Source organism: Heptranchias perlo, chromosome 18 (genome assembly GCF_035084215.1).
Source record: "Heptranchias perlo isolate sHepPer1 chromosome 18, sHepPer1.hap1, whole genome shotgun sequence".
In the NCBI taxonomy this organism is placed as follows: domain Eukaryota; kingdom Metazoa; phylum Chordata; class Chondrichthyes; order Hexanchiformes; family Hexanchidae; genus Heptranchias; species Heptranchias perlo.
The window spans coordinates 16,148,507-16,436,864 of NC_090342.1; the positions used below are offsets into that span (position 1 = coordinate 16,148,507).

The 288,358-nt window shown below is 40.6% G+C and overlaps 4 protein-coding genes across 4 annotated transcripts; all 4 read left to right on the forward strand.

Moving 5' to 3' along the window:
* The first annotated feature begins 635 nt into the window (after nucleotides 1–635).
* Nucleotides 636–11,893, forward strand: LOC137334624 (ras-related protein Rab-21). Its single transcript, XM_067999443.1, has 7 exons — nucleotides 636–975; nucleotides 3,192–3,251; nucleotides 4,351–4,458; nucleotides 5,408–5,471; nucleotides 9,629–9,683; nucleotides 9,796–9,884; nucleotides 10,801–11,893. Exons 1-7 carry the CDS (start codon nucleotides 835–837, stop codon nucleotides 10,929–10,931), a joined length of 648 nt encoding a protein of 215 aa, XP_067855544.1. The 5' UTR covers nucleotides 636–834; the 3' UTR covers nucleotides 10,932–11,893.
* A 7,691-nt stretch (nucleotides 11,894–19,584) lies between these two features.
* tbc1d15 (TBC1 domain family, member 15) lies at nucleotides 19,585–80,358 on the forward strand. Its single transcript, XM_067999444.1, has 17 exons — nucleotides 19,585–19,631; nucleotides 24,874–24,969; nucleotides 27,768–27,842; nucleotides 30,857–30,998; nucleotides 39,035–39,248; nucleotides 58,743–58,845; nucleotides 62,420–62,611; nucleotides 62,790–62,918; nucleotides 65,153–65,256; nucleotides 66,743–66,837; nucleotides 70,343–70,459; nucleotides 70,811–70,911; nucleotides 72,245–72,344; nucleotides 74,212–74,309; nucleotides 75,537–75,653; nucleotides 75,841–75,927; nucleotides 76,701–80,358. The coding sequence occupies exons 1-17, from the start codon at nucleotides 19,602–19,604 to the stop codon at nucleotides 76,917–76,919; spliced, it is 2,019 nt and encodes a 672-aa protein (XP_067855545.1). The 5' UTR covers nucleotides 19,585–19,601; the 3' UTR covers nucleotides 76,920–80,358.
* Nucleotides 80,359–89,475: 9,117 nt separating this feature from the next.
* On the forward strand, nucleotides 89,476–128,656 carry LOC137334954 (tryptophan 5-hydroxylase 2-like). The gene is made up of 11 exons (XM_068000048.1): nucleotides 89,476–89,559; nucleotides 96,629–96,769; nucleotides 97,348–97,531; nucleotides 98,257–98,357; nucleotides 100,589–100,656; nucleotides 109,055–109,251; nucleotides 109,348–109,483; nucleotides 111,638–111,764; nucleotides 118,666–118,761; nucleotides 118,856–118,989; nucleotides 128,482–128,656. Exons 1-11 carry the CDS (start codon nucleotides 89,476–89,478, stop codon nucleotides 128,654–128,656), a joined length of 1,443 nt encoding a protein of 480 aa, XP_067856149.1.
* A 19,957-nt stretch (nucleotides 128,657–148,613) lies between these two features.
* LOC137334626 (thyrotropin-releasing hormone-degrading ectoenzyme-like) lies at nucleotides 148,614–251,477 on the forward strand. Its single transcript, XM_067999446.1, has 20 exons — nucleotides 148,614–148,766; nucleotides 149,453–150,717; nucleotides 179,758–180,031; nucleotides 184,908–185,034; nucleotides 210,784–210,938; nucleotides 211,065–211,178; nucleotides 212,100–212,237; nucleotides 214,488–214,553; nucleotides 219,599–219,664; nucleotides 220,465–220,652; nucleotides 222,793–222,881; nucleotides 224,002–224,135; nucleotides 224,238–224,293; nucleotides 227,199–227,346; nucleotides 229,751–229,848; nucleotides 231,839–231,946; nucleotides 243,466–243,633; nucleotides 243,734–243,874; nucleotides 244,040–244,121; nucleotides 249,279–251,477. Exons 2-20 carry the CDS (start codon nucleotides 149,984–149,986, stop codon nucleotides 249,420–249,422), a joined length of 3,030 nt encoding a protein of 1,009 aa, XP_067855547.1. The 5' UTR covers nucleotides 148,614–148,766; nucleotides 149,453–149,983; the 3' UTR covers nucleotides 249,423–251,477.
* Nucleotides 251,478–288,358: the final 36,881 nt, after the last annotated feature.

The following is a 288,358-nucleotide window of genomic DNA, read 5'->3' on the forward strand; positions in this document are numbered from 1 at the left end:
GAAGGGGGAAGCTTCCCCTTCCACACCAGTTCAAAGAGGGTCCCAAAAACCTCGAGTGTCAAACCTCAAATTCATGCAGTAAAAGAGGATTAATGCCATTTTTGGAAGTGAACATATGTCACTTTTTTTTTTATAAGTTATTTATTTCATCTCACAACCTTATAAGCACAAGGAGTTTTTAAAAAATATTTGCACACAAAATGGAAAGAATTAAGGAATTTGCTCACATTGATTAAAAACCATGGCTGTGTCATAAAAATGGAATTTGACTTAGTCGGCCAACATAATGGATGGAAGTGCAAAATGTGTCAACCTGCCCAAAACATTGGTAAAAATCCTGGAATCCTATGTTTAAAAAAAACTGATTCTATCACCCTGAACCAATAACTTTTGTTAGTGCCAATTTTCTTGCTAACTTGGGGCATATCAAAAGGTTGAAAATATAAGCTTCTATGTGAAACCTTTCTTATGGTTAGTGCTGTCCTTAAAAACAGCTACATTTTTTGGGAGAATCTTATTACCGATGTTGCAATAACTCGACAGAACATACACTACAACTGCATCTTGCCTTGTTTCTGCACTTCCGCTCGCACCGTTTGCCTAGCAGCCGCCCCTCCCCGGCCTGTCAATCACATGATGTTCCCTGGAGGGGTGACGCAGGAGGAAGGAGACGCCATTAGACGAGAGGGCAGCTTGTTTACTGTTGCTGGTTGACTGTTGAGCCGCTGCCTGGTCACTTTCCACTTAATCATCTCGTTCCAGTCGCTTCCCACGGTCTCATGTGATTGTGTTTGTGATTTGCTCGGCTTAATTTCTCTGTGACAACTGAGGATAATGGCGAGTGCCGGCGCTGGAGGCGGTAAAACCTATTCGTTTAAAGTTGTCCTGCTCGGGGAAGGTTGTGTTGGAAAGACATCTATGGTGCTGAGATATTGTGAGAATAAATTCAACGAAAGGCACATCACCACGCTTCAGGTTCGTCATCTACTATTTTATTCTACGTAGTTTCATTCTCTTTCCCCCCTCCTCCCCTCCGGTTTTAATCATTGACTCAATAAAGGGGAACTGACGATTAATCCTCATAAGAGAAGGCCTTCTGCCAAAGGTCGACCTGAGAAAATGATCTTTTAATTTCCTATTGGAACACACACAAATATATTTAACTGCTGACCAACTGGCTGTAAGTACGTTGGTTGTGTGCGCGCCCGTGCTCCATTAAAAGACTACAAATATTTGTATTTACCAGGATATCTTTGCAAGAGAATAGTCGTTGAAAGTGCAGTAATCATTGACTTGGAAAAAAACATGTTTAGTCCCTCGTGGTTACATTGTAAGAAAGGGGTCATTATAATTCTTTAAACAAACACACAGGATCTATCTCATGAGTCGTTATCGCACTAAAATTTGGGGCACGCGTTATTGTAAAGTGGTGCTACATAGTCTTAATTTTGATCATTGAAGCATACCAAGTTTTGCTTCAGAGCTATTCTCTCAATCTTAAAATATCCCAAATAATATTGACATGCATTTTATTGTATTTGAATTTGTGAATCGTTGTAACGTTTTGCGTACAAGACTATCTTTCAAAGATGTATAAAATTCACTTATCAATAAATCATCCAAACTGTGACTTGAACGTCTAATGCGTTTGGGAGGGGGGGAAGAGTTTGATCTTAATTTGAAAAAAATATTATGGAACTTGGTATCTTGAAATGACTTAAAATCTTTGAACAATATTCAAGCATTAAAGTGACAATAATACTGGGATGTACAAAGGAACACATTTGGTTGTATTTCTAGAATACTGGTTATTGTTTTAAACAAATATCTTGACCTAATCTGTTCACACCATTACCATGCAACATACCAAATTTGATTCTGCAAATGGTTGTTTCAGAACTAATGTAGTCTGGAAAGAGAGCCAGGGGCATACAGAAACATAGGCAAAAGTTGTCAAATAAATCATTTCTCCAGTATTTTTGAATCTATTAGTGTAAATCTCGTTCATTTTAGGCACTTGCTTTGAATGTTGCTGCTAACATTGCTACATTTTAAATTGGAAGATGTGACCTGTTCTAGTAATATGTTTTCTGTTTAATGTTCAAATTTGATGCTAAAAATAAAACTTCCTGTTTTCTGTTGGTAATGACTTCATGATCTACTTCCGCAGGTGCCTTTGTCAGTTGTGCAGTTAAAGATTAAAACCCTTATTTTAAGTTGACGTATTTTAGAAGTATTGTGCAGAAGAAATAAATGTGCAGAAATTAATGCTCTTACTGGTTTACTCACTCACACCTAATTGATTAGAAATTTGTCGCACTTTTAGTGCAACTAAGCTAATGGTTGCCAATTCTTGTGTTTAGAGAAAAGGAAATTAATTTAATTGCTGTTATACCACTTTCACACGGATGCAAAGCAGTTTTGAATATTCACTGACACAGTAATCTTAAGTCCAAAGTCATATCAACAACCTGCTTCCCAAGCACTCTGAAGCCAAGAGGTATGAAACCACCTCCAGACTGCATGCACATAACTTTTGTTTTCATGAGCTAGAGTACAATCCACAGCTAATAATATAACTGATTTGTCTATTGCACATCATACACTGCAGGTCTGAGACCTGAACTTATTATGGGATCCCAATATTAGAAATAAATGGATTGTAGTACCTATTGGCCTACACTAGAATATATTAAATCCAATGCTGCATTCCACAAATAACAAATTTAGCAGCTGCTAACCCTTTTGGACGTGGCAGCCACTCCATTCTGTACTTGAGGACCAAATGGTTCTGCCAGTGGAGATCTAACTTGCATTTTACGAGTAAAGTTCTTTGGTTGATTCTTAAAGACATCCTTGAAAAGACACACCAACACCTCAACTGGGTCCACTCCAAAGCCAGTTTTATTTCTCTCTTTACAATTGGTAGACATTCTCTCTGCAGTGATTTTTTTTTCTGAGTCGAGCTGTTTTGCTGTCAGTGAATTGGGGGAAGTTTTCAATTCCGTTCAGTTCATTGTTAAAGATTGCACATCCTGAAACATCAATTGTGCCCCACTTTGTTTTAGTTAACCATTGTTCTGTTGTTTTGTCGTCTTTCAGTTTTGTTTTCTTTTGCTCCCTTTGTATAATAGTTTGTGCAACAAAAATCTTTAATTTGTAATTAAACAAGCTGTCTTTGGCCATTTTAGGCATCATTCTTGACCAAAAAACTAAATATTGGAGGCAAAAGAGTAAATATTGCAATTTGGGTAAGTACTCAAATTTGTTTATAAGTGCTTGTGACCAAGTTAACTTGACACGAGTTCAGTGTTGGTGCAAAATAGTTTCTGCTCCACACCGACACTAAACTTACATAATGTAAATCAGGTGTTAAGCATGCGTAAGTTAATTTTTTCTACCTTCATCCAAAACTTTTTTGATGTCAATGTAACGGGATTGTTTTGGTTGCAACTGCATATCCATTTTTTTCCTTTTTGTTTCAAGCTATTTGAGCAGGAATTAATTAATATTTATGCCTAGAATATAGATCTAATTGGATGGTTCCATTCCCACCTACCTGAACACAGCCAGTGCACCTCCAGCAATGGCTTCTCTTCCCTTCCCCAAACATTCACCTCCAGTATCCCCCAAGGATCTGTCCTTGGCCTCCTCTTCCTGCGAGCCTCAGCTTCAGCCAGCTCAAAGTTACGAAGACCAAAGCCATCATCTTTGACTCTCCTTTTCCAATAACTCTCTCTGTTTGAACCAGACAGTTCACAGTCTTGGCATCCTGTTCAATCTGAGTTGAACTTTAAATTTCACCAAGACTGCATACTTCCATTTTCAGAACATTGCATGTCTTTTTTTTACCTCAGTTTAAACCCTTATACATGCCTTTGTCATCACCAGCCTTGACTACTATAACATTTTCTCTGCTGACCTTCCTTCCTCCACAAACTCCAACCAGTCTAAAACACGGCCACATCTGTCCTTTCTTGTACTGACCTACACTGGCTCCCCATACTCCCAACATATTCAAAATTCCACCCCCCTAACCCTGCTACCTTCAGCACACCATTGGTGGCAGTGCCTTCAGTTGCCTTTGTCCTACTAATTGGAACTCTCTGCCTCTGCATTTCTCTCCACTTTTATAAGCCTCCTCAAAACCTATCACTTTGACCCAGCCTTTCATTACTGCTCTTAACCTCTTTAACTTCCTGGCTCAGCATCCATTTTTATTATGCCCATCTGTGAAGCACTTTGGGACTTTTTAATGTTAAAGGCACCATATAAATGCAAATTGTTGTAAGTTGTACTGGTTTGGAATTAAAACTGATTCTGAAAACAAACCTTTGTGTTATAAACAAGGATACAGCAGGTCAGGAGAGGTTCCATGCTTTGGGTCCGATTTATTACAGAGATTCCAATGGAGCCATATTAGTGTATGATATCACGGATGAAGACTCATTTCAGAAGGTGAGATCTCATAGAATTCATGTACAAAGATACAATTGAGACTTAAAGCTACATAGTTCCACAATTTTCCATATTCATACATATATAATTATCACCAAACTGAGATTATTGTGAAAGAGAAATGCATTGATGTTTTCCTTTTAGTTTTTAAGTTTTGAAAGTCTGTAGTCCTGATTAATTCTGACGTGAGAAGTATGCAAATCAGCTCATGTGGTCTTGTCCCAAAATGAAAAGAAAATGAGGACAGCCCCCAAGCATTCAGCCCATATAACAATTTTCTTGCACAATTAAAATAGCTTCTTTGGCATCCTTTCACAGCTTGCTATTAAAAGGATGGCTGATGTGTCTCTACTCATCGACTTATATAGTCTTTTATGTGGCCACAACAGTGACTCTAGAAGGTGTGGTATGAACAGCCTGTATCATAACTGAATTACCAATGAAAAAAAAAGCTGCGTAAATAATGCAAAAACTGAAGTATGTTTGATTTTAAAAATTACAGTGAATCTACAAATCTTTGATTGCTGGAGGTTGGAACAGTTTTCTTATCCCTTTGTCCTATGGTTGTATTCTTCTTGGAAGTAGGCAATAAAATTCCAGAAATTGTTCAGCCAATTGAATTTTTGTGTGTTGTATTTTGAAGATTTGGGATTCTTGAGTTCTCTTCCCTCCCCCTCCCCTTTCCAGGATCTGCAAAGATTTTTGTAAGACCTGATGGGATGACTGCTTTGCATACAAATTAAAAGCTCAGCAAAGGGAACTGCAAACTTCAAAACAGAAAGTCTCTTCCTTATACAGAGATTGTCCTGAAACAGCCTATAATTTTCTTTAAGAAAGCATGGATGCAAGTGTCTTATTTTTTAAAAAATGCATGCTGAAATATTGGATGGATGCTAAAACTGTATACTGAAATTTACAAAATCTGGATAATCTGATGCTTTGTTTTTAGGTGAAAAATTGGGTGAAAGAATTACGGAAAATGTTAGGAAATGATATTTCTTTATGTATAGTAGGTAAGTGTCTATTTTCTGTCAGAAAATAAATGATTGACACTTACATTTTGCTTTTGTTCTTGGGTTTAATAATGTTGTTGCAGAGTTTGATACCACTCTGAAATAATGTATTTGAATTATGCTCTTAAATTAACAAATGCATTGAAATGCTGTGGGCTCTACACAGCTTCCAGCAGATGATTTTAAAGTTTAACTTGACTCTGCATGGACCTTTTATGTGACTCATAATAGAAATTTCAGCAGACTTCTCAGATTAAGGTAAAATAAGCTGCGCTGTCACAGGGTTAAGCTTTGATATTGAATTAAAATCTTTTCCCCTCCAAATCCCCCCCACTCCCCCAGAGGAAAAAAAAGACTCCTACTGGAAGGATCTTATCCTGAATGTTCATGCCAAAAATATCCCATGTATATTCTTCACTTTAAAATGTTTCACTTCATTTTTTAAAGACACTTACTGGCCGTGCAGTTAATGGAGTAAAGATTGCTAGATCCCCTAAAATGATACATCATATTATCCAAACTTGGAAATGATGTGAAGATGCTAGCTCTGATCAGAAGGTTGGCCACTGAGTTATATGCTTTGTCTTTTAGGAATACATGAGGATGAGATTATCCTGGGGTATTTAAACTAAGAAAAGGGTAAAATATTTTTAGTTTTATTTTAAAGAAATATCTTTTTATGAACTTTTTAAAAACACCTTGTATTTTAAAACACTGCAAAAGAAGATTTCTTCTGTGTGCTATTTGTAGTGAAATTGAAAATACATTTTTATATATGCATTTATGATCTTGCTACAGATACTATGCAGAAGAAATCTTTCACCTATATGTCAAATGCCTTTTTATCACTTCAACAACATTTTAAAAGGGTGAGAAAGTACACTGTCCAGACAACAATGCAACCTTCTATACCATTCACCCACCCTGTTGTAACCTCTCAAGTTGCTTAAAATGTTAGTCACAAGGATAAAGGAAGTTTTTAAAGACTATCTTAATTAGTTTAATCAACTTTTTAAAAAAAAATCTCTCAAAGGAGTCAGAAAAATGAGCCGACTTTGATATCCGATTCGTGTAGAGGAATGACATGCCATATAAAATTGGTAACCAAATATTTTCAATCAAACATCTCCAGCATTGCTAGTATTTCATACAAAATACTTTCAAGTGGAAGAAAAATGCACTTTTTCCTCCAATTTAGCTTAATTTTCAACTGAAAACTATTATTCAGGCAAGTTTTATAGATATGTCTGAAACTTGGTTGGATAATAGTGATGCATCTGAAGTGAAGTTGAAAGATTAAAACAAATTTGATTTTTTTATTCGTTCATGGGATGTGGGCGTCGCTGGCAAGGCTGGCATTTATTGCCCATCCCTAATTGCCCTTGAGAAGGTGGTGGTGAGCCACCTTCCTGAACCGTGTGGTGAAGGTTCTCCCACAGTGCTGTTAGGAAGGGAGTTCCAGGATTTTGACCCAGCGACTATGAAGGAACGACGATATATTTCCAAGTCGGGATGGTGTGTGACTTGGAGGGGAATGTGCAGGTGGTGTTGTTCCCATGTACCTGCTGCTCTTGTCCTTCTAGTTGGTAGAGGTCGCGGGTTTGGGAGGTGCTGTCGAAGAAGCCTTAGCGAGTTGCTGCAATGCATCCTGTGGATGGTACACACTGCAGCCACAGTGCGCCAGTGGTGGAGGGAGTGAATGTTTAGGGTGGTGGATGGGGTGCCAATCAAGTGGGCTGCTTTGTCCTGGATGGTGTCGAGCTTCTCGAGTGTTGTTGGAGCTGCACTCATCCAGGCAAGTGGAGAGTATTCCATCACGCTCCTGACTTGTGCCTTGTCGATGATGGAAAGGCTTTGGGGAGTCAGGAGGTGAGTCACTCACTGCAGAATACCCAGCCTCTGACCTGCTCTCGTAGCCACAGTATTTATATGGCTGGTCCAGTTAAGTTTCTGGTCAATGGTGACCCCCAGGATGTTGATGGTGGGGGATTCAGCGATGGTAATGCCGTTGAATGTCAAGGGGAGGTGGTTAGGCTCTCTCTTGTTGGAGATGGTCCTTGTCCGGCGCGAATGTTACTTGCCACTTATGAGCCCAAGCCTGGATGTTGTCCAGGTCTTGCTGCATGCAAGCTCAGACTGCTTCATTATTTGAGGGGTTGCAAATGGAACTTAACACTGTGCAATTATCAGCGAACATCCCCATTTCTGACCTTATGATGGAGGGAAGATCATTGATGAAGTAGCTGAAGATGGTTGGGCCTAGGACACTGCCCTTTGGAACTCCTGCAGCAGTGTCCTGGGGCTGAGACGATTGGCCTCGAACAACCACTACCATCTTCCGTTATGCTAGATATGACTCCAGCCACTGGAGAGTTTTCCCCCTGATTCCCATTGACTTCAATTTTACCAGGGCTCCTTGGCGCCACACTCGGTCAAATGCTGCCTTGATGTCAAGGGCAGTCACTCTCACCTCACCTCACCTCTGGAATTCAGCGCTTTTGTCCATGTTTGGACCAAGGCTGTAATGAGGTCTGGAGCCGAGTGGTCCTGGGGGAACCCAAACTGAGCATTGGTGAGCAGGTTATTGGTGAGTAAGTGCCACTTGATAGCACTATCGACGACACCTTCCATCACTTTGCTGATGATTGAGCGTAGACTGATGGGGCGGTAATTGGCCGGATTGGATTTGTCCTGCATTTTGTGGACAGGACATACCTGGGCAATTTTCCACATTGTCGGTTAGATGCCAGTGTTGTAGCTGTACTGGAACAGCTTGGCTAGAGGCGCGGCTAGTTCTGGAGCACAAGTCTTCAGCACTACAGCCGGGATGTTGTCGGGGCCCATAGCCTTTGCTGTATCCAGTGCACTCAGCCGTTTCTTGATATCACGTGGAGTGAATCGAATTGGCGAGTGATATCACAATTGGTTCATCTTTCTGTGACTCCTTTTGGGTATTTTTTGTTAAGACGATTAAACTAATTAAGCTAGTTTTTTGTACTTAATCGTTGGGACTAACATTTTAAGTAATTTAACCTATTGAGAGTTACAAACTTCTAACTGCTATGCACAATTGTAAAAGTAAGTCAAATTTTAAGAATGGCAAGTTTTTTTTTTACTTTGGATTAGAGATGTGGTTACTTTTTAATGCTATAGTAATTCACTTTTCTATTTTATTCAAGTGAAGAGACAGTTCTGTCCTTATTTTTCCAGTAATTTGTCACAGTTATAATTTAGCATTGTTAAACAATGATATGACTATCATGAGTTCCAAATTACCAGTGCATGTGACTAATGTCTAAGTGTTAGAATTCTAACATGATCATGGGATTTGGATTTTGTAAAGTACAGAAGAAAAGTTCAGTTTATGAACTTCATCTGAATCACACGATGGTGATCAGCCCTCCAATAATAAAATTGTCACTAAAAGACTGAGGGGAGAGGTTAGCAATAATCTCTTCACACAGAGGATTGTTAGAATATGGAATGCTTTGCCACAGAGAATGATTGAGGCAGAGACCATTGCATCTTTTAAGGGAAAAGTGGCTAAATATTCGAAGCAGAAGAAAATATTGAGCTCTGGGCAGAAAGCAAGGCAGTGGGATTAGGTTCGAATTGTTCTTACAAAGAGCCGGCACAGACGTGATGGAACAAATGTAAACTTCTGTCGTCTGAGATCTGGGAAATACAGTATTGGTACAAAAAACCTTGTCTGCCATACTCTATCTGTTAATCTGTTTTCAATGATGAAAGTTTGAATTCTCATGCAACTGATTTAAGAATGAATCAAGATTGTTAGAAGTTTCAAATATGTTTATGGTTGTTGAACTTCCTAAACATCTCTATTGTCTCAATTTTGTTTCTAGTTCTTGCATATGTAAGTATCTGGGCTTTTAATGATACAAATATACATAGGTGCTGTACTCCAGATATTTGATTAGTAAGTAAGACCACTGATTTTTGGTTTTCACTGAAAAACTGATGGGATCATGGAATGGTAGAAATCCCAGAATCCTATGTATTAAACAGAATTTGATCCTTGATTAAAAATCATTGGCCATGATTATAGAGAATAGTGGATCCTTTGTGTACTATAAACAATTAGAAGGCATTGCATCTATGATACTAATATGCTTTTGTGATTTTGTTTTAAACAACAGGTAATAAATTAGATCTTGAAAAGGATCGGCATGTATCAGTTGAAGAGGCAGAGGTGTAAGGGCACAATAAATTCTATTATTTCCTTAATTACATAAACTTTTTTGGGGACTTTCATTGAAGAAAACATTCTAAATATTTTGACTTAAACTGACTTGTATTTGTACAGGTACGCTGAATCAGTTGGAGCAAAACACTTTCATACATCAGCCAAGCTGAACAAGGGAATTGAAGAACTATTTCTTGATCTTTGTAAAAGTGGGTGAAATTTTGCTTGTTACTTACTTGACATGATGTAGTGGATGTTAAAGTTTGGTAAAATGTTAATATTCCATTTGACTGTTCTGAGTAATAAAGGATTCTTCAACATTCCAAATTAACTTTTTTCCATATATCGTCTCCAAGAATTCAAATGTCTGTTGCAAAGTAGAAGCACTTCTTTATTCCTATAGGTATAAATTTAATTGGATTGTTAGTTTTGGTGCAGACATGTTACTAGAGTCCTTTTAAAAAAGAAATGTAGCTTTAATTTCAGATTTTTAACACTATTATTAGCCATATAGAAATTTTAAATGGTTGCAACCCTTTTCTAACATAGTAGTAAATTTCTGACCTCTTGGACATTTTGACAGTTTCCATTAAATGTTTCCCGTCTATGAACTTCACTGTTCAATCCACTTCGCCTCATTCTCCTGTCCTTTTTAGATTTTTCTTTTTCATATATTCATCGACTTCCCTTTTAAAAGCTAATATGGATTCTGCATCCACCACTATTTCTAGTAGGGTGTTTGTGTGGGAAAAAAAATTCTCCAAACCACTCTGTTCGTTCTTTTGGTGGTGATCTTAAATTTATACCCTCCTAGTTATAGAAAGTGTTTTTTTTTCTAATTCACCTGATCAAAACCTCTCCTAATTTTGAACACCTATGTCTAATATCCTCTTAACTTGCTCTAATGATAAAGCCCCAGTTTCTGTAGTCTCTTCTCTTAACTAAGGTCTCAAATGCTTGGTATCATCTTAGTGCAGAAGTGATTCACTTTCTCTATGGCTTTCACATCTTTTCTAAAGTGAAGTGCCAAAACTGTATACCATATTCTAACCTGTGATTTTTAGAGGTTTAGCATTTCCTCTTCGCTTTTGTACTGAGTGAGTTTTATTTTTGTTCCATATTTAGGAATGATAGAAACAGCTCAAGCAGAAGAAAGGGCAAAAGGTAATGGCAATGGTCAATCTCCAAGCACAAGGCGGGGTGTACAGATAGTTGATGATGAACCCCAACAACAGAGTGGAGTATGCTGTTCTTAACTGACCAAAACTGTTGAGCTTCATTTTTGAAATGAAGACTGCCATGTACCACGTCACATTTCTTATGTCAACCGAATGTTAAGTGTTTTAAAATAAAACTCATCTTTAAAGGACTAAAAGTGCTAAACAAAGTGGAATGTGTGACCAGAAAATTTTGTTTTTTCTCTTTTACACTTGTCTGGACAGAAACTATCTATGGCCTTTGTCATGAGCCTTATTTAGAATTGTCTTTTTTTAATTGAAAAGCTGTATAATTTGCATGTAGCATCTTAGTATGTAGAAGCTCCAGTTATATTGTCCTTTTAAAATCAGATCTCTATTATTTAATAACTTATGTAAGTGTTGAATATTACACATTTGACTATTTTTGAACATAGCTACTAAATGTGCAAATTCAGTCAGATTATTTTATAGTTTGAGCAGGGTTTTGCACAAGGCTCTCCCTATTATGCGTGCGTTCCATTCTGTTCCTTAATATGGTGAAAATATGCATAGCAAATTTCATATTAAATATTTTATCCACTTTACAAGTATATTGTACATGTTATAAACTTTCAGTGTTTTCAAGAGCTTGTATGAATGGGGATCAAAAGCATTTAAATAATGTTCCTGTCAAAGTACACTCATTTTCTCTAAACTAAATTTGAAATAAAGGGGGTGAATTGGTCTTAGGCGGTAACGCAACAGGCAATAACGAATTGGGAGCCCGTTTTGCACACCACCTGAAGACCAAATTGACCCCCAAACGTTTTCGGAGGTGAAGTTAGGCTTGAGCTGGATCATAAAGGTCTGAAGAAATGTACAATTTGTTAATTGTTTTATGTGCGCAGTGTCTGTGGGGAGAAACTTAAAGTGGGAATGTTTTATTTGATTATAGTTTAAAAGTGCAAGTGCAAAATTTCTTATTTGTAAATCTAAATCAATGTAATAAATGCACTAAGGAGTCATCTGTGTTATAAACACTGCTGGGTGTTTCCTTAACTTGGTTTCCTTGCATAGTTTATCATGTTAAGGGAACTGTGATGTATCTTGACCCATTTTGAGCAAATGGATGTTGAATGTAACATATCTGCACTTATAAGGTAGGTTGTGATTGGTCTGAACTGATCTTAAACTAACTGCATTGAGGTTAAGCATTTTGCTACCAAATGATCTTTGTAGTGAACATATATGTACTGCATTACTTTTTTGGGTAGATATGCCTAAGAACTGTGAAACCATCTTATTTGCCTAAAGCTGATCATAGAATGATCAGGTTTAACATAATGGGGACTCAATTAAACCTAAGAATATGAGCCAGGTTCGTAACTTTAAAGGGCTAAATTCAAAGAGATGAGGGAAGATTTAAGACAAATGGATTGGAGAGGGATATTTAACAACATGTAAGTGGAAAACAAATGGAACATTTTTTAAAGAATAATGCTGGACATGCAAGACAAGTAAATACATAAGATCAGCAAGCTCAGACTAAACAAACATGATCCTGAATGGATTAACAAACAAATTAAAATGGAAATAAAGAAAAATGACCTCCACAAATTCTCCAGCAAGGAGAAGGGGCCTACTGAAATGAATACAAGGTCACACATTAAACAAGTTAAAAGGGTGATCAGAGGGGCCAAAGGAGACCTAGAAAAAAATCATAGCTGCATAGACAAATCATAACCATAAAACATTAATTTAATATAATAGCAAGAGGACTGGCAGAGAATAGGTGAAGACATTAAAAGGTGCAATAGGCTTGAAACTCAGGATGGATGTGTAAATACAATTACATCATCCAAGTAGTCCCAGGGCAAGATAAAAGCAATATTTCTCCAGGAAATCAAAAAGTATCAAGGCAAAATTCAGGACTTGGATATAAATGAGATGAAAGTCCCAGACAAGCTGAAAGGACTTAAAACAAATAAATCCCATGGGCTATGTGGTATTTATCCCCCGAGTATTGGGAGACTTGCGAGGCACTGACGATCACTATGGGAAGTCAATGAACACTGCAGAGGTACCACTTGATTGGAAAATGGCTAATGTGGTATGCATGCCCGTGTTTAAAAAGGGTAACAAACACACGGGCAACTACCGACCCATTGGTCTTCAATTCCATGTAACAATGGAATTGATTATCAGGACTCAACTTGAGGATTATATATACAATAACAACCTAGTAAACAGCAAGCAACATGACTTTAGACTGAGAAGATCCTGTCTGAGGAAATGACAACTCAAGTTGACTGATGTAAACCCTATGATGTGTACTTACAAAAGACATTTGATAGAGTTCTACCCAAAAAGTGACTAAGCTCAAAGCTGTAAGAATTAAGGGCAAAACTTGGGCATAGATAAGAAATTGGCTGAAGAGTAGAAAATAGAAGGCATTGGTTTGAGGTAATGTCAAAGGGGTTGGGGGTGGGGGGGTGGGGGGAGTACAAGAGTAGGATGCCCAGGGCTCAGTATTGGGGCCACCCTGTTTTCTTATTTACATTATGACTTGGATTCTGAAACTCCATACAAAGCGGTTAAATTTGCAGATGATACTAAACTCAATGGGGCAGAAGGATCGAAGGAGGCGACCCAGAAATTACATAATGAACTAAACAAAATATGTGAGTAGATGGAATAAAGGCAGATGAAATTTAATGCGGACAAGTGTAAAGTATTGCACATAGGAAAGAAAAATGAATGACACGGGTATTCCATGAATGTTGAAATAGCTAAGGATGAGGTTGAAAAAGACCTAGGAGTCCAATGCAGAGCAGCAATCAAAGTCAATAGAACGTTGAACTACATAGGGCAAGTTGGGTACAGTGCTCTGGTTAGACCACACCTTGGGTACTGTGTCTGGTTCCGGAGGCCATGAAACAAGGAAGACATTCAAGTACTGGAGGCTGTTCCCTAGTTTCAGAAGTCTTGAGTTAGGCAAGACTGGAGAGACTTGGACTTTTCAGCTTGGAAAGGAGGTGTATAGAAAAGGTTAATCTGGAACTAAGTGGGAGTAGGATAAGGGGACACAGGTTCAGATCAGTAAAAGGTAAGTCTGCTTACAGGAAGTTTTGCAAAAATGTGCATTCAGTACTTCAGTTTTTTGAATTTGGTTAAACCTGCAACTTAAAGATACGCCCCACATGTTTTCATACGTTGCTTTTGAATTATGAACTTTTGTGGGACAGGTCAGCTTTTTTGAAGCTGTTCAGCTTTTGCTAATTTTTCAGGTTTACAATTATGACAGCTGATGAATATTTATCCATTATACCATTAACTCCTAACCGCCTGCATTCCACAACCAACAGCATAACCCTAAATTTGGAAATCAGTAAATATTAATGCAGAATGTTTTATCAGGAGATTAAATTGCTGAAACATAATCATGTACATATTTTAATACATTCTTAAATGACAGGATACCTTGTGGAATGAGTGGCGTTTAAAATAATTGAGGAAATTTACACAGTACAGATAGAATGCTCTTCCCTCTAGTTGAATCCACGATAACGAGTCATAAACTTCAAATAATTTTTAAAAATTTGTTCAGCGATGTGGATGATGCTGGCAATGCTGCATTTACTACCCATCCCTAAGAAGGTTGTAGCAGACCTTTTCCTGAACTGCTGCAGTCCTGATATCGATGGTGTTATACCACAATGGTATATAGGCAATTCCAGGATTTTGACACAATTACAATGGAGAAATGGTCCAATACGCCCAAGACAGGATGGTGTGTGACTTGGAGGAAAACTTGAAGTGGTAAGATTCCTAAGATCTTAATCTTGTCTGTCTTGTGGTAGAACTCACAGGGCTGGGAGGTGTTTTGAAGTAAGCTTGATGAGTTGCTACAGTGCATTGCAGATTGTACCTACTGCAGCCATAGTATGTTGGTGGTAGAGGGGGCAGAGTCCAGTGGCAGAGGTGCCAATCAAGTGGATGTTCTACCCTGATCGTGTTGAGCTTCTTCAGTATTGCAGCAGCACTCACTCATCCAAGAAAATGGCATGTGTTCCATCACATACCTGAGCCTTGTAGATGGTGGAGAGGCTTTAAGGGGGCAGGAGGTGAGCCATTCATGACAGAGTGCCCTGCTCTTGGAGCCGTGTTGTTGATATGGATGGTCCATATGGCTGGTCAATGCTGACCCCGAGGATGATGTTGATGACACTGTTGAAGATCAGGAGGAAAGAGCTGCACTTTCTCTTGTTTGAAAGGGTCATTACCTGGCACATATGTGGCACGAGACTTACCTGCACTTGTTAGCCCAAGCCTGGATGTTGTTCAAATCTTGCTGTTGCTGGCATAGCCTTCTTCATTATCAGATGAGTTGTGAATATAGCTGAGCACTGTGGAATTGTCAGTGAACAGCATCAGTCCTTTCTTCATGACGGAGGGAAAATCATTGATGAAGCAGCTGAAGATGATTGGGCTGAGGACGCTGCCCTGAGGAACTCTGGCTAACGTTGTCCTGGCGCTGCGATGATTGGCCTCCAAAAACTATGGCCAACTTCCATTGCGCGAGGTATGATTCCTGCCACTGGGGATTTTCTCTTGACCCCCCACATACTAGGCCTCCTTGGTAACATAATTGGTCTAATGTTGCCTTGATATCAACAGCAGTTATTCTCACTTCTCTGGCATTCAGCTCTTGTGTGTATGCCTAGGTCAAGGCTGTGATGACTTCTGGAAGTGATGGGCTCTGATTATTAACCAGGACCAACATGCAATGGAAGTTGGGATGTTCAATGTTGCTGGAAAACATTTGGGTCATGGGCTGACTTGTCAAGATGCTGGTCATGTGATGAAGGGCTACTGCCAATTTGGAGTGACAAATCACGTCTGTGGGGTGAGTAAACAGGCCAAGGTGCTCAGCCGCAAGAAGGATATTGCTGACCAGGAAGCCTGGGACTGATACTGTGTGACTACCAACAGGGCAGACTGATGGCATATTATATGGCCAATGATTTCCTTGCCTCTAAGCTGAGGTTATAAACACCTGCTACTCACTCATCCTCCAAGAAGGACAATAAGGTAACTGCAAGGGAAAAGAGAGCCTTTGAGATCCTCTTACTGCAGTTATACAGGGCCTCGGTGAGACCATACCTGGAGTATTCTGTGCAGTTTTGGTCTCCTTACCTAAGAAAGGATATACTTGCCATAGAGGGAGTTCAGCGAAGGTTCACCATACTGATTTCTGGGATGGCAGGACTGTGGTATGAGGACAGATTGGGTCGACTCGGCCTGTATTCACTCAAGTTTAGAAGAATGAGAGGGGATCTCATTGAAACAAATAAAATTCTGACAGAGCTAGACAGACTGGATGCAGGGAGGATGTTTCCTCTGGCTGGGGGGGTCCTGAACGAGGGGTCACAGTCTCAGGATACGGGGTAGGACATTTAGGACTGAGATGAGGAGAAATTTCTTCACTCAGAGGGTGGTGAACCTGTGGAATTCTCTACCACAGAAGGCTGTGGATGCCAGGTCACTGAATATATTTAAGAAGGAGCTAGATAGATTTCTGGACACAAAAGGCATCAAAGGGTATGAGGAGAGAGCAGGAATATGGTATTGAGATAGAGAATCAGCCATGATCATATTGAATGGCGGAGCAGGCTCAAAGGGCCAAATGGCCTACTCCTGCTATTTTCTATGTTTGAGATGGGCTATGCAACGGATTGAATGGGACTCTGGCTTTTCTTCAGTGATTGGAAGGTCCCAGTGCACATTAATCTTGTCTGATGTGTGTCCAATAAGTTTTTCTTCATGGCTCAGACATGCAAAAGACCTGCTTCTAGTCCATGTGCATTATCCAGGACTAAGTTGGCAAAAATGTACAGATCAAGCACTCCCACCTACATCAACTTGCCATCGAGTATCCTGGAGGAGATTCAGCCTCATCAAGGCCTCTTTGCCAAAGCCCTTCACATGAGAACCTGTTGGGCAAAAGCAAAGGGGCTTTAAAATGAACTTGAAATATCTTTGAAATGATCAAGAGCTACTGCAAAGGTAGATTCTAATACAGTGCATTATGTCAGGAAGACAATGAGGAGGATCACTGGGTTGTGTTCATCTCCCTGGGCAATTATACAAAAATGATCCTAAATCATTGTCTGTTGTCCTCCTGAGGTCAAAAGGGTTCCTTTCAGCTAGTGCCAATGGCTGACAAGTCTGGTGCTCTCCAACAAACAGGTGAGGTTATCTTTGAGGGCTAGACAGAGTCCCACAGTGAAATAGCATCAGATACAAAAGGCTGCATTAAGGACCCATCGTGAAGGTTGGAAAACTGGCGATGTGTCCTGCACAGATAGAAAGCATTAAAAAATCAGTTCAATGGGGGGAGATCAAATCTATACTGTGTTGCCTAGCTAATGGTAAGGCAGGAATCATTTTTCATACTGAATTCCTAAAGGTTTTTCTAGGTGAGAGAACACTAATAATCTTGGAGAACAGTGCCAGAAACCACTGACTTGTCTTGTTGATGTCCTTTTGAGGCTGGTGAATAGGATTCTGTTTGAGGCATACATATTATGTGTATTTCAGAATGCAGTTGTAGTTTCGAACCACAAAAAGGGATCCTATTGAGTGTAAAAACTATTGAAGAATTTTGCTGATATCAGTGGCTCTTAAAATGGTTTTTGGGTTGTTGTGGCCTGTATATTGAAGGTTCTAAAATAATCAGAGGACAGGCTGAGCTTTGTCTTCATGAAGAATGTGTAAGATCGCAGCAAATTATAAGGTTCAAGGGAACCAACTTATATTTCTTTCATTGATTTTTGAAAGGTTTTTGACGTAGTGCCTCACGAGGCCATCGTGGAGAAGCTATAAATTTGGAGATTATGTGTCTAAATTATGTATTTTATTCAGTTTGTGTCCTCCAGCTCCAAGAGCAGAGTAGAGATCAAGTAAATCAATTTATTTTGAACAAGGAGTGAGAAAAGGTTGCCCACTGTTACCCATCCTATAATATTTTCATCAATGATGTGTTGGATGGCATTGTAAGGGATGGACTTAGAATATCTGTTGAAGACATTTATGAGATATTGCGGCACTCCTTTTCACAGATGATATAGAGTTGTTGACAGACTTAACTGGGGATTTAATGCACTGTACCCATCATCGAGAACAATGGTAGAACTGGGGGATAGCGGGGTGGTGTTTGATAACGCTCCTGTGAAGCGCCTTGGGACGTACGTAAAAGGTGCTATCTAAATGCAAGTTGTTGTTGTGGCTCCAAATCCAGCATTATGCTTTACATGGCTCAAAAGGGGATCTTGAAGGCATTGATTGGAGGGTACAAGTGGCATTTGTTCCGATTGTTGATTCACATTAGTACCTGGTGTACTGGTAGATGTCAAACTTCAGACTGGATACAGTTCTTCGGGACTATGCTGAGAAGTGGTTAGTGCACTTCAGTTTTTCTTCAAGGATATCAAAGTCCAAATGCAAATTAAGCTTAAGGTGTATAAGATATGTGTCCAAACAGCTGTTTGTGATTCAGAACTCCCAGCCATGCAACAGAAGAGTTTCCCTTGGCCCACGTAATGGATCCAGGACCAATCTGTGAGGTGGATTTGTGGCAAAAAGGGGAAGCAGCTACAGGGATGAAAAGCTCTTGCATACATCAATCGAGATGTACCTTGAAGGGAAGTAGGCCTCAGGGCGGGTGCTCTTTTGTCAAAGCACTTCACAAAGACAAGGATTTATCAATTAGTGATGAGTTAGCCTGGTAAGTGGCTTGGACTTAGATGTCCAGAATATCAAGGTGGCCGGTATTGCAAAAGCTGCTCTTTGTAAGTTCTTCCATGATGCTAAATCAAATAACTGATAAACAAACTCTGAGACCTGGATGATTGATAAGCAAGGCTTCTTTGGGGTCAAGATGGCTGCAAGATGATACATTGCAATGGAAGATCTGCACAAAGTCAATGCACTGTGGCAGACTTGGTAATTCAATACCTGAACCAGGCAGGTCCACAGTACTCCATGACAATATTGATGATTGAACAGCTAGCCCGGCTGACTATTGAAACCTACAGTGGTAGACCTGTCAGTGGAGGCTAACATTCTTCCCACTTGTCTTCAGATAAGCCTGCAAGCCAATGCTCTAACTGGCAGGATCCTAGCTGAATAAATAGCAGGAATCTTACTAGCTGCAGAGTGTTGACTAAATACATTTCAGCAGTATCCCTGTGCACATTTGGGGGCATCCCCAGCCAACTTGCATCCAAGCTTTTGGACATTGTGCCCCTATAGGCTAAGAATGTGCTATCTGCATGTGGGCAATCAGAATTTGTACTTTTAAGTATCTCAGTAGCTTGGTTTAGGGACTCTTAAACATGACTATGGATTTCTACACATTTCAGACACTGAGCTGACCAGAAAAAAAAACCGAATAGAAGGGCAGAAGAGGTTGGATAGATAAGCGGAAGCGCGCCAACTGCCACTCCTGTGTTTCTTATTGCAGACTCCACGGTCTGGGGCCCTTACAGTGCCACTGACATTGCTGTTCACGGTAATGGGGGCAGTGTCGCTGTCGCTGTCGCCGCGGCCGCTCTCTCGCTGCACAGCACCGCGCATCCCATCTTGTCTCTTCCTGTGTGGTTAGATATTCTTCGCTAAGCAGATGGAACGCGATGCGCGCGCAGCCCAACTGTTTTCCTTCCTGAAGCACGTGAGTGGCTCTACGTCATGACAAACAGCATCATGGCGGCGGTGAAGGTAGAATGATTGTGTTTCACTTGTTTCTCCGATCCTTTCATTAAACGGCTTCTTCGCTTTGTAACCGACGGTCCTCCGTTCCCATCATTATTTTTTTTTTTGCGGAAGTGTCCGCGCTGTTTTGGTTAGTGAGTGTGGGGGTGGGGCAAGGGACTTAAAAAGAACCCGAAAGGAGCATGACATAGGAAGCTGGACTGTGTTGTGTTGACAGCTTGTCAGTGGGGGAAATGCCACGAGTGCAGCACCTGCTGGCATTGTCGCTGGTTCGAGCTGAAGACTGGCACTCAGTTATGCCAGTCGTTTACTTCAGTCGTTCTCAATGCTCCTCCTGTAACCAGAGCGGGACCTGTTTGTCATATTGATGGAGGAATGGAGCTGGAGGATTTCCTCCCAGTGAGCTATTCATTCCAGTGTAATTTACAACTATAAACACTCTTTTTCTCTCGACAGTGACCATTAATTTGTATTCACTTTGTTGCAAAACTTGTAGCTATGTTTCATGGTAAGGTCTAGTGGTGTAGTATTAAGGATGTAATCTTCACATCAGATAAATATACGAGGAGAAAGGAACAGAAGGATGTACTGATGGGGAGGGAGGAGGCTTGTGTGGAGCATGAACAGTGGGGCTGAATGGCCTGTTTCTGTGCTGTAATTTCTATGTAATAAGTTATTAGTAGTTTATATATATTTAGCATTCAGACATAATTTTATGAAAAGAAAACTTTTTAATTAGTATTAACTAAAATAAGTCTGCATATTAGATATAAAAACAGAAAATGCTGGAAAAGCTCAGCAAGTGAGGTAGCATTTTTGGAGAAATAAACAGAGTTAATGTTTCAGGTCAAAGGCCTTTCGTTAGAACTGGAAGATGTTAAAGTTTTTAAGCAAGTATAGAGCAAGGGGAAGAGGGGGGGGATGGGGAGGAAAGAACAAAAGGGAAGGCCTGTGACAGGGTAGTAGAGGGCAAGAGTGATTAAATGACAAAAGGGATGATGGTGCAAGACAAGGAAGGTGGTAATGGGACAAGTTAAGAAACAAAAGATCAGTCTAGAGTAGCTGTAAATGGCAACAGCAGAACCATCACCAGCACTTGCTGTCTGAAAAAATGGGAGCAGTGGTTATGATCTGCATATCAGATCATGGATTGGTAGGAAATTAATGTTCGAGCTTCATTTTTTGCCCTGACAAACATACCATTCACCTGGTAGATGTTTAGCTATACAATATGTTGTTTTCATTAGTTAATAAATAATTCCTACAATTTTTATGTATATGCTTGAGAAGTGTAAAACTCTTTAAGAGGAACATGAGATTATTTGCAGCAAAAAAATGAACTGAAAGAAACAAACAACTATCATAGTGTTTTATAACTAAATATATTACAATTTGGATGAAAATTGTGTAACTTTTAGATTAAATGTCAACTACTACTGGAAACTAATTGCATAATAAATGGATAGACAGTGTACAGCCAGAAAATCCTAACACTGAAGACAATTCTGGGATTAGATCAGGCAAAAAATGTGATGGTAGAATACTCTCATCCTAGCAGGTTGACATCGCACTGAATAATGAGGGAAAAATTATTGAATTACAGTAATGTGGAATTATTGAATGGATTGTAACCTGACACAAAAATTCTGTATACTGAATCATTTATAGTGAATAAAATAGAACTAGAAAGTTCGAGACAGGACAAAAATACACCTCCTTGGATTTACTGTGAATAGGTTGAAACCAAAGGAATGACCAAGAGATTCAAATCACAAACTTTGCAGATAGGACAAGGTTAGTAAAATAAGGATTTGGAAATCAATAAGAACTTATCACAAGATCACAGCCAGTAAAGGGGAATTGCTACAAATGATTTTGTCATAAGATGGTGGTTACTGGAAATTGTTCTGAATGTTTGCCATTGCAGAAGTGAGCAGACTTGTATGTGATTGCACAAACAAATATGGGAGTGAGTTGAACATTGTGAAATTGGAAGCAACATTTTTTTTTCTGCAGTCATGGAACTATGGTACAGTTGCACCAGACTGTTTTTAACACTATGCAAATTGTACAGTTAGATCTGGGGGATTCAAACTGTGACTTGTAGACCGCAAGTATCCCTGAGACGTGACAATCTGGTCCATGAAGACCACTTTAATTTGCACTTACTGAGCTCGATTTTGCTGCTCATTGACTATGGATAGGTGGATTTTGTATATATTTCATATTAGCTAGTTTGCCCTGTCTATATTTTTTGAGCCTGGAGGTTTGTAAATTACTGCTTTTGCACTGTTGCCTCATTGGTGAATAAATCTTAAATGAGTCCACCAAGATCTGTTAAATTAGCAACTTTTTTTTTTATTCGTTCACGGGATGTGGGCGTCGCTGGCGAGGCCGGCATTTGTTGCCCATCCCTAATTGCCCTCGAGAAGGTGGTGGTGAGCCGCCTTCTTGAACCACTGCAGTCCGTGTGGTGACGGTTCTCCCACAGTGCTGTTAGGAAGGGAGTTCCAGGATTTTGACCCAGCGACAATGAAGGAACGGCGATATATTTCCAAGTCGGGATGGTGTGTGACTTGGAGGGGAACGTGCAGGTGGTGGTGTTCCCATGTGCCTGCTGCTCTTGTCCTTCTAGGTGGTAGAGGTCGCAGGTTTGGGAGGTGCTGTCGAAGAAGCCTTGGTGAGTTGCTGCAGTGCATCCTGTGGATGGTACACACTGCAGCCACAGTGCGCCGGTGGTGAAGGGAGTGAATGTTTAGTGTGGTGGATGGGGTGCCAATCAAGCGGGCTGCTTTATCTTGGATGGTGTCGAGCTTCTTGAGTGTTGTTGGAGCTGCACTCATCCAAGCAAGTGGAGAGTATTCCATCACACTCCTGACTTGTGCCTTGTAGATGGTGGAAAGGCTTTGGAAACTTAAGATATATGCATATTATTGGGAACCTTGTGTGCTGCCTGAATTTCCATGGTATGCACCTATGCAAGCTGCAAAGGCAATAAGCATGAACACCCCTGAATTACACCAATCTTTGCGCTTTTGAGCAAAGATCTATTATTTAAGATGATTGAACAAGTGCTGATACAAGTGCTGCGGGGCCTGAATTTTGCTCAACAATTGGATGTAAATAGATTTGCAGTTTTGTGAATGGAGTGACATTGTAAGTTGGGTTAGTGCCTTTTTTAGTTCTGGCCTCTGGATTCAAAGCCAGATCAGATTAATAGGATGAAAAACTCTTTCTGCTAACTAAGAGTCCTAAATGAAGTAAGATTGGGAAATCGCAATTAATTTTCTGCTAGATGTGAATCCATTACACATAATTGCCTGTTTCAGTATCGTTAGTTAAAACTGCCTGTGTTCAGCAATGGCAGTTCACTCTGAGAAATTGTTCAGTAGGGGATGCTTTTCTGGAGTTGGGGTAAGGCATATTGTTGAAGTAGGGTAGAGCATCCAACTTACATAGTTGACTTAGACTGCTTGCTGCCCAAAATGTGGAAAAATACTCTACTTCCAGTCTGATTTTAAAAAATAGCATAAATATTCCTGCATTCAGTAGTCACCTTCATCTCTCTGCCACTCTTTATCTTTTCCATTCACAATAAAGTATGCAGCATTATGAGCAGTATTTTCAATTCTGGGATTGTATCAGGCAAAAATTGTGATCGTAGAATATTCTTGTCCTAGCAGGTTGACATTAGTAGAAATAAGTTTTAAAATTTGTTCTCTGGATGTGAGTGATGCTAGCAAGGCCACATTTATTTCCTATCCCTGGTTGCCCTGATATGGTGGTGGTAGACTGTCTTCTTGCTTAGTAGTGATTGTGTTTTCCTGAAACAATGAGTGGCATGCTAAGCCACTTCAGAGGGCGTTATGAGTCAACTGCATAGTTGGGATTGGAGTCACACTTAGGCTAACTGGGTAGGAGTGACACATTCCCTTCATTGAGGGTATTAATGAACGAGTTGGGATTTTACCACAATCTGATCGCTTTTATGGCCATTTTATTCCTGGTCCCAACCACAGATTATCAGATTTATTAAATTCGGTTTCTCAACTTGCTCTGATGGAATTTGAACTGGCTGCTAGTCCAGTGCCATAACCGTTACACTACTGTACTGAAAAAGAAAATGGTCTTCCTCATTTTTTAATGCATAAAGATCAAACCTTAGTGAAGAAAGGCATACTTTGGTGACTTGATGGTAGAAATTGGAGATCTCTATCATTGGTAGTTCAAATTGGGATGAGGAGGAACATTTATTGCTGTGTTTCCTACAATTTGAATAAACAGTGATCTAGTTGAGTTTGTGCATAGAACGACCAAACAATTAGGGACTGCAAAACTGTCGCTATACATGCAGGATGTCAGTGGAAAATATAATGCAAATTTCAGCTTTGTTTACAAGAATTATGAGTGATGGAATGCAACATAATTTAAAGTAACATTTTGAAATTCTTGTGAAATTGATTGGTGTGTTTGCTGTTTTGCAGATGAACTGAATAGCAGTGTGCCTACTGTACATGGAATTAACTTTTCTTAGTTGAGGTTTACTTACTGATGCTGTGTCGGAAAAGTTCAATAATTTGTTTTTAGTACTTTACTATTTTAATCCCGCTGTTTAATCATGTTACATTAGTTGAACTGTAGATTGGTGTGACTACTGTGGTTCCAGTTTTGTGTATTAGGGGAATAACATGTTAGTTATTTGTAGTGTGGGGCTATCAGCATGTGTAGTAAGTTTTATATGAACCAAATAAGTCAGCATTCAGAGCTTGTGCATATATAATGCCTGTCATGTCCACGGGATGTCACAAAGTCCTAAAGTGCTTTACTTTGAAGTGTAATCACTATTATGTAGGCAAACTCGCTAGACAGTTTGCATAACAGCAAAGTTCCACAAACAGCAATGAGATAAATAAGTTAATCTGTTTTGCTGGTGTTGGTTGAGGGATAAATGTTGGCTAGGATGCCGGGAGAATTCTCATGCTCTTCTTCGAATAGTGCCATGGAATCTTTTGTATCCATCTGAACATGCAGACAGGGCCTTGGTTTAATGTCACATCTGAGATGATGCTGATCCATCAAACTCAGGTGAGAGTGCTACCACTGAGCCAAGCTGCCACTCAATATGGTTTAACTCAATGTTGCTATAGTAGAAATTTTGGCTTAATTCTGGACATTTGTAAAGCTGTTAATTTGAAGGCCAGCCTTTCAATTTTTTTTTTAAAGTTCTGTTACACCTTTGTTTTTCCAGGTTGTTTATGAACAAGATGGAGTGTTCATTCATTCATGCTCTGAAAGAATTGCTGAACAAGATACACTTCCGGGAATACTGAGGTTGATTGATAAGGTACTTCAGCCGATGAATTTGTTTTTGCAGTTGCATCTTTGCAACAAAAACAGCGATACTAATTGGATTAGATTGTGCTATTTTATAAAGTGCAGTTTAAATGTGATTAGTAAAGGGCAAAAACATCTGATTTTTAGATTCCATACAATTCTGGGAAAAAAGCACATGAGTTTTTGATTCGTGTTTTAGAGCAACTAACCTGTTACATTTATTTCTAAAAAGTTTGTCTCCTTATCAGGCACACTATTTTCTTGTAGCATTCTGTGAAAACTTGATATCTCTGCAGTGTGACTCACATTATGTAGTGTTACTGCAATAGGAGGGAGCAATTAATAGAGTTCCTTTTCCAGTTATCTCCCCTCCTTTCCTGAAGGTGATGATTCCTGCTGGGGTATAGCTCCACAGATTCTGGGAGCTTTTTTGTATCTCGTACAAGTGGCTATTCATGTCTGAGCAAAGGTAGTGTTTGCCAAAAGGCTATTTCATGAATCATGGATACGGAGCAAAGGTGGGTAAATGGAGTTAAGGTACATATCAGCCATGATGTAATTGAGTGGTGGAACAGGCTTGAGGGATGAATGGCCTAATCCTGTTCCCATGATGCAGTCAAGCTCAATTATGTTCTCAGTTGACATCTGCACATGTAATTTCCAATAGAGGTTACAGAATAGCAATCAAGAGCAGGAAATTACAATTCTCTTTTTTTTTCCCCCACTCCCTAGCCCGGGGTGTTGAGGCGAATTGCAGCACCCCAACTGAAGCTCCTGCTGTGATCAGGTAATTCTGTGCACACCGGGGTTAGAACGCATGACATTCTGTTCTGGTCCCTTTACCATTGGAGCAGCTGTTAATTCATTGGTTCCGTTATTTTAGAGATGGTGTCGCATTTTAAGTGTCAAGGAGTAGGCCATTCAGTCCCTCAAGCCTGTTCCGCCATACAGTTAGATTGTGGCTGATCTGCACCTTAACTCCATTTACCCGCCTTTGCTCCGTACCCATGCTTCATGGTCAAATAGTCTTCTGGCAAACACTACCTTTGCTCAGATGTGAATAGCCGCTTGTATGAGGTACAAAAAAGCTGCCAGAATCGGTGCAGCTATACCCCAGCATGAGTTACCGCGTTAGGATGAAAACATGAAGTTTCTTTGTTGCTTTCAGTGATGACAAATCCAGTAGTGCTGGTTGTACTGATTTAGAGATTTTTGCATTCCATCTTTACTTTTTTCTGATTTTAACTATGTGATTGAAGACTGCATGACAACTAAGAGTCATTAAGAAGAAGGTCTGCATTTTCTCAGTATAATATGCAAACTGTAAAGAAAACTGTTGAAATCTGAGCTCATGTTAGGTGTCATTGTATTTCAGAGAACGTTTTGTTGCCATCCTGTTGCCCTAAGACTGCCACTGACTCTTGTCCCTCTGTTAAGCATCAATACCCTTGGAAGTGATTGTGGTTCCTGTGTGTCCAGACTGATTGATGTTCAGTCTGTTTGGCCAGTGTTGCCTATGCCAGTATGCACATGATTCCTGGTAATTTGAATAGCAGCCAAGTCAGTCTGGGTAGACTTAAAACTGGGGGAAGTTTTTTTCTTGCAAATGAAGCTGAAAAGCTCCCTCAGCTTGTTGTAGGAATGGTTATTGCTGTCTTGAGCCTTGGTGCTGTGGAAATGTGCATACCGGGGACTGAACACAGCTTTCTCTAGCACCTTATTGGCATTACGCTGAACTTTCAAATCATCAGGGCTGTTTCTCACCTTCCGCCTTCACAAATTCAATTTTGTATTTAAAAAACAGGATGCTCTGTACTTATTGTCAATGTGTACTATAGTCTCCAATTCAATGCCATCTATCATTGCTTGCTAGTCTACATAATACATCAGTAGTAGGAAAGATAATGGAATCCTTACTCAAAGATGTAATAGAAAAACATCTAGAAAGTGAAAATATAATAAAGAATAGTCAGCATGGATTTCAGAAGGGAAGGTCATGCTTGATCAACCTTATTGAATTCTTTGAAGAAGTAACAGAAAGGCTAGACAAGGTTAATGCAGTAGATGTAATATATTTGGATTGTCAAAAGGCCTTCGATAAGGTACTGCACAGTAGACTCATGACTAAGGTCAGAGCATGTGGAGTCGGGGCAAGTAGCAGAATGGATAGCAAGCCGGCTACAAAACAGAAAAGAGAACAGGGGTTAAAGGTAGTTACTCAGACTGGCAAAATATGGGACGTGGTGTTCCACAAGGATCGGTGCTGGGACCACTGTTGTTCTCCATTTACGTAAACAATTTGGACTCTGGAATCGGAAGTACAATTTCAAAATTTGTGGACAACACGAAATGGAGGGGGGAGTGGTGTAGTTAATACTGAGGAGGACTATGACAAAATACAGGAAGACAATAAATTTGCAGAATGGGCGTGTAACTGGCAAATTAATTTCAATGTAGATAAGTGTGAAGTGGTACATTTTGTTAGAAAGAATAAGAAGGCCACGTACTCCTTGGAAAATAAGAGTCTAAATGGGGTAGAGGAGCAGACTTTTAATTGCAGAAGATTTCTGCATGACTGAGTTGCTTTACTGTGGTATAAACTATAAGCGTGTATCAGAGTGAATCCACAATCTAATTAACTACTGAATGAATTACTAATCATTTCAGACCTGAAACTCATCCATAAAACTTTATCCATATGTGTTCTACCTAGCATCATTATTCAAATTTAAAGTCCAGTTTTGTTGCCTGAAACATTTTCATCAATTAGTTGATGGCGTCTGTTACCTTATATTCTTTTTCTTCCAGGGTTCAGGAGCTGTAGTGGACTGGTTACCAGTGGATGACTCTCTGGATTCTTCAAATATTTTTTGTGCAGGAAAGGTAATTTATAACATAACCAAGTGAAATAGTTAGATTTCAGTTATGTTTCTGGTGAACTGAGCAGTTTGACAAAAGCTGTAACTGCATAGTGTCCCTCTGGCATGTTTAATGTCTGGTTACAGTATATTTTATGTAGTATACGTTTGTGCCATACGATCAATTCAGCTAATGCTCATCTGTGTACCTGCATTAATTCAAATGCCTGTCTGCAGTGGCTAAAGAAAATGATTAGTACCTTAATTATGTGATCTTTCGACGGGTGTGCTTTGTGATATAATTTACTAATACAGTCGGATCCCACTTTGTCAAATCCTGGCATATTAAAATTCCAGCTTTACTAAAGGACCTCATTGCAATCAATTATAAATTAAATATATTCACATTGAAATGATTAGAACTCAGGTTTTACTGATCTTCTGGCCTACCAAATGGATCCCAGTCCAGTTTACTTTTGGTAGGGCACAGTCTTGCAAATGATTTTTAAAAAAAAAAACACTTTCTTAATTAGGAGCCTCACCGTTTTAGATGTTTATTCTTCTTTCCTCTCTGTCTCCAGCCCCAGCTAACTGAATCACGTTGGTTGAAATCAAGAGTCAAGCTTTGATAGAAAGCGCTCTCATAGCACTAGCGTAGTTGTTTTGATATACCCGTGTCTAGATTGCAGCTACAGATTAAAGGAACCACATTCTTTGCTAAATTCTGCTCAGGCAGTTCCAATGCTCCAAGGAGAAAGAGAGTGTGACTTTTTCTCTTGTTCTGGGGAAGGGCAAAGAAGTGTGGATGTTGCATGTTTTATTTGACTATCTTTGGGGGAGTGGGGAGAAACAATGCCGATCTTTTGCTTAATTAAATACATTGGCTCAGGAGGGAAGGGAAGAAAATTGTCAATAATTGGGTTAAAAAATAAATGGGATAGAATACATGATCGGGCAGATTGTACATGATCTGTAGAAGGAGTGGACTTGATGGGCTGAATAGCCTTAGGAGTTGGAGCATAAGAACAGTTAGCTTGAAATGCTGCAATTTATTAATGTGCATATCAGAGTGGCATTCAATGTTTGACAGTACAGCATTTAATGATAGGCAGCTTAACGTTTACTCATCCAAATGGAAAATATTTTAACCTTCTGCCTTGAGATTGTGAATTTGTTGAAGGTAGTGTGGTTCATTTTTCTGGGTTGGATGGACATCTGATAAATGGATTTTAGGAAATGGGAAACCAAATCAAAGTATTAAGTACAATAACAGCAACTTGCATTTATATAGTGCCTTTAACATAGAAGAACTTCCCAAGATGCAGTGTAATCAATAACAAAATGGATTTTGAGCCAAAGAATATGTTAAGAGGGGTGACCAAAAGCTTAGTCAAAGAAGTGGGTTTCAAGGACGGTCTTAAAGAAGGAGAAGGTTCTGGAGTGGCAAAAGGGTTTGGGAAGGGAATTTCAGAGCATGGAGCCTAGTCACCTGTCAGTGATAGGGTAGATGCACAAAAGGCCGGAGTCAGAAGAACAGAGTTTGAGGGAAGAGTGTGGTTGTAGGGCTGGACGAGGTTAAAGAGAGAGGGAGGGGTGAGGCCACAAAGGGATTTAAACACAAGGATAAGAATTTTAAATTTGAAGCGTTAGGAGACCGGGAGCAAATGTAGGTCAGCGAGGATGGGGCAATGGGCGAGCAGGACTTGCAAGATATAATATGGGCAGCAGTCTGTTGGATGGTCTGACGTTTATGGAGGGTGGAGTCTGGAGAATGGGAGGTCATGTAGGTGAGTTTTAGAATCGTCGAGTTTAGAGGTGACAAAGGCATGGATAAGTGTTTCAGCAGTGCACAGGCTGAGGAAGGGTCAGAGTTTGGCAACATTTATGAAGGTGGAATTAGGCAGTCTTTATGGTTGGTGGGATTTGAGGCTTGTACCTCAACTTGGTCGAAAAGAATGCCAGGTGTGTGAACAGTCTGGTTCTGTGGCTGGGTAGGGGACAAGTTGTCTAACAACACAGAAGCAGTGGAGGGGTCGAGAGAAATGGTGAAGAGGTAGGGTTGGGTGTCATCAATGTATATGTGGAAGTTGCCCCTATTTCTAGGGGTGATGTTGCTAAGGGGCAGTATATAGATGAAGAAATGGAGGGGGCCAAGGAGAATGTTTGGGGATTCTTGATGTGAGTACAGGATGGGAAGAGAAGCCATTGCAAGAGATGCTCTGGCTATGATCTAGTAGGTAAGAGTGGAATGAAGCAAGGACAATCCCACTGAGCTGGACAACGCAAGGGAGGTTGAGGTGGGATAATGTACTTGTGGTCACAGTCATAGAAGATGAAGGCTGTTTTGATGCTGTGGCAAGGGTGGAAACTTGTTTGTAGAGATTTAAATGGAGTTGTGAGAAAGATGGGTACAGATTTGGAAAGTGACAACATGTTGAAGGACTTTGGAGAGGAAAATGAGGTTGGTGATGTGGCAGCAGTTTGCAAGAATAGAGGGGTTGAGGGTGCATTTTTGAGGGAGGGTTGATGACGGTGGTTTTTAAAGGGAGGGGGACAGTACCTGATGAGGGGAAGCCTTTTATAATGTCACCTAGCATGAGGGCCAAATAAATATGCACATTTAAAATGTTTGTAAGTGAATAGCAATGTAGCTGCTGAAATAGTCATCAGAAAATGTGTTGTATAATTCCCTTTATTTCCTTGTAAATATGTTCACATGGAGAATCCAAAAGATTGCAAGTGTAGTTTATTAAAATATTGTTTGGCTGGCTAATATGTTGCAAATTAAAAGTCTGCTAGTTTTCTGTTATTTAATGCCAAAGAATGAGTTTTAAAATGGAGAGACTGAACCTTTTTTTAAAAAATCCTTTAAATGAAGGCCACTGTGTGCCCCCTCTCCTAATTTCACTGCCGTTAGTCTTTATGGACAAAAGAAACAAATATAGAAAGTATATATTTCTTTTATAAATTTCAATATGAAATGATTTAAAGGAAGAAAAATTGATGAGCTTAATATTTATTGAAATTATTTTCTCTTAGGATTCCAGTTCAGTTGTTGAATGGACTCAAAGTCCTAAAGAAAAATCTCCCAGAAGTGCAATGCACCAACACAGTTGTGAAGCTGAATGGGACATGGTCAATACAGTTTCCTTCAGAAAGAAACCCTTTATGAATGGTGATGGTATGTGAAATACTACTGAATTAAATGGTTACACTATAATCAGTGCTTTAAAGGTACACATTTTGGGCACAGTACTATCATTAGTGCAAGTAAATCATTAGAAGCATCTTGCAGCAATAAAACACAAATCCAAAGGGCAAAATCTGAAATGGGCTTTTCAAAACTACTGCATAAATTTAAAGTATAGCTGAAGCTTTCTTACAGTATGTGATTAGTATCTTTAACACCATATTAAAAAGGAAAATGAATATTCTTAAAGTCTATGTTGAATGATGCTATAGAATTACATAGAGTCTACAGCACAGAAACAAGCCATTTGGCCCAACTGATCTATGCCAGTGTTTATACTCCGCACAAGACTCCTAGCACTCTAATTACCTCTTCATATCCTTTTTTTTAATTCGTTCATGGGATGTGGATGTCGCTGGCACGGCCAGCATTTATTGCCCATCCCTAATTGCCCTTGAGAAGGTGGTGGTGAGCCGCCGCCTTGCACCGCTGCAGTCCATGTGGTGAAGGTCCTCCCACAGTGCTGTTAGGAAGGGAGTTCCAGGATTTTGACCCAGCGACGATGAAGGAACAGCGATATATTTCCAAATAGGAATGGTGTGTGACTTGGAGGGGAACGTGCAGGTGCTATTGTTCCCATGTGCCTGCTGCTCTTGGGCTCTTGTTCTTCTAGGTGGTAGAGGTCGCGGGCTTGGGAGGTGCTGTCGAAGAAGCCTTGGCGAGTTGCTGCAGTGCATCCTGTGGATGGTGCACACTGCAGCTACTGTACACCGGTGGTGAAGGGAGTGAATGTTTAGGATGGTGGATGGTGTGCCAATCAAGTGGGCTGCTTTGTCCTGGATGGTGTCGAGCTTCTTGAGTGTTGTTGGAGCTGCAATCATCCAGGCAAGTGGAGAGTATTCCATCACACTCCTGACTTGTGCCTTGTAGATGGTGGAAAGGCTTTGGGGAGTCATGAGGTGAGTCACTCGCTGCAAAATACCCAGCCTCTGACCTGCTCTTGTAGCCACAGTATTTATATGGCTGGTCCAGTTAAGTTTCTGGTCAATGGTGACCCCCAGGATGTTGATGGTGGGGGATTCGGCGATGGTAATGCCGTTGCATGTCAAGGGGAGGTGGTTAGACTCTCTCTTGTTGGAGATGGTCATTGCCTGGCACTTGTCTGGCGCGAATGTTACTTGCCACTTATCAGCCCAAGCCTGGATGTTGTCCAGGTCTTGCTGCATGTGGCACAGACTGCTTTATTATCTGAGGGGTTGCGAATGGAACTGAACACTGTGCAGTCATCAGCGCACATCCCCATTTCTGACCTTATGATGGAGGGAAGGTCATTGATGAAGCAGCTGAAGATGGTTGGGCCTAGGACACTGCCCTGAGGAACTCCTGCAGCAATGTCCTGGGGCTGAGATGATTGGCCTCCAACAACCACTACCATCTTCCTTTGTGCTAGGTATGACTCCAGCCACTGGAGATTTTTCCCCCGATTCCCATTGACTTCAATTTTACCAGGGCTCCTTGGCGCCACACTGGGCCAAATGCTGCCTTGATGTCAAGGGCAGTCACTCTCATCTCACCTCTGGAATTCAGCTCTTTTGTCCATGATTGGACCAAGGCTGTAATGAGGTCTGGAGCCGAGTGGTCCTGGCAGAACCCAAACTGAGCATTGGTGAGCAGGTTATTGGTGAGTAATTGCCGCTTGATAGCACTGTCAACAACACCTTCCATCACTTTGCTGATGATTGAGAGTAGACTGATGGGGCGGTAATTGGCCGGTTTGGATTTGTCCTGCTTTTTGTTGACTGGACATACCTGGGCAATTTTCCACCTTGTCGGGTAGATGCTATTGTTGTAGCTGTACTGGAACAGCTTGGCTAGAGGCGCAGCTAGTTCTGGAGCACAAGCCTTCAGCACTAAAGCTGGGATGTTGTTGGGGCCCATAGCTTTTGCTGTATCCAGTGCACTCAGCCATTTCTTGATATCACGTGGAGTGATTCGAATTGGCTGAAGACTGGCTTCTGTGATGGTGGGGATATTGGGAGGAGGCCGAGATGGATCTTCCACTCGACACTTCTGGCTGAAGATGGTTGCCTGCCCGCGTATCCCCTTCTCCCTCGTGTGCATCAAGTCTCCCATTAAATGTATCAATGCATCAACCACTCCACTTGGCAGTGGATTCCACACGTAACCACTCTCTGTGTAAAGAAATTTCTCCTGATTCTTTATTTAATCTGTTAGTGGCTATCTTAGATTTATGCTCCCTTATTTATGGACTTACCCATAAGTGGAAACAGTTTCTCCACATCCACTCTATCGAACCCATTCATAATTTTAAAGACTTCTATCAGGTCTCCTCTTGGTCTTCTCCATAGAAAAGAGCCCCAGTCTGCTCAATCTTTCCTTATAGTTGCATCTTCTCAATTTTAGTAACATCCTTGTAAATCTTTTCTGCACTTTCTCCAGTGCTTCAATATCCGTTTTTGTGGTATGGAGACCAGAACTGCGCACAGTACTCCAAGAATGGTCTAACCAGGATTCGAAATATATTCAACATTATCTTCCTGCGATTCTTCTAGAAACGAGCCACAGTAATGTGTTTGCAATCTTTATCGCCTTATCAACTTGTGTTGCTACTTTTAATGATTTTTGTATCTGTATTCTTGCTTGTTTTCTTGAGGTTTATTAATGTTCAAAATAAAAACTAAGTTTTACTGATTTTCTCCAAATTTACCCTGTTTTTTGGGTGCTAATTTTTTTCAGTTGATTTTTTTCTGTCTGTTAAAGTGAAAAATAAAAACTGAAAAACTCTGAGAAACCCAGGTTTTAAATCGGCAATAAAAACTGACTTTAAAGGTCATTATTTATATTTCCTAGTTATAATGAATCCTAACAATGTGGCCAACAAGCTGCCAGTTCAAAACATGTTCTCCAATAGGCAGCTCGCTGATCTGGAGGCAGGAAGTCAGACACGGCGGCTGAATGTGAAAGGCCCTCGGCAGCAGCTTGAAGGGGAGGGGTATTAGCATCGGCAGTAAAAAGAAACAGAACTTCAGTGCAGCAGCAACATGTGTGCAGAACCTATACCAGCAAATGCATTAAATTTGAAAGCCTTTAATCAACTTAAGTGAGATTTTAAAAAAGGTCTTTTGGTGACGCAGCATTTTAGTACTTAAGTGCTTTGGAGATTTAAGATTGGTTTATGCCTATTCTCCATACAGTAAGGTCTTAATCTTTGCCATGCTTTTAAAGACCAATTTTGAGCGGAGGCTAAGCACTTTTACAATAATGAAAGCAAAATCACTCTTTCCACTATTTTGGCAGTAAGTCCAGTAATAGCTTTGGCAGGAGCATGGGAGTAGATCCACTGGGGAATGGTACTTGGTGCAGGGAGATTTTTTTTAAATATGGAAGGAATCAAGGGGAAAATTAGGTGTTTGCTATAAGTAAAGTATTGAATGGAATAGAAATGCTGGCTAAAAGGGATTAATGGGCTAATTGTGGCCTTTTTATGTGGTGTTCAATGACCATAGGAATAAGAGTAGGCCATTCAGCCCCTCGAGCCGGTTCCGCCATTCACTGAAATCATGGCTGATCTGTATCCTAACTCCATTTACCTGCTTTGGCTCCATTTCCCTTAATATCTTTGTCTATCGATCTCTGATTTAAAATTATTAATTGAGCTTGCATCTACTGTTTTTTGTGGAAGGGAGATCCACACTGCTACCATCCTTTGCATGAAGAAGTGTTTCCTAACTTCTTTCCTGAATGGCCTGGCTCTGATTTTAAGGTTATGTCCCCTTGTCCTTGACTCCCCCACCAGTGGAAAAGTTTCTCTCTATCCTATCAATTTTTTTTTTATATTCATTCATGGGATGTGGGCGTCGCTGGCAAGGCCAGCTTTTATTGCCCATCCTTAATTGCCCTTGAGATGCCTTCTTGAACTGCTGTAGTCTGTGTGGTGAAAGTTCTCCCACAGTGCTGTTAGGTAGGGAGTTCCAGGATTTTGACCCAGCAACGATGAAGCAACTGCGATAGATTTCCAAGTCGGGATGGTATGTGACTTGGAGGGGAACATGCAGGTGGTGTTGTTCTCATGTGCCTGCTGCTCTTGTCCTTCTAGATGGTAGAGGTCAAGGGTTTGGGGGATGCTGTCGCAGAAGCCGTGGCGAGTTGCTGCATTGCATCCTGTGGATGGTGCACACTACAGCCACGGTGCGCCGGTGATGAAGGGAGTGAGCATTTAGGGTGGTGGATGGGGTGCCAATCAAGCGGGCTGCTTTGTCCTGGATGGTGTCAAGCTTTTTGAGTGTTGTTGGAGCTGCACTCATCCAGGCAAGTGGAGAGTGTTCCATCACACTCCTGACTTGTGCCTTGTAGATGGTGGAAAGGCTTTGGGGAGTCATGAGGTGAGTCACTCGCTGCAAAATACCCAGCCTCTGACCTGCTCTTGTAGCCACAGTATTTATGTAGTTGGTCCAGTTAAGTTTCTGGTCAATGGTGACCCCCAGGATGTTGATGGTGGGGGATTCGGCAATCGTAATGCTGTTGAATGTCAAGGGGAGGTGGTTGGACCCTCTCTCTTGTTGGAGATGGTCATTGCCTGGCACTTGTCTGGGGCGAATGTTACTTGCCACTTATCAGCTCAAGCTTGGATGTTGTCCAGGTCTTGCTGCATGCGAGCACGGACTGCTTCATTATCTGAGGGGTTGCGAATGGAACTCAACACTGTGCAATCATCAGCGTACATCCCCATTTCTGACCTTATGATGGAGGGAAGGTCATTGATGAAGTAGCTGAAGATGGTTGGGCCTAGGACACTGCCCTGAGGAACTCCTGCAGCAATGTCCTGGGGTTGAGATGATTGGCCTCCAACAACCGCTACCATCTTCCTTTGTACTAGGTATGACTCCAGCCACTGGAGAGTTTTCCCCCTGATTCCCATTGACTTCAATTTCACGAGGGCTCCTTGGTGCCACACTTGGTTAAATGCTGCCTTGATGTCAAGGGCAGTCACCTCTGGAATTCAGCTCTTTTGTCTATGTTTGGACCAAGGCTGTAATGAGGTCTGGAGCTGAGTGGTCCTGGCAGAACCCAAACTGAGCATTGGTGAGCAGGTTATTGGTGAGTAATTGCCGCTTGATAGCACTGTCGACGATGCATTCCATCACTTTGCTGATGAATGAGAGTAGACTGATAGGGCAGTAATTGGCCGGATTGGATTTGTCCTGCTTTTTGTGTTCAGGACATATCTTGGCAATTTTCCACATTGTCGGGTTGATGCCAGTGTTGTAGCTGTACTAGAACAGTTTGGCTTGAGGTGCGGCTAGTTCTGGAGCACAAGTCTTCAACACTACAGCTGGGATGTTGTCGGGGCCCATAGCCTTTGCTGTATCCAGTGCACTCAGCCGTTTCTTGATATCACGTGGAGTGAATCGAATTGGCTGAAGACTGGCTTCTGTGATGGTGGGGATATCGGGAGGAGACAAAGATGGAACATCCAGTTGGCACTTCTGGCTGAAGATAGTTGCAAACATTTCAGCCTTGTCCAGCCATGCTGCACTCTGCCATCATTGAGGATGGGGATGTTTACAGAGTCTCCTCCTCCCGTTAGTTGTTTAATTGTCCACCACCTTTCACGACTGGATGCAGCAGGACTGCAGAGCTTTGATCTGATCCGTTGATTGTAGAATCACTTAGCTCTGTCTATAGCACGTTGCTTTCGCTGTTTCGCATCCTGTGTTGTAGCTTCACCAGGTTGGCACCTCATTTTTAGTTATGCCTGGAGCTGGTGCTGCTCCTGGCATGCTCTTCTACACTCCTCATCGAACCAGGGTTGATCCCCTGGCTTTTTGGTAATGGTGGAGTGAGGAATATGCCATTTCAAAATCAAAGGAATTCCTTTCAAAATCCTAAAAACCTCAATTAAATCACCCCTTAACTGTCTATAGTCCAGGGAATACAAGCATAGTTTATGCAATCTCATAATTTAATCCTTGGAGCCCTGATAACATTCTGGTGAATAATAGCTGTAATCCTATCCTTTCTAAGCTGCGGTGCCTAGAATTATACACAGTGTTCCAGATGTGATCTAACCAGGGCTGTGTATAGCTGTAGCAAAACTTCCTTCCCTTTATATTCTAGCCCTCTAGATATAAAGGCTAACATTCCATTAGCCTTTTTGATTATTTTTTGTACCTAAATCTCTTTGGACCTCCACTATTCCTAGCTTATCACCATTTAAAAATCCTCGGATCTATCCTTTTTTGGTCCAAAATGGATGACCTCACACTTACCTGCATTGAAATCCATCTGCCATAGTTTTGCCCACTCACTTAATCTATCAATGTGTCTGTAATTTTATGCTCCCATCTACACTACTTACTATGCCACCAATTTTTGTGTCATTGGCAAACTTGTATATATGGCTCTCTATTGTGTGTCTAAGTCATTAATAAATACAATTTTACAACACCAAGTTATAGTCCAGCAATTTTATTTTAAATTCACAAGCTTTCGGAGACTTCCTCCTTCCTCAGGTAAATGTTTCATTTACCTGAGGAAGGAGGAAGTCTCCGAAAGCTTGTGAATTTAAAATAAAATTGCTGGACTATAACTTGGTGTTGTAAAATTGTTTACAATTGTCAACCCCAGTCCATCACCGGCATCTCCACATCATTAATAAATACAGTGAATAGTTGGGGACCCAGCACAGATGCATGTGGGACACCACTAGTCACTTGCTTCCAATTCGAGTAGATACCCATTATCTCTACCCTCTCTTCTACAGCCTAACCAACCTCCTAACCAGGTCAATAATGTGCCTTCAATTCCATGAGCTTTAATTTTAGTTAAGTTTCTTACGTGGAACCTTATCGAATGTCTTCTGGAAGTCCATATAAACCACATCCACAAACATTCCCCTGTCTACTACTTTAGTTACTTCCTCAAAACTCAATTAGGTTTGTTAGTCATGACCTATCCTTTGCAAATCCATGTTGGCTCTTTCTAATCAGCTCAAATTTCTCTTAAGTGCTCAGTCACTCTGTTCTTAATCATAGATTCCAATAACTTCCTCACAACAGATGTTAAACTAACAGATCTATAATTTCCTGATTTTTCTATCTCACCTTTCTTAAATAATGGAGTTACATTCGCAACTTTCATTTGCAATCCATTGATTGATCCAATCGTACCATGCCTAAGTTAGGAACATATTACAAAGCATTTAAATTTTTAGGTTGACTGTGAGCAGCTGAAGTGCTTTGGAAAAGATGAAACTTTAAATGGGCTCTTATGAAATATTGGGATAAATTATCAAGCAATGAATAAGAGCTCGTTTGGTTTTTGAAGCCGTACAGTAGGATTATAATATAATGAAAAGTTGGTTTCACTGGGTTAGTTTTTCTTTTTGAGCTGGACATGAAATGTGTTGCTTTGCTTGTTGTCATACCTGACAAACTTGCCACAATTAAGAGCCCCATGTCCAAGTGAAGTGTTGATTTGAATGTCTAGAAGCATAAGAATGCTCCGTCACTACTTTGTAGAGTTTTTTTTAAACTGGTTCTGTGCCAAAATGATGGGAGAAAATAACTCTAGAATTACTTCAAAGATACTGATCAAAGTTTCGGTGATCTCTGTAGATGATAGGCATCTTTCATTTCATAGTTTATTTTGCAATAGACTAATAAATGTCAAGCTGTTGATAACACAAAACAACTTATAAAAAATATTTTGGAGCTAACTCCCCAGAGAAGATTCTTCTTTCAAAGTTGGATAGATTTTCAAGGTCAGATTTTTATATATATAAAAAAATTAATGATCCAGCAATACCATTTGGAGTTGGAATAAAATAACCAGAGAGAATTTATCACTGGCTGTCATATTGGTCTTTCTGTACATTGTTTTTCAAGCAGTACTGAAATCAGTTTTGCTAGGTTTGAGCGCAAAACATTTTTGTGTGATTCATGTTTATTTTAGGTTATTTTAGGTTAGGAGTTAATAAATCTCCATGTTCTATTTAACTTTTTCAGATGATTCAACATATAATATGAGTAAGAGAAGTAAATGGGCATTCTCCTTCAGCCTGACTGACCTGAAATCTATCAAAAGAAATACAGAAGGCATGGGCTGGTCATACATGGTATTTTGTCTTTGGGATGATACCTTTCTGCCAGCTCTTCATTTCCATCATGGAGGCAGCACGATTCTACTCCAGTGCCTTAAGAGATACGTTCTTCTTAATGAGTGAGTAATTGAAAAAGACTTGAACTAAAATAACAAAAATTAAGGGACATGTGTGTTAACTCAATTTCTGAATTTAATATATGTGGCAGCACTTTTTAATTCATTTTTGTAACATTTGTAACTTTCTCCCGTGTTGCCAACTGAATTATTTCTAACTCTTCCCTGCTGAAATAAAAAAAACCTTGCCTTTTTCAAGAGAGGGAGGGAATTATTTTGCGATGAAGGTTTCTAACTTTAGTGATATTTTTCATGCTAATCAACCAGCAAACATCATTCCTTTATTATCACTGCACTTTATACAGTGCTTGTGCCACAGGCGATCAATTTTCTGTGATTTATTGTTATTCTGTTACTCTGTATCGATGAGTGACAGCTTTGCTGAACACCTCCGTTCTGTCTGCAAATGCGACCCCTGAGCTCTCTTGTCGTTTGACACTTCAATTCTCCGTCCTACCTTTCTACCTTTGGCCTTCTATACTGTTCAATAAAGCTCAGTGCAAACTTGAAGAACAGCACCGAACCTTTCTGCTGGGCACTTTGCAGCGCTCTAGCCTTAATATTGACTTTAATAACTTCAGACAGGAAGTGCTGGCAGTGTAGGATTGGTGTGTGTCTGTGTTCCCGGGGATGGGGGGGATGGAGCAGGTAGGTGCTTGGGATAGACCTCACCCAGTTGGAACACCGTGCTGGTGAGATGGTCTGCACTCATGGTGTCGACCTGCTTTTTTTTCTTCTACTAGGCTCCTGAACCGGTGGATCCTGTTCCGATTTGCTAGTTTTTCATGCTTCCTTTTCTACCTGCCTATCCCCTTTAGCTGGTCACACACTCCCTGTGTCTCATATATGTCTTTTATTTCTTTGATTTCTCTCATTATGCCTCCTATTGCCATGTGCTACTATCACTTCTGCTATTTAGCCACTTAAACACTTTACAGGTCGTTCTGTTTCTTTTCCTGTGTATGTGTTTGTGTGTATTTTTTCCCTTCCCCCTGTTTCTGTTCCTTTTTAAATGCTGTTCATCTGTAATATGAAGGGACCATACGTGAAACATTAACCTGTGTGTTCTCTCCATAGATGCAGCCTGACCTGTTAAGTGTTTCCAGCATTTTCTGTTTTTGCTTCATCACTTAATGGGCATATCTTTGTACTTTTTTGAGTGAAATAGTTGAAGGCATATTGGAAATTTATTAGTTTTTTGCGTGTAGGGACTACGCTTACAAAAATGTGCACTATAACATTGCAATATATATAGACTAGGTAACTACAGTGGAATCTTGGTTATCTGCCAAAATGGATGAGACCCTCCTGATGATAATGAAAATTGGTGGAATACTCAAGTGTCCCACTAAATTAAACTGCAATGAAATAAAGTAGCACTGATATGAATTCTGCAACCTGAATAGCAAGACCGTGTGCCTCTAATACTCAAAACAATCTTTCTGCTGTCGTTGATTCTATACTAAGATAAGGCATGTTGGCTGTGAACTTCTAGCCCTCTGTACTCTTGGTGTGTGGTATAATTTTTGAAATATTACTTGCACCACATTGCTGGTGAAGAATAATTTCATCAGGAACTGAATTGTGCAGTTTGGAATCTATTCAGTAAAGTGAGAGATTTCACATTCTTGAGCTGTATCAGAATTACATTTTAAAAAATTGGATTCTCATAGAAGTGCATATGAAGCCATTGTATATTTAAAATTAGATTCACATATGTATTCTGTGAAGCCGTTGTACATTTAACTACATTTACATATATATTTTGTGAAACCGTTGTGCACTTGAATTGCACAGTGCTTGAGGGGGTAGTGCATTGATGCATCCTGATTTCTGCATTTTTAAAGGGTAGCCTGATGGTGGAGTGAGCCTACTTCTTAGTTAGAAAAATTTTCAGCAACAAAATTGGCAGACCTCCTCTCTTTAAGAGGCATACTATGTCTACTTTTCGTTCTCTTCTGGCACCATAACTGAAATGACTCCCGCTGCTATCTCATCTGGGCCCCAATCCATGCAGCAACCTTTATAGATAATTAGGTATATGGTGAATGGGATGCTAGATTGAGGTTATACTATGTAATTATCCTGAACATGGGTATAGTACAGTAGGAAAGTCTGGGGCGATTTTTATCTCCCTGTGTAAACTGGATGGTAGAGGATGGTAAGTCGACTTCTCGACCCACTGCCGTTTTAACTTGTGCCTTCATCTGGTGGCCCAGGCGCCCGCCTAAATCAGGTGGCAGCCTCATTCATCAATGAAGGTCGAGGTCCGATGACGTACATAAGACCCTGTTGTGGAACAAATCACCTCTCGGACTCTAGCAGGACAGTCACAAGAGATTCTTTATTTCAAGCACGCAGGGGAGAGTTCCTCAATCTAGGAGTCTCTCCGATTAAACTATTACATCCAGTTTTATACGCCATAGGGAGGGAAGAAACGTTCAACAATTTACAAAGACAGGATATATCCATATGTGGTTATTCTGTCAGTCACCCAATGATGTACATAGGACCCCAATGCAATTTTGAGGGCCTACTGGGTGGAGCAAGTGCAGCAGATGCACCGCTCAGTAAAACCTGGTAAACAAGAGGAACAGGCCCCAAAAAAGTAAGTCTAAAATTATTTTTGTAGGACCAGGAAGAGTAGAAGTTCTTAGCCCTTCCTTCTGAGGTGCTGCTTCATCGACTGAACATCTAGGATTGGGAAACTTACTTTGTGGGGTTTTGCAGATCATTTTGACAGATATTTTGAGGTTGTAACTTCACACAATATCTTCAGTTGATGTATCTCAGTAGAGGTAATCACTGAGAGGGTGCAGAACATTTTGAGGGGGGAAGGGCAACAGCCAGAAGTCGTGGTCCATGTGGGAACCAATGACCTAGGAAAGAAAAGGGTTGAGGTCCTGCAGTCAGAGTTTCAGGAGCTAGGGAGGAAGTTAAAAAGCAGAATCTCAAAGGTAGTAATTTCTGGATTACTCCCAGTGCCATGCACTAGTGAGTATAGGAATAGTAGGATCAGACAGGTAAATGCATGGTTGGAGAAATGGTGCAGGAGGGAGGGCTTCAGATTCCTGGGGTATTGGAACCAGTTCTGGGATAGGAGAGATCTGTTCAAGATGGACAGGTTGCACCTCAACAGAGCTGGGATCAATGCCCTTGCAGGGATGTTAACTGGTGCTGTGGGGAAGGGTTTACACTAATTTGGCAGGGGGATGGGCACCAGGATGAAACATTAGAGAGGAGAAACAAGGTGCACAGAGAACAGGGAGGAACAAATAGTACTAGAGCAAAGAAGAGTTCAGAAATAGGAGGGATCAGACAGCGGGCGAATGTGAGGCAGACTGAGATGAGTTTGGAGTGCATGTGCTTAAATGCACGCAGTGTGGTAAATAAGATTAGTGAGTTGCAGGCTCAAGTCACCACATGGGACTATGATATAGTGGCAATAACAGAGACTTGGCTCAAAGAAGGGGAGGATTGTGTACTTAATATTCCTGGCTACAAGATATTCAGGAAAGAAAGGAGGGGGGTGGCAGTATTGATCAAAGAAATTATTATAGCACTGGAAAGGGATGATGTAGTTGAGGGGTCAAAGACAGAATCTATTTGGTTAGAATTAAGGTGCAATAGAGGAACTATTATGCTACTGGGTGTATACTGTAGGCCCACCAAATAGTGGGAAGGAGATAGAGGAGCAAATTTGCAGGCAAATTACAGAAAGATGCAAGAACTATAGAGTAGTGATAAATGGGGGATTTCAATTATCCCAATATAGACTGGGACAGTAACAGTGTAAAGGGCAGAGGAGGAGGAATTCCTGAAATGTGCACGAGAGAACTTTCTGGAACAGTGTGTTTCCAGCCCAACGAGGAAGAAAGCAGTGCTAGATCTAGTTCTGGGGAATGAAGTGGGGCAGGTGGAGCGTGTTTCAATTGGGGGGGCATTTGGGGACAAGTGATCATAATATCAGTAGATTTAGAATAGTTATGGAAAAGGACAAGGAACAATCAAATGTGAAAATGCTTAACTGGAGGAGGGCAAATTTCAGTGAGACAAAAAGGGATCTTGTCCAGGTGGATTGGAATCAAAAATTGGTAGGCAAAACAATAATTGAACAATGGGAGGCCTTCAAGAAGGAGTTGGTTCAGGTATAGAGTAGACACATACCTCTGAGGGGGAAAGGAAGGGCATCCAAAGCTAGAGCGACCTAGATGAGTAAAGGTATAGAGATTAAAATGAAACAGAAAAAGGAGGATTATGACGAATGTAAGGTTCATAATACAGTAGAGAACCAGGCTGAGTACAGAGGAGATCTAAAAAAGGGAATAAGAGGGGCAAAGAGAGAGAGTATGAGAATAGATTAGAAACTAACATAAAAGGGAACCCAAAAGTCTCTTATAAATAGTAAAAGGGTAGTCAAAGGAAGGGTGGGACTGATTAGGGACATAAAAGGAGATCTTCTTGTGGAGGCAGAGGGCATGGCTGAGGTACTAAATGAATACTTCACATCTGTCTTCACTAGAGAAGAGGATGCTGCCATTGTAGCAGCAAAGAAGGCTGTCGTTGCGATATTGGATAGGATAAAAATTGATAGAGGAGGTACTTAAAAGATTGACCGTACTCAAAGTAGAAAAGTCACCCAGTCCAGATGGGATGCATGCTAAGTTACAGAGGGAAGTAAGGGTGGAAATTGCGGAGGCTTTGGCCACAATCTTCCAATCCTCTTTAGTTATGGAGATGGTGCCAGAGAGCTGGAGGATTGCAAATGTCACACCCCTGTTCAAAAAGGGGAGAGGGATAAACCCGGCAATTACAGGCCAGTTAGCCTAATGTGGGGCACTAATCTGCGACAAAATTAATTGGCACTTAGAAAAGTATGGGCACGGATTTGTTAAAGGAAAATCGTGTTTGACTAACTTGATTGAGTTATTTGATGAAGTAACGGAGAGAGTTGATGAGGGTAGTGCAGTTGATGTTGTGTATCTGGACTTTCAAAAGGCATTTGAAAAGTACCACATAATTGACTTGTTAGCAAAATTAAAGCTCATGGGATTAAAGGGACAGTGACAGCGTGGTTACAAAATTGGCGAAGGGACAGAAAGCGGAGAGTAGTGGTGAATGGTGGTTTTTCAGACTGGAGGTAAGTATACAGCAGTGTTCCCCAGGGGTTAGTATTAGGACCCATTGCTTCTCTTGATATAAATGACCTGAACTTGGGTATAGAGGGTATAATTTCAAAGTTTGCAGATGACATGAAACTTGGGAATGTAGTGAACAATGTGGAGGATAGTAACAGACTTCAGGAGGTCATAGACAGACTGGTGAAATGGGCAGAAACATGGCAGAGGAAAAACAGAGAGGTGTGAAGTGACACATTTTGGTAGGAAGAATGAGGAGAGGCAATATAAACTAAATGGTACAATTTTAAAGGGGGTGCAGGAACAGAGAGATCTGGGGGTGTATGTACACAAATCTATAAAGGTGGCAGGTTAAGTTTAAAAAAGCACATGGGACCCTGGACTTTAATAATAGAGGCATAGAATACAAAAGCAAGGAAGTTATGCTTAACCTTTATAAAACACTGGTTAGGCCTCAGCTGGAGTATTGTGTTCAATTCTGGGCACCACGCTTTAAGAAGGATGTCAAGGCCTGAGAGATGGTGCAGAAGAGATTTACGAGAAGGGTATCAGGAATTAGGGACTTCAGTTATGTTGGGAGACTGGAGAAGCTGGGATTGTTCTCCTTGGAGCAGAGAAGGTTAAGGGGAGATTTGATAGAGGTGTTCAAAATCATGAACGGTTTTGATAGAGTAAATAAGGAGAAACTATTTTCAGTGACGGAAAGGTCGGTAACCGGAGGACACAGATTTAAGGTGATCGGCAAAAGAGCCAGAGGTGACATGAGGAAACATTTTTTTACACAGCGAGTTGTAATGATCTGGAATGCTCTGCCTGAATGGGTGATGGGAGCAGATTCAATAGTAACTTTCAAAAGGGAATTGGATAAATACTTGAAGGGGAAAAATTTACAGGGCTATGGGAAAAGAGCAGGGTAATGGGACTCTTTCAAAGAGCCGGCACTGGCACAATGGGCCAAATGACGACCTCCTGTGCTGTAGCTACTATGATACTATGATCTTCCTCATGAGCACAAATTTTTGGTAATGTGGATTAGCTTCATTCTTGCTGCATTTTGATGAATGAGCAAACAGTAACAGGGCTTTCAGTTAATTGCAGTTAATTTCTGTGAGGACAGGAACGAGAGTATGGGAGGGAAAGCCTGAGAGAGGAGGGAGCAGGGGGAGGTTGGGAACGGGAAAGTTTGAGCCCTTTGGAACCAGAGTTCAGGGTTGAGCAGGATGCTGTCCACTTAAAATTTAGTTACACAGACGTTCTACTCAGCAACTCGTAACCTTTAGCAAAGGCTGGGATTGACTTGAAAAGTAACTTTCCATTACTTTTCCTTTAGTTTTCAGTTGAGATTTTTGAGTACCTCTAACTGTGTCTGTATTATGCTGTTAATTCTAACATGTATAACCACTAGCTACTTATACTATAAGCTCCTTGTACTAATTTATCCATCTTATAATCAACCTTTATCCTGGCAGACAAATAAACCCCCTGCACACAGTGAAGACAAGGCTGACATATTGGCACACAGGCCAAAACAGACACCAATATAACCAACTTGATAGCCAGAAATTATAATTGTAAAGATGGTGCTTAGCAACACCGGTGACAATAGTATCAATTAAATATGTGATTAAAACCAAGATTAATTGAGATTTTTTTTAAAAATTGCTTGATTGCTCTAGTTCCTAAGTATGATATAGTAAACACAAAACAAACATGATTTTTTTCTCAATCTATACTTTTATAGTCAGGCATGTGCATGACAATTCTGAAAATTCTACATCTCTGTATTTAAGTTCTGGCTCCAAGTTAGTGGCCGGAATCCCACCATGAAGTTTTTTTTTATTCGTTCATGGGATGTGGGTATCGCTAGCAAGGCCAGCATTTATTGCCCATCCCTAATTGCCCTTGAGAAGGTGGTGGTGAGCTGCCGCCTTCAACCGCTGCAGTCCATGTGGTGAAGGTTCTCCCATAGTGCTGTTAGGAAGGGAGTTCCAGGATTTTGACCCAGCGACGATGAAGGAACGGCGATATATGTCCAAGTCGGGATGGTGTGTGACTTGGAGGGGAACGTGCAGGTGGTGGTGTTCCCATGTACCTGCTGCTCTTGTCCTTCTAGGTGGTAGAGGTCGTGGGTTTGGGAGGTGCTGTCGAAGAAGTCTTGGCGAGTTGCTGCAGTGTATCCTGTGGATGGTACACACTGCAGCCACAGTGCGCCGGTGGTGAAGGGAGTGAATGTTTAGGGTGGTGGATGGGGTGCCAATCAAGCGGGCTGCTTTGTCTTGGATGGTGTCGAGAATGGTGTGAGAATCATTAGAGTGCCCTTATAACCTGTTGTTAGTCCTGATACACTCCAGCCAGGAGCTCATTGGAATTGTTTTTTAAAGCATTTATTTTATTACAGTACAAATAAAAAGAAAAAATAACATACAAATGCTGGAAATCAAACAAAATAGAAAATGCTGGAAATACACAGATCAGTTGGCAGTTGTGCATTTTTGCCACTAGATGGCATTCCATTATAACAGTTAATCTTTGATAACTAGCCAAAACTGATCTCATCATGCTATTTAGTACCACAAATTATGTTATATCAGAAGTTCAGTTTTATTCCTTCCCAAGCAACGAGAACAAAGCTGATAAGATTCTGTATTCTAACACTTTGTTTTAAATGGCTACTACAAACTGGTATTTGTTTGACAAAACAACTTGAGTCCTGCTATCTTTCACACTTCTAAGTTCTTTTCCTCCAGTAGCTTTTGATTTTCTATATGAAATATCTCAGTATGTTTCAAGACAATGCATTTAGATGTTCATATGAATGATAAACCACTTGAGTTTTGCTTACATTTCATTTGAACCTTTGTAAGTTATTGTTTTGTGTCACAAAACATGATATACTAAACACAAAACAAACATGATTTTTCTCTCAGTCTACACAGTTGCTACTTTTATAGCCTTTAGGCAGGGAACAGGTTATTTTAGAACTAGTATTGTGTAATGAGACAGGGTTAATTAGTAACCTTATAGTTAAGGATCCTCTGGGGAAGATTGATCATAATATGATGGAATTTCATAATGAGTTTGAGAGTGATGTCGTTAAGTCTGAAACCTGGGTCTTAAATTTAAACAAAGTCAATTACATAGATATGAGGGGCGATTTGGCTAAGGTAGATTGGGAAATTAGATTAAAAGATATGATGGTGGATAAGCAATGGCGAACATTTAAAGAAGTAATTCATAATTCTCAACGAATACACATTCCTTTGAGAAATAAGAACTCCGCAGGAAAAATTATCCAACTGTGGCTAACTAGGGAAATTAAGGATATTATTAGATTAAAAGAAGAGGCTTACAATGTTGCCAAAAAGAGTAGTAAGCCTAAGGATTGAAAGGGTTTTAGAAATCAGCAAAGGATGACCAAGAAATTGATGAAGAGGGAGAAATTGAATGAGAGTAAACTAGCAAGAAATATACAAACAGATTGGAAGAGCTTCTACAAGCATGTAAAAAGGAAGAGATTAGTGAAAGTAAACGAGGGTCCCTTAGAGGCAGAGACACGAGAAATTATAATGGGAAATAAGGAAATGGCAGAGACGTTAAACAAATATTTTGTATCTGTCTTCACAGTAGAAGACACAAAAACATACCGGAAATAGTGGGGAACCAAGGGTCTAATGAGAGTGAGGAACTTAAAGTAATTAAGGTTAGTACAGAAAAAGTACTAGAGACATTAATGGGACTAAAAGCCGACAAATCCCCTGGACCTGATGGCCTGCCTACATCTAGGGTTTTAAAAGAGGTGACTGCAGAGATAGAGGATGCATTGGTTTTGATCTTAGACCATAAGAGATAGGAGCAGGAGTAGGCCATTCAGCCCCTTGAGCCTGCTTCACCATTCAAAGAGATCATGGCTGATCTGATTTTTACCTCAACTCCACTTTCCCGCCTTTTCCCCATATCCTTTGACTCCCTTGCTGATCAAAAATTTGTCTAACTCAGTCTTGAATGTATTCAATGACTCAGCCTCCACAGCTTTTTGGGGTAAAGAATTCCAAAGATTCATGACCCTCTGGGAGAAGAAATTCCTCCTAATTTCCATCTTAAACGGGCAACCCCTTATTCTAAGACTATGCCCCCTGGTTTTAGATTCCCCCATGAGGGGTAACATCCTCTCAGCATCTACCCTATCGAGTCCCCTCAGAATCTTGTATGTTTCAGTAAGGTCTCCTCTCATTCTTCTAAACTTCAATGAGTATAGACCCAACCTGTTCAATCTTTCCTCATAAGACAACCCTTCCATACATGGAATCAACCTAGTGAACCTTCTCTGAACTGCCTCCAATGCAAGTATGTCCTTCCTTAAATAAGGGCACCAGAACTGTACGCAGTACTCCAGGTGTGGTCTCACCAGCACCCTGTACAGTTGTAGCATGACTTCCCTGCTTTTATACTCCATCCCCCTGGAAATAAAGGCCAATATTCCGTTTGCCTTCCGGATTACTTGCTGCACCTGTATGTTGACTTTTTGTGTTTCATGTACGAGGACGCCCAGATCCCTCTGTACCGCAGCATTTTGTAATATTTCTCCATTCAAATAATATTTTGCTTTTTTATTTTTTCTCCCAAAGTGGATGACTTCACATTTTCCCACATTATATTCCATCTGCCAAATGTTTGCCCATTCACTTAACCTGTCAGTATCCCTTTGCAGACACTTTGTGTCCTCATCGCTTTGCTTTTCTACCTATTTTTGTATCATCAGTAAATTTGGCCACAAGACACACTGTTCCTTCATCCAAGTCATTGATATATATTGTAAATAGTTGAGGCCCCAGCACTGATCCCTGCGGCACCCCACTAGTTACAGATTGCCATTTTGAAAATTACCCTTTTATCCCGACTTTGTTTTCTGTTAGTTAGCCAATCCTCTATCCATGCCAGTATATTACCCCCAACACCATGAGCTCTTATCTTATGCAGTAATCTTTTATGTGGCACCTTATCGAATGCCTTTTGGAAATCCAAATATACTGCATCCATTGGTTCCCCTTTATCCGCCCTGCCTGTTATTTCCTCAAAGAACTCTAATAAATTTGTCAGACACTATTTCCCCTTCACAAAACCATGTTGACTCTCCTTGATCGTATTATGAGTCTCCAAATGTCCTGCTGCTACTTTCTTAATAATGGATTCTAGCATTTTCCCAATGACAGATGTTAGGCTAACTGGTCTATAGTTACCTGCTTTCTGTCTCACTCCCTTCTTGAATAGGGGTGTTACGTTTGCGGTTTTCCAATCCGCTGGAACCTTTCCAGAATCTAATGAATTCTGGAAGATTACAACCAATGCATCCACTATCTCTGTAGCCACATCCTTTAAGACCCTCGGATGCAGACTTCTTCCAGAAGTCCCTCGATTCTAGAACGGTCCCCCTGGATTGGAAGGTAGCAAATGTAACCCTGCTATTCAAGAAAGGAGGGAGAGAGAAAACAGGGAACTATAGGCCAGTTAGCCTGACATCAGTAGTAGGAAAATTGCTAGAATCTATTATTAAGGACATAGTAACAGGGAACTTAGAAAATCATAACATGATTAGGCAGAGTCACCACAGTTTTATGAAAGGGAAATCGTGTTTGACAAATCCATTAGAATTTTTTGAGGGTGTAACTAGCAGGGTAAATAAGGGAGAACTTGTTGATGTCGTATATTTGGATTTTCAAAAGGCATTCGATAAGGTGCTACACTAGAGGTTATTACACAAGATTAGGGCTCATGGGATTGGGGGTAATATATTAGCATGGATTGAGGATTGGTTAACAGACAGAAAACAGAGAGTAGGACTAAACGGGTCATTTTCGGGTTGGCAGGTTGTAACTAGTGGGGTGCCGCAAGGATCAGTGCTTGGGCCTCAGCTATTTACAGTATAAATCAATGACTTAAATGAGGGGACCGAGTGTAATGTATCCAAGTTTGCAGATATTGCATAGCTGGGTGGGAAAGTAAGCTGTGAGGAGGACACAAAGCTTCTGCAAAGGGATATAGACAGGTTAAGTGAGTGGACGAGAAGGTGGCAGATGGAGTATAATGTGGGGAAATGTGAAATTATCCACTTTGGTAGGAAGAACAGAAAAGCAGAATATTTTTTAAAAGGCGAGAGACTAAGAAACGTTGGTAGTCAGAGGGATTTGGGTGTCCTTGTACGCAAGTCACAAAAAGTTAACATGCAGGTACAACAAGCAATTAGGAAGGCAAATAGTCTGATATACTCCAACCCCCTTGCAATAAAGGCTAAGAGTAAGGATGTCTTGTTGCAGTTACATAGGGCTGTGGTGAGACCACACGTGGCGTACTGTATACCGCTTTGGTCTCCTTACCTAAGGAAGGATATATTTGCCTTCAAGGGGATACAACGAAGGTTCACTAGATTGATTCCTGGGATGAGAGGGTTGCCCTGTGAGGAGAGAGTGTATAGAATGGGCCTATATTCTCTGGAGTTTAGAAGAATGAGAGGTGATCTCATTAAAATATATAAAATTCTTAGAGGGCTTGACAGGGTAGATGCTGAGAGGCTGTTTCCCCTGGCTGGAGAGTCTAGAACTAGGGGTCATAGTCTCAAGATAAGGGGTTGGCCATTTAGGACCGAGATGAGGAAAAATTTCTTTACGCAGAATCTTTGGAATTCTTCACCCCAAAGGGCTGCAGGTGCTGAGTCATTGAGTATATTCAAGACTGAGATCGATAGATTTTTGGACACCAAGGGAATAAAGGGATATGGGGACAGGGCGGGAAAGTGGAGTTGAGGTAGAAGATCAGCCATGATCTTATTGAATGGTGGAGCAGGCTCGAGGGGGCATATGGCCTACTCCTGTTCCTATTTCTTATGATTCTACAAACACAAAAACTGGTTATGAAATAATTGCAATTGTGCTATTACTATATTAATTGTAAAATGTTATCACAAGGTGTTTGGTATGTTATATTATAGATTATATTTATTCATTGATGAATCCTAAAAATATATTGGGCACGTCAAATGATTTGGTTGCACTGTCCAGCTAATAAATTTACAGTGTGTGTTTTGATCTTTCTCAAAGTAATAAAATAAATGAAAATCATAGATGGAGCAGGATGAGATGAATCTGAAATGATAGATTCAATTTAATAGAATCTCACTTTTAAAAAAAATCATAACTTTTTTATTATTACCTGCCTTATAGTGGATACTTAGAAGCGATCCTAAGGTAGCAACCTTATTGTTGGGGGTAGGATCAGAGGATGAATTAAACCGCATTTCCAATATTATTATATTATTGCCAATTGTGACTGTCATGGTAAATGCCAGTGACCACTGCACGCTATAAATTGATGCATGGTGATATCCAAACGAAGGATTAACGATTGCGATGTGGAAGAAAAGCTGCATTCAATCAAGAGGCAGTTAAATGCAGTTATTTTTTTGGGGGGGGGGGGGAAGGGAGGGGAATTACAGTTCCTATCAAAGCATGAGCTGGATAGGCTAAGTGGCCTCTTCATCTGTACTTTGATATAATGATTGCCAGTTTTACAAGTGAGAAACCAAGTTTCATTATTTACTTCAGACCAATTGCGCAAATTAAACAATTGCAAAAAAGTTATTTTTGTGTACCCAGGAATGCTAGTAAATAGATTATTAATATTTGAAGCTAGATATACAAGTAGCAGTAACAAAACCCCTCCTTTTCCTCCATCACTCCATCCAGTTATTAGATAAGGTCGAGTAAATCATTCAGTAAGCAGTTAAAATGTCAAAAGAAAGTACACATACAAATGTAAACCCTATCATTAAGTAAAAGAGACGAAGTTTCAAAAATCCCACTCATACCCTAGTTTAATTCGTTCGCACTAGTGGCGACATAGAAGCACTGTAAATATTGCAAGCAGTTTTAAGAGCTGTTACACTTTTTTTAATGGCGCATGGTGCCCAATTAGAGTCCTGGATTTCTGAAATCTGTTTAAAATTTTGAAAAATGTGTTTCAATTTGACGGGAGACCTGCCTATCTTTCAGGTGTGTAACTCGGCACATGAACAGTTATTTGTTGTCCAGAACAGTGTTCATAGACCTAATATGCAGTCGTTCACCTTGTACGTTTCCATGTTAATGAAATTACATCTTTACAACAATGATCAGACACAGTTGTGTTGTCGGGTCACTGGTATTGTATATGGTGTGGCCTACTGTGTACCATCATTGACATAGGGAAATAAAGGTCTGTCTAAGTACTGTAGCCAGGTTTATTGGTGGGGGATGCGTGATACTGCCATGGGATGGTTAGAAGCAGGAGACTTGCTCACTGCTGACTTAATTTTAGTGTTAATGTCTCCACAGCTGAGCTATCTGTGTAATTATAGGTCTAAGCTTAAAAAGTGGGAGCTAAAGTGGACCTCATGGAGTGGTAATGTCTTCCTTATTAGGGACCTTTTGTGCATTTTCTGAAAAGTAACCCTCAAGAGGGTCAGAAGTGAAAGTTTCCAAATTTATTGCCAGGTGGGGTTTTTACTGTAATCCTTGCAGAATATGATAGTGACGTTCCTGGACTGCTAGCCTAAATATGGGCAGAATTGTTACAGGCTGTATAGATTCTTAAATTTGGACATTTAGCTAATATTTATGTTATCTGTGGATTGTAACTGCCCTGTGAACTGTTTGCTTCCATTCCTATGTTTGAGATTCCTGCTTGCAGCCGTTGGGAAAGACTAGGCTGTATTTAGTGCTCTAGATGTTTAATTAGTTTTCGGTGTTATTTATCAATTTCTTATCAAAACTGTAACATCTCTGCTGGTACTTCTAAAGCGCATTTGGTGCACACTGTGATTCTACTAAGCCATGTCATTTTCGAGTTCTTATTTTGCTGCCCCCTGACACTCTTATAGGCCTGGTAAGTCTGCTATTCATTGTGTGTCTGTCTACTTGGGGAGTGGGTTGTTTTGATTATCTTGATGAGGGTTGTCGGTACTGAGGATCTTCATTTTGGAAAGCCAAGTTGTTGAGCATGGTCAGATGCAGAATAAAGTTACCTCTATATTTAATACATTGCTGTTTAATGATATGTGGACTTTGCATATAATGCTAGCCTGAGGAACTTGTTCAACATAGAAGTTGCCTTGGTCAGTGACTAGGACTATCAGAATTTATGCATTTTGTTTATCCTTCTGGGGAAGCTTCTAATTTTTTTTAAACAATACAGAATTGGACATGTCAGTTTCCATAGTAAACACCCCATGAGTTAAAAGAATTTTGGGTAGTATTTGATATTAATTCTGTCTATCTTTTCCCCTCTTTGACTGATGACCCTCATGGAGTCAATTCATTCTTGAAAGGAAAAAATATGTTCTTCCATCAATTACCCCACCCCTCAGTTTAATGTTTAAAGGAACATTTTCATATAAATTGTAATTACAAAATCTTACTCAAAAATCTGCTAGCTGGAGAGTGGTAGTGAAAATCTAACAGGTCGCTTTAGAAGACTATCATAAATTATCTCTGATAGCAAATTGTGTTGTGGCTTAAAGGGTGCAGTTATATTGTCATATTTGTGTCGATATAATTCTGGAGTCAGATTCTGATCTGAGGTGTGTGGACTTCCTGGGCACTTTATAAACGTAAGCAGAGTTTTCTTTAATATGTTGAGAGTGTGGACACTCTCACCAGCACTTTCAAGACATTTGAAAAATGACTGGCTGGAAGCAGAGCTTTGCACATATGTGATCTAAAGCCTGCACGTAGTTTGCTCTTGGTGGTGGGAATGCAGATTTGCAACTGGGGCCGCTCACAGTATAACTCTGGCGTCGTCACTCCTGGAAAGTACTAGTTTCAGCCCAGTAATACAGTGTAACTACAGCCTAGGACAAATTTCTTGGCTACACTGAATCTAGTTGCCATTATCTAGTATTTAAAATTGACCTGAGCATGTCCAGTGAGGAATTGCTGATGTTACTTTTTAAGTGTTCACAAATCCCCAGGCTACAACTCACAGTTGGCAGATAGATTTCTGATTAAAATGTTTTCAATTACAATTTGTATGAAAATGTTAATTTAAACAAGTGAAAATTAAGTTCCCCCATGGACAGGAAGAATGATTCTCTTCTATAGAATTAATTATAAGACAAAGTGTGTAGCTACTGATATTTCAGATGAAATAATTCGTAGTTTTCTTACATTGTACAAATTTAATAAGTGCTTGCAGATGCTGCCTATCATTGATTCCTATCTCTCCAACATCAGTCATACTTAATGCATTTTGGTCTGAAAGGTACTTTTTCATAAAATGTAATCACAAAATGTGATCAGCAATCTAACTACCAGTCACAGAGATGTCTTCCAGCTTAAAATTGATATTGCACATGCTTGTTTTGCCGTTGATGATGCCATAGGTGGTGGGGAGGGAGATGAGGGTACGTGTCTGTCCCTGCTCCATCTGCTGGAAGCTCCTCTGATCTCCTACCATTCCCACCTCTTCAAATCCTTATATGTGATTGCATCTCTGCATGACGCATATGAGGTTTTTTGCCCATTTTTGAGAATTTTAAACTAATTCCTAACCTGATGTACTGTTTAAATTTTAATCTCCATTATTAATCACAAACTGTTCATATGTGAAGATCTACAGCTTCAACCTTAGTGCTGAAATGTTGATTGCATCCTGTTTCATATAAATTGTTTGACAATGATTATGTGAGGGATAGGGATGAAACGCAGGCAGTGATAATACTTTGCAACCAACTTAAATTTGATAAAATTGAAACCCCATGGTGAGAGTTTTAGACAGTAATTAAATTAAAAGATTCATCACTTGTTAAAATATTTGCCATTAGTAATTAATTTAAGTTTACCAATATACTAGTTGATCTCCCATTTCACTGCTTAAGGATAAAAAGATAAATAAAATTTGTGTCCTTTGCACTCTCTCCAATTATTTTTGCTTGTCACCCACTCTTTAATCCTTTGTCTCTGTTTCTCTTTTTTTGTCTGTTTTCTTGCACTTTCTCTCATTGAGACTTTTTATCTGAGGATCTCTTTCTGAGGCTTTCTCACACGTCTTGCACGTCTGTCTTTTCCTTTGTATCCTATTTTCTGCATGCCTTCCACTCTGTAAGCCTGTCATGCAGTTTGTGTCTTTCTCTGTATCTGTCTTTATATGTCTTTTCCTCTGTCTTTTTCTTTGTTTCTGTCTGTCAATCAGTTGCTTACTTTCATCATTATCTTATTTTAACCGTTTGAATTTATTTTTCTTTCTTTACCTCGTGTTCTGTATTTTCTTTAAATCCACTACTTCTAATTTGCCTTTTAAAGTCATTCCTTATGTTTCATTTCTGAGCCTAGCTCCATGGCTCTACTCAGAGATGAGGACAGATTTAATTTGGGTATGGACGAGCAATAGGCTGTGCGGGCCAAGGTTTCAAATTGTGCCACTGGAAAGGAAGGGAAAATTTATGTTGGGCAGAATGAACTAGGAAGTTAGTGTGTGGCTGTGTTTTGGGGCGAAGGATATCTGGCAGTGATCCAGGAATAAAAAGTGAAGTAAATAATCAAGGAAGTTAGGTTAGAGAGTATGATCCAGAGTTTAAAATAAGAGTCTTGATTTTTTTTGTGTGGAATTGATTCTGTAAAAAAAAATCTTAATAGATCTTTTAATATCTTAATTTGCTTTTTAGGAGGAACTAGTTAAAATTTGCTGATAAGTATTTAATCTGATTTTTTTCAAACTGGTTTTGATCACGCATGAAATTGTCCAGATCTCTGTTCTCATAATAGTGTTAGTTATTTGTTTGAATATTGTAGTTATCTGATGCTAGAGGTGTAGCCATCTGCAATACGCTAATGTGGATAATCTGGGATATATCTATCTTAATATATTAAAAATCTTATGTCTGCATGCCCTTCCTGTTGAAAGAACCTTATTTCCTGTTGACATGCTTTTGTCACACTTGCATGTGTCCACATTTATAAACCAGCTATGTAAACTTGTCATGCTGTATTTGCACCCTCCTACTAGTGATGGCACTGTAGTGCCTGTTTTATGTCTCTCAAATTCTCAGCCTATATGGCAGAGAAACTCCTATGCTCCGACCAACTTTATTTCACTGCTTTACAGATTGCATAAATTTTGCTATTCAAATAACAAAGTCAAAGTATGTAAAAATAAGGACGGAATATATGACCTTAAAATGGGGACTGAATTACCTCTGAATGCCCTTGTCCAACTAACACCTGCATTCCAACCTTGACCTGAAGTCTATACTTAATCTTGACTCCTGTGTGCAATGCCATGGGAGATTGACTAATTCCCTCAGAAAGATGATATGCATTTTAGCTTGAAACAATAATTAATCAATATTTCTGACTTTCTTTTTGTTCACTCCCTCCACCCCAAAAACTAGCATGTGTGTGCATTGTGATGGGGGTGGGGGTGAGAGATAGCCAAAGTTTCTATATATTTGAGCTTGAAGTAACTTTGGTTATATTGATTCTGTAACTGTTCTTCAGTTTTTAACACATGAATTACATCCACTTATGGAGCTTACTGCTATTTTTACTGTAGTTTTTAAGCTTTCTTGTGGATTGTGAGCTCCTATTCAACAGAAGCACAGTAATTAAACAGTAATGATTGACAAAGCTTATTCATTTTTCCAGTTTTGTGTTGAATCTGTCAGGTTAGTTTTTTATAACCCCAGCTGCCTGCAGTAAAATGAGTTGGTGATTGCTTAACTGCTACACCTCAAACGTGTGCATTATCAGCTAGCCTCTTAGAAGGAAATGCCATGTCAGATTTCTCATTTCAAATAAGCACATCCTGTTATCCAAGATTTGCCAACAGTTTTCAGTTATTAAAGTTCTTATCATTCAACTTCAATAATAGAAATGTGTGGATTAGGTCTAGCTGAGGTGAGATAACCTAATGTATAACTGTTCAGCTACACTCGATAAGAAATTAAATTGCTGCAGCATTTGGATTAGCATAGTTTCCCTGAAAGACACATAGCAAAAAGCAAGTTTATCAGTTTGGAGTCTTCAAGACAAATTTAATTCTGAAAACCTGCTGCATAGAATAAGCTTTTTATAAAGCTTGTGTAATATTCAAATAAGGGTATAACTGAGGCCAGTCGATGTCTGGTCTCTACCACCAAAGCAGATTTTGCTCAAAGGAGTACTCTAGGATCAAGCGTTACAATGATCTTGTCCTTGAGTATTCTTTGTAAAATATACCCTGGATGATGCAGTGGGTTAGATACTGGCAGTTTACCTCTGGGTATTCAGTTCAGTTACAGCCCAAACTGAAGTGATAAAAGGCTCTTCTGTCAGTTGACTGTAAGTATCCTATGTGAATTGAGTTTGGCCGGTCTTAATCCAGTGAGCGTGTGCACAAAACCGCCCCTAATTTGGCACTAATTGGCAAACTCAGTCAGGGGGAATGACGATGGATGTTGTGAGAAATAGAAAAAAAATGCCACACTGGTGCAGTAGAAGGTTTTCTGAGGCACATTGTTGTGGAAGATCTTACTCTCTGGCTGATACCTGATTCTGGGTGTGCTTCATGCTGATACTGGGAAGGTATAGCATTCACCAGCACTAACTACCTTCACTTTGAGCATCAATAATTTAAAAAGGAAATCACTGGTATTAACTGAAGCTCCCAAAGCTACAAATACGTAGTGAAGCATGTTTGTTTTATATATAATTGTGGTATTTCTGTGGATGGGGTTTTTGTATAAATGTATATAATTCTGTATTTTGTTCTATACAACAATCCACATTTGTAAAACCACATAATAACATTTTCTTTGTATTTTCTATTTAAAACAAAAAAATCCTTTTTACAAATAATTCCCTAAACTTAATGTTTCATCATTTAGCCTTGGCTTCCAGCATCATTATCTCTCAAGTGTTGGAGAATAATACCATTGTTGGATCTTATCCTGGAGCATAAGATACCATTGTGAAGGTGTAGTTAGGTCCTAGGCACAAGGAGTGTGCTAATCCTGAAGACTTCATTTCAATCTGAGGATGTTGAAGCAGTTCATTGTCTGTATACTTAAGTTAACTAGCTCATGTATGAATACCATTGTTAACCTCTTTCTTTTCTGACTCTTCTCAATAACTGGTCTTTTAATCCTGAGTGTTCTGAATTGTATTTCTTTCCATTGTGCAGAAAATATTTTCTGTCATCTTATAATCCTTGATTTGAAAACTGAAAATGAATGTTGACAAATGTTTTTTTTGTGCAGCTAGATTTGGCAGCATGTGTTCAAATGAACACAGCTGTCCCAACTGAACGTAAAAGAACTCTGAGTGATATGATTTAACTTTTTGTTGTTTTCCTATAGATCATCACACGATGACCAAGTACTCCTCGTTACATACAATAGTAAGGCACTTTCTCAGTCTTTTGAGAACCTGTTTGAGGAAAACGCAGTTGGCTTAGTGCATGTAAGTGCATGACATATTTAAGATGTATAAACTTTAAATTGTTATTTTTTCTGAGTTTCTTAGGGGTAAGAGTGTGCCCGTACTGCCCAATATTTAATTGTACAATAATGTAACCTAGGGGTGTAACAATAGGACCCCACCCCACCCCGTGATCTCAACTAGATATGTTTTTTCTTGTGGCCTCGTGCACTTGTCCAATCTTTACAAAGGCAGATTGAGAAACACTTAGTGAGATGGTGCCTGATACTAATTGTTGAACTGCTTTATTTACAGACAGCAAGTGAATGTACGAAGTAATCGTTAAAGCAAATTCCACTTACTTCACTCAATCTCATTTCTCTTAAAAAATGGGGAAAAACCAGGTGCCCTGTCCCTTTCATTGCCTGACTTACTTGTTTTTGCATTACCTTTCTTTTTAGATAACTTCTAACTGTCGAGGCTCACACCTTGTTCAAAAACCTGACGGACTCTTGAACGTCGTTTTTTTCCTTCTTTTTGTTAACAGGAAGGTGTCTCTGACTTTCCCTGTGCGGGGATCACCAACAGTTCTGTCAGCTAAACTAACTACTCCCTCTCTCGAGTATATTTTCAGTAGACACCTCATGCTTTGTCTACATGAATAGAATCATCCTCACCACAATGGATGTGAATATTTGTTGGCTATCTAAGATGAAATAAAGAATTGCTCTCTATCCCTGGTCATTATGGAGACCTTTTCAATACCTGGTTCATTAATATCTCAGGCTCACCTCCATCTCAGTGCTGCAGCCTGTGGTGTTTTAAACCTGTACAAATCCATTTTTTTTAAAAAAAGGTAACAGTTAAACATAACTCATCGCCAAATCTGTTCTGCTTGAAAATGGTCAAAAAATCCTAAAACATGATGGTGCTGTCCCTACAACCTATCTCCTACCTCCCTACCTGAAACATACTGCCTACCATCTTCAAATCCCACCATGGTATGTTGTAAAGTTGAGTTCAGTAAATCTGGTAATATGTGGGTTAGCACTGAAAAAAAAATTATCATGAAAGCTTCAGAACTGTTGAAAAATCCAACAGGCTCATTACTGTCCACCAGGGAAGGGACCCCCTATCTGGCCTGGCCTACATTATGTGATTGACTCTTAATGGCCTCTGAAGTGGCCTAGGAAGCCCTTCAGTTGTAAAAGCAATTGCTTAGGGCAACTAGGAATGGGCAATAAATGTGGACATGCCCACATTCCCAGGGGAAAAAGATTTCTCCTGTATTTTAAGCTTTTTTTAAAAAAATGAAATAACATTAACTACATATTTAAACAAACATTTAATAGTAATCAGGACCACTGATTTACACTCTACATATAATTATAGAATTCAAGCCTAAATATATCACTAGCACTCCTACAATACTCTATAGTCAAAAACAGTTTGTCTTATTCAATGCTGTAAATCAGTAGCCCTGATATCACATTATATGTTGCATAACATAAAATAGCATATCCTCCAATTCGCTATAAGCAGTGCTATTGGAGATCTGGTAGTAATATATTAAAAACCATACACCAGTGCATGTCAGATATTAACACTTTATTACAAGATGCAGACAAATTGGGGGAAAAAAGAAAGGAGTTGGAGGGGGGGGTGAGGTTGAAAAGCTAATTGCTTAATGGTGGGTGCTTCTGATGTGTAGCTGAAACTGACCAATCAATTACAGTTTGTGTGACCTGAGCTTTTGCTTGCTTAACTAAAATTGCCTTAAAGGTGCATCACCCCTTTAGAAAAATATGTTGTGCCTTGCATGGTATAAACCTCTTTACAAGATTTACCATGAGCAATTCCAGAAGAGATCCACTGGTAAATAAATCAATGTCACTCAAACATTGTAGTTACATCAGAAAAAACTCTGCATCTTATTTGCTTCTACTACTTGTATAGAAATAGAATAGATGTGTATGAGAAACAGATAATGTGTGACTACGTATAAATAGAATGTACCAACATATTAGAAATTATGTAATTGTATATGCAACTATGTCAACAACTTATTTATACAGTTATATAATTGTGTCAAATTACTCAAAACTTTATATACATATAATTTAGCAGCACCTGTACTTTTTAAAAACAAGTTATGCAAGCCTTTGTAACAATATTCTTTTCAGTTGTCTTGTGTCTCAAAATTGTGCTGCAATGTTTGCCAATTTATTATTAAATATTTTACTTAGACCATCACTTTAGATAATACTGGAAGCCATACAAGCTGTGCTATGCCAGAACATGACAAAGTGAGAACCTTTAAGTCCAAGAGGAGAACCGAAACTTCACTAAGACGGCATTGTTCAGTATCTGATCTCACAGGCATGCAGACATTGCAACACATGGGCCCTTCTTCCAGATGTGGGTCATCTAATTGATTATCCTGGATTCTTTTAATTATCCTTTGTCCTCAGATGAGCCACAGTCAGATTTCATTTAAAATATCTAACAAAAAATGCTGGGTAGAAATATGGAGAACTGCATCAAACTGCCAGAGAGTTCCATGCCACCATTGTTTTCTGGCAGCAGAAAGGAAAGAGCAGGGTTGGAATACGGGGCGGGCTTCAGTGGGAGGGAGCAGAACTGAAGCACTTAGAGTGAGCCTGGCATGGAGTGAGTGCAACAGAGTTGGGGTACTCTGGGGAGGAGGAGCTTGGCACGTTACCAGTGGCAGGACAGACTGGGTAAACTACTCAGAATAGAGGAGGAAATGGGGAACTATCATAGCAACTGAAATGGGCTGAAAATTATTTTTCAGCAATCTGATCAGTGGTGCTGTGTAGTTAGGGTGGATGAGTGATGGGATCTGATTGATACAGGTTGATATTACATAGAATTTTACAGCACAGAAACAGGCCGTTCAGCCCAACAGGTCTATGCTGGTGTTTGTGCTCCACACCAGCCTCCTCCCACGTTCCTTCATCTCATCCTATCAACATATCCTTGTATTCCTTTCTCCCTCAAGTACTTGTCTAGCTTCCTCTTAAATGCATCAATGCTATTTGCCTCAACCACTCCATGTGGTAGCAAGTTTCACATTCTCACCACTCGCTGAGTAAAGAAGTTTCTCCTGAATTCCATATTGGATTTATTAGTGACTATCTTATATTTATGGCCCCTAGTTGTGGACTCCCCCACAGTGGAAACATCTTCTTTACATCTACCCTATGAAACGCCTTCACAATTTTAAAGACCTTTATCAGGTCATCTCTCAGTCTTCTCTTTTCTAGAGAAAAGAGCCCACCCTGTTCAGATATGAACCAATCAGCAATAGTGGAGGCACAGTACAATTTTAGCATTGTATAATATTATGCATGCATACACAAAACATATCTATTAAAATAATTATTTTTAGAGAATATTTGTATTGTTGGTCCCAATTTTTTTATAAGTACTTTTTAATATTTCTGCACAGTTATAACATTACCTTGTTACTGTGGCCCAGAATTCAACAGAAATGGAAGGAATTATGTTGTAGTGATTGTTGGACAATGCATCTTTTCAGATATGTTTATGCATCAGTACAGTATAGTTTATTACGATGGGGTTAATTTTACAGAAGTTCAAGAAGGATCCATATACAACAACATTAGGAGGCTTTTCCAAAGTTACAAACTACATTCTTGATGCTTTTCGTGGTTATGAGGTAACACCCCAGCAAAGACCTACATCCGAAATGGATCTCAGCGAATCTATTTCGGGACTGGAAATTAATCATCAGGAGGAGCCCGGCTTTGAAGTCATCACACGAGTAAGTTCTCTTGGTGCCATAAAGCTGCAATACATATATGCTTCGTCAGTACAATAGTTTTTAATCTTAAGAATTTTCAGTTTTTACTGTGCGCTTTAGCTCTTCTATTGCTTGCTAGTAAAGAAATTCTGCAGTAGGATTAAATGAAAGGCATACATTTTAATGTCATCTGTTTCAGATTGACCTTGGAACGAGGCCTGAAATTCAAAGAGGAGAACCAGTTTCTACTGATGGCTGGTCACAGAACATGGATGCAGAAGGAAAAGTCCTAGTCCCAGACAACCTGAAAAAAATCATATTCAAGGGGGTAACTGAAACGTTTAACACTGTTGTAATTAGTACAGCAAACTTGTTTGCCAGTAAATTTATTTTTGCCATGTCACACAAAATAAATCAGTATAGTGGATATGGAACAAAAATAGAATACAATTACTGCAATATTTGTATTTCCTAGCCATTCTCAAACTCAACAAGAATATATAATTATCTAATCTTTTGTGCTGATACCTCATCTACATTTCAAAGCCATTAAATATCATATCTGTCATGACCAGCCTGCAGATTTGAGTATTAGATAATGAAGTATTCTGCTTGGAGAGGGATAGTTTAGTTTATAAAAACTCAACATTTATAAATTGACTCTTTTTGGTCAAACATGAATCAACAGTGACAAAATCTGTTGGCTGATAACGTACCATCTTAATCTGTAGCCAGCGGTGTCCAAATTGTAGTATTGGATGCAAAGAAGTCTTCCCACATTAAAATTCAATTGTGCCATCTCACGCAAAAGATACTACATGAATGATGAGATAATCCTTTCTCTGCTGCGGGATTGCTTTTGTGGTCAGATTAATTCCTTTCACGGATCGAAAGATTTTTTGTTTGGTAAACTGTTATATGTTAAAGGTGAAATGCCACGATTATGTTTGCAAATAAATTTAATAATTCACTAGTGAGTTGGTATTCTGTGAAGTCTACTTTTCACAAGCAAGATTGTGCACATGTGCAGCTTAGTAACCAATATTTAGTTCTTTTGAGTTTAATCACACATGATTAAAGTGAAGGTTATGTTTTTGTGGATGAATAAATTATGGTTTCCATAGAGGTGGGATGGAATGGTGATTTAGCTGGTGTGATATAGTGGAACTGTTCATGTTAAGTCGGAGGATGAGCTATTTTATAAGGACAGAAGCATTATACTGTTTAACACACGTTACTGCTAAAATGCAGGTGTGTGTCCCTATAAGGCTAAGAGATCTAATTGTACTGCATTCTTGAAATCAATTCAATGTTGATTGCTCTTAGCAGATCCTCGGATCAACTGAAAGTCAGACCTGTTTTTTATACTTTGTGATGCAGAAATGTGCACATGTGACCTCTAGAGTATGATGAACTTAGGTGCATGCAAAACGCAACTTCATTTAAAAATTATGCGTTAATATGCACCTATGTCTCATCACACTTCAGGCTTACACTTGATATGCAAAGCATGCAGCTGAGTGGCTCAAATGTTATGTGATTTGTTGCAGTTTTATGACCAACTGAACAGATAGGGAATACGATGAGTAAAAGCATGCAAAGTTTTTCCAACTAAAAACTAGTAAGAACATATGAAAAACAATCAGCAATTAGTTATCAAAACCTACTAATGAAAATATAGACAAACCAATGAAATCCCTCCAAATATTTTTTGACATTTTGTTTGGCCGCCATCTTGGACTTTCTGTAAACTGAACAACTTGGTACTACAATAATAGGGTTTGTAACATACAAGAAAATGATTAAACTTACCCATACAATAGAATTTTCTATATTTAAAATAGATCTGGCAATGTTTTTCATTATAGCCTGTGCTTCTCTGCGAAGCCTAGGGATTGAGTTCATGGGGCTTTCTGAGCCAGCGCTAGTATTTGACGAGCATCAACAGGGTAGCAGGCTACAATTCCCAGTTACGTATCTGTGCCTACAGCTCCCAGACATTTTTCACGATTGACAGCAAAATTTGCCATTCACACATCCTGCCAGGACTTGCTGTTTGCAACTCATGCCCTTTCCTGCACTTCATTGTATAGATGAGAAATTACTGAAGAAGAAAACCCCTACAAAACTGTTTTTAGGAACAGTAAAAATACCTTTTTTTATTGTATAAAACATAAAGTGAAAGATCTCTAACTTTTGCTGTTGTAACTTGGAAAAAATATAGGCTTCTATATTCAAGGGCATGTTTATTTAGCAAATATTGTAATGCATTCTAAATGGTAAAACAGATGTATTTCTTTTATTTTTGTTTATCTCACAAATATCCAAGAAAACAAAATAACTAAATAGTGAAAATTTTGACAAATTTGGAGGGAATAAAAGTCCTAAATTTATCAAATCTAAGAGATATATAGTAAAGAAGGAAATATGCAAATTATTTGGTTTGGTACTGGACTGTGAGACCAACAGAAAGGGATACCAAAATTAGATCGCCAAAAGAACTGGTTGCTTTACAAATATTAATGTGAATTTCTCTCTGTGTTTAATGAATTTCTCTCACAGGGACTTTGCCATGCAGTAAGAAAAGTTGCATGGAAATTTCTTCTAAATTACTTTCCTTGGGATAGTACAAAAGAAGACAGAAAACTATTAGCCAAAAGAAAAACGTGAGTTCTTTTTGTTCTTCTACACATAACATAGTTTTGAGAAAATGAGTACTACTGTGGGATGTTCCTGGACCCCTGCTGGTCATTTGGGTCATTTTCAGGTTGGCAAGATGTAACGAGTGGAGTGCCACAGGGATCAGTGCTTGAGCCTCAACTATTTACAATCTATATCAATGACTTGGATGAAGGGATCGAATGTATGGTTGCTAAATTTGCTGATTACACAACGGTAGGTAGGAAAGTAAATTGTGAAGAGGACATAAGGAGTCTGCAAAGCAATATAGATAGGTTAAGTGAGTGGGCAAAAATTTGGCAGATGGAGTATAATGTGGGAAAATGTGAACTTGTCCACTTTGGCAGGAGGAATAGAAAAGCAGTATGTTATTTAATGGAGAGAGATTGCATAACTCTGAGGTACAGAGGGATCTGGGTGTCCTAGTACATGAATCACAAAAAGTTATTATGCAGGTACAGCAAGTGATTAGGAAGGCAAATGGAATGTTGTCATTTATTGCAAGGGGAATGGAATATAAAAGTAGAGATATTTTGCTACAGTTGTACAGGGCATTGGTGAGACCACGTCTAGAATACTGTGTGCAGTTTTGGTCTCCTTATTTAAGAAGGGACATAATTGCTTTGGAGATGGTTCAGAGAAGGTTCACTTGACTGATTCCTGGGATGAAAGGGTTACCTTATGAGGAAAGTTTAGACAAGTTGGGCCTGTATACACTGGAGTTTAGAAGAATGAGAGGTGATCTTATTGAAACATATAAGATCCTGAGGGGACTAGAAGCGGTAGATGCTGAGAGGATATTTCCCCTTGTGGGAGCGACTAGAACTAAGGGCCACAGTTTAAAAATAAGGGGTCTCCCATTTAAGACGGAGATGAGGAGAATTTTTTTCTCTGAGGGTTGTGAGTCTGTGGAACTCCCATCCCCAGAGAGTGGTGGAGGCAGGGTCATTGAATATTTTTAAGGCTGATTTAGATAGATTCCTAATTAACAAGGGAGTCAAAGGTTATAGTAGGTAGATGGGAAAGTAGGGTTGAGGTCGCAATCAGATCAGCCATGATCTTATCAAATGGCAGAGCAGGCTCGAGAGGCCGAATGACCTACACCTGCTCTTAATTCGTATAGTCGTATGGTCTGTCCTAGGGTCTGTGAAGGGGGATTACAGTTTCAGTTTATAGCAAGTATGGTTTTTTGACTTTTTGGGGGAGGTGTGGGGGGGGTGGGGATTCAGGTTCCAGGCCAAAATACCCAGAGTTTGGCAGCCCTGTAGGAGTTATGGAAGACATGCATAAATTCTAGAGTTACTTCTGCTTTAGTGGACCTGATCATATATTTAAAATTACATTTTTAATAAAACATAACTGCATAGTTTTAGAATTGACCTTTTTCAATGCTAAATAAACAGCAAGTCTGGTTGGCACAACAAAGGCAACAATCAGCATATTTTCGGTTTTGCTTATACTTCACATGTATAGAGACGAGTACTTCAGGATGAAGCTACAGTGGAAGTCAGTCAGTGAAGAACAAGAGAAAAGAAATACAAAATTGAAAGAATACAAGAGTCTTATAGGTAAACTGACCTATTTACTGTTTTTCCTGGTCCAGTTCAAAATGTGTAATGGCAGCAGTAGCACCATTTTATAGTGAAATTGATTTAAAATGTTTTTTTTCACTATATATTTTAGACATTCACCCTTTCATATGTTTCATTCATATATTTCTACAAAAAAAATCATGTTCAATTTATTTGTGATTACTTTTGAGGGAAAAGAAACAAGTATTCAAATTGAGATGGTCATAGTTCTGTGACTGAGATTTTTGTGCTGACCGAGCTAGGAGTTATGGAGTATTTTTATTATTGTTTGTACCCATTGCCTGTATCGGTGATACCCAGAACAAATATAGAATGATACAGATGCAAAATAAAACATCCTGTACTCTACCCCAACAGTAGATCTTGATTTCAACCGTAGAAAAACACCCTTCTCTCCGCTGGCACTAATATGTTTGTTTTCATTTCCCACACCTGTCATCCTTTTGTCCTCTTAGTGAGATTGCAGAATTCTGAGCAGTTTTGTTCTGATAATCTGTGTCCAGTAAGAACTGAGTTAAGACCTCAAATTATTTAATTTCAGAACTCTCCAACCAGCAGAGAGGGAAAACTTTCATCTCATTGGTTTGGGCTGGATTTGAACCCAGGTCAAAGGCCAGTTCACTAACAAACTGCATAGCATCCACTATCACAGCTGCATAAATTGCATGGCATCATCAATTTCTCGTTGCTCAAATGTATTACGTATATCACGGATTATCGATTCAGGGAAAGCAATTGTGCAGTACTTTTTACAAGGCTTTTGTTCACACAGCCATGTTCTCGGAGCTGAGCTTTAGACTTAACACCCAGTCTATCACCAAGCTTAACTCCTTACACCTGTATAACATGAACTACCTCTTTCCCTACCCCTCCTTCACTGCTGAATTGATCTTCCATGCCTTTCTCACGATACTTGGATGCTTGTCTTATCACAGCTTATGTGCTTGGTCCCACTCTTCAGTGACCTTGTCAACGTTGTCAAAAGAAAAATTCTCTTTGCTGATGACACTTCTTCACAAAGTGGTTCAATTCCTTATCTGAAAGACAATTGATGACTAAATTACTAAAGTGCGATATAGATAGGTGAACAAATCATTAGTTATCTTCAGTGCTGAGAAGAACAAGTCAGTAATTTTGTTGAGCGATTGATTATCATGTTGTCTAACTACCTCTTCTGTAAAAGATTTTAAAAAAAAATCAGTCTTCAGTTTCAAACATTCAGCTTCTGGGCTTGGTAATTTATATTTGATTTGCACTGGGTCAAACAATTGGAGATGTCCAGAAAAGCGATTGATAGCATGGTAGTTCAGGCTGTGCAAAATCTCTCACTTGCCTGCTGCTTTCCCAATGTAATTTCTCCAAATCTTTCTGCTTCTGGCAATAACATGCCAAATTCATGAGCCATATGTTCTTTTTTTCCTTAGTTGCCGCTGGCGACATTCTGTTGTATCTGCAGTATTGTGAGGAAAACTATTTTTGTTAACTTTGCTACTTTGGCCACTCCTGACACTTTTATTCCTCTGAGACATTTTCTTTACAAGGCTGTCGATGCTATTGTTTATTGCTTTGATGGAGTGAGATGTTATTTTGAAGTGTGTTTAATGCTAGAAAGCAGTACTGCAACCAATAACTGTCAGTTTCTGCATTTGTCATGCTCTTATTCATTCTCTTTACATAGATTCTCATTGAACAGTCCTGGCTTTTTCATGTAGAACTAAATTTGCTTTATCAGTTTGATAAGCAATGCTATCATCCTTTTAAATGTAGGCTATAGGTTTCGCAAAGGCTGTCATATTACTACAGATACTGGTCTCGGGCCAGTAACTGTATAGTGTATGTGCAGCAGGCCTATCTTGATTCATATTGCCAGCTTACGGTTGTGCTAGGTGCAGGATCAAGGAAGCTGCTTCCCACATGTATTCTTAGATACGTGCACAGCATTCCATTCTCATGCCAGCTAACTTTTAACTTTTCGAGAGCATGGGTGGCTCGTCTCTCATAACATTTAAAGAAGCCTAAAAGAAGTTTACAAATTCTGAGGAGGTCCAATGAACTACCTGGATATTTTAAAATGTAGCCTTGCAATGGGCTGAAGTTATGCTATTCCCTTGGTGAGAGACATGGGGCATGATTTTAGCTTGGAGCCAGGAACCCAGCACGTGCATAGATATTCGCGTGGAAAACCCGGAAACCAAATGAGTGCATTGCAATCTGCGATCGCAACTCAACTGAAGGTAAGTATTTGTGCTTCCATGTTTCCCACTCGCCAGGCAGCCAGATTGACAAGCTGGGTGCTTGTCGGAAGGGAAAGGAGCCGTGAATCAGAGATGGGGAGGGGAGGGTGGGAGAGAGAGAGATCATGGGCCGTGGAAGAAATTGGAGAGATGGGGGGGGAACGTGGATGACTTTGGGTAGGCCTTTGAGAAGATTGGTGGTGGTGGGGGGGGGGGGGTCGGCAGATCGCGGGGGTCTGATCGCACCAGGTGAGCTTGTTGGGCCTCGATGAAGCACTCCTGCTCCTCCTGGCCCACAAGCAGTGCAATAAAGGCACTCATCTCATGGATCCAGCCCTTCCCACCTGCTTTCACCTGACGTGAATCAGAAGCGATGGAAAAACCGAACAGGTAAGGTTACATTTTGTTTGACATCTCTAATACACAAAAAATGAAGTGCCTCAACTATTGCAAAGAGATACATTGCCCCTTCAAGTATCGGTCCGCCAGCTTTAAGTGGAGACGGGATTTCCAGATTTCTGTTGCGTGCACATCCAAACGTGCCTGGGTTAAACCCAGAAGTTGGTGCTTTGGAATCTGGATGCGGTCCAGCTCCAAAAATCAACTGTTTTTACTGCCCACTCGCCCCCAACCCACCCGTTCTTGGGTGTTAAAATTACCCCCATAGTCTCCCAACACTTGATCTGGTGTACATGGAAGTCAGACTGCTGATCTGACTCCGAAATTACACTGCCATGTTCACCTTGAAGTTTTCACACTAACGTGAGTAGTAGTATAACTGCAACCATTGTTTAACTTTTTTAACACAAATCAATCTTTCTTTTAACAAGTTAGTCTTTTAGCTGTTAAGAGATGATTGTGTTTCAGAGTTTGTTTCTTAAATTGTAGAGGTTTTGAAATTATTTAACATTTTTATTATTTTTGTTCCTTGATGCTGCTTTATTTGGATCCCTGCTGAAATGTCAGTGCATAATTTCCTGATTCTGATAAGCGCTTTGATGGTTTAAACAGCATGTCGTATTTCATTATTAATTTCATGTATTTCATCTTGGGAGGGGAAAAAGGTAATCCACTAAAAACCAGAAGCAGTAAAAGAAAATGATATCTGAAGATATTGTTTAAAACTGGTTTCTAAGTACGGAAATGTATTATTTGAAAAGACCACAAGTTTTCAATGTACTTTAATGTCACAAAGAAATTTAGAAACTTTAATTTTGTTTTTTTTTGGAAATAAAAATTTCTTTTAGAGAAAGATGTCAACAGAACAGATAGAACAAATCCCTTTTATGAAGGGCAAGAAAATCCTGGGTTGATTCTATTGCATGACATATTAATGACCTACTGCATGTATGATTTTGACCTTGGTAAGTATTATGTTTTATGAAAACTCTGTTTAGTTTTGTTTTTGCAAATATTTACATGTGCTTTGAAAAAAAATCTCCCATATTTACCTTTTACAGATAAAATATGTACTGTAACATTTTCTACCAAAAAATTTAATGTTTGTAATATTTAAGTTGAGTATTAATGAAAATGTTGCAAATATGAGACTATACAAATACAGTGGCTGCATGTTTACCTAAAATATCAAAATATGTAGATACAAAACATATGCTATTAAGTTGTTGATTTCAGGTTAGTTCAGTAGCTGGTGGAATTGCTCGTCAAATAAATTGACATTAATATTGCTAAATTATGAACTTTTTAACTTTTAGGATATGTCCAAGGAATGAGTGATTTGCTTTCCCCTATTTTGTATGTTATGGAAAATGAAGTGGATGCCTTTTGGTGCTTTGTTGCCTTTATAGAACAAATGGTAAGAATTAAAATTAGCTAGTAGTGAATTCTAATTTTTGCAAGCGCCTTGGAGATGTAATTTCTAGTCTTTTTATATGGAAGTTACTCACCAATTGGGTATTGAGTACAGAATTTAGCCCACAAGTGAAAGGAACTGAGGAACTCAAAAGCACAAATTAAAAAGTACAAGTTGCTCTGATATGTAGAATAGATACTCTCTTTATACCATCTAACTGGCATATTCTGTCTCTTTATATTACACATATAATAAAGCATAATTTCTGCATTTTTAACATAATGTTGTATGCAGTTTTAATGTCAATTATTTTAAGGTGAAGCGTGGCCTTAAGGTAAAGTACTGATGTAGTGAATAGTGTGCCCAAAAAGTCAAAACGGCCTACGGAGTTAGGAAGGTGTTACTGTTAACAGTAAGGCTTCATGCTGAACTTATTATTTTTATACCCTTTATTGCTTCAGTGAGTCAGAAAGTTGGAAATATAAACTAGCTTTGACATGTCACAAATTCACAATTTACAGCAACTGAGGAAATATCTATTGGTAATGCAGTCCAAATGCTTGGGTTGTGTAGCCACGCTTTACAGTGTTAGTGGCAAATCACCTTGAGTGTTAATAGGGTAGAAATATAACCCTTTACTGTTAAATAATCTTACTTATCCTAACTTTACAAATTATGTAAATTTGCATTAGTTACATTTTTCCTGAATGTATATTTTTCAGATTAGAACAGAAAAATGACATAATCTGATGTAACCAAAAATATTTCTCCAGTGCATAAAATATTCTTCTTTTGTCTGGCAATTCCAGTTATGATTTTGATCTTTCAAATCCATCTATCCATCAATCCTCCAGCCTTTTTTTGTTTGTGTCTGATATCTCTCGATCATTTCCATTTCCTTACATATTTATTTGCATCCTTCTCTTCTTCCAGATTTATTTTTTTCCTTTCCTGTCACTTTATTTTATTCCTTCCTTTGTTCATTCTTTTATATATTTTCCTTCTCTTGCCTTTCCTGTTCTATTTTTCACCTTGTATTTAATCTTTCTTTTGCCTTTTTCATATTTCCTTGCTTATCTCCCACAACTCTGAAGAAACTGGAGGCCAAAATAGGAATTCAGAACTTCTAAATTGTCTAAAATTGATCATTACAAGGCAAAGATAGGCAAGATTGTTTGGTTTATGTGGTTAGCCACAAGGATTGGTTAATTTAAGAGTCAGCTACAATTTTTCATTCACAATCAGGTGAAAACTATCAAAACGATTAACTTTGTTTTACTGTTCATAAATTTGTAATATAATGGAAGTATGAGTGATATCTTTATTTTTACTGTAGCATTGTAACTTTGAGGAACAAATGCAAGGCATGAAAACAGAATTATCCCAGCTGAGTACGTTACTTAAGTTACTAGACCTTGGGTTCTGGAATTATCTTGGTAAGTATGTCTTTTTTTAAAGTGTGTATTTAAAAGAGCTAAGTTTAGCCCTGTATTCAATTTTTAAAAAATTACAATGTTCAGCTCCCTGTGAGGTAACTGGCTTTCTGTTTGGGACCACCCTTAATTATTGTTGCCTGCAGCTTGAAAACGGTAGCGCAGAGACTCCTGGAAAGCAAGATGCAATAGCAGGATGCTGTGTTTCCATATTCCTCAAACTTCCCAAAATCCAGTGGTCATGGGAGGCCAGCCACCTTGTAGTGAACTGATTCTTATTTTTGAAAAAAACATTCTTTTAAAAAACACACTAATGCAGTAACTGTAGAACCTTATCCCAAAGTGCAGTCTACTCCTGTTAATTCAGTCATTTCTTGTATTAGAAAAAATGGAGGACCGGATTTTGCTGTAAATATAATGGTGAGGCTAACAGCGCTCACCGTTATTTATGTACAAATCGGACAGTAACTACTGGTGACCGCGCATGCGCAGTTAAATGCGGACATCCAGAAGTTGCTGTATTGAATGGTGTGAAGTTCGTGTACTTACCCCATAGATGTAAGGAATCTTACAACACCAGGTTATAGTCCAACAATTTTATTTTAAAATTGCAAGCTTTCGGAGATTATCCCCTTCGTCAGGTGAGTGAAGGGGATAATCTCCGAAAGCTTGTGATTTTAAAATAAAATTGTTGGACTATAACCTGGTGTTGTAAGATTCCTTACATTTGTCCACCCCAGTCCATCACCGGCATCTCCACATCATTACCCCATAGATAAAGACTAAACGTGCCAAAAAAAGTTAGGGCTTGTCTATTCCAGTGTAAGTACCCTTTTAACGGCGTGGTAAGTGTTAATTACTGCCAAACAACCACCCTGATATTGAAAATTAACTTCTACAAGCGTGGAGTATCATTCCTTCAGCTTTTAATTACTGGACATTTTTTTTAAATGTTAATTTTTTTTCTTTTTCTCTCCGTCTCTTAATCCAATCTTACTTTCCCTCTCTTTATTTTGCTTACTGTACCTGATTTGACACTGAATTCACTATTCTAACATATACTTCCTGGTTCAGTCCTTGCGCTGCTCATTAGCGATTCTTCTATTTGATTGGTTAAGGATGCTTGCCCTGTTCACACAGGTCCCAGATGCTCTGTAGAGGCTGCCATGTCATTTGGCTGTCCCGTTGACAGTAACTTGCCGTGCAAAAGCCCATAGCAAGTCAGTGGGCAAGTGCAAGCCTAACGAATGGTTGGTGCTGTTCATTCACCCCTTACAGCAAAATCCGGCCCTGTATGTACAGATAATTCTTTATTTGCTTTTAATTTGAAAGGATACAAGGAGCTCATGTGAAACCATTCCAATAGGGTTTAATTTAATTGACCACCATTTGAAAATTAAGTAAAAAGTTTGGTTTCTAATAGTTTACTTAATTAATTTTTCCTCATTTGTCTTTCGGATGGGACGTTAAACCGAAGCCCCAACTACCTTCTCAGGCAGATGTAAAACATCTCATTGCATTAATTTAAAAAAGAGCAGGAGAGTTCTCCTGATGTTCTTGACAAAATTTTTCCCTCAACCAACACCACTCCAACAAATTAACTGATCATTTATCTCATTGCTGCTAGTGGGACTTTGCTGTGTGCAAATCGGCTGCTGCGTTTCCCTGCATAACAGTAGTGCCTACATTTCAAAATACTTTATTGGCTGCAAAACACATTGGGGCAAGTTCTATTTTTGTTGTTAGAGTTCAGATTGTTTAAGCGTTGGCGTTTGAATAAAAATCTGGACAAAATAACTCTGCTACAGAGTTTTACATTTTAAATAGCCCTATTCAACTGGATTTTTAACAAGATAAGTTATTTTCCTAGAATCTCAAGAATCTGGATATCTCTACTTCTGCTTCAGGTGGCTTCTGATTCGCTTCAAAAGGGAGTTCAGCTTTCAAGATACTCTTAGACTTTGGGAGGTTAGAATCATTTCATCCATATTGTACATATGAATATGCTTTTGTTTGCAAATGATCTTTGAAGAAAAGCTGAGGAGTTACTTTGTACTAACTCCACTTTCATCTGAATGAACAAAACGAGTGGTCTGTTGATTTCTTAGTTTCTGCATATTGCAGTCTAGTAAAAGAGTATTGGGTGCTACAGCATGAAACTCAGGTAGTTCATTCTAAGGCATATTTTGTGCTGGATTTTCCAGATCAGAAAGTAAGTCATTAAACTTAGACCAGGTGTGTTGTTTTAAAGTCTGAGCATAAATGTGGATTGTATTTGGATATTTGCTTCCTTCCTTTATTAGTGCAATTATATTTTGCTTCAATTTAATCAAGCTACTACTTTAACACTTGGTTGCTCTTGAAATTGACTGTTCCAAAAACTGAATGAAAATATATATATATATATACATACATACATACAAAGTCTGAAATTTCATTGAGTACTTAACTTGAGTATTTAATTTTTTCTGTCCCTATCTAAAACTTTTTCCATTTTCATCATTTCTTGAGGTAGTTTTCAACACAGCTAGCTAATTTACTATCAATTCATTGATCTTTAATCTATAAGCTCCATATGTAGAGTTTTATCAAAAGCCATCTGAAAATCAACAATTATTTATTGCATTAGTTTAGGCAGCATTAGAACTTTGCTCCCATAGGTAAAAGTGCAGTGCGTTAAAACTAATTCATTCTTAACACAGCCCCTAGGAAAGTACTTATTCTTGTTTTGTGGCCCCCAAAAGGACAGATTGCTCTACCTCGTGTTTGCTGGGTAGAAATTTTGATCTAGGTATGCATCATTTGGTTCTCTCCCAACCAGTTTTTTTTTTACATTTGAGTTCAATCATTTATAGAACATATATTTCTAATTTGAGTTTCCTCTGAGATGGTTGAGTGGATATTGTTTCCTGTTTTTGAAAATGTGCCTTCAGACAGATATTGAGCTAAATTTATTACTGTAAATAATGGATGAAATAATCATTAACATCAACTAGGTGAAAAAACAAAAACCATAAAATTGAACAAATACTTGCAGATTATTTCTTGAAAGAGTGATGACACCAGACACGTATCAAGAATATTTGTATCTCCCTTATGTGTTTCTGGAACAGAATCACAATAGTAATAAAATATCACAAGAATGGAGGAAATTGAATTCTGAATAACAATGGAAAAAATTCTCTTCATTTGTAGGTTATGTGGACTGGATTGCCTTGCCAGAATTTTCATCTTCTGATATGCTGTGCTATACTAGATACTGAAAAACAGAAGATAATGGAAAACCATTATGGCTTTAATGAAATTCTAAAGGTACTGTATTACTTGTACACTAAAAGGTCAGATGCAGAGCTGTGTGTTTTGCATATTTTTCAAATCAGTATATAAAAAGCACACACAGTCCTATGGGTCAATCTTCCTTTAAAGTTTATTTAGTGCAGGATTGGAAATCTTTCTCTCAGAATCCATTCTGAGGACTTTTTATTTGTGTATTCTTTAGCACATCAATGAACTTTCCTTGAAATTGGATGTAGAAGAAATGCTTTGTAAAGCAGAGGCAATTTACTGCCAAATGATGACGTGTAAGGTGAGTGGTATACTTTGAACTATTTGACCTGTTGCATTGAATTGTGTTTGAGAAAATGACAACACCTTTGGATTACTCATGGGTACAATTAGCTACTGGCTGTTTATTAAAGTGTACATACTTTTACTGCATAGAGCTATACTGTTATCTGCAGAGTTTGAGTCTGATGAAGTTTGAAAATAAATACAATAATCTGCTGCAAGTTATTCATAAATGATGCACTCATAATTTTGACCATTGTAAATCTTTTCTACTGTGAAAGTGTAGCTATAATATGCTGTACTAAATTATTCAAAATACCAATGTACAGTTTCATTTGTGTGAAAATAACCTCAATTACACTTTTTTTTCATTTGTGTTTAAGAAAAACAAAACTAAAAGCCCTTGGTTTAATATTACTTTGGCAATGTTGTGCCTACACAGGCTATTTGAATTTGAATGTACACTGATTCACTCATGAATGCCTGTCAGCTCAGTTTCAAATACTCAAAAAATCAGTTACACACACATTCTCGCAAACTCTTGGCTGTCTCTACTGTCACATGAACTTATTAGTTAATATAGGGAAACTGCAGAGGATTCAGTGACAAAAGGTTTACCATAGCAACTATAGACTATCATATTTCAATTTCCTGTATGCTAGCATTGTTGCCAAAAGGTCACACTAATATTTTGAACAATTAATAGTAAATGTGTATTTTGTGTAAAACAAATAACTTAAAATTAAAACTTCCTTATGAATTTTTTATTAAGCTATTCCTTATATTGTTTAGGATTTGCCACAGGCTGTTGGGGAGATTCTGGGCCTAAAGGATAGCACTATTGTAACCCCTGATTTGGAAACCAGTGCATCTGAAACAACTGTTATGAAAAGTCCGTGGAGGGCAAACCATTCAGATGTGGCAGCAACCTCCTTTACAGAGACAAATGAAGACTTAACAGGACATAGAGACACTCCTCAAAATGAGCACAAGATGACAGCCGTAGAATGAAACTGAAAGCTGCATCTATGGAACCCCAGAAAAGAGAGATGCCACAATTTGTTTACATGTTGAAGTCCTCATAGATGACACGCCAGTATTTGGAATGATCAATGGATTTAGATATGTAGTGTAAGATGAGAGAAAGGGATAGGACAGGAAATGCACTTGTTGCAATTCCGAATGTTTCAAAAAATGAATGCAGAGGAAATATACATTTTTCTAATTACTTAAACCATAATGGCCTTTATTTGGTAATGCATTTTTCAGACTTCATGTCAAGCATTTGCATGGATGTTGGATAACAATGAAATTTTGTTTTGTATTAATATAAAAACAAATATTTTGTTAATTCATGAAAGCTTGTCCAATTAGTATATATGATTTATTTTAAAAAGTGTCTTTTTCTCTCAGAAATGCCTGCTGAAATCAAAGACAAAATGTTTTTGTAGTTTGTAAATTTAAAATGTAATTAGATCTTTTAACTAGCTTGTCCAATCCACACATGATTAATGCCTATCTTAAAATAGGGCGTCCTGGATGATACCTTACACTTGACCAGTTTTTGTGGGTGATCAAGATTTCGGAAAAGAAATATAGTGGGTCGATGATTTTAGATAACGTTCAGCTATTTGGTTCTTTAAAAAGCTCTACCAGCTGTAATTGTTCTAAGAAAAGAACTAAAATTTTGAGCTATCCTATAGATTTTGGATCAGCCTTATTGATGGTTCTAACAAATTTGATCACAACCATTTACTAAAATGATCTGTGAATACTGCAAATGAGACTTTAGCAATTTAATTAATATCATAATCTACAATGTACTAGAAGAAGAAAATCCCTACAGATTTTTCTGCTGCGATGCATTGTTATATGCAGTGTTAATTGAAGAGTGTTCACCATAATTTATTATGTCAAATTTAAGGCCGGCAGATCATTTGGTTTACCATTCTGAGGCTATTTTACAAGACCTCAGGTGACAGCATTATCCAGAGTTCTTTTCAGGGTTCTGATAAGGATTCTTGTGCGCTAGAGATTGTTAGAACTGCCAACAAAGCTACTTAAATTGCGATTAATAGAATGCTTAGAAAACTAATGCCCTATTTAAAAATGCAAAAAAAAGATTTTGTATAATCTTGATCAGCTGAGAACATTTGTTGAAAAACTTAATTTTTAAGCTGTTGCATTGCCAGTCCGTACTTTAATGTATGGTATAATAAAGCATGTTGAATAAATGTGTAACTTGATTTACCTTATGATTTTTACTATATTTTAAGAATTGTACAGTGGCAAAATTTCTAACAGTTGTATAAAGCCTGAAATTTTGTATTCTGATTACGTGTACAAAAGTAAATGTAATATATAACTCTCCTCTCTAAAATATGTGCTTTGTGTTCACAAGGAAACTTTTCTGGAACAAATATGGTTTGAGGGAAAAAAAATCCCTATTTGCACTGCTTTCTCTTTATTATGGAAAACTCAAGATCATTTTACTTTATAAAGGCACTAAAATCCATGTACATGTAAAGAAGACATAGAATTACACTGACATTTGTATGATGTTGCCCATTAATAGAATTGTAACAAAGAAAGTTTTAAATATAACTACACATTTCTGAAACTATTAGCTTTAGCTAATGACCTTAGTGTAGAGAGACCTTTTGTTTTCAGCTCAGCCTAATTTAGTTCACTCTGAATTTCTGGAGGATGTTAATGAATCCTCTTAATAAGCTCAGACGTAGCAAATCTTTAACCACAATGCAATTGACTGAATAGACAATAACTTGATGCTTCAGCCCCTATAGTAGCTCTGTATTTTGAGCCACTCAAGTTACCAGTTACTTCCTGGTGTCAATTTCCCTCTGGTGAATTTCTGTAAGGGTTTTACAATTTTGGTATTTTTCCCCACATTTTATTTTAAGAAACTACATTACAAACATATATTACAAGTTAAAACAGGTACACTGGCAAACATTTAAGGTCCACATAAAAAGAATTCTTTTTAAGTTTAAAATGTTCAAAAACTTTCCTTTTTTAAAAAAGAAAAACATTGTTTTCACAATATAGTAATGGTATGTATACTCAACATGGCATTTGCAGCAGATTTCATTGTGTATATTTGTATAATAATTTAGCACTTCAGGTCCAAGGCAGACATGGATGGGGCAGTACAGGGAGACAGGTTCACGGGGGCTATCCCACCCTCTCCGGTCGGGGGGGGACACTGGTGATGGTGTGTTTTTATTGGCATTAGCATTATCACTTCCTTTTCAGGGGCATATTGTGGTGTGCAGGGGGGTCTGTTGTATATGCCTACAAAAAGAGAGTACACACTACTTGATATTTTCTAGGTGAAGGCAATATACACTCTGACTGGTACATATCTCACAGGCACCTATAGAAAATTTCTTTCAAAGATTTTACAACAGTTCCTGTAAACGGACCTTGCCCCCTACAATCTTGAAGCTATATTTTCTCTGTAATTTCCCTCTACAGAATTGTATGATCCATAGCATGAACACTGACCCTATTGCATTATCCTGCATACTGGATCAAATGTTGTAAAATGCTATGTTATGAATCTGTGATTAGACAAAATATTTTAAATCGGGCCAGAGTTTGTACTGGCTAAGGCTACTAATGTGCATTTCTTTAGAATGATGTGGAAATATGAAGCACAAAAAGAAATGGATAAATATTTTGAAAATGGGACTAAATGGATAGCTATTTCAGAGATCGGGCACAGGCACCATAGGCCGAATGGCTTTCTGTACTGTAAAATTTGTTGATCTGAAAATCTTCAATTAGCTTATCAAATTAAACTTTTTCAAGATGGATTCCCATAAAACCTGAAGTGTTAAAATTACATATACAATGTTATTACATTGAGGGTTAGCAGTGCCATTTCCATGAACAGAATACACAGTTTAAATCCTATTTTTGCAATGATAGTTTGCCTTGAATTGAAGGGAAAGCATTTACAAATTTGCAGGAACTTTTTTTTTTCGTTTACACAGACAATCGTAGGGAGACGGAGAAGAGCACTAGTGTCCTCTAAGATTTTAATTTCCTGTTGCCCAGCAAATTAGCACAAATCGACATGATAATCTTTCAGTTTATGCCTCACATTTGTTCTGTTCTGCTGTTTGTGAAATTTGCCCTTTCTCCAAATTTTTTTATTAGTTTTTAAAAATTTATTATGCAGTGTTTCGGTAGCTATGACGTATTCCCTGCCATTTATAGGGAAATTAGTTCTATTAAAAATTGTGCCATAAGAACCTTGATGTGGAACATTTCGTCTTCATGGGATGCTGGATTTGGACACATCCATTATTATTTCTGCGCTATGTGCATAAAGTTACATTGATCTCAAATCAAAATGATTGTTTCACACATTGTAAAACTTGGACCCATAATATTGTAGACTAAAATAAATGATCAATTAAATTTATATTTGCCATTGTACAAAACATTATTCAGAGTTTTCATTATAACCTCATACTGTTATGTTGACAAATCTAACCTTTACTTTGGAAGTAATTAAGGTACAGTATCAGTGAATTAGTGTTTTTACTTCCTTATTTAATGATTGCATATGTAGTAACTCCTACTTCCTAGGAGGCAACTCTTCATTCCATGATATAGAAAAGCCAATGTTACAATGAAAGGGCAAGTACTCCTAATTATATATAGTATCTGATGATCTTCAGTACTTTGTTTTCTCTTGTGAGTGAGAGAGATGTTTGCTTTTAAGAGATGGTGCTGCATCTATTGTTTTATCTGTGGGATGAGAATTATTTAACTGTTTGCAAGTTTGACTCCATCCTTAGTTTCACATCTAGTTCATGACTAATTCTCAGCACGATATCTGTCATTTCTTTATGTTTGGCTATTACCACTGGAAACCAACTGAGAGCTTTGTCACTGTTGTCAAAGGTTAAGTGAGAAAGGGAGATCTATAATAGCTAAAACAGTTTCTTCCATTGTAGCAAACGCAAAAAACATGACACATCGTCCCATGACTCCTACTTTTCCATAGGCAAAATAAGCTGGGAAATGTTAGAAAGTTAGGGTATGATCAGGTTTGGTGCACTGTCAAAAACATTTTTTCCTCTGGGTCCAAGATGACATAGATACTGAAGATGACATTGGGGAGCATGGCGAAACTTTGCAGAACCTTTCCTCAGGAGATTAAATGTGCTGTGTAGAATAGCTGATAGAGTTGTCTGTGAAGGAATGGACAATGGTTTTTTTTTCTCATTTCATGTTTTTTTTTTCTAATCTTGTGTTTATAAGCATTTAATTGAAAGGGAGTGTTTACTTTCTGGGGAAAGACAGCACTAGATTTGCTAGGTAAAGCAGGAATGTGTTACAAGAGCCCATGTATTTTGTGAAACTAGCCCTGATGCTACCCTCACTGGACTTGCTGCTGTTGCTGCTCTTCCTTGCCCCTGTTCCCAGCGTAGCATGTTGCATGGCCATCATTGCAGGAACCGACACCAAGTTACACAGGGGAAGGTGAGTGTTCCTTAACAAATTCTATTACAAGGGTATTAAGGGATATGGAGCGGGTAAATGGAGTTAGGATACAGATGAGCCATGATTTCATTGAATGGCAGAACAGGTTTGAGGGGCTGAATGGCCTACTCTTGTTCCTGTGTTCCTAACTACTGGAATAATTTCAAAGGAAACTGCATAGCCATGAACATAGCTTTGGTGGAAGACCATATGATAGTAGCTTGTTTAAAAGGGCACAGTGCCAGACCTTGTCAAAGGAGATTACAGATGTTCCAACATTATTCTTTGGAATTGGTTGCAAGGAACAAAATGCAGCATGTCTGGTAAAGATGTTCTCAACTCTCTGGGATCCTAAATAAGCGCTACTCTGAGAAAGTTACTTTGATGAGAATGAATGATGAATAAAAAAAATCTGAAATCAAGATTAATGTTTTTCCTGTAATTTCTGTTGAATTGCCAGAGAAGAACTTGGTACTCATTGCAACTTTTTGAAATTTGACATTATAATCTTATTCTGAATTAAATGCGACTCACTTTTATACATTTATTTTCAGATGAGGGTTAATGTAAATATAAGTACAGTAAATATACATTTGTTCACTAAAGATGGGATTGACCAGTATTGTAGTGATTGAGAAGAAATATATTTCTCCTAATTCATTTTCACAACATTCACACATTCTTCTGTTCTCTTATACAAAGCAAATATTTCATTTAGAATTTTAGTCCATCGTTCATGTTTACTTCATGTCCATCATTTATCAGTGGACTGAGTCATGCTTTCTCTTGCATTGTGCAACCAGTGGAGTTGATACAGATATTGATGATATGTATCCTTTCATTTCCTCTCCAAAATATTAACATTCAAATAAAACCTGATACTAAGATGTTATCAATTGTTATACAATATCAAAAATGTCTATATGTGTAACAAGTAGATTTGTTAAATACTTTTCTGTCACATTGGAATATGAGTTTCTGCTAAAATGTCCAGTATGTGATTTTGCTTGTGAATGTTTTTCAGCCTAAAAAAACCTAGAGAGTAGGGATTGGTGACCAATATTCAGTAGGTCTTTTGGCAGAGCCAGTCAAATGAAGGGATTATCCCTTCGGTTGTGCCGAACCCCAGAATATCCCACGCTCTTAAATCCTAGGACAATCCTTCTCAGTGCTGCAACCCGCCAGGACCACCCCCAACCCATGTTACCACCTCCAGTGCTGCTGAACCCCACAATTAACCATTTCCCCAGTGTTGCTAAATGCAGGTATCTACCTGGTACCAGCTCGCTGTATGTTCTGGGCTTTAAAAAAAAGTATTAGATAAAAATTGAATATGTAGGTAAAGGAACATATCAAGGCCACTGATTTAAAGTTTTCACAAAAAAGTTAATAGTTTTGTCATTTGATCCCTAAAACACTGGTAAAAATCACACAATACTATGTAGTAACAATGCATTTTGACTTATTCAGTCAATGTAATTCAGTGACCCTAATAATACATTGTGCATTATGTCACATGGTACAACATAACTGCTGTTAAAAAGCAGCATTTCCTCCAACTCATTGTGCGCAATAGCTCTCGGAGCTCATCTCATCCATGAGACCCACCTCCCACTCCCTCAATCTCATGCCCACTAAAACACTCAACTTCCTTTCCTGGCCCCATGACAGCTGATACTGTAGTTATTTATCCTCGGGCAGTATCCTTCTCCCTTCCAAAATCCCTCACTGTCATCACCCCTCTTCTTTTTAAAAAAAAAACCCTTGACCCCGCTGTCCTTGCGTACCACTACCCTAACTCTAATCTCCCTTTCCTCTCCAAGGTCCTGGAATGTTGGCTTCCATTCCCACAAAGGCTTAACTGTAAAATTCTCAAACTTGTGTTTAAATCCCTTTATGGCCTTCCCCTCCCTATCTCTGTAACCGCCTCAAGCCCTACAACCTCCCTGGAACTCTGCGTTGCTCCTACTGCAACCTCTTGTGCACGTCCCTTCCTCCTTCCTCTTCCCCACCCCCCCCTCCCCCCCCAACCATTGGCAGCCGTACCTTTAGCCATCTAGGGCCTACGCTCTGAAATTCCTTACTTAAACCCCTCTGCCTCTCCACCACCCTCTCCTCCCTTAAGAGTCTCTTCAAAATTCACCACACTGGCAATGCTTTCTCACCCCTACTAATACCTTGTTCCATGGCTCAGCATCCACTTCTTATCCTTATGCCCACAATCCTTCTCCGATATGGTGGCGGTGCCAGAGGACTGGAAGATTGCAAGTGTTACACCCCTGTTCAAAAAAGAGGAGAGGAATAAACGATTACAGGCCAGTCAGCCAAATATCGGTGGTGGGGAAACTTTGAGACAATAATCCTGGACAAAATTAATGAGCACTTGGAAAAGTATGTGCTAATAGATGAAAGTCAGCATGGATTTGTTAAAGGAAAATTGTGTTTGACTTTGATGAAGTAATGGAGAGGGTTGATGTGTATATGGACTTTCAAAAGGCATTTGATAAAGTACCACATAATAGACTTGTAAGCAAAATTAAAGCCCATGGGATTAAAGGGACAGTGGCAGCGTGGATACAAAATTGGCTAAGGGACAGAACATAGAGAGTAATGGTGAACAGTTGTTTTTCAGACTGGAGGGAAGTAAACAGTGGTGTACCCCAGGGGTCTGTTTTAGGACCATTGCTCTTTTTGATATATATTAACGACCTGGACAGGGTATAATTTCAAAGTTTGCAGGTGACATGAAACTCCAGAATGTAGTAAACAATGTGCAGAATAGTAACAGACTTCAGGAGGACATAGACAGACTGGTGAAATGGGCAGACCATATGGCAGATGAAATTTAATGCAGAGAAGTATGAAGAAAGAGAGGCAATATGAACTAAATGGTACAATTTTAAAGGGGGTACAGGAACAGAGAGACCTGGGGGTGTATGCGCACAAATCTTTGAAGGTGGCAGGACAAATTGTGAAGGCCGATAAAGCCCAGGATCCAATATGCTTTTTTATTAATAGAGGCATAGACTACAAATGGAAGGAAGTTATGCTAATCCTTTATATTAAAAAAACTGGTTAGACCTCAGCTGGAGTATTATGTTCAATTCTGGGCACCACACTTTAGGAAGGATGTCAAGGTCTTAGAGAGGGTGCAGAAGAGATTTGCTGGAATGGTATCAGGGATGCGGGACTTCAGTTATGTGGAGAGTATGAAGAAGCTGGGGTTGTTTTCCTTAGAGCAGAGAAGGTTAGGAGGAGATTTGATAGAGGTGTTCAAAATAATGAAGGGTATTAATAGAATAAATAAGGAGAAACTGTTTCCAGTGGCAGAAGGGTCGGTAACCAGAGGACACAGATTTAAGGTGATTGGCAAAAGAACCAGAGGCGACATGAGGAAACATTTTTTTATGCAGCGAGTTGTTATGATCTGGAATGCACTGCCTAAAAGGGTGGTGAAAGCAGGTTCATTAATAACTTTCAAAAGGGAATTGGATAAATACTTGAAGGGAAAACATTTACAGGGCTATGGGGAAAGAGCAGGGGAATGGGACTAATTGGATAGCTCTTTCAAAGAGCAGGCACAGGCACGATGGGCCAAATGGCTGTCTTCTGTGCTGTAACATACTATGATGTGCCTTGGGATATTTTTCTATGTTAAAGGCACTGTACAAATGCAAGTTACTGTTGAGTGAATCAGACAAAGGGATGGACAGAGGGGAGAAAGAGAGAGATAGAGAGAAAACTCTCTAAGTGGAACACATATTGCCTATATGAGCAGCTGCTGTAAACTTCCTTTTCTCAGACAGGTTGAGAATAGCAGAACACCAGCAATTTAAAACATATTGTTACTTCAATTTAAAGTTTCATGTCCGAACAAACGTGTCGTTAAAAAACAGTAATTCCTCTGACTTATTGTGTGATTTGCTAGTGTGTGTGCCTATTTGTGTATCTATATTTATTATTTATTATCATATTTATTATCTATATTTATTATCATAACATCTCGCTGCATAAAAAAATGTTTCCTCATGATGCCTTTGGTTCTTTTGCCAATCACCTTAAATCTGTGTCCTCTGGTTACCTACCCTTCTGTCATTGGAAACAGTTTTTCCTTATTTACTATATCAAACCCCTTCATGATTTTGAACACCTCTATCAAATCTCCCCTTAACCTTCTCTGTACTAAGGAGAACAATCCCAGATTCTCCAGTCTCTCAACGTAACTGAAGTCTTTCATCCCTGGTAGATCACCTCTGCACCCACTCTGAGGCCTTGACATCCTTCCTAAAGGGTGCTGCCCAGAATTGGACACAATACTCCAGCTGGGGCCTAACCAATATTTTATGAAGGTTTAGCATAACTTCCTTGCTTTCGTGTTCTATGCCACTAATAATAAAGCCAAGGATCCCGGATGTCTTTCTAACAGCCTTCTCAACTTGTCCTGTCACCTTCAAAGACTTGTGTATGTACACCCCCAGGTGTCTCTGTTCCTGATCCCCCTTTAAAGTTGTGCCAGTTGGTTTATATTGCCTCTCCTCATTCTTCCTACCAAAATGAATCACTTCACACTTCTCTGCATTAAATTTCATCTGCCCATTTCACCAGTCTGTTTATGTCCTCCTGAAGTCTGTTACTATCCTCCTCACTGTTTACTACATTTCCGAGTTTCTTCATTGGTATTGTTGCTTTTGCTACTCCCATTACGGTTTTATACAGCTGCTTACTTGAGGTCTTCACGTGTCAAGCTGTTGTAGTTTCCTGATCTAATAGAAATAATTGTTTGATGGCTGAGGTCACAGAATATGAACGATGAAATAGTATGCAGGTGCAGCAGGTGATCAAGAAAGCCAACGGAATGTTGGCTTTTATTGCTAGGGGGATAGAATATAAAAACAGGGAGGTATTGCTGCAGTTATATAAGGTATTGGTGAGACCGCACCTGGAATACTGCATACGGTTTTGGTGTCCACACTTAAGAAAAGACATACTTGCTCTCGAGGCAGTACAAAGAAGGTTCACTCGGTTAATCCCAGGGATGAGGGGGTGGACATATGAGGCGAGGTTGAGTAGATTGGGACTCTACTCATTGGAGTTCAGAAGAATGAGAGGCGATCTTATTGAAACATATAAGATTGTGAAGGGGCTTGATCGGGTGGATGCAGTAAGGATGTTCCCAAAGATGGGTGAAACTAGAACTAGGGGGCATAATCTTAGAATAAGGGGCTGCTCTTTCAAAACTGAGATGAGGAGAAACTTCTTCACTCAGAGGGTGGTGGGTCTGTGGAATTTGCTGTCCCAGGAAGCTGTGGAAGCTACATCATTAGATAAATTTAAAACAGAAATAGACAGTTTCCTAGAAGTAAAGGTTATGGGGAGCGGGCAGGAAATTGGACATGAAGCTGAGTTCGGATCGGTCAATGCCCTGTGGGTGGCGGAGAGGGCCCAGGGGCTGAGTGGCCGGGTCCTGCTCCTACTTCTTGTGTTCTTTAGATTTGTGGTTGGGATCAGATCAGCCATGATCTTATTGAATGGCGGAGCAGGCTCGAGGGGCCGATTGGCCTACTCCTGCTCCTATTTCTTATGTTCTTATGAAATGATTAGAGTATTATCAGAGAAGAAATCAAGCCACTAGAAAGACGGAATTTGATCTTAAAGAGAATATCAGACAGTAGCAAGTAAAGCATTACATTATTATACTAATAAGCATTATTATACTAATAAGGATTTTCTTTTGGATTTATGCAATTTTCGGATGAGAGAAGTGAACACATGTGAACTGACAATCTCCATGACCCTTCAATGTAATCCAAGTGTTAAACAAATGTAGCTCTTAAATCTTAGTGATTACTTGGGGAACCAATGGTTTAAAGTTTGGGTTTCTACAAGTCACTTGTGAGAACTTATGCACTTTTTTTTAATACTATTTGCATAAATATATTCATTAATGGTGGGACAGTCTAAAAAAAATGGAAACAAAGCTAATATGATTACTTTTAATCAAATATTTCCCATCTTCTTGAATACTAACTACTTGAAGCTGTGATGTGGAGATGCCGGTGATGGACTGGGGTTGACAATTGTAAACAATTTTACAACACCAAGTTATAGTCCAGCAATTTTATTTTAAATTCACAAGCTTTCGGAGGCTTCCCCCTTCGTCACATCGTTCACCTGACGAAGGGGGAAGCCTCCGAAAGCTTGTGAATTTAAAATAAAATTGCTGGACTATAACTTGGTGTTGTAAAATTGTTTACACTTGAAGCTGGTGATTACAAATTCTGGCCTAGTTCCTTTACTGTACTGTATGAACAAACAGTACTGAACAAACTCTATGGACTCTTCTGCCACACGTGAGTCGAGTTCTGTCCATTTTAATTCAGACTAATTATAATCATGATTCATAACCACCCTTTTCTGAATTTCCTATTGTGCCAAACAATCTTATGTCGTCCTGGTCTCTTTGGTTTGCAAAAATCCCTTCTAAATGGTTACCTGGCACAGATTCATAGCTAAAATATTTGTGGTCGTATATACCCTTAAACTCATAGAATTGCATCCATCTGACAAACAATTTCATCAAACAATTGTTACTCAAAAATATTCAGACCACAGATTGTATTAGTTTTACAGATTTGTTTTGCCAGTGCAAGTAAACTAGGTTAATGGATTAATTGTTTATTGTAAGTGTTGGTAGTCTGGATTGTATAAATCCATCGTTGCCGTGCAAGGGTTTATACTTTATATTCTTGTGATGGTAATTATCAGAGAAAACACCTTTATTGTCAAAAAAAAAGTGTCAGTGAAGAGGCGCCGAGCACACTAAAATTGGTCAGGGACTCGATAAGCAAATTTTATTCAAGACAATGAAAAAATGTGTATTCAATAGAAAGAATAAGGTTGAACTCTGATACATTTACCGTTAAGGGTGCTGACAGAGGTACTAAATTGTACATTTTATTGACAGGTTTTACCTTTCACTTGAAATCTTCAGGATGGCATTGAAAATATTTCATTCAACCAGCGATTGATGATCAAACCGGCCCTTTAAATCTAGGGAGGATTAAACGCTTTGCTTTAACAGAACAAATGAAAGGACAGAAGTGCAAGATAAATCTCGAATACATTATAATAAAATGCATGTGTTAAGTGTCAGAAAACTAATTCTACATTGAAATCTCTGAGTGTTAATAAGAAGGTAGTGTGTAATATTCCAGTTCAGTGCCGACTTGTATTAACTTACTCTCTGGACAACGAGGAGAACGGCGCATTGATCTTTTAATCTAACATTATTCTGACATTACGAAAAATACATTTAAACGCAGATTTTTGAAAATGAGCATGCGGCTATTTCAGTTTATCTTTCTCTAGTTGCGTTAAAAAAAATCCCCAAGTATCGCAAGGCGTTCAACATTTTGATGTAAATGCGAGTCTGGAATTTAAATCGAAAATCTTGCTTTGTTGGTTCACTTTATTGCAAGTTAACAAAGTGGAAAGAACTTTTCAGAGTGCGTCAAACAACAGGTGCACGGTAAATGGGACAAATAAAAATATGTTGTAAAGTATGGCTGGTATACAAATGTCCATATTTGGGAAAGCAGCTACATCTTCCAATACAAATTTCAGTACATTCTCTTTCAAAAATAAATAGCTCAAATAAGATCTCAAAGCATCCCAGGCAAATGTTCAGACGATCTGACGTGATGCTCCTAAACTTTGCATTGTAATACTGAACTCCGATTACACGACAGGGTCCACCAAATAGAAAGAGTTAAAGCGATCTTCGGAGTTGTTGCTGTATAAACGTTCGATTATGTACCATTTCTGCTGGAAGGAAAGAGCTTTGAGAGCAGGTTAGCGAGGATGTTTCCGTGATGAGACTCGGATGCGCAGAGCAGCAGATCCCCTTATCATTCCATCAGCACTGGAGAGTATTTAAACACCCAGAGCAGACACTGAAAGGACATCACCCAGACTGATTCGCAGTCCCGTTGAAGAACACGATCTACCTTTCCAGTCTGTTAAACCTTTTCCCCTAAAAAACGTTGCCAAGATGATGATTGGAAATAAATACTGGGCAAAGAGGGGAATGTCGCTGGACTCAGCCTTACTGGAAGAACAACATTTAAGCAACCAGGTGAGTACATAGCTGGGATTTACCCTAGTCTTGGGATAGTTGAAGGATCAAGAACGAGGGTCCATAGATACAAGATTAAATATAAGAGATTTAGAACAGAGGACAGCAGAAACTTCTTCACACAGAGTTGTGAGGCTGTGGAATTCACTTCCAGGGTTAGTAGTTATGTAGAAGCTATATCAGGGTTTAAGATTAGATTGGATAGGTGGATGAAGGAAAGGGGATTTAAAGCATATGGGAACAGAGTGGGTAAATGTGATTTGCAGGAGGGTAAACACTGACATGAACTGGTTGAGCCTACTAGTCCATTTCCATGTTGTAACTTTGAGGTATTTCTATGTAATAAATTGAACTCTAGATATGTAATTGCAACCAGCTTGTACAGTCTTAAACTGAAATTAAACTTTGGGCTAAATAGACACCCACAATGTTATTCATATGTCAGTTCAGGATATGCCCCGATATGCAGCAGATAATTGCTACTTATTAGCTTGGGTTCCTGTTTTCTTTTTTCTTAACAACTCTATTAATAAAATAATGGTAGAATAACCCATTTTGAAAATAATGTACTTCATACTGTGGTGGTTGTTTTTCTTCATTCTTGGGATATGGGCATCACCAGCAAGGCCAGCATTTATTGCCCATCCCTAGTTGCCCTTGAGAAGGTGGTAATTTATATTAGGTTATCTGAAAAGCCATTGAATTGACACTTTCCTAAACTGGTAGTAATAGATTCATATAAGGCATGTTGGAACCAATATATAACCAACTGTTCTATTTATCTCCAGGTTCCTGTCAGTTTATCGATTAAACTTATCATGTACCAAAATCATAAATATTCAAAATATGATCTGAAGGTTGTTCCTACTGATAGAGAAATTTAAATAAACAGTTGGGGACTGTGTGCATTTAGGAAAGTTAATATAACTTGGACCACAATGAAGCTAATTGAGGAGTAAAACTTTCAAATGAAATATAGTGACTCAAGTACAAACATAGACAAAGCACTTGTTTGAAATGAGGGAACCCTTGATGTACGGCAGACTTAATGACGATAGCTTAACAATAAGAAGTGCTGAGGCGGAGGGAAGTGAGACAAGTTTAGGGATGATAACAATGATGAAGGAAAAGCAGCACTTTTAGTTAATTAGTCACGAGTTTTAGAAAGGTCGGTAATGCCCCATCATACATGTTACAACTGATAAAGATTTTTATGACATCCTTTTCATCAATGGGAGAATGACTGCATTGACAAACAACAAATAAGGCAAAAATATTTATTTTGTAGATTTAAAAACTTTCATGTTGACTTAAAGACCAAATGCTTGAGGAACAAATCCATTTCATGCATTTTTTTAAGATTGTGAGTTTCTTAGCTCTGAATTAGGCAGCTGTGAAGCTATACATATTACATCTGGCACTCAGACAGTTAAAGGTTTTCCTATACAATACATCAATAAATATCTTTTAAAAATTGGTGGCAAATTTTTTCACTATTAAGTTTCATATACCTCATTTTTTTTAATTCTCAGGATGTGGGCATCGCTGGCAAAGGCAGCATTTGTTACCCATCCCTAGTTGTCCTGAGAAGGTGGTGGTGGGCCAACTGAATGGCTTACTAGGTTACTTCACAGGGCAGTTGAGTGAATCACATTTGTGTGGGACTTGAGTCACATATAGACCAGACTGGGTAAGGACAGCAGGTTTCCTTCCCTAAAGGACATTGGTGAACCAGTTGGGTTTTGCAACAATCTGACAGCTTCATGGTCACCTTAACTGATACCAGCTTTTTATTTCCAGATTTGTAAAACTGAATTCAAATTTACTGGCATGGTGGGATTTAAACTCGGGTTCTCTGGATTATTTGTCCAAGCCATTACACTACCATACCTCTTTTCACATGAGGTTTTGTAGTTTTATGCTTTTTAATAGTTGATTTTAACATTGTTATTTAATAATATAATATTTAACAATATTATTTAATAATAATTCACTTGGCCGCTCCTTTCAGAGTTCAGACAAAAGCTCTCAGAAATGTTCAGTTCATGTTGGATTTTATCCTGCTGGGGGTTTAGAGGCAGAATGGGTGATGGAACTCATTAAATTTGTACTTATGGAGGGGTTTAAAGAGGGGCAACATTTAGTGATTATTTAGTTATTCAGATTGGAGATTCAGTTATAGCTTCTGTCAGTACAATGGATATAATTACTTGGAAAATCGGGTAAATTAGGCAAGATTTTTCCAAACAAAATTAATTAAAAGCGATTCATAGTTCATTGATTATGATTGACGTCAATATTGGTTTGCCTTGGACATTACTTCAGTTGACTATAGTTCCAGGAAATTGGGCACAATTTGATTGTATCTGAAATTATTTTGCTCTCTATAGTGCCAATGAAATGGGACATTATTTATTTTGAAGTTTGAGTTCTTACTCAGTCTGTAGCCAGTAATCTGTGGTTTGTACATGCCCAAGTTTATGAATATTCTACATCAGTTGTTAGTCAGCTAATTCATCAAAAATCTAGTAAATTTTGGTGCATTTTAAAAGCATTTTTAACAATTAAGAATATTTTTCATTAGGTGGTCATTGACAGACTTCCCTGTTTATAACATACATTGGTTAAATCTCAAGAATTTCAGTCCATTATGAGTCTTGCTCTGTATCTTCTCTATATGTACAGCATTGTAAGTTATGTTGTGAAAACCCTGCTACTTTATTATAGTTTTATGTTAGTTATGAACACAAAAGAATATACTAAAGTCACTACATAAATTGAAAGAGTAATCTACTGACATTCAGTGTTCCAGGAGCATTCCAGTTGCATGCCGGATTTGCCTCAAATCATTTATATTTGTCTGGCTGTGAATTTAATTTAAGTTCTCATCCCAGTGCATAAGGGCAAGTTTGTGGTGCAGAAATTAAGTCATTAAATTTGCCTAATGTCAACATCAGTTGAACCGACTGACTAAAACCAGATTGAAGAAACCTATTGCTGTTTCACTGAATCCAGATTCTCCACAATCTGGCAACAGACAATCTACCAAGAATTCTCTGCACAAATTTGAAAAATTGTACTAGAAGTTCAAAGCCAGTATAACAGGGATACAACAGTAAGAACAAATATGTTAATCTTGGTTCAGATGCTCAGTTTGCTTTACATTGGAATACATTCATTAAACATCAAGGTGAGAACAAAATTATCAACATTATAAATAACTTTAAAGCTTACTACTCTTTGCCTACTCTTTATATTGTTCCAAGAATACTTAATATTGCCAGGCCATATCATGTAGTATTCCTTAATTATTCTGAATACATAACTACACAAGCTCATAGTGTTATACTATGCAGGGGAATTTATGTTAGTGAAATCTCTTTCCAGGGGCAGGTGCTATGGTGCCCTATGGTATGTAGAGTCTTATATTGTAGTAATGGTTCGCATTCTAGAGCTCATGCAATTTTGAGAAACACCAACTAAGGTTGTGGTGTTGAAGCACCACACAAGACAGCTCAGGTTAGGGAAGTAATTGAGTAATGGAAAGTGATGGCAGACGTACGATTGGAAAGATGAAACTGAAAGCAATCAACAGAATAACATGACAATACCTGGGCAATGATGTCTGGTAATAACTGTAACGTTACTGCTGAATTGATGACCCTTTCTATATTCTATATTAGAATGGTGATGTGTCCCATCATTGGAAACTATTGTATTTCTCTGATCAACAAAAGAGAAAATGTATTCTCCCACAAACACGATGCAAACTGACCTCACAAAATATGGATATATACAATGACTTCCTGAAATGTTTATAATAAATGTCATTTTTTTCTTCTTAATTAAAGTTAAGCTACCAATTAGTAAAAATAAATACTACCATATGCAGTCAGCTATTGAGTTATTTTTCTTGTTCTCCTTAAACATCCATTTCTGGACATATGGATCTAAAGAGTTTATCTCTGTGGGGGGAATTGCAAAATTTTATCTGTTTGCATTGAATCACAAGTCAAGGCAGAAATCAATAAATTTGACACAGTTTCTTCAAGAACTAAACTTCAAAAGTGACATTTCCAGATCACATGTGGTCATTCTTAACTGAAACTATGCCAAGGGATCTCTTTTCACAAGTTTTTATGCTACTTTTTCAAAGGAAAACAGCGAGGTTCTGTGGAGTTTTGATATATTCAAATTGTAAGATTATGATCATATGTTAGGGGTCATTTTCAGATTTCATGCTGCCGGCAGAGAGCTTTCATCCTATTGGAAATTCAGGCATGACTGTCCAACTATTTAAATTAAAGGTTGGAAAATCATGCACTGTCTGTGCCTGAATTTCTGATATGCACCCTCGGCAGGTGAGGCTGTCTGCCAGGCAATGCAAAGTTGGAAAATGACCCCGTCTCTCATGTTCAGAGGCCCCAGTGAGTAGAGGGGCTACTTCTTCGTGACACTTGGCACATGTGAAGATCATGTGCTGAGAAGTAGAATGTTTTTGTGTTTATTAAATCTTACTTGTTCATTACTCCATGAGTAATAATTAAAAGAACCAACTTAGTGACATACTTTTACAAAGAAAAAAGAGAGGGACAAGACTACATGTGAGAAGAGGTTTAACAAATAGATCCTATGCTGGTGTACAGTAGAGACAGTGTTTCATAAGTGAGAGTAACAGAAAGGCGGAGGGAAAAAAAATTATAGCATTTCAGTGGAGACCCCGGGAGAAATTTATGGCTAGAAACTTTTTCATGCATTACATTTACGCCTGTGAGATAAATGCAACACATGGAGGTACAGAACAGCTTCTGGTTTATGTGAAAAGGATGTGGTAATTCAGCTCTGCTTACTGATATATACGGTGGGGGAAGAAGCAGAAGATATTCTCAGTTCACTTAATCTGAGAGTCAGAATGGGGTTATGAGATAATAGTAGAAAAATTTGAAAGTCATTTTGTGGTATGGAGAAATATAATATTTGAGAAATGTTACTGGAGAAAACAAGAGGGGGAATATGCAGGCAGTTTCATCATAGCTCTCTGCTGTTTATTAAAGTACTGTGTGTATGCCACATAACATGAAGAGGTGATTTGTGACCATGTCCGTGAAATGAGAGACAATCAGAAAGGCTTCAGCTCAATCCTGACCTTACATTTGAGAAACTGGTCCAAAGGCAAGAGAGAGTGAAGCTGTTAGAAAAGCAACAGATGGTACTTAGAAACCAAGCAGATGGGAAAGCAAATGTAGATCAGCTGAAGATGGGAATGCCTCATTAACCTACAGAAATGCCCCAGCCAAAAGCAAAGTCATAAATGGAGAGAGAAGGACACCGATGAACCAAAAGACCGCAACAGCTGTGGACTTTCACCCCCATGCCCCAGAGATATATACTCTGCTGGAAGCACAAAGTGCCTTACGTGTCAGCGGAAAGGACACTTGCAGGTATTATGCCATAAACAGTACAATTCAAGGGGGTGAACACGTAAATGTATTCCTGAGTGAAATACAACAAAAAGACAGAAACCCAAGGACACTCAGGTTGCTCCCTATGAAGTGTCACGTCAATTTCTAGATCTACACAGGAGTTCCAAGGACAGCCCTTTTGGATTCCTAGGAACTAGAAAAGCTAATGATTTGCACCAGAGGGAGCCTCACTATGGAAACTTATCAAAGTCCTGTATCGAACAGAATATAATTGCACCTGACAAGCTCCTGGGTTACCTGTCTAAAGCAGAGAAAGAACAAGAAATCAATAATGTGCAAAGATCTCCTGCATAATTTGAAATTGATGATTACATGTCATACAACATCAGTACAGGTAATTTCAGGACCACAATTTCAGCTCTGGATTTTGGTATACTGCAAAGCAATATGGATTTGTTCACATCATAAGAAATCCCAGGTATCCACAAAGTAATGGTAAGATGGGGAGAGCAATGCAGACTAAAAAACACTTTCTCAGGAAGTCCAAAGATACATATTAAGGTCTCCTAAGATACGTCACCCTTACTGTCAAACAGGCTTCCTCCTGAGGTCCCCACTATCACAGGTCTTCAGCCAATTCAATTCACTCCACGTGACATCAGGAAATGGCTTAGTGCACTGTACACAGCAACGACTACGGACCCAACAACTTCCGGCTATAGTGCTGAAGACCTGTGCTCCAGAACTAGCAGCGCCTCTAGCCATGCTGTTCCAGTACAGCTTCAACACTGGCATCTACCCGACAATGTGGAAAATTGCCCAATTGACAGATCCAACCCAGCCAATTACTGTCCTGTCAGCCTACTCCCAATCATCAGCAAAGTAATGGAAGGAGTTGTCGACAGCACTATCAAGTGACACTTACTCACCAATAACCTGCTCAGTTTGGGTTCTGCCAGAACCATTTGGCTCCAGATCTCATTACAGCCTTGGTCCAAACATGGGTATGAGCTGAATTCCAGAGGTGAGGTGAGAGTGACTGCCCTTGACATCAAGGCAGCATTCGACCGAGTGTGACACCAAGAAGCCCTAGTAAAACTGAAGTCAATGGGGAATTAGGGGGAAAACTCTCCAGTGGCTGGAGTCATACTTGGTACAAAGGAAGAGGTTTGTGGTTATTGGAGGCTCAGGACATTGCTGCAGGAGTTTCTCGGGGCAGTGTTCTATGCCCAACTATCCTCAGCTGCTTCATCAATGACCTTCCCTGCATCAAAAGGTCAGAAATGGGGCTGTTCACTGATGATTGCACAGTGTTCAGCTCTATTCGCAATTCCTCAGATAATGAAACAGTCCGTGCCTGCTTCTAGCAAGGCCTGGAAACAACCAGGCTTGGGCTGATAAGTGGCAAGTAACATTCATGCCACACAAGTGTTAGGCAATGACCATCACCAACAAGAGAGAGCCGAACCACCTCCTCTTCACATTCAATGGCATTAACATCACTGAGTCCTGTAGAATCCAAGTCGAATTCTCCATTTTCATTCTATCACTACTTTAAAAAAAAATTCTTCTGATTTTTATAACAACTAATACAAAGCTTTTCTTTTGTTCCAAGTTTAATTATTTTGTTTGAAACATTTTTGCAGGTAAATAAAGTATGGTCCAGCAAATATGATGAGAAGAAAGTTAGCAAAGAAAACTGCAAGAATGAGACTTCCAGGACCAGAATTGTGTTTGCCTTGAAAAATGAAGTTGGCGGACTAGTGGAAGCCCTTCAAATCTTTCAAGTAAGATTCTACAGTGTATATATAAACAACTGTCACTGAAGTGATTAAGCTTACCTACTTAAAATTAATTTTATGTATCTATAATATATTAAAAATCTTATGTCTGCATGTACTTCCTGTCTACAAAATCTTACTTCTTGCTGTCACATTTTTGTCACACTTTTATGTCAACATTCCCATAACAAATTCTTATGTCCACATTTACATTGGAAACTGCCTATGCATCGTGATGTAACTACACCCTCTTGCCAGTGGTGACACTGGTGCCACAGTTTTGCATCTCTCAGCTCTTTAGCCTGTAACTGTTGTGATAATCCTATGGTCCAGCCAACTCTACTTTTCTGTTTCCCAAATTTCCATATGTTTCGCTATTTAACTATAACTGATAAAATAAAATCAGAGTATTAGATGAAAATAAAGTCAGCATGTATGAGTTTAAAATGGAGACTGAATTATGCCTGTGTTCCCTGATCTAATTATTCCCCCACCCTCCAACACCACTTCACCTTAACACTACACTTCATTTTGACTCTCCCTGTGCAAACTCTAAACTTTGAATTAAATTATGTTTTCATCAGGAGAAACACATCAACCTAGTTCACATAGAGTCCAGAAAGTCAAAGAGGAGAGATTCAGAAGTTGAGATATTTGTGGATTGTAGCAGCACAAAAGAAGATTTTAATGAACTGATTCAGTTACTGAGAGCCCACACAAACATCGTTTCGTTGAATCCACTGGCCAGCAACTGGACAGAGGAGGGAGGTACAAGTTACAGCTACAGTCTACACCTTGTAGACGTAATTGTCATGTTAGCAGGAAAAATGTGTCGAGCAGTTGGGTATTAATGTGAATTTGAATTTTGCCTTTTGATCTCTGGGCTGAAATGAAAAAGATTTTCTTGGGTCTGCATTCATGGAAGGATCTAATGCGCCTGGGTGTAGATCCAGGACCATTTCCTCTATTGTACCTATATACAGCCATGTCACTCATGCTACTTTGTAATTGTAGTCAGGACAATGCCAACATTTATATTGTGAAAGGAGATACCATGCTAATATATTTGATGGGTGTATAAATGGACCATTGCTTCTGTAAAGAAAGCTTCCTTACAAAGGGGGCTGCGGGGGCACATCTATGTTGTTTTCAGGAAGGGATAACAAACCGTCCAGAAACGGCAACAGTCACTGGATTGTCCAGCACTTTGGGACAGGCCAGATGTGCCACTAGTGGTCTGGCACCCACCACAGCATGTAAATGAGGGAACGTCCCCCTGACCCGAAAAATTCGACTGGGGAGAGCGGAGGACGTTCCTGACAGGTGCGATCCCGGCATAATTGCTGGGATCAGAGGCCCGTGGATTTTCAGGACCCCACACTGGGGAAACTTTCTCATAATTAGAAAATTACTCAATAATTCTGATAGTACTGCTTAGAATATGCTAATAGTTCAATCGTGCTTAAATCTTTATTTTAATGTGTGTTGTCTAGAACTGGGTGGCGTTCCTTGGTTCCCATGCAAGATTTCTGAATTAGATAAAAGTTCTCAGAGAGTCCTGATGTATGGATCGGAACTTGATGCAGATCATCCAGTGAGTAGCAACAAAGAGTCATTGTTCAAATAACAAAAGAAAGGTTATCACAGTTCTGAGTTACCATTAGTCTTTGTCTGTGGAGATTCTGGTTTAAATGCAATTCCGGATGAGTGATCAAAATAGTCCGTGAAGGATTAGCAAAATAAGGCTTTTTCTAGTTAGCTCTGCCCAATCAGTAAAGAATAAAATCTATTGTGTCCCCATTACTTTTTAAAATGTGTTCTTGGGATGTGGGCAGTAAAATTCAAAGAAATAGTGTGGCACCAGAGTAACATATAGAGCAGACCAAGCAGACCAAGGGTCAAAATCCTGGAACTCCCTTCCTAACAGCACATTGGGAGAACCATCACCACATGGACTGCAGCGGTTCAAGAAGGCGGCTCACCACCATCTTCTCAAGGGCAATTAGGGATGGGCAATAAATGCTGGCCTCGCCAGCGATGCCCACATCCCATGAACGAATAAAAACAAAAGACTGAAGAACAATTATCAACCATTTGAGTTTTTACAACAATCCACTTCTTTTATGTTATTTTCTGGCCACAAATGACCACATTTTATTGAAGTCACTTTCATAACTTGCCATGGTGGGACTTGTGAACTCATGTCCCTGAGTTGCTAGTCCATAACCACTAGGCTACCTTGGCCACCTCGAAAGCGGTATAGACAGAGGCCTCAAAGTAAATGTCTGCCCACCTTTCCGGGTGATGACCAATATTTAACATAGATGTGGTAGGTAGAGGCTCCTAAAGAAGGAGAGAAAATTAACTTTTAAAATGAATATAAATAAAGGTCCTGAAATTCCATAGGAGTTCTCCCAGTCTCCTGCTGCAACTTTAGCGGGAGACCTGCCGAACCCCCAGAGGCACGGCATAAAGAGCTAAAAACGGCAGTGAACTCTGCATCCCTGGGGGTTCTGCCAGTCTGCTACCGGGAGAGCGGGAGAACCCTCACAGAATCTCAGGGCCAAATACTTAATAAGAAGCAGCGTATGATCTTTGAGGTATAACAAGCCTTAGTTACACAACTGAGTGCTTCAGATGACTTGTATCAAAATAGTCCATGAAGGATTGGCAAAATAAGGCTTGTTCTAGTTTGCTCTGCCCAATCAAACTTAACAGCTTTATTGACATCAGCTGAATCCCTCCATTGTGATTCTATTCTGTAATGTATTTCTACCTAATCGTTGTTCTGTATGTACTAATGTAGCCCCTTGCTATGGGCTCCTGTCTGTGTCATTGAAACAATTTAACTCAACAGTGTGAAAATCAATAGCTGTCTCTTTATTGAGTATTTAACATGGGAGCACTCAAAAGTCCCCCTGTATTCCTCAGCGGCGAGGCAGGGAGTATGCATTATCTATTATTGTTGTGTTACTAGTTCTGTAAATGAAAGGGCTGGATGTACCTTTTTGTTATTGAACAAATGAAAACACAAAGAGGTAGAATGTCTGTGGGGGGTATTTCCAATCTCCCGCCATAACTTTAAGGGAAGATTGGCAGATTTCTTTGCGGTTTTTGCCAATCTTCTGCTGAAGTTATGGTGGGAGATTAGGCACCCCTGTGGAAATTGTACCCCAAAATGCTGATATTATAAATTAACAAAATTACACTTTTAAGTAGTAATTTTCCGATGTTGCCTACAGGTGAGGGAGGGGCTCACCTGCCGGAGGTACTCATCGGAAATTTGGCCACATGCTGCGCATGAATTTCTGACTGTTTAAATTACTGGTTGTGAAATTGTGTGCAAACCATGCCCCAGTTTCTGATATCTGCTTCCCGGTGGTGAAGCTCCTCTCCCTCAGCATAAAGTCGATACACATCTGAGATATAGATAAATAATCTGATACTTTAGAGGATCTGTACAATGAAAATAATAACGTTCTATTTTAAAAGCTGATTTAAAGCTGCAATAGTTTAGTTTTCTATCCCTGAATTTCTGAACTCCACACGATCTGGATTTCTTGATGAATACAGTTAATACATGAATGACTGAAAATGCTTCTTTTACAGTTTCATCGTGTAATATAAATTTACACTTCTGTGTTTTCTTTAGTAAAGGCATACTGTCTGCTCTGATAACAATGCTACATTGTATGATATCCTTTAAAATGATGTGTCTTAGGCTGCATTTACACTGCAACTGTAGTGTCAGTGCGAAGCGGTTTTGGTTTGCACTGATGCTATTGTTGTAGTGTAAGTGCAGCCTTAATCTCCCTCCGTTCCCAGGGCTTTAAAGACAATGTCTACAGAAGACGAAGAAAGTACTTTGTGGACGTTGCCATGAATTACAAAATGTAAGTGTTAGCAGGTAACAAAGAGAATTTCATAGAATCAGCTTGTTTCAGATAGTTTACCGTTATATACACTGTTACTGTTTTACGTACGGCCCAACTTAAAGCTCATTTCATGTAATATTAGCTTTACCATCAGAAACCGAGAGCCTGCTACCAAGAGGTTGTCCTATCGGTCCACAACCAGTGAGATTCTTACAAGAAAGAAGCCACACACCTGATGTCAGGAAATTAAATTTAAAATTGTTATTCTCCATTTGGCCAAAGGAGCTATAGGGTAGATCTTTCGATCAGGTGTCGGTAAGTGGGCGAGGAGGGACTGGAAAAACGGAACTCGTTGGATTCTCAATCCTAAGGTGCACCATTCTGTTTCCCACCTCAAGTTGCCCACCGTTGTTCTTTGCTATTGCACAAAATGTGCAAAAGCTTCATTATGGATGGTTAATCTGTGTTAATGCGGGCATTGCAACGCAGCCCTCCATTTTCTATGTTTTGAGCCTAAGTTGTGCCTAATATTAAGTCTGCTCATTGAAAGTGGTCTTTAAAGACCAGCAACATTATCACGTGTGGGGAAGGGATCTCTTAAAGGTACACAGCCATTTTTTAAAAGGACATTTTTCTGAAAATATGGGGTTTGTTTTCAAAGCATCTCTACCACAGGTTTTCATACTTGAAGATGAAGAATAGCCAAGAAGGCATACCAGTTGGCATCAAAGTTGGACTGGCTGCACCCACTATTATGCCACCAACGGTATCTGTACACCTTGGCACAACTAGCTGCCAATGACTATGGGGAACTGCCTCTGTATGCTCCAGGTCAGTATGGAGGCAGTTGCAGAACTGTACTATCTACTGTTAGGATAGCTGCAGCTAACCTCCACCACAAAGACAACACTGTTAGTGGCAATCAAAGTCAACTCCTCCCTATTATGTCTCCACCTCCTTCCAGACTAGCACAAGGATCATCTGCAGTATCAGTCAATTTTGTTTGTCCACAGATATATCAAACAAGTGACAGAAGCATTGTTCAGCAGTGCCAGGGCTTACACACTGAATGGTTTGATTCTGAGGACAACCTTTGCATGATCGTCAGGTGTCTGCAAGTTTCTCATGCACTTGACATTTCAAAGACAACAGGGAATTTCTGATAAAATTGTTTTGTGAGTATATATAATGCTCTTCTCTGGGAGATTAGCTAGTCCATACAGCCTCCATAGAAATGTAAATATTGTGGAGAGTATTTGTATATTTTGTTATGTTCCCACAAAGGCAAAGGAACTCTTTTGAGAATATAACTAACAGAAGACCATTTCAAATGCATGGTATGTTGGCCTATCTTTTCATGTGAAAGAGCACTACTTCTGTCATACTTGCTATAAGAATCTAGCGGGTAGCATTAACTTGGCATCTATCCTCAGATTTATCACCTTCTTCCACATTTACAGCTAAGCCACTAGCTATTGCATTTATCTAACACCTTATTACATCTGCAAGACGTTCCAAAGTGCTTTGCAACCAATGAATTACTTTGAGAAATGCAGCCACTGTTATTATGTAGGTGCAAACATGGCAGCCTGTTTGCACACAGCAAGATCCCACAATAACCTAATGAGTTGAACCAGATGAAGTAATGTTGGCCAAGACACTGGGAGAACTCTTTGAGTAGTGTTGTGAAAATCTTTTATATCCACATAAACAATTGGAACAGACAGGATGGCACTTGTGACAATCCAGCACTCCCTCAGTAATTCACTGAGTTGTCAGCCAAGGTTATGTGCTCAAGTCCTAGAGTGGTGCTTGAACCAACAATCCCCTGAACAGAGGGAAGAGTGATACCAATTGAACCAAACTGACACTTAAATGTAGGTAAAACTGTACAATCTATTTCCTTGTTTGTGCACTCTTTATCCTACTGCATGGCCTGTCAGCTGTCATTTCATCTTTACTTCAAAGTCCATAGTTTTATCTCTGAGTGCAATATGGTAAAGAAAGAAATAATTCTGCACTTTGTTGCTGCAGCTCTTTAAATCCCTGCAGCAGTGCTCAGAAACCCTGCCTCCATGCAGAGAATCAGTCCACTCCATGGGTGTGAACTTCCCTCACATACATAATTAGGAGTCAAATCAGAAGCTATGATGTGTACAGCCATACACAATACATCAGGTGGATATTCTGACCACATCATCCTGCCCTGGAATCACCCGTTGTGGAATTTTTACACTTGTATCTGCCTGTTTTGTTAAAAAAGGAATTAAATGCTCTTTTTCATCATTATTGATGGCCTGCTAACAAATTGGCTGGAATGTGTGATTTTGAATTGTGCATTTTTTTAATGTGATTTAGTTTGCTACAACATTTTTAAATGTGATTTAGTTTGAAGACCTGCAACGATGATCCTTTAATACTTCTCAAGGAGTTAATGAGCCACTTAATTGATATAAATGACAAAAAAAAATTGATGATCCAGGTATAGATTTACTTATTGTTCTCCTGAAGCTCTTCTTAACTGTGCAAAAGGAAACAGCAGAACCTTTTTGATGTGGAACGATGGCCCCAACATGATCTGGAGGCAACTGATGTGAAACAGTAGCAGCATAGGACATATATGGAATGAAGGAAAATCATAGTTGTGAAAAATCTATGCAAAAATGGTGTACTTACACAGAGAAATGTTTACAAGGGTATAGCAAGTAATGTAGTACAAATAAAAATAACAGAGGCATACAGATCATATTATTTTACCATGATGGAAAAGAGAATTCACTGTGAGAAATCATTTGCACCGCCTAAATCACTTCACCTTAATCCGCACTGCTTTTATGTTTAAAGGCAAAATTCACACATAACTGGAGGTCCCTGGTGGTGGACTCTACTCTCACTGAATGTGAAGAAGGAATAGTCGATTTATTCAGGCGGGAGGGCTCAAAAGACGTTGGGACTAAGGATGTTACAAGCCTGTGTGGAACAATTGGTATGTACCATATCACCCATGATTTGCATTTGTTACATCAACATGACCATAAAGACTGATTGTCCATCAGCCTATTATAGTGCATGTAATGACAATACAACGTGCAAATGGATAAGCATGCTTATGTATTCACAATGTTCTATCTCTTCGCAGAGCAAGGAGAACCCAGTGGTCTACAAGTTTCACACAAAGAGAACCACGTACCACAGAACCCTCCATTACCATCTACACTTAAGTCAAACCCCGACACACTAGGAAGAAGATCCTAGTGAGGTTGAAGATAAAACAGTGAAGTACAGAGCACCAGTTTTCATTTTAAGATATCTTTTGCTTTCAGATACGGTGTCTATTGTCGCTCGTTCAGGGCTATGTGATGATACAGAATTATCTATCAGTGGTGGAGGTTGATGAGTTGCCAGCCTACTGGTTGCAGATTCAGAATGCTGATTGTTCCTATTGTTTTTGAGGAGTTATACAACAAGAACAACTTGCATTTATATTGCACTTTTAACGTAGAAAAAATCACAGAAGTGTAATCAGACAAAAATTTGACACCGAGCCAAAGAAGAAGTTATTAGGAGCAATAACTAAAAGTTTAGTAGAAAAGGTAGGTTTTAAAGAGGGTCTTAAAAGAGGAGAAAGAGGTGGAGAGGTGGAGGGGTTTAGGGAGGGACCTTAATGGGCTTGCTTTGAAACAGAGGCTTGGTGTCTATGTTAAAAGGCAGTTGAGTCCATATACATGGTAGATGGAAAGGGAATAGTTAGTTGGAAGAATAACAATCAGCACCATGGTTGCCATTGATAATACAGCAAAACTTCCACATTGGTAGTTCAGGTGATTCTACCCAATGGTACTATCTCTCATGAATACTGCTGTTGCTGCTGTGGAGACTTTGGAGTTGTTTTTTAAAATTATTCGTTCATGAGATGTGGGCGTCACTGGCGAGGCCGGCATTTATTTCCCATCCCTAATTGCCCTTGAGAAGGTGGTGGTGAGCCGCCTTCTTGAACTGCTGCAGTCCATTTGGTGAAAGTTCTCCCACAGTGCTGTTAGGTAGGGAGTTCCAGGATTTTGACCCAGCGATGATGAAGGAATGGCGATATATTTCCAAGTCGGGATGGTGTGTGACTTGCAGGGGAACGTGCAGGTGGTGTTGTTCCCATGTGCCTGCTGCCCTTGTCCTTCCAGGTGGTAGAGGTCACGGGTTTGGGAGGTGCTGTCGAAGAAACCTTGGCGAGTTGCTGCAGTGCATCCTGTGGATGGTACACACTGCAGCCACAGTGCGCCGGTGGTGAAGGGAGTGAATGTTTAGGGTGGTGGATGGGGTGCCAATCAAGCGGGCTGCTTTGTCCTGGATGGTGTCGAGCTTCTTGTGAGTGTTGTTGGAGCTGCACTCATCCAGGCAAGTGGAGAATATTCCATCACACTCCTGACTTGTGCCTTGTAGATGGTGGAAAGGCTTTGGGGAGTCAGTAGGTGAGTCACTTGCCGCAGAATACGCAGCCTCTGACCTGTTCTTGTACCCACAGTATTTATGTGGCTGGTCCAGTTAAGTTTCTGGTCAATGGTGACCCCCAGGATGTTGATGGTGGGGGATTCGGCGATGGTAATGCCATTGAATGTCAAGAGGAGGTGGTTAGATTCTCTCTTGTTGGAAATGGTCATTGCCTGGCACTTGTCTGGCATGAATGTTACTTGCCACTTATGAGCCCAAGCCTGGATGTTGTCCAGGTCTTGCTGCATGCGGGCACAGACTGCTTCATTATCTGAGGGGTTGTGAATGGAACTGAACACTGTGCAATCATCAGCGAACATCCCCATTTCTGACCTTATGATGGAGGGAAGGTCATTGATGAAGCAGCTGAAGATGGTTGGGCCTAGGACACTGCCCTGAGGAACTCCTGCAGCAATGCCTTGGGGCTGAGGTGATTGGCCTCCAACAACCACTACCATCTTCCTTTATGCTAGGTATGACTCCAGCCACTGGAGAGTTTTCCCCCTGATTCCCATTGACTTCAATTTTTCTAGGGCTCCTTGGTGCCACATTCGGTCAAATGCTGCCTTGATGTCAAGGGCAGTCACTATCACCTCACCTCTGGAATTCAGCTCTTTTGTCCATGTTTGGATCAAGGCTGTAATGATGTCTGGAGCCGAGTGGTCCTGGCGGAACCCAAACTGAGCATCTGTGAGCAGGTTATTGGTGAGTAAGTGCCGCTTGATAGCACCGTCAACGACACTTTCCATCACTTTGCTGATGATTGAGAGTAGACTGATGGAGCGGTAATTGGCCAGATTGGATTTGTCCTGATTTTTGTGGACAGGACATACCTGGGCAATTTTCCACATTGTCGGGTGGATGCCAGTGTTGTAGCTGTACTGGAACAGTTTGGCTAGAGGTGCGGCTAGTTCTGGAGCACAAGTCTTCAGCACTACAGCCGGGATGTTGTCGGGGCCCATAGCCTTTGCTGTATCCAGTGCATTCAGCCGTTTCTTGATATCACGTGGAGTGAATCGAATTGGCTGAAGACTGGCTTCTGTGATAGTGGGGATATCGGGAGGAGGCCGAGATGGATCATCCATTCGGCACTTCTGGCTGAAGATGGTTGCAAACACTTCAGCCTTGTCATCTTCAGCCTTGTCTTTTGTACTCACGTGCTGGACTCCGCCATCATTGAGGATGGGGATGTTTACAGAGCCTCCTCCTCCTGCTGGTTGTTTAATTGTCCACCACCATTCACGACTGGATGTGGCAGGACTGCAGAGCTTTGATTTGATCCGTTGGTTGTGGAATTGCTTAGCTCTGTCTATAGCATGTTGCTTCCACTGTTTAGCATGCATGCAGTCCTGTGTTGTAGCTTCACCAGGTTGGTACCTCATTTTTAGGTACGCCTGGTGCTGCTCCTGGCATGCTTTCCTGCACTCCTTATTGAACCAGGCTTGATCTCCTGGCTTGTTGGTAATGGTAGAGAGAGGAATATGCCGGGCCATGAGGTTACAGATTGTGCTGGAATACAAATCTGCTGCTGCTGATGGCCCACAGCGCCTCATGGATGCCCAGTTTTGAGCTGCTAGATCTGTTCTGAATCTATGCCATCTAGCATGGTGATAGTGCCACACAACACGTTGGACGGTGTTCTCAGTGCGAAGACGGGACTTCGTCTCCATGAGGAGTCCAAACTATAAGAAGCACACGCAACCAAATTCATCTTACTTGGAGAAAACATGCAACCACAGGGAAGAACTCATAGATTCCCATTTTCTGTGGTGACATAGATCAGTGGACCTTGTGAGGGTCCTCCAGCAATTGCATGCATGGAATACACAGTGGCACCCATGACAATGATAGTTCTGTAGCATCATATAGCCTTGCACAAGTGACCGTAGATGTTGGCTTTGAAAGCAAACAGCCCACATAGTCTCTGGCAAAAGGAGATTCCTGGGACTGATGTAAACGCATCTGGTTGTAAATACAGGCAGCGTATCTCCTACAGTTAGTCATTTGGCAATGCAGCAGCCACCAGTGATACTCTTTCAACTATGGGAACATATAGCTGTAGGCCACATCAACAGTTGACACACCGAAGTTCATGGCATGCAAGTGAAAATGCACCAGAAAAAACACGACAAACACCTACACCATATACACTAAAATATAAAATAAAATGTATTCACTTTTAATATGTCTTATAGTCTGTCATTCTTTCATTTTGCAGATAAAGAAGTGTCAGTTGTCCATCAGTAAAATTAACATATAATTAAAAGCAAAATACGGCGGATGCTGGAAATCTGAAATAAAAACAGAAAATGCTGGAAAAGCTCAGCAAGTGAGGCAACATCTGTGGAGAAAGAAACAGAGTTAATGGGGGTGATTTTAAACCCCAAGAACAGGTGAGATGGGGGCGGGTGGGAGTTGAAAATTGTTGTTTTTATGGGTCGCAACTGCAAATTTTTCGGACTTTGCATTCCCAGTGGGAAGCCTGTACTTTTACGCACCAACATTGAACCCAGAAATAAAGCTGGGTTGCGGTCGCGATCCAAAAAACTATTTTCAACTCCCACCCGTCCCCAACCCACCCGTTCTTGGGTTTTAAAATCACCCCCAATGTTTCAAGTCGAAGACCTTTCGCCAGAACTGCTAACATATAGTTTACTTTATAAAAAAATATACAGGTAATGCAAACAGCAGTTCTATGCTTGTAGATACGTCCAATAGAAAGTAAAAATGCCCAACAGAGAAAGTCATTGGAAGAACTAATCACTGAGGTCCTAACACATCTCTCTCAATGACTGTGGCGGCTGGTCTGCTGCTGTTGGTTATCACTCTGCTCATGTTCTATGATTTGAAACTGCTCACCATTCAAGTCCATGCTGTGACCTCTGACATAACAAATTTCAGTAGCTTACAACTATCATTTTCTGCACCATCGCTGGGCATATTGTTAGGTCCCCTCTGACCGGCCCCAAGCATCTAAGGGGTTGCTTCGGCACTCTAAATGTCTGCAAGTAGATGTTCTCTGATTGGGTGCGGAAGTGGAGCAGAGGTGTCATCAACTATGGTTACAGCACGTAACCAATACTTTTTCAGGAGCCAGCCAGCAATCCATCCTTCTCCTTCCAAGAGCTGTGGCATCTTTCAGATTGCTACAGAATGAAAACATCATGGTAAACATGCATTAAGGTGCAGTGTTTTCTTGTGTGGGTCATATATCATTTGGACATTTATGGAACAATAGCCCTTGCTATTTAGATATGCGGTAGATTTGATGGTTATGTCCGATGATACCTTGTACCTGAGTAAAGTCACCAATTTGATCGAGTCCCATTGGTAATTTGAATTTTTCTCTATATTTGGTATGGGGAGAGAGCCGAAATATGGTATTGAGGTGTAGGATCAGCCATGATCATATTGAATGGCGGAGCAGGCTCGAAGGGCCGAATGGCCTACTCCTGCTCCTATATTCTATATTTCTATATTTTATAACATCTTCATGTTAACCTGCTAATTTCTTTCATATATTGAAGGATTTGCTATGCATTTCCAGCATTTTCTATTTTTTTTCAGATTTCCAGTATTCACTGTTTTTTCTATTGGTTCCAGAAAGCAACAGTTTACCCGGACCAGCCATTTTTAAAGGTTTCAGCTTACATACAATGATGCTGAAACTTACACTAATCTACTGAAATAGCAGGATTGACTTTATTAATGTGATATTTAACCCTATAAACCACAGATTTCCAGTGTGTGTATTTTCTTTATAATTGCCAGCTGGTGGTTAAGATGCGGGTAACGACATAAATATTAAACAACCAGTTATCTGTAGAAAGCCAAACACTATTCTCAATAAACAGATGATGGGAAACTTGTATTTCCACGTTGAGCCCAGTTAACAGCGCATTGTTCAATAACATGTTCTTTTGCTGCCCTCTAGCGGTCAGCTTATTCCTAGAGTTGAATACACAGAAGAAGAAATTAAGACTTGGGGGACTGTGTTCAGAGAGCTGACAAAACTTTACCCAACTCATGCATGCCAAGAGTACCTTAAGAATTTCCCTCTTCTAACAAAGCACTGCGGCTACAGAGAGGATAATATCCCACAACTGGAAGATGTTTCTGTATTTTTGAAAGGTATTTGGGACTACATTCGCTGTGTACGAATATATATTTTTTTCTCTCAGTTTATGGATTGAATTTAAGTAGAAATGTGTTTTCTCCATGTTTCAGAACGATCAGGCTTTGTAGTCCGACCAGTGGCTGGATATTTGTCCCCAAGAGATTTTTTAGCAGGATTAGCTTTTCGAGTTTTCCATTGCACTCAGTATGTGCGTCACAGCTCTGATCCCTTCTACACACCAGAACCGTAAGTGTGAAACCATTATGAGAGATTTAGTTGATAACTATTAAATTAATTAATGCTTTTCCATGATTTTCTATTGAATAATAGTCTATTAATATTGCTCTAATGCTTTTAATCATAATCAATATTAAAACTATTCAGTATCAAATAATCTGACTAATTTAATGGAACCTCAGGCATGTGGAATTTTACAACCCACGTTTGTCTCTAGAATAAAACCGTAACATTTGGCTTTTATCCACCATCCTTACGTTATTCCTATCGTTAAGCTGAAGAAGTTTTTTTTAGATGTCAGTATTGCTTTTCAGGTTTTTGTTTGCTGAACAGATCCTGCTTCTTATTACATTGCCATCATGGAATAAAGAGGGCTATTGTCTAATTTTGGAAGGAAGCTACTCCCAGTTGAGACACAGAAGGAGCTGTGTCACCCAGAGACAACTATCATCAGATTATCACTCCATTTCTGAAACATTGGCCAATATATAATAATGGGCTGCATTTACACAACTGTAGAGTTGGTGCAAAGTGTTTTAACTTCACACAATGCTAAAAACTTGTAATGCAAGTTCCTCTGCTTCACCCTGGAGTTAGGTTATGGCCTAGATGTGACAAAACTATTTTACACAAACAGTACAATCATAGTGTAAATGCAGCATGGTATAGTGTGGCATTATTCCATATTTATGGAACGTAAGAGATCCAACTAATCCTATAAAAGATCAGCTCTGCATCCTTTCCATGAGGAGAGTGAACTGGAAACCGAAGAGCAGGTTTTCTTGGGTGTTCATTGCCCCAGTATTGTCCAGGTCCAGGAGCAACCTGGCAGGGTGCAGTGCTGGCAGAAGAGAGAGGAAATTTAAGTGGAGCCCCTGCAGCTGCATTTCAGGCCTCTGAGATCAGATGGAGATCAGAAATCCCTGACTTTCTGAATGATTGGGGAGGTGGATAAGGTAAATACAGGCACCTACCTTCCTACTGGCCTGTCCCAGGATCCTGCATACCTTCCAGTTGATGGGAGTCCAGAAGCAGGTCACAGTGCCATATTTAATTGGGAATCACTCAACTGAGGAGCACAGCCAGTGATATCTCCTCCTGCCCCATTTGACACAGCTGCGATGGGCCTATACCGACAGTAGGTAAAAGTCCAGCTCATATCCCTCAGGTGTGCCCCAGAAATGCTGGGGCAATGCAACCCAGTGAGACAGGTCTCTGTACAAAAGGTGATTCTAAGGCTCCAGGAATGTGATATGGTTTTACTACTGTATTACTGAGCATCGTGACTCACTGATGTGAATGACAAACTTCTTTATACCAGTGGTCACTGATAGGAAAATTGATTTTAACAGTCATTTTATCTGTGGCGTGTTAGTAAATTACAGACTTGTGCTGTGGGCTCCTATCCATGAAGACAAACTATGCAGATTCATGTCGCTTAGGACAGTAACAGTTAAAAGGAGGGTATCCTCACTTATCTGACTATATATGAGGCTTTAGTTATGAGGAGACAGACTGGGGCTCTTTTCATTAAATAAAGAAGGTTAAGAGCAGATCGAATAGAGGTGATCAAAATTGTAGGAAGTTTTGATGAAGAAAGTTGAGGAAAACTATTTCTCCTGGTTGGTAACTAGAGATCACCAAAAGAATGAAGTAAGAGGATAGGAGAGATTTTGGGTGCGCGGTCATAGTATACCCCATCAGAAATTGCTTTTAAAAAGGAAGTGGATAAATATTTGCAAAGAACATTAAAGGGTATGGGGAAAGATAGGGGAATGGAGCTAAGCGGATTGCTGTGTTAGAGAGCTGGCACAGGCACGATGGGCTGAATGGCATCATTCTGTACTGTAAAATTCTATGGATTTATGTTTGAGACAAGGTCAGAGAGCCAAAGGACAATATTTAACTGTACTATGCCTTTTAGTCTTCTCCACCAAAAAAAGCGGTGTGAAAGCAATAACATCCACACAAATTAACCTTATTACATTTACGCAGATGTAATTGAGCATTGTGTTCAATAATTTTCTGAATATGTCTCTATATACAGTGTATATGTGTGTGTGCATGCCTGCATGTGCCTGGTGATGCCTTTATATAAATTACTTTTAGCTATTATACATTGCTACATATGCGTACATCCTCTTTTCAATATGTATTTTTCAGAGATACATGTCATGAGCTGCTGGGACATGTACCTCTTTTGGCAGATCCAAATTTTGCACGGTTTTCACAAGAACTAGGTCTGGTCTCTCTTGCTGCGTCAGATGAAGATGTTCAGAAGTTAGCCACTGTAAGTCGTCTCTTGTTTGGAATTTCTTATAAGTATGATTGAATTACCCTATCATATATTCATGTGTCTATATGTCCAGACTACATTGATGTAGTCATTTTGTTATCTTTACAAAATATACACACATCAAGCACAATTAGTCTAAGCTCATTATTCTTCATTCATGGATGTCCCTGCTGAAGCTCTCTGCAACACCCTGTAATTCATTTTTGAAGACAATATCTGAAATATAGAAGTTGAAAAACAACACCTTAGACATTTTATCTGCACCAGTTACTAGCCCAGAGCCTTTCCACATGTACTTGGACATTTCAGAGCTCTATCATCTGCTGCAGGGTGAGCTGCAGTCAGCATCTGGAACAGGGATCGATCTTCCTATACAAGAGAAGCATAAAGCTTTAATGCCACCAGATCCTTTCAAGTCACCACAGAGGACATCTACCATTTCAGACAGTCTGCAGTGCATACCTTTATCATACAACTGGCAAATGCTTTGTTTGCAATGGGCAACATCTTCATTACTTTCCATGTGGAAAGGAGGCAGGGTACAGAGCTCCCACCTTGAGTACAAGGCGCATTGACACCCAGATGCACATCGGGGCTTTTTATGTCAAAGTCATCGTGTATTTGACCAGAAAGGTTTTGCACTCAATTAACGTCCAGTTAACCTCTAACCACCTTGTGCACATCAATGGCTATTATCCAGGGAGCAGCCCTTCATTACCTTCCAGTCTATGGTGCCCTCATTATTTGAAGGAGAATGAACACTGGGTGGGGGGTGGCTGTAAGTAGATCAGGCTAGCCTCTACATCCATGGCTGCTGGCCCCATTGATACAATTCTTAACAGCAGAGGAGGCCTTGGCTCAAAGTTTGAGTATCTGTTTGCTGTTACTTGGCTGTCTCTTCTATCCACAAGAAAAGTGTGCCTTCCAGCACTGACAGAGTGAAGCAGTTTATGCAAAAGAGGAATGATTTGATACAATGCTTTAAATGGTACCTCCCAGAGGGTGCGGGAATTCCAGTTTAGGTCTGTGCTATGCTTGACGAGCCGCACAAACAATATGTACAAAAGTGAGAATCACACTTAGAGTCATAGAGTCATAGAGTCATACAGCACGGATAGAGGCCCTTCGGCCCATCGTGTCCGCGCCGGCCATCAGCCCTGTCTACTCTAATCCCATATTCCAGCATTTGGTCCGTAGCCTTGTATGCTATGGCATTTCAAGTGCTCATCCAAATGCTTCTTGAATGTTGTGAGGGTTCCTGCCTCCACAACCCTTTCAGGCAGTGAGTTCCAGACTCCAACCACCCTCTGGGTGAAAAAGTTCTTTCTCAAATCCCCTCTAAACCTCCCGCCTTTTACCTTGAATCTATGTCCCCTTGTTATAGAACCCTCAACGAAGGGAAAAAGCTCCTTAGTATCCATCCTATCTGTGCCCCTCATAATTTTGTACACCTCAATCATGTCCCCCCTCAGCCTCCTCTGCTCCAAGGAAAACAAACCCAATCTTCCCAGTCTCTCTTCATAGCTGAAGCGCTCCAGCCCTGGTAACATCCTGGTGAATCTCCTCTGCACCCTCTCCAAAGCGATCACATCCTTCCTGTAGTGTGGCGACCAGAACTGCACACAGTACTCCAGCTGTGGCCTAACCAGTGTTTTATACAGCTCCATCATAACCTCCTTGCTCTTATATTCTATGCCTCGGCTAATAAAGGCAAGTATCCCATATGCCTTCTTTACCACCTTATCTACCTGTTCCGCCGTCTTCAGGGATCTGTGAACTTGCACACCAAGATCCCTCTGACCCTCTGTCTTGCCTAGGGTCCTCCCACTTGTGGTCACCTTCATCCTGACAGCAGTAAATGTATTCCTCACTTACAGCCAGATATGAAGGATTTAGGTGACTGCACTGACTCAGTCAGTGACCTCCCTCCATATAACTTTTACCTGTGTCTTTAAAGGAGCATGGCCTTCAGTCACAAAGAGAGCCACTTTCCTTTTCTGCATGTCATGCAACAGGACCTCCAACTCTTCAGTATCAAAGAGTGTTATCTCCAGTCTCTGCTGCACCATTGTGAGCAATTTCTCCATTTTTCTGCCCCCCAACACAACCTCCCGTTTAATGGCAAGCTTTCTGAGTTGCCATCTGATCAGATTTTGCACTCCCCAGCCAAGTGGGCTACAGGGCAAGCTCTTCATGTCCCAGTAGCCTGCCTAAATTAGGGGGAAGGAACTCCTTTTGCAAATATTTGCATCGGCTGCACTCTTCAGCTTTTGGCATCGGTGAGCCAATGCTATCTCAAGCCCATTTTTGCTGCTTTCCCAAAACTGGGACTTATTGCTCAACATTTTGTTTGATTTGCTGATTACTTGTCTGCAACGAGTGGATATGGTAAGTGTTGAATTTGTTATTGCTCCTAGATGGCTTTCAGCTTCTCCCTTAGTCAGTTCAACAGAATTCATTGAGTAAATATGCTCTTCATTTATCTGTACTGAATTGAATTGAATTTGTCATAATTCTGCCCATTTGCAAATTTTCCTGCTTCCAATGTGGTTTTGCTTCCACTCCAGTGCCATCTCCCATGTATTCATTGACTTCCTCCTTAGCACTTTGTAGATTTTGTCCCTCTCAGGTATATTAGAGTAAATTCACCCTACTCAAATGGAACACTGGTCGGTGATAGAGCTACAATATTGTATCGCCAATTTTTTCAGTGCAGCTCCCCATTGGGAGCACAGAATCAGTGAATTTAACCTATATTGTCCATCCATGGGGATTTATTGGTTTGAGCCCATTAAGCCTGTCTCAGGCTTCTGCAAAACTAATTTAAACATTTTATTTTTAATCATGGGATGAGGACGTCGCTGGCAAGGCCAGCATTTATTGCCCATCCCTAATTGCCCTTGAGAAGGTGGTGGTGAGCCGCCTTCTTGAACCGCTGCAGTCCGTGTGGTGAAGATTCTCCCACAGTGCTGTTAGGAAGGGAATTTCAGGATTTTGACCCAGCGACGATGAAGGAACGGCGATATATTTCCAAGTCGGGATGGTGTGTGACTTGGAGGGGAACGTGCAGGTGATGTTGTTCCCATGTGCCTGCTGCTCTTGTCCTTCTAGGTGGTAGAGGTCACGGGTTTGGGAGGTGCTGTCGAACAAGCCTTGGCGAGTTGCTGCAGTGCATCCTGTGGATGGTACACACTGCAGCCACAGTGCGCCGGTGGTGAAGGGAGTGAATGTTTAGGGTGGTGGATGGGGTGCCAATCAAGCGGGCGGCTTTGTCTTGGATGGTGTCGAGCTTCTTGAGTGTTGTTGGAGCTGCACTCATCCATGCAAGTGGAGAGTATTCCATCACACTCCTGACTTATGCCTTATAGATGGTGGAAAGGCTTTGGGGAGTCAGGAGGTGAGTCACTCGCCACAGAATACCCAGCCTCTGACCTGCTCTTGTAGTCACAGTATTTATATGGCTGGTCAAAGTAGTTTAGTTTAGCTAAGTTTATGGTGGTGACTGGTGTCTTTTCCAGTTCCCTCTTTGCCATCTGAGCACCTTTTTTCATATTTTTGGAGGTTCTTTTTTAATGGCACCGAATGTCAATTCCCTCGTCCCCAGGATTGCAGAACAGTGCTGCAAAAAGTTCAACGACCTCACTAGGGCTGGCAAGGTAACACACTGGGCACTTTCTCCTTTTCTTCCTTGTTCACCCTGGGCAATATCACAGTCTTGGCTTGGTGGTAGCACTCTTACCTCTGAGTCAGAAAGTTGTGGTTTCAAGTCCTACTCCAGTGACATGAGCACATAATTTAGGCTGACACTTCTGTGCAGTACTGAGGGACTTAGTTGAATTTCACCCCGAAATGTACCATTTTCTAGGGTGTAACGGAGACTAAAGTCGATGTCATACAGACACTTAGCACATTGCTTCCTTATTTAGATCAGTCAGACCTTTCCTGTTGCTTACTGTTACAGTGTTCAGACTGCACCAGATATTTCTTTCATTCTCAGTGCCAAGGGCTTTTCATGTAAGTGAGCTTTTCTTGCCTTCAAACAAAGTTTGACCTTGTGTATAATGTCGAGCAATGTTGTGCTGCCGAGGATTGAACAAAACAATATTGGTGCTATAATTGGCTTACTACAAATGTCAGAAGCCTTTTTTATTCTACTAGTCTTCAGAAAGTGGAAAACTAATAAATCTCAAGTTTATGTTAAAAATTAAACAGTACCTAAAGATCAACACAGCAGATTTCACTTGATTATAGAACAGCGACCACAATAACTTGTATTTGTATAGTGCTCCACATCTGTAGGAGGATGTCTCACAATGCTTTATAACGAGAAGAAAAGGGATACAGTGGATACTGAAGATGGGGAAAGGGAAGAGAGTGGAGAAGTTAGGATAGAGAACAAAAGCACAGGCAAATGGGAGGATTTTGAAAGCAGGAAGAGAAAATGCAAGGGGGAAGGAAATTTGGGTACAGAATTCCAGAGGCAGGAGCTAAGTGGCTGCTGAAGCATGGATTGGAGGAAGCGAAGGGCAAGGAGAAATGTCAGAGCAGCAAAGGGTGTTTGCAGCGATGTACAGCTGGGGGAGATCAATAATGTTGGGTGGGGTAAGATCATAGAGAGATCTAAATCTAGGACAAGAGTTTTGAAAATGACATGCTGAGGCATGGAGAGCTGGTGGAGCTTGGCGAGGGCGGGGTGATGGGAGTGCGGGACTTGGTGCGGGTGAGGAAACAAGCTGTGGCATTTTGGATGAGTTCACGCTTAGTGAGGTTATGGGGAGGAGGTCAGCTGGAAGGGCATTGGAGAACGCGAGCATGAAGGTGATGAAGGCATGGACTAGGATTTTGTCAGCAGAAACAGAAAGGAAAGGGTGGAAGTGGGTGATGTTGTGGAGGTAGAAGAAAGTAGCCTTGGTAAGGAACTGATGTGGGGGAGAAAGCTGAGTTTGGGGTCGGGCAGAATACCATGAATTGCACTTGGTTCTCCAGGGAGGTTGATGGACTGAAGGCCTGAGGCTTGGAGGTGCTGATGGGAGTAGAAGAGGATGGCCTTTGGTTTTGCTATGGTTCAGCTGGAGGAAACTTTGGCTCATCCAGGTCCTGGTATCAGACGGACAATTTTGAGAGTGTGGCAACAATATTTGGGTCAGTGGAGGAAGTAACAAGGTAGAAGTTGGTGTTCAAAAGCAAAATACTGCGGATGCTGGAAATCTGAAATAAAAACAGTAAATGCTGGAAAAGCTCAGCAAGTGAGGCAGCATCTGTGGAGAAAGAAACAGAGTTAACGTTTCAGACCGAAGACCTTTCGTCAGAACTGGAAGATATTAAAGAGTTAAAGTTTTTAAGCAAGTACAGAGCCAGGGAAAGGGAGAAAAGAACAAAGGGAAGGTCTGTGATAGGGTAGAGGACAAGAGCACTTAGATGACAAAAGGGATGATGATGCAAGGCAAGGAGGGTGGTAATGGGACAGGTTAAGAAACAAAAGATGTGTCTGGAGTAGCTGTGAATGGCAATAGCAGAACCATTACCAGCACTTGCTGTCTGAAAAAAATGGGAGCAGTGGCTATGTTCTGAAGTTATTGAAATCAGTGTTGAGTCCGGAGGGTTGTAAAGTGTTGTCAGCCTACATGGGACAGAGTAGATGCAACTTTGCATAGTATCTAACAGTTTTATGCCTAGCTTGGAAGTCATTTTGGATTTTGAATCTGGTTTGGTTGAATCCTAACAAAATATTCACCTTTGTACTATTGTAGGCTAAGCTTCTCTTTTCTGGTTATCTTGTCCCGACACCTCAGACATTTTTGCCTACCACCACCTCTGCTCACTACTTCCTGATTTTCTTTACCAGGTGGATGACCTGCTCCCAAACCTTTTCCATCAAAGCTCCAGAACCAGTCACTACGAGGTGTGCTAAGTTCAGACTGGGCTGACTTCCCCCTTCCCCTCCCCCCTCCCCCCATCTCTGTGTTCAGTTGAGATTGGTGTTTTAGCATATGGGAAGCTTATCTACTAATTTGTTTCCTCGCACTATGTGGTACAGCAATGCCTGCAGCTTGTCAGAATTTCATTATACTGAAGTCTGAGTTTTTCTACTGACCTTTGCGATAACAAAAGACAATTACAATCTTCTGTCATAACAAGGTTTGACTGCATATAATACACACATGCACAATTTACTAATTTGGGAAGCTCACTTGGGTCAGCCAACTTAAAGGTGACCTGAAGGAATTCTTTGTGAATTATTTTACGCAAGCTAATTACAAAGCTCCGTTGATGCATCCTACACACTGTAACTTATTGAAGAACAAAATGTATTTCTGATGTTGCTTCCTTGCAAATAATGTATAACTGGTATTATCACTACAACTTGTATGATTGTTACATGTTGCTATTTTTAAGATCTATAATCAAAAATGAATTGTACAGTTAATATGTCGTGTCTGAATAAATTGGTTTATGTGACAATCTCCTTATAACAGAGCATTTTAAAATCATTCTTGATAATACTGACTAGGTCTATTTGTTTGTTCTACGTCTGTGAATGTGTACGACTATGAAAGAACTTGGTAATTATCACGGTTAGTGATCAACAGATTCAGTTCTGGTGATTCATAGTAGTATGTTGGTTGGCGACATAGATAATGTGGTTGCCACAGTTACTGTTACCTAGCACTGCTCCTGGGATAGATAATGTACTTCAGAATGTGCAGTTGCTTAAATTGCCACAAGAGCCTGCATGTTAATCTATTTACTCGTCATATCATGCAGTACATAAATAAAACAGCAAATTACTCATGTTGTTGTTTGAAGTACCATTGAATGCCACAGCCTTTTTTTGGTGCCTTAACAGGAATTAAAAACAGTCACAGTAATCTGTAATTTATGTGTCACTCTGCAGTGCTACTTCTTCACTGTGGAGTTTGGGCTGTGTAAGCAAGAAGGACAACTGCGGGCTTATGGTGCAGGACTTTTGTCTTCTATCGGAGAGCTAAAGGCAAGAAATTGCTTTTTGATTTTTTTTCTACATCAAACAAAATGTAGTTCATAAATCAAGTAATTTCTGTTTTACATGTAACTGTCTCTCACAGCATGCACTGTCGGATAAAGCGATTGTGAAACCATTTGATCCAAAGACAACCTGTACACAGGAATGCCTTATCACCACCTTCCAGGAAGCTTATTTTTTGTCAGAAAGTTTTGAGGAGGCCAAAGAGAAAATGAGGCAAGTAGTTTCTTTTTTCTAAAATCTAGAAATGACTGTTGGCAATATTAGCAGACAAGTGCTTAACACATGGCATTCCTTTACTATTTTAGTGGAGATGTTAACCTGCATAAAAGAAACTGGTTTATACCTGCATTAAAATAGCAGATACAGGAATGTCAATTGAACCCATTAAGCATTTGTCTGCAAACACAGACCCCACCACTTATAGCGCGCGTTTGGTGTTAACGTAGTTTGCCCGCTATGAGAAGTGGACGGTAAAACTGCTGCATGATGTACAGGGTCACTTAAATGTTTGCCTCTGTGATAAAAGGTTTGCACGTATCATTTTAAAGAATGTATAACATACGTCGTCCATAATAATATGAAATTGCCAGAATCATGGATTTTTTCGGGCCTCCATCCCTGGATCATTGTGATTCTTCCTATTGCTCCAGAGTCCCCTGCAATTTGCTGCTACAATATGTCTGGTGGTCAGAGCATTTTGCTATAAAGTGATCAAAACTGAAAGCGACTGCAACATGACAGGTCTGAGAGAACATATCGGAGTGATGAACATGAAACTAATCAGCGGGTAAATCTTATTTACCGCCTCCAATACCACAACAGTGATAACTACCTTCAGATCTACCACTGCCTGAAATAGCCGGCGCGCTTATTATGTTATAAGCATTGCCTTTGTAATTGACTCCTACGGTAATGGCAAATGGTTACTGCTATTTGCCCGATATAGGCGGCTGCCCGTAATGAATGTGGATGGTGTAAGTGGTGGGGACTGTACTCCCGTCAGTAATTTCTAGCTCAAATCTCTTTTTGTTTCTTGAATCTATTAGCTATTAATAGTGTAGATAATCAAGTTATCATTAACCGTTAAGTGGGATTCAAGCCCAGTTAGCCTTTCCATTGATCTTTGCCTTACTTAAAAGGGGCTCTGTGTTTGGCAAAATCTTTTCCCTTTGTTTGTTTACAAACACACAACACAATTGCATAATAGGATTGAAAATCACTTAACATGCTCTCATCATGATGAAAATAACATTGAACCCTTCTTGCTCAAACAAGAATAAAGAATGCCAAACATTTTTTGTGAAGGAAGTGTCCCTTTAACAGAGCAGCTGCCCTTAATTTGAGCCTGAGTTAGGAGACCAATTTCTTGTACTAATTAAAATTACAGCTTTTTTTTGAAGATACAGGTTGCAGTGTTCTAGACCAAGCACATTCTGGGTACAACTGTTGGACGCTCCTCAGTAGTCCCTGTAAAAAAAGAGGTGATGCTAGCACTCCATGTGGAGAACTTCAAAGGCTGCCAATGACTACTTTGTGTGATAATAAAAAAAAAGCTGTGAATGCTAGAAATTTGAAATAAAAAAGAAAATGTTGGAAATACACCAGCATTTTCTGTTAATACTTTGTGTGGCCTGGAAACAAAAACTATTTGGGGTATTGTGACTGGGAGTATTGGAAGAGGTATAGGAGCCTGGGTGCATTGTTCCTTTCTAGAATGCTAATTCTGCTTAACTGGGAGAGTGGGCAGCGCATTCAATGCATCTTTTTTATGGTTGTTATGTTTTGAGATTTTTGATCATTTTTTCCTTCACGGGAAGGATTTTGGGATTGAGTTATGTTTAAATATTGTGTTTGAAAACAAAGCAAATTCACATGGGTTTAAAAAAAGCCACAGGCTTCAGGAATTGAAGATGTGTATTAAAGCCAGATGAGCCAGTTTGTGGAATGTCACAACTTATATCTAAGTCTGAACACTTTGATTGCCTTGACAACGGGCAGTTGGAAAGATTATCTGTAATCACCAGGTATTGTTCTCTGACTATAAATGCGGTAACCTTCCATGGAATCCCACACTCACCTGACGAAGGAGAAAGCCTCCGAAAGCTTGTGATTTTCAAATAAAACAGTTGGACTATAACCTGGTGTTGTAAGATTCCTCACATTTGTCAACCCCAGTCCATCACCGGCATCTCCACATTATATCTATTTCATACACTTACAGTGAGGGTCAATTGTCTCATTCCACTAACCAGGATGGCTCCATTCGTTTTGACAATAGCAAGTGATGTCCTTTTTAAACGCACACCCCAAGGCGGAGGAGAGTTGGCTAGTTTTACTAACAGGTCTATTGGTGAATCACTGAACAGGGAGGAAGTCAGTGTCACAATCCTCCTCCTGCCGGGAATGCAGAGAAAAGGACAAAGGTAAACATGGGCAGTTAGGTTTTAAACAGGAGACTGCAGGGTGTAGGGCAGGAGCCCGGAGTTAGAGGCCAAAAAGCAGGCGGTCAGTTTTTGCTGTTAGAAGTTGTCTAGTTAGAAGGATGTTGCAAATAACAAGGAAGTCAGCCCACAAAAGGGACAGACAATGTGGTTTATTATTCTAATTTTTCAAGGAGAGAAGTGAGATTGAGTGAACTTAGTGGAAGTTCCTTTGGCTGTTACTCTGTATGTTCACTAGCTGTCTTTAGAATCAAGCAGTTTAACGATTTGTATCTGACCTCATCTAAGTGTTTCCGTCTGCCTTCAGAAAGATTGAAGAAGTGCACATAAGGACACTTGTGAAAGACAATCTAGTTCAGATCACTAGGGGGTCCTGTTGTTACACCCAGGTTATGCTATTGTAGAATTAGATATTGGACAACACAGGCACACTCCTGAACTTAAGAAGCTCAGGGTGACCAGCATCACTGTACCTGAGAGAATATCTATGGCATACCCAAAACTTGTAACATGATCATGCCCAAAGATTCAGTCCTACTGGCAGAAGGTGCTGTGTGAAATTTATAAGCTCATGGAGTACACAATCAAGTGCACTGCCTTCTTGGCCTCCCCATAGTAGTCAACCTAGTCTTGAATATGGACAAACGTCTAGGATTTCTACTTACCCTAGCCTGATGGGGTCTCCCACTGCAATGGCAGCAGGTGGATCTCCGACCTGGTCTATGTGAGTTGAGGTGCTGTGGAAAATCCACTTACTAAAGCTGAACCAGAAGAAATTCTTCCAAATCTGGTTAATTTTTTGGCCGACTACCAACAGGTGACTAGCATAGCAACAATACCACCACATAGCCCATATAGCCAGCACACTGGGGGTGAATTTCTGTAGGGGTTTACGCTGTTTCTGGGGGTTTCTGCGGCTCTTCCGCCAAAGTTACGGTGGGTGAGTGAGAGAATCCCTGCAGGAATTCACCCCATCACATGAGAGATAGGCTCAACCCACCTCCCCTGTGGAAACTCTCAAAATTATGGCAGCAAAAGATCCAACAGATTTCAACATCGCTACAACAAGCAGCCCCAATCAACAGCAAACCCACTCACTAGAACTAGCTTCTTCAGCCATCTATGTCTGTTGATAACTGTTTCATGTACACTGAACAGCATATACAGTACGCTACACGAACAATGTATTAATTTTTTGACAATGGAAAGAAGTTTCAACTTTGGCGGAGGTGTAAAATGGACAATATCGGATCGGGCAGCTGTTATATACCCTGCTCGATTTTCCTTTTCATTGACTTCAAAGGCATATGTTTTGTAAATGACGACAATTGAAATAATTTTATAAAGTTAGGTTTGACATATTAAGAATGGTAGTGGAATATTACTTAATTTAGAAAAAGAACAGGATCAACATAGATTTGTGCAGAATAACTGAATCATCAGGACACTTCTCACTACATCATCAGAATTGTTGATCTGGTGGGTGGCATCTTGGCAACTGTGGCCAATGCGGGGGCGCTGGCTGTTGATCATCCTGATGTGCCTTCCTTCACGCGGTGCCACTGAAAGCAGGACATGCTGAGATTGAGCTGCTTTTGAGGAAGTGTACAACATTACAGTTAGTCAGACATTCACATGTCTTAGCGATGCTATCGGATGTGCTATTCCAGCTTCCTTTGGGAATATGAACCACTAGCTGCATTAATTATCTTGCCAAAGTGAGATATAGTCACCTATGTCTGCAAATGCAGGTGTGTGGGTACCAATGGGTGCGCACGGAGCACTTCTAATGCAGCCTGGGGATGGTAGCATGGTAGCTATGGTATTGGACTAGCGACCCGGAGGTTGAGTTCAAATCCCACCATGGCAAATTGTGAAATTGAATTCAATAAGACTTGGAATTTGTGGGCCAGCACCAAATAAATGACCATTAAAGCAGCTGGATTGTTAAGTGTGCAACTGAAGTCACATGTAGACCACGTAGTTGACTCTTAATGCCCCCAGGGAAACTAGGATGGGCAACAAATACTGCCAGTGTTGTCACCATCCCAAGAACAAAAAAAAGTCTGACCTCCCTGATATCCTTCTGTTGGTCTTCCTCTTCTACTTCTAAATATGTCCTATAGGTGCCAGTAATGGTGCGGGGTGCGGGGTGGGGGTGGGGTAAAATAATGAGAACAATTAGCAATGAACCTTAGTGCCAACAGAACTAAAAAAAAAACAAAAATTGAAGAAACACAGCCAAGAAATTAAAATCTTTGTAACATACTGATCCTTCTGTTGCTTAGTGACCCTGAATATTGGGTATGGTTATGAATGGCTGTCCTGCACACACAAACGTTAGGAAATGGTGTGCTGGACATCCCCGCCCATATTTTATTATTTAAATGAAGCTCCTACTTGATTCAGATGGATGCTTTCTGCCGTGATGGAAACAAGCACATGATGTAAAGTGGGCAGAGGTCTGTAATGCTGGATCTCGTCGCACTTTTCTGTTCCACTCAATTTATGCTCAGAAATCAGGCAGTTCCCCTTTAAACATCCAGGTGGCATGGTAGTTTGCTGTAACGTGGCATAGTAGTTTGCTGCAATATATGTGTGTGAGCAAATGTGTAAGGGGAGGAAGATGAATATGAAAAGAATGATACTAGGCTAGAAATTCAAGGATTTCTGCAGATTCACCATGGCCTACTCCCTTCATGTTCTCAGGTCCCACTGTATCCAGGTTGGTCTGTTCATATTGACTGCGGGGTCTAAAGCGAGGGGGAACCTTCTCCATTTCTGGTCTTATTCCTCCTGTTATAGATTGCTCTGTTCAGAAAGCATAGAAGCATTGCTGAGATGTTGGAAATTTGAAGAGCACCTAGACGAGTGATAGCCAGGTGGCCTCCCTGCACCCCAGCTTATGTGTGAGTAAATGAACATGCATCATGCAGGGCAGTGGTATGGTAAGCTAACTCTGTGAGGTTACCTTTCCAAATAGCCATGCAATTATAGTTCCCCTTTAAAGTGGCAGTATTAAAGTGTGCCCTACTGTAGTATGGGCCTGAATGTGAAGTTTGGAAGAAATTGTTTTGCGAGGGCTTAGCATGAAACCTCAATCAGGGTGAGAGAAAACTGTTAGTGGCCTGCGCACTTTTTTATCTGCTTGATATAGTGCAGTACTGGCTAGCTTTACATTGTTTTATTTAATTGCTCCCATGTCTTTAGGGTGTATATTATTGCCTGCATTCTAGTAACCACTTTCCGCCAAAGTGGGGAGATTGCCCTAGGATAGTAAAGGAATGCTTTACTTCCATAAACACCTCCAAAACTCTATCGGAAAATTGAGGTGCCGTTCCTCTGTCCAGCCAGGATTTTGTCTCTGCACGTACCTTTAAACAGCCTTTTTTTAATTCATGGGATGTGGGCGTCGCTGGCAAGGCCAGCATTTATTGCCAATCCCTAATTGCCCTTAAGGTGGTGGTGAGCTGCCTTCTTGAAGTGGCTTGCTTGGCAGTTAAGAATCAACCACATTGCTGTGGGTCTGGAGTCACATATAGGCCAGACCGGGTAAGGACAGCAGGTTTCCCTCCCTACCAGATGGGTTTTTACGACAATCTGGTAGTTTCATGGTAGCTGATTCTAGCTTTTTAAAAAATTTAATTTAAATTCCCCAGCTGCCATATTGGGATGAACTCATGACTCTGGATTATTAGACCAGGCCTCTGGATTACTAGTCCAGTAACATAACCACTATGCTACCGAACCCTTTAAGAAGTGCAGATTCAGGCTATTTTCCACTTTCCACCGATATTGCACATCTGCAGCCAGCTCCAGTCTGGGCAGGGAGCTTACTACGAATAGTTACCAATGCAGATCTCGGAAAATCTCCTGTGGTTGACCCACCATGATATTGGTGAGTGCTAAAATTGCTGCTTCATAGTCTCAGCGTTTCAGTGCCTAATACCAAAAAATTCACCCAACAGATAAATCATAGTATGCACAAACAAAGAGAATTGAAATCAGCTGAAACAAAAAGATTTAAATTCCAAATGTTTGATTTTTCTTTGTTGTATAGAGTGATTTCAAGACATTTTCCTCACATATTTATGAAATGAGGGTATAATCTATCACGCTTGCATAATGCTTTGCAGTGTGTGACTGATACAGAGCTTTCTGGGTTTGGAGCAGGTCAGGAATTTAGGCACCATCCATCCATGGAAAATCCTGTGGGCTGCTTTGGCTTCTGGGCCCGAATTCCCGTTATGCACCCTCAGTATTTAAAACTTAACTCCAGGCATGCAACTGTGTAAAATCTACCTGTGTATTTGTAATGGTCTGATGAATAGCTGTGAGTTTGTAACTATTTAGTAAAACGTTTCAAAGATATGTGTTCTTTGAAAAGGATTATGAGTGCGTAAGGTTTTTCAATATCTCAACACGGTAATATAGTTTCTTAATAATCTGGATAGTTTGCTGGGCTTTTTTTGTCAGTGAAACTTTGACCATAAATACAATTCTTCTCAGTCCCTCTCCCCTGTACTCAAAGTAAAATGGTTGCTTCAGGTCTATGATGTTTATACGGAGGAATGTGAACCAAATGCTCTGGTTGTTTGAGAGGGTGTACAGAACCTGCTGATCAGCAAAAATAACCAGCCTGATAAACTTCCCAGAGTACTAAAGGAAGTGGCCCTGGAAATAGTGGATGCATTGGTGGTCAGCTTCCAAAATTCTATAGACTCTGGAACAATTCCTGCAGATTGGAGGGTGGCAAATGTAACCCTACTATTTAAAAAAGGAAGGAGAGAAAAAACAGGGAATTACAGATCAGTTAGCCTAACATCAGTAGTGGGGAAAATGCTAGAGTCTATTATAAAGGATGTGATAACAGAACACTTGGAAGGCATTAACGGGATTGGACAAAGTCAGCATGGGTTTATGAAAGGGAAATCATGCTTAACAAATCTACTGGAGTTTTTTGAGGAGGTAACTAGTGGAATAGATAGGGGAGAACCAGTGGATTTTCAGAAGGCTTTTGATAAGGTCCCACACAAGAGGTTAGTATGCAACATTAAAGCACATGGGATTGGGGGGAATATACTGGCATGGATTGAGAATTGGTTGAAAGACAGGAAACAGAGAGTAGGAATAAACAGGTCTTTTTCCGGGTGGCAGGCAGTGACTAGTGGGGTCCTGCAGGGATCAGTGCTTGGGCCCCAGCTATTCACAATATATATCAATGATTTGGATGAGGGAACTGAATGTAACATTTTCAAGTTTGCAGACGACACAAAGCTGGGGTGGAATGTGAGCTGTGAGGAGGATGCAAAGAGGCTCCAATGTGATTTAGACAAGTTGGGTGAGTGGGCAAGGACATGGCAGATGCAGTATAACGTGGATAAATGTGAGGTTATCCACTTTGGTTGTAAAAACAGAAAGGCAGATTATTATCTGAATGGTGCAACGAGACCTGGGTGTCCTTGTACACCAGTCACTGAAAGCGAGCATTCAGGTGCAGCAAGCAGTTAGGAAGGCGAATGGTATGTTGGCATTCATTGCAAGAGGATTTGAGTACAGGAACAGGGATGTCTTACTGCAGTTGTACAGGGCCTTGGTGAGACCACATCTGGAGTATTGTGTGCAGTTTTGATCTCCTTATCTGAGGAAGGATGCCCTTGCCATGGAGAGAGTGCAACAAAGGTTTACCAGACTGATTCCTGGGGTGGCAGGACTGACATATGAGGAGAGATTGGGTCGACTAGGCCTATATTCACTAGAGTTTAGAAGAATGAGAGGTGATGTCATCGGAACATATAAAATTCTAACAGGACTAGACAGACTAGATGCAGGGAGGATGTTCCTGATGGCTGGGGAGTCCAGAACCAGGGGTCACAGTCTCAGGATACGGGGTATGCCATATAGAACCAAGATGAGGAGAAATTTCTTCACTCAGAGGGTGGTGAACTTGTGGAATTCTCCACCAGAGAAGGCAGTGGAGGCCAAATCATTAGATGTATTCAAGAAGGAGATAGATATATTTCTTAATGCTAAAGGGATCAAGGGATATGGGGAAAAAGCGGGAACAGGGTACTGAGTTAGACGATCAGCCATGATCATTTTGAATGGCAGAGCAGGCCCGAAGGGCCGAATGGCCTACTCTTGTTCCTATTTTCTATGTTTCTATGTTAATGACAGATCAGAGGCTAAAGAAAATTTTCTTTTAGCAAAAAAAAAGTGCAGTCTGTTTTTTGTAATTTTGTGGGGACTATCTGTCCATTCAATCATTAAAGTTGTATTGATTTCAATGAAGAAATATTGCTTCATAATTTTTTTTTTCTCCTACTTTTTCCCTCCTCCCCAGGAAGTACTTCTGCGCTATTTTTAGCAGGAAGGAGGCAATGCCCGGTCTGTAATCCATTTTCATGGACACTGCTGTGCTGCTCTGTTTTTGATCCACCAGGTGGTGTGGTTGCAGATCTAACAAGTCATTTGGAGTGAAACTCAATTCATTTTTATTTAAAAATGATGTCTCATTCCTAAATCAAACATGATTCCGTGTATTTTGAATGGGTTTGTGATCTGTCTCCCTCTTTTTGATCATCAGCTCGCTCCTAACAATTCTGTAGTTGAGTGATACAAGAAGGGATCTTTCCCTGACAAGTTTTCTCTCCCATGTGTAAAGACATGTAGTGATCATCATCCAGCAAAACTTAACTAGTTCAGAATGCTTTTTACTATCAGAGGACTGGAACTAAATTCACTGCCAAAGTGATGATACGGCAAATGATGAGGCTGTTGTCAATCAGACTTTGAACGTTTGAACTTTAGTAACTCAGTATTTTGCTAAGACTGTGGCTGCTGAGGTACTGGGAAGTTGTGCAGATATTCCCATTTGTAGAAGTGGGAGGATGGGGAGGTTTTAGGACTGAGTTGAGTTAATACTGTATGGCACACGATAGCACTCTACTCCAGGGATGGGGGTTGGTGTCTGTGGAGGGCAGCAGCCTGAGATTGAGGGTGGATGAATATTTTGGATTTTTGCTGAGTTACTTTTGGGAATCAGGGACTGTTCCTGCAGGAGATTAAGCAGGTGAGAAAGAGTGCGTGATAGGGTAGATTGTACATGGTCTGTGGAAGGAGCAGGCTTTATGCGTCAAATGGCTTTTTCTCATTCTATGCTTTTCATGTTCTAACCTTCTTGTTATCCAATGTTACTTGTTGAACTGTTTTAGATATAATTCTAACTACATTTTCTTACAAATCATACATTTTATTCTTTCAGGGAATTTGCAAAATCAGTCAAACGCCCATATTCTGTACACTACAATCCATATACCCAAAGCATTGAAATGCTCAAGGATACCAGAAGCATTGAAAAAGTTGTTCAAGACATCCGGAGTGATCTCGGCACAGTGTGTGATGCTTTATCAAAAATGAACAAATACTTAGGAATTTGACAGTGTGCACATAGATCTCATAATCATTTGGTGTAAAAGCCGCTAGCAGAAAAGACACTCAATACTGTGACGTAAACTGTCCGCAAAATAATTAGTAACTTATTTGGATGTTTTAGTAAAGTTTCTACTGCTCTAGAATGTGCTCCACAACAATAAGACACAAAGAATATGATGGAAAACCCAGTCAATTCTGCCTTAACGTGACAACAAAATGTGCAAATAATAGACACATCCCACTGCCCTAAGGATGATCTCATAATGTCAGTGCCTGTCTGTAGTTTAAACTGATTTCATTTGAGAGGGAATGCAATAAACCATAACCTGATTACATTCCCAGTGATTAGAAACAAACCTGGCAGAATTAACCAACTGAATAATGGTAATTTATAGTGAAGTCAGTAGTAAATCAACGATCCCATAAACTGATAATATAAGTAGGCCTATTTATGTTTCCAAGATATAATAATATAAAAATATATTCCTCTCTAAATTGATTCTGATTATTAAACTGATACCATTGTGAAAGAAAAAGCAATAGAGTAAGGGTGTTAATCAAACTTTTCAAAAGTTAATTTTCATTTCAAATAATTCATATTTGAGAAATGGAGAACTTTATATTTATATTGATTTAATGATTCACCAATTTTCAGCTATATGATTTGAGATATTATGACATTTCAGTTGTATATATAGAGACATCCCAGAACTGTCTTTCTAAGCCTCACTAATAAATATATGAAACTCTGTCTTTTTGATGTAGTGACACTTTTGATGAAGTGTCGGCCTTGGCTCAGGTACTAGCTCTTGTCTCTGAGTCAAAAGGTTACAGGTTCTATCCCCACTCCATGATGAGCACATAATCTAGACTGACACTTCAGTGAAGTACTGAGGGACTGCTGTATTCTTAGAGGTGCTGTCTTTTGGATGAGATGTTAAAAGAGGCCCCATCTGTCTACTTAGGTGGAAATAAAAGGGAGTTACCCCAATGTGTTGGTTAAAATTTATTCCTCAACCAAAATAGATTAACTGGTCATTCGTCTCTTTGCTGTTTGTGGGATCTTGTGATGCAAAAATTAGCTGCTGCTTTTGTATAGAAGATAACAGTAACTGCACTTCAAAAGTAATTAATTAGCTGTGAAGTGTTTTGGAATGTCCCGAGAACATGAAAGGCATTGCATATGCTGTAATTTTCACATGAGAAAGAAAGAACGCATTTTATATACCTTTCATGACCTCAATGCCGCGCAAAGTCCTTCACAGCCAGTGAATTACTTTTTAACGTGTAGTCACTGTTGTAATGTAGGGAAAGGTTATCCCAGTCCAGGTGAAATGTGTTTAATTGGAGAATGAGGACTGGGGATCCATTACTGATGTTATAAGATCACTCTTAGCTGTAAACAACCAAATATTGGTTACTGAACAATTATTGTACAGACATGTATGTATTTTTTTATGATTTCAGGCCAAAAGAAAGGCAAAGAGATTAAAGTAAAAGTAGTTTCTGGAAATGGGTATATAGGTACAGTAAGAGCATAAGTAGAATAATTTATAAGTAGAAGGGATGTCTGCTTCAAATTTGACCATAATATGTGAGCCTCTCTCCTTTGCATGTTCTGGACCTAGAATTTTGTTTCACAATTATCATCAGTACTGCACTGCATTAATTGACAAAAGATGTACTTTGTAAGATGGTGATATACTCCTATGTATGATTCTCTTTCCCCCCCCCCCACCCCGGCCTCCTGCACTCTGTTAAATTACTCCAGCTAGTGGCCCAAAGAAGGCATCCAGATTTGAATGATGGTTGAGAATAGCAATTCAAACTCAGGCCCTCAGAACTGGAATTTGGTGCAACTTTACTTGAGCTATGAGGTTGTCTAATATACATATAAAACTATATGAAGTCATTAAGAAGTGCGTTTTTGCCACATCACTGTCTGAACAATATTAAACCAAGGGTTATAAAGAGCGAAACCTACACCATTAGTCAAAAGTATCCTCGTAAGTTTTGACAGCTAAATGCCAAAATATACAGCTTATGGTTCTTCTGAATATGCAGAATAACTATGACATGGGTTCTCTAATCCATATATTCTTTCTGGTCACAGTATGGATGTGTCACCTCATTGCCCACATATTTGTGCTTCAGCAACTCACACTACTGCCACTGTCTGCATCAAGCTGTTTGCTTAATTGTGGCAGGTACTCAAGTAATCAAACCACTGATAGGATGTTCCTCTGTCCTTTCTGTGATAATCCGTGGTTTTTCAGTAATATGCTAACATCTAAGATATAACTTTAAAAGCTCGGTGTTAAACTTAAAAATGCAAAATAAATGACCGTATCATACCATGTTCAGCTCCTTGTGACTGCAGTCAATTCTTTTTTGCAAATAAGAACAATTCTTAGTGACAGTCTTTGATACATTATGAGGATGCTATTGTCTATAAACAATCATGGTCATAGTCTTTATATTTAGATGAAGATGATCCTCATAGAAGAAATGGTTCGTAAAACAAACAGTAGAAACTTACATGCTTTTCGTGCTGCTGTTTCATTTGGATCTGATTTGATCTGAGACACCAAAGGCAGCATTGTTCAGTTTAAGAACTAATGACACTCTTGGAAAATGATGAAAGAGGAGCTTTACTCTTTCTAAAATGATGATTTGCAACAATTTACTCATATTTTTCTCTTCCAAATACTCTGTAATGGAGAAATCCATCATGTATGGCGAATACTAGAATCATAGAATCATAGAATCATAGAAGTTACAACATGGAAACAGGCCCTTCGGCCCAACATGTCCATGTCGCCCAGTTTATACCACTAAGCTAGTCCCAATTGCCTGCACTTGGCCCATATCCCTCTATACCCATCTTACCCATGTAACTGTCCAAATGCTTTTTAAAAGACAAAATTGTACCCGCCTCTACTACTGCCTCTGGCAGCTCGTTCCAGACACTCACCACCCTTTGAGTGAAAAAATTGCCCCTCTGGACCCTTTTGTATCTCTCCCCTCTCACCTTAAATCTATGTCCCCTCGTTATAGACTCCCCTACCTTTGGGAAAAGATTTTGACTATCTACCTTATCTATGCCCCTCATTATTTTATAGACTTCTATAAGATCACCCCTTAACCTCCTACTCTCCAGGGAAAAAAGTCCCAGTCTATCCAACCTCTCCCTATAAGTCAAACTATCAAGTCCCGGTAGCATCCTAGTAAATCTTTTCTGCACTCTTTCTAGTTTAATAATATCCTTTCTATAATAGGGTGACCAGAACTGTACACAGTATTCCAAGTGTGGCCTTACTAATGTCCTGTACAACTTCAACAAGACATCCCAACTCCTGTATTCAATGTTCTGACCAATGAAACCAAGCATGCCGAATGCCTTCTTCACCACCACTACTGGAAGTTTCTTTTGCTTCTCTTTCTTGTAATTTATTCCATAAAAATGGATTAGTATTCTGTAAGTTCTATAGAAAAGCTAGACAGCATAGAGTGGCTACAGTAGGGTCATTCATTTTGGAATGAATTACATATAAAATAATCTACCATTGGTAGTGATAAAATGCAATTACCAACCAGATTTCTTCACAGAAGGACATAGGAACAGGAGTAGGCCATTCAGCCCCTTGTGCCTGCTCCGCCATTTGATAAGATTATGGCTGATCTGTGATCTAACTCCATATACCCGACTTTGGCCCATATCCCTTAATACCTTTGATTGCCAAAAAGCTATCTATCTCAGATTTAAATTTAGCAATTTTGCGGAAGAGAGTTCCAAACTTCTACCACCCTTTGTGTGTAGAAATGTTTTCTAATCTCGCTCCTGAAAGGTCTGGCTTTAATTTTTAGACTGTGCCCCCTACTCCTAGAATCCCCAACCAGCGGAAATAGTTTCTCTCTGTACACCCTATCCATTCCCCTTTAATATCTTATAAACTTCGATCAGATCACCCCTTAACCTTCGAAACTCCAGAGAATACAACCCCAATTTGTGTAATCTCTCCTCGTAACTTAACCCTTGAAGTCTGGGTATCATTCTAGTAAACCTACGCTGCACTCCCTCCAAAGCCAATATGTCCTTCCAAAGGTGCGGTGCCCAGAACTGTTCACAGTACTCCGGGTGCGGTCTAACCATGGTTTTGTATAGCTGCAGCATAACTTCTGCCCCCTTGTAATCTAGTCCTCTAGATATAAAGGCCAACATTCCATTAGCCTTATTGATGATTTTCTGCACCTGTTCATGACACTTCAATGATCTATGTACCTGAACCCCTCGGTCCCTTTGGACATCCACTGTTTTTAACTTTTTACCATTTAGAAAGTACCCTGTTCTATCCTTTTTTGATCCAAAGTGGATGACCTCACATTTGTCTACATTGAATTCCATTTGCCACAGTTTTGCCCATTCACCTAATCTATCAATATCGCTTTGTAATTTTATGTTTTCATCTACACTGCTTACAATGCCACCAATCTTTGTGTCATCAGCAAACTTAGATATGAGACTTTCTATGCCTTCATCTAAGTCGTTAATAAATATTGTGAATAATTGAGGCCCCAAGACAGATCCCTGCGGGACTCCACTAGTCATATCCTGCCAATGTGAGTACCTATCCATTATCCCTACTCTCTGACGTCTGATGTCAAAACTTGAGGGCCTAGAAATTGGACCAGCCTAAGGAAGCTGGCGGCAGGACTACAGCAAATTTGTCTGCTGGTCTTATTTGCTTATTACCAGTGAGCTGCGGGCACCAGTTGTGGCCCCAGCGGCAGCTTGCCAGTCCCGGAGGCACCAAGATCTGATGCTGGCCAAGGTAGCAATGAAAGTCTGGGTGAGGGAAATCGGGAGGGGGGGGGGGCAAGTGATGACCGACAAAGCAGCCCGCGGCCACTCCTGCTCCACCCGGCTCTACAGTAAGTAAAATTTTAAAAAAATCAAACTACCTTTCCAGTGGCAGTCTCCCTTTAAGGACTGTCGGTTTGGTTGCCAAGCACCTGAAGAAACTGATTGCAGCATGCACGGTACATGCTGCAGTCATGCGTAATCCAATTATGTGAAGGGGGCCTCAAATAGGCGATAGCTCCCTCTATTTGTATATGCAAAGGGCCTGATGCTTGTTTCAGGCATGCACCCTGGATACCTATGGAGGAGCCTTTGCCAATATGGCAGGTGATGCATTTTCACCATGGAATGAGGGTGTGCATGCTATCCGCCACATTGGACCCTTAGACATAAAACAGGCACAGTGCAATCCAATTTCCAGGCCGAGGAGTTTATATTGTCCTTCATACCCTTCAGCATGCTCAGAGAATTTTTCAACAATATATATGCAAGGTGATGTATATTTTGAAGATACTTAATGGTAAAGAGGTTAGTGTGCTTTATTTCAAGGGTAAGGCAGGCCTAATATGTCAAAGGTACTGAAGCTTTGAGCAAGTTATATCAATTTGCCTAGCTCACGCTGCAAGCACCATATAAACCCAGTTCCATTAATTCTATCTGAACCATTGGTATTTTGTGAACTTTTGGTTAATTTGAAATATGGAAGTATATTTGAGCCTGAGTTTGGCTGTCGACTTGTTCAGTGGTGAGCCCCTAATAATGGATCCTACATAAATAGCTTTGCCTGCTGCAATGCATTTGTAGACACAATAGAAATTCTATGTCGTAGGCTAATGGTTAATTTATTCACCATCTTTGCATGATTTTTATACAAGACAACTGCATAATGGATGTTCAACATCACAGGGGCTGAAGAATAGAAAGTTTCTGATATAGATACTAAAATAATTGACATATGCTGTTGTATGAATGTGAATTATACAGATGGAGAGTACACAAAATATAACAACACAGCTCAAAGGACAAGCATGTCGCAAAGTGTACAACAAGTAGCAACATCAATTTGCATTTATGTAGCATCTTTAATGTAGAAAAACTTCCTAAGGTGCTTTACAGAAGCCTAAGGAAAACATGCATAACCAAAGAAGGAGAGATTGCAAGTAGATTACCGGAAGATTGGTCAAAGAGGTGGGTTTTAAGGTGGGGTCTTAAAGGAGCAGCGTGAGGTAGCGAGATGGAGGGGTTTAGGGAGGGAATTCCCGAGAGTGGGACCTAGTTGGCTGAAGGCATGGCCACCAATAGTGGGGCAGTGGGTAGAGTGGATGCACGAGAGGTTGGAGTTAGCGAGATGGAGAGTACAGGGCTGGATGAGGTTTCAGAGATAGGGAGGGGTAAGGCTAAGAAGGAATTTAAACACAAAGATGAGAATTTTAAATTTGAGACATTGGGGATCAAGAGTCAATATAGATCAACAAGGTTGGATGTAACAGATGAGTATAAGTTGGTGTGGGATAGGATATGGGCAGCAGAGATTAGGATGAGTTGAAGATTAAGGAGGGCCAAGAATGGGAGGCCAACCAGGCCAGTATTGGACTATATCTGTTTTGTGAAATTAACATTTTATTAAAAAAAGTATCATTATACAATACAGCAGTGTAGAACACAATTTCAGGATTTATTCAACACTATGTAGATTTTGATCACAGTGAGAGTCAGATTCAAGTTGAAACTGCAGAAGTATTGTGACTTGCTTTTATTCAGCTATTTTGAGGGAACTAAAATTGTATGTTCCTGGCTTGATTTTCTGAGGTGATGAAATATCTTAAGTGTGAGCTCCACAACCTGGCAGTTGTATATGGTTATATTTTCAGCCTGCCAAGTTTTTTCTCTGAGATATTAAAATCCCTCATGATCACCATGCTACAATTCCTTGCAGCTTCTCTTATCTGCCCAAATAGCTCGCTATCTACTTGTTGACTGTGAGCTGGCACTCAATAGCAGCTGCCTGTTACTAGTTTGTTTGGCCCTATCAATACTAATTTTTACTTAAATTGTTTGCTATTTCTCCTTCTGCTGTTAATTCCACTCTTTTGACATCATTGCTGATCAATAATGCAATTCCTCTACTTGAAGAGGTCGACTTATGCAAAATGCACTTTTCAATCCTCTTAGCATCACTGCTTATCATTTTTCTGTACACGGCTGTGTTCGGTGATGCTAATAATGTAAACACTGTTGCCGGTTGTATGGATTATTTATCATACTTTTTGTATAAGTGTAGAAGCTTTTGAGCTTCTTCAACATCTGCTTATCCTACTTGATCACTTTAAGATATATATTTATTTGTATTTGCCTTTTAACCCCGAACATCGTTTTTTTCTATCCTCTCAGCAGCAATAAGCATTTACTCATTTATCTTTATTAATATAAATATCTTAGCACCTTCTCCTGCCAAATCCTGTTCACAGGAATCGCATCCCAATTACCGCATTCAGGTTTTGGGCCAACAGCTTAGTTCCCCATCTGGTTACGTGCACACTTTGCTCCTTTTTAAGTTTCATTTTCTGCCAGATGCTTCCCAGTTGTTTTTCATGCTAAATCCCTCTTGTACATATTTTAATAACCATTCAGTGAAATCAGTTGTTCTGATCAATATTTCCATGCCGTTAAATAGCACTGGAAGTGACCCAGATACTGTCCCCTTGAAACCTTTCACTTTAAACATATCCACTATATCGTTGCATTCTTTCTTTGGTTCCTTTGGCTGTCTGTCCGCTATATAGTTTTTCCTCACCTGTAACATTAATATTGGTTCAATGCACTGCTCCCCTTCACTATTTCTAAGGGTCGATAATCCTGTTCTGACACAATGGTGGCTGGACCATTGCTCTTTGGTAAGAACTTACAGTGCTTTAAGCTGACCCAACACGATTATGTGAGGTCAGCTCATTTACATAATATCGCTGGGCTCCTGGTACACAATCCATGATGTGTTGGAAGCATAAAGGGAGCAAGGAGCAGACTATCTGGCCTAAGCTCTTAAAAGGCTGTTGGTCACAAATAAAGTTCCCTGTTCCTGGTGGGAAAAAATGGCTGTGGCAACTACTCCATTAATCAAAGCAGCTCTGGAGATCCTGTTTCAGGAGGTCCTGCAGAGAAGGTTAGTACTTTGTGGATCTGAAGGAAATTGTCCAGTCAAGAGCAGTGCTAGTGCAGCCTGGATGGAGGTAGTTTTTTGAATTTGTGCTTGGGATGTGGGTGAAAGTGGCAAGGCCACATTTATTACCATTCCCTAGTTGCCCTGAGGGAATTGAGAGGCCTTAGTGAATCAAGTTTGTGACATCAATGCTTCAGGGTTGCATTATACAGTACGGCTTGCATTTGATGCTGAGCAAGCCTCAGTGCCCAGTAATGTGGGGCACCAGTGCGCAATGCACATCAACACCAAGGGAACTAACCATTGCATTGCCAGCTATTGCTATCAGATAAAAAGTTGTATTAATATTAATCCTCAGCTCACTATCAAGCCCCCCATTACAATGGCTAATCTTGTAAAATCATCTTTTTCTATTAAAAGTACCAATTTACCGATATATACTGCCAACTTATTTTCACAGTCTCCTTATGCTCATTTTGTATAATAATCTCTGGTATTTATGCTTACCTTGATCTCATCTATCAAGGAGTCTAGTATGCAACTTTCTGTGCACCTTTTAAAGGTTTCTGATGCAGAATCCTCTTCTGTGTTATGGAGTACACAATTCCATTATTGAAGCCTCAAACAAATTTTGACATACAGACAGGCCTTCTAGTCCTTTCACCTGTGCTTTTAATTCAGCCAAAACCTTCTTGTAGAATTCTACTTGCTTGCATGCAGCAAGTAAAAACTCTCCTGTCTCCTCCATACCTACACTCTACTGCATATGCATAAGACTGGGTGTAAATATCTCATATTCCCTACACTTCCCCATTTAATTTTTCTCCAAACTCATTTTAATAATCCTTCCCAGCCTTTAAATACATTTGTATTTTAGATATACTTTCATTATTTGGTTTAATCCATCTGGTCTATTTTCCTTAACATTTTATGTTCAGCTTCCGTTGTGATCAGTTTTCTTAAATCCCAATTTTAGTTTCTGTTAAATGCTACTTTTATGATGGAAATCCTTAAATGCTAATGTTAGGCTCCTGCTATTGACTGATAAAAGAACTGGGGAACTTTTTTTAAGTTGCAGATTTAAAACGTAAACAGTCGTTGGAATCAAAAAGCTCCTTTTGATAAATGCTAAGGACTATGGTAGCCTTGTGGTTATGGCATTAGCAGCTTATCAGCAGCCCAGATCATCATACATGTAGTATGTTGTAACAGTGAATTCAGTATATCTGGTAATTCATGGGCCAGCAACAGAAAAATTGACATGGAAGCTGTCAACTGGTTCACTAGTGTCATAGTATCATAGTAGGTACAGTGCAAGAGGAGGCCATTCGGCCCATCGTACCTGTGCCGGCTCTTTGAAAGAGCTATCCAATTAGTCCCATTCCCCTGCTTTTTCCCCATAGCCCTGTAATTTTTTTCCCTTCAAGTATTTATCTAATTCCCTTTTGAAAGTTACTATTGAACCTGGTTCCATCACCCTTTCAGGCAGTGTATTCCAGATCATTACATCATCATTGCTGCGTAAAAAAATGTTTCCTCATGTCTCCTCTGGCTCTTTTGCTAATCACTTTAAACCAGTGTCCAGTGGTTACTGACCCTTCTGCCACTGGAAACAGTTTCTCCTTATTTACTCTATCAAAATCGTTGATGATCTTGAACACCTCTATCAAATCTTCCCATAATTTTCTCTGTTCTAAGGAGAACAACCCTAGCTTCTCCAATCTCTCCACATAACTGAAGTCCCTCGTCGGTGGTACCATTGTAGTAAATCTCTTCTGCACCCTTTCTAAGGCCTTGACATCCTTCCTAAAGTGCGATGCCCTGAATTGAACACAATGCTCCAGCTGAGGCCTAACCAGTGTTTTATAAAGGTTTACTCTATGCCCCTATTAATAAAGCCCAGGATCCCATATGCTTTTTTAACAGCCTTCTCCACTTGTCCTAACACCTTCAAAGATTTGTGTATGTGCACCCCAGGTCTCTCTATTCCTGCACCCCCTTTAAAATTGCACCATTTAGTTTATATTGCCTCTCCTCATTCTTCCTACCAAAATGTATCACTTCTCACTTCTCTGTGGTAAATTTCATCTGCCGTATTGCCCATTTTAGCAGTCAGTCCATGTCCTACTGAAGTCTCTTACTATCCTCCACATTGTTTACTGCACTTCCGAGTTTTGTGTCAACTGCAGACTTTGAAATTATACCCTCTATACCCAAGTCCAGATTATTAATATATATCAAAAAGAGCAGTGGTCCTAATACTGACCCCTGGGCCACGCCACTGTATACTTCCCTCCAGTCTGAAAAACAACTGTTCACCACTACTTACTGCTTTCTGCACCCTTAGCCAATTTTGTATCCACATTACCTCTGTCCCTTTAATCCCATGGGCTTTAATTTTGCTAACAAGTCTATTATGTGGTACTTTATCAAGAGCTTTTTGAAAGTCCGTATACACATCAACCGCACTACCTTCATCAACCCTCTCCGTTACTTCATCAAAGCACTCAATCATGTTAGTCAAACACGATTTTCCTTTAACAAATCCGTGCTGACTTTCATTTAGTAGCCCATACTTTTCCAAGTGCCAATTAATTTTGTCCCAGATTATTGTCTCTAAAAGTTTCCACCACTGACGTTAGGCTGACTGGCCTGTTCTTGCCGGGTTTATCCCTTTCCCCATTTTTGATCAGGGGTGTATCATTTGCAATCCTCCAGTCCTCTGGCACCGTCCCCATATCTAAGGAGGATTGGAAGATTGTGGCCAGAGCCTCGGCAATTTCCACCCTTAGTTCCTTCAGTAACCTAGAATGCATCCCATCTGGACCGAGTGACTTTTCTACTTTGAGTACTGCCAATCTTTTAAGTACCTCTTCTTCATCTACTTTTATCCTATCCAATATCGTTACTTTACTGCTACAATGGAAAGCACCAGCCACCCCTACCGAGTCTGGCTTACATGTGACTCCAGTCCCACATACGTGTTTGACTCTTAATGCCTCAAGGCAACTAAGGAGGGGCAATAAATATTGCCTTGCCAGTGTTGCCCATATTCCAAGAAAAATATATAAATGGCTGGGTGTGCTAAGAGATGTGATGTACCTTGTGATTTGAGTTACTATATCAATCCATAAATTACTGAGACTCTACTCCCATATTTTATGCTATTTTCTGTTATTCTTACCTCATTATAATTCTGTTACCTAATACACAAAAATAAAACAAAGTAAAGAAAATCAAGTGCTACACACACCACCACCAATCTCCTGTAATTCTTTATATAATAGATAATACTTCCCAGTAATCAACTGTTAATCATTTCTCAATAAACTAGCATTAGATTACAATCAATATGTGATGGTATTGCCACATAACAATGAAACGGAATACACTAAACGCTTTCTGCACTGACAAATGTTTTTGGAAAACTATACACACAACAGACCCTGCACTGAATAAAACTGCACAATGGAATTCTTGTTCTATATGCAATACCCTAGAGATTTTCAAGATTGTGGCCTTGAAATTACATTGTGCTAATGTGATGGCACTTTTTGTCAGATAGCACAATGAAAAGAAGTACAACTTTCAGAAGCTGCAAATGATATCCAGCACTCAAAGGGCTCTTCTGTGCTGGTGTGTTACAGTGAAGGTACAAATGGCAAAGTCCATGTTTTGAGTATTTTTCATGGCACTTCCTTTTTTTCTAAATCTAATGGTAATAGGTTAACAAGTTATTTTATTTTAAGCAGGATAATACCTCCACTACAAAGCAGACAAATAAATTTCATATAAAAATGCATTAAGTGCTCAGCTGCTAATTATTTGCATAATGTTAATTCAAGGCCTGTGAGTGAAATCCTAGGGTCATATACCATCTATTAACTTGAGTTTCATTCTCATAGTCATAATGTCATCATCTGGACCCCTTGATCATTTCTTTATTGTGAAACTTAGGTGAAGGGCCAAAGCTCATAGAGCAGGACATCATTGTGGTCAAAAAAAGAAAAGGCTAGGTACATCGGCCACAATTAGAGTATTGTGTCCAATTCTGGACATCACACTTTAGGGAGGATGTGAAGGCCTTAGAGGGGGTGCAGAAAAGATTTACTAGGTGACCTGTTTAATCAGTTTTATATCCAAGAATCATAGAATCATACAGCATAGAAAGAGGCCATTCAGCCCATCATGCTTGTGCTGGCTCTTTGAAAGAGCTATCCAATTAGAACCTTTAGCCCCACTCCTCTGTTCTTTCCCCATTGCCCTGCAAATTTTTCTTTTTCAAGTATATCCAATTCCTGATTTCTTTAGTCCACTGACATAAAATATTTACTGCTGTGTATTGTGAATTGCTATTAATACTGCTGAAAGTAGCCTTAACTCCTTGACTGCCATTTTCTGCATGGCTGCAAATTGGCATAAAAATTGCTAACAGGTGGACGGACTTGACCCCTTTCGAATTTTGTAATAGCTACTTTCGTGTTGTTGAAGTGACATGCTAGCATGAAATTAGACCATAGACATTTTTGACAGATTCTACAGTTACTGATACAGAACGTGTGTCAATTGTGTTCATGTGTTAGGTTAGCTTATGTTAGGAAATATTGAATCTCCACTGGAGGATAAGCATTGGTTGCTAGCTCAACACATGGTTAACCTTGTACATTTGGTTTGATAATGAATAGATGCTCATTGCCAGGGTAGTGTACCATAGTCTTCTGGCAAATTGCCAACACTGGCACAAACCACAGTTTTGTTAGGATTCCCTTCGCGACCTTCTATGCTAAAAGCAAATGCTTTAATATTACGGATAAAGAATTGACTTTTTCCCCTGGGAACATTTAAACTTGACAAACAGACCACAAAATTGGTTTGTGTTTTCTCCATGTCACTTTAGAATTACATTTGAATACAAACAAAATAAATCATTTAAACTATGTTAAATAAATCTGATTGATCTGCATGTACAAGCCTTTTCCAGGCTGATAGTCAAAGTTCAGGGTCAGCTCTGATATCTGGTTCCAGCTGTGCTCCCAGTTGTACCATTATTCAGAGTTAAATGCATTTACCTTATTTGGCACATGTTGTCTAGCCAATAAGGCTGTTCAGCTGTTTCTATCCCATGAGTGTTTATAAACAAGCTCCTTTCTTGTTAATAATTAGTGTTCAGGGTCAGACACCAGGATTTAGTTATTCAATTCTCAAAGGGAAGAACTATCACTCAAGTGAAATTAAAGCTTGATTCTCTTGACATCAACATCAACAAAATATGAAATGACATTAATTCTGTTACACTATACCCTAGTTAAGACTGTTTCTTATTTAAAAAAAAAATCAAAAATAATAGCTCCTGCTATAATTAGCATCTTAATACAAAGAAACAAAGATATTGGGCCAAAGCTCGCAGGAGTGGGGCACCTTGCAACGTATGCCATTAGTTGGACTTTTTCCTGCAACCTTCAGCTCTAAATTTTTTTGTGCTGTATGCTGCTGGAAGTGCAAGTTGATAATGGCATGGCGAGGGCAACAGAGCATCTGGGACCTTAGTGAATGGCGGGACCAACGGCCTATCTCCTTAAACAATGAGATTTAAGGATTGAGAAATAAACAGAGGAATGACTGAGAAGGAGGGTGAATTAGAATGGGTGAATTAGAGTCAAATCAGGGAAAGAAAGATTGGATTAAGAGAGAGAAAAAAGAGAGACAGAAAGGTAAAATAAGAAAAAAATGAAAAATTTAACATGTAAAATGTTTTAAATTTCTAAGAAGAATTTACTACATACAGGAATGAGACTGAACAGTTTAAATTGTTCCCTTTCTGGTCCACAGAGGTTTATTGGCATTGAATTAGCAATTACCATGTTGTTAAAAGGGTTAAAATTACACACCTAATTACCAGGCTTAACTTTCTGTAACAAGTTTAATGGGCAATTAATGTGCAAATCCAGCAAGTTCTTAAAAATAACCCCAAGGTTGACGGCGAGATGCCGTTTGTGCAAAGCAAACGGTGGAGCGGCCTAATTCGACCAGCAAGTTCTGGAAATTTGCCAGTCATGGCATATCTCTTAATCCCCTGAACTTGCTAGCCGATTTGCGCATTAATAACGGTGTGCGTCATTAAAATGCCGTTATTTTTCCAGCAAGATTTGGCCTTGTATCAGTCAGTGAAATAAATCTTGATATCACTGTACCACGGGCCGTATGAGTTGATTGTGAGAACTTTCTGTCTGTACATGATTGACATGTTATTCTTACAACAGCAAAAATAAGGAAAAGAGTAAACTGTGAAAGGAAACAGCATGAAATCACTATGCTCAATGTCACACAGAGCAACATGCTGTGGAGCATGTTCAAAGCCAATAGTGGACCTGGAATTTGAGATAAAGTTCACCTGTGCTGCAGTGCCAACAAGTTATGCGTGAATTCACTGCCCGATTGGGTGTAAACACAGTTTAAAGAAGCAGTGTTCAGCCAATTCAACATTTTAAATTTTTTTTCCCACCTGGTGGAATCTAGGAAGTGAAGGAAAACAGCCAGGTAATGTGTTTAATTTATGTTGTTTAAATACAAAAAATATAGATTAGATAGATTAGGACAGATTAGATAGAATTACAAAAATGTTAATGTAATAGAAGCAGAAAAAAAGAGAATGAGGCAAAATGTGGGAGCAAGGGTGGCAGGGGTAAGCAGCAGCAAAGCATTTAACAGGTTTTATTTTTAACACTACTGCAATAGGATTTTTTTCAAATTTTCAATTCACAGACTGTGATCCTGATGTTCCACTCTGCCCCCACACCGTTAGCTTTGGAGTACCCCAAGGATCTATCCTTCCGCGCACCCCCCACCCCTTCTTCATCTACGTACTACTCCTTGGCGACATCATTCTGAAGACATGGAGTCAACTTCCACATGTAAGCTGCAACACTCAGTTATACCTCTCCAGCACCTCTCTTAACCACTCCCTGCCTCTGTTTTGTCAGTCTGTTTGTTCGACATTCAGTCTTCAATGGGCCACATTTTCCTCCAGTTAAATACTGGGAAGATCGAAGCCATTGTCTTTCGGCAATGCCATAAATTCTGTACCCTTGCCACTGATTCCATTCACCCCTCCAGCCACTATCTCAGATTGAACTGTTCGCAACCTTGGTGTCCCTTTCAACCCCAAGCTGAGCTTCTAACCCTATATCCTCTCTATCACAAAGACCACTTACTTCCACCTCCATAATATTTGCTAGCCTCCATCCCTGCCTCAGCCCATCGGCTGCTAAAACTCTCAACCGTGCTTTTGTCACTTCCAGACTTGATTATTCTAATGCTCTGTTTGCTGGCCTCCAAACTTCCAAGCTCTGTAAACTTCAGCTTATCCAAAACTCTGCCGCCCATATCCTATCCCACATCAATTTCCACTCACCCGTCACACCTGATCTACATTGGCTCCTAGTCTCCCAATGCCCCCAATTTAAAATTCTCATTCTCGTGTTTAAATCCCTTTATGTCTTTGCCCCTCTTTTTCGCTGTAACTAGAACTTTCCATTTCTCCGACTCTTGTGTATCCCCCGCCTTTGCCCCAGCACTGGTGGCTGTGCTCTCAGCGGGGTAGGCCCCACGCTGTCAAATTCCCTCCCTAAGCCCCTCTGCCTTCCTCTCCTCCTTAAAACCCAACTCTTTGACCATGCTTTTGATCATCCCTCTATTATTTCCTTCTTTGACTCGGTGTCCATTTTTGTCTTGACTATATCTCTCTATAAAGCACCTTGGAATGATTTTTACATTAAAGGTGGTTGTTGCTGAAATAACAAAGCTATTGACATATTAGAAACAGATTTATTACTGCAATATTAACACAATAAAACCAAACTAAACATATAAAAAGAACTGTAAACAATAAAAAAAATACTTCTGCTTGCTGTCTTCCCTTCCTCCCTATTCTTTCCTCTTCCACATTCTCTCTCTTAATTTCATTGTTTTAAATTAGTTCCATTTTGTTTCTAGTTGATGTGCTTAATTTTAAATTTCCTATAACAATTTTCAAAAAAAAGTTGAAACACTTTACCTATTTTCTGTGCCTTTTGAGTTCTGTTGTCCATTCAGAGAGGCCTCATAGAAATTGGCCCCTGATTGGCCAAGAACCAGCTCCAGTGTTCAATTTTTTAGCCAGTCCAGATTTAGAAGTTTGATATGATCACATGTATGATATAACCAGGTCAACTTTTTAGACATGATTTTTAAATGGAAAATAGGAATTATTTTGCCTCCAGCCTCAAAATTGCTTAATTTGTAGTACATTGCAGTTATAAATAGATCCCTGGCACCTCAGTAGCTTTATCACTAATAGTGTTTGTTTGAACGTCACTGTAGGTGAGCTGAAAACATATGAAATATGTCCTTGTAAAACACTAAACAATGTTACCCTATATACAACATAATGCAGAAAATGAGGGTGCAGTAAAATAAACTGTATAAATCCCATTTCTGTTATAAAACAGAGAAGAGTTCAAATTCAATTTCAGTTCAGATGTACTACACTGACTGTTTCCATGACTGTGAAATGCTAAGTTTACCTATAAATAGTATTGCAGAGTTGGGTTAGTCATTTTTGCCACAACCGCACCACGGTGGGAGTTATTTCCTAAAATTATGTTTTTTTGACCAAGTTGGAAGTGCCATAAAACTACAGTACACATTTGGACAAGACAAGTAGCCCCAACTCAAGTACTGCAATACCAAGTAAAATCACTTCACGTCGACTCATACATTGAGGAACTGCTGATCGTATTATGCTTAAATGCACAATTCTGATTCAAGAATGAGATTATTGAAATTTTTTTACATTTAACATGCTCTGTACAAGTCTAGTTTGCAATCACCATTCAATTTTATATAAACAAATAGTATATGTTAGAAAGCAAGTCCTTCGAATTAATTATTCTTATAAACAATCATATCTATTCAATAATAACGTGCTTTGGCTTGTTTATATCTAAATTCTAAAGAACAGAAAATTAAAGATATTAAAAGTCATATAGTTCGGATGACATTTTAACACAATTTAATGAAAAAAATGGATTTTGAATGGTTTTGCCTAAATCTGTCCAGTTTACATGAATGTAGTTCTGTCTTGTTGAATGGATTATTAATCTGTGCATGAAACTGTTTGAAATAGATAACTATGTGAACCTTTCATATAACAATATAGGAAAAGAATGTTATCACCAACAAATCACATAGGAGTCCTTACCATCAAGGAGCAATATGTTACATGTCCTCCACATACATACCACTTCCTGGCTACCTTACATGCTTTTTAATTCATTCTCAGGATGTGGGCATTACTGGCCAGGCCGACATTTATTGCCCACCCTTAGTTGCCCCTTAGGGCCATCTTCTAGAATCACTGCAGTCCACGTGGTGAAGGTACTTCCACAATGCTGTTAGGTAGGGAGTTCAAGGATTCTGACACAGCGACAATTAAGGGATGGCGATTTATTTCCAAGTCAGGATGGTGTTTGACTTGGAGGGGTACTTGGGGTGATAATGTTTTCATGCACCTGCCGCTATTGTTATTCTAGATGGTGGGGGTCACGGGTTTGGGAGGTGCTGCTGAAGAAGTCTTGGCGAGTCGCTGCAGTGCATCCTGTAGATAGTACACACTGTATGTTGGTGGTGGGGGTGGATATTTAGGCTAATGGATGAGGTGCTGATCAAGCAGACTGCTTTGACCTGGATGGTGTTGAGCTTCTTGAGTGTTGTTGCAGGCAAATGGATATGGGGAGTCAGGAGGTGAGCCACACACCGCAGAATGCCCTGTCTCTGACCTGCTTGAGTAGGCACGACATTTATGTGGCTGGTCCAGTTGAGCTTCTAGTCAATGGTGACCCCCAGGATGTTGACGTTGGGGGACCTGACAATGGTAATGCTATTGAATGTCAAGGGGAGGTGATTTGACTCTCTTGTTGGAGATGGTCATTGCCTGGCACTTGTGTGGTGTGAATGTTACTTGCTACTTATCAGTCCAAGTCTGGATGTTGTCCAGGTCTTACTACATACGGTGTGGGCTGCTTCATTATCTGAGGAATTATGAATGGAGGTCAACACTGAACAATCATCAGCAAATAGCCCCACTTCTGACCTTATGATGGAGGGAAGGTCATTGATGAAGCAGCTGAAGATTGTTGGGCCTAGGACGCTGCCCTGAGGAACTCCCGCAGCAATGTCCTGGGGCTGAGATGATTGGCCTCCAATAACCACCACCCAACTTCGGAGGGGAGTTAAGAGTCAACCAGGTTGGTGTGGGAATGGAGTCACATATAGGCCAGATCAGGTAAGGACAGCAGATTTCCTTCCCTAAAAGACATTAGTGAACCATTTGGGTATTTACTACAATCTGACAATCATGGTCACATTGCTTGATTTTTAAAAACTGAATACAAATTTTCAACTACCATGGTGGGATTTGAAGCAACATTCTCTGGATTATTAGTCCAGGCCTCTGGATTACTAGTCCAGTAAGGTAACTACTCTACACTACCATACCCATCCTCTGAATGACTGGAAACGGCACAATGTGTGCACAATACAAAATCATAGTTGGGAGGAGGGAAAGGCACATGCGTGGGATAAGGCCATTCGGGTAGATTCCTACTTTCCTGCGTTGCTCGTCCATTTAGAGATCTAAATGTTGGTCTTATACGCATTCAGTTTTCCTAACCAGGCATGGACTCATGAGAGTAGCAAAACGCTTCTTCTGCAAACACTATTCGCAATGTAAAGCTGATCCCTGGTTACTTGATGCAACATTGAAGACGCAGCCTAGAAGAAAATTGCATGATTGCGAATAGAATACGTTACATTACTACAGAACTTGTAAGTAAATGTTTTGCTGAAAGCAGCCCACGAAGACAGGTTATCTTAACACAGTTTAACACTCTATACATTATTGTTTTTGTTTAGTAAGCAGCTTTGAATTATCACATGCCAGCCTTTTATAGCTCATCATTTAGGTGTGTGAGGTGTTTTATCATTTTTTTTGGTCAAGGCGGCCGTAAGCAACTTTAATATAAGATTCTTGCGCCAGGCTGGGAGGAGAGTTGTGTCAAACGGATCCTCAGCCGCTGTTCTGGGTGTTTAGTGACAGTCTGTACCGCCATCGTTTGGTGATTTACCGGCGCGGCACTCACTGCAAACCACTGTCAGAACAGCAATGAAATGCAGATAAGTCCTGCCGATTATCTTATACATAAGGTGCGCAAAATTAAACCCTTAAACATCCGTGCTGTGCGACACCAATACATAAACATTGGGAAATTATATAAGTACCAATAAAAGGGGCATTTTCCAGATCTGGATTGAAACTTCACCCAACTGTCAACATGGACCAATATTTTCCGCTCTGATTTGTTTAAGTGTAGTCTGGCGTGTCCGAGCCAGCGGGTCAATCCGACTGCTTTACAATAGTGTGCAACATCGCCACAATTGGCCGATTTGGTCATTTCTGAAGAGATTACAAGTGATGACTTGTTTTGATTTTTAAATATTTTTCATTGAGTCATTTTGAAATGAATCTATCTATAATATTTTATGATGCCGAGACTAATAAAAAAACGTGCTAAATAAATCAAGTGGCATTTGCAGTTTCTTTTGCAAGTTTAAAAACTCACTAAGGACGCTTTAATATAAGCGATTTCCTGGAGCTCTGACCATTTCTAACATCTAAAAATACACAACTGCAGATTTTGAATTGCAGTAACAAATTCGATGGGTGAGTGAGATTGGTAACCGGGTGGGTGGGTGCCAATCGCCCTCTCTCTATATAAATATATATATATATATATATGTGGGAGGCTGGGTTGGGGGCTGCGGCATACAAGTGACGCGGCGATTGCGGGCGGTTCAAGCTGCTCCAATCACTCGTCGATCACCCCTCGGCTTCCTCAGGGCGCAAGCGATACAGCGGGGAGACGGAGCAAAGTCCGGCAAAGGGAGAGAGCAGCCGGCACTCCAAGCAGTCGGGAACTTCCTCAGCCTGCTACTCGTAAACCAAGAACACGCCTCGTTTTCTGTTTACTATCAGTCCTGCAGTGATTCCCACGCAGCAATGGTGAACGGTTTTGTTTGAGACTTTTTAAAGTACATATGTATAATTGCTCAGGATCGTTTAAATATATTTTCTGGTGTTTGCTAAACAAATGAAAAATTAATAAAGGGCATGTGGCCACATAATCTACCAATGTCGCGTAGTAAAAGAATAAACCCAGACAACATAAACGCAATTATCTTGGGACAGTATCTCTTGCTTTGTCTTGCTTGCTTTGATTTATCTTGGCTGCTTGAGCAGAAAGGTCATCGGAACGTGGCTGTACCCAGTGTTTTTATGCACAGGACTCTATATCAGCAATCAGGTTTCAGTGTTTTCATTGCTATTATGATTTATTTTTATGATGTGTTTTTGTATGCATTTTAATCGGCTAGCACCAATCTGTGTAACCATCGAGATGGTATTAGCCGGTTCAAGGTCTCTGCAGAATTGCAAGTCGTTAGTGTTCGTGCAACCATTTAGTATTTTCTTTCAATTTTGTTTTTGGAGCAGAGCCTGAGGGAGCGCTGCTTGAGCTGAAAGTGAGAATCCAAGATTTAAATCTGGGTGTTACCAAAAAAAAGTGTTGGCACCAACCTGTAGTGAGGCTGCCTAATGAGATGACAGTTTGCCATGCTCCTAATATGTTTTCAGAGTCTTTTGCCAGAGCCCAATGTCCATATTCTAACTGAATCTCTCTTCTTTAACAGGCTGCAGATGGAGAGATGTGACAGCTGTTGTTTGGTGATCTGTACTTTCCTCAGGAGGGTTGTCCAGGGGTGTGGAGGACCATGGAACCTTGATCATTCAGCTCTGAATTTTTCAGTTCACAAAAGATGCTAACGCAGTGGGAATGGTGATTTGCCACCGCCAACACACACACTAACTGCCAGATCTTTTGCCGAAAGAGTATTTCTTCTAACTACTGAGCCGCAAAAAAATTGAAAACATGGGCTTGCAGGAGAAAGTGACAAGTGGAATGTAATCTGCTGTCTGACAAACAGCCACTCTTTAATCTGAGAGAATTCAATCTCTTCCATCTTATAGATTTGCAGACCAGTATTAAATGCAAATAAAGAAAAACTCCAATGACAGAAGATTGGATTTTTTTTCCCATTTGGGGCAAAGATCTGTTCCCCTTCGGTACATCTGAATTACACTGGCAACCAAGGAAGTACTTTTTTTCACCATTTTCTTCTTTATAACCTGAGCCTTTTCAAAGACTAGCAGCAGGGAGTGTGATGGCTTTAGAGGATAAACGAAACAAAAGCATGTCTTTCACGCAGATGGTAATAGAAGAGGACTCCATGAGGAATGGAAGGGGGTTGTCTGATCAGTGGGCCGATTCAGTGGTGGTTCGACCCAGGACCACTGAAAGACACATCACCGTACACAAAAGACTTGTACTGGGTTTTGCCGTTTCTATCTTGGCTCTTATCATAGTCACAATCATAGCAGTGCTTCTGAGTGTCAAGTTTGAGGAGTGTGCTAATGACGGTAGCAGCAGGGTAGGGAATGTCACCGTGTATAATGGGAGCAAGTTCAACCAGACTAGAGAGAGCTTCAGCAACCCCAATCGTAGAAAAACTACAGGACAGCCATGGGCTCAGCTGAGACTGCCCGCTTCTGTAAAACCCCATCATTATGAACTGAAAATAACAGCTTTCATGGACAACTTTACTTTCTCTGGAGAAATCAGCATTCAGATACGCTGCATGAATTCTACTAAGTACATAGTGCTGCATGCAGACAAGTTGCCGGTTGAAGGGATAAAGGTCACTATTGCAAACAGCTCTGACTCTCTCGGGATCAGAAAATATTTCCTATATCCGCAAAACCAAGTCTTAGTAATTATGTTGACCAAGGAGCTGAAGGCACAGAAACTTTACACTGTAAAAATAAAATACAGCGCCAATATAGCAGACGAGCTGCTGGGCTTCTTTCGGAGCTCCTATGTAACAAGTGGAGAGAGAAGGTAAGCTTACCAAAAGTTAAGTAGTTAACTACCACCTCGGGCTTTTAGAAAATAGTAAACATGAACAAAATGTGAACTGAACTCTTGAGCAATTTCAATTTGTTTTAGCTTATATAAAAAAGTGATTATCGTAACAGATGATTGCAAAATTACAGAAAACTTAAAGTGCAGATGTAATGTAGAAACAGACTCATGATAGCTTTGTGATATACAGTATGATCTAGGATAGATCTTTGGGATAATGCATTTGTTCAGAGCCACTAGTGAGTTCTGGGTCGTTAAGAATAGAAAGGGAAAGTGTAGATTTATTGATTATCCTAAATAGTGCACCATTGGACTTTTAACTCTTACTTTTAAACTATTTAAAAGTTACTTTAATTTTGTATTACTGTTATTAATAGAAGGTGTGGTTTAATACTCTTTTGTTAGCTTCTAGAAACTCTCAACTTTGCCCATAGGTATCTGGGCACCTTGTGGAAACCTCCCGAATTCAGGAGAAATATTGTGCATTAGTGGTATTACACCATCTAGGTCATGTCTGGGTCTGTTGTAGACTAATTGATAGATTGATTGCTATGATTAGTCAACAACTCCATTATAATTGTATTAAGCGACTATCAGGAAGGTAGAAGGCGAACTAGATGGACCTTGGTCGTTTTTTGTCTAGCAATTCCTATGTTCCTATGCAAAGTTTGTTAACCTAGGACCAGCAGGAGCTGCAGTTATCATGCCTGCTTATATCACTGAATATGGGAAAGCTGAACTCCATGGACCCACAGATCTCTGATTACTGGACTCAGCCTCCTGGTGATATTTCTAACTATTGAAAAGAATTAATGGGATAATGGGCTCTTTTCAGAAATCAGAAATTGAATCATGATATATTTAAAAAAGAACTTAGAAAAGTAATGATATGAAGTGTTCTGTGCACTGGCTGTGGATTGGGACACAAGTGGTGCAACAGCAGCTCTTCCAGATGGCCTTGCCATTGTCGCCAGAGTCTGATTTTTGCAAAAATCAGCAGTATTGTATTGCAGATTTGGCATTAGTGTTGATGGGAAAGATCAGGTCACACTGATTCAAAATGTGCAGCATAACTATAAATTCATAGTACTGTCTGAGGCCCATTTACCACTAGATTCAGCAGCAAGTCACAGATCTATTATGAATTTTTAGGCAGTGTTAATAGAAAGAATGGTTAATTTTATTGGCATCTGATATACAGATATAAAATCTGCTTCAAACCCACTAGTACTGTACAGCAAACTGTAAGCACTGAAAGATTGCTGGCAGGCTAGTGGTTACATAAATGTGTCGAGTTGTCAGCTAGATTCCATTCAAATGCATGAAAATGAATTGTTGCCAAGTTCCAATTTGTTCTGCACTTGGCACAGGTACAAGTACAGAATAGCCATTCCAGTTATGTGCAAGTTTTGGTAAATAAATGATCTGTCCATTTCAGAAAATTTCACTTAACGATTCTGTCTTAAGGAGAAGAAGAGAAAATAACAGGTGGAGCTCAGGAGTTCAGTTGTGCTAATTCCTTTCACAAAGATTGTCCTGAGTTTGAATTCCTGCTCAGATCGACGGGATGAAAGTTTCCTTTCTCTGCTGGCAGTAAGGCTTCTGTTTGAAATAGATTTTGACAGCTTCAACCCATTTCCTTGTGAATGTGGATTCATACCATAAAATTGTCCAGAATTCAACACTAATTTGTATTAAAAATGTCACAGTCTAACTCAGGCTGTTGTGGTAAATTGAAAAATTCATACTATTTTAGTTTAAATAAAAATGATAACTGTAATAGGTAATTGCTTGGACAGTGATGCTAAAAGACAGAAAACTCCACATCTAATCTGCAGATGTGATATAATAAACAGACTCATGATAACTTTGTGATATGCTTTATAAGGTACAGTACTTTTTGAGGGTGAGTAAAATCAAGGGAGCTTTACTGTACATCTGAATATGGTATATCTGACCTGGGAGTATGTGGTATTAATAGGATATGCTAAAAATGGAAAAATATTCAATTCCCCTGTCTCTGAGGCAAAAGGTGTGGGTTCAAGCCCCATTTCAGGACCTGGGCACATAATCTAGGTGGACACATCAGTGCAGCAGGTAAGAAGATCCCACTTTTTTTGAAGAAGAGTGAAGAGTTCTTCCTGTGATCTGGCCAACATTGATCCTTCAACCAACACCACCAGAACAGATTAACTGATCATTCATCTCATTGTGGGACCTTGCTGTTTGCAAATTGGCTGCAGTGTTTGTCTATAAAACAACAATGACTACACTTCAAAAATAACTCTTTGATTGTGAAGCACTGTGGGATGCACTGAGGATGACAAAGGCACTGTATAAATGTAAGTTCTTTCTTTCAAGCCAAATGTGCAACATTGACACATGTTGTCTTTTTTATAGAATGGATTATTGACCCTATGATGATTATTGTCTTCTACGTTAGTAATGGAGGGATGCTAGTGAAAACCGCACTTTCCTCTGATTAGTAGGGTATTTCCAAATATTCTAGCATTAAGAGAAGTGAAATGGCCAATGAGCAATGAGCACTCGCCTGTAATAATGAAATGCTCATACTTGTTAAACTGGCAAAGTGCCATTTAGATGGTTTAGAGGTTTTTGAGAATCTATCTGTGGAATGCACAAACCCTGATGGCTGAGCAGCAGTGCAGAATGTGCAAAGTGCAATTTGGGGATAGGATGGCCATATGAGGAAGATTATGTAAACAGTATTAGTTTTTTAAAAGAATGAATGAAAAACAATTGACACAACCAATTGAATAAATTATAATCCTGTCCTTTTAGCTATAACTTCATTCATTTCAGTTTGTGAGCTGCCTTAGTGATTAGATTTGGGGTCAGGCTAATGTCATTGGGTTGAAGTCGGGGATGATACCAAAGACCAAGTCGGATCTTCAATGGTAGTGCGGTTGGATTGGGTTCGTACTTATAATAGGAGACAAGTTAGCGATTGAGATGTAGCTGCATCCCAGCATCTTCCATAGGTCTGCCACTGTGTCCTATTTGTTCAAGCTTTAGCATCTTGCTTATCCTCAGCATTACTTACAGGTCAACTGTGTGTACAGTAGCATAGTGGTTATGTTACTGGACTAGTAATCCATAATCATGAGTTCAAATCCTGTCATGGTAGCTGGGGAATTTAAATTTAGTTAATTATATAAAATCTGGAATAAAAAGCTACTATCAATAATGGTGACCATGAAACTACCAGATCATCATAAAAACCCATCTGATTCACTAATGTCCTTTAGGGAAGGAAACCTGTGGTCCTTACCCAGTCTGGCCTATTTGCGACTCCAGACCCACAGCAATGTGGTTGATTCTTAACTGCCTTCTGAAATGGCCTAGCAAGCCACTCGGTTGTATAATCCTGCTACAAAAAGTCATAATAAGAATAAAACCGGACGGACCACCCAGCATAGGACAGCTAGGCACCGGACATGACAATAGCAAAGGCAAACCAAGCCCAGTGGACCCTGCAAAGTCCTCCTCACTAGTCTAGTCCCACAGACTAGTCAAACAACATCCTATAATAGCCGTACTCACAGAATCATACCTTTCAGCCAACGACCCAGACTCCTCCATCACCATCCCTGGGTATGTCCTGTCCCACCGGCAGGACAGACCCACCAGAGGTGGCTGTACAGTGATATACAGTCAGGAGGGAGTGGCCCTGGGAGTCCTCAACATTGACTCCAGACCCCATGAAATCTCATGGTATCAGGTCAAACAGGGACAAGAAAAACCCCCTGCTGATTACCACCTACTGCCCTCCTTCAGCTGATGAATCAGTCCTCCTCCATGTTGAGCACCACTTGGAGGAAGCAATGAGGGTAGCAAGGGCACAGAATATACTCTGGGTGGGGGACTTCAATGTCCATCACCAGGAGTGGCTCGGTAGCACCACCACTGACCGAGCTAGCCGAGTCCTGAAAGACATAGCTGTCAGACCGGGCCTGTGGCAAGTGATGAGAGAACCAACACGAGGGAAGAACCTACTTGACCTCGTCCTCACCAATCTATCTGTCGCAGATGCATCTGTCCATGACAGTATTTGTAGGAGTGACCATCGCACAGTCCTCATGGAGACGGCATCCTGTCTTCACACTGAGGACGTCATCCCACGTGTTGTGTGGCACAACCACCGTGCTAAATGGGATAGATCTAGCAGCTCAAAACTGGGCATCCATAAGGCGCTGTGGGCCATCAGCAGCAGAATTGTATTACACCTCAATCTGTAACCTCGTGGCCCGGCATATCCCTCAATCTACCATCAGCAACAAGCCAGGGGATCAAGCCTGGCTCAGTGAGGAGTGTAGAAGAGCATGCCAGGCATATCTAAAAATGAGGTGCCAACCTGGTGATGCTACAATACAGGACTACATGCATGCTAAACAGCGGAAGCAACATGCTATAGACAGAGCTAAGCAATCCCACAACCAACGGATCAGATCAAAGCTCTGCAGTCCTGCCACACCCAGTCGTGACTGGTGGTGAACAATTAAACAACTAATGGGAGAAGGAGGAGGCTCCGTGAACATCCCCATCCTCAATGATGGCAGAGTCCAGAGTGCAAAAGACAAGGCTGAAGCGTTTGCAACCATCTTCAGCCAGAAGTGCTGAGTGGATGATCCATCTCGGCCTCCTTCCAAGATCCCCACCATAAAAGAAGCCGGTCTTCAGCCAATTCGATTCACTCCACATGGCATCAAGAAACGGCTGAGTGCACTGGATACAACAAAGGCTATGGGCCCCGACAACATCCCGGCTGTAGTGCTGAAGACTTGTACTCCAGAATTAGCCACGCTTCTAGCCAAGCTGTTCCAGTACAACTACAACACTGGCATCTACCCGACAATGTGGAAAATTGCCCAGGTATGTCCTGTCCACAAAAAGCAGGACAAATCCAATCCGGCCAATTATCGCCCCATCAGTCTACTCTCAATCATCAGCAAAGTGATGAAAAGTGTCGTCGACAGTACTATCAAGCGGCACTTACTCACCAATAATCTGCTCACCGATGCTCAGTTTGGGTTCCGCCAGGACCACTCGGCTCCAGACCTCATTACATGGACAAAAGAGCTGAATTCCAGAGGTGAGGTGAGAGTGACTGTCCTTGACATCAAGGTAGCATTTGACCGAGTGTGGCATCAAGGAGCCCTAGTGAAATTGAAGTCAATGGGAATCAGGGGTAAAACTCTCCAGTGGCTGGAGTCATTCCTAGCACAAAGGAAGATGGTAGTGGTTGTTGGAGGCCAATCTTCTCAACCCCAGGACATTGCTTCAGGAGTTCCTAGGCCCAACCATCTTCAGCTGTTTCATCAATGACCTTCCCTCCATCATAAGGTCAGAAGTGGGGATGTTCGCCGATGATTGCTCAGTGTTCAGTTCCATTTGCAACCCCTCAGATAATGAAGCAGTCCATGCTCACATGCAGCAAGACCTGGACAATATCCAGGCTGATAAATGGCAAGTAACATTCGCGCTAGATAAGTGTCAGGCAATGACCATCTCCAACAAGACAGAGTCTAACCACCTCCCCTTGATATTCAACTGCATTACCATCGCTGAATCCCCTCCCACCAACATCCTGAGGGTCACCATTGACCAGAAACTAAACTGGACCATCCACATAAACACTGTGGCTGCACGAGCAGGTCAAGGCTAGGTATTCTGCAACGAGTGACTCACCTCCTGACTCCCCAAAGCCTTTCCACCATCTACAAGGCACAAGTCAGGAGTGTGATGGAATACTCTCCACTTGTCTGGATGAGTGCAGCTCGAACAACACTCAAGCAGCTCGACACCATCCAGGACAAAGCAGCCCGCTTGATTGGCACCCCATCCCTCCACCATTGGCACACCATGGCTGCTGTGTACCATCTACTAGATGCATTGCAGCAACTCATCAAGGCTTCTTCGACAGCATCTCCCAAAGCTGCGAACTCTACCACCTAGAAGGACAAGGGCAGCAGGCACATGGGAACAACACCACCTGCACGTTCCCCTCCAAGTCACACATCTTCCTGACTTGAAAATATATTGCCGTTCCTTCATTGTTGCTGGGTCAAAATCCTGGAACTCCCTACCTAACAGCACTGTGGGAGAACCTTCACCACACAGACTGCAGCGGTTCAAGAAGGCGGCTCACCACCACCTTCTCAAGGCCAATTAGGGATGGGTAATAAATGGTGGCGTTGCCAGTGACACCCACATCCTATGAACGAGTAAAAAAAATACAGTTAAACTTTCTTTAACATGCAAGCCAAGGAACATTCTGTGTTTCTAAGCAGATCAGTCCTAAACAAGGCAAGGTTTTCTGTGTCTCACTTCCTTTAACACTTAAGCAGGGGATAAAATATATAGTCATTGGTTAATATCGAAAGAATTGTTTATTTCTAACTCGGACCTATCCTCATCCATTCACTCATGTCCACATCTCTGCTAAGTTAGTGCAGAGAAGTAAATAAGCAACATTATTGTAGCCTGTGGGAAAATGTTTATGTGCGACCGAAGACCGCAAAGCTTTTTGGGCAAAATTCTATTATCATTTCATTTGTAAGTACAAATTACAAGTGTCTGTGTCCTTATAGCATGCCTTAATTTCCACTCCTTGTTTTACCTTTGTGCATTCATGATATATAAATAGTCTGTGCTGGGCTCTGTTTTTTTGCCCATTCTATTTTTGTCTCATGCAGTGGGCAGCGCTAAACAGATTTTCTTCACACATACCTATATCAGGCTTTCCTGAACAAAGTATACTTTCTGTTTTGTACCCATACAAGCAGAGGTGAGAAATGATTCCCGCAGGTCATCAATTCAACAATCTCTTTTCCTCGCTAGGCAAACATTTAAATTGTTATTTGCATTTATTGTAATTAAAACTGGACTATTAAATACTTCACTCAATTAAGAACAATTCTATTCACTGCAATGGAAAATATTGTGGTTTTTAGATCAATTCTCCAACAGTAATTATAGTCTTATAGTGCTATTCCACAAATGGCAAGAGGAATGTACTCAATGAAATGGTCTTAGCCATTACTATAAAAGCATATATTTACATCAAAGATCAGTATATGGAGCTGCCCTGATGGTTCAGCTGGTAATTGCACTGTTTAATGTAGGAGAGAATATTTCAGTGATGTGTTATAAATAATTTACACTAAATCACTTCTGTGTGTGTATATATATATATATATATATATATAGCAATGGCTCTATGGCTTTACACAAATTTTTTGTGTGCTTTTCTTTAAAGTAATTGATGGTTTTGCTGCTGAAGAACAGGTGCTGCATGCAAATTGAAGTCTGATATATACGGTAACTTTTAATACTGTCATATTTCAGGATTTTATGACCAGTTTTCCACAAAAAGATTGGTGGAAAAAAAGAGTCTCTTTTAAATGTTGGGTTCTTTTTAAAACAAAGCTTATTCACATAAGTTAAAAAAAGCACTGAGAGGTGGTTAAAATGCTAATATGCTAAGCTTTGATGTTTTCCCATAAAATATAAAAAATAAGGAATTTGTTGGCCTGTATTGGCAATCAAATCAATGAATACCTTATGCCCATTATGTTGGGATGCTCTGGTTCTACCCTTTCTGGGTATGAGAAATCAGAGACAGAAATGTAGGTAGTCAGTCAGGTTTTCAAAGCTGCGAAGGCAACTGGTGGTCAGGCTCAGAAGGAGAATACAGGAGGTCAGTTAGGAGTTATTTTGTTCAAGTTAAGTAGGATGATCCACTACTAAGGAGACGCATGGTATGCTCATTATTTTGTATTATTATGCAAAGGCAAATTGTACTGATTAAACTACGTGAGTGTAATCAAATCTATATGTTCATTTGTTATGAAATAAAACAGCTTAATAATTCATATCTGGTCTCAAGTGTTTTCTCAGTCCACCTTTGAAAAGATTGAAGAAGCACACTTGCAAAGATTATGAATATCCTGTTCAGATCACCAAGGTGTTAATTGAATGATTTCAATCAATTAGTGTTAATTGTATTCAGGTCGTGGTTATCAATTGGGGACTCTCTTGTATCCTTTTTATAGGAGAGCTTATCGATGGTGTGGTGTGTGTGTAAGGGGAATCTAAAGAGAAAACAAGGCTTGGCCTTGGCGTTGTCACTTCCTGAATGAAGTAAAATCAGGATGTGGAGATGCCGGTGATGGACTGGGGTGGACAAATGTAAGGAATCTTACAACACCAGGTTATAGTCCAACAGTTTTATTTGAAAATCACAAGCTTTCGGAGGCTTTCTCCTTCGTCAGGTGAGTGTGGAATTCCTTGAAGGTTACCGCATATATAGTCAGAGAACAATGCCTGGTGATTACAGATAATCTTTCCAACTGCCCGTTGTCAAGGCAATCAGACAGAGAGACAGTACATACAGGACTACTGAATATACAAACGGTCCGAACCCAAAGTCAGAGGGCCCGATTTTAGCAGGCCTGCGGGTTCCCGGCGGGTGGTCCTTCGGGAGCGTGGAAAACGCGGACGGCTAAATGAGTGCGCCCCCCGCGCGATCGCGGGATAATTGATTCCATTAAGCCGTGGTTACGGGTTCTCCGCTCCCCAGCTGCGCGCCGGCGGGCTGCGCATGCGCATTAACGTTATCGTGATGGTGGAGCTCTATTTAAAGGGGCAGTCCCCCAAAGCCCCTCCTGCTTCAAGCAAGAGGCATCACAGCATGGCGCACCCCAGGGGCAAGGCTGCGCCACGGTTCTCCGACTCCGCACTGCAGCTGCTTCTGGAGGGTGTGAGGAGGAGGAGGAGGAGGGACACGCTGTTCCCGACGGACGGACGCAAGTGCCCTGGCTCCGTCACCAGGAAGGCATGGGCAGAGGTGGCGGCGGAGGTCAGCAGCAGGGCCAACACCACCAGGACATGGGAGCAGTGCCGAAAGCGATTCAATGACCTCACTAGGTCCGGCAAAGTGAGTACACTAACGCACCCTCCCACATCCCGTCTCCAACATCACACCAAACACATCACAACCCCTTCTGCACAGCCACCACAGTGTTCCCGCAGCAATCCTCACAGCCACTCACTCACCATCCTCGCCGTGCCCGCAAGTACCCACTGTCCCTGTCCCCACTCGAACACTACCACACACCCCAATCCCCATGCAATGGGATGGGCATGTGGCACACGCATCCTCCCATCCATCTGCCCCATGCTCAACCCACCCACACCGATGCTTGAGGCGTCTCACGATGCAATCTGCACTCACGCACGCATCTGTGTTTTGGCTTGACAGGAGAAGAGATGCAAGAACGCATGAGAAAGGGCCCGCACTGGAGAGGGCCCGCCGCACATGCTGGTACTTACGGATGCAGAGGTGGAGGCGCTCGACATCAGCGGAACGCAACATTGCCTCTCCGTGGCGGATGGCGAGTCTGGCGCTGCAGAAACGGCCGGTAAGGGAAAGCTGACACTCAACACTCATGATCGCGAATGATCTTATCATCACCTGGCATCTGGCGCACCGCAACGTTTGTGCACATGCCTCATAGTGCCCTCTGTTCTCTTGCAGGGCCGTCTGTGAGCGCAGTGTGTGAGGAGGGCGATTCCTCAGAGGACATGCCGGTCTCTGAGGGTGCATCGTCACATATGAGACACGCACCTCGGTGGGTCCACCTCGCCAACTAGTTGGGGTTGCACATGGTGATTCACCGCGCACGTGTGAGCATGAGCAGACCCTGGTGGCAGGGGCAGCCGCGGAGGGTCCGCGACGGAGGGAGCACTCATCTCCAGGCTCTGCTCAGCCGGACCCAGATGCTGAACCCAGGGGGCCACCAGTCAAAAGGAGAGTCGTCGAGGGGCACCAGCACATTGCCGAGGTACTGGGAGAGGTGCCACGCGCATTGTCCACGATCGCGCAGGTGATGGAGGAGTCCAACTCCTGCATGCGGGCATTGGTGGCGCAGGTACAGGAGGGTATCGGCGACATAGTGTCGCGGGTAGGTGCGGGAACGTCTGCGGTGGAGGACAGGCTGGCCTCCCTCGAGCGTCACGCACAGCTGAACATCAAGTCCGTGCAGGCCCTGACAACGGCTGTACGGATTCAGGGTGAGCAACATTCCGCCGCCATAAACAGGCTGACGGATACACTAGGGGTGGCCTTGCAAGGCCTCACACATGCCATCCAAACTGTTGTCCAGCAGGGTGGAAGGGGTGATGTGGGCCGAGGCCACGAGAGGGATGATGGTGAACGGGGACATGGAAGCGGGGACGCTACTCAAGGTGCCCCCATGTCCCACCCGTTGCCCCCCTCTCAACCAGTACCCGCAATGGTGCCTCCTCTCCAGGTGGCCGAGTCTGCCCCTGCCCCGGTGCACGAGGAGCAGTCTGTGGAGGTGCCCTCACGGGCACCGAAACCCAGGGGCCGTCGGCCCAAAGCATCTACCCGGTCAGGGCAAGAACAGGAGCAACCTGCCACTACCTCTGCTGGAGCCACAGGGGTAGCACCACGTAGGGGTACCCGGAAACGAAAGCCAAGGGCGTTATAAGCACAAAGGGAATGCACCAGGGTGTCTGTTCAGTTGTACACTTTTTGTTTATAGTCGTTCACCATGTACATATTAAACACAATCGTTCTCACCACTCCTGCCGCCTCTCGTCCATTCTTCCGCGGCTTGTGCAATAGGTGCGTTCCGTGCGGTCCATCATGACGACGAACACCTGCTGCCGCCCATTGGGCACACTGCTGTGGGTGCAGGATTACTGGCAACACTCTTCAGTGGAGGGGGCTGGTATGGCCCCTCGTATGTGCAGGTGATGAGATGTGAACGCCTCAGACTGTCTGACTCTAGGAGAACCGTTGACGTATGAGTGCCTCCCTGGCCCGGCGAGCATCCTGGTGAGCCGGTGTTCGGCGCATGGGTCGTTCATCATCCTCTCGCGCGTCCTCCTCCTCCCCCTCCTCCTCCTCATCGTCGTCGTCGTCCTCAATGTGGGTGGCGGGTGTGGATGGGGCCTCCTCCAGCGGCACCCCTCTCTGTAGTGCCATGTTGTGCAGGGCACAGCAGACAACTATGATTCGTCCCGCTCTGAATGGCATGTATTGGAGCGCTCCCCCAGAACGATCAAGGCACCTGAAGCGCATCTTGAGCAGCCCTATAGCCTGCTCAATTGTAGACCTGGTAGCAATGTGGCTGTCATTGTATCGACGCTCCGGCTCGGTGATGGGGTTCCTCAGAGGTGTCATGAGCCACGTGTGCAGGGGATACCCCTTGTCGCCGAGGAGCCAGCCGTTGCCGGTGTTGGGTGCGTGGAAGAGGGGCGGGACGGTGGACTCCCTGAGGACGAAGGCATCGTGGCAGCTGCCGGGGTATCTGGCGCACACGTGTAGGAATCTCTGGCGGTGGTCACAGATGAGCTGGGCGTTCATGGAGTGATACCCCTTCCTGTTGATGAACAGCCCTGGCTCATGCAGTGGTGCCCGTATTGCGATGTGGGTGCAGTCGATTACACCCTGCACCCGTGGGAAGCCGGCCATGGCATGGAATCCAACCGCCCTCTCCATCTGGCTGCGCTCGTCCATGGCGAAGTTGATGTAGTGCGAGGCCCTGTGGAACAAACCATCGGTGACCTGCCTTATGCACTTGTGTGCAGAGGACTGGCAGACCCCGGTGATGTCCCCGGTGGCACCCTGGAAGGATCCAGATGCGAAGAAGTTGAGGGCAGTGGTGACTTTGACGGCGACGGGTAGGAAGATGCTGCTTGGTCCATCCGGGAGCAGCTCGTCATTAAGGAGGCTGCAGTTGTCGGCGACTACCTGGCGATTGACTCTGAGCCTCCGTATGCACTGCTCCTCGGAGGAGTCCATGAAGCTGAGCCTCGCTCTGTACACCCTGTGCGGAGGGTAGTGCCTCCTGCGACGCATCTCTCTCTGCGGTTGCCCTCCCTCCTGCTGTGCAGGTGGGTGTGCCGCAGCACCGTGTTGGGGGGCTCCACGTTGATGAGGCGGACGGCGTGGACTGCGAGGCTGCTGGGGCTGGTGATGCTGTTCATCCTCCGAGGATGTCGAAGCGGCCCCCATCTGGCAGATGCTGGTCTGAGGGGTTGTGCACGGTAGGTAGGTGTTTCCTCGCACTGGGGCTGCGGTTCCACGTCGGGGTTTCTTCTGGCTTGGAGGGCGGTGGTGGAGGGCAGGAGTTGCCCGAATTTAACGGAGTGGCCTCCTGCGTTGGTGAGGGGTCTCCCCCCCCCCCCCCCGTGGAGTGCACCTTGGTAGTTGCCACAGGCTGCTGGCTGCAACACGTCCGTTTGGAGTGAGACTGTTTTTCCAGTATGTGAAACAGTCTGAGTTGAAGGTAAAATCCCACACTTCCTAATAAGACAGCTGAATCAGGTCATTTAATGTGGCATCCCGCTGGCTTTAATTGCCTGCGGGATTCCCACCAGCGGGGGCTGCGCACGCACCCCCGCACGTCAGCGCGGAACCCGGAAGTGGCCGGGATCGAGGCGCGATCCGGTCACACACCTTGATATCGGGATTTTCGAGGTCCCCCCGCCGAGAACGCACCCGAAACCCGGTGCTAAAATCGGGCCCAGAGAGAGAGTCTTTGGGTTCGGACCGTTTGTATATTCAGTAGTCGTGTATGTACTGTCTCTCTGTCTGATTGCCTTGATAACGGGCAGTTGGAAAGATTATCTGTAATCACCAGGCATTGTTCTCTGACTATATATGCGGTAACCTTCAAGGAAGTCCACACTCACCTGACGAAGGAGAAAGTCTCCGAAAGAAGTAAAATCAGAAGTGAGGTATTTTCTGAGATGGATGCGGATCTATTGGATAATGATGAAGGTTTTACCTTTTCAACTAGAATTTCTGGGTCAAATCTACAAGAAAGATGACCTATTACAGGCCTATGAGGCCTGGTCAGCATTTGATAGATTTCGCAAAATGGACAGTCATTCACAGAAAGAGTATATCATGGACTTTAACAAATTGTACAAAAGGTTGACAAAGTTCAAATTGGGAATCCCTGAATCGGTACTAGCGTTTAAATTACTAGATTGTGCTAAGGTGTCCCGTGGACAGGCAAGTGGTCCCAACTGACATCAAGTTCTCGGAAAAGGAGACTCTGTTGGATCAAATGTCTGCTGTCTTAGAAAAATTCCTGAGGAAACAATCATTCCCTTCAGCCTTCATGGGGTTTTCCGCTGTGACACAAAGAATGGAAGATTCGATGGTTTTGAAATGTTCCAGACACTAAACGCAGGCCCCAATCCAGGTTTCAAATAAGGATAGGGAGTCCGGAAGTGAATCTCACATCAGAAAACGATTACGAATTAGAGATGAAAGAGGGAGATCGCGCAGTACTAGTCCCTACAGATATAGAAGTGGAAGTAGAGGATGTAGATTGACTGACTAGGTCAGACAATGAAACAAAGACCACAGAACAGTCATGTAACAGAACTAGAAGCAGAAGTCCTCATGATCGTGAAGTTTTGGTGGCTGCCAATAAACTTGAGGATATAAGAGTAAGAGAGGAAAAACAAAGGGAGTTGGATAGTTGGAAAGAATTTGGCGTTTATTCTGAGGTAATAGATAAGGGCTAACTAACTTTGTCACGTAGATGGGTTTGTACGTAAATGTCCAGATGGGACTTGTAAGGTTAAAGCGAGGTTGGTAGCTAGGGATTTTGAAGAGAAACTGGGTGATACAGATGTTCGAGTGGATTCTCCCACTGCTGGAAAGGTAATATCAAAAATCTTTTTGGCTCTTTTGCCAACATTTTCATGGGATTGTAGGTCAATTGACATAAAAGCCTCATTTCTGCAGGGCGATACTTTTCAGAGGGAAGTAATTCTGAAACCACCTAAAATGGCAGCAGATACGGAAGGAAAACTGGAAACTGAACAAATGCGCCTATGGCCTGAATGATGCTTCCAGGGTTTGGTATTTTTTGGTGATACCTGTTTTGCTGAAAATAGGTTGTGTTCAACTAAAATCAGATCCCGCAATGTGTTATTGGTACCATAATGAAAAACTTTCAGGCATCTTCATGATGCATTGTTGATGATTTCTTATGGGGTGGCAATGCGGAATTTGAGATTCGTCATTAATAAGATTAGAGTAGAATTTAAAATTGGGAGTCAGGCCTGTGGGGCTTTTTTAAATATATTGGTTTAGATACTAAGCAGAATGGGTCTGGTATAATTTTAAATCAACAGTCCTATTTAGAGAGTGTTACTCTCATCCCGGTGAATTGTACCAGGTCATCACAGAAAGGTGATGTTATATCTAAAGAAGCGACAGAGCAATTATGAAGCTTGATTGGTCAGTTGAACTGGTTGAGCACTGGGACTAGACCAGATGCTAGTTTTGATGTGTTGGAGCTAAGTACTTCAGTGAAACATCCCATAGTAGAGAATGTTTTAAGGGCAAATAAAACATTACAAAAATTAAATATAGATAAATGTGTACTTAAATTCCCATCTTTAGGTGACCCAAAGAGAATGAAGCTAGTTATCTTTAGCGATGCTTCACATGCTAATCTTCCTGATGGGTATTCTAGTGCAGCTGGTTTCATAGTGTTTCTTATGGGTGAGAATGGGAAATGTTGTCCTTTAGCTTGGGAAGCTTAAAAAAAATGAAAAGGATTGTTAAAAGTACTCTGGCTGTGGAAACACTGGCTCTTGTCGACACAGTGGATATGGGATTCTATTTGGCAAATATTTTGAGTGACATCCTTTACAATGGGAATACTGAAGATAGTATACCCATTGAATGTTATGTAGACAATCGTTCATTGTGGGATAATGTACACTGTATGAAAAATGTGAGTGAGAAGAGATTACTGATTGACCTTGCTGGCTTGAAACAAATGCTGGAATGAAAGGAAATCTCTAAAATCAAATGGGTGAATTCAAGCCATCAACTGACGGATTGTTTTATTAAAAGCGGTACATGTACAAAGGAATTATAAGGGGTCCTGGAGAAGGGTTGCCTCACAATGTAATGTGCTGAATAATATAAGTTGTAAAGAGTATGGAAGGTTTTGATTTTTTTGAAATTTTTGTTTGTAATGTGTATATATAAAGTTTATTTTTTTTTATTTAGAGAGAGAAGGGAACCTGTTAGTTGTATGATTTATATCAGTGTGTGTCAGTTGTATTCAGATGGTGGGTATCAATTAGGGACTCTCTTGTATCCTTTTGATAGAAGAGCTTATCTAGGGTGTGGTGCGTGTGTAAGGGGAATCTCTGAATAAAGGCTTGGAAGCAGTTAAAGACCAGGCTCTAGTATTCTATCCTTCTCCACGTGGCTATCCAGTTTTAATACAGGGACATCTATTGTTACACGCTTGAGTGACACTATTGTATAAGTAGATACTGGGCCGTGTAAGTCAACTCTGGCACGTAGGTGTGGGATTCTACTTATGGGAGCCACGGTTGCCACTCAACTCAAGAATGTATCTGTGGTAAGCCTCAAATTTGTAACAGGTGCATATATGAATACTACCCGTGTTTATAGTTTAGTGCAATGGATGTAGAGGTTCCAACAAGGTCGCAGCATGTTGTGAGCTCAAATACTAACAAATAAGTATGTAAGGAAAAATCATTTGGTTGCTGTTAATGACAAAAAAACAAAACTATAGAGCATGAAGAGCACATACTAGACATCTCTAATTAGATCCCCTATTGAGAAAACTGAATATGTATTATTTTTGCAGCTCCTTTTCGTGTCAATAACAAATCCACATTAATCAAGTGTCTGAGTTCTTTCAGATCAGTCTAACAAGTGGAACAAAAAGGATTAAACTTATCTCATATAACCTATACAGCATGTAATGTTAATTTGTAAGTTATAACATTAAGTTCTAAGTTGTGCATTTGTTTCCCATTATAACCAGTGCTGTTGCAGGATTGTGTGCTGTGAAATAATGGCTGGGAGTTTCCTCAGAGCTGCTCCCGCTCCGCTTGCGTAACTTTACCCGAATAGCAGCATAAACCTTGTTTATGCATGTAAACAGGGTTTCTGACGTACGTCTGGTGAAGTTACCGTGATGGAGTGGGAGCACCTCCGAGGAAATTTCCGGCCAATTAAGTGCTCCCCCATCTTATATTTTTAAAGGTGTTTTTTCTGCTCTTTTATCCTCCATTATTGCATTGCCAATTTAAATCAGGCAGTTTGTATAATGGGCACCCGTCCCACAATGCCAGTTTTACACCGGTAATCCTAATGCCGGTGGTAAGTTGAAAATTAGCCCCAAAAAGAAAAGAACACAAACGGTTATTACATTACTGTTAACTGGTGTGGGTCACACTGGGACTAATCATGAAAGAGGCTCCAACATGCTCACATGTCTGAAATGAGTTGACCCAGATTTTCTACAGTTACTAAAACCCAGCATGAAGCACTGCCTTCAGTAACAAAGAAAATAAAGATAAAAACAGAGAATGGGAAAATATACAAAATAACTTGTCGTCTTCCCTCCATAGAGACAAGATTCTGAATTCCATAGGTTCACCTGGATCTCAGTATGAATTCCAGGGCAATGTATTTTTGTGTGGCTGATGGTCATGCCTCAGCTGGGAAAGATAAGCAGATAGACAGGTCTGTTTTACTTTGGTCATGTAAATTGCTTTAGCATTAATGGGTCAGATGTGGTTGCTTCAATTGGCTTGGAAATGGACTCTGGACTGACAGCGTTTAGTGGAGACTTTGATATTGTGCTGCTGTTTATTGGGTTTAAAGTGGGGCCTCTATTAAATATTATTAGCTGTCCAACAATTGGGAAAAAGTAATATAGGAACAGTCCCTTGGGTGCAGGAAACTTTCAGATGAATGTGGCTATTAGGAAAAATGTGTTTCAGTTGAGATACTGTGACACAAGAGTAATAAACATTATATCATGCATAATGTGCATGATAAAGATGTTATGAAACAGTACATAGAGCTCAAGAACAAGAGTGAACATTTCTAAATATTGCTTTGAGAGGAATTCAGCAGTATAAATTGGTTATTTTCACTTCAGATCGAGAATTAAGTGAAAAATGGAAAGATAACAATATTAGCACTGGATAAGTAATCATGCAAATCATTACAAAATGTGGTTTTACCCTGGTAAATAACAATGGAAATATGGCAGTATCACTGGATTTACCATAATGATAATACCACTAGCAGATCTCCTGGTGCTGCTTAGAATAGTCAGAGGAATGGTTGCTTTACAAAAACAAGGGCATTACACTATGCAAAGCTTGATGTGTTACTCTGCTGCTAAAGTGTAGTAGTGTGGTCCTTTAAGGCTACAAGCTGTAATTGCTTTTCCTGGCTCAGATCAATTAAAAGCTCATTAGTCTTAACAGATGCTCAGGTTAATTAGAGGTCAGACTAGCTTTTTTGTACTTTTTTAAAGTGCGACAGAAATTTGCATGTGTGGCAGCGTGATACTTGAAGCATGACAGACACAGGTATGCAGTGTTTTTATATATACTAATAGATTTCCCCCATGGTATTGTTCAGTGAATAGTAGAGTACGTTGTTTTCTAATGACAAAAATGTTATAGTATGTGATGTAGTATATATTATTATATAATAGAATCATTAACTGCTATGATTGAAATCGTGAATTGAATAACTTGCTTGCAACTAATCATGATGTTTTGTGCAATGGATAATGTTGCTGTGATGGATGCATGCTAGATGCAAATGTGCCATCTACACTTCCTGGGTCACATTTTGGCATCGCACTTCATGTGCCACACTTGGAATAGACCAGTGTTGTCCAGTACATTAGCCACTAGCCACATGTGGCTAATTGGGAATATAAACGTGGCTAATTGCATTTTTGATTAGTTAAAAAGAGTAATAGACATTGTCGTGGGCATGTGATTTCAATACTTACATTCGCACGGCAAATGCACCTGTACTTTAACCTATTTATGCATTTGTTGGTAAAATGGCAAGATGGAAAGTAGAGTGTGAATGTTTTTTAATTGTTGTGTGTGCTTTACTTCCTTGGTTACTGCTTTTTGGTTAGCTGCTGAAGTGGTGTGTAGCGCTGGTAAAAATGTCAAACTTCAGCACAATGGAAATGCCAGCAACATCATATGGAGAGGGGAGCTGTCATTGTAACTGCCCCAAGCCAGTAAAAGAAAGCAAGCCTAACCAATAATGAGCCGCTCCAACAGGGCACGTCATGGCAAAGAGCAAGCAGCATCTAACTACGTTCTGGATGGGCAACAGGAGCGGGTCTGGTGCGACTCATCAGTCTCAACAATCACTCTGATAAAGTCAAGATGTGGCGATGCCGGTGATGGACTGGGGTTGACAATTGTAAACAATTTTACAACACCAAGTTATAGTCCAGCAATTTTATTTTAAATTCACAAGCTTTCGGAGATTTCCTCCTTCCTCAGGCAAATGATTTCCTACTTCCTCAGGTGAACGATGTGGACCTGAGGAAGGAGGTAGCACATCGTTCACCTGAGGAAGGAGGTAGCCTCCGAAAGCTTGTGAATTTAAAATAAAATTGCTGGACTATAACTTGGTGTTGTAAAATTGTTTACAATTGATAAAGTCAAAGTATCGCTCACAACGGCTGGACAAAAACCTAGAAGTTACACTAAGATGTGCTGTTTCTGATACATTCATGCCAGTTGATGCTGCAAAGTTCACACTGAGTGGTGGTAGATGTTTGTTAGGTATACAAATTAGATAGATTTCTTTCAGAAGATAATATTGTGGATGGTGTATTTGAGACATGAAAAATGCAGCACATTTCAGAGAAACAGGTAACTTTGAAGCTATGGTTCTGAAAGCTATTCACCACTGGCAGGTTTATCTTGCCCCATGTCTGATTCTGTTGTAGACTAATTGATATAGATTGACTGCCTTGATTAGACATCAACTCCATTATTGTTGTAGCATGCGACTACAGGGATGGTAGAAGGCGAACTAGATGGACCTTGGTCTTTTTCATCCAGAAATTCATGTGATCCAAAAGAAATCTTCCCAAGTGCATTTGCAGTGTTGCTACACCAGAGCGTCCTGAGGAATTTTTACCCCAATATTCTGCGCTTGCTATCCCCAAGTTCTGATCAAATTAATTCAGACAATCTTCCTTTCAGAAAGCTTGGAAACTTCTGCTCTAACTTCCTTAATTTGGCTGAAACTCCTATTATTATAAATATAAAGTAGATTTAACCGTGAGAGCATACTTCATGTCACATCCTGGATGAATGTGGATGGACGTTTAGTATACATTTAAGAAAAGTGCACTGTGGCTTCAATGAAGTAAACAGGTCACCTTTCAAAAACTAAACAAACCATATCATATGAAGGTTGAAATTATAATTTAAAGGGGAATATTTCTCTGGTGAAAATGTAAAGTACTTCTTAGAACAACAATGTGAGAGGAGATACTCTGACTGGTGCCTGTCAAAAAGCATCTGTATTGAGACCTACCATTTCAGCTGGAAAAGACTTGGGCTGAGAAGTTAATTGGAGCTGCCCCTGCTCTGTCACCGTAACTTCGCTCTAAGTGTGGCGGAAACCCGTTTACCCACTGCACTTCTGGCGAACTTACGGCAGCGGAGCAGGAGCAGCTCCGAGGAATTTCCTGGCCTTGATCAGATGGCGTACCTAGTGGGCCTGTTTTCAGCTGACTGCTACCACAGTCAGTAGGTCTCAGCATCCTTCCCAGTCTGAAATTCTGATCTTGGCATAATAATGCTCATAAAAACTTTGAAACAAAAAAGCAAAATGTTAGAAATACACAGCAGAGCCATCAGCATGTAAAAGGGGAAATTACTTGCCTCCAGAATAATAAGCCTCTTTCAGACCGTTGCATTTTCATGACTAAAATTGCAAAGTATTATTGTGGTAATTTTTTACTTTTGTAAATCATTAAAATCTAATCAATTTGCTTGCAGTCTGTAATTCTCCAACCAAAATGTGTTGGCTCCGAAATGATAAATGCTCAGTAGTTATCAGGTTATAATATATACTGGCCATATTAGCTGTAAATTATTTAACAATCTTGCAAGGATTAAGCTGTGGTCATCAACCTTTCCGTGCAAATGCCTTGATAGTTAGATAACGTGGAGCTCAGTGGCCTACAAGATGTAACTGAATAAAGCAGGTACCATGAAATAATCATACAATCATAGAAAGTTATGGCACAGAAGGAGGGCATTCGGCCCATCATGTCCGTACCGGCCGAAAAAGAGCTATCCAGCTTACTCCCACTTTCCAGCACTTGGTCTGTAGCCCCGTAGGTTACGGCACTTCAAGTGCACATCCAAGTACTTTTTAAATGAGTTGATATTTTCTGCCTCTACCACCCTTTCAGGCTGTGAGTTCCAGACCCCCACCATCCTCTGGGTGACAAAATTTCTCCTCAGCTCCCATCTAATCCTTCTATCAATTACTTTAAATCTAAAAGCCTTTAATATCAAGGCTTTAATCTCACTTCAGGCTTTAGGTGAAGTTTGGTTCTTATGGGTGATGATCTTTGATCCGATATTCCTATCTGATTGATTGGTAGTCACTCAAGTTGTTTTTATTCATGATAAAAGTATTTTCAGGCTTTTTGTTGGGTGACCTGAGCTTTGAATATTGTGGACTTCTATCCTGAGGTGCGGTGCCCAAAACTGATGGGGTCTGACCAAGGCTCTGTACAACTGAAGCATTACTTCCTCCTCACTGTATTCCAGCCCCCTTGAGATAAAGGACAACAATCAGTTGGCTGTTTTGATTACTTTTTGTACCAGTGAACTAGCTTTTAATGAGCTGTGTACCTGGACATCCAAATTCCTTTGCTTCTCCATAGTTCCTAATGTTTTGTCATTAAGAAAATACTGTATTTGTTGCTTTTTAAATCTTTGTCAAAGTTCCCAGTATTTTTTGATAATAGAATCATAGAATCATAGAAATTTACAACATGGAAACAGGCCCTTCGGCCCAACATGTCCATGTCGCCCAGTTTATACCACTAAGCTAGTCCCAATTGCCTGCACTTGGCCCATATCCCTCTATACCCATCTTACCCCTGTAACTGTCCAAATGCTTTTTAAAAGACAAAATTGTACCCGCCTCTACTACTGCCTCTGGCAGCTCGTTCCAGACACTCACCACCCTTTGAGTGAAAAAATTGCCCCTCTGGACCCTTTTGTATCTCTCCCCTCTCACCTTAAATCTATGCCCCCTCGTTATAGACTCCCCTACCTTTGGGAAAAGATTTTGACTATCTACCTTATCTATGCCCCTCATTATTTTATAGACTTCTATAAGATCACCCCTAAACCTCCTACTCTCCAGGGAAAAAAGTCTCAGTCTATCCAACCTCTCCCTATAAGTCAAACCATCAAGTCCCGGTAGCATCCTAGTAAATCTTTTCTGCACTCTTTCTAGTTTAATAATATCCTTTCTATAATAGGGTGACCAGAACTGTACACAGTATTCCAAGTGTGGCCTTACTAATGTCTTGTACAACTTCAACAAGACATCCCAACTCCTGTATTCAATGTTCTGACCAATGAAACCAAGCATGCTGAATGCCTTCTTCACCACCCTATCCACCTGTGACTCCACTCTCAAGGAGCTATGAACCTGTACTCCTAGATCTCTTTGTTCTATAACTCTCCCCAACGCCCTACCATTAACGGAGTAGGTCCTGGCCCGATTCGATCTACCAAAATGCATCACCTCACATTTATCTAAATTAAACTCCATCTGCCATTCATCGGCCCACTGGCCCAATTTATCAAGATCCCGTTGCAATCCTAGATAACCTTCTTCACTGTCCACAATGCCACCAATCTTGGTGTCAGCTGCAAACTTACTAAGCATGCCTCCTAAATTCTCATCCAAATCATTAATATAAATAACAATTAACAGCGGACCCAGCACCGATCCCTGAGGCACACCGCTGGTCACAGGCCTCCAGTTTGAAAAACAACCCTCTACAACCACCCTCTGTCTTTTGTCGTCAATCCAATTTTGTATCCAATTGGCTATCTCACCTTGGATCCCATGAGATTTAACCTTATGTAACAACCTACCATGCGGTACCTTGTCAAAGGCTTTGCTAAAGTCCATGTAGACCACGTCTACTGCACAGCCCTCATCTATCTTCTTGGTTACCCCTTCAAAAAATTCAATCAAATTCGTGAGACATGATTTTCCACTCACAGAACCATGCTGACTGTTCCTAATCAGTCCCTGCCTCTCCAAATGCCTGTAGATCCTGTCTCTCAGAATACCCTCTAACAACTTACCCACTACAGATGTCAGGCTCACCGGTCTATAGTTCCCAGGCTTTTCCCTGCCGCCCTTCTTAAACAAAGACACAACATTTGCTACCCTCCAATCTTCAGGCACCTCACCTGTAGCTGTCGATGATTCAAATATCTCTGCTAGGGGACCCGCAATTTCCTCCCTAACCTCCCATAACGTCCTGGGATACATTTCATCAGGTCCCGGAGATTTATCTACCTTGATGCGCGTTAAGACTTCCAGCACCTCCCTCTCTGTAATATGTACACTCCTCAAGACATCACTATTTATTTCCCCAAGTTCCCTAACATCCATGCCTTTCTCAACCGTAAATACCAATGTGAAATATTCATTTAGGATCTCACCCATCTCTTGTGGTTCCGCACATAGATGACCTTGTTGATCCTTAAGAGGCCCTACTCTCTCCCTAGTTACTCTTTTGCCCTTTATGTATTTGTAGAAGCTCTTTGGATTCTCCTTTGCCTCATCTGCCAAAGCAATTTCATGTCCCCTTTTTGCTCTCCTGATTTCTCTCTTAACTCTACTCCGGCAATCTCTATACTCTTCAAGGGATCCACTTGATTCCAGCTGCCTATGCATGTCATATGCCTCCTTCTTCTTTTTGACTAGGGCCTCAATCTCCCGAGTCATCCAAGGTTCCCTACTTCTACTAGCCTTGCCCTTCACTTTATAAGGAATGTAATAATTAGTCACATAATCTCAGCAGATTAATTGCCCAATTAGCAGCCCAAAGCATTTTCTGTTCCTGAGTTGTAAATTAAGTATTTCTTTCTCCTTGTTCCCATCTCAGCCAATATTTATTTGCTTGTTTGCCTCTGTTTTTCTGTTTTTTTTTTCTTTCTCCCTCTGTCAAAATGGTAACATTAAGCAATCCTGAAACAACCCTTCAGCACATTAGGATATGTATGTTAAAACAGATTGTTAAGGTTAAATCGGGTCACTTGTTTTTTTTTTCATTCATGGGATGTGGGCATTGCTGGCAAGACCAGTATTTATTGCCCATCCCTAATTACCCTTGAGAAGGTGGTGGTGAGCCGCCTTCTTGAACCACTGCAGTCTATGTGATGAAGGTTCTCCCACAGTGCTGTTAGGTAGGGAGTTCCAGGATTTTGACCCAGCGATGAAGGCACGGCGATATATTTCCAAGCCAGGATGGTGTGAGATTTGGAGGAGAACGTGCAGGTGGCGGGGTTCCCATGCGCCTGTTACCCTTGCTCTTCTAGGTGGTAGAGGTCGCGGGTTTGGGAGTTGCTGTCAAAGAAGCCTTGGCGAGTTGCTGCAGTGCATCTTGTGATGGTACACACTGCAGCCACGGTGTGCCAGTGGTGGAGGGGGCGAATGTTTAAGCTGGTGGATGGGGTGCCAATCAAGCGGGCTGCTTTGTCTGGGATGGTGTCGAGCTTCTTGTGTTGTTGGAGCTGCACTCATCCAGGCAAGTGGAGAGTATTCCATCACACTCCTGACTTGTGCCTTGTAGATGGTGGAAAGACTTTGGGGAGTCAGGAGGTGAGTCACTCGCCACTGAATACCCAGCCTCTGACCCGCCCTTGTAGCCACAGTATTTATGTGGCTGGTCCAGTTAAGTTTCTGGTCAATGGTGACCCCCCAGGATGTTGATGGTAGGGGATTCGGCGATGGTAATGCCATTGAATGTCAAGGGGAGGTGATTAGACTCTCTCTTGTTAGAGATGGCCATTGCCTGGTCATCTCAATTAAGGGCTTTTTGACAATTTGTGCAAATACTAATTTGTTCACCATTTCTTAAAATGATTTGGAAAGGAAGTCTGACAAAAATGACAATTCCTTGCTCTGCTGTAGAGAAATTAAGGGATAATTTTGACTTTAACATTAAAAAATTCCATATTAACAGTTCCCAGGATCACCTATGATCTTTGAACAAATGTGTCTTTATTATCAAACTGGAGTAATCGTCAACCAGTGCAAACTTAGAGCAGTGTGAGATGGCTTCCTGGAGTGGGTGTAATTCCTGAGGTATACTGCCACTTCTTGGATCAAGGCATGTTTGCAACCGCTTTGCATCACATGAAAGTGGCAGCATAACTGCATTCAAAGTTTTCAAAAAAAAATTCAATCAGACATAGCACTGAAGTCTTGGGAGTTGATAGACTTTCTCATTGTTCCTCATAACTGTAAACATTTTTGTGTGGAAATACTGGGAATGTCTCACAGGTGGAGGCTTTTGATTCAGATTCACAGCACCAAGCAGCTGAAGTCAACGGTAGTTGCAGAGCCTTGCACCATCTCAGTCCCACTCTCTGGAAATCTCCCCTATAAACCCCTTCCGCTTCTCATCTCTTGCCTTCTTGAAAAATCTTCTCAGATCTCACCTTTGCGACAAAGCTTTCAGTCATGCCTCCTAATCTCTCTCTCCATGACGTGGCGGCTATTCCCTTATTTATTCCTATTTATTTTCGTCTCTTTTCCCCCTCCCTCTGTAAAGCACCTTGTGATATCCTTTACAATAAAGACACTATATAAATATAAGTTGTTGTCAACAGCTTGGAAAATTGCCATTGATTGAAATGGTGGGGGGGGGTCTGCGAGGGAATCCCGGGGGGTCCTAGAGGTCATCAGTTTTCTGGCCCACTGCCATCAGATTTTGGTATTTTATCTGTATTGATGACTTAGTAACCCATTATTTCAGTTGCAGTTTACTATTAAATATTTTCTGCAATAATAGCACCCTTTTCTTTTGGGTAGCTGGCACTGTCTTGCAGACGTTTGTAGTATGCTCATTTTTTGCAGGGAGCATATCAACATTTGCAGGGGTCCTCAGGAGCGTGTCACAATTTGCAGGGCATCTTTGTGAATGTGTCAATACTGAAGGGGGTCTTCAAGATTGTGTCAATATTTGTAAGGTGGGGGGGGGTCCCTTGGGAGCGTACTAGCGTTGTAGGCAGTTCCCCACAGAAATGTTTGAAACCACTGTTCTGTTCTATGGCATGCTGTGTTCAGGAATTCAGCTGAAAAGCATTGTAGATTTTCACCACCAGGAGAGCTCCATTCTTTCTCATTCCTAAAGTTCACTTTATGGGAATGATGAAACTGCTTTTGTTCTGGAGCTGTAGTTTATAAGTTTTACTTAAAATATAGGCTCAGAAGCAATGCACATTAGTATTAAATTATTTTTAGTAATAATTGTGTCAGAAGTTTCAAAAATTAAAGGGGCATGTGTATTTCAGTAAAATGCCAACCATATGATTTTTTTAATATTCATTCTCTGCATGTGGGTGCTGCTGGCAAGGCCGGCATTTATTGCCCGTCCCGAGTTGCCCTTGAGAAGGTGGTGAGCTGCCGCCTCGAACCACTGAGCACAAAATGATATTGTTGTCAAACTCTGAGTGGCCTGGAATTTAGATTTTGTAAATTGAAAGGGAATTTGATTGGCTGCAGAGAAGTATTTACACTGTAATCTGCGTCAGTGGGAACTTTTCCCTGGTGGTTTTTGTACTAATCACTTTATTTTCCATTATATTTGTAAAAAACACATCCTGGATAACCTGAGGTGTTGGAATAATGTGTATTTAATTACTTTTTTATCACAGGATCAAGATGGGTAAACTTTGTAAAATTGCACTCTTGTACATTGAAATGTACCATTTTTGAAAATAAGGTTAAAGGGGGAATGCTTTCCACTGAATTGCCTCGTAATCTTAAGTGTTGGAAAGGGAAATAGCTGTGTGTATTAGTCAGTTCTTGCTGCTTCAATTTGTGCTTTAAAATCAATAATATTACTGAACTTATATAGTGCCTTACCATGTCTTTAGAAGCTCGCAGCGACTCACACAATTAATTACTTGTGGAGTGTAATGTAGGTCAGTGTGGTAGCCATTTTGTGTCAGCAACGTTTAACAAACAGAAATGTGATGAAAAGCTGGTTAATCAAGATTTTTTTTTTGGTGGCATAGCTTGAAAGGTGAATGTTGTTGACAACACTGGGAGAACTCTCTGCTCTTTGCGTGCTGCTATGGGATTTTTAATGTTCACCTGAACAGGCAGACGGGACCTTGGTTTAATGTCTCGTTTGAAGGAGAGAGCTGATGGTTAGTGGCAGTCCAGAAGCACACACTTTTGTGTCGAACACCTTGTGGCAAAAGCAGAGTGTTTGATATGAAACATCTTTTTTCAATATATAAACCTCACGTCTGGCTTACTCCGGATATCGCACACACGAAATGTTATAATTTATTAGATACAAAACAATCTTTAAAAAAGAGCAAGCCAGTTCATTAAACTAGAGCCTGAAATTTGCAAGCAGTTTGCTGACCTCTAAATTCATTGTTGTCCAATACGTTAGCCATGTGGCTAATCGGGAATCCAGATGTGGCTAATTGTTTTTTTTTAGGTAAATAAAAAATGAGTAATATACACTTTGGGCATATCATCTCCATACTCATTCACATGGTGTATGCATGTGTACCTTTTTGCATTTGTTGGTAAAATGGGAAGACAAAAAGCAGAGCATTGGATTTTTGATCATTGGGTGTGCATTACTTCCTTGGTTACTGCTTATTGGTTATTTGCTAAAATGGTGTGTAACAAGAGTGAAAATACCGGACTTCAGCACCATGGAAACACCAGCAATACTGTACAGAGAGGGGAGTTGTCATCTTGGTCAGCTCGACCAATCGGAATAGGCCAGCAGAAGAAAACAAGCTCAGCTAATAATTAGCTCCAATAGGGCACGTCATGGCAAAAGGCAGGGAGCATCCATTTGCATTCTGGATGGGGAGCATGGGTGAGTCAACATTCTCAGCAATCACTGAGTCAAAGTACCGCTCACAACTGCTGGACAAAAACCTAGAAGTTACATTACGATGTGCTGTGTCTGATAAGTTCATTGCAGGATTCCAAACTTTGGTGAAAGAGACAGACTGCAAGTTTTTGCACTAAATGATGGTAGATGTTTGTTAAATAAGTATACACACATGATGTATATTTACCTGTATTGTGTGAGTGTGTGTAAGGTGTTTGCTACTAAAATTAGTCCATGTGGCTAAAACAGTGTTGTTGTAGCCACACATGTGGCTAATTAATGATTTCTATTGGACAACACTGATCTAACTGACCTCAGCTACAATTCATTTACAGCAACAATCAACTGAATTCCCACAGGGAGTACTTGAAAAGTTTTCTTAAAGACTGAAGCCAGGCCAGCAGCTTAACATCACAACTGAGTTCTGCACTTCAGGACTACCCATGAACAATATTACAGGAGATCTTAAAATGACAAATATCATTTTAAGGATTAAGATGCAGTCCAAGTGCTTCCTTGGAATCTGTATTGGAAACCATAGACAGCATGTCTGAGCCATTAGTAACCTTATACACTGATCCCATTCAAACCAAACAGACAGGTTACTATCAGGTGTCAAAAACGAACATTTTGACGTCTGATAGCTGGGAAACGTCAGTTCACATCTTTTTTAAGTAGATAAAAAGTTAACATTCTAATGGCCTAGCGTCTACAATTGAGGGGGCTAAAATGAGCTCTGAGTCATTCCCCCACACAGCTTCCATCAGAAACTGTTATTCAGGAGCTACTGAAAAGGATCAAAACGATTTCAAACCTTTTAAATTTGTTTTGAAACAGTTTTAAGTATTGTGTAAGTCTGGCTACTCTATTTGAAATATCTTCTTTTTTCTGCTTCTATGTATTATTTAACCTGTAAATAAATCTTTCCAAAGTTGCTTTAGCCTGTACATATTGGTCTGACAGCATATTAATTTTGTACTTTTAGAATAAACAAGAGAATATAATGACATATTTTCTGGTGATGAATGTTAGAAGATGTTAAACCTCGTGACATGTATAAGGGCACAGGATTTGTTAAGGACACCTGGTCTGCTTATGGAATCCGTCCTTCAGTTGGAGTCCCACCCACTGTCTACTTATGGCAGTGCAGATGATAGAATTGGAGGTTGGAATGCAAGATAGATAAGGGCAGTGGCTGACAGAAGAGCAGGCAAAATTCCCAGATTGTACGTCACCTTAGAATGATTTGTTGTGAACAGTGGAGGAGAGTGAATCAATGCTCATACATGTGAACAATTATTTGGAAGATGAAGCCAACAGGGTAATGTCTGTGGAGTGAAGAAATAACTATTTTTAACTCAATAGACTGCTGAGAATTTGAGATTGATATAGCCACATTCATTTCAATCCCAAGGTTCCAATGAGGTCATAAATGACTCTGTGCGTTGCCACTAGCAAGGCATGCTTTCAATAATGTAGTCCGAAACCTAGACATAACAAAAAAAAGAATTAAACAACAAGATGACTGTTCATGGGCCTATGGTCAAAACAAATGTCACAAGCCTGTGGAAAAAAAATTCCTTTCTTCAGTTAAAGTCAAGAAACCTTTATAAATCTAGGCACATGATAGTACTGCAATGCACTGCAAGTTTATTTGAGCCAGATATTCAAAGATTGTTGTAATTTTCAGGTTTTGGAAATGGTCCATTTTTAATTATTTAGTCTTTATAAGCATTGAGTTTCAGTATACCATTAGGACCCCTAAAACTCTCAATAAAATGCTAAATCGACCTCTTTATAACTGCATATTTTCGTGCGTGTAGGTCAGCTTGTTCGTGATCTCTGACTCCTTTGGCAATCTCTGTAGTTAATTATAATCTCTTTTTCATTTCTCAGCTTAATAGTGCTTTTAAATCCCACGGAAGATACCTAGTAAACTTCTTTCACTTTCTTCCAGCTACCTTGCCGTTACACAGTTTTCTCCTACACACGCCCGTAAGACCTTTCCATGTTTTGATGAACCAATATACAAAGCAACATTTAAAATTGCCATCAAGCACCACGAGACTTACTTGGCACTGTCTAACATGCCTGTTGATGCCACAATTCTTGAGGAAGAAGGATGGGTCACTGAGCAGTTTGCGGAAACACCTCGAATGTCCACGTACTATCTGGCCTGGGCGATTTGCAACTTCACCTACAAGGAGACAGTTACCGACAGTGGCGTTACTGTAAGTTTGCGTTTGCGCATTGCAATAGATTTGGTATCATACAATGTCACAATACGTGATGCTATTTAGAGATAAAAAGAAAAAACGACAAATGCTGAAATTCTGATATAAAACCGGAAATGCTAAATATACCCACCATACCTGGAGGCATCAGAAACAAAAGGTTGAATTCTGACCAAGGGTCTCCACTCAAAACATTGACTTATCTACTCTTTTCAACTGCTGATGAGTCTGCTATGTATTTCTATTTGCTACTGTCTTTCAGATTAGTTTACTGCTATTAATTAGTTATCAATTGTAGTTACAAAAGCACTTTGGGACGTCCTGAGGCCATGAAAGGCACTATATAAATGCAAGTCTAGTTTTTACTTTTGAAAGAAAATTTTTTTTCTATGCGTCATGGACATATTGACCGACTTTGATCTAATTTTAGTTATTTTTTAGTCCCTTACTTTTTTCTTATGTTTTGATTTTTGGGAGTTTTGAATATTGACCCTTAATTTCCTTGGGCCCGCTCCTTGGGAAATGTGTGGCGGAGCGAGCAGTGCTGCGATCTGCTGCTGATGCCGCCAGAGCATTCAGGGTCAGGGCTGGATCAACACATCGCCATATATTGTCCCTGCCAGTATTGGTGCATCCTGGATGCCTGTTGAAGGAGGGGTGGGAAATGCAGCACTGGATGGCTGCTGACGATCTCCACAAGTGCTTGCAGATCAACGGCCTTTATAGGAGGGTCAACCTGAGCAGACGCATACAGAATTTCCAGTGTCTTCCAGGCCAGCCTGGAGATCCCAGTGGACCCCACTTCTGCCCCTTGGCTGACCTGCATGCCAGGCAGTAGAAAGGCCAGGGCCAAGGAAAATCCCAGTGTAGGAAATCCTTCCCCTCGGGTCTCTCCCCTTTGGCATTAAGGACAGTGTTTGGGATGGATGGAAATTCTCCCTGCTCCGGGTCCCTGCAAAGATTTGAAGCCTCTTCTAAGTGGAGACCCAATGCATCCGGGTCCCACAGATTTCCTTTCTCTGTTGGGTCTCCAATGCCTGATTGTTTCCCAGAATCTGCCATTGAATTCGAGGACCTTTCAGCCCATTATCTATCTTATCCATATAAGTATCTTGTGTAAAGTATGGTGGGTGGTGGGGGGTCACATCTCAAAGTTGCCATCATACCTCAAAGATACCTCAGTGTATGTATACTTAAGGCAAAAAACTAGAGAATGGCAGAAATAAACACATAAACTAATGATACTGATTGGCTGAAATATCCCATTGACTGAATGCAAGGTAATTATTAACCACTTCCAATCCCTAGACAAGTAGGAAAAGCTACCAATCAGCAAGGAGCAAGAATCATACAATCTCCCAATCAAATCACTTTTTTTCCAAATCCAGAATCTGGAACCAGCAACTACCAAACAATAAGTCAATAAAATCACTCAAACAATTTTTTTCAGACTGCTTTTTCTTTCATCAGGTCAATGTATAGAGCTATATAAAAAAAAATCTAATGCTTTAATCACAAGAACAGTGAAGTCCCTGTGGAAGGCTTGACAGGGTCGATGCTGAGAGGCTGTTTCCCCTGGCTGGAGAGTCTAGAACTAGGGGGCGTAGTCTCAAGATAAGTAGTCATCCATTTAGGACTGAGATAAGGAGAAATTTCTGCACTCAGAGGGTAGTGAATCTCTGGAATTCTCTACCCCAGAGGGCTGTAGCTGCTCGGTCATTGAGTATATTCAAGACTGAGATCGATAGATTTTTGGACGCTATGGGAATCAAGGGATAAGGGGATAGCGCGGGAAAATGGAGTTGAGATAGAAGATCGGCCACGATCTTATTGAATGGCGGAGCAGGCTCGAGGGGTCGTAAGGCTTACTCCTGTTCCTATTTCTTATGTTCTTGTGGAGCTATTTTAACATTCTAATTTCAATTGGAAAGATTTGATTAAACTTGATTAAAACATGCAGCAAGTTTGTGCGGACCATCACGCGCAAATATAAATTTTAATTTTCTATACAACAATCAGATAACAGAAACCAAAAATAACCCACTCCGAGGTCTGAATGGGAAAGATTCTTTTTTGCATTTTCTTCCCTTTTTACTTTTTTGGTTCCCGTGTTTTTCTGTGACTGATCATTAGGTGCTGCACAAGAACAGCCCCGGGGAGGTATTTCTCCGAGTTTTTCTTTTATTGGGGAACTGACCAACAACTGTTTAGTGCACCCGCAATGGCACAGCTGAGATTGGAAAGTCACCAAGGGAAAGATCTGCTTGGTTGTGTGCTAGCTGTAGCAAAATAGCAAATATTTTATGAGAAATTGATTATTGACTTTGCTACATCATTGCACAGAGAAAATGTAGTCACTATGTGAGGAATACAGTGGACATCAACCTTACACAGAACCTCAGTTTGAGCATTTTCTGTGCTTGTAATTAGTATTTTTTGGTCCCTTTCCAACATAGCTGATGGTGACACTGACAGCAGTGCACAATGCATTAAAAAAATTAACATGAAAATATCGCAATGTGGTAGTTTATTGGAAATCTACAAAAACCATTATAAGATTTTTCATCTCAACTTCAATGATAATTGGAGTTCATTTAGATAGGTCCATTAAGATGAACAGATTGAGACATATGGCTCACATGGTATAAAGTGACAGGAGCTGCACTTTAGCAAAAACATCCAATGTGTTCAGTAAAATCCATATTGAAATAGTATTGACAGAAAGCACTGTGTCCTTGATTTATCATGGTGAAGATTTGAGCCATTGGATAAATTCTGCTCCTGTTTCTGACACTATGAGCTGTTTTATTGTTAAGTTCAGTGATACAATAAAGATAACCAAAAGAATGTTATTCTCCTTCCTCTTGCACAAGAGATCAGACTCCATACCCCATTTTAGATGATCCCTATCAGTCCTGAATATGCTTGTACTTCTTGAAACAACGATCTTACGGCCAAATGTTTTAACTTTAAAGAAAACAACATGGATTATATTTAGAATCCTGCCTTGCTGTGTAAAACATTTTTTATATTTATATTCTATAAAAATGTCCAGTCTGAGGAGGAAAGAACAGGTTTATTCTGGTTTTATTTCTGTTATCTTCCCTGACACCAACAGGACAAGAAAACCAGTTTTCCTGATGTTCAACTTACCCAACCATTTTTTTCACCAATATCCCCCCTCCATAGTTTGTGCTACCTCCCTAGCTCTGTGCTGGAGGTGACTGGAGTATTCTGGTCATGGCACAAAAACATAGTTTGTGCTGCCACTCAAGAAATAGAATTTGCCCTGCTGCACACAGTGTCTGTAACTACAAACTCAGAAATCTGGTTTATATGAAGCTATTATATATCAATAAATTTTGCCTATTGGTAAGGGTGCTGAGCTATTTCAATGACTTCACAATATATTGCCTGAATTTTCTGAGGTGATTGAAGAGTGTAGTTTAATTGCAAACTTATTGAGAAATTCTGCAAGCTGCTCAATAAATATTGCATTAGAATTTAACAATGATGAATCACTGGCTATGAGTTTATAGGATTAAAAATACAGAATTTTCGACAGCGGATTTTCTAATAGAATGTATTAATAAACGTGTGGTACTATACACAAGAGGTTGGTTTGTATTCCTCAAGGATCTTCATAACTACCCAGGCTTCATGTATGTTTCAATGTTTAAAGTTGTGAAATAGTCAAATATTGGGGGATAGACTAAATCGGATTAACACATGCTGATTGATGTTTTAGTGCAGCGATGGGACACCACTGCCACAGTTTTAAATGAACAGAGATAATCTTCATGGTGGGAGAATAAATCCTGAATCAGGCATGGGTTATGCCATTACCTATTAGAATACACATATTCTAATGAAACTGCCACTTAGCATGTTATACCATACAATATATGATATTACCATTTATAGTTAACAAACTGAACTTCTAATTGGAATTGGTGTGAGATTCAATGATTGACAACACTGTAAGCCATGTGGTTGGAGGAAAACAATATATATTTGACAATACATTATAAATACAGCGAGTTATGATCTGGAATGTACTGCCTGAAAGGGTGGTGGAAACAGATGCAATAATAACTTTCAAAAGGGAATTGGATAAATACTTGAAGGGAAAATATTTGCAGGGCTGTGGGGAAAGGGCAAGGGAATGGGACTAATTGGATAGCTCTTTCAAAGAGGCGGCATAGGCATGATGGGTCGAATGGCCTCCTTCTGTTCTGTATCATTTTATGATTCCATGATTCAATAGAGAGGATTTCCTGTGGAAAAACTATTAGGATGAATTCTTCTAATTTTGTATTTGAAATAAATTTACTGTCAGTTACAGCATTACCTTGTTTTATATTGCTTTCTGGTTCTGTTTGATTCAAATGTCTGCAGTGTATGTGAACAGTTAGCTCAATACAACGTTTCATTGACTATGGATAGAGCTGATTGTTTTAGGTCAAATGCAATACCATTTCCATAACTCAACAGCAAATTACTGTGGCGTATTTAAGCTTCCAATCGATTTCTCATCTTTGTGTTTTCATCAGTACAATACTAGTTGGCAGTAGTGCAATTTTCTCCTGTCAGTTTATAGTACATTGTTTAAATTGAACTTGAAGCACTGAATGATAACCAGACCAGTTAACCAGACATTGAACAGACTGTATTGCACTGACTCAGTGAAGATATCCTGCACCTGTTATCTCAAGTATTTACCTACAACATTCCATACATGTATGTCTGTTTTACTGCATATATATGGATGGATAAGGAATGGTCTCATGTAGATTAACATTTATTTAGGTTCAAATATTCTTGCAATATGACTGTTCTGAGTAATTTTACTAATTGATATTCTTCCCCCAAGGTGAGACTGTATGCCAGGCCCGATGCTATTCAAAGAGGATCTGGAGACTATGCTTTAAATATAACAAAGAGGTTGCTGGAATTCTATGAAGATTACTTTAATGTCAGCTACTCGCTGCCAAAATTAGGTAAGTTGTACAATTAAAAAGTTTTACATTTGTGATACTAGAATTAGTCAAATATTTGTCTTTTAAAATGCATATTGTCTTCAATTAAAAGCCTCTAGCAAATATGTTTCAATCTGTACTGGTGTAAGTCAGCCTCAAATGTGTCATTGTATCACACAAATGTTATGACAGCACTTGTGCACTGTGCCAGTGTGATGTGTAAATCTCCTGTCTTCCCAAGTGCCCAGAGTAGTCTCCCTTCCACAGAAGAACAGAGCGACAACAATTTATTCTCTGATAGACCTTTATGAATCTACAGACTGTTGGCCTCACTTCTCTTTTTGTTCTGGGAAATTAATTTATTTCTGTATTGAAATTCCCTAATGGTTGTATCTTTTGTAAAGTGCTAAATCCTTTTAACCTTCAATTTTTGTCTATGGAAGCCAGGGGAGAATTGTTATTCTTGCTGGGTTGTGCAGAATTATCCATTTGTCCAGGGATAGCATGTTACATTAATTCATAAGATACATGTATTTGCCTTCCATCACTTGAATGAGAAATGAAAGAGAAGGGCAAGAGAGAATGAGTGGAAGAAGACAGCAAGAGATCAAGGAGTGAAAGAGGAGAGTAAGAAGTGAAGGAGCATGAAGGAGTGAGAGGTGAAAGAGAAAAGCAAGAAGTAAAAGAGGAGAGCATGTGAGATCAAGAGTATATGAGAGCAAAAGAGATCAAGAAGTGAAGGAAGAAAGTGAGTAAATGAGAGAAGAAGAGACAGAAGTGGAGAAGAGAGCCAAGGAATAAGGAACTTAGAAACGGGGTAGGACATTTGGAAAGAAAGAAATATATAATGCCTTTCACGATCGCAGGATCCCAAAGTGCTTCACAGCTAAAGAAGTATTTTTGAAGCGAAAGGCACTGTTATGAGTATTGAAATGCAACATTAAGATGTCAACTCTAACAGTTGATGTGGAGAGATTGTTAGCAGTCGATGAGAGATTGAATCGAATGGGCTTATACTCTCGAGTTTAGAAGAATGAGAGGTGATCTCATTGAAATATATAAGATTCTGAGAGGGCTTGACAGGGTAAATGCTGAGAGGCTGTTCCCCTGGCTGGAGAGTCTAGAACTAGGGGACATAGTCTCAGAATTAGGGGTCGGACATTTAGGACTGAGGTGAGGTGGTAGTGAATCTTTGGAATTCTCTACCGTAGAAGGCTGTGGATGCTCAGTCGTTGAGTATATTCAAGGCTGAGATCGATTAGATCTTTGGACTCTAAGGGAGTCAAGGGATATGGGGATCGGGCAGGAAAGTGAGTTGAGGTCGAAGTTCAGCCATGATCTTGAATGGCGGAGCAGGCTCGAGGGGCCGTATGGCTTACTCCTGCTCCTATTTCTTATGTTCTTATTAAAGTGCAATGTGCATAATCTGTTTAACTATTTCCTGTTATAAATATGTAAGAAAAAATCATTAATGAGATTTCTATATTGTCCTTGGTATATCAGGCTCACGTATGTGCATATATGCCTGATAAATAACTTTGGCAAGCTGAGGCAGAAAATAATAAAATATTGGGACATCAGGTTATTGTTTAAATGTCAGAACATAAGACAAAGAGGCAGAATGCAGAAACTCTTTTGTAAGCTCACGGGGCTTATCATGAGATATCAACCATGCTCATCCTTTGCAAGTGAAAGTGCGAAAAAGCGGTCAGATGGTACAAGCTGGTTGAAGATTGGACAGTCAGGTATATGATTATGAACTACAAATAGACTTACGCCCATAGAATCGTAGAAAGGTTACAACATGGAAGGAGGCCATTCGGCCCATTGAGTCCGCGCCGGCTCTATGCAAGAGCAGTCCAGCTAGTCCCACTTCCTCGCCCTATCCCCGTAGCCCTGCAAATCTTTTCCTTTTAAGTACTTATCCAGTTCCCTTTTGAAGGCCGTGATTGAATCTGCCTCCAGCAGCCCCTTGGGCAGTGCATTCCAGATCCTAACCACTCGCTGTGTTTAAAAAAAAAGTTTTTCCTCATATCGCCTTTGTTTTTTTTGCCTGTCACCTTAAATCTATGTCCTTTGGTTCTTGACCCTTCCGCCAATGGGAACACTTTCTCTCTATTTACTCTGTCTAGACCCTTCATGATTTTGAATACCCCTATCAAATCTCCTCTCAACCTTCTCTATCCCAAGGAGAATAACCCCAGCTTCTCCAGTTTTTCCACCTAACTAAAGTCCCTCATCCCTGGAATCATTCTAGTAAATCTCTTCTGGACCCTTTCTAAGGCCTTTACATCTTTCCTAAAGTGCGATGCCCAGAACTGGACACAATACTCCAGTTGTGGCTGAACCAGTGTTTTATAGAGGTTCACCATGACTTCCATACTTTTGTACTCTCTGCTTCTATTTATAAATGATGTGGAGATGCCGGTGATGGACTGGGGTTGACAATTGTAAACAATTTTACAACACCAAGTTATAGTCCAGCAATTTTATTTTAAATTCACAAGCTTTCGGAGATTTTCTCCTTCCTCAGGTAAATGTTTCCAGCCCAGGATCCCATATGCTTTTTTAACCGCTTTCTCAACCTGCCCTGCCACCTTCAACGATTTGTGCACATATACCCCAAGATCTCTCTGTTCCTGTACCCTTTTTAGAGTTGCGCTCTCCAGTTTATATTGCCTCTCCTTGCTCTTCCTACCAAAATGTATCACGTCACATTTTTCTTCATTAAATTTCATCTGCCATGTGTCTGCCCATGCCACCAGCCTGCCTATATCCTCTTGAAGTCTATCACTATCCTCCTCACTGCTTACTACCCTTCCAAATTTTGTGTCATCTGCAAATCTTGAAAATGTGCCCTATAAACCAAATCCAAGTCATTAATAAATATCAAGAAAATCAGCGGTCCCAGCACTGACCCCTGGGGAACACCACTGTACACCTCCCTTCAGTCCAAAAATCAACTGTTCACCACCACACTCTGTTTCCTGTCACTTAGCCAATTCTGTATCCGAGTTGCTACCGCCCCCTTTATTCCATGGGCTGCCATCTTGATGATAAACCTACCATGTGGCATTTTAACAAGCGCCTTTTGAAAGTCCATATACACCACATCAACTGATTGCTCTCATTTACCCTCTCTGTTACCTCATCAAAAAACCATATCAGGTTAGTTAAACACGATTTGCCTTTGACAAATCCGTGCTGGCTTTCCCTAATCAATCCATACTTGTCCAAGTGACTGTTAATTCTGTCCCGGATTATTGTTTCTAAAAGTTTCCCCACCACTGAGGTTAAACTGACTGGCCTATAGTTGCCAGGTTTATCCTTACACTTTTTTGAACAAGGGTGTAACATTTGCAATTCTCCTGTCCTCTGGCACTACCCCCATACTACAGATGTTTGGAAGATTATGGCCAGGACCTCTGCAATTTCCACCCTTACTTCCCTCAGCAGCCTAGGAGTAATCCTATCCAGACCGGGTGACATATCTACTTTAAACACCGCTAGCCTTTCAAGTACCTCTTCTTTATCAATTTTTAGTCCATCCAGTATCTTAACTATATCTTCCTTTACTGAGACTCGCAGCATCTTCTTCCTTGGTAAAGACAGATGCAAAGTACTCATTTAGTACCTCGGCCATCCCCTCTGCCTCCGTGAGTAGATCTCCTTTATGGTCCTTAATCAGCCCCACTCCTCTTACTACCCGTTTGCTGTTTACATGCCTGTTGAACACTTTTGGATTCCCTTTTATGCTGGCCACCAGTCTATTCTCATACTCTCTCTTTGCCCCTCTTATTTCCTTTTTCACTTCCCCTCTGAACTTTCTATATTCTGCCTGGTTCTCGTTTGTGTTATCAACCTGACATCTGTCATACGCCCCTTTTTTCTGTTCCATCTTACTCACTATCTCTTTTGTCATCCAGGGAGCTCTGGCTTTAGTTGCCCCACCTTCCTGCCTCATGGGAATGTGCCTCGACCGTACCCGAACCATCTCCTCTTTAAAGACTGTTCAATTACAGTTTTGCCTGCCAATCTTTGATTCCAATTTACCCGGGCCAGATCTGTTCTCATCCCATTGAAATTGGCTCTCCTCCAATTGAGTATTTTTACTTTCGAGTGGTCAGTGTCCTTTTTTCATAGATATTTTAAATCTTATGATACTATGATCACTGCTCCCTAAATGCTCCACTTGGCCCGCCTCATTCACTAGAACGAAGTCCAGCAATGCCTCCTTCCTCATTGGGCCAGAAAAGTACTGGCTAAGAAAGTTATCCTGAACACATTTCAAAAATTCCTCCCCTCTTTGCTCCTTATGTTGTTATTGTCATCCCAGTCTATATTAGGGTAGTTGAAGTCTCCAGTTATCACTACTCAATAGCTTTTGCACCTCTCTGTAATTTCCCTGCAAATTTGCTCCTCTATATCCTTCCCACTAGTTGGTAGCCTTTAGAATACACCCAGTAGTGTAATGGCACCTCTTTTATTTCTTAACTCTAACCAAATAGATTCTGTCCTTGACCTCTCCTCTCTTTCCAGCACTGCAATATTCTCCTTAATTAATACTGCCCCCTCCCTCCTTTCTTTTCTTCCCTATATTTCCTGAACACCTTGTATCTAGGAATATTTAATACCCAATCCTGCCCTTTTGTGAGCCAGGTCTCTGTTATTGCCACAACATTGTATTCTCATGTGGCTATTTGCGCCTGCAGCTCACCAACCTTGTTTACTGCACTTCATGCGTTTACTTACATGCAGTCTTAGACTTTCTTGTACCCTCAGTCTGATCCCATCTAATACTGTACTATTACTTGCTCTAGTGCTATCTTTCTCCTCTAATCCTTTGCGCCCCTTGTTTCTCCTTTCCATTGCTACGTCCTGATGTCCAGCCCCTGCCAAATTAGTTTTAACCCCCCCCCCACAGCACTAGCAAACCTCCCCGCGAGGACATTGGTCCCAGCTCCGTTGAGGTGCAACCTGTCTGGCCTGTACAGGTCCCACCTTCCCCAGAAATGGTTCCAATGCCCCAGAATCTAAAGCCCTCCCTCCTGCACCATCTCTCCAGCCATGCATTTATCTGCTATATCCTCTTATTTCTGTACTGGCGCGTGGCACTGGGAGTAATCTGGAGATTACTACCTTTGAGGTCCTGCTTCTTAATCTCTTTCCTAACTCCTTAAAATCTGCCTGCAGGACCTCATCCCTCTTTCTACCTATGCCGTTGATAGCGATATGGATCATGACCTCTGGCTGTTCACCCTCTTTCTCCACCCCACCACCCCCCCCCGCCCCACCAAAAGAATGTTCTGCAGCCGCTCAGTAACATCCTTGACCCTGGCACCAGCAAGGCAACATACCATCCTGGAATCACGCCTGCAGCCGTAGAGACACCTGTCTGCTCCCCTAAATATAGAATCCTCTATCACTATTGCTCTCCTGACCTTTCTCCTCCGCCCCCACCCCCCGCCCCCTGTACAGCTGAGCCATCCATGGTGCTGTGGACTTGGCTCTGACTGCACTCTGCAGAGGAACCCTCTCCCCCATCAGTATTCAGAACTGAATACTGGTTAGAGAGTGAGATGCACTCAGGTCACTTCCGCACTACCTGCCTGGTCCTCCTTGTCTGGGTGGCGGTCACCCAGACCCTCTTTGCCTGCACTCTCAAGCTGCGGGGTGACCACCTCCTGAAATGTGCTACCCACGTAGCTCTCAGCCTCGCGGATACACTGCAGTGAAGCCAGCTGCTGCTCAAGCTCCGAAATCCAGAGCTCGAGATCCTCCAGCTGATGACACTTCCTGCACCTGTGGCTGTCCAGGACACGGGAAGCATCCTGGAGTTCCCACAAGGCACAGGCCATGGATTCAGCGGATGTGAGCTGCCCTGCTAAGCCTCAATTTATTAGATTGTTTACTAAACTTAACAAAACTAAATTAAGCCTTAAAAAAAACACTCAACAGAAAAAGAAATGCTCACCAGCTACCAGCCAATCAGCTTCTTCCTCTGTTTATTTATAGTTTTATTAGTTTAGTTAATAAACTAATTTGTTATTAAATTTAATAAAACAGCAATTTTACGTTCCCAGCTTTTAATTTAATTTTACCCAATTCCCTAACTCAGAGGGAAAAAAGAAGCTGTAACACCTACCAGCCACTTGCTGTTTTTTTCTGTTTCTTGCAAAAACAGTAACCCTCCTCCATTTGTTCAGCTTGATTAATTTGGGACTGATTCACAGTCTAACATAACATAAATCCGAGGACATTGTGCAAGCCGTTTAATTATTAAAGGAGCATTGTCATCTGTTTGGGTGCTTTTTCTGCACGCGCAGTTCCTGGAACAGATAGGAACAATCTGTACCACAAATTCCATCATGTTGGCTGGGAAAGTGTGAACATTTGTGAAGCATTTCTTTGATTAAATGTATTTATTTTGGAAACTTTTGAAAACATTTTAATATTGTCTTGTGTAATAGTCGAAAGACAGAAGCAACTTCTGTTGTGCGGTAGGAAATGGAGCAGTAAAGTCAGTAGTTAATGCCATCAAAGTATTGACTGCTGCAAATGTTAAAAAAATCTATGCATCTTTGGCAACTTTTCGAATCAAGAGGACGTTGAGTGGAAAAGAACTATGGAAGCAGATTTTCAAGGTTCAGTATGTGTAACAAAATCCTAAACGTGTGAATAAATAATGTGGTTACAATTTTTCTATAAATAGGGAACAGTGAAAATCTTCCCCCTACATATAACAATTACAATACTAGATATTACTGCTGGACATTTTGGGAGCTCTGATCATTTTTGGTTCATATTTTGAACCATTTCCTCTCTCGATAAATCATCTTTCATGGATGACATTTGTTTCCTTTCCCTGCTGTTTCAATGTGGCATTGTTCACTGCAGAAGTTTATTAAACTTGTGTCATTCTGTCAGTGTAAAATTAGATTTTGGACATCATATGTTGGAGAAATTATATTTTGGACATCTGCCTGTTGGAGAAAGAAAATGATGAAACTTGTTGTCGAGGTGCAGGCACTATGGCACAATTCTTTTTGATGGATTGAAAATTGATGTATGATATTATTTCAGCTAAGAGTTGCTGTTGGTTAATTCATCCTTGTGATCAGAATGTCAGTTTCAGACATCTTAATTGGAATCAACTTGTTAATTTCCCCAGATGATTCCAGTTGTAAAACTGTTATACTTTGTATCATGTCATATTAGTAGCAACATCATTGACTGGAAGAAGTGCCAAAATATGAAAACTACAACTTCAGTAAATAATTATATTAAAATGAGCTATTTAGCACAAATATGTGGACATATTTGCTTACCCGTGTGGCCCCTCACTTTATTTATTTTCCGTTTGCCCATTCCTTGTTGGAGATGGTGGGCAGTCTAGCGACTCCCAGGTTTCTACCAATGTTGCTTTTGAATTTGCTGCCAAAAATATACAAGAGTAATACAGGGTCACTCCATTTCTCCCTCCCTGAGGGAAAATATCTGATCTCTGCTCAGTGCATCCTTCCTAATGCATGGTCAAGATCAGAAACTCACCAAGTGAGGAACTACATCACAGACCTTTGTGTCCTATCACTCCATGGTGCAGAATTCTGGTGCGCCATGCATAATGCCATTGTTCTACTGTATCACCATAATATCCTCACAAATTTGTTGGCCTACATTTTGAAACTAAATATATGATATAAGTAGCCTTTTGTGCTGAACTCAGCACATAGAACACAACTTTACCTTCTAAGTGGCTGGTGCCCAAACTATTGCCCATGGGCCACATGAGATCACAAGCCATGGCTGTTAGACTTACGAAGCCCTGGCAGCTCGGATTCTATTTGGGCTTATAATTCTGAATTTGCAGGTTGCTCCTGTTTGAATTTTGCAGGAAGGTGTTGGGAAGGTTTTGTTTCATCTCCCTTAATACATAAATCCTAAATCTGGACATCAAAATTTGTTAGCTTGAGATATATGCAATTATTGGGAACATTTAGTTAAGCTCTATATGTGGACAATGAGGCTCAGTGGTAGGCATCTAAGAGGTCAAGAAGACAAAACATTCCTGCTCTTGGTTTTCACCGCTGAGATCTGGGCTCCAATCCAGCCCAGATTGATGAGATGAATGTTTGCTTACTAATTGCTAAATGAAATGAATTTGGGTGCGAGTTTGCTTCCCACATTTTTATTCTGAATCAGACCAATCCCTTGACAAATCAAACTATGTAACATGAGAAGATTTGATTCAGATTAAATGGTTAGAAGATTTCAACTAATCATGTGAGGAATCACATCCTTGCCTTTATGTCTTACCATGGTGCACAATGCTGGTCCACCATGGATAGTGTCCTTATGCCACTAAGACACCGTGCGGCCACGCACCTTCGCAACCTTGTCTACAGTGAGAATTCTTTTAGCTGATATAGGATAGCATCAGTATTAGTAACAGAGATTTTCTTGCCCAGACTGCCCACCTTACTAACTAAAGTAGGGCAGCTAAGAGGAAAATGAAGATATAGGCAAAACAATTTATTTATAATATGGATATTTTTTGAATATGTTGGAGTAGGTAGTGAAATAGAGAAGTTAATTCAGGGTTTTTCCTGCTTTTGCTTGATGAGCTTTGGGATGTAGATGTTCTTAATATCTTCAATATAAGCATATTAGCTGCAAATTTTGTGGATCCATTTGAGGTGATGGAAGTGCAGTGGAGCAAGATTTCTGCCTACTGCTTTGACTCACGGCTGACCCCGTACTAAATCCTGAGGAGTGCAATTAGCTTAATAACAAGTTGGTACAAACATAAAGAAGTGAACTTGCAAAAAAAAAAGTTCCAAAATGAACCATTTTAAACAATTCTGTACTCACCGTGAAATTCATACCCACTTCACAATCTGGCCATTGGGTTCCAACAAATTTCTCAAAGCTTTTTGAAATTTCTAATGTCTAAAATAAGTGTTTAAACAAAATTGTTTTTAAAAATTAAAAATGACATATTTCACAATACATGATTAAATTCACCCACTAAATTGTCTTTTGTATCTTTTGATGCCTTTATTAAAGATTTTGCTTTGAGGCCTTAGCCTCTCCCAAGAACTTGGGCTTGGACTTAATGGGATAGATTTTTGTCTTCGCTACTGGGCAGTATTCTAGTGGGGTGGGTGTATGGCCTTTATAGAACCTGCTGTATTTTCTTTTCGTTGAAATGAATGTTGCGGGGGATCTTAGAATCCTGAATTGTCGACTTTCTGACCTTTTTTTCTCTACAGATGCTGCCTCATCTGCTGAGTATTTCCAACTTTTTTGTATTTTCAGCTTTCCAGCATCTGCAGTATTTTACTTCTTGGGGTAGCAACAAGAGTGAGGGGCTGATAGGATAAGGCGATAGTGGAGAGGTGAAGGGGTAGGGGACACAATGGGAGCGAGGGGTGAGATTGGGAGAGGGAAGTGGTGAGAAGGGAGCTGCCACATTTTGCACACAACCCTACTCCAAATGCAGCTTGCAGCACTGGTGGCTCCTTTCCCTGTCTCACCATGCCATATCACCCCAAAAGAAATGATAAAAATAGAAAAAGACAGACAGAGAAGATGTAAAGTGTTGTTTTTCAGATTGGAAGGAAGTCTACAGTGATGTTCCCCAGGGGTCAGTATTAGGACCACTGCTCGTTTTGATATATCATTAATGATCTGGACTTGGGTGTAGAGGGTATAAGTTCAAAGTTGGCAGATGACACGAAACTTGGAAATGTAGTAAACAATGTGGAGAATAGTAACAGACTTCAGGAGGACATAGACAGACTGGTGAAATGGGCAGACACATCGTAGGTGAAATTTAACGCAGAGAAATGTGATGTGATTCCTTTTGGTAGGAAGAATGAGGAGAGGCAATATAAACTAAATGGTACAATTTTAAAGGGGGTGCAGGAACAGAGAGACCTGGGGATGCACATACACAAATCTTTGAAGGTAGCAGGACAAGTTGAGAAGACTGTTTTAAAGAAAAAAGCATATGGGATCCTGGGCTTTATTAAAAGCAAGGAAGTTATGCTAAACTTTTTTAAAACACTGCTTTGGTCCCAGCTGGAGTATTGTGTTCAATTCTGGGCACTACACTTTAGGAAGGTTGTCAACGCCTTAGAGAGGGTGCAGAAGAGATTTACTAGAATGGTACCAGGGATGAGGGACTTCAGTTATGTTGGGAGACTGGAGAAGCTGGGGTTGTTCTCCTTAGAACAGAGAAGGTTCAGTGGAGATTCGATAGAGGTGTTCAAAATCATGAACGGTTTCGTCAGAGTAAACAAGGGGAAACTGTTTCCAGTGGCAGAAGGGTTGGTAACAGAGGACACAGATTTAAGGTGATCGGCAAAAGAAAAGGCGACATGAGGAAACATTTTTTTACGCAGCGATTTGTAATGATCTAGAATGCACTGCCTGAAAGGGTGGTGGAAGCAGATTCAATAGTAACTTTCAGAAGGGAATTGGATAAATACTTGAAGGAAAAACATTTACAGGGTTATGGGAAAGAGCTGGGGAATGGGACTAATTGGATAGCTCTTTCAAAGAGCCAGCACAGGCATGATGGGCTGAATGGCCTCCTCCTGTGCTGTACCTACTATGATACTATGAAGAAGCGCAAGAGAAGAGAAAGATAGATACTAGACAGAAAAGGTGAGACAAACAGCAACATAAAACCATCAGACAATTGAGAAAGTGATCATATTCTCTGACTTACCATGTGCAACATCATGGGAGATCGGTAAATCATTATGATAATTTACTCTGGAATACACGTTCATAATTCTATACATTAAATCAACTTTGCTTAGAAACAGCTCTTTTGTTTCTGATAGCATCGTGACCCATTTTGTACATTTTGAGTATTCCTTTGATCGCTAATCTGCATTGCCTTGGTAACTGGAATGGTTCATATCATACTGCACTAGTTTTTATTTTATTCTCTGCATTATGATTTGGATGCCCCACAGAGCACAGCTTTGATTATCATTCTCATGATGTAGATTAATGGGACTCACTCGTGCCTCAAGCACTTGTGAGTTATACAAATCTGCAGCATAATCTGTGTGCACCATGGGATATTTTATGCTGGCTTGTTTACATATTTAATACCATTCTGGCTGTAGGTGAAATTACCCTCTAGGGTAAAATGTACTTTAAAAGCAATCAATAAACTTGAGAGCCCAGATTTATTGCACAGTTTGTCTCTCAGTTACATTTCTAATAATTCTTTAATATTTAAAAAAAAGTTCTACACATCTGGAGCTATCGGAAACTCAAATATAATTATTGACTATATTAAGGTGTAGATTAAATTAAACTACCCACTTTTTATTCTCATGCAAACATTTTTGCTCACAATGACCTGGGGAAAATATACCCACATGTACATGAATGGATAGTAAATTACATTATTATTGACATACCACAGTATGCTAATTTACTAGACCACATTTAATACATTAATGAATATCTTTAGTCACATTAAAGGTTATATTTGCAGTCAACTTGCTTCAGTTTTGGCTTAATTTTTTCTCACTTTGGGAAAGGTAACAATTAAAGGGATATTATCATCTCAATGTTGAGTTCTTGGGTAAGGTCAATGTGCTCAGGACAACCAGGAACAACTTGCTATAAAAACTGAGCTGATTTTACAACAGGCACTATATTTAGTGCTGCCTAACCTGCAGTATTATTTCTAATACTTTCATCTTTAGTTTTTTTCAGAAATTAAAGGGGTAGCAGCGGATAGGATTGGTGATAAAACAACGTGATCATATCATGCCTTATCTTTGTGCAGTCCTCAGTTTATAACTGTGATAAAGTGCCTTGGTTGACACTTTTACCCTTTTATGGCGATTGTAGGGAACATTACCAATTATTCACTGTGTCCAGTGTCCATGTAGTTCACTAAAACATTACTTATTCATATTCATAAAATAATTGTTTCTAACAGTGTCAAGTTGCTCTTGCTGCTACTCCACTAATTTTAAGGTCGTGAAATGTGTTGACTTATGACCTTTTTATTTTTAAGTATAAACTGTCCCGCTCAAGGATGCTGTGGAAATTTGGGTGATGCCGTTCAAGCTTACAATTAGTACATCCTCAGTAAAATTTATATTGATGTTCATCAGAGTCAGAGTATCAATCTTGTGGGAGTTAATTTTACTTATCACTGGTTGTAAAATGCTACTGTGCTGTACCTTTGTTAGAAATGCCAGAAGTGCATTTTGACCTTATGAAATCAAATAATGCTGTGACTCCTGAGCAGAATAATAAAGAACAATACTCCAGCTCTTGCATCTGTGAAATTATGCTGTTAGTTTATGCTTAACTAACTATATTTTACTGACTATTTTACAAGACGTACTGAAGTGAAGGATCTCTATTTTGCTATATTAAAGTATGCAGCAATGGTTGATTTTGCATTAAGCCTGTAGCAAATGACCTGATTTCATATCCTGAAGCGCATTTTCACCAGCAAGGCACCTAAGGTCATATCCAGATCTAATATTTACTAATTGAGACTTTCCATCTGACTTGTCCTCCACTGAACCCTATGTTTGCTCTATATTCACTCATCTGTAAAGTCGTGGTACCATTCCCCTTCTCTGCTTCATACCTCCCATTGTCCATCTTTCCCTCTGTGCCTCTGCTCCATTCGCCAGCCTGTCCGATTGCTCCTGTACCCTATTCCTCCAACAAGAGAAAACAAGGGAATAATATTGGGCATGGCTACCCCAGCCTCCACAGACAGGGTGAAAAGGCTCTATTAACTACATGGGTATCATACTGAGAGCCTCTGATTTCATAACTTCAGAGGGCTAAGTGGATAGGGGTCTAACTGCGGCTAAATTAGAGAAAACAATTGAAAGTCGAGCTTAGTGCTTATAATGTATTTTGTCCTGGAACGCCTTGCACAATGGCCAAGAACACTCTTCCATCTTTGCCAAGTCGGATAATCAAAATGACTGGAGAGGCTGTTCATTTGATTGTTTTTAAACCACTCTCAGTTGCCATATCACTGTGCCAACTTTTCTAATAGGAGTCATTTCTAGGGGCGGAAATTGCTTTAGGCCCGCTTTCGGGCCTGAAATGGACACCATGCATGGAGTGCCGGCCCAACCAGGATGCCTGAGGCTGGCCCAAAATTATTAAGCTTATTTGGGAGGTGCCTGTCTCGCCTCCACAGGTGGCTCGTCCATTTTTTAAGTATGAATGTCAGACTGCTTTCCTCGCTGGCAGAAGCCCGAAGGTCAGCCCCGGGGTCAGGGAAGAGAACGGGAGGGTGCCGATCACGGGTCAGCAGTGGCCCCTGGGGAGTGCTGTGGAGCCGGATGGAGCATGCCTGTTCCTCCTGGCTCCACATCAAACTTAATTTAAAAAAAACTCACCCCATTTGGTGGCAGCCACTTGCCAGGCCACATGCACGTCTGGAAAACCTGAGTGGAACAGGTCTGACGTTAACTCCACTCAGGGCAGGTCAATTTCCCTGGAGGGTCATTAGCATATGTGAGGGGCCTGGAGTCTGTTTAAGGCGGCCGCCCCAGATGCCTGAAAAATGGCCTTACCCAATACCGGGTAGGACGACTTTTAGGCATCTTTAGGTCGCAGGATGTTGGCCCCGAAATTGGCTCTCATTGCGACTATTTTACACCTGTAAAACAGACACAACGGTGTCCAATTTCTAACCCCCCCAGACTTCCTTAAGACGATAAAGGACCAATCTTTGTCGTCTTGTCCTCCTCAAGATGTTACCACACTATATTCATAGAGTGCAGTTGAATGTTTTGCAGCCTCTTCCAGCACACTCAGCACCGGCCATGCTCTTATGCTTAGCTGATTCTTGCTGTGGGATGAAAAGAGCTGTTAGTTTTTCCTATAGTGCGGTGGAATGCTTTGTTTCAAGCATCTTCCTTTGCGGCCTGACCAAGAATTGATTAAAAACTTCTGACACATGTGACCAGTCAATCGAACTGTCAGCCTGTGGCAAAAACGCAAAGCGAGAACCAGCTCGATCGGAAGCAACTGTGCAAATCAGCTGGGATACTGGGACACGCTGTCCTCCATTTAGAAAAGTAGAATTCTCTTCTGAAGCACTGTCCTGCCAAACCGGCAGAATTCTGAATTTGAAGGGAACATTGGCTTTCTCTCACTGAAGACCATTAGGTTCACAAGTAGTGTGTGTTTGTTCTTACTTTAGTGCCTTGTGTATGTGAACCTGTAGTGCAAGATTGCCCCATATTTCATGCTAATTGGCATTCATTTGTCAGTCTTGCTCCCAGGAGCTGGACAATAAAAAGCATTATGAATGAAATGGCATCCTGCCGCACAGTACAGCGGGTTGTTTTGGAGCTGAGGTGCATTTGCGAGATGATGTCACTTGCTGTAAAGTAGAACAATATTACCATCTCTAGATCTGCCACCCTTAATAAGCACACATATATTAACACTACTCCGCTGAAGCATAATACCATGCATTCCAGCTGTCCCTAGAAAATACTCAGTTCTTCCTTACAATAAAACAAACAAGCAGTTCTTTGGCATGTCAGTGACAACAGTGCTTGAAAATGGTTAATTCTTTGTCATTTTCTTTATTTTTCTCTTCTTCTTGTTCCCTTTTTCCTTTTTGTTATTCAACGTAACATTATGATGTGATAAGGGTTTTGCGATTTTTCTGGTGAAGATATTAGCTGACTCTGATGAATTTGTTTTATGGAAGTAAACAAACTTAAAAAGCTATACAAAAAGGCAATGATATTCTACTTGCTTTTGTTTTGAACATCTATGACCAATATGCTTGAAAAAAACTGAAAACAAATGTTAAATATTGTGAAATTATAACAGTAATTGATTTTTTGATAAACTCTGTAGGTATTCTAAGAAGATGCTGGGACATTATTTAAAATAATTTATGACTACTAGTCCTGCAGCTTAGAGAGATGTCCATCTGGACAAACATACTTAGTGCTCAGCATGTTATAACCACCCACTGAATAACCTGGAGACTATTTAAACTCCAGCATAATCAGAAATCAGCACAACTTACATACTCCAAATTCATATTCTTTCTAGGCCAATATTTCAGTCTGTTAATTCCTTTATATTACAAAGTTAACTGACTGGCCCACAGGGGATCTGGGTATTTATTTTGATCACAAAATAAATTTGAAAGATCACAGGGCTGATGTTCACTGTGCCAGACTGGTGCAGCTTACCTCTGGTAAGGGAATAATGCAGCCACATTTCCATCACCCTGGCCATTTGCAGGGTGTGCCCGCTGGTCAGGTGTTACACTGGGAACAGGAGTGAAAACAGGAGAGCAGCTGCAGGCTTGACTATTCTGTGTGGGGGAGGGTGGTAGGGTGAGGGGTGGAAAGAAACAACTGCTTACCCGCAGCCATCTTCTGCATTCAGGGTGCTCCTAGGAACTCTCGCGGAGGAACTCTTTCTTTTACCTGCTCCCTCAGTTCATGATGTCACTTTTCTCTCTCTCCCCTGCCCTCCTCAGTCCAAGCTGGCATTCCTGTCCTCCTACTCCCCCATGTTGACATTTTCTCTGAGTACTGTTTATAGCTTCTATCTCCTGCTGTTGTGTTCCAGGAACACTGCTGCACACTGTGGGTGGAAATTCCTGATCTTGTGAGAATTCCCACATGCAGCGATAGTGTTCAGTCCCCTGGTAAAGCAGGAGGAGGTAAGAGCCAGGAGCAGCACAGAGGGTGAGGACCAGGAATGGCACAGGGTAAGAGGCAGCTGAAGCAGTATTGATCTTGGTCCACGGACACTGTGCTTAAAACACTGACTGTCTGAGTGAGCAGTGAACTGTTGATGTGCACGGCCTGAGTGGTGCAAGTCAGGAGTCTGAACCTGCGATTTTTCAGATAGTGAACTCCAAATGTCAACTGAGGCCATCAGGAGAAGCAGCGAAATGTGTGTGCTCAGGCCCAGTAAAGCAGACAGTAGAGCTGAGTCATGTGCTGTTGACTGAGAGCGGTTGGTGGGGCCTTGGTAGCAGGCCTTTACCTGCAGTGATGATTAGAGCTGGATGCATGGTTACATAGAGTCTACAGCACAGAAACTGGCCATTCGGCCCAACTGGTGTATGCTGACAATAATGCTCCACACGAACCTCCTCCCACCCCTCTTCAATCTGATGAAGTATTGGCTTTTACACTAAATAATACTAATCCTTAAAGTTCCAGTCATAACTTCTCCTGAATACTGAACGGGTTTTCTACTTATTCAGCAGGTTAAGCATTACAATATAGGAAGGGCTTCTATAGAACTGGCCAGAGCTCTCGACATTGGTGCCATACTTTCAAAACTATTTCATTGTAATAAATGAATGTTTGAAAGAAATGCGCAGTGAAAATATTTGTAAAATGCTGCCAGCACGGACAGCCATTAATATGTTAGGCACCAAAATAAAACAGTCTGCAAGTAACCTCCTGTCCCAACTGCGGTACTTGGAACCATTCATTCTGCAAGTACCTCACGGAAGGCCTATTTATTTCCAAACATATTCTTGATATTTTCCATGTTGCCTCTGATCAGCATAAAATTCCTAGGTGCACCATTAATTTGTTAGTCAAACCCCAAACAGCGACTGCATGAATGTGTATAGAGTTACAAATCAATTCATTCTGCACATTCAGCAGTGAGCAGCATTTATTTTAATTGAAAAATGCTGTCTCAGGGACGCAGAAAGCGTGTGTTGTTCCAATTAGGTAAGAAGAATGGTTCATGGAGTGGCATTTCAGTGGAAAGTATGAATAGTTGTCACTTAATAAGCATCATCGATACAAACACCAGCAAAGGTCAGGCATTATAGCGTCAGTTTTATCACTGTAATTTGTTTTTCAACCGTGGGCTGAACATTTTAAGAATTTGTGTTAATGTTAGTTACAGTGGTAGAATGGTTTGACATTTTTGTATTAGAGTGAAAACAACTGATTCATAGCATAGTAGGTACAGCACAAGAGGAGGCCATTCGGCCCATCGTGCCTGGGCCAGCTCTTCGAAAGAGCTACCCATTTAGTCTCACTCCCCTGCTCTTTCCTCATAGCCCCGTAATTTTTTTTTCCCTTCAAGTGTTTGTCCAGTTCCCTTTTGAAAGTTACTATTGAATCTACTTCCACCACCCTTTCAGGCAGTGCATTCCAGATCATTACAATGCGCTGCATAAAAAAATGTTTCCCCTTGTCGCCTCTGGCCCTTTTGCCGATCACCGTAAATCTGTGTCCATTGGTTACCGACTCTTCTGCCACTGGACAGTTTCTCCTTATTTACTCTATCAAAACGCCTCATAATTTTGAACACCTTTATCAAATCTTCCCTTAACCTTCTCTGTTCTAAGGAGAACAACCCCAGCTTCTCCAGTCTCTCTACATAACTAAAGTCCCTTATCGGTGGTACCGTTCTAGTAAATCTCGTCGGCACCCTCTCTAAGGCCTTAACATCCTTCCTAAAGTGTGGTGCCCAGAATTGAATACAATACTCCAGCTGAGGCCTAACCAGTGTTTTATAAAGGTTTAGCATAACTTCCTTGCTTTTGTACTCTATGCCTCTATTAATAAAGCCCAGGGTCCCATGTGCTTTTTTAACAGCCTTCTCAATTTGTCCTGTCACCTTCAAAGATTTGTGTATGTGCATCACAAAGCCTCTATTCCTGCACCCCCTTTAAAATTGTACCATTTAGTTTATATCCTCATTCTTCCTACCAAAATGCATTACTTCACTCTTTTCAGCGTTGAATTTCATCTGCCATGTGTCCTATTTCACCAGTCCATCTATGTCCTCCTGTAGTCTGTTACTATCCTCTACATTGTTTACTACACTTCCGAGTTTCGTATAATCTGCAAACTTTGAAATTATACCCTGTATACCCAAATCCAGATCATTAATATATATCAGAAAGAACAGTGGTCCTAGTACTGACCCCTGGGGATCACCACTGTATACTCACCTCCAGTCTAAAAAACAATCGTTGACCACTACTTTCTCTTTCTGTCCCTTAGCCAATTTTGTATCCACGCTGCCACTGTCCCTTTAATCCCATGGGCTTTAATTTTGCTAACAAGTCTATTATGTGGTACTTTATCAAATGCCTTTTGAAATCCATATACACATTAACTGCACCACCCTCATCAACCTTCTTCGTTACTTTATCAAAGAACTCAATCAAGTTAGTCAAACACGATTTGCCTTTAACAAATCCATGCTGATGTTCATTTATTTTTCTGAATAGTGCAATCTTCATTAGAATGTGATAATTTAATGTCTTTTTGTGCTTTAGATTGGAATATCACTTGTTGGGGGGGGGGGTGGGGTGGGGGAAGCGGAGGGGAAGTGGTAGGTAATCAGAAGCGAAAGTATTGTTTCCATATAGTTGAAGGGAAAATCCTTGTGCAATGCCTCCTGAACTTAGAAAGTAAAGTCAGCGTGTTGTGATACTGAGGCTTGCAGACCAGGAACTAGGTTTAATTCTTGTTCTGTGCTGAGCTAATTGATGGAAGTGGGGGGGGGGGGCGCGCCACTATTGTTGGCCTCAGTGCCCCCAGCCCGTGTTCTGATCACTGTCAACTTCCCTGCTGGAAAATGAGCATGTGGGCATGAAGTACAAAATTGTAGAAGAGGATTGTCCCGTCCCTCCCCATGATTGAATAGGCTGTCCACACTCACTGTCCACACTCACAGTCCAGGTCGCATATTAAGAACGATTACTTGTGAGGTACTGGAAAGTTACTGTCTTCTGTGGAACAGTACTGTAGCATGAGTCACTTGATTTTGGGGGAGTGTTGGAGAAAAGAGGAAAGCTTTACTCTCCAAACCGTTAGAACATGGAATTGGATCTATACTTGAAAAAGAAAAGATTTGCAGGGCTATGGGGAAAGAGCAGGGGGAGTGGGAGTAATTGGATAGCTCTTTCAAAGAGCCGTCACAGGCACAATGGGCCTAACGGCCTTCTCCTGCGTTGGAAGATTCCATGGTATTCCTGTCTTCTAAAGGATGGAAATAGCATCTGAGCTGCTCATTTTTCATATTTCAAAATGTTGAAATTTCTATGAAATCAGCAAGGAAGTGGCTATGAACGTAATAGATGCTTATCTCCTTACGTTGATTCAAACAGCAATGCAGGCAACTTATCCGTGTATACAGTAGTACATGGAATACATTGTGTCGTCTGATCGACTTTGTAACTGTGATGTGTTGAATGTAATTGGCAAGACTGGAGCAGCAAATTTAGAATCAGCTTCAGTGCTCACTGTTAATATCAGGCTTTGTAGGATGGAAACCCTGATATTAACAGTGAACACTATGCAAATTACAGTTCAGCGGTACCTCTACTGACACACAATGGACCTATAGCACTAAGCTGTCTAATGTTTCAGTAACATTAAATTATATATTTTTTAGCACATGTTGCCGTTCCAGTTTGCTAAATAAAAGATAAAAATATTGGTGATGGGGGCGGAGGGGAAGGAGAATAGATGTTGAACTTGACTTTGCTGTAAACATCCATTCCTGGTGCTTTGGAAGGAGGAACTAACTTTGCTAAATTTAACAAAGTCAGAAAAGCCATTAATCCAATATCTGAATACTTGAAATTGTGAAAGTAAACACTGTGCCACTGCGAAATAATAAAATTCATTTAAAAAAAAGTAGCAAATGCAATGAGGACTTGTGTTGCTCAGACAGTGAGATGCTATAGTCCATCCAAAGAGCCAGTGGCTGGGATGCATGAATGCTGTTACATTTGCTTTTCATAAGATACCTTTAGGCTGTTTGCTACGATGACAGTTTTTTGAGACTTTGCCATGCCCAAACTTCACAGGCAAATGTTAATACTTAAATACATTGGAGTTGCACAGCGTGTACTTAAAGATGTTTTTGACCAAGTTGAATCTTACTGATAAATAATGACCTTTCAGTTTATTTTCCAGTTGACATGGCAACCACTGCTGAATTCATCGATTCATCTATACTTAGCTGCCTATTTATTGAAGGCTGTCTTACAGCACTATGGATTTACTACATAAACTGCTGCAGCCAGAAGACCAAATCCACAAACCAATTTGTGTCAAATGTGACATGTATATCACTGTAGGAGTTTTTGAATTCACTATTGGGGTAATTTTGCAAGCTTGTGCTCCTGGTGTGGAGCCTTGCTAGACAGGAGTGCAGACTGCATAATCAACCCCATAGTGTTATAGACTTATCTCTGATCTAGGATTCCAGTCCATTGAAGCTCTATGCCACAAGTGCAGCCTTGCAAAATATCACCTTCCAATTAAGCGATGTATAAAGATAGTGGGTGGAACTTTCAACTTCAGTGGGGGACGGGGGTGGTGGTGGAAATCAGGAGAGATGTATAACCGGTGCCGATCTGATATCACCAGTTTTACACCCCCACCCAAGTTGAAAGTTCCAGCGATCACCGTACTGTCTGGAAAGCAGCATGTCTGCCTGGTTGTTTTTGATCCAGTATAAGTGCTTGGATACACAATGGCCCTGAAAACATGCCACAAAATATTGGCATACAAACGCTTAACACATTCATCTGAAATCCCTCTCTGATCTATTTCAGCAGGGGCAATAGTCTTTTTAAAAGGATTGATTTAATGTCTCTACAAAAATAATGGAGCGAGAAGTTTCAGAGGAATTTGAAAAAAGCTCATACATTATATCCCACAATATTTCAGGGACAGTTTATTTCTTTAAACCTTAATTCTAATTTTGTTCCCCACCCACTTTAGTGCCAGTCTAATGTTCTGTCATCATTACAGGTGAATGATGAAAGCACCAGCCCTATTTCCTGTCATTATCACTCATTTATACCAGTATAAAACTGGCTGGGGACCACCCTGAACCCTTTGTGATCAAGTTGACTTTACTTTAAACAGCAACAGTCATCATGAAGTGCCAGCAAAATCAATTCTCCCTTTCTTCAACGACGACTTAATACTGTGACTGCCCTTTTGTGCTAAGTAACTTATTTACTCTGGTTCCTAGTCTACTGCTGCTATGAGGTGCTCCCTGAGCGAGATGAAGATGAGCTGTGGGTGACTGGGATTGTACCCCTGGAGTATCAAAGCCTGAGGTTTCTCTTGTCTCAGGGATAAAGCTGATGCAAATGAGACCAGACCCATGTCTGAAGTTCCCTCGTGTATAGGCATTGGAGAGGGCCTTAAGGCAGTAGGCTCAACAACACTCTCCAGAGAAATAGTGACACCTGTGCCCACTTCTTGCAGCTCACTGGTGCTGGAGACAGGCTCAGATGAGCTACTGCTCAGTATCACTGTGGACTGAATAATCCCATCCAGATCTTGGAAGCCCTGTGAATGTATGGCATTCAGGCATCTATTCAAACATTGGTAGCTGCCACGCTGAATGCCACTAATGTCCTTCAAACTGTTCCTGGTGTCTTGATACCGCAGAAAGCTCTCGAGCTGTCAGTCTCCAGGGTATCCTATAGGTCTTGGGGAAACTTCCTGCAATGTGTTGCAGATGTGGGTAGTGGACACCTCCCATTTGTCCATCATCTCAATCATATGTGTGGAAACCCTCTCTATTGCCTGAACATGACATTGATACTCCCTAATCATAGCCCTTTTGAAGTCAAGGCCCCTGAGTTCTGGTTCCCTAGGCTTTTCAGCTGAGGGCAGTCATTTTTCCACCCACTGTGGGGAAACATTACTTTTCCTCTTTTCCACTCCCAGCTACTCATGTTCACCAGTGCCCAGTGCCTCACCTGATGAAAACCCTTCTGACTCTCCAGCTACTTCTTCCTGAGTTGGCGCCTCTGCTGGTGCTTGCACAAGTAAGATGCCGTGATGAAGTTGGTGAGGAAGAGGATGTGTATCTGGCAGCAGAGTCCCTAGTGGTAGTACCTGGGTGGTCATCATTGTGGTTGGCCCTTTCCTCAAGGACCCTCTGTGATCTGAAACACAAGAACTTGTTTAGCTGCACTATCAATGACATTGCCCCTTGACAAAATAGCAGCTGAGTGTAAGGGCTTGGCAATGCTTTGAGAAAACACAAAACTAGGATGAGCATTTCCAAGCTCTTACCTATCTTCTCTGCTACCTTGCTTCCAACTTCACCCTCTCCCACAGGTTTTCCTGTCTGCTTTTCCTTTGGAAGGGGAGACAATATTAAAAGGCATGGGAGTGTCACGGCATCATTCTCAATATGAGTGCACGTATCCCATGATGATAAGATGGGGATGTGCAATTTCACTCTAAATGGTGTCTTGAACACGAGCAATAGCCCTTCAGCAAGAACTTTGAGTTGCCGGAGTAGGTTTGAGTAAATTAGGTGCTCAAGTGTTTAGAGGTTGTCTTTTGCAGAAATGACTTCCCCTGATATCCAGATGCTAAGAGAGAAAGAGTATGATAGGTAAGGAGCTGGGTGAAGGCTCTGAGTGGTAGAGGATGTGTACTGGCAATAGTATAGTAGTATAGTAGTTATTGTACTGGACGAGTAATCCAGAGAACGTGAGTTCAAATCCACCATGGCAGTTTGAGAATTTGAATTCAGTTTTAAAAATCTGGAAATAAAAAGCATGCCCAAATTTCTCGGCTAAGGTTCCCCGCTGGGAGCATGATTTCATAGAATTACCCTGTTATATTCAATACAGTCTTACGTTAAAGTATTATGTTGGCAAAGTTTGTCACAGAATGCTTCTGATTTACATGATACCATTTTCTGATGAAGTTCAACTGAGTACATCTGTAAACAGTCCCACGTTAGAATAGAAAAATAAAAGAGCATTCCCATGTGAAGGGAAAGACGGAAAGCATTCAGCTCAGTCATGATGTTCCTGTTAAACAATATGGTTGAGCCTCAATCCTTGTACATAAACAGCTCTTAAAGCTAGACTCCTAAATCATTAACCTACCCCAAGCAGCTGAGTTGAGGGCTTATTCATCCACTTAATAGAGCAATTGTGAGGGGAAATATCAGAAACAGGCTGCCCCACATCAAATATTACCATCATTGAAAATGAAGGAGATATTTATTTTGAAATAAAAATAGGGTCAAGAAAAGCCCACCCATTCAGCACTTCTCACTTCCTTATTGCTTACATCCATGAGCAGATGCTTAACATAAAGTGGAAATCTGGAACTCTCTCTCCCGAAAAGCTGTTGAGGCTAGCTCAATTGAAAATTTCAAAACTGAGATTGGTAGATTTTTGTTAGACAAGGTTGTTAAAAGTTACGGAACCAAGGCGGGTAGATTGAGTTAAGATACAGATCAGCCATGATCGAATTGAAAGGGAGAACAGGCTCGTTCCTATGCTCCTGAACACTGAGTGAAATAGCTGAATGTATTATTTTTAAATTTCTACTTTCTAATGTTCTATATTTAAAAATAAAGAAACAGATGTTTTGAACTTTTTAATCACAAAATAGCATCTTAAATGCACGTAAGTTCTTCAAGGAATTTATGAGAAAGTGTAGCACGGATTTGGTAAGTCTGTAGATAAGTAAAAGCTTTTCTTTCCTAATATTTTTCATATAGTATTTTGTGACACCTTAACAACAGTCACGTAAATCCAATTGCATTTTTAATTTATCTTTGACATCAGCACTGAGGCATACCGAGACTTTATTGGAGTATGTGGGTGGATTAGCAAATTGTCTACCTTCTGCCTTAGCAATTAGAACTCGTGCTGAAACAAAGTGCATCCAGGAGGCCCCCCCCCCCCCCCACATTGTATGGGCTTAAAATTCCTCTTTTTATGAAAAACGGGAGAATGCCTTTTCTAGCTCCATAATTGGTGACCTGTTAATGAAATTGCAGGAGTACATGGCTGTGGTGTTTATAACTTATAGGGTTTCATACTTGTGAAAAAGTTCCATCAATGAATTGCCCATGTACAATATCATACGTTCCTCATACAGAATTTGCTGTGTGTAAATGCCTGATAATTTTTCTAGGCAACATTTCACTTTGGTGATGTGAAGTAGAAAGTTTACTGATCCATCCATAGTGCCTGGAAACAATGCAGGTGCTACCACTAAACGCTCGTGTATATACCTGGTGAGACCGCACCTGGAATACTGCATACAGTTTTGGTCTCCATACTTAAGAAAAGACATACTTGCTCTCGAGGCAGTACAAAGAAGGTTCACTCGGTTAATCCCGGGGATGAGCGGGTGGACATATGAGGAGAGGTTGAGTAGATTGGGACTCTACTCATTGGAGTTCAGAAGAATGAGAGGCGATCTTATTGAAACATATAAGATTGTGAAGGGGCTTGATCGGGTGGATGCGGTAAGGATGTTCCCAAGGATGGGTGAAACTAGAACTAGGGGGCATAATCTTAGAATAAGGGGCTGCTCTTTCAAAACTGAGATGAGGCAAAACTTCTTCACTCAGAGGGTAGTGGGTCTGTGGAATTTGCTGCCCCACGAAGCTGTGGAAGCTACATCATTAAATAAATTTAAAACAGAAATCGACAGTTTTCTAGAAGTAAAGGCAATTAGGGGTTACGGGGAGCGGGCAGGAAATTGGACATGAATTTAGATTTGAGATTAGGATCAGATCAGCCATGATCTTATTGAATGGCGTAGCAGGCTCGAGGGGCCGATTGGCCTACTCCTGCTCCTATTTCTTATGTTCTTACATACATGTACATATATGGGGACTTTACTTCCAGCAGCTGATTTTATAGTAAACTTAATCTTGCTGCAGTGTGTTGGAGTACCAACACTAAAATGGGTTTTATTCCCACAATTTTTCACAAGCTGAGTTCCTTATCTCAGTCATGCTGCTGCGAGATATAGCAAACCGGAAGCACTTTCCCATTGGGGGGAAAAGACAAAGATCACAAAGATAAGTACAGATGAGGCAAGCTATTTGGCCCATGTAGCTGGCCTTCCCATAGAAACCTACGATACCCCTACCCTTGCTTTCTTACCCCCTCATCTGCTTTTTGAGTAACTCCAGACTTTTTTTCTGCCCCCACTCTTATAACCAAAAGTCTGTTCTAGGCATTGATCACTCTTTATATGAAGAAATGCTTCCTGACCCCTTGCCCTTGCTTGGTACCCAGTTCATACCTATGTCCATTTGTCGAAGTCATAGTTAATAGGTCTCAGGCAATAGCGCTCAGGATTAACATGCTGTATTTTAATTAGTATCTCATATATCTCCATAAGGTCCCTTCACATTCAACTACTTTCAAGGCTAAAGAGTCGATGGGGATCATTTTAACCGAGTTTGCCGGGCCAGAAATCCACGGGATCGGGTGGAATGCCAATTTTATACCCAGCCCAATATTACTTCCATTGACGTCAGTAGAGAGTAAAATTGGACGGGGTGTAAAACCAGCTTTGCACTTGATTCCATCAGTTTCCTGACGGGCGGGTTAGGTTAAAATTGCCCCCGACGTCTTTCTCACTTAAAAATCAGAACAAAGCAATCCTCTGATAGCTCTCGCTCACCTCCCAGTAAACGGTTTCACAGTAGATGTGGAAGAGGTTTGGGAGCAGGTTTGCTACCCTGTTAGATAGAGATGACATGTGGCGCAGGTAAACTTAAGAAAGGCAAAGGGAAAGAAAATAACTAGTCACGCTAACTGCTGGGAGAGGTGGTGGCATAAAATCAATGCATTTGATGTATGTTAATATAGTACATACTAATGTACTGGAACAGCTACTAGAAAACAGACATAAATATTTCTTGACAAAACGTGGTACAACTGTGCAAAAACCCCAAATTGCTTGTATTCTTTTGTGACAGATCTGTTAGCGGTGCCTAAATACCCATATGCCGCTATGGAAAATTGGGGACTGAGTGTGTTTGTAGAGCAGTGGATTTTGCTGGATCCTGGAATCTCGTCCATTCCCTATTTACTTGATGTCACCATGGTTGTCGTACATGAAATCTGCCATCAGGTATAAAAACTGAATCGGATAACCATTTTGTAATCACAATTTTAAGCTCTGTTTCCAACCTTATGGAGTTTTTTGGGCATTCTGTTGCTCTGTTTTTATGTCTAAATTGCTTTTATCTATTCTCAGTGGTTCGGTGACCTTGTGACTCCTATTTGGTGGGAGGATGTGTGGTTAAAGGAGGGATTTGCTCACTATTTTGAATATGTTGGTACTGATTACCTTTATCCAGACTTTAATATGGTAAGTTAATCGCCCGTGTTTTTGCCGATGATCCACAGTTCATTACGCAGCTCACTAACCAGCTATATTTCTGACAGAATCAGAGGCACTCTATTTATAACAATGCTGCAAGGTATAATCTAGAGTGCACGCAAGTGCACTGTTAGTGCCTGTTCTACTATAATTACTTGAACCATTAAGTGTGAAATTTGTTAGGAAGACATCCCATTAATGTGCTTTTTTTGTAAAAACAAATGATGTTCAAAGGATGCATGATTAAGTTTTTGATTCCCAAAGCAATATTTCAGTACTAGTCTTTACCGTAAGAACTGTACTTTTAGCTTGCAGTTAGAAGTTTAAAAAAATGTGTTGCCTTTTCATGTTTTGTATACATATTTAATAAAATATATTTATAAACTTTGGGGTAGATTTGCAACTTGCTGTCCTGGCGTTGCAGATCACCTGCAAATTATAGAAACTGCCTAGTTTTCATTTCTATTGATTTCATTGTACTTCCACCCAAGAACTGCAGGCAAAATACAGTGTTGGTTTGCTGTAGCTTACGCTGTTTATCTTGAACTAAATCCATACACTTTTTTAACGTTTCTGCAATAAGATTTGGAATCCTCCCCTCAGTGCTAAAATCCAGAGTGTGTTTCCTGCTCATTAAAAGCATCTTTCATTTTGCTTTTGTAACCTATGAAATGTAAAGCAGGTTAATGTGTAAATTGCGTTAGCGAAGATTTTTGCTTGATGATGACGTTTGAGTCAAAATAACAAATTTGTGATTCACTGAGATTTTGTTACTTGCTTTTTAACTTCATTTTTTTCCCCAGCTATTTAATTTAGAGAAGGACCTTAATGTGTTTTAAATGCTGATAAGGCTTGTTCGATTGACTGAATCCATGGAGATGTGATCTGGCATTTGTGTGAATATTTCAGGAGAAACAGCGATTCCTGACAGATGACCTTCATGAAGTGATGCTACTTGATGGCCTGGCGAGCTCTCACCCAATATCCCAGGAGGTCCTGCAAGCAGCAGACATTGACAGAGTTTTTGATTGGATTGCATACAAGAAGGTGCTGTGGCTGGCAGCTGTTTGAACGGCAAAAGAATATTTAAGCACTTTTCACTGGAGATTAATATGTCATATGGAGCCGAAATTGACTTTTCTAGATGTTGAAACATAGCTTTACACTCATGTAGACTTCTGAGTTTCTGTGCACTGTTGAAGTTGATGTTTACCAACAAACATTGGTGAAGGAAAGAGTTGGTTTCAGTTGAAACAAGACATGGGGCCAGAACTTGCTGAAAAAGATAATGGCCGTTATTAACGTGCAAATTGGCCAGCAAGTTCAGGGGATTAAGAAATACGTCGTGAGTAGCAAAACTCCAGAACTTGCTGGTTGATTTACGCCGCTCTGCTGTTAGCTTCACACAAACAGCATCTCGTCCTTAGCCTCCCCGTTATTTTTAAGAACTTGCTGGATTTGCACATTAATTGCCCATTAAACTTGCCACAGAAAGTTAAGTCCAGTAATTAATAGTGTTCGTACATTTTTAATGATGTGATAATTGATAATGACTGCCAGTCAACCTCTGACCCAGAAAGTGAACAATTTAAACTGTGGCGTCTCATTCCTTCAGGTAGTGAGTTGTTGGAGATTTTTTTAAAAAGTATTTTTTCTCTCTGTTAATCCAATCTTTCTGACCCTCCTTATTTCTCATTCTGTACCTGGTACATCCTCCTTCACCCTCCTTCTCAGTCGTTCCTCTGTTTATTTCACAATCCTTAAATCTCATTGGTTAAGGAGATAGATGGTTGGTCCCAACACTCACTAAGGTCTAGGTGCCTCGTTGCCCTTGCCCGACATTCTCAGCTTGCACTTACAGCAAGTTTGGGCACACAAAATTTTGAGCTGAAGCATACGCCACGAGGTGCCCTGCTTCAGCAAGTTCCGGCCCAAAGAAGCAGAAATAGTGGGGTAGAAATTCATGTGCATTTTGTCCGTTCTCTGGGTCGAAAATGGGCACCACGTAGTTGAATTTTGCAGCGTGATGTCCTATGCTGGAACGGTGCCGGAAGTGCTTCCGAAGCCATATTGGTTTAGGCACTGGTTTAAAAAACCCTAACGACCGCCTGAACTGAATGCAGGATCATTAATATATGTTAATAAAGGTCCTGTGCACGAACCAGGACCCTTTTGAGAAATTGGTGTCCGTGCGCGCCTAAGACGTCACTTCCTAAACCCGCCCAGCAAATCATGGCGGGAGCAGAGGGGAAGCAGCCTTCAGAAGCGTTATTTAAAGGAACATTAGGAACAGGAGTAGGCCATTCAGCCCCTAAAGCCTCCTCCGCCATTCAATTATATCATGGCTGATCAGCAAGTCATCCTCATTACCATTTAGGTCACTCTGTGGCTGGTCATTTTAGGCTTCTAGGGTGCTTTTGGGCCAAGTTTTTGGCTGCTTCGGCAAAAACTTGTTTGGGTGTGCCATACTTTGGAAGAGAGAGTTTATGGAGATCCTGAACTCCAGGATTTGCTTAATGCTTATTTGCAATTGCTGAACATAGGGCCGAAGGGCCTCTATCCGTGCTGTATAACTCTGCTGGACTTATCCGTGAGGCTGCCAAATCAGGAGGAAGTGCAACAGCAAGGAAGGCAGCAAAGACTTGCAGAGGCTGCAAAAAGAGGGCGAAGGAGTCAAGGGCGCAGGAGGCCTTACAGCATGCAGGTCTTCAGAAGTAAAATATCGTATCTGAACCTCAGTGTTTAAGGTGGCTGCACTTCAACAGGGAGACAGTCACTTACCTGAGTGAGAATTGGAGCCCAACACCAGGGCATGCACTGCACTACCTGTGGCAGTGAAGGCTGTAAACATTTATGCCTCTGGCTCCTTCCAAACTGCTTCTGGTGACATTGCCCACATCAATCAGTTTGCAGTGCACACGGTGATCCGGCAGGTCACTGATCCACTGATTGTGAGGCACCAAGTTCATTAGCTTCCCCATAGAGGCTAACACTCAGGAAGAAAGCACTGGGATTTGTCCACATTGCTGGATTCCCGCAGGTGCAGGGCATCATAGATTGAACGCATGGAGTCCTGCGCGCTCCCCATCACAAACCATTAAACATCGGTGGGTCGTCTAAGAACAAATGGAAATTCACACTAAAAGAGGGCAGAAGAAAATACTAAAGTGACCAGCAGTTGTTTTCTGTTAAAACAATACAGGTGTGCAAAAAAACATAATTGAGGTGATTCCTGTTTAGAGTCGGGCTTTCAGGTAATTTATTTTAATTAAAATAATCTTTAATTTTAATTCCTAGGGTGCTGCATTGATTCGAATGGTGGCTAACTTTATGGGACAGAATATATTTCAAATAGGATTACAGGTGGGTAGAAGTCATGAAAACGGCATATTTTATATATGATTAAATATGGTTTTACAATGTTGTATATACTTTACTGATATAGGTATGTGTTGTACATGTTTCCGAATGAAAGTATAAAAATACAAATAACCTAGGTTTGGAGAGTGCTTGGAATGTTGGTAACTTTAAGATTTTATAATTTTTAAGGATTTAAAAAAAGTATTCAGCTTTTAAGGAGTGTTTATTGTGGGTGGTGCAGACGTTATTTTAAATTTGCTGCATATACTGCAGTCCAAAATACTTCTATTGTTAAAGGGCAGTACCTGCCAAGAAGAGAGATACAATAATTAGCATGTGCAGTAGTATGTCCTGTTAAAGTACATGGTGCATTTGACTGACTGCCATTTCTTAACTTCAGATGTCATACATTTGACGCTGTGTGGTAAAATGCAACTGAATGTGATATAATTTATAATCTAAGCATAGTCATTTTTTGTAGGGTTTCCTCCCACCCCACGAAGATACTTCCAGCTTTGTATTTTTGGACTTTTGTCCTGTGGAACTCTTGTGTGGGCTCTTAATAATAAACAAGATAAGAGTTGATTTTTCTTTTGTTAAAAGGTGGCACTCTGCAGCCACTCTGTTTGACCTTTTTTGTTAAGTAGGCCTTAACCCATTGTAGAGAAAGGTGTGTGGAAAAAAAAAGAATATGTTTAAAAAACCCCACTGGCTATCTTGGTGGGCTCAGGGTTCACACAGGTCAAAACAGGTGGCTAGAAGGTGCTGGACTGTGGGAGACACTTCGAAAATCACTGGTTCCATTAGTAGTAGGAATATTCTATTGGAACCACTAGGTCCATGGCAGTAAGAGCTATTTACTGGTAAAATGCACATGGACTGGTGCTAATGATGGTGGTAATAATTTAAGGAAGAAGGATTTCTGGGTGGGTCGTGTGACCTGGCTGACCATATAAAAAAAAAATCCAAGGTCGGTCAGCGGATTTGTTGCCAGTGGAAGTCGGGCCAATGCCCACATTGCCTAGTCTTGAGAGAGGACCTCTTCTCTGGATACAACTGGAATCTTACTCTCAGTGTGGGAATGCGCCGGCCATGTGTTCAAACAGTATTCAATGCATTTGTGTCTACATCAAACTCTTAAAGGCTATGAAAAAAGAAATTAAAGAGACATTTACAGTTGTGGTACAATTCTAATCCCTTGCACAGTAATACAGTTCCTTGGTAATGCAATTCTTATTTTGAAGTATATCTTGTACCTACATGGAAATGCGAGCCAAAACTTTATGATATTACAATTTCTTTTGGTCAGCCAAGTTTCTGATACACCTGGAAACCCACCACCATGTTTAAGATTCTCCAAACCAAATTACTGAGGAATCAAAGTAGAGTTTCCATTTTGTGAAGTGCACACTCTTTCCCCATAAGAATACACTGCACTTAACTAAGCCAAGAAAATTTAGTCTCAGGTTGATAAGAGCCTGGGTTTAGGGACCCCCAAGTGTGTGTAGGGGTACCGCTGGAGATTAAATATCTAAAACCCTGTAGCATACCAGCACAGTGCTTTCCCATGCTTGTAGTATTATTTGGAGCCAAATAGAGAGGATCTCACTACCCAGTGACATGTCTATCCCTCCAGGATCCATCAATGAGCTGGCTGGCTAGTCAATCATCAATGTCTTGGAATACTGCACATCTGCCTGGATCAGGTACAGGACTACCAAGTTTGCTGCAGATGATTGAATTACTTCCAATCTCCCATTGCTAGGCATGTCATCTTGGAGTCAACTGAACTCAACCCTTAAAAAAAAACTTCAGTTACCTCCAACCTCCCTCCCCCCCCCCCCCATACCCCCAAACTTGGAATATATGACCGTATATTCATAAAACCTGACCTCCAGCTAATGTCTTCTGGGAGCTGTGGGGACTGCATGATTCAGTAGATCAGCACACTCCTTTCATCTCGGGGACCTAGGTTTGAATCCAACCCAGAGTGATGGGATGAAATAAGTCTAGGCAGTCTGCAATAGTAAACTCTTTGGCACAGGTTATCACTAAATTGGCAGTTCCCTTCAGAAGCCATCAGAATAGTTGGTGTGGGAAATTGAAAAATTATCTGGTGCACAAAAGTGTTCTTTTGATGTTGGGATTAAAGTACATTGCTGGTGTACAGTAGAAGGCGATTAGGAGCTAAGTCTAGCCCAAAAGGTGCCTGGAGTATAAAATGGTCTTTTCCACTTTAAATTAACATCACTTTTGTGCTGAACGCAGCTCACATAGCAATTTTTCTCCATTAGTCTGGTTTACTTAATTTGGCTCTTGTATATTTGATTTAACTGGCAGTGGGTGCCAAAATGGAAAAGGAAGTAAAATTAAGTATACTGAATATGCCATCAGTATTTTATAGTGTGAAAGGACTATTTAATAAACATTGTTCTTTAATGATGCTCTGGCTAGATGAAGCATTACAGCAATGTGCTTAGAAATATCATTCTTATTCATATAAGTTTAGTAATCTGAACCCATTTATATTGTACACTGAGATCATTATTTCAATTACTTAGTGTTCTGCAGATAATCTGAATCAGTAAAATGTTTTGCATTTGAGAGCTAAAAATTGATGAATGCTGTTGATAATACACGACGTTTAGCATTATTCTGTCTAAACCATTCTGAGCATAAGTTAAGAATTGTTAATGTTTCTCTACCATGTGTAATAATCAGTAGAAGTAAATTGCTGCTCACCTGCAGTGTAATTATAATAGCAGAGAGCAATTTGTTTTTTCTGCTGGCTGTGCAGGGAATGTTTTTAAAATTTTTAACACAATGTGTCTCAGCATATGGCCAAACACTCCTGGAACAACTCAGTTGTTAATTAAAATGCATTAATGAATATATTATATACATAATAAAGATGAGTGTCAACTAAAATTAAGGAACTGTGACTATGCATTGTTGCAGTTCGGGCTTTCTCCCAACAATTTTATCTTGTGTTCAAGGCTAAAAGGCATTTCCCCGAAGCAGACCAAGTCTCCTATAAACTGAAATCTGTGCTTTTAAACATGCTGTCTCTAGGATGGCATGTACAGGATCAACAATTACCCCTTTTATTGTGACATTGGCTACTGGAGATCACATGGGTTGCCCGTGCTCAATTTGAAGGGTGGAACACACCACATCATTAGACCAAGGTGCACCTGAAACCAGTAGTCAGATTTATTTACAAGTAGTATATAATACACAGAAGTATTAAGACTGAGATAATAAAAGTACAATTCTCATGACGTTAAAGATAGAATCCGCCCACAATACCCGTTTTGGAATATATTTCTTACATCGCTTGATAACGTACCAAATGTTTTTGGATGAAGCAGGCCTTCACAGTGTGAGATTGCACGTGGATGGTGCAAATGACCAATCCATGGAATTCAGTTGAGTTCTATTTCTAAATTGAACTAAATAACGAGAAGTCCCTAGTATATATTTCAGAACAAAGGCTATGGCTGTCAATTAACCATGATCAAGGACACAATGGACACTATTGTATCGAACGATTAAGGAGTAGATGTTCACCTACACTAGGTTTCCTACATTACAACGGTGGCTACATTTCAACAGTACTTTGTTGGCTGTAAAGCGCCCGGGGATAACGTGAAAGGCGCTATATAAATCCAAGTTCTTTCTTTCCTTCCCTTCCTTCCTTTTCTTACGTTGTTTTATTACTCAGGACCTGTTAATGGTTTGGCCAAATACAACATAATTAACAACGAATACAAGGCTTTTGTATCCTGACCAATTTATAGATCAATTAACTGACCTGGTCCTGTAGTCCATTCATCTCCAGACCTCTATTTTAAAATTGGGAAAGGGAAATCAACTTTCATTTTGACTCTAGTTACTTCAAAATTGTATAACATAAAATACAGAAATCTCTTTTTTTCACATGTATAATATAGGAGGATATGATGCATTAGGTAGGAGCGCCCAACAAGAATTTTAAGTTATTTATATTCTGCAACTGTTATGGTTTGGTAGTTTGATATTTCAGCATTACCCACCATTTACTCCCCTTTATATTAAAGTTTTTATCAAAATTAGCTGACATCACAATTTCACATTCAAGTCAAACTGTTTGACATAGTTGGGGAAGTAACTGTAGCGACCTTCAAAATACATTCATAAGGATGGTATTTATAGCAATATCATCCACACCTTTATGAATGGATTAACACTGTCGTCGCACATGGTGATCAGAACAATCCTTATGTAAGGGTAGACTCGCTGATTCTATTATTCCAGCAGGCAGCGATGCCTGAAGGGAGAAGGTACAATTTATCCCAGTCATTTAGGAGAAATGAACAGGGATGTTTCCTGCTGCCAGCGACCATGGTGTTAAAAGTTGGACCTGACTTATTTAAATGAGACCTGGGAGTTAAAATGGCCCGAGCCTGATGCTCGCCTAGCTGGCTGCACGCTGACCCCTCACCCCGGTTAAAATCGGGGCTACATTTGTTCAGCCTGGTAGTAACATATTGCCTGGTACACCATTGCCTTTCCTATGTACTGGTGACCATTATGGATCTGGAAAGAACAATTCACTCTCCCATCACACCAATTAATTCCGAAAGAGCCCTTCAGTAGAGCAGGCTTTTCTTTGGCTCTACTGTATTATATTTTCTGCGGAATTCCGCTCTTCACAGAGCTCTTTGCCTTTGAAGCTGTCACATAAATTAGTTAAATGGCTTTGAAGACACGAGAAATATGAAACTGGTAGGATTACAGGTAACTTGGGATTGGCCAGATCTCCAGATTTAGCTTTTAGGATAATGTGGGTAAATATTGCTCCTAGTGTGAGATTTCACGTGGAAGAATTTCAGTGTCAAGAAATAAGATTATTTGACTTAATAGTTTTGAAGTATTTGTGGCCACAAGTAAAGTCACTACCAACGGTGCAAAACTTAACACAATTGCTATTTTTCCGTAGAGTCAATTATTTGTCCAGCCATGGATCGAGGGTCTTCTCAACTCTGTTTTTTCTTTGTCCAATCTAGGATTTTTTGACTGCACACATGTATGGTAATGCAGGAAGAAATGACCTGTGGAACAAACTTTCAGAGGTAATTTTTTTTTAAAGTGTTATGGATTATGGGGCTAGTCTGAATTGAACTATAATTGTGCCAACATTGTACTGAGTATTACGTATATGATATCCTGCTATCTTTGTTAATATGGGAACATTGGTACTAATCACCACAAGCTCCATTAGCATTATTTATTGAATAATACATAGGCTAGCACATATTACAAGGTAGAAATACATCAAATGGCAAAAGCACCTTATCAACATTATCTCGACCCTGGCACGCAATTAGCCTTTGAATCGCCCTCTAACCTTTGTCATTCTACAATTCAAGTGAAACGTGAACAGGTTTTATCATTTCAGCAGAGGTTTTTTGTTGCATTGATGGAGGTCACAGTGATCAGCAAAATACGGTGGCATCTTGGATTTGCAGCATGTGATTTGAAATGTAGTGCTGTTGAATCATGTATTCACTGCATGCTGCAGGAGAGAAGCATATTATATGGAGTGGTGAATATAAGGTGATAGTGGTCTACAGAACGCGCTGCGAGTATGTGTAAGTTATTTAAGCCTCATAAGGAGTAGTTTATTTTGCACTGTTCAGCATAACCCTGATATGTATTTTATGATATATGTAGCCATAATTCTGCAGACTTTTATTAATTATTTCTAAAATTATAAAATATGTTAATCTTGCACTATTTTCTGTGGAGGTTGGATGGTTTTTGAATTAACCTACTATAATGGGTATTGTGACCTATTGCTATTGAGACTTTTAGCTGAAAACATCTACAATGCTTCTGTTACTCAAATACCAGTATTTTTGCTTTTATAAAGACATTGCAGAAAATCGGGAAAAACATAAACATCAAAGAAGTTATGGACCGTTGGACATTACAGATGGGCTATCCTGTTGTCACCATTGTTAGGAATGAGACCAGTGTTGACGTTTTAATAATCAGCCAAGAACATTTCATCTTTGATCTAACTACAAAATCTATGAATCCAGCTTTTTCAAATAACAGGTAACAGCGTTAGTTTCATTTTATGTGCGCGGAAAGTTCGAAAGAAAACAGGACACATGATGTAAAAGCTGATACTGAAATTCATACAATTTAAACAATACCCATTTGCTATTGGGAGATGAGATATTGGGGGTAGTTTTAACCCCCAAGGGCAGGTGAGGGGTTAAAAAAAAACAGGCAACCCGCCTCCCACACGCCCACTTCCGGTTTTAATGGAGGTGGGTCAGGGGACGGGCGATCAACCTGCTCTCAGGTGGCGGGTCAGTCAGTGAAATCTTTTAAGGAGGCAGCGTGCCTCCATTTTAAGTAAAGATTTATTTTTAACACCTGCAGGCCAGGTTCCCCGGGCTGCGGGAAACCTGTCATGGAAGGAGGCGAGAAGGGCCTTCAGGTAAGTGCCTTTACAGCACTGCTTGTAAAACCAGGAGGAGCAGGAGTGCTTTCTCCCCCCCCCTCCCCTGCCCCCCCCCCCAGACCGCCACCCTGTTTTCACACCCTGCGATGTCTGACTCCCCCCACCCCTCCCCCCGATGTTCGACTTCTCCCCCCACCTCCCCACTTCCAACCACCTGCCTGATGTTTGTCTACCCCCACCACCCGCCTGATGTTCAACACCCCCCTCCACACCACTGTTTGTCTTTCCACCATCCCCCCACCATCCACTCGTTGTTTGACTCCCCCTATGCCATCACTCACCCGATGTTCGACTCACCCCAATGTTGGACTCTTCTCCTCCCCCCCCCCACCTGCCAGATGTTCGACTCCTCCCCCCCACCCCCTCCCCCACCTAATGTTCGACTACCTCCCACCACCACCACCTGGCTGATGTACAACTCCCTCCCACCACCACCTGGCTTATGTTCCACTCTTCCCCCCCCCCCCCCCCCGCCCCCCTCCCGACCACCCGCCCAATGTTTGTCTCACTACACCACCAACACCCCCCCTCCATTCCCTGGCTGCCTTCCAGCCCGACAAAAGTTGTCTGGCTCTCAGATGGAAACCTGTTGAAAAAATGTAAAACTAAGTCCTGCCGTTAAATTCGGCGGGGCCTACAGGAAACCCTTGCTTCCGGGTTTCCTTTCCGCAAATCCAACCCCACCGCGCTCTCTTCCTGCCTCGGAATTCTTATTGGGGCCAATGTGTCCAATAAGAACAGCAATTTATGTGGATGCTGCGCTTACCCAAGTTGCTGGACAAATAAATCCATCACCAATAGTTTGTTCTGCTCTCGGGTATTAGCACCTCTGATATACACAGGGTGCTTAATTTACATCACAATGTGCAAGATCTGACACCAAGGCAAAACAAGTCACATAAAATAATTAGCTTTGAACTCAGCGTGTATTGTATTTGATGTTTGAAAAGAATTCAATACCTCCTGCATTCTGTTTAAGGAAACAATTATTTGTACTTACAGTTCAGTTATTATTTTCACTTTTACGAGCTGATAATGTGTTGCTTTTGGCATTTATTTGTGTTTTTGTAGAGTTGTAAAATCCACAGTAAGATCACAAATTACTATGTGTAGTGATGGAATTGAAAAATTAATTGGGATTTTACAGTTGGCATTTTAGTTTTTGGAATTGTGCGTTTGGAAAAGCAAATTGAACAAAAAAGCCAAACTATTATTAAGCAAATCACAGGTCTCTCCTTTCTTGTGACTATTATGTAGTATGCCAAATCTATCCAGGCTCTTGCAGTGAGTTTGCATTAAAAAGTAACAGATAGACACTGATCAAATTTAAAACAAGCTCTCCAAAGCTAGGACCACCAGAATTTAGAATACATTAGGGATTTACTGCATGAGGATATCCTCAATCATACTACACGTGCCTCTTCAATCATCAATTGATTTTGGATACACAGCCAACACTCAAGCACAATGTGACTCATTTGAAAGGTGTGATCAAATTACCCACAATTTATCTGATAGATGTTTGAAAGTATCTCTTCTGATTGTTTCGCACTCCATATTTATATAACAGATCTAAGGGCAGAAATTATTGTCAGTGATGTTACTGTGTGACAGGATAATGCTTCTATACATAGTGGAGAGAAGAATTTGGTATGAGCGGGTTAAATGTTTGTGCAATAACAAAGCTGACAGTAATTTCTACCCTCCTGTGTTTTATTTTTCTAGCTATTTGTGGGAAATCCCCCTAACTGTTGCTGTAGGAAACTTAAGCCATATGTCATCAGAGACAATGATATGGATTAATAATAAAACAGGTATTGTCAACATTAATATTGTAGAAATATATAAATCTGGTCTTTGAACTTACAAAACTTCTGGCTCACATCTTGCAAACTGTTGCTAAGGAATTTTGATGTACTAACTTGTACTGTATATTTCCTTTGGTGTTTAATTGTTTTTACAGTACAAATGATGAATTGTCCCCAGATCCTCATGTGATTCTTTTCTTCACACTTTTCTCTGGTGGTGTGAAGCTGTAAAATCTAAGTGGCTTTAATATGACTATATTAGTGTCAGCCTGTGATCTGTTGTGCTACTTAACATGGTCATGAAATAGAGTCAAGTGCTGACTTTGCCGGGGATTGTTCCCTTGGGTCCCTGGTGTCCTTGGGCTCCTAACCTGATTTCTACTCCCGTCTATCGGCCCTGTGTCACTGCTGCCAGTTTTTGGTGGGAGAATATCCTGCTTTATTCAAATGAGGCCCGGAAGTTAAAATGATCCTGGCCTCACGCTGAGCTCCCCATGGGGGGTTTTCTCCTGTCCCGCACCCCGCCTGCCTCGAACACGCCCCTGGTTATAATTAACCCCAATATTTCCATGTGTTAAGATCTTCCCTCCTGGTTATTGTTTACACAAACTAGTCAATAATCTTTTTAACAGTCTATGGAATTACTTAGAATCATAGAATAATACAGCACAGAAGGATGCTATTGTACCTCTGCCGGCTCTTTGGTCCAGCTATCCAATTAGTGGATAGCTCTACCAAACGTGGACGTAAAAGATCCCATGACACTATTTCAAAGAAGAGCAGGGGAGTTCTTCCCTGTGTATTTATTCCTCAACCAACATCACTAAAAATAGATTATCTGGTCATTATCACATTGCTGTTTGTGGGACCTTGCTGTGCACAAATTGGCTGCTGCGTTTCCTATGTTACAACAGTGACTACACTTCAGAAGTACTTTACATTAGCTGTCAAGCATTTTGGGACATTCTGAGCTTGTGACAGGCACTATATAAATGCAAGTCTTTCTTTCTCAGATGCATAAAAAATAATAAGTGCCAGGATAGCAGAAACCATTCTATTTCAAATGGAAGATATCTGATTGTTAATTTTGAATGAACTAACCTTTAGTTTTCTTTCTATTTGATAGAGCATCACAGAATCAACTCCTTGGATAAAAATAGTTGGCTCTTAGGAAACCTTAATCAGACTGGGTACTTTAGGGTTAACTACGATTTGAGGAACTGGAGATTGTTAATTGAACAACTCATGACCAATCCTGAGGTAAATAATATGTGCTCTGTTGTTAGTTATTCAGTTTTAAACACAAGCATCTGGTGTGCTTCTCGGTGCTAAATAGTTTCTTCTTCTGGTTGACCCTGACAGGTGATCTCAGTTGGCAATCGAGCAGGTCTGATAGATGATGCTTTCAACCTAGCCAGGTATACTTTGTATTTAATATAAAACTAGAAACTCAGTAAATCTCTGCAACTACGGACACTAATCTAATACTCCACACAAACAAGGAAACAATCTGAATCCGAAAATACTAGGAATGGAGGAGGGGAAATAACTTATCAGTGTAATATTAATTGCACTGGTGTTGTTTTATGTTCTCTCATGTCAGTTGCTCGCATTCAGTAATGCTATGCTTTAAAACAAACTGATTTATGAGTTGTAAGGATCACGTACTGTATTTGTCTGTGTATTAACTGTTGCTGTTATTTAAAGTGATAGAGGCTCTTGTTCTTCCTGCCACGTAAAACTCAATTTCAGATATGCTGGTTCTTCACTCCTTTTAGGTTGCATATTCAGTACTATTGATAGTTGAGCCTTGAGAGACTAATTAGGTGAGGAATTCTAGTTCTGCACGTGCACATAAATCATTATACTCCTGTGGATTATTAAAGCTATCAGATGTTTGGTTTTGTAATGCAACTTTTGCCCTAGAGTTACTGTTTTGATGTATTTGGTCATAAGTGTTGCATACAATACCTCAATCAGTCTTTAGAAGGTTTTTGTTGTTTTGTTGTTATTGTTTTTCTCCATGCTACAATACAATTAGTTAGCCAAAGATTTGCTGGAATGACGTTTAGCAGGCTGCCATCTCGATCAGATTTTTTTGGTAACTAAATCTAGGTGTCTTGTTACACTTGAATAGTCATGATGTGGAGATGCCGGTGATGGACTGGGGTTGACAATTGTAAACAATTTTACAACACCAAGTTATAGTCCAGCAATTTTATTTTAAATTCACAAGCTTTCGGAGGCTTCCTCCTTCCTCAGGTGAACGATGTGAAAAAAAAAAATCACATCGTTCACCTGACGAAGGAGGAAGCCTCCGAAAGCTTGTGAATTTAAAATAAAATTGCTGGACTATAACTTGGTGTTGTAAAATTGTTTACACTTGAATAGGCCGACCATATCTAAAATAGATTCAAGTAGTAAATTAAGCTAATAGCTTATATTACAATGAGCATAGTTTAGTATTATCCCATGGAGGACTGTGATCGCATAGTTGTAAATCAGAAAAAGACTAAAGTTTAATTATTTCATTGTCTCCGTGCATTTTTCTAAAATCACTTTGCAACCCTGAAATTATGCAATGTGATATCGGTGTAGGAATACTTAATGCATTTGTCTGACGTTCCTCTCTGCTATTTTAGGTGTTAACCCAATTTCAAATGAATGTGTTGAGTGTTCTTGTATTAGTATCCCGTGGCATAATTTCAGGGCCTCTTTGACTTGCCACCGTCCATTTACAAAACATTAATCTTGCAAAAACTTTGTCAAGAAAACAGTTTCAGTTGTCAACAGATTGAGATTTGTTGTCCACAACCTCTCCCCTTTTTAAAAAAAAACTTTAAAAAAAAGTTTAATGTCAATATGTAAGAGGCATTTAGTTCTTGATGAAGGGAATTGGTTATGGATTTAGTAAATAATATCCAATGACTGTCCCCTGAGAAGGGCTTTAGTCATGTAGACTTGTAGTCTCTTGTCAGTTTACTTTGCTATCAGCATGTGTGAGCTTATAGACCGGGGTCTTTATAGGTTGACAGATATCATCGTTCAACTTTGTGGGCTGTTTGCAGTCACTGAGTCCTGTGTCTTTATGTTAGCATAGGTATAATTAAAACAAGAGATCTAAGTTGCTCTTGGGGAATTATTTTTTTTACTACCCTCAAGGCTTGCTTATGGCCAATATGACAGGAATTAATTCATATATTATTGAATGCCTAACACTGTGCATTGCAGTATTTGGTTCCAGAAATGGAGAGCTCTATTATCTATTAGCTGTAACACCAGCCTATTCACTAGATTCCTTCCAATGCTTGTGTATGCACTAAGAAGATTAGAGTTCTGGAAACAAGGAGTCTAAGGGGGATGTTTTCTACTTGGGCACCAACAGGCTCGATATAGGCCGTGCACCCTCAGTGCCTGCCCAGTGTGGCAGTCGGGAAGCCCAAACCAGTTTCAAGTTTGGGCCTCATTAATATATTTTAAGTGAGCTGCGGGTGCCAAATGGGCGCTGAGCTACAGCTTGGCAGTTTCCTGTGTCGTAAAATCAGCTGGCCATGGCACGCAGCCGGCCGGCAGGTAAAGCCTGTTGGAGGAGGCGCATGATGCCGATTAGGTGGGGGGTGATGGGAATGTGAATGGGCCAGCAGCTGCTCCTACTGGCCCTACAAAAATTTTTCTAATAAGTACCTTTTTGGCGATGTCTCCAGTGATCCCTTTTAAGGACTGTCCGTTAGACCTTTCAATGCTTGGAGAAAGTGGGATTGCTGTGTGTGCTCCGCCCATTCCTTCAAGAAAATTGCACGCGGGGCCCTATAATAGGAATAGGACCTCAATTTGCATATTTGAATAGCCTTCTGCCTGTTTTGGGCGGGAGTGCTGGGTGCCCATTTAAAGGCCTGCCTGAAAATTAATTCAGGCAGGCAAATGGGTGCACAAGGTCCTGGCCAGATTTTCCTCAGCTGGTCGCCTGCTTTTCAGGCGAGAAATGAATAATTAGATTTTCCTCTGAGCGCTCTAATCCGGTGATGCTTATCGTCCAGGTAGTAAAGACAGTTACCCCAGAGTATATGTTAATGCGAGACAGAAAAAGTTGGTGTGTGTATATGCAAGAGAGGCAAAGGATACACTGGATGATGTTGCAGATTAGATTCTGATGGTGTTTTCTAATTTTATTAGATTGTTGTTTTCCTACCTTTTGTGCATGAGAAATTTTTGAAACATAAAATTGTTTAGTATAATCAGTGTACTTAGAAATTTAATCACTAAAATTTCTATTAGCACATACTTATATGTCTATGTTTGACTGATCTTTTGTGTTTGCCTTAGAGCTGGTTATTTACCACAGAATATTCCTCTGGAGATTGTACGATACCTTTATAAGGAGAAAGAGTTTCTTCCATGGCATGCTGCAAGTAATGTACTGCTTTACCTAGACAAGTTAGTGGATCGGAACAAGGAGTATGACATTTTTAGTGTAAGAGTTTAATATTTAATTTTATGAAAGATTCATATACTCAATAGAAAAATGTCTGCAATGTAGTAAGAAATACAGGCTTTCATTAGCACTAGTACTCAAAGATGATAAAAAGTGACGTTAAATTTTAATTATAATTTGGACCACTTATGACTTAGCTAACCAAAATTAACTTAAATATACATACATGATAGAATTTTTTAAGCAGGTTATTAGGATATAGAATACATTACTATGAATAGCTATTGAAGTTGAAGCTGAGTCAATCATGATATTAAAGAGATAATTAGTTAAATACCTGAAGAAAAATGCTAAAGGTTATGGAGAAATAGCAGGAAATTCAGGATTAGCATAGATATCTCTGATGTGGAGCTAGCATAGAATTGGGCATGATGGGCCAAATAGTCTCTATCTGTTATTGAAATCTCTTATTGGCACGATTTCTCAAATATGATCAATGAGTGCTATAGAAATCCACTTGCCTGTAATCTATCTCTGTAATTTAGTTTGACTTGCAGTTTTTATTATTTTGCACAAAGAGTTATCTTAGCAAACAGATAAATACATTTCCCCTTTTCTACGGGGTATGTATGAACCAGGAGTGGTTAGCAATAGGAACTAATCAAGAAACAGTGAAGCTAAAGGCCGTGTTACAAATTTTAGGTCTGCCTTATATATATCCTCTTGGTTTTATCAGCCCTGGTCATGCCCATAAGTGGCCCTTGCATCTTATGTTCAGGATTGTGCCCATACTGCTTAATATCTAATCATATGATTGTGTAATTTGAAAAGGAATAACAAAAGAATCCTCTTGCAATATGAACTGGATATTGCGTGTCTTTCAAATCTGCCCTCATGTACTTCTCCTATCCTTCAAAAGGCAGACTGATCTGCAATTTGAGGAGATGAGGCCAAATGCTGATTCACAAACTAGTTTGTTTATATTGCAATTGTTATGAGAACAAACAAATATTTGTCATAACTCTCTTATCCCCTCCATATGACTTGATTCTATATCACTGCTCGCAGCAAATAAAATAATGTGATATGTCACACTATCCGTATTAGCAGGCTTATTTAATTTTTTCTGGTCAGCCTCATTGCTGAATCCGACCATCTCTCTCTAAACCTAGTTGGCCCTCTCTCTTAAATATCTGTCTACCTCTTTTCTCCTTTAGCAGATCTTACACCAAATTGGGCTGCATGTGTTTTTTTTGTTTGTTCTGACCACAGGAAGTGGGGTTGTCCTCTGGTTTCTTCCCCGTGCAGTGATTCACCAGTAAACTTGTCAATAAAATCAACTACTTCCCCTTCATTGCCACAAATGAATTATTGGCAGACACCTCATACTGGGCACAAATAAACAGGGTCATCCCAAAAATAATAAATGTGGATGCTTGTAGGAAGTCTGAAATGAGTTAACAAATTACCTATTGACCCCTGTGGGATACATCTTCAGTACCTGGTTCATGAACATATAAACTCCTTTCTGTCTCAGCAGCTGCAACATACAACTAAGAAGAATTTTAAACAAGTGCAAACCCACATTAACTTAAAACACAGCATTTAAATGTAACTCATTTTCAAATCCTTTCTATGGAAAAATGGTCAAAAAATCCTGAAACATGACAGGTCCGAAATTCCAGGAGGCCTGCTCAGTCAGCAGAAGGTCGACTGGGTAGAAGTCATGCTCAAAAACACAGGCCCTGTCCCAAATCCCAGGGACAGAGTTGTCTGCATACTCAGGGTGGGTGGCCCACAGCTGTTAGGGCACATCAACAATGCTTGGCATTCCAGTGGATGCCCAGAAAATCAGAGCGGCACAATGTCGGTCTGAGAGTAGAAGAGGGCTGAGTGAGGGTTTGGGCCTTTCCTGGGGCCTCGGTGGGATTCATGCCAGCTCTCAGCTTTTAGGAGTTACTCTAAGGTCGTATGAGGGCAAATTGGGTAGAGTTCCCAGGGTAGCCCAGGAACTCCTCTTACACACTCCCACTTGACATAAGATTTGCATGTGGCCCCCTCCCCCTCTGGAAAATGGTGCATTATAAAATTCTGGACTGAATCCTGGTAGAACAGGCTTTTGCTCCAAACTCCAGCGCCCCTCCAGGAGTTCTGCTGGGTTTTCCACTTTGGCCATAATCAGAATTTCAGACCTAAGTGTTTGCTACAATTATATATTCATTTGACAAGTGAAAAAATGTGAGTAATTTCAGGTTGTAGGAATTGGATTCCAGACAAGTGGATTTGTCGAGATCTGCTTTATAATCCTAAGAGTGCCATTGTCAACATGTGAAACAACAGTATTCATAGCTTAACAAATTTCCAATATTAAATCAAACTCATTCAATTCTGAATTACATTGACAAAAACTTACAATCTTTTTATCCTATTTTTCTTCCTTTAGCAATATGTTCTGCAGCAAGTTGCACCAACATACAACCTACTGGGATGGCCAGAAGATGCGGCAAACAGTTCTGTTGTCCAAACATCGTACCAGACTGAGTTAGATCATTTACTTTGTTTGTAAAGTTTTAAAAAACGAATTAGAAATATATTGGCTTTTCAGCAATTTGATAAATATTGGGGCATGATACAAACAGGGTCTCATGGTGGTCAATAACTTTTCAGTGTTGATAAAACATTGTTTAAACGTGTTGAACTGTAACTGTTCAATGCCTGAGAATCATTGATTATTAGTGGTTTGAATCTGAAAACTGAAGTTGAATTACGTAATTTAAATTTAACGGGCTGGTTGCACGTTATTGATTATTTCCCAAATTAGTTTCATCCTAGGTTGGCACTGCTAACAGTGTTTGTTATACCAGTATAAAGTTGTCAGTAATGATGCTACAGAGAACAACTCCCTGGAACCACCGCATATGAAATGAAGTGACCAGAAGCTTTCATCATCAGTGTGAACCTTTCCAAGTGGTAGCACTTTCGTACTGGTATCTTGCTGGTAGGAAAGGGTTCACATTGCACTTGTTTTTTGTTAACGATCTGAAGTGAGGCATTTTGAGTTGACTTGCAATGACTTCACTTTATCCAATTTGAATCACTTCTGGTTTGAATACACTCGTATTGATAACCATGTTCTAATTTCCCACATCATTCCATAAGTTTCTCAACATCATAACTGCAAATAGGTAGTGCTTCAGGTCAAAGGTAAGGTCATTATTCTCCCCATCTCAAAATAAGATGATTTGTGTTTTTAATATATTTAATGCTTTAAAGGGGAGAGGGAAGGAAAGTGTTATCTGATCCCTGGCAGTTTATTCGGGGACTGCAAACCCTGGGGATCTCAATGTAGATTACACAATGAACGCTTGTCTGGCTAATGGTAAAAATTTTCATTTGATCCCTATCCATTTAATGGCAGAGTTGATATGCAAGTGCTGACAGTCAAATGCCAGAGTATATGTCGATTCCCAGAATCAGAGGTACTTGTCAAAAGTCCTTGTCACCAGAGGTGGTATTCTGAATTTAAAGGAATGTGTTTATGTTCCCTAATGATGTAGTGGAGTATATGTGTCCAGTCTGTGGTTGTCTATATGTAATGCAGCCACAGGTCTGGGATTCCCAAAGCAATAAATATCAAGCCCCTCTGCCAAGGCTGAAGGCAAAGCTTGAATAAATTAATGCTCATCCCTATTTAATAGTGCATTAGTGTCATATTGCTATTGATATTTCCCAACCTTAGCCTTTGTTTTGCCAGATTGTTATTGGAAATTTGAAACCAGGGCTACTTGCATATGATCTCTATAGTACAAACCCCAAGACCTGACCACTCCTGTATTTGCATGCAGTCACGGTAAGGAAAGGTGCTATGAATTCACTCCAAATTGTGGCAGCAGCGATGTTATCTCATGAATGGTCAGAATGAAGAAAAAGATATGACCATGTCTGGAAAATTCTACTTGCCAACTAACCAATAGCAAGTTACTTTCAGTGTATTGAATTGGCAGTTATGGTTTGCATATGATCTTATTGTCGTGCTTCTATATTAATTTAGGGTCAGTAAAGTTTTTGTCAAAGTAGCATAAGCAGGAATTGACTTCTGTTGTTACACCATCACAAAAGTGTATTTGAATTATTCTACTAGGGGCTACAACTGATGAATGAAGGTGTCCTTTTGCAATACAAAGAAAACAATGCTTGTTAAAAAGTTACATTTCAGCTGTGTTTTGCATGAACCAAGACATTGCAGTTTTTTAAAAAAACAAGCGATATTGCTGACAGCATTCATATTTGACCTTAAAATAAGCAGCCTTGCGATTTTCAGTGTGCTGATGACAGCAAGAGCTTACAATAAAGACATTGCGGGAATATGTTTGTCAGCAGGGATTGATGTCTCCATGACAAAAGCAATTTTACTGTTCAAGATCCGTGTCTAACACAAGGCTCAGCTGTCATTTGGCCCATCGGAAAGTTATCAGCACTTTGTATCAGGCGGAGAACTTTTTCACTGACTAGTTGTTTTCTTTTCAAACAGGGAACTGCGTCGGAAGGTTATTATTTTGGCTTGTAAATTTGGTATTGTCCTCTGTCACGAGAAGGCTGTGTCACTTCTTTCAGAATGGATGGGAACTGATCTTAACAGGTGCACATCTTAAAGTTTAGATTATCTTCCTCGTTGGAAACAACGCACCTACTAATGCCTTTGCACAGAATACTTACTATTGTCAAATCAAAAATTAATTCTGTTTCTGCAGAAAATATTTAAATCATAATTGTATTCACAATCTAAGCTTTGTTCATCTAAATGGGCACTAAGCGTAAAATAAGGAGGAGTTAAGAGGAACTAACTATTAAGGGTTCCACTAGTTATTTGAAATCCAAGGTTGTATTACTGCCTTTAACTCTTCTATCTATTATCAATATTTATTACATTGCCTTTTAATTTTTTAAACAGGGAGACACTATATTCCAATTGATTTAGTAATTCATTTAACAATATTCAGAAATCAGATCCACGTGGAATGACATCAAAAAAAATTGTGGCCAGCAAATACATGATAATTATGTGACTGGTAGAAAGAAGATTGTTATAAGGTTATTTTCGGCAAAGAGGCAGCAAGTAATTCAATATGTTGGGAGTAATTTTGACTTTCAATGACACAGTGTAAAATGGCCGATATTGATTCAGCTGCTAGTTATACATCCCTCACGATTTTAATTTCTGTTGAAGTCACTGTATAACGGATGGCTGATGATAACGCTTCGCTTTACGCTATCGTCCAAAGTCAAAATTATATCTATTGTGCATATTATTGGGATATGTAGCTGCATTTTAGAAATAGCACATTTATAGTAACGTTTGAAATGTTACAGAGAAAACTTTATTAAAAAGAAAGGAATTTAAAGGTTTAGAATATTTACATATTATCATGCTTTAGGTAAAATTGCTGCAATTTCACTAATACGTTTTACACCGAGAAACATTTCAGCAGTTTTCTGCGTATAGAAAACTGGGCCAAGGGAAAGAAGGCCTGTCAATCACAATGACATCACACTTATGATAGATGACCCAATACAATTTTAACCAATCATCTGGCTGACATGATCTGTGCACATAAAACACAGACCTAATAACAGTGCTTAACAGGCCTCCTGTTTATTATTCTAAAATAATTACATTGTATTTAGAAGTATGATTCTATTGGTTGGTATATACTAAAATTCTGTATTTTAAAGAGTCTTTTCAATGTTGTGCTACAAACAATGACGATAACAGAACCATTTTAGAATTCAAAGTAAGCTGTGGCCTCTGTCATAGCACCGTAACTTTATATTTTTGAGTAAAAGCATTGGTAGTAGCAGTGGTCAGAATCTTGAAAGCTGGCATGATTTACAGGCCCACCCAGAAACTACTAAACTCATCTTAAGTTGCAACTTCTTCAGCTGTTAGTGAATAATGACTTTCGGGGGATGTTCCTGGGCTGTATTTCAATGACTATTTCCAGAGACTTAATTCTACTCAACAGACAAATGTAGAGTGAAAGCCACTCTTGTGGCTTGTAATGTAAATGTGTGGTTGCTAATTGATTCCGTTCCCAATCTACAGTTTGAGCTTTGTCCACAAAACACAAAATGAAGCATTTTTTATAAATCAAGCGCATAGGTGTATGTGTGTGTATTGAATTGGGACTTAGTTTGAAGAGCATTCTCTCAGCATAAGACAAAGAACCAAATGAAGTTTATTGGTTGCTTCAATCTGATCTGCTAAAGTATTCCGTTTTGAGTCATTATCACAAGTTTCGTTGTGTTGCTGAAACTTGAAAATCTTCATTTTTCTCCTTGTTTCTTCCTTCATATTCAATCCCCCCTCCCACTTTTATACTGCACCACACCTCATTCTTTGGGCAGGTAGGCAACATGCTTCCAGGCTTTTGATAATGCCACTGTTAACTAGATTGTTAGAGTTGCATGAGAATGGTTTGAATTAATGCACTGTACGATTTTAATCTCATTTTCTCTGTTTGACATCTCCCTCACGTGGCCATAATGAAATTCCTTGAGTAGGGAATTGCAGGAATGTACCATTTTGTTGGACACTTATTATTACCCAAAGTCTGCAGTTAACAATGCAAATTTTTTTGTGACAGAATAGGTAATCTCTGTATTAGGATATAAACCTGACTTGAAACATGGGCACCTTGAGGTGTTCTGCTATGTTAAAGACACAAATAAATCAAAGTTGTTTTCATCGAACCACCAGCAGAAACTTGCATGTCTTTAGCATCTTTAATGTTAAAAAAAAAAACCTCCCAGGGTATTTTAGAGAAGAAATGGATGCTGAGTAGTAGTGGAAGAGGCAGGAGAGATGATGAAAAGCATGGTCAAAAGGTAATTGTTGAGGAGGATTTTAAAAACCGGGGCAGAAATAGCAAAGTGGAGAGACTTGGGGAAGGGAGTTCCAGAGCAGGGATAGCTAAAGACTCTGCCACCGATTCACCCATGAGGACGGCCTCAATCGGGATCTTGGGTTCATGTCACGCTACACGTAAGCCCACCAGCGAACAAAAGCTATCTGTTTTTAATATAACGGGTCATTTGCTGGCTTTCTCTGCCTTCCGGATGTTTCTGCCTCTCTCTCTTTTTTCCCTATTTTTTTTGTTGTTGAATGTATATTCGGGGGTTCTGTAGGTAACACCTCTCTGTCTGAACACGGTGATTGCCTTGGCAACGGGCAGTTGCAAAGAATGTCTGTAATCACCATGTATTGTTCTGTGATTTATAAATGCGTAGGCTTCGAGGAGTTCCTGACATTTACCTGAGGAAGGAGGAAGCCTCCGAAAGCTTGTAAATCTCAAACAAAATCGTTGGACTATAACTTGGTGTTGTAAAATTGTTTACAATTGAGCAGAGGGAGGTGGAGATGTACAGGAGAGCAGAATCAGAGGACTGAACGAAATAGGCTGGGATGTCGGGCTGGAGGAGGCTGCTGAGGTAAGGTAGGATGAGGCTATGGAAGGATTTGTAAATGAGAATGGGGATTGGGAATTTGAAGCTTTGGGGTGATTGGTGAGCAGGGCAGGTAGTGGAGTTTTGGATGAGTTAGAATTTGTGTTGGGTGAACTTCAAGAAGATGTTGTTTGCCATGTCAAGCCTGGAGGTGATAAAAGTGTCGATGAAGGTTTCAGTGGGAGTGAGGTAAAGGTGGAGAAATCTTCCAAACAGGCTTTTTATTGTAAATATGATCAAGTAAAGAAAGAACTCACATTTACATCTTATTCAAACCTCAAGACATTCCAAAATACTTCACACCCAATGAATTGCTTTTGAAGTGCAACTACTGCTATGTCGGGAGAGACCTTGTTTTTGGTGGATTGAGTACATTTACAGATTATTGGGTTTAGAAAGGTGACATTCTCTGCTTTTAAATGCTGGTTGTAAATTATTGAGAAGTAACGCAACCAAAAAAGCTGCAGCTGACAGCTGAGAAATAATCAGATTTATTTTGCCATGAGCTCTATATTTATGTTGAAAGATATTAGCTTCACCAGACTAAAGCTGGTGCCTTGATATAATCCTTAACTGAAAATGATAGTGACACCACAAAGGAAAGAAATAGCCGTTTTTAAAACTTGCTGACTGTTGAACAAATGCTGCAAATTCCTTTGAAAACTTAAAATTGACAAATAGTTGCACTGACACTTTTCTTTCTGAAGTATGGCAGAGAGTTTTGCATCTAAAAAAACTGATGCTTTAACATTGTTTAAAACAGAGAATCATTTTTGTAAAAAGGGATCAGAAGAAGCAAGAATTCTGGCAATAGAAAAATACATTTCGGTTTGATCTGTACCTTAATTTAGACCTTGGCACACCATTTGACATAGACCATTGAAAATGTATATTGTGCAACAGAAAAGAAAGAAAGGCTTGCATTTTATATCGCGCCTTTCACAACCTCAGGACATCCCAAAGCGCTTACAGCCAATGAAGTATTTTTAAACTGTTGTAATGCAGGAAACACGGCAGCCAATTTGCGCACAGCAAGGTCCCACAAACAGCAATAGAGAGAAGCAATAGAAATTGGGTCATTGTGAACATTTTGAAAAGTGTCGATGTTTAATATAAATACTTCCTCCTGGTAATTTTTTTAAACATTGTACGATCGCTGAGGTGTGGCGTGGGGTAATTGCTAAAATCTGGGCACCATTCCCTGCAGATTGTATCAACAGTGTCTACATATTTAAAGAAAACTCAGTTTTGGAAAGGAAAATATTTCAAATAGTGATTTAATACTATTGGGGATGATTGTTCCAATGAGAGATATTATGAGTCTACGCTACCAGGAGGGAGCTTAACCTGCCAGTACTGCAAATCGAAAATTCAGATGTGTGCTGCCCATGAGCTTTCTGCCATTAAAATAAATGGTTAAGAAATTGTGGGCAGTGTGTGCCCGGATTTCAGATCTGTGGTACCAATGGGCGAGATTCTCCATTGGCAGCATGGCTCGTAAAATTAATTAACCTCATAATATATAGGCATGTTTAGAAATCAACATTAGCACATATTGACCTAAGAATCTAAGATTCGTACTGAGTATTTTATTTGCCGCCCATGCTGGGTTTCAGTCTAATTTATTTTCATTCATTAGTCCTCCGGTGGTCTTTGTCAGCTATTTGTTGTCCAATAACATTCCTATCCTTTTCAACAGAGCATCATTCTGGATATAGAAAATCATTCAGAGATAACCCTCTGGGTAGGGCATTTACAGGCAGACCTTTGGCACTGTTCAAAATAGAATTTTTTTTTAAAACAACAAAGAAGCAGCTCGCTGTTGGACTTCAATCTTTTATTTTTATTTCTCTAACTCTGATATTGTGGGGAACGTATCGCTTGTGTATTGCAATCTGATTCACTGCTATCCGTTAGTTCAACAAGTTTATGCAGTTAGTAGCCGTCTCAGATTTAATCTCATCTTTGCTGAATTACTTGATCTCAGCTGGGCAATGGTGGAAACACTGGAGGTGGCCTTGGACTAGGAAGAGGGAAATCAGCCAGGAAATTTGGATTGCTATCTGGCGTCACTTGCTGGAAGTGCACGAGTGAATATTTGATAGACAAGGCTATGTTGGACTGTGGTGTACCCCTGTTATCAAATACCTCCCCTGCCCCCCAACACTCACCTACATGAATAATGGCCTGTTTGAGCAAAGTATTGGACAGCAATGGCTGCACAAAGCAGTCAATGCCTTCAGGAGAGTAAGCGAGCAGGGATTTTTAAAATCTACTATTAAACAAATCCCTTAAAGAATATAAAGGTTAGAAGGCCTTATAAACTGCAGTCTTTAAACCAGACCTAACAACAGTTTTGGATTGATAATAAGATATAACTCCCACTGGGCTTCCTACTACATGGATAACCAGTTGTAAGTTACACAGTGATGATTCTTGTATACTCATTAAAATCTAAGAACAATAATTACTCCGTTTGCAGGTCTGGTTAAGAATTGTGTCAATAAAGGTCTGGTCTAAATTATTCGACTCGGCCAACAATTATTATGTTGGAAAGCTTTAAGAATGAATTAATGATTAAGCAAATATAATTTTTAATAAATATTTAAACATACTATTTCACAGAAATATAGCAAACTATGGTTCTGATGAATTTTTCTCTGTTGTTGGAGGTTAAGATTGAAAGACTGAAATGAAATAATGCAATGCTAACATTGAAAAGGGGACAACTATCCTTTCGAATGATGCAAGGTGGGAAACAACATAGAACGTAGGACAGTATCCTTGGGCTAGAATTCTCACAGGTTTTAATCCTTGCTCAATTTGTTTTAATTGTAATTACTATCGTAATGCTTTGTGTAGTATCTTCAATGTATAAAAAGCTGAATAAACAAATGGATGTAGTGCACGGCCGAGCTGTGAATCAAAGTTGGGAAGGAGGTTTGAACCTAAAGGTTTTCTCTCTTTTGGATTCAATAGGAGGGAATGTAAGAAAAGCACTTTACAAGCTTTCTTCATTATTATAAACCTAAGCTACATTATTATGAAGCTTATGTTAAAGTAAAATACATGCTAGTTTAGCTGTGAATAGAGAAGGGCTGTCTGTCTTTATCAAAACAAGCTTTTTGTGGCCTTGTGTAAGAGAGGGCCTCTTTGAGTAATTAAGCACCTGGCACCATCCTTGCTCATTAGTTCGGAAGGGGAGTCTTTCCTAATTAAGTTACGCTTTGCTGCAAGATGAGGATTAGTGCCATCCTAGAAGCCACTAATTGTTACGAAAGTGATAGCCTCACCGGTGGAAGGCATTAGGAGTCACCCAGAGGTACATCATAATTGGTGTGAAGATAAGGCATCAATAGAGAGTTGATAGTGACTGTGGGAATTAGAAAGGAGTGTTACTATGCCGAATGATCGGAGTATAGGAGTACTGATAGCCTCCAAACAGTAGTGGTAATGTAGGGGATGGGATCAAACAGGAAATTAGAGATGCATGTAACAAGGGTCCTACAGTAATCATGGGTGACTTTAATCTGCATATAGACTGGCCAAACCAAATTTAGCAATAATACTGTGGAAGGTGAATTCCTGGAGTGTGTACGAGATGGTTTTTTAGACCAGTACATTGAGGAGCCAACCAGGGAACAGGCTATCCTAGATTGGGTATTGTGCAATGAGAAGGGGTTAATTAATAATCTTGTGTGGGGTCCTATAGGGAAGAGTGACCATAAACATAGAATTCTTCATTAAGATGGAAAGTGAAGTAGTCCAATCCGAAACTAGAGTCCTAAATCTAAACAAAGGAAACTACGAAGGTAGGAGGAGTGAGTTGGCTATGATAGATTGGGAAGCTTCGTTAAAAGGCATAACGATGCATAGGCAATGGCTTACATTTAAGGAACGCATGCGCGAATTGCAACAATTATACATTCCTTTCTGGCGCAAAAACACAAAAGGAAAAGTGGCCCAACCATAGCTAACAAAAGAAATTAAAGATAGTATTAGATCTAAAGAGGAGTCATATAAAGTTGCCAGAAAAAGTAGCAAGCCTGAGGATTGGGAGCAGTTTAGAATTCAGCAAAAAAGGACCAAGAGATTGATTAAGAAGGGAAAAATAGAGGTTGAGAGTAAACTTGCAAGGAACATAAAAGTGGACTGTAAAAGCTTCTACAAGTATGTAAAAAGAAAAAGATAAGTGAAGACTAATGTAGATCCCTTACAGTCAGAAATGGGAGAATTTATAATGGGGAACAGGGAAATGGCAGAGCAATTAAACAAATACTTTGGTTCTGTCTTCACGGAAGAGGACACCAATAACTTCCTAGAAATGCTAGGTAACCAAGGGACTAATGAGAAGGAGGAATTAAAGGAAATTAGTATTAGTAAAAAAATAGTGCTGGAGAAATTAATGGGATTGAAAGCCGATAAATCCCCAGGACCTGATAATCTGCATCCCAGAGTACTAAAAGAGGTAGCCATGGAAATAGTGGATGCAGTAGTTGTCATCTTCCAAAATTCTATAGATTGTGGAATAGTTCCTGCAGATTGGAGGGTGGCAAACGTAACCCCACTATTTAAAAAAGGAGGGAGAGAGAGAACAGGGCACTACAGACTGGTTAGCCTAACATCAGTAGTAGGGAAAATGCTAGAGTCTATTATAAAGGATGTGATAACAGGACATTTTGAAAATATCAACAGGATTAGACAAAGTCAACATGGATTTATGAAAGGGAAATCGTGTTTGACAAACCTACTGGAGTTTTTTGAGGATATAACTGGTAGAATAGATAAGGGAGAACCAGTGGATGTGGTTTATTTGGATTTTCAGAAGGCCTTTGATAAAGTTCCACATAAGAGGTTAGTGTGCAAAATTAAAGCACATGGGATTGGTGGTAATATACCGGCATGGATTGAAAATTGGTTAACAGACAGGAAACAGAGAGCAGGAATGAATGGTTCTTCTTTGGGGCGGCAGGCAGTGACTTGTGGGGTACCGCAGGGATCAGTGCTTGGGCCCCAGCTATTCACAATATATATTAATGATTTGGACGAGGGAACCAAATGTAATGTTTCCAAGTTTGCTGATGACACAAAACTAGGTGGGATCGTGAGTTGTGAGGAAGATGCAAAGAGGCTTCAAGGCGATTTAGACAAGTTGAGTGAGTGGGCAAATACATGGCAGATGCAGTATAATGTGGATAAATATGAAGTTATCCACTTCGGAAGGAAAAACAAAGGCAGTGTATTATTTAAATGGTGATAGATTGGGGAATGTTGATGTGCAAATGGAGCTGGGTGTCCTTGTACACCAGTTACTGAAAGCAAACATGCAGGCGCAGCAAGCAGTTAGGAAGGCAAATGGTATGTTGGCCTTCATTGCAAGAGGATTTGAGTATAGGAGCAAGGATGTCTTACTGCAGTTATACAGGGCCTTGGTGAGACCACACCTGGAGTATTGTGTGCAGTTTTGGTCTCCTTACCTAAGAAAGGATATACTTGCCATAGAGGGAGTGCAGCGAAGGTTCACCAGACTGGGATGGCAGGACTGTCATATGAGGAGAGATTGGGTCGACTCGGCCTGTATTCACTCGAGTTTAGAAGAATGCGAGGGGATCTCATTGAAACATATAAAATTCTGACAGGGCTAGATAGACTGGATGCAGGGAGGATGTTTCCCGTGGCTGGGGGGTCCAGAACGAGGGGTCACAGTCTCAGGTTACGGGGTAGGAATGAGATGAGGAGAAATTTCTTCACTCAGAGGGTGGTGAACCTGTGGAATTCTCTACCACAGAAGGCTGTGGAGGCCAAGTCACTTTAAGAGTTTAAGAAGGAGCTAGATAGATTTCTAGACACAAAAGGCATCAAGGGGTATGGGGTGAGAGCAGGAATATGGTATTGAGATAGAGGATCAGCCATGATCATATTGAATGGTGGAGCAGGCTCGAAGGGCCGAATGGCCTACTCCTGCTCCTGATTTCTGTTTTTCTATGTTTCCTTTCTATGACAGAGGATGATTGTTGGGAAGCTTATACAGACAGGGTTTATTGACTTTAAAACATATATAAGCGAGGTGCTTTTTGGTAACTAATCAGTTCTTGGCACACGGCTGGACTGTCCATGGATCAGGCCTTCATTGGTGCACTCTGGGGTCTGTGGTTTTGTGAACAATAAGCCAGGTTGTATCAATCTAACCAGCATACTTAATTATAATATTGTATTTTAAACATCTTTGCTACTTGTTATAACTTCTTATACATTGGCACCAACAGCCTCATGGCCTTTATCCAAGGACAAGAACAGTTTAAGTAAAAGGCATATTGGCATATATATTTTTACTTACACCTGTCAAGCACTGACTGTTTTCCAGAACACTTCACTCTTCTGACTCTTTTCCTGAAGATTATAGCCAATTATATTTTTATTGCTGATCATTTTTGAATTTCAGATATCAAAGCAAACTCCCTTGGTTAATTTTGTAATCCTCTGGAAACATCTTAAACTTGTAGCCCTCACCATATTAAATACGGTATAACATAAATGACTCTTAAGGGAGCGATTTAACTCCCTCTGCCCGGCGGAAACCGGACGGTACAGGAGTTAAAATCAGAACGGTAAACTTATCATTGGTTTTCCGCCCCACTGCCATCTTCTCGCTGCTGGATTAATTGGTGACTGAGATGTCCGCCTGAATTAGGCGGGAGCTTCAAGGTTACGTTTAAATCGGGGTCTTAATATGTAAGTAGGACCTCAAAGCCATTTTTACGGCCTACTGGGCGGAGTGACTACCGTAGACACTTAGCTGAGTAGAATGGCCCCCTTCTGTGCTGTATCTCTTCTATGGTTTCTAGAACCTGTCGCCCAAGAAGCGGAGGTGCAAAAATTATTTTTGTGGCTCATGAGGAGCAGGATGGCTACTTCAGGCCTCGCCGCAGCTGTAGACTTACCTTGCTGCCGACCCGGCAGTCTGCAGGCTGCACGGTGTTGCACCAACTCGAATCCAGCAAATTGCATCAGGACACTCATTTTGGGTGGGCAGCTCGCAGGTTCTTTTTAAATGAGGCCTGGCCCTCAATGTTCCCACATACCTCCCTGGGTGGTCAGCCTGCATGTTCTGCCAACTGTCCACCCAAATGATACAATACCCCCTTTAAATGCATTTTTAGTGCTGGTGGAGTACAACATTTTATATTTAGAACATGCCATGTGACATTAATTAATTAGTTCCAACCCTCTGCTCCCCAATAATTGGCTCGATTGATACTTTTAGTACAACAATGTATGTTAAACCTACAACAGAATACACAAACTAGTATTAATACCAGCCTACGTCACTTTAATACCATTTACTGCATGATGATAATTTAACATGAAACGTAACAAGAGTCTGCAAATTGCAAAAGTATTCATAAATATTTTCAGAGCATTTACTTGTCCGATGTGTTAAATAGTTAGCAATTCAGGGCTATTCAGCAGACCATTGCAAATGCAGTATAGCGCAAACTTTTTTTATTCGTTCATGGGATGTGGGCGTCGCTGGCAAGGCCAGCATTTATTGCCCATCCCTAATTGCCCTTGAGATTCATCAGTTATGTAAGTGCGATAGATTGTACCTTCAACTCAGCCAGATGTTGGGACTGTCCCTTTGACTCACCCCAAGGGTGATTGCCGTTCTTGTTGTGCATGTTCAATCATTGCTTTTGTAAAGGATCATTTGGTGTGACTACTGTGCATCAGGGAGTCTTGACTAATCACATGTTGAAAGTCTGAAATTTCCTGCTACTCAGTGTCTGTATGTTTTGTATTTCTCTTCGCTTCAGATGATGTAGTGAGAAGTATCTTATTATTTTAAAGAGATCCTTTCTGAATTAAAACATACTTTGCCACCATTACTTACCATATAACATGTGATTGATTTTCCATCCAGAAAAAGAAAAGGGTCGCTGGCAGACTCTACAGTTGGTGGACATGGAGGCCCAGTATCAGTTCTGGGGTGGGAGGACGTGCAGCTGTTACTCTGCCAATCATGCAGTTAATGCACTGTTATGAAATCTCATATTTTCAGGCAAAAATCAAACTATATAGAAAGTACTGTATATATTTTGGGTAAAGGAAAACAGTACAAAGAGTCTAATTTAGGTCCAAATGAAAGCCTGCTGTTCGGGGAAAAACATCCATATTTTATCCTTCTACCAGTTACTTAATTTATAACACATTTACTGGCATCAGTACACCAGCATAATTAATAATAGCCAGTTTGATTAATGTAACTGAAACGTGGAATGGAGAAAGCTGCTTCAATCAGGAAGTAAATAATTTTTTAAGCTGCAAGAAAATTTTTTTAAATGTTGTGTATTGTACAGAATAACCAGCTGCAAATCATGAGTTCAAGGCAGTTCTATAAATCTTAAGGTTCACTTTTTCTGTGATCATGCTTTTGAAATGTATTATTTCACCAGAACTCTGGGTTAGTATAAATTGTATTTTACTTATGACTATTATGCATGCATTATCAGTACATAAGCAGATTATGCAAGCCTGACAATCTCCTAGCGATGCCCTGGTATCAGTAGCAATTGTTTTAAGCATCAATTAATGCTCAAGATATTATATCAAACATGATACTGTAAAATACTAACACTTTGTACTGATACGTTTCAGAATACCACCAAATGTTAGAGACATTGTCTATTGCACTGGGATTTCACTCATGGATGACAATGTGTGGGAATTTATCTGGAGCAAATACCAATCCTCAACTGCAGTTTCAGAGAAGAAAATACTACTGGAGGCTTTAGCATGCAGCAAAAGTACCTTTTTGCTGAATAGGTTAATCAGCCATTAAACTGTTAAACCGGAAAGTCTTTTATTTCTTTCTCAAAATGAAAATATTTTAAGGACCAATATAACTTATTTCTCTTTTTTTCAGGCTTCTTAACTTGTCACTAAACTCCCAATTGGTTCCTGATCAGAATACCATAGATATTATAATTCATGTGGCTAAATACCCAAATGGACGAGATTTAGCCTGGAATTTTTTCCAGGATAATTGGGCCATTTTTAATTCAAGGTAAACAAGGCAAAATTATTCAATGAAGTCATTCACTGACACAAGCAAATATAATTTAGGCACAAAATGTTTTCTTTGAATATTTTTTTGGAAATGGAGCCAAAATAAAATGCCTGATTTAGGCAGTGAACATATGATATTAATTAAACTTTATAATTTTTACAGATATGGAGAAGCTTTGTTTATGAACTCCAGACTCATCAAAGGTGTGACAGAGTTTCTGAGTACAAAAGCTGAACTTAATGAGGTAAATAGTTCCAACACACATTAATATTTCTCTGGGAGAACTTATTTCAAGTTATCGCTCTTAAGAATACGATATTCAACAAAAGAACAAGCCTTTACTAGTATAGCTAGTATCAGAAGCTCAATTTTCCACTATTCGTATTGATCCCAAACTTTAAAAATAAATTGTCTGCATGCCATTTATTTTAGAGTAATTGATATAATACACCAGAGGGGGGAACCTTTTAAACAAAGAAATTGGGGGTTGAAATTCATTTAGGCCCGTTATTGAGCCTCAAATGGCTGCGGCGCAGCCCAATCAGGAGGCCCGAGGCCTTTCCGAAATTGGACCTCGGTCTTCATTGATGTTATTTGGGTGTGGGCTGCCGGAGCCTGTCGCGCCTCCACGGGCTGCCGGAGCCTGTCGCGTCTCCACAGGTTGCTTGTGTCACCGGCAGCGGCCCGAAGGCGAGTCCTGCCAGAGGGGGTGGGGGTGCGATTGGGATACTGTGGAGTTGGGGGAGCACCCTCCACAGCAACAATTTTTAAATTAAAATTTTTTTTTGCCCACCCCTGAGGAATCCTCAGCACCTGTTCTGCTCATCCCTATCCAATTTCCTTAAAATAGGCATTAGGCCCCTCACTTACATATGTAAAGGGATTAATGCCTGTTTCGGACAGCTGACCGGGACGTCTGGAATATGGCCTGACCCAATATTGGGTCGGACATCTTTCAGGCGTACTTTGGGTGTGGGATATTGGTCCTTTCAATTGGCCCTTCTGTTGCTCGTAAAGTGGGTGCAATGAGGTCCAATTTCTGCCCTGTTGACTTTATCAAACAATTCCTAATTATACAAATTTAACTTTAAGGGTGTCAGGTCTATAGTTAAAGAGAATTGTCAAGACCACATGTCATTATGATAATATAATTACCACCAACAGATTCAAGGTTAAAATTACCTGATATTTTATAAACAAACAAATTAAGGATCCCTGATCAAGGCTTCCTCTCAAGTCTTAGTTTTCTCCAAAGCATCAGTTTGAGGACACAGGAGGGAGCTGAGCGAGGGCACTCGAAGGAGAGAGTGAACTACCTGCATACGCTATTATTATAGGCGCAGATTTTGCTGGAGTGGGGCGTGCTCTGTTAGTTAGACTTGTTTGCGCACATTTAGGTTTTAAAAATTTTTGCCCACAAAGTTGCTGGAAGTACGAACTGATAACAGTGGGCGAGGGCAATGGAGCATCTGGGACCTTGGTGAAGAATGGGACAAACAGGGAATCTTCTTAATCATTGAGATTATAAAGAGAGGAAGGACTGAGAAGGAGAGTGAATTAAAGTGGGTGAATTCAATATCAAATCGGATACAGAAAAAAAAGAGGGGAAAGAAAGACTGGATTAAAAGAGAGAGAAAAAAGAGACAGAAAGGAAAAATAAGAAAAAAAAATGTAAAAGTTTAAATTTCGATATATTAAAATCTCAACAACAATTCATAACCTGAAGGAATGAGACGCCACACTTTTAGTTGTTCACTTTCTGGGCAAGAGTGGTTGATTGGCAGTCATTAATAATTATCATGTCATTAACAACAACAACTTGCATTTATACAGCACCTTTAACCTAGTAAAACGTCCCAAGGCGCTTCACAGGAGTGTTATCGAACAAAATTTGACACTGAGCCACATGAGATATTAGGACAGGTGACCAAAAGCTTGGTCAAAGAGGTAGGTTTTAAAGAGAGTCGTAAAGGAGGAGAGAGAGGTGGAGAGGTTTAGAGAGGGAATTCCAGAGCTTAGGGCCTAGGCAGCTGAAGGCACGGCTGCCAATGGTGGAGCGATTAAAATCGGGGATGCGCAAAAGGCCAGAATTGGAGGAGCACAGAGATCTTGGAGGGTTGTAGGGCTGGAGAATATTAGAGATAGGGAGGGGCAAGGCCATGGAAGGATTTGAAAACCAGGATGGGAATTTTAAAATTGAGGCGTTGCCAGACCAGGAGCCAGTGTAGGTCAGTGAAAACAGGGGTGATGGGCGAACAGGACTTGGTGCAAGTTAGGATATGGGCAGCAGAGTTTTGGATGAGCTCAAGTTTATGGCAGGGCAAGATGGGAGGCCAGCCTGGAGAGCATTGGAATAGTTGAGTCTAGAGTTAATAAAGGCATGGGTGAAGGTTTCATCAGCAGATGTGCTGAGTCAGGAGCGGAGACGAGCGATGTTACCGAGGTGAAAGTAGGTGGTCTTGATGATGGAGCGGATGTGGGGATGGAGGCTCATCTCAGGGTCAGATAGAACACCAAGGTTATGAACAGTCTGGTTCAGCCTCAGACAGCGGCCAGGGAGAGGGATGGAGTTGGTGGCTTGGGAATGAAGTTTATGGCGGGGACCGAAGACGATGGCTTTGGTCTTCCCAATATTTAGTTGGAGGAAATTTCTGTTCATCCAATACTAGATGTCGGACAAGCAGCGTGACAAATCCAAGACCGTGGAGGGGTTGAGAGAGGAACTTATGCTGTTAATTACTAGACTTAACTTTCTGAGGTGAGTTTAATGGACAATTAATGTGCAAATGCAACAACTTCATGAAAATCACAGGGAGGTTAAGGGCGAAATGCCATTTTCGCGAAGCTAACTTGTAGCTATTCACAGTTCACGGGGTATCTCTCCCTCCCCGCAAGTTGCTGGCCGATTTGCACATTAATAACGGCGTGCATCATTCACAGGCTGTTATTTTTTCAGTAAATTCTGACCCATAGTTTTACCAATCATTGGCCAAAGAGTTACATACTTGAACATTCCTTGGGCTTGATTGTCACTACGATAGAAAGAAAAACTTGCATTTATATAGCACTTTTTATGATCTCAGGACATCCCAAAATACTTTACAATCCAATAAAGTACTATTTGAAGTGTAGTCACTATTGTAATGTAGGAAACATGGCAGCCAATTTGTGCACGGCAAGGTCCCACAAACAGCAATGTAATAATGACCAAATAATCTGTTTTAATGATGTTGGTAGAGGGATAAATATTGGCCAGGACACCGGGGGAGAACTCCTCTGCTCTTCTTCGAAATAGTGCAATGGGATCTTTTACATCCACCTGAGAGGGCAGATGAAGCCTCGGTTTAACGTCTCATCTGAAAGACCGCACATCTGACAGTGCAGTACTCCCTCAGTACTGCACTGGAGAGTGTCAGTCTAGATTTTGTGCTTAAGTCCCTGGAGTGGGACTTGAACTCACAATCTTCTAACTTAGAAAGCGAGTATGAGCTACCCACTGAGCCACGGCTGACAATGGGAGATATCACATTAGAGCTCGTATGTTCTGGGCAACTCTTAACACATTCAGGCCCTCTAAAATGTAAAATGGTGCTCCCGATTGGTCAAAAATGCTATATTGATTTTAATGTCTGAGTTAAATAGCAATAATCCCTTATCAACAGCAGAGCAATAAACAACTCCCACACTATGATTATGATTAAATTTCTACTGGTGCCACCTGAGCATTTAATTAAACAGAAGGCAGTTATTGACTCAAGTGCTATTGAGAAATGAAAGTTATCATTGACTTATGTTAAGGATCAATTAAGTTGAATTATACTGTTACAAAGAAGTACTACCACCAAAGAGCTATGAAATGATTGGGGGGAGAAAAAAGCTTACAGGATTTTAAGATTTTTTTCTGTGTAATATTACTCTATAAATTTTACAAGGCACAATAAAAACCATTTTAAGATTTAGTTTGTTTAAGAAGGATTTAAAAAAAAAATCCATCTTGAATTATATAAGATTTTGAAATCCTCTCCTTAAACTGAGAGAACTTTTAAACATGTTGCATAATATATTGGTTTACTTAGCCTGATTCACACAAGAACTAATCACTAAAAACTGTCATCTGATATGTGGTGCAAAAAGTGATCGTTTTAACAAAAAGAAATGATGCACACTGCAAAACAATTGAAGATTAGAAATTCGATGCTGAACATATGTAATTATTTAGTATTTTATTTCCTTCAACTATAATCTATGTTTACAATTTGTTTTTGTTGATCTGTTCCTTCACTATCAATGTGACCACTCAATATACGTGCGATGTAAATTTGATCAGTGGGAGCAGAGGGCCTTTAGAGTGATTCATGTAACTCAGACATTTCAGGCAATTGATCTGTTAGTTGCTTCTTAGTCAATGGAACATGTAATCATTTTAACAACAGTCTAAATAGTTAAAACATTGAATTGGGAAGCAGCTAAACAAGCTGTTTGAAGCTGCCTCGTTATAGCAGCACCCTATTTCATAATTAGTGTTATGACAAAACATTCAGACACTGAGATGCTGCAACCGCAACTCCAGAAACCAAGAGGGTCATCTTCCACTGCCGCCGCCTGCCTGTTTCTCACCAGCAAAACAGGCAGCCGTATGTTTTGGGGAGGAGGAGGCTGCCTATACAGATCATAGTCCAGTCAAATACATATACAAATCAAATGTAAGGAGTCTTACAACACCAGGTTATAGTCCAACAGCTTTATTTAAAATCGAGGGCTTATGTTGGTTGTGGGACACCGTTTGGATAGAGTGTGCTGTGTGCATGCACCGCCCATTTGTACCAGGTGGTCAGCAGCCTAACCATGGCCCTTAAAGGGATCGTTGGAGGCTGCGCAAGAAAAGGCCCAACTTTTTCTGGGTGAATTTTTTGTGCTCCTTCTGGTTCCACAAATACTGCAAACCACTGCTGGCCCATGCTCGAGCCCCCTCCGGGACCGGATGCTCCACCCAGGCCTGAACTGCCACCGACTCAACGTGACTAAGCCCATAACCAACGAGCTGCAGTGGGCCACTCGTTCTGTGCCCACAGCTCGCCACCTGCATTCAAATGAGGCCCGAACCCAAAAATGGTTTGAGGTGCCCGATGCCAGTTTTGGGCAAGCCATGCAGCCACTTTGCGCCCATTTCAGGCAGACATCAAACCCACCTCCCTTCCAGGTTTTACAGTGGTATCATATCTCAGACAGGTACAGTTCAAATTAACTTTGCAAGGTAAAAACAAAATGAAAGGAGGAATTATAGGTACTGTTTATTTGATGAATCTGATCTGTGAAAGACTTCATCACAAGCTGGGCTAGTTTACCACAGCAAGCTTTTTTGCATTTCCAAGCTACTGATAAAATGCTTTCAATTTTACAGCTGAAGGACTTTATAAAGAACCTCGGAGAGGGAACAGAGGCTTTGTTCGCACAAGCCATTGAAATTGTGGAAGCAAATGTTCGATGGCATGGTCTCTTTGAAGAAGAGCTGTTTCAATGGCTCAGGAAATCCCTGAACAGTTAATTTGTAACACTTCTAAATATTTATAGCATGAAATACTTGGAAGCATTTGTATTATTTAAAAATTCTCTACTTTTGTGAGAAAGGGAAAAAGAACTGCATTGCAGATTTTGCACTGGTTATTTTTTGGCAAATTGCAATATTCCTTCTTGTGGGGTGGGGGGGGGAATCTGCTTTAAAAATTAGATATGGCTTCATGGGACAAGGAATGTTTTTACAACTAGTGCATGTCATTAACAGTCAGTGGAGAAAGGTATGAATTGAGATGTATTTTATGCATGATTGTTTTGTCCCTTCAGTATTCCAGCATGCTAGCTTTCAAAATTTTAAATTTTGTGTCTTTGCATTGTTCTTGTACCGAAAAATGGTAATATTATGCAAATGTTTTAAAGCACAATGACTGTTAAGGACAATCAATATTGAAAATTGGACAATGTAATCAATTTTTGCAGCCTACAGAAATACCCAAATGTGCTTAAAACCGTGATAATTGATAGTCAAACCCAGTTTTTTTAAAAACACAATACAATTTGAGAAGCATTCCACGGAATACTGACAGAAATGAAAAGAAAACTTTAATTTCGCCCGTTTCAGCAAGGTTATTAATAATGTGGATTTTCTAAATGAAAACCTAAAGCATATGTATTTTAAACAGAAAAATATGGAATTTTGACTCTAATAAAATTTTGTACAGTAATCTATAGTCTATCGTTGTCTGAGTTTTTAACACAACTTTTTTCACCTCAAGTCACCATTACTTATGTGTGAGCCTTGACAACGAGTATAAACATATTACTGAACTCATCCCAGCTCAGCCCAATCATGTTCCTGTCCAATGTGCACATCTGCAAACTTCCAGACAGAATTACCGGATAGTAACTAGGAGTGGGAATAAAAAAGAAAAAAAAGCTGAAAATGCTGGAAATCTGAAGTACAAACAAAAAGCGCTGGAAATATACAGCGGGTCAGTTAGCATCTATAAAGAGAAAAGACAGGTTAACATTTCGGGTGTGTACCGTTCATTGAAACGAAGCAATGAAACTTCTGGCCAGTTCTCCTTCCCTCCCCAAACCCAGGGATGCTGAAGCCATTTGCAGCACCCTTCACCCTGATTGAAATCAGCTAACTCAGCAAAGACAAACAGGTAGAAACTGGTATATGCTGCGCCTGTTCATCGGGCGTAAAATCTGTGCAACGCTGACAAATTAACAGTGTGACAGTTCGCTCCAAATCCGCACGTGTGTTCAGGCCACTGCTAAATTTGTCGGGCCCAATTTTTAGGCATTCTGCCCCGCACAGAAAGGTAAGTATTTTTTTTAAGCCTCTTTGTGGAGCCAGGAGAAGCAGACGATTCTACACTCATCACAATCGTCTCACTCCCCCACCCCCGCCCCCATTGCCCGTTCCAGCCCTTCTCCCGGGACCAACCTGCAGGCCACTGCTGGCAAGGCAAGTGGCCAGACATTCGGCATCTTCAATGCGCGAGCTGCCTGCGAAGGCGCAACAGGCTCCAACAGCTCGTGCATAAAATGCTAATGAGGCCTAATTCCAAGCCTGCCTTGGGCCTCCCGCTAGCCTGCGCAGTGCTGAGTCTGGACCTGAAAACAGGCATTGGCGAATTTCTACCCCCAACTATTGAACCTAGGACGATCCTGGTCTGTGAAACACATGAATAAATTTGCTGAAGCTTTGGTTATATATTGGAATTGCAAAACTAAAGTGACATTTTGATTGAATTGGTGTGCATGTTAAGCTATGTAATATTGTCAGATTAGATGCGTTTTCTGGCAGCGGAGAGCAGTAGGAAATGAGAAAACCGTGTTTCATTTATAACCATTGACATTGTTCAGCTCCATGCACTGCTTTGAGCGTAGAGAGGTAAAACCATTAAAAACCTGCAAGATAATAAAGCATGGAAAAAATGTGTGGGAGTTCTGAGTTTTGTCAATTCGTTTTGATATTCTGCTTAAAGTTGTTATTTCTTTTGACGGTTAATTCAAAGCTGAAGTAATAATGTTTTAATTATTTTCTCAACACATACGAATTTTCCTGTTTTTTTTCACTGAAATGGTTAATAAATAATAAATTAACTTTCTCAAACTTAAGATTGAATTTAACTTAAGCAGTTATCATATGTAAGTTCTGTTGCCAATTGGTATTTGGTAGTTACTGAATAAGCTATACATACTGCCACATGCTTGAAATCTAGATTGATATTACACAAAGAATGTAATCAAACTGCAGATTAATAAGCTAACTCTTGTTCGCCTGGGAGCAGTGAAACAAAGAACAACTGAACATTTTAATTGCTGCGTTGCTGTGAATTCCCAGCATCGTATCAATCTCCATTTATTATGCCACGGTAGACGTTATGAAGTAAAGGGTTATCTTAATCAGTTATAAATGCACACATACAATTGAATAGCAAATGTCTTGGGAGGAGTACTGATCTCATGTGGCTTCAGAATAGCCTTGAAAGATAAAGACAGAACAACTTGCATCTTGAATTAACTATATGTTGACTTCAATGAAAAGGAAAATCGTGCAGGGTGCATAACAGGCGACCGATCCATTACCACCCGTTCTGCATCCCCACTAAAGTTGAATTTCACCCCCTAAAAGTCAGGATGAGGAATATTCTTAAGCCTGTTTCCATTTAATTAAATCCGAGCATCTCACACATCTAAATTACAAAAAGATATATCACAAGGACAAATTTAGTCATCATGTGAAGTGGAGATAGGGGGGCGGAGGGATAATCAGGGCACACGTAATTCAGTCTCCATTTTTAAGTCATATATTCAGTCGTTATTTTTATATAATACTTTGATTTTATGTTATTGTTTAATGTGAAATAGCAAAACTTACAGCAATTTGGGAAGTAGAGTTGGTTGGATCTTAGGACTTACTCTGCAGTAGAGACTAAGGAGCTGGAGACACAAAATTGAAGCGTAGTTACAGTATGACAAGTTTGCATAGTCAGTGACCATTATAAATGTGGACATAGGAATTTATAATGGAAAAAGTTTGCCACAGAAGCACACGCAGACATCAGATTTTTAATTTATTACTAGTCAATGTTCCGTGGCGTGGCACATGAGTCAAGGCCAAGGGACAGATTTTAACTGAGTTCCGGTGAGTTGATTTCCAGCTTGGCGAGGCAGCAGGAGGCCACGGCGCTTTTAACTGCTCAGCTTACTTACCGCCTGGAATGGGCGAGACGAGGGCACAGAATGGCTGCTGGCAGGTGAAGATCAGATGGCCGAGCCACTCGTCAGCTTCCAGGTAAGTGATGGGGAGGGGGTTTCGGGAGGGTGATGTGAGAGGGAAGCGGGGGAGTTTGGGAGGCCGCAACTTTCCTTGTGAGGTTTGGAGGAACACTCGTGCTGCTCCTGGTTCCACGAAGGAAAGTTGTAGACTTACCGGAAGAGCCTCTTTCTGTCTTCATACCAGCTGCAATCGTACTTCCCGGTGGGAAAGCTGCGGCAACCTCCTCCCTCAGATCCCAGTTATTATTGACGTAATAGGACTCCGATTTCCATAAATATGAGGATTCTGTCTGCTTTAGTTGGGCACCTCATCTGCCTGCAAAACCCTGCAGGTTAACATCGCAAGTGGTCAGAAATGGTCGGGAGCTGAGCGGGTAAGTAACTAGCTCATTTTTAACTGCCCACCTTAAATAATAGCTAATGCTTACAGGTTTACCTGTTTCATTTATGGGCTTGCTTGATTGAGTACCTCTAAGTAAACTTTAAGGCGGTGCAATTCCTGTCCTCGTCAGCGAGCACGAAATGGAATTTCTGTTTTTGTACTTAGCGACTTTGATAAACGTTAAGATCATACGGTAGTTGAACTAATGCGCTTCAACATAATTTTTTTTTAAAGATCTTCCCCTAAGCCTGGCCTCTGTACCCTGTCTGATTTTGGACCTGGTAAAAGGTGACCACCCAGAATTTATCTGAAGTTTGCAGAAGATTTTCTCTATATTAAACGTGTGTCACTTCTGGTGGGTGAAAACACAGGAATTCAGCTGACAACCATATTAATACAAAGCTTGCAAGATGTTTTGACTTCAAGCTCCAAATTAAATGTCAAATTCCCATGCAGACAAATCCATTTTTTGCTTGGCTTCTATCCTTTTTTTGCATTTATTTCTATTGACTGTGCATAAAATGTATGATGCTCATGCAATGTTATTTGGTCCTAAAACATCTCTGTAGTTTAGTTGTGCAAGTATTTTCGTGACTTCTATCAAAAAAAAGACTTGCATTTATATAGTGCCTGTCATGACCTCACGAGATCCCAAATTGCTTTACAGCCAGTGAAGTACTTTTAAAGTGTAGTCACTGTTGTAATGTACGAAACACGGCAGCCAATGTGCACAAATCAAAGTCCCACAAACACCAATGAGATAATGACCAGATAATCTTTTTTAGTAATATTGGTTGAGGGATGAATATTGGCCAGGATACCGGGGAGAACTCCCCTGCTCCTCTTCGAAATAGTGCCAATGGGATCTTTTACGTCCACCTGAGAGGACAGATGGAGCCTTGGTTTGATGTCTCAACTAAAAGATGCCACCTCCAACAGTGCAGCACTCCCTCAGTACTACACGGAAGTCTCAACCTAGATATTGTGTTCAAGTCTCTGGAGTGGGACTTGAACTCTCAACCTTCTGACTGGGGCGAGAGTGCTACCACTGAACCACGGTTGACATCATTTAGCATGGAGCCGGGAACTGAATGGGTGGGTAGATTATCGCATAGGAAACCTGGAAGTCAAGTGAGTGTGCTGGATTCTGCAATCACAACTCAATTGAAGGCAACTGATTTCACTTCCGGGTTTCCTGCGCGATAGCCAGCCAGATTGATAGGCTGGCTGGCTGTCGGGAGAGAAAGCAGCCGGGAATCGGAGAGGAGGGAGGGAGAGACCGTGGGCCATGAAGGACATGGGTGGGGGGGGGGGGGCCAGATGCCGGAGGTGGCCAACAGGGGGGTCTCGACCATGGACACAAATAACTCTCAGCCACATGTTTGCCCGAGAGAACTGAGAGACCAGCTGCAATACCTGAGCTTTTCTCGAGATGTGTCAATCACAGGTTTAAAGGGCCAAATCAACTTCTGCCAGAATCTCGCCTCTGTTTCACTGGTGAGTTTGAGAAGCCATGGGAAACCCGTGCAGGTAAGGTAAAATTTGTTTTGGGTTCAGAATCCATTATAAAAATGACCTACCTTAAGTATTTCAAGTATGTAAATTGCCCCTTTCAACGATCCGCCCGCCAGCATTAATGGGGGATGCGATGTTCGGGTTTCAGTTGCATGCACTCAAACGTGCCTGGGTTGAACCTGGAAGTGGGCACGTTGGAGCCAGGGTTGTGGTTCCGTTGATTAAATCAATAATTTTTCCTACCCACCCGCCCCCAGCCCATCCGTTCTTGGGGGTTAAAATTACCCCCCATTTCTCTGCAGTGACAGACTGATTCAAAATGTTATTTCTTACAAGCCACCTTGATTTATTTTCGGTTGCAGAAGACAATGGCGTCTTCCCCCCATCTCCCCCACCGCCCCCCGTCCCCCGGCCAAGATCTAAGAACATGAGAAAGTGCCATTCGGCCTATCACGCCTCCAAAGGAAAACAAAGCTCCTTCTCCTGCCTCCTCTGGTGGTAACTTTCAATCCTTGTTCTCAGTAAGATAAAACTTGCGCAGAGCCTCGCTCAACAAGAGCACTGATCAGGAGGGCGGAGGTCAGCATGCCTAATTTGCAGCATTGCCAATTTAAAATTAATCGTTACAAAATCGGGAGCGCAGCAAAATGGACATGCTGACCTCCACACCTCTGATCTGTACTCACATCAAGTGAGGCTCCACACCAAGACTGGAGTCTCTCAAAATTTAGCCGTATTTGTCTCTTGCACAAAGACACCAAAGCAATTCAAGGCACCTGATGCAATTTTAAATACACACCGTAAAGGTAATCCCTACTGTTTGGGGAATCAATGTGACCACCAGATTTCAGTCAAATAGATTCTCCGTAAGTGATTTGAAGAGGACTCATTCAAGGTTCTTTGTGCTATTATACTTTTGTCTTCTCTATTTGATGGGGAAAAAATACAAAAATCAATTCCTTTAAAAAATATATATATATTTTTGGAACCACATTGCCATTCAAAGCTGCAACTTTTGGATATGCATGGTAAAATCTATCATTATTGTAAGGAGTGTGAGTACAATAGTCAAACTTGTTCTTAGATCATTTCCCAATACGAATTATAGTGTATATGCTTTAAAAAATGAGGAATTTTGTTCTTGTGAAGAATATTAGCATTGGGAAGTTCCCGTTTTGGATGCAGAGGGCTCGATATTAGGAGGGAGGCGGGGGTGCTCCGCACGCGATCGCAGCCTATTTGAAGGTACTTACCTTGGCTTCCGGGTTTCGCGCTGGAAAGCTGCGCAGCGGGCGGACTGCGCACCCGCATCATAGGCTGTCAGCTGGAATAGCCCTATTTAAAGGGGCAGTCCTCCACTGACTGATGCTGCAGAAAGGAGTCAAAATTACAGCATGGAGCAGCCCAGGGGGAAGGCTGCTCCCAGGTTTAATGATGCCTCACTCCAGGTCCTACTGGAGGAGGAGGAGGACAGAGATCTTCTCCTCGGCGGACAGGAGGAAATGGCCTGCCTCTGCCACCATGAAGGCCTGGCTCGAGGTGGCAGAGGAGGTCACCAGCACCACCAACATATCACACACCTGCATACAGTGCAGGAGGCGCTTCAATGACCTAAGTAGGTCAGCCGAAGTGAGTACACTTACTCATTCCCCTACACTCCGTCTGCCACATCACCGCCCCCACCCCACATCTCCTTCTGCACTGCCAACACTACTCTGTCACATCACTCCTCACACCCACTCAAAGCTCGTCCTCATCTTATCTGCACTTACTCACCTCGCCAGTACTCATCCCACCACTACCACTCAACCCAATCCTCATACAATCTCATGGCTCTGTCTCATACTCACCCTCTCATGCATCTCTTTCACGGTTAGCCTCACCCAAACTGGCACTACCTGTGCTGCAGCCAGAGGGCATGCATCACATATGTGCAGTAGGAAGCATGAAGGGGATGCACAAGGGTGTTTGAGGGTTTGTCATGGTTTTTACTTATATTTAATTTCTGATCAACTCACATTACATATATTGTCACCACTACTGCCACGTCTTTGCAAACCTTGTCTGGTTTGTGCAATAATGCCCTTTCCTGAGGATCACCATGAAGACCCACAACTGATGCCATCCATTGTGTCACTGCAGAGTGGGCGTAGGTATATTTGCAGGGCTCTTTTGTGCAGACGACTGAGAGACGTCGGCGATGTCCCCGGTGGCACCCTGGAAGGATGCGGAGGAGAAGTTGTGTGAGGCAGTGGTGACTTTGACAGCGACAGGTAAGAAGATGGTGCTCGGGCCAGTCGGGAGCAGCTCACATGTCTACGACTACATGTCGAGTGACTCTGAGCCTCCGTGTGAACTGCTGCTCAGAGAGGTCCAGGAAGCTGAGCCCCGGTCTGTGGACTCTGTGGTAAGGATGGTGCCTTCTGCGACGTATCTCTCTCTGCGGTTGCCCTCCCTCCTGCTGTGCAGGTGGATGTGTCACAGCACTGTGTTGTGAAGCTCCACGTGTCAGAGGTGGACGGCAAGGCTGGTGATGCTGTTTGTCCTCCGAGGAGCTCATGACTGCAGCTGTGGCGGCCCCCATCCGGAAGATGTACATTTGAGGGGGTCCGCAAGGTAGGTAAATGTGTCTGCACACCGGGGTTGAGGTTCCAAGTTGGTGAATTTTATTGTTAGGAGGAGGATGGTGGAGGCCAAACTTTGTCCAAAGCGACAGAGTGCCCTCCTGCAATGAGTGAGGGTCCCGCCCCCCCCCCCACCAAACCTGTCAAATGGACCTTTGCAGTTTCCCAGTACGGGAAACACATTCAGTTGAAATGAAAATCACACCCCTCCTAAAATATCCTACAAATCAGGTCTGCTAACGACCTGAACTATCACATTAATTGCCTTAAGTGGGATCCTGCTGGCTTTAATTGCTGGCGGGAGTCCCGCATGCGGGGGCTGCGTGCGCATCTAAGCGTGTCACTGGGGAACGCAGAAGTGGGCGGGTTGGAGCCCCCCCACCACGAACCCGCCGGCTCGGACGTCCAAAAATCGAGCCCAGAGTGTCAGCATACATTTAACACTGTTAAAGGCAGAGTAAAGCATCCTCACACTACGTTCCTCTGCGCTCCCTATTTTTAGGGAGGCATTAACTATTTTAAATAAATGCTGACCCAAAAATAACACAGTAAAATGTAATACAAGTGCATTAAGTGCTCACATTTGCCAACCAGAAAGTATACTCTTCAGCATGAACCCAAGAAGAGTAACCCCCTTACTTTAGTGCGGCATTTTCCATTTCGACAACAGCCATTTTGTGGCCTCTTTGACCGAGGAAGCCAGTTAGAACTATGTTAGGGGCAGTTTTGTGCTGTGGGCCTATGCTTAGTAGGAACTGATTTGAGCCTGTCTGAATTAATGTCACATAGTTTCCTGACAGCCAACAAGCTGAGAAGCCTTTCATGCCATCAGTCTGGGCAGAATTCAGACTGAGGTGCCAGAGATGAACCATTGTACCACCAAATCCCCCCAAGAATTGAAGTACACATATTTTGTGCTGACATACTGTTCTCTTCTGCTGTGGAATGTGGCTTTGATTTTGAGAGCAATGCTATATCTTCATGTACACAGACAAAATCTTGCTGTACAATGTCTACCTAATACAACTGGGACAGTTCCAAATTGAACAGAAAACACCAGAATACCACCTGATTCAGAATGCTACACCAACTGAACTCCATCTGTTTCATGCTGGAACAAGCTTACAAAGATAGACTTTGTTTTATATTTTTAACAAGTCATTCTTGGCAAAGTTGGTCCTGTTCTTGGCATTTTGGCAAAGGGATCAAAAAGTGGGATCAGGTGAAATCGGTAGACATAGTACTAAAACAGAAGAGACAATAAAATGAAGTATTTCAATATTAAAAAGAACCGTCAACTAAAAATAATAATGTAACCGGCTAGAAATCATTGTCTGGAAAAATACATACCTGGACTTTGCTCGGGTGGGTTCTCCCGATCGGCTGCTGTAACTTCGGCACAAGATCGGTGGAAGCCCCCTTTACACAGTTTATCTGGGGTTTGCGTTGATCTTTCGTCGAAGTTACGCCAGCCGTGCGGGAGAATCTCTGAGGAAATTGCCGGTGATAGTCACATATAAGCGCACCATCAACATTTTAAGCAAACAGCGTTTCAACTGGTGCCAAATTGCTAATGTTTAATAAGAAAAAGAAACTTTTTCACTGGGATTGGAGGCTATCAGTATCAATCAATCAGTTTGGTTGGAGGTGGGACTAGAAGCTGTCAGGACCAATCAATCATGTGTTACTTCCTCTCACTGTTAGTTGCACACAAACTTAAAGCAGAAAAGTTATAAGATGAGCTGATAGTTTGTAATTGTTGGAAATGACAAATAAGCTGTCGAAATGCAATTTTTAAAAATATTTTATTTCTCCCAGGAACTTTTGGGGAGATGCCCAGCTGCTGTCCAATGTGAATGTTTGTTTTCTTCAAGGTTGGTTGCATCTTTTTTTGACATAAGGAAGATGTTCCCTGCTGTGTACAGATTAACTAGCTTTATTTGAGCATTCTTGTCACTGCATATTTGTAATTGCCAGGGTTTGGGAACTAAAAAAGGGGAGTGGAGTTGGATTGTTGCTGAGTTTGACTTAATCCAAAAATTACATTGAGATTTCCATATTTGAGACTTTACGACAGTGTACGTAGTATCTGATGTGTGGACCATTGGCCTGTTTGTGGGTGAGTTGTAACGTCTGCTTATGTCTTGTAACTTTGAAAGCTGGTTTCAGTTTGTTTGCGAGCCATGGCGGAGATCTCTTTGTTACGAGGAACATAGGAACAGGAGTAGGCCATTCAGCCCCTCCAACCTGTTCTGTCGTTCAATTACATCATGGCTGACCTGTATCTCAACTCCATCTACCCGCTCCATAACCCTTAATACCCTTGCCTGACAAAAATTTACCAATCTCAGTTTTGAAATTTTCAATTGACCGAGCCTCAACAGCTTTCTGGGGGAGAGAGTTCCAGATTTCCACTACCCTTTGTGTGAAGAAGTGCTTCCTGTCATCACTCCTGAATGGCTTAGCTCTAATTTTAAGCTTATGCCCCTTTGTTCTGGACTCCACTACCAGAGGAAATAGTTTCTCTCTATCTACCCTATCATCAATCATCTTAAACATTTGAATTAGATCACCTCTTATTCTTCGCTACTCAAGGGAAGTACTGTGAAGTAATTGGAGAGAGCCAAATCTATCCATATTCGAGCAATCAATATCTATGGGGAAATGTGAAGAGTGATATTAATCACTAGGAGCATAATAGGTCACAAATCCAGACTGGAAGCAATTTTCTGAGAACACAAAATTCAGCTCCCTGTGTCTGTTTCTGTAAAACATTTTATTTTTGTTGTAATGATTGATTTAATCCTTTTCTGAAAGTTAATAGAGCACAATAGGCTGCAATTACTGTTGATGATAAAGCAGATTATGGCTTCATGTATGCATATGACACTTTTCTCTATTTTAACTGAGGCTATTTTAACTATTTTTAAGTGGGTTAATAACTCGGGGGGGGGGGGGGCGGGCGGGCGTGGCGGGGGGGGGGGTGGTGGGGGGTGGGGGCCGGGAGGAAGAGATTGAGGGGCTGGGAAGAAGATTGAAGGTCGGGTGAAGAGTTGGAGGTAGGTGGGGGTCCACCATCGGGGGGGTTGGCCGATCGGAGGGGTCCTGTTGGCCTGGTGAGCTTGTTGGGCCTGGGTGAAGCACTCCTGCTCCTCCTGACCCACAAGCAGTGCAATAAAGGCACTCACTGGCCCTTCCCGTCTGCTTTCACTTGACGTGAATGGGAAGCGATGGGAAATCCGAACAGGTAGTGCTAAATTTGTTTTATTATTCTAATACACAAAATATTAAGTACCTCAAGTATCTCAATGAGGTACATTGCCCTTTTAAGTATCGGCCCGCCGACTGGGGGTGGAACTTCATAGTGTCTGCTCTCCACACACAGCCAAACCTGCCTGAGTTAGACCCAGAAGTAGGCGTGTTGGAGCCGATTCCGCTCTGAAAGTGGAGAATTTTTACTCCTCACCTGCCCCCAACCCACCCGTTCTTGGGGGTTGAAATTTACCCCAGTGCCTTTGTAACTACTTGTTTTCACATGTTGTAGACTTATAACCGGCGCTGTTCTCAATTCACCAGCTTTTTGCGGGCTGTGCCAACTTTTTAGAAAGCTTTTGCTAGTCTATTTTTAGTTTGGCTATGTTTGTAATTGTGTCCTGTGGTGGTCTACAATAGTTATTTTAAAATGCTCTTATTTCTTCCAATCCAAACAATTGTTTTTTTTATATATCATTTTGCTGTATTTTCTTTCCTAACATTGCCAATCTATTAAGGTCATTGCAAACATTTTTTTGTACAATGTATAACTAACTAAACATCTTGCAGTCTGTTTAGACTGATCCCTTTACACAGAGACATCCATGCTAAATAATCTAACATACTTTCATTACAATTTGGCTAACTAGCTTGTTTGAAGCAAGAAGCAGAATTCATTTAATTATTAATGGTTGACAGTGCAATGCATATTTATTTATATATTTTCACTTTTACAGCAGAGAAGTCTTTCAGCATTTATGGTACTACTCAAATATTGCTATGATGGGACTACCTCTGAGATGAAACATTCAAAATGGAAGAATTGTCAGAGTAATTAAATATTTGGATGAGGACCTTCTTATCAACAATGGATCAATCAGCCTCAATTCAAATATTTTTTTAAATTGTGTCTTAATCCCATTGAACTTTGACCCAGATCAAAAATCATGATTTCCTTTAAATAAGTCAATAGGAATCATACAAATTTTTAATGCAATGCAAATATAGCAATGTTATTATAAAAACAAGACAAAATTATTACTGCTTGCCTTTCCTGCTAACCTAATAAAAGAATATTGTACTATTATCACAGTACTTAGATGATTGTGTGTATCAGTGCAAAGGATTTGCATTGATACAATGCCTTATCACATATCTTTGAAATATCCCAAAGTAATTCACATGATGAATTACAGTTACAGTCTTGTGGGAAAATGTAGCAGCCACTTTGTGCATGGTAAAGTCCCACAAACAAATGAGATAAATGACTAGTTAATCTTTCTCAAACAGGCAAATGGGGCACAGTTTATCATTTCATCAACATCTAAAAGCAGATAAACTGGTCATTTATTTCATTGGTGTTTGTGGGACCTAGTTATGTGCATATTGGTTGCTGCATTTCCTCCATTACTATAGTAACTACACTTCAAAAGTACTTCATTGGCTGTAAAGCACTTTGGGATGTACTGAGGTCATGAAAGCCATTATAATCAATGCAAGTTCTTTTTTCTTTCTTTACCTACCAGAAACCTGTAATCCAAAATAGACAGCAAATGATTCGGTATTCAGTATGGTAAAATACATATTCAAGAACTTATTAACCCAATTTAGATTCTTTTAAGTTACAAATTTGATTCACTTTATATCTCTTGCCATCCTAATTATGAATGAATAAAATTCAAAATCAATGCTTTGTTTGAATACAGAAGCACCAAAATGAAAACCAGTTGAATTTTATTGACAATTATGATTTGGCATGCCATTGGAGATTTAGAAATATTCTTTTTTTCCAATTATCAAGAAACCATAAACAGAAACTCCTGAAAATCCTACTTAAGATTACTTTTGTGTGTCCTCGGCCCACTATCAGGCAGTGGTGTAAGCTTTTAGCCAGAATGAATTCTATTTATCACAACTGGAGGCTAAATTCAAATGGAAGAAACCTCTTAAAAGAACATTGCACTATTATCACAGTACTTAGATGATTGTGTTAATCCATAACACATTTGAACGAATTTAAATATATATCTTCTCTCTCTATGTAGGTATTAACTGAGTGGGCTTCTGGTTTTAGATCACCTTCCAATCTGCAGACTTTCCTGTTAACAGCAACTAAATTCTGATTTACTTCATGCTGTGTTCAGTCCAGCCATTAGGCTTTGTGACCTTAAAGGGGAATAGATCCACTATTGCAACAGAATAATACATTATACGTTACATGTACAATGCTCTTGTTCTTATAAAACAGCATAAACAACCATAGAATCACAGATTTTTACAGCACAGATAGAGGCCACTGTAGAGAACTGAATGCTGTTAGTGGCTGTTGTAAAGGCAGCAAGCAAGAGGTTAGTGTGTTTGGAACAAGAATAGGATGTGGTGTAGTATCCCCTTGTGATTTGTGGAGAAGGAGAGGGAAGTGTTCAGCGTGTTGGGGAAGGGGAAAGGAAAGTTGCCATGAGTTATGCAGAGAGATGGAGAAATGAAAAGCTGTACACACCCTTGGTGCTCTGACAGGTCACTGAAGCATTTCCTGCATTGAATCCAGGTCCTGGGGGTAATGCTCCTGGAACTAACCATCTCTGCCACTTCTATCCAGCCTTGCTGTATATTGGCTTTTGGATTCTTCTTCCCTTTCATGGAAAAGAGGATGTCTATCCTTTCCCTCACCACCTCCACCATTACCTCCAGGGAGATGCCCAAGAAAACTGGGGACAGCCTTGCAGCAAGTATCAGAAACGAACCTGCCAAAGGTGAATGCAACTGCCCTTCCTGCTTTAAATAGGCCTCTGGAGGCCTGCTGGAAATCCCACCCTTAAAGTGGATGAGCTGCCCATTCCAGATACAATTGGGTGGACAGCACGACAATCTGATGTAAATGAAACCCGGGAATTAAAATCGACCGGACCTCACACTGATGACGTTGGGTGGGTTTGACTCTTGCCCTGCCCTCTGTCTGCTCGAAACCCATTCGCAGTTAAAATCCCCCCCCCCCACACAGAGTGTTCAAAACTCTTGTTGGACGTGTTGTGAAAGTAATTGCAAACTCACAATGTGCATTTTCAATTCCCTGAATTCCCCAATGTTCACATATGAAAATATCCAGTCTGTGAGCCAGCTGTTCTTCCTGAAAATTCCCTTTAACCCTGCTTTTTTAAATGTAGGCTGTAACATGACTTTTAACTAATTAAGTTAAGCTAATGCATCTGCCTGAAAATGTTTAAAATCAATGAGGAATGTGTACTGACAGAAGACATGATGGGCACTAAATTGAGCCGTGTAGCGCCCGTTATTTCGGTGCTACATGGCGTCTTCGACATCCAAGATGGCATCTTGGATGCGGACGCACGTTTCCAGCGTGACATGTGCCAGATGCCATCTTGGTATAGGAGTTAGCGCAGGCGCAGATAACGAACGCTGTAATCATATAAAGTAGGGAGAAAATGGCTTCAATCAGTGTGCAATGCTGGTTTAAAGTGATAGACACCATTTTGGGACTTAACGCTCAACTCAACGCACAGTCTTAACCACGACCACCTGAACGTGTCTTAGAGTGCCTGGAGGACCCCCCACTGGTGCTATTTAAAGGGACCATACAGGATTTACAGGTTAGTAGCTGGATTATTGCTTCTGGCTGCTGAGACATTTGTAACTGTTTTTGGAGGTCTGCTACACTTGAATAGTAGGATGTGGGGACCTAGCCTAACATTTAGAGCCAGGACATGCAGGAGTGAAGTTAGGAAATGCTTCTACATGCAAAGGGTGGGAGATGTTTGGAAAGCTCTTCTGCAGACGGCAGTTGATGCTAGCTCACTTGTGAAAGTTAAATCTGAGATTTCTGTGAACCAAGGGCATTAAGGGATATGGGCTAAGGCGGGTATATGGAGTTAGGTCACAGGTTCCACCATGATCTCATTGAATGGCGGAACAGGCTCGAGGAGCTAAATGCCACTGCCACTTGCTGCCTCTTGATATGCACCACCTTCTCCTGCAAAAAAGCGGGACGTATGTCTGGGTGATGTGCCTGTCATGGTTGAATTGCTGCCAGTGTGTGTGGCCTATGAGTTGTGGGTGCACAGCTTGAAACAGTGATAATATGTAAGGGTTAGAGGAAGCATCTGGTTGGAAGAGTTGAGTACTGATGGAAAGAGTTTGTTGGTATGTGGGGGATGGGGGTGTAGAGCGTGATGCAGTTGGTATGAGACGCCACTTGACAGTTGACCTCACTCACCTTGACCACTCATGTCAAAGCATTGAACTTCTTCCTGCACTGCATCCATGTTCATGATGCTGTGCGCCTGGCATTGACTTCATCCCCTACTGCCTCCCACTGCCTTTTGGGTGTAGTCTGGAGGGCCTCTTGCTCCCCCTCCCCCCACTGCGGATAAAGGATGTCCCTCCTTCTGTCCACCTCTTGCACCAAGTGCATCAGCAGAAAACCTTGGTGCTTGGACTCTCAGATCAGCAGATTGGTGAGGTCTGGCATGCAGATTGGAGGATGTGGGATTTAGTGGTGCGCAACCTTTATTCAATGTTTTAACATAACTCATCAGTATGTAAAAATAGGGATGGGACCTGCATCTGGGCTTTACGTGTGTAATGTCTGATCTCCGTTCAGACTCCGTGTAGATAGCAGGCTGTTATATTCAGCAAATAACAGGTACTAGCTACCTTTAAGAGATTTCTAACAGACAGCATGCCTTTAAGAGATTGGAGCTGCCCCTGCTGGTGGAAAGTGCGAATTGCATAGAATCCTTGTTCAAAGCTGATTTCCAACACAGATTGCAGGTGAGTCCACAGGCCTGACGAAAATCTCGTCCTGCCTGCACAGAACCATTGGGCGCGGGGTAATAGCGGATTGTGCTACTCCCGCCCAAAAACAGGCCTATCCAATTTTTCCCTCGACGTGTTTAAAAATTCAGTGATGGAAACTCAGCAGTTTTTGGGAGAAGTTCGGAACTATATGATTTGTGTGCACTCTGCATTTTATAAAGGAGTGCTTTCTTGAAAAAAAATTGCACAAAATGCCTAAAGCAAAGATTAAAAATATGAAGCAAATTTTACATCTGCCATTAATACAGGCTGTTTAGTTCCAGACATTATCAAGGAAAGAGACCCTGATCACAAATGCAAAGTATTTTTTTGCTTCAGTTTGCTTATTTGCACATTTCATTCAATACTTGCCTATGGCAATTCATCTAAAATTAGGTCTCAAGTAAACCAGACAGCCGTATCCTACATGCATACATCTGCAGCAATCTTTAAATCATTCTGACATCTATAAAAGCTTGTCAGAATCTAACAACATTTGGGCTTCTGACTGTTCGATCTAGCTTAATAAAAATGAAGGAAGGATTTGCTGGTTATTTGAATATGTAAAATACATAAATAAAATATACATCTATGTACTTTGTATTTTTCTAAATATTTTCCATAAAAATACAGAAAAAATGTTAAAATATAATACGTAGATATGTGTTTCAAGCTCCATGAGTGATAATTTTTGTTAGAATTTGATTTCTGGTATATTTTCTCACTTAAACTTCACTTAAAATGCATTCATACGAATCCCTAAATGGGCCCTAACCCCTTTCTATTCACAAATCTGTTAATTTGTGATTAAGCTGATGTTACATTTTCAAAGAAAAGAAAAGAATTATAATAAAATAAGTCTTTGTGAAGGAGTATTCCTTCACAAATAACTCTCTACATACTGAAATCAGTAGCAATTTCTTATATACCTCAAATCAATTCTTGCTCCTTGCTTAGGACTGTATTTCCTCCCCCATTCTTATACAGTCACAGATGCTGCTTTCACAGAGTAGACAAAGTCTGAAAAAGCGACTGAAGTTTAAAATTGCATTTGCAATTATACATGGCTTTTTCACATCAGGCTGTGCTGTAGTCTGTTAATCAATTCTGATGGGACTAACTCCAAGATATTTTCCTCTCCCATAGCTCAGACATACTACAACAATCTTGCCGTGCCATCTCTTCTTTTTCTTTAGCTCAGCCAGACATAGTTTGCAGATTGTTATCAAAGTAATTTAACACATCATTCTCCAAGACTCCTCATCCTCCTGTTCAAAGTCTCTTTTTTTTTGTGGGAAGTTTTGAACAGATTCCTACATGTAGATCAAAGGTGCAGGAGTAACATGTATTCCGAAAGACGTCATGGCCTAGAAATTTGTTGGCTCCACCACCAAAAAGGTAAATGTGTTACAAAATATTTACCTGAATGTGGAGCAGGAGGGAAGTGGTCACTCTGATGTTAGATTGGGCCCTGACTCTGAATTCAGGCTGCAGTTATTCTATAAATGTAACATTGGTGTGAAGCAAAACAGCTTTGTACCAATACTTGTAGTGTAAAAGCACTCTTACAGAGCTGTGGCAGAAAGAACCCATAACTACCTCAAATTTGTAGACATTAATCTTGTAGCCAAGGAGGGAGCTATTCCATCCAATAAAAAATAAGTTGCAGGGTATAGATTTGAAATTACACTGTGAATATTAGTGGACAAATGCTTAACTGTTCATTTTAATGGTCACAGATAAAGGAATTTAGTGTTAACACAAGCTTTCACATGTTAATATCAAGCAGTCATTGAGTAGTAAGGAAATTATCATTATATAAAGTAAAATGGTGTGTTGGGAGTTGGCTGTTTTAATCCCTGTAGTTAAAGACTCAAAGCTTCATCTGCAGTTTGATTACTAAAGTATAAAAACAGAAAGAAGGGAAAGGATCCCTCTCTATTTGTTGCCTCTACATAAGTTCAAGTTCAGAGAGCAACTCTATTGCTTCATTGGCTGTAAAGCGATTTGGGACATCCCGAAAGATGCAATATACATGCCTGCCTGCCTGTCTGTCTTTCTTTATTGTTTCAACCTTCAATATACATACAGTAAAAATAAATCAAAAATTGAAAGACATCACAACAGGAACCAAACAACGCAGACTCCATCTGTGCCTTATGCTACTGTGCACCTCCGACTTTTACATAACAACAGCAAACCAATATTCAATAATTATATGATGCTGGAAACATTTATAATTGGGTAGCACATTCTATCTAGGTGGAAAAGGCCACTTGCTAAAATTAATGAGGACATCTCAATTCAGGAAAGGTATTCTCAACAACCTGCTGAGTCTCATAATAAGTAATCTCCAACATTTCCAATTGTGGAGGTACAGTCAGTGTTACTCATTTGTTTAACTGCCCCTACAGTTCCTGGATTAGGTCGTCCTATGTGTAGTCATAGCTTCGTGGATTTACACTTTCTGGAATGGGGCAATTAATATATATATAGCAAATATCGTTTTCATTTGCCACTAATTACCAGTAGTAATGCTTATCACCAAAGTGATCAATTGATCTCATTGTTTCGAGCAGAATTATGCAATTTACAATGCAAATTCCAGCCTTAATTACTGGTGTTAGTCTGAGTTGAAATTAATATTGCCCAAGCACTATTACAATTCTCATAGATCACACATTATTTAAGACCGTAAGAAGGAATTGAGTGGGGCAATAGGCTAGGGCGAGGGCATGGAGGAGGACTAGGATGAAGGCAAGAGCATGGAGGAGGACTAGGGTGAGGGCAAGGTGGAGGGTGAGGGCAAGCAGGAAGATGAGGACGAGGGCGAGGTATCACGTAAAGTTGTATTTGTCAGGCTGTTGGTGGTCTCTGATGTCTGATTGAGTTAACTCTATGTCCGATTTTATGTGAGCAATGGTCACTTGGGTAATGGGTTGCCTCCACCTGTGGAATTGTATTCCAGTTTAAGTGCCATCTTCAAGTGATGGGGTAAGGAGAGTAAATCGAAGGGAAATCTGGAGAGAAAAAACAAACTGAGGGGAGAGGGGGGGTTTGGAGAAAATGTACACTGAACATATCCAGCAGCCCAGTAGAAATAGATGATACTTTCTCCTGTCAAATTTAATTACCAAAACATTTAAGGTTTGAGTTCCAAGAGACTTAAACGTGCACTCAGTGGTACTACCTGATACCTCTTTTCACCACATATGTTGCTAAAGCAGCCTCTCAAGGTGGTTATGTAGTAGTAGATAAGTAAATAGATTAACCTATATGAGTATTTGTATAAAATGATGGAATACTTTCTGTCATCTCCTCTCTTCCTGGATGGATTGAGGGTAAATATACTTTACTGAGCCATATCGATCAAGGAGATTTTTGGTTCAATGCTAAGTCTGTGTTGAGTTGGGTTAATAGCTGGGGCATTACAATCAATCTGAGATAGAGATGAGTTGAACCATCAGGCCAATTGGTGAGCAAAATTGCTTGGCCATTTTGTACAGTTAAATGTCCATGTTGCAGGATATTATCTATCTGTGAAGCTAATCTTGATAGAAGTCTACTATGGTAGTCGTGTACTAGATGGCAAAAACCAGTCAGCTTTCTGGGTACAAATCATTACTGAGGTCCTCCATTGTACAATGATCAAATTACCTCTTCTACTCTGTTTAAGCTCACACAAGAAAATTGTTCACTTAGGTGAAATAGTGGCTATAAAACAATAGCCCAGCTTGAATCACTGCAAAAAAAAATTAACAATGTAATGTTCCAATTGTACAGAAAGTACCTTAAGCTTAAATTGTTCATGTCCTATTCAGTTGCACTCTGAATTGTGATAAATTATAGGTATCCTTTCATTCTGAATGAACAAGGTAAAATAATATCTGCTTGTTTATGCCAGTTCTAAGTAGCAATCCTGTATGCAATTTCTGCATTCTAAAACTGACAGACTACAGAATTATAGTTCCATTAAATAAATGTCCCAGATTTAAAATGGCAATAAATAAAGAATTCTATCTGAATTCCTGGAATAGATCTGGCTGTTTTTCATGTATTAGATGCTGGGATTACCCATTAATGCGATTGGAAAGAGCCCTAAAACAATGTCTGATTCCCTATACCCCAGCTATAAAGAACCAGGTGTGTTAATCTATATATTTATTGTCTTGGTGTTAGTTAATATCAAATTGTTAGTAATATTTACCACTGTTGGCTCAGACAGTCTTGCCTCCAACACAATTAGAGATACCATAATGCAATAGAAAAAGGAACACGAGTAATACTAAGATAGAAACAGAATCCATATGGATTGAGACAAAGGATAAAAAGGGATCGATCACGATAATCGGTATATTCTACAGACCACCTAATAGTGGAAGGGAAGTGGAGGATGAAATACGTAGACAAATCAATGAAATAAGTAAAAAACATTGAATAATAATCATGGAAGATTTCAACTACCCCCAAGTGAACTGGCAAGAAGAGGTAGGGAAAGGAGAAAGGGGAATGGAGTTTTTACAATGTGTACAAGACTACTTTATTACCCAGTATGTGAGAAGCCCAACAAGAGAGGAATTGCTGCTGGATCTAGTAATGGGAAATGAACCAGAACAGATAAGAGAAGTAAACATAGGGGAACATCTAGGCAATAGCGATCATAACATCATGAGCTGTAACTTGCTCAGAGCGGCGTGGCAACATTCGCAGAAGCTCCTGCAAATTAAATGTACGAATTTACTTATTGCGGATCCGTGGCGTAGACTTGCGTGATTTGGAAATTTTAAAATAATGTGCGACATCAACCCAGAACATCATGGGTTGATTTGCATGGAAAATATCTGTGAGAATGTAAGACACGCCCCCAAAATCTGTTAGGAAGAGAAGTCACACCCACAAGCAGGCAAGCAAAGTTTATTCATTTAAAGTAATATTCTGCAAGTCGTGGTAAATAAAAAAAATGTTTTTTTAACGAAAAAGCCAAAGAAGTAATTTAATTAAATTAAAGAGACAGAAGTGAACAGTAAGAAAAAAATTTAAACTTCTTCAAAAAAATTTTAATGACCAAAAAATATTACAATAAGGAGTAATATGAGACTCTACATTCTTAAAATTTAATTTTTAGTTGTTTGGAAGTCATTAAGAGTCATAGTGCTTTTAAAAAGTAGCGTAGACCTGGGGCATGATTTTGTCATACCGGCGGGAGGAGACCGGAGGAGGGGGGTGATTTTCGGGTGCGACCTTAATGAGGCCAATCAATGCCTCTTCCAGGTTTCATGCCTGGCAGCCAGCCTGATTGACAGCCTGGCTGCCTGTTGGCAGAGAGGAGCTACACATCCGAGAGATGGGGATTGGGAGAAAGAGAGAGAGAGAGAGATCTCGTCGGCCATTGAGAGAGAGAGATTGGGCGGAGGGGAGGAGACACAGAGATCGAGGAGAGGGAGACATCGGAGATCGGGGGGGGGGGGGCGCCCAGTTGACATCGGAGATCGGGGGGGTGGGGTTCCTGACAGCATCGGTTTTAAGGTATGTTTGTTAACTTTTTTCACAATGGAAAATGTCATTTTATTTAATTTATTTAGTCTATTTTTCACTGATCTGGCCTTTCCCACCTGCTTTTACCAGCCGTGAATCGGAAGTGATGGGAAAGCTGCCAAGGTACGGTTAAAATCATTTTAAGTGTCCAATACACAAAATATAAAGTACCATAAGGTACATTGCCCCTTTAAGTATTGCCCCACTGGATTTAAGTGGGGGCGGGACTTCCTGGTGTCTGCTGTGCGCACACACAGAGATTTGCCTGAGTCTAATGCTGGGATGTCCGCCGACTTCCAAAAACATCAATTTTGTCTGACCCCCCCCCCCACTCCCAACCCACCCGATCTTGGGGGCTAAAATTGAGCCCCTGGTATTTTCCAGTGTACATTTTGGTGGCGTACGTAGTTACGTTCCAGCTGGGCAGATGGGCAAGTTTACGATTTTTCTGTGATTTCAATGACTATGGCGTGCGATTCTCCTTTAATTCGCAGCTGTCAATTCACCAGCAAACCAATAGGAGTAAGTTCACAATTTCCGGGTTTTAGTGTGCATGTGCAAACGTGCGAACCTGCTCCATCACTTCGCTGGCGGAGACAGAGGACGCCATTGAGGAACGCCGTTCTCAGGTGAGTAATTTCTGCCCCAATAAGGTTTAATATAATGATTGAGAAAGACATAAGTAAGACAAGGACCAAAGTAATAGATTGGAAGAGAGTTAATTTTGAGGGGGATGAGAATGGAACTAGGGGGGGTAAACTGGGAAAAAATTTTGACAAAGAAATAAAACATATTTAAAATGGTGATCAATAGAGTTCAGGAGAAGTATTTTCCTCTAAAAAGCAAGAACAAACAAGTCAATAATGATACACCTTGGATGAATAAAGAGATAAGGATAAAATTGAAAGTAAAGCAAAAGGCATACTCTAAGCACCTAGACAATAAAAGGAGAGGATGACAAAAGGGAATACAAAGAGGTTAGGAAAGAAGTAAAAAAAAATTAGGAAAGCAAAGAGGAACTACGAGATTAAATTATCAAGGAATATAAAAGAAATAAAGTATCCTACAGACACATAAATAACAAAGGAAATATCAGAATAGGGCCACTAAGGGATGCACAAGATAAACTCACAGGTAACGACAGCAAGATGGCAGAAATATTGAATAGTTACTTTGCCTCCAGGGAGACTAACAAGATGGGCAGGACATTAGAAGAAGAGATCGAGAAAGATATTAAAACATTTAAGCTAGAAAGGGGGGAGATAATTGATAAACTAATCAAACTTAGAGAGGATAAGACCCCGGTCCGGATGGATTGCACCTGCGAATATTAAAAGAAGTTAGGGAGGAGATAGCAGAGGCACTATTACATATATATAAAAATTCACTAGAAAAAGGAATAGTGCCAGAGGACTGGTGGACAGCTAATGTTATTCCTATATTTAAAAGGGGAGATAAAACAAGTCCAGGGAACTATAGACCAGTTAGCTTAATGTCAGGTAGGAAAGATAATGGAATCTTTACTTAAAGATGTAATAGAAAGATACATAGAGAATGAAAATATAATAAAGAATAGTCAGCACGGATTTCAGAAGGGAAAGTCATGCTTGACCAACTTTATTGAAATCTTTGAAGAAGTAATAGAAAAAGTAGACAGGGTAATGTGGTAGATGTAATATTTTTAGATTTTTAAAAGGCCTTCGATAAGCTACCACATTGTAGACTCATGGCTAAGGTCAGAGCATGTGGAGTCGGGGACAGGTAGCAGAATGGAGAGCAAGTTGGCTACAAAACAGAAAACAGAGAGTAAGGGTAAAGGGTAGCTACTCAGACTGGCAAAAGGTGTGAAGTGGTGTTCCACATGGATCGGTGCTGGGACCACTGTTGTTCACAATTTACATTAACGATTTGGATTCGGGAATTGGAAATACAATATCAAAATTTGTGGACGACACCAAATTGGGGGTGTTTAATACAAAGGAAGAAAGCGTCAAAAAAGTTAATGAACTTGCAGAATGGGCGTGCAATTGGCAAATGAATTTCAATATATAGATGTAAGGTGGTGCATTTTGGTAGAAGAATAAGGAGGCCACTTACTGCTTGGATAATAAGAGTCTAAACGGGATAGAGGAGCAAAGGGATCTAGGGTACAGATACACAAATCACAAAAGTAGCAACACAGGTTAATAAGGCCATAAAAAAGCAAACCAAGCACTGGGGCTCATTTTTAGAGGGATAGAATTGAAAAGCAAAGAAGTTATGTTAAACTTGTATAGAACATAGGTTAGACCACACTTGGAGTAGTGTCCCTCTTGGAGAGGGTGCAAGAAAGATTCACAAGGATGATACCAGAACTGAGAGGATATACTTATCAGGAAAAGCTGAACAGGCTGAGGCTCTTTTCTCTAGAAAAGAGAAGGCTGAGGGATGACCTAATAGAGGTCTTTAAGATAGTGTTTCCACTTGTGGGGGAGTCCAAAACTAGAGGTCATAAATATAAAATGGTCACTAATAAATCCAATAGGGAATTCAGGAGAAACTTCTTTACCCAAAGGGTGGTAAGAATGTGGAACTCGCTAACACAAGGAGTAGTTGAGGCAAATAACATAGGTGGTTTTAAGGGGAAACTAGATAAGCGCATGAGGGAGAAAGGAATAGAAGGGTATTGTGATAGGGTTAGATGAAGTAGGGAGGGAGGAGGCTCATGTGGAGCATAAATGCCAACATAGACCAGTTGGGCCGAATTGCCTGTTTCTGTGCTGTAGTTTCATTGTAATTCGATGTAACTCTTTCTCTAATAGCAAACAACCTGTACATTGGAATGTCAACTTCAGCTGCTAATTTGTGCACAACTTCACCCAATGCCAGTTTGTAGATCTTGGATAAATTCCTGGGACAGTACCGAAGGTGTGGTGTAGCTTTAAGGAGGACATTGCCAGTTGGTGCTAGAATGGCTCTGGTGGAAAACAGCAAAGGTGTTCACAGTTGCCTGTCCATCCTCAGAATAGGAAAAAAAAATCAAGATAAACACACACAAAATAATTTTTAAGAATAACTTAAGGTAAATTAAACTATGACAAAAATAGACATTTGCTTTTTTAGAGTTTAATTTTGGGTTACATGCCCCATCATTGATATCATTAACACTGAACACTGTTTTACATACATTAAATGATCTTTCAATTAGTTATGCAGATTCTTTGTTGTGAATAGGAATCTTATGGGAGGGAATAAGAAATATTGTAAAGCACAAAATACTTTTTTAAACAAAGAAGCAAAAAACATATCACCAAGAGAGTATTGACTTTGAAAGTGTAAATTCAATTATGTTATTCTGAAGTCTGTATCTATAGCAACCATAGATGCAATATAGTGCTTCCAAAGATAAGTTAATATTGCTTCGATTTGTTATGAATTTCTTGAGTTTTAAATTTTAATGCAGTTATAGGTGACAGCATGGTGTCTATTCCATATTCCCTGGGTTAACCTGAAGAAATCATTGAGCTTGCTGGGTTGAAAGGATGATTACCATAATTTATTTTTTGTCAGAAATGATTATACACGTGTAATGTATTTTATACGGACAACTATAGCACTGTTAAAATTTCACTCTGTAATATCCACAAGGATTGTGAGAACCCACAATATGATTTTCCTCCAACATATTCTAGTCAAGTAAAAGAACCAGTTTGAACCAGATTGCTTTCACAAATGCTGTATTTTCCTCACCATTAATATTTCATTCTGAATTCTTTGAGAGGCAGGACTACTTCGATATTCAATCTAAAGACTGTGGCTATACTTTGCCTGTGCTAGCTCTTAATCCATTTGCTAATACAAATTTCTAGTCATTTTCACAGTTATAGGTCCATATAAATTATATAGATGCATCTAAAAATAAACATTTAAAAAAAGAATTTTTTTGAATAAAATTGTGGAATTTCATAAGATATTTATCACATAGTCATTAATTTCTCTAACTTTTTAAACATCTTTCAAACCTTTTTACATTTATGGTCAAAAGGTGCATAGAGATAGATTTTTTTTTGCTGGTAATAACAGTCTCTGTAATTCAGCTGTTCTGCTGAGAGAGGTGATGAACAGACTGGGCGATGGTGAATAATGCTAATTAGAATGTTGTCAACAGCTCTTAAAAAGTTTTCTGGTTGACTTGCATCCATTGTTCCTGACCTGAGTTGAGTTATTCTATCTCTGGGATGGGCAAATTTGTTGATGAGCATTATAGTTGCAATATGTGGGGGTAGATTTTGGCCCAGGCCCGTTTTCAGACCCAGACTCCGTGCTGCGTGACCAGCACACGCCCAAACCGAGAGGCAATTGGTCCTTGGGACTCATCAGCATACTTGGCCCGAGCAAAGAAATCAATGTTGGGCCACCTGCCGCGCAAGCAGTGGGCCCTCAGGTAAGTCCCAGGAGGAAGGATTGGAGAGGGCTATGGGGTGGGAGGGAGTGTGGGGGGTTGGGAGACAGCGATTGCAACTCCTGTGCAATCAGAGGAGCACTGCTGCTCCTTCTGGATCCACTGGAACGTTTTTTTTAAGAGAAGAGAAAAATGAACATCTTGCGTTGGCGGCCATGGTAGCTGCTGAAAATTCATGAGTGGGACAGGTCCAACTGCCTGCTCCGCTCACCACCAACTAATTTTTGGTTGGGGTCCTACAAAAATCATTAGGCCTCTAATTTACATATTTAAGGGGCCTAACACCTGTTACAGGTGTAACCAGGGATGGCTTTAAAAAAAAGGGCCCCACCCATTTAGCAGTGGGATTAACGCCTTTGAGATAACGATTTTGGATTAAGAAAAAGAAATCCTTTCAATATTATTTAATGAAAATAGCTGTCTGACATGTGACATGTTCATAATAAAAACCTTTGTTCTTCAGAATCTGAAACATAAGTGTTTCTATTACCTATCGTGAAGTTAGGACTGCTTGTCTCATGGTTGAATATTGTGAGCTGTGCTGACCTGAGATACAAATATATTCTGTCAATACATTGGCGGTCTGATGGGTAACTAGTTATTGATCATTGTTTGAGTCTAAATTAAGGACTATCTGAGAGTATATGATATTAAACAGCAGCAAATTATTAAAATGACAGACGAGCAGTGGTAGATGTTAATTTCATCTATTATTTTGATCAATTTGCTCAGAAAATTACATGGCACTTATTTGGAACTTTTTGACAAAGTTAATTTAGGCACAAAGCTTAGCTTCCTTCAAAAGTGAAAAAAAAAATCAAATTTCTCAAATAATAATTTGGTTTAATGCATTGGTAAGCCAATATAATCAATATATGTACAACTGTACATCACATAAAATCTATAGGTAAACGGTGTTCTCTGTTGCTGATGACGTCCGTGCATTGAGAAGCAGATAGTATTTTAATGACTCTCACGCTGTTCTGTCTGTTCCATCTGCTGTGGCTGCTGGAAGGCAAATAAAATCATTACTGTAGTACTGTTTCCATGGAAATAAAGACACCCATCACTTTAGACTGTCCACGTAAATAGAGAAAAGGTCTTGTTCTCTGATGCAACCTCCATTGCACTAGTTAGGTCTTACTGACTTGCACAGAGTAGCTGATCAAGCATTGTGAGCAATAAATGATTTGGCCCCTTTCCAATAGATGTCACCTTAGAACATGTATCTTTTGATTGTCCAGAAAATTATATTTGCAATAAAACGGTTCTTGCATCCAAAAAATAGCTTTAACTCCTTGCGGATTCAGGAAGAGGCCATCATGCGCAACAAACCTGCTAGTGTTCTGGATCTTCAGAAAGTTTTTGCTAAGATTCCACATTAGCAGTTAAAGGCTAAGTTAAGGAGTCACAGAGCGGGTTAAAATATAGTGCTTGATAGATAATTGGCTTAAAAACAAGGAACTGAAGTTAGCCATGAATGGGAACTTTTCAAGCTGGAATTAGGTTACAAGAAAGGAGTTGGTATTTAGATGACTGCCATTCTCACTCTCCCTCCCTCCATCTCACGCTTTTGCTCTGTCCCTGTCCTCATCTTTCTCTTTCTATACGTTTGAAAGGTGGCAGATGCAATTCAATGTGGATAAATGTAAAATAAATTTTGGAATAAGGTACCAAAAGAAAGAGCATCATAGTATCATGTGATACAGCACAAAAGGAGGCCATTCGGCCCATCATGTCTCTTTGGTAGATCTATCCAATTAGTCCCACTCCCCTGCTCTTTCCCCATATTCCTGTAAATCTTTTCTGTTTAAGTATTTATCCAAATCCCTTTTGAAAGTTACTTTTGAATCTACCTCCACTACCCTTTCAGGCAGTGCATTCCAGATCATAGCAACAACAATAACAACAACTTGCATTTTTATAGCGCCGTTAATGTAGTAAAATGTCCCAAGGTGCTTGACAACTCACTGCGAAATTTTTTTTCCCCTCATGTCGCCTCTGGTTCTTTTGTCAATCACCTTAAATCTGTGTCCTCTGGTTATCGACCCATATGCCACTGGAAACAGTTTCTCCTTACTTACTCTATCAAAACCGTTCATGATTTTGAACACCTCTATCAAATCTCCCCTTAACCTTCACTGCTCTAAGAAGAACAACACCAGCTTCTCCATTTTCTCCACATAGCTGAAGTCCCTCATCGCTGGTAGCTTTCTAGTAAATCTTCTCCGCACCCTGTCTAAGGCCTTGACATCCTCCCTAAAGTGTGGTGCCCAGAATTGAACATAATACTGCAGCTGAGGCCTAACCAGTGTTTTATAAAGGTTTAGCATAACTTCCTTGCTTTTGTACTCTATGCCTCTATTAATAAAGCCCAGGATCCTATATCCTTTTTTAACAGCCTTCTCAACTTTTCCTGCCACCTTCAAAGATTTGTGTGCATACACCCCCAGGTCTCTCTGTTCCTGCACCCACTTTAAAATTGTACCATTTAGTTTGTATTGCCTCTCCTCATTCTTTCTAGCAAAATGTATCACTTCACACTTCTCTACATTAAATTTCATCTGCCATGTGTCTGCCCATTTCACCAGTCTGTCCATGTCCTCCTGAAGTCCGTTACTATCCTCCACATTTCCGAGTTTTGTGTCATCTGCAAACTTTGAAATTATATCCTGTATACCCAAGTCCAGATCATTAATAAATATCAAAAAGAGCAGTGGTCCTAATACCGACTCCTGGGGAACACCACTGTATAATTCCCTCCAGTCGAAAAAACAACCTTTCACCATTACTCTCTGCTTTCTGTCCCTCAGCCAATGTTGTATCCACGCTGCTACCGTCCCTTTAATGCCATGCACTTTAATTTTGCTAACAAGTCTATTATCAAATGCCTTTGAAAGTCCATATACTCAACATCAATCATACTACCCTCATCAACCATTGCTGTTACTTCATCAAAGAACTCAATCAAGTTAGTCAAACATAATTTTTCTTTAACAAATCTGTGCTGACTTTCATTTATTAGCCCATACTTTTCCAAATGCCACTTAATTTTGTCCTGGACTATTATTTCAAAAAGTTTCCCCACCACCGACATTAGGCTGACTGGCCTGTAATTGTCAGGTTTATCCCTCTCTCCTTTTTTGAACAGAGGTTTAACATTTCCAATCCTCCAGTCCTCTGGCACCACCCCCAAATCTAAGGAGGATTGGAAGATTGTAGCCAGACCCTGCGCAATTTCCACCCTTACTTCCCTCACTAACCTAGGATGCATCCCATCTGGAACGGGTGACTTTTCTACTTTTAGGACTGCCAATCTTTTAAGTACCTCATCTTTATCTATTTTTATCCTATCCAATATTGCTATTACCTCTTCCTTTACTGCTACCTTGGCAGCATCCTCTTCTCTAGTGAAGACAGATGCAAAGTATTCATTCAGTGCCTCAGCCATACCCTCTGCCTCCACAAGAAGATCTCCTTTTTTGTCCCTAATCAGCTCCACTATTCCTTTGATTACCCTTTTACTATTTCTATGTTTATAAAAAAAACATTTGGCTTCCCTTTTATGTTTGCTGCTAATCTATTCTCATTCTCTCTCTTTGCCACTCATTTTCCCTTTTTTAGATCTCCTCTGTACTTTCTGTATTTAGCTTGTTTCTCTAGCACATTATGAACTTTACATTTGTCATAAGCCTCCTTTTTCTGTTTCATTTTAATCTCTATGGGCTGGAAATTGCTCTGAGGGGCGAACCAGCAGTGCTCGCCGCTCATTAGATTTAAATTCACCCACTAAGTTACTGCAATCTTTTTGGTGGCAACTTCCTTGAACTGGGAGTTGAAATAACGTCAGCGTTCTTTCCGGGGCTGTGTGAGTGGTGAAAGGAGCTCTAAGGCCCCAGAACCAATCAGCTTGAAGCAAGCCATGCTGTGAGAACCAGGAAGTGCGGTTCATTCAGAAACCGTGCAGGCTAAAAACCCGGATGTTCCTGATAAGGTATTATAAAATGACATAGAGAAAGTGTAATAAAGAAGGATGAGATTACAAGAGTGAGATAGAAGAGAGAGAAGGAAAAAGTTAAAACATTTTTAAAAATTTCTTAATTTAAAAAATCTTTGTTTTAAATACCCAAAAACTATTAAAATCAGGAGTAATGAGAGTTCACATTTTTAAAAGGTAATTTTTACTGCCAGAGAGGTTGTTTGGCTGTCATTAAGATTTACCACATCGTTAAAACCTAGTTTAGACTTCAAAAACTGAGCATACTTGTTTTGTGGCGAGATTAGTTAGTTTCCAGCTGGACAGGAGAGCAAGTTGGCGCTGGTTGGTTGATTCCATTGACTGCAGATGGCAATAAACTTTTAAGGCTAAGCTGTCACATCGGCGATGAACCAGGAAGAGCAAGTTCTGGATTTTCGCGTTTGACTGCGCAGGTGCCGTCACCAGAACTTGCTCTTTGATTTCGTCCTAGATAACAGTGAGCGCTGTTATACACAGCGTTATTTTAAAAGCAATTTCTGGGCCAATATCTTTAGTCATCTAGGGAGCTTTAGATTTGGATGCACTCCTTTGTCGCTTCATGGGAATGTGTCTACTCTCCATGCGAACGATCTCCTCCTTGAAGGCCTCCCATTGTTTAATTATTGTTTTGCCTAACAATTTCTGATTCCAATCCAACTGGGCAAGATCCCTTTTTAACTCACAGAAATGAGCCCTCCTCCAGTTAATTATTTTAACAATTGATTGTTCCTTTACGTTTTCCATAACTTTTCTAAACTTGATGATATTATGATCACTGTTTCCCAAATGCTCCCCTACTGAAACATGCTCCACTTGCCCCACTTCATTCTGCAGAACTAGATCCAGCACTGCTTCCTTCTTCCTTGGGCTGGAAACACACTGATGAAGAAAGTTCTCTTGTACACATTTCAGGAATTCCTCCTCCTCTTTGCCTTTTACACTGTTACTGTCCCAGTCTATATTAGGATAATTGAGGTCCCCCATTATCACTACTCAACAGTTCTGGCATCTTTCTGTAATTTGCCTGCAAATTTGCTCCTCTATCTCCTTCCCGCTATTTGGTGGTCTACAGTATACACCAAGCAGCGTAATAGCTCCTCTATTGTTCCTTAATTCTAAACAAATAGATTCTATCTTTGACCCCTCAACTACATCATCCCTTTCCAATGTCATAATAGTTTCTTTGATCAATACTGCCACCACCGTCCTTTCTTTCCTTCCCTATCTTTCCTAAATACTTCATAGCCAGGAATATTAAGTTCCCAATCCTCCCCTTCTTTGAGCCAGGTCTCTGCTATTGACATTGTATCATAGTCCCATGTGGCGAATTGTGCCTGCAGCTCACCAACCTTATTTACCATGTTACGTGCATTAAGGCACATGCACTCCAAACTCATCTTAGACTGCTTCATATTTCCACCTGTATGTGTTAAATGGAACCGTTACTAACATCCCGTTCAAGAAAGACATCGTGAGGTTGCGGTGTATAAACATATGAAACTATTGCATAGAAAATTACTCCACATACAATCCATTACTTTTGAAGTGAACAGAATATTGTTATGGAAACAAAGGCAACAGCTATTTTACACATAGCAAGATCCCACAAACAACACTGAGCTGAAAGACAAAGTATTTATTTTATGGGAATGATGAAGGGAAGAATGTTGCCCAGGACACCTAGAAAAATTCCTATTTTTAACTGAATAGTGCCATGCGACCTTTAATGTCCACCAGAACATGCATCGAATAATGCAACATTCTCTCAGTATTGCACAGGATTGCCAGCCTAGATTATCATAGAATCATAGAAAGGTTATAGCACGGAAGGAGGCCATTCGGCCCATTGAGTCTGCGCCAGCTCTATGGAAGACCAATCCAGCTAGTCCCACTCCCCCGCCCTATTCCCGTAACACTACTTATCCAATTCCCTTCTGAAGGCCATGCTTGAGTCTGCCTCCACCACCCCCTTGGGCAGTGCATTCCAGATCCTAACCACTCGCTGTGTAAAAACGTTTTTCCTCATGTCACCTTTGGTTCTTTAGCCAATCACCTTAAATCTATGTCCTCTAGTTCTTGACCCTTCCGCCAATGAGAACAGTCTCTCTATCCACTCTGTCTAGACCCTTCATGATTTTGAATACCTCTATCAAATCTCCTCGCAGCCTTCTCTGTTCCAAATTGTAAACAATTTTACAACACCAAGTTATAGTCCAGCAATTTTATTTTAAATTCACAAGCTTTCGGAGGCTTCCTCCTTCGTCAGGTGAACGATGTGAAAATGAAATCCTCGAAATGAAATCGCATTTATAATTCACAGAACAATGCTTGGTGATTACAGACAGTTTTTTCAACTGCCCGTTGCCAAGGCAATCAGTGTGCAGACAGACAGGTGTTACCTGCCAGGTCTCACAGAATATACAAATCACCAAAAAAAAACAACAAACAAAAAAAAACAGAGATAGAGAGGTAGAAACATAGAAAAGACAGCAACTGACCCGTTATATTAAAAACAGATAACATTTGTTCGCTGGTGGGGTAACGTGCAGCGTGACATGAACCCAAGATCCCGGTTGAGGCCGTCCTCATGGGTGCGGAACTTGGCTATCAATTTCTGCTCGACGATTTTGCGTTGTTGTGTGTCTTGAAGGCCGCCTTGGAGTACGCTTACCCGAAGGTCGGTGGATGAATGTCCATGACTGCTGAAGTGTTCCCCGACTGGGAGGGAACCCTCCTGTTTGGCGATTGTTGCGCGGTGTCCGTTCATCCGTTGTCGCAGCGTCTGCATGGTCTCGCCAATGTACCATGCTCTGGGGCATCCTTTCCTGCAACGTATGAGGTAGACAACGTTGGCCGAGTCACAGGAGTATGAACCATGCACCTGGTGGGTGGTGTCCTCTCGTGTGATGGTGGTATCTGTGTCGATGATCTGGCATGTCTTGCAAAGGTTACCGTGGCAGGGTTGTGTGGTGTCGTGGACGCTGTTCTCTTGAAAGCTAGGTAATTTGCTGCGAACGATGGTCTGTTTGAGGTTGGGTGGCTGTTTAAAGGCGAGTAGTGGAGGTGTGGGGATGGCCATAGCGAGGTGTTTGTCCTCATTGATGACATGTTGAAGGCTGCGGAGAACATGGCGTAGTTTCTCCGCTCCGGAGAAGTACTGGACGACAAAGGGTACTCTGTTGGTTGCGTCCCGTGTTAGTCTCCTGAGGAGGTCTATGCGATTTTTTGCTGTGGCCCGTCGGAACTGTCGATCGATGAGTCGAGCGTCATATCCCGTTCTTACTAGGGCGTCTTTCAGCGTCTGTAGGTGTCCATCGCGTTCCTCCTCGTCTGAGCAGACCCTGTGTATTCGCAGGGCCTGTCCATAGGGGATGGCCTCTTTGACGTGGTTAGGGTGGAAGCTGGAAAAGTGGAGCATCGTGAGGTTGTCCGTGGGCTTGCGGTAGAGTGAGGTGCTGAGGTGCCCGTCTTTGATGGAGATTCGTGTGTCCAAGAAAGAAACTGATTCTGAGGAGTAGTCCATGGTGAGCTTGATGGTGGGATGGAACCTGTTGATGTTATCGTGTAGTCTCTTTAGTGATTCCTTGCCGTGGGTCCATAGAAAGAAAATGTCGTCGATGTATCTGGTGTATAGTGTTGGTTGGAGGTCTTGTGCAGTGAAGAAGTCCTGCTCGAACTTGTGCATGAAAATGTTGGCATATTGGGGTGCGAATTTGGTCCCCATGGCTGTTCCAAGGAGAACACATCCAGCTTCTCAAGTCTATCCACATAACTAAAGTCCCTCAGACCTGGAATCATTCTAATAAATCTCTTCTGCACGCTTTCTAAGGCCTTCACATCTTTCCTAAAGTGCGGTGCCCAGAACTGGACACAATATTCCAGTTGTGGCTGAACCAGTGTTTTATAAAGGTTCATCATGACTTCCATACTTTTGTACTCTATGCCTCTATTTATAAAGCCTAGGATCCCGTATGCTTTTTTAACCGCTTTCTCAACCTGCCCTGCTACCTTCAACAATTTGTGCACATATACCCCAAGATCTCTCTGTTCCTGTGCCCCTTTTAGAGTCGTGCCCTCTAGTTTATATTTCCTCTCCTCGTTCTTCCTACCGAAATGTATAACGTCGCATTTTCCTGCGTTAAATTTCATCTGCCACGTGTCCGCCCATGCCACCAGCTTGTCTATATACTCTTGAAATCTATCACTATCCTCCTCACTGTTTACTACCCTTCCAACATTAAATAAATTGAACTTGTACATTTTGGAAAAAAAGAGTCTTTGAGGTATAAGAAACTAAAGAAAATGGATTTATTTGTAGTAATCTTGATATTGAAACCTTGTATTGTAAACAGAATGCAAGGTTTAGATTTTCTTATAAACACATAATATTTGTCATGCACTGGCAGAATTGTGAAAGATTGTGAACTTACAATACGATCTGAGTTAAATGCTGTTACAAATTGCAATGCTGTGTGATAGTAAAAAGGATTAGATTAGGGAACTGGATAAATCAGTGAGATGGAATATTATCATCTTTGGCCTAAGCTTCAGTCCAACTCAGATGGGATGAAAGGTTTCTCTCCAATATCTATTAAACATCCTCAGGTAAGGAATGTATGGAGAGTTTCAATACCATTCCTGAAGAGCTGTCAAACTCACAGCACAAAGCTGGTTCTAATTGAATGGTTTCACTTAGTAAGGGCATAAAGGTGGGAGGTGTGGGCAAATTTAAATATCACACTAATGCAGTGAGCTAAAGCTCTTTTGAGGTTGTTAACATGGAACAAGGAACAATTTTTAAAGCATTTGTTATGTTCCAAGATCATCTGTGACTCACGTACATATAAAATTCAATGTTGTGACATCTCTGCAAATTTTAAATGCCATTGCTGTGCGGTTTCGAGTGGATTGGGTAATTTTACACTCATGAATCATGATCAGTGAGTTCTCCTGATTTTCCAATTTCTTTCAGATTTGCAGTATGAGGAATTGTAACAAATCTCTTTAGATAGATTCGACCTCTTGTAAGGGAAGTTCTAGGCATCTACCTTTTTTCCTGGGTATCTCCGTCACCTCCTGTGCGCTGGCACTGGAGAAACCACTTTAAACAGTTTGATAGTTTCAAATGATCTGTTTAACTTGCCGCTTTTGAATAGATTCAACAATCCACACTGAGTGGTATCTTTACCTCAGTTGGTATAATTGTTCTAATTATTATTAGAAGTCGGCTGGTCTGTCCCCGGTAAAATAATTGCAAAATAAAAATTGTGGAAAATTGGCAAATTGTGAGTTCAGAAACTTGCTGATTGTTCGAGAGTGACAGTGTACAACAGGCCAAACCTGGCCCTCTCTTCAACCCCCTTGCTTCATCTCATATTAAAGGTGCAAAGCTGGTTTCAACTACAATTAGTTTCATTGGGAAACTAACCATAGTTGAAATTGGCTTATGTTGACACAGGGTGAATGTCTCAGCTGCAGTCCTGCAGTCCTTTAAACTTCCCGGGCCTGGTAGACTAGATGAAAATGGTTCCCAGATTGATGGATTTATACCAATGAGGGAACAGCCTTTTTGCATGAATCAGTCCTCCAGCCTGGGAAATTTAAGGAGCTGAAACTGTATCTTCCCAGTTTTCAATCTTTGAGGGTGAATAAAGATGGGGGCGAGGATATCTGGTGGAGTGTGGCAGCAACGAAGGAAGCGGGACAAATGAGGGTTAAATATCTGTGTTTTGGGCTTGGGATTTTTGTGTGGAGAGTCTGGCTTTTTTGTCTGTTTTGGGTGTCTAGCTTTTTTGCGTACGGGAGTTCTCCATTTTTGCTGCTTTTTTGTCTATGGGAGTCCCACAACTATTGTGCCTGGGGGAGTTTGAATTTTTATGAATTTTCCGTGTGTCAGGGCTTGTATTTTTGTGACATCATCTGGAGCACTCACTGGTTTTGTATACCATGGAAAACACAGTGGCCTAGAAATTGGGCCGTGTTGCGCCTGTTTATCAGACGCTAAGCGGTCTACTATGTCCCCAAAATGGTGGGTGTTGCACCACCATTTGGGTAAGGTAAACAAGAGGCATCCTTTGCCCACGCCTGAAGCAGCCGTTAGGCCCTTTGCATATGGCCCTCGCGGACTGCACTCAAGGAAACCAGCCCTTACGTGAATGTGAGCACTCCTGCTCCTCCCGACCCCATATTGAACCCCCCTCCTGATCGCCGCCACTCCTGAACCCCAATCCCCTCCCCCGCCCCACGTGCCGAGCCGGCCGGCCTCGAGCCTTTCTGCTCGCACAGCGCCAAAAGTCTGGTTGCAAAAAAGGGCCCAGACTAATTGCTACCCCATTGTGTCTAAATGTGTGGACAGAACAGGCTGCAAATTGGAAGATCATTTATGGTCTGAGTTACCGGGCTTTGCCTACAAGAATTCTTACATTTCAGAGCTGCTAAACCTGAAAAATTCTGTATGCTTTTCCTTAGTTTATCCATTAGTTCTCTGGGTTTTATTTACAAAGTTACATGTAAATGTCTCAGATTTGAATGCATTAAGCAGCGAGCTCTAGAGAGTTGTGGCTATAGGGAGCAACATGGCTCTAACCAATGGTGCTTTGAGGAACTGCAGTTGGAACACCCATGGTTGCCCGACGATTCAATAGGATGAGTTTGCCAATCAGGTAGAAGATTCAGGAAAAGCTAATGTGACAAGGATTCCCTGTCATCACTCTGACATTCCTGACAGTGAAAACACCAGGTTAATTCAGGAAGACTAAAGTCCTATTTCTACCGCCACCTGGAGGTCAGATCAGGCCTAGTATTTTTCAAAATCTGATCTCCTGATGTCCGTATTGGTGCATCCACTGTACCTCAAATTACACCTTCCATGCAGTAAATCTATTTCTATCATATGTTTCCTGCTGGTTGCAGAACACAGTAAACACTTCATGAGCTCCCTCCATCTTGCACAGTGGGCCATTTGTCCCACATTGCAATGATCTACAATAACAGCATGTTTTTTGTTTCAAGTCTCAAGTTTCTTGAGCTTTGTGGCTGCACCCATCCAGGAGAGCTGTGAATATTCCATCGTACTCCTGATTTGAGCCTTGTCGATGGTGAAGAGGTTTTGATAGGTCAGGATTGAAGCCACTCATCCCAGAATACCCAGTCTCCTGCATACTTTTGTAGTCATGATATTGATATGCTTGGTCAGTTCAGCTTCTGGTCAGTGGTGACCCTCAAGATGCTTTGATAATGCAGGGTTTAATGTCAGTGGTGTCATTGACAGTCAGGAAGAACTGGCTGCACTTTCTCTTGTTTGAGATGATAATTACCTGGCACTTATATGGCACAAATGTTACCTGCCGCTTGTCAGCCCAAGCCTCGATGTTGTCCAAGTCCTGATGTGGGCTGGCGTGGGTCGCTTCATTATCAGATTATTTGTGAATGGAACTGAACAGCATAGAATCGTCAGTGAACAGCCTCAGTCCCGACTTTAAAATTGAGGGAAAGTCAGTGATGATGTTGTTAAAGATGGTTGGGTCAAAGACACTTCCCTGAGGAATTTCTGCAGCAATGTTCTGCAGCTCTGATGATTGGCCTCCAACAACCACGACTGGCTTACTTTGTATCAGGTATGATTTCAGCCACTCTAAGGGTTTTGCCTTTGATCCCTTTTGTCCTCAATTTTGCTAAAGCTCTCAAATACATTACTTGGTCCAATGCTGCCATGATGTTTAGGGCAGATACTCTCACCTCTCCGCTAGTATTCTGCTCTGGCATCCAGGCCTGAATCAAGGCTGGGTTGCAGTCTGTAGCTGAGTGATTCTGGCAGAATTTGAACTGAGTATCGGTGAGCAGGTTATTGGTGAGTCGGTCTTGCTTGATGGCAATACTAATGACTCCTTCCATCACTTTACTGATTATTAGAAAAAGCTGACATAGCAGTACTTGGCTGGGTTAGGTTTAACCTGTTTTTTTGTGGACAGGACATAGCTGGGCAATATTCCACATTGTCAGCGAGATACCAGTGTCATAGCTTGGCTAGAGGAGTGGCTAGCTCTGGTGCGTAGGTGTTCAACAGTACAGCCGGGCTGTTGTCAGAGTCCATAGCCTTTGCTGTGTCTGGTGCACTCAGCTGCTTCTTAATATCACATGAAGTGAACTGAGTTGGCTGCACACTGAAGCCTCAGGATAAGGCCATGTAGGATCATCCACTCGGTAGTTTTGGCTGAAGATGCTTGCAAACTCTTCAGGCTCTGATGATGTCATCGGGGCCCGGTTGCAATATTAACCTGAGACTTGAGCAGTGGTGGCTTCCTCGCTAGGCCAAAACTGTTGGGAAGTGAATCCAGGATCAGAAGAGGCCTAGAAAGATAAGCTTTTTTTAAATGTTAAGTTTCCCTGTTGGCCAAACAGAGCAGGAGTGTTCCTCCAGGCTCCATAGGGAATCCGTGGCCATCCCCTGCCCCAAGCTTTCCTCCCAATTCCCCACCTGCATTTCCTGTCGATCCCCCCTCCTAAAGACTTACCTTAGTGGTGGGGACTATACCCTCCGGTAGCCTCCTGCTTCTCGCCAACTTCCAGGCCATTTTGGTTGGAAAGTCAGTCAGCTGCATGCTAATAAAGTCCTGCCATTAAAATTACAGGAACGCTAAATGACACCATTGTTGTTTTTGTCACCAACTTATAGTTTTGGGTGTAATTCACATGGTCTAAAGCAAAGCCAGCAAGAACTGAAAATTGCTTACAGAAGATAGGGCTATCCTAAAAGCAGCAGCAGAAAATAGTCCAGGCCCCAAACCTGTTCTCATCCCTGCTGCAATTGCAAGCTAATGGCATGCAACACTGATCCGTTGTCGCAGCGTCTGCATGGTCTCGCCAATGTACCATGCCCTAGAGCATGGTACATTGGCGAGACCATGCAGACGCTGCGACAACGGATGAACGGACACCGCGCAACAATCGCCAAACAGGAGGGTTCCCTCCCAGTCGGGGAACACTTCAGCAGTCATGGACATTCATCCACCGACCTTCGGGTAAGCGTACTCCAAGGCGGCCTTCGAGACACACGACAACGCAAAATCGTCGAGCAGAAATTGATAGCCAA

What these genes read in the sequence shown, in the direction of transcription:
- tbc1d15 (XM_067999444.1), top strand. Translation starts at nt 19,602, where the DNA reads ATGACAAACAGCATCATGGCGGCGGTGAAG. An exon ending in AGATACGTTCTTCTTAATGA is followed by an intron (nt 39,249 to 58,742) that starts GTGAGTAATTGA and finishes GTTTTCCTATAG; the next exon opens with ATCATCACACGATGACCAAG. An exon ending in TGGGTTCTGGAATTATCTTG is followed by an intron (nt 72,345 to 74,211) that starts GTAAGTATGTCT and finishes TTATTTTCCTAG; the next exon opens with AATCTCAAGAATCTGGATAT.
- LOC137334624 (XM_067999443.1), top strand. Translation starts at nt 835, where the DNA reads ATGGCGAGTGCCGGCGCTGGAGGCGGTAAAACCTATTCGTTTAAAGTT. An exon ending in GAGTAAATATTGCAATTTGG is followed by an intron (nt 3,252 to 4,350) that starts GTAAGTACTCAA and finishes GTTATAAACAAG; the next exon opens with GATACAGCAGGTCAGGAGAG. An exon ending in TATTTCTTTATGTATAGTAG is followed by an intron (nt 5,472 to 9,628) that starts GTAAGTGTCTAT and finishes TTTAAACAACAG; the next exon opens with GTAATAAATTAGATCTTGAA.
- LOC137334626 (XM_067999446.1), top strand. Translation starts at nt 149,984, where the DNA reads ATGGCTTTAGAGGATAAACGAAACAAAAGCATGTCTTTCACGCAGATG. An exon ending in AACTCATGACCAATCCTGAG is followed by an intron (nt 224,136 to 224,237) that starts GTAAATAATATG and finishes TGACCCTGACAG; the next exon opens with GTGATCTCAGTTGGCAATCG. An exon ending in ATGGGAACTGATCTTAACAG is followed by an intron (nt 231,947 to 243,465) that starts GTGCACATCTTA and finishes GATACGTTTCAG; the next exon opens with AATACCACCAAATGTTAGAG.
- LOC137334954 (XM_068000048.1), top strand. Translation starts at nt 89,476, where the DNA reads ATGATGATTGGAAATAAATACTGGGCAAAGAGGGGAATGTCGCTGGAC. An exon ending in ATGTTCAGAAGTTAGCCACT is followed by an intron (nt 111,765 to 118,665) that starts GTAAGTCGTCTC and finishes GTCACTCTGCAG; the next exon opens with TGCTACTTCTTCACTGTGGA. An exon ending in GAGGCCAAAGAGAAAATGAG is followed by an intron (nt 118,990 to 128,481) that starts GCAAGTAGTTTC and finishes TTATTCTTTCAG; the next exon opens with GGAATTTGCAAAATCAGTCA.